The 257,877-nt window shown below is 39.0% G+C and overlaps 3 protein-coding genes across 5 annotated transcripts; 1 reads left to right on the top strand and 2 right to left on the bottom strand.

Moving 5' to 3' along the window:
* Positions 1 to 49,632: 49,632 nt before the first annotated feature.
* Positions 49,633 to 79,688, bottom strand: SPMIP7 (sperm microtubule inner protein 7). The gene is made up of 9 exons (XM_013368644.3): positions 78,301 to 79,688; positions 71,795 to 71,877; positions 69,748 to 69,821; positions 68,962 to 69,100; positions 68,430 to 68,497; positions 67,323 to 67,364; positions 66,712 to 66,819; positions 55,971 to 56,078; positions 49,633 to 53,038 (listed from the first exon to the last, which is right to left on the bottom strand). The coding sequence occupies exons 1-9, from the start codon at positions 78,824 to 78,826 to the stop codon at positions 52,915 to 52,917; spliced, it is 1,272 nt and encodes a 423-aa protein (XP_013224098.2). The 5' UTR covers positions 78,827 to 79,688; the 3' UTR covers positions 49,633 to 52,914.
* A 2,274-nt stretch (positions 79,689 to 81,962) lies between these two features.
* ZPBP (zona pellucida binding protein) lies at positions 81,963 to 113,868 on the top strand. 2 transcript variants are annotated; one of them, XM_065052734.1, is made up of 8 exons: positions 81,963 to 82,395; positions 87,892 to 87,972; positions 90,607 to 90,732; positions 98,481 to 98,624; positions 100,445 to 100,663; positions 102,135 to 102,205; positions 103,835 to 104,012; positions 112,287 to 113,868. In XM_065052734.1, exons 1-8 carry the CDS (start codon positions 82,302 to 82,304, stop codon positions 112,376 to 112,378), a joined length of 1,005 nt encoding a protein of 334 aa, XP_064908806.1. In that variant the 5' UTR covers positions 81,963 to 82,301; the 3' UTR covers positions 112,379 to 113,868. The 2 variants fall into 2 exon arrangements, with proteins under 2 accessions (XP_064908806.1, XP_064908805.1); XM_065052733.1 differs by lacking the exon at positions 112,287 to 113,868 and adding an exon at positions 105,402 to 108,745 and having other exon boundaries at positions 82,045 to 82,395.
* Positions 113,869 to 121,037: 7,169 nt separating this feature from the next.
* VWC2 (von Willebrand factor C domain containing 2) lies at positions 121,038 to 180,061 on the bottom strand. 2 transcript variants are annotated; one of them, XM_065052732.1, is made up of 4 exons: positions 179,392 to 180,061; positions 177,497 to 178,278; positions 170,441 to 170,570; positions 121,038 to 121,529 (listed from the first exon to the last, which is right to left on the bottom strand). In XM_065052732.1, the coding sequence occupies exons 2-4, from the start codon at positions 178,208 to 178,210 to the stop codon at positions 121,378 to 121,380; spliced, it is 996 nt and encodes a 331-aa protein (XP_064908804.1). In that variant the 5' UTR covers positions 178,211 to 178,278; positions 179,392 to 180,061; the 3' UTR covers positions 121,038 to 121,377. The 2 variants fall into 2 exon arrangements, with proteins under 2 accessions (XP_064908804.1, XP_021136349.1); XM_021280674.2 differs by lacking the exon at positions 179,392 to 180,061 and adding an exon at positions 179,056 to 179,203.
* Between the last annotated feature and the right edge of the window lie 77,816 nt (positions 180,062 to 257,877).

Genomic DNA, 257,877 nt, shown 5'->3' with positions numbered 1-257,877 from the left:
AAATAGAGTGGAAAAGTTTTGTACATTAGAGAATCAACAAAAAAGTTTTAAGCACAGAGCATGCATATTCTCTACAACAGCTGGAGTGCAGCAGGCAGGTGCTCCTTTTGCCTTTCCACCAAAAGATTTATGTTGTAGTCCTAATTCTTCAGAGAATGGCCAGGGCACAGTGTCCAGAGGGTTTGCTTGCAGGATTGTGGACTTGTTGGGTGAGTAGTTCCCATTCAGTTTGGAAAGTGGAAGTTTGATCAAGATGAGGATGGAGAAAATTATCACCTGAAGCATGATAAATTTCCAGGGGCACAAAAGGGTAATGGATGTTGTCTTGTAGAGCCCAAAATCTCATCCAAATAATTACTTCTATTATAATACTGTAACCAGCTTTGTTTCACAATCCTTATGTACCTAGTCCCCCTGCCCCAGAAACCCCCCCCCAGTGCCATTTTGCTGCCAGATGGCTCTTCATACTTTGCAGTGTCAGAGGTGCTTAAGAAAATGTCATGGACTTCACAATAAACAGTTGACTGGCAGCTATCTGAATATAACGTAGGAAATACAGATTGCTGTTGCCATTCCACATAATGTCTAACATTTAATAGATCTTCCTTTGTAATTTTTGATCCATTAAATTGTAGTCTCAGATTTTTTAACTCCAGAAAAGTACTCTACTTTTTAACAAAGCTCCAATTCTTTTACCTCAAAAGCATCTCAGAGGTCCATGGTTTCCTCTACTGACACATCATGGGAAATACCACCCATGCTACTGACATACAAATACAGCATATCACCACCAAAATCTTCTTTCTTTCCCATCAATCTGTCCATGTCATTTTCCTCTTTGCACTGCTGTGCTGATTCCTCAGCCACTGTTGCAACATGTTTATTACTCACCTCTCTCCCAACTTATCTTGCATCGGCTTCACACCGTCCTTTACTTGATCTCTCCTATCATTCTCATTTCTCATTTACATATAAGTATTTCAGGCAATTGCCTCTAGGCTTTTTTTCTATCTAACTTTTCTTCACTAACTGACCTCCCTAAACTCACCTACAAGTCTCTTGCTCTCTTCAGTCTGTGTATTTTCTGTTGACTTCTACCATACTACAGTTTTTTAATCACCTGTGTACAATTAGAATGCCACACTTGTTCTTTTCTATACCTCAGCTTCTCAATTCTTTCTTTGTGAGCTTCTTATCTAGAGACGAGAGAAGCTCTTAATGCCTTATGGACACTACCACAAACAAAAGATAAATAATTGTTGCAATAACGCAAGGAAACATGGATGACAGCTGAACAGACACATGAGATTCTAATCTGTATGTAGGTGAAAGGAGAGAAAAAATAACAGTTTGTCATCAGTGTCTTTGTCAGCTTCTTTCTGCTTTAGGAATAGTAAATGCAAAGAGAGAGTTTTTGTTTGTTTGTTTGTTTTTAAGGTAGAAGAATATTTTACAGTAAGGGTATGTAATAGGCTTAATACGACTGCTGATATTTTTTGGCATCACGTACAGGTACATATTGAATGACTCATGACTGACTGACTGAAGTGGAACCACAAAATTGAATGACATTTGCTATTCAGCAAGAAGCATCCCATGTTTACATGCATTTACAGTTTTAGTGGAATTAAACACTCTGGTTATGGGTGTACACATGCACACACATGCACAAAACACTTGGGAAGAGCTGTACCAAAGGCATAATCAGTCCCACAGACTGTATCATATCACTGGTTGAGAAGTATTCCTTCTAGAACTTGCTGCTCATATTCACAGCTGTACCAAAGCTAAATGCATGCAAAGGACAAATCCAGGAGCTCTTACTTGCATCCAACCTGTTATCTCCTTGCTTTGTTGGCTGATCTCTGGCATTTTCCCTCAGATAGCCCTGGTAACCTGAAGAACCTGTTGATGGAACTACTGGCCAGTGGGTCTGCCTACAGGACAAGTACAGTGGAGAAAGGAACCAGCCATACCACCATTCCATTTCATACACTAGACACACTGTAATTATTGCTAGTTATGTTTAGGTAGTGCACAGGGGTGCTAATTAATAGGTGTCACTTTACCACAAGCTGTTCCAAGAAATGTACTGTCTTCTCAGGGAACCTGAATTGCCAAGCCTATCTAGCAATATGTGATCCCAGGCTCATTAATCTTGTCAGGGACTTGGTTACATACAGTAATACTGGACACAATTTTCTTCTACAGTAAGAAAGTTCTGACTGCAGAAGACTAAGGCAACAACAGCAGCCTCAGTCAGCATACAGCTATGAGTTGCAGGAACCATACTTCAAAGACTGCCCAGCAATTACTCTGCAATATAAAAATATGGCATGTAGGATTTAGTCTAACGTGACTGAAACTAAAATTCTGACTCTCTGTTCTGAAATATCCCCTATGGAAAAAAAGTTTTGCTACTTCATCCGTTTTAAATGATGAGTCTAGTTCATGCTTCTTTTCTGCAGGTAGTTTTATATAGAATATACACAAAATTCAACTTCCAGTTACACCTCTAGACAGCTTCTGAAGACCAATATTTACCCCAGATTTTGGACACTGAGGACAGAATTACTTTTTTTGAGGACAGAGTTACGAATTTAAAATTAATTTATATTTCTATCACTTAAAATACCTCAGAACAGGACCATAATTACTTTTATACTAACACATAATAAAATTTCAATAGCTTTTATCAGGCATGAGGGAAAACATGCCAAGTCCAGCACAAGGCAACAAAGATGATGAAGGGACTGGAGCATTTCTCCTATGAGAAAAGGCTGAGAGAGCTGGGAATGTTTGGCCTGGAGAAGAGAAGGCTCAAGGGGGATCTTATGAATATGTCTAAATACCGGAAGGAAGGAAGGAAATGAAGAAGAGGGAGGCAGGTTGTCCTCAGTGGTGCTCACTGATAGGACAAGAGATAACAGGCACAGAAAATTTCACCTGAACACAAGAATGTACTTTTTTTACTGTGAGGGTGTTTAAAAACTGGAACCAGTTAACCGGAGAGGTGGAGTCTTAATCTGTAGAGATATTTAAAACCCAGCTGGATGTGGTCTTTGATAACTAGCTTTGGCTGACCTTGCTTGAGCAGAGGGGTTTGGACAAGATGATCTCAAGACCTTCTTATTAGAAAAAAACCAATCATCTACTTTCCAGAGGTCATCAAATCTTTGTATAAATTTGAAAAGAGAAATGTCCTGTCATGTTAGTTCTTCTGTTACTGATCCCTTTCAATCTTGTACTTCAGTTAAGATTTCTCAAGTCATTTTCCTTTTGGAAAAGAGGGCTAGAAGTTTTCTATGTATTAATATATACAAGGGGTTGAACTAAGAGGGATTATCACTCTTCCTTCATGCTATTCATTGCATCTAAGGTTTAAATATTTTTTTTTTTCCTTCTTTTTTTTTTCACACATATTATATCATGGAGGTGCTATGGCTGTCTGCAGGGTGACAATCACAGTGGATAGGACCTAATCTGCTCAGGCAGAGATGAAGACGTCCCTTAACCTAGTCAGATACTGATCTATTTCAAGATCCACACTGTTAATCAGGCATTTCTCCACTGACAGAGTTGTGTGAGAGCTGACAATGTTTCTTCTGAGAGATGACTCCCAAAACTTATCCTACCTGAGAAGGTAGCTGGGAAAAGGAAAAATATATAGGTCCACTTTTGTATGGCCTTATTCTGGACTTATTTAGATAAGAAAGACTTTAGGAATTCGGAAAGATAGTTGACTGGCAAATGGATAGTTCATCCTCTTCCTCAAATACCCTTATGATTACTCCCTAAAGCTTCATATGGACAGATTAAAAAACTTGAAAGTAGAGATCTGTCTGATTTTCTGGCAAAGGTGAAATTAAACAAGTGTGCTGTCATTTCAATGCTCTCTACAAAGAAGCAGGAAGCAATGAAAAGTTGTGTTAATGAACCAATGTATCGCTCATAGACATTTGCTGCTTCTTTTTCTTTTAAATCTCTCTTAAAGTCTCTTGCCTGTTTTGGGTGTTGTTTTTGTTTGTTTGTTATTGGTTTTGGTTTTTGTTTTGTTTTGTTTTTTTTTTTTGTTTGTTTTTTTTGTTTGTTTTTTGGGGGGTGGTATTGAGTGGGTTATTTTGTTGGTTGGTTGGATTGTTTTGGTTTTGTGTGTGTGTGTGTTTTTTTTTTTCTTTCAAATCACAAAGCTCTTAGATTCAGAAGTATTTTACACTTGATTTTCAGAAAGAGTATACTACTAGTAATACAGCTGATACTTGGAGGATTACTCCAACTTCTCTGCTTGCAAAAGCCTCAGTAAGAAATCCTGACTTTTCCAAGTTAATTTATTACTAATAATTATTAGTAATGCACACTTGCATTGCATGGTGTTCAACATTCAGTTGTTTTATTTGATTATGTGAATCATACAATGTTGTTTCTGAACTGCAGAAAGTAGCAAGAATATCCACATTCTAGTGAATCTAGTATTCATGTTATGAGATATTTACTTTCACTGAACATTTCTATTAATAAAATCCAACTCAACTTTAGAATAAATACACTCATTTTGCCCTAGAAAGCAATACTGGTGTCTATGAGGTCTGCCATCTTCTACAGGCCAGACCTTGCTCAAAGGACTGTCTATTAAGATCCCTGAATATGGTTAGTGATGAATTATAACTTCTCATACTTGCTGCACACATGTGCCAAATATCCTGAGTCTGCATTTTAAGTGAACTATAGCCCTTATCTTTGTGCCTTCCTATTCCAATGTATTTCAATGTAGCTGAGAGTGTGTATCTCCTCTCTGGATTATCTTATTTATAGTTAATGAAGACAGGTATGTGGTCAGAGTGCCGTTGTGGTCAGAGTGCCGTTGTGATCTCTATCACTTGTTGGAAACCTTTTTTGTTGAATAGCAGTTAAAACTTTCTGTAAGGAATCCAAGGGGGAGCTTTCTTCTATAACAGGGCAATAAAGCAAGCTTTGGAGATAAGTGCTGTAATTTACAAGCAAGAGGCTTGGACAGTGTTCACTGTGCAGTTCTGGGTGAACAATTCAGTGTTCCTGTACCACAGCTCTCTGAAAAATGGCAGTATCAACATATCTTTATTTCACAAGGATATTCAGATGATGCTCTAAAAATTTTGAAAATTTCAGGAAGAAAGAAATCCGTTATAAGGGCAGGTCTACAGAATAAAGAAATCCATTATTAGGGCAGGTCTACAGGGCAGATTCAAGCTTCTCTGCCTTCACTTTGAGCTGATCAGAAGACAAGCCAGCTGTGAGCCTGTGGTGGGTCAACCTTGGGTGGCTGCCAGGTGCCCACCAAGCTACTCCCTCACTCCTCTACTTCAGCAGGACAGGGGAAGAAAATATGATGATAAAGCTAACAGGTGAAGATAAGGACACAGACATCATTCACCACCTACCATGATGGGGAAAACAAACTCTACTTGAGGAAATGCATTTACTTTAGTGCCAATTAATAACAGAATAGGATAGTAAGGAAATTACAAACAAGAACAAAAACAAAACAATACAAAACCCACCACCCTTCTACCCAGAAGGGTGGCTGCAGACTCTTCTACCTCCTCCTGCATAAGTAGCACAGAGGAATAAGGAATGGGAGTTGTGGTCACTTCATAACACTTCATCTCTGTTGCTCCTTCCTCATCACACTCTTCTCCTGCTGCAGTGAAGGCTCTCTTGCATGGGATACAGTCCTTCATGAACTTCTCCAACATGGATCCTTCCCACAGGCAACAGAAATGGACTAGTTCAGTGTGGGTTCCCCACGGGGTCACAAGTCTTTCCAGAAAGTCTGCTCCTGCATGAGATCTTCTCCATGGGCTGCAGTTCCTGCCAGCAGCCTGCTCCAGCACAGGCTTTCCATGAGGTGCAGCTTTCTTCAGGGCACACCCACCTGCTGTGGCATAGGGTCCTCCATGGTCCGCAGGGTAGATATTTGCTGCACTGAAGTCTTGCCATGGGATTCAGGGGACAACCTGCTTCACCATGGTCTTCTCCATGGGCATCGGGGGCATCTGTTCTCCAATGCCCAGAGGACCTCCCTTTCCTCCTTCTTCACTGGTCTTGGTGTCTACAGGGCTGTTCCTCTCACGTTTGCTCACAGCTGCTGCACAGCATTTTCTACCCTTTCTTAAATACGTTATCATAGAGATGCCACCAGCATTGCTGGTGGAATCAGCTTTGGTCAGCAGCAGATCTATCTTAGGGCTGGATGGAACTGTCTCTGTCTGACATACGGCAGCTCACAGAAGGCACCCCTGCAACCTCCTCCATATGAAAACCTTGCCATGTAAACCCAGTGAGCTGGAAGACAAATAGCCACATTGATGCTAGCTTGAAGATACCAGCACAGCTGTCTGATGTAGAGTGGCTTTGTCTAGTGGATGCACAGCATAGGTAGGGAACATCCTTTGTCTTTCCTTCATCTGTGCGCAGGCATGCCCATTCGGCAAGTGAGAAGCCTTTTACAACCTAGGGTTCTAAAAGCCCATACTTCAGATTATTTTTATTATTTGCATTACCTGAAAACAAGCAGATGCCTCTCAGGGACCAGGACTCCATCATCTGTGGCAGTGTGCAATTTATGACCTATATTTAATCAGACGATGGATAACAAACAGCTACACACAGCTCAGGGAACACAAAGAAATGGTGATATATTATCAGGTAAATCAATAGGCCAGGGCTTGAAGCACAACATCATTGTAGTTTTTATCAAATTTCATAGGGATAACAGCTATGAACAGGCTCAAAGGTGAAAAAGAAGCAACCAGGATGTTATGTTCAGATACATACTTCCCCTCTCCACAAGTAACCAGAGGAAGTGCTGATTTTAAAAGAGAATGAGCAGGCTGGGGAGAACAGTCAGGTATTCAAGAGCTTCCCAGTGGAAGCGTGTGATGTAAAGAAAATCTTAGACTAAATGGAGGATGGAGAGCCAGGAGTAGATACAAACTTCCAAACCATGTGCTAAGGCAATGATGTTTCCAGCATTTTGAATGGACATGGACAAGACAGGACAGCACAGGCTTATGCCTGTCATGGGTTAGGGACAGGGCAAGAAGTGACTGAGACGCAAGGTGTTTAGAATGTAAACATGAATTTCAGCTATGGGCAGGCTTAGGAAGGGCTCCACCTGGGCAAAGTCACGCAGAAAGGATCCACAGCTTTCAGATATATTCTTTAGAGGAGGAGTCAATGAAGGTGGTTTGAAGGGAGTGCCACATTATTTATTCTGGTCTGAAGCAACAGGTATTATACATTTTTATCATGGAGTTGATAATGTCAAGAACACATATTAAGTGTGTAGCTGTCACAGCATCTCTTTGTCTCATGTCTGCCCCTTCCCTGGGTGTGTCCTCCATAGCGAGCACCTCAGGAGACTCAAAATGGAGATGGGTGATATTAGGGTGAAATTAGCCATAAAGAAAACATTTAAATAAAAATGATTAACCCAGTGTTAGAGCTATTATGGGACAGTAAAGAAATGTCAGAGAAAAAAATGTGTACAATGACTGCCCCATTATGCTATAATTAGTTTATCTTTGTATAATTTATGGTTAGCTCTATGTCAATGAACTCCATCAAGAAGAAACCTCTGGCCTGCAGTGAGGCTGAAAGAGATGAGCCGGTGATTCCTGGATTGCACAGAATTTTTAAAGATATTCTGGGAACTCAGATGAGTTCCATCTTCAGAAACAAAAAGGAAGCAGCTTCTTCTTGTACAAGTGCATTGGCATTGAGCTAACTACAAGCTAGGCACCTAAATATCTTCAGACACATATGCTTAGATTTCCAGTTTTACCTTAGTACAGGTAAATGCTTTTAGGAGGAATTTGGAAGACTTCTCACTACTTATATTATTTAATCAGTCTAGCAGCTCTTGAGAGGCATCAACTGAGTTTAATGAGAAGTATTATTTATCTCAAGGGAGGTGAACAATTATTCTTTTTCTGGTCTTCTAACTCCTTCTTCCCTTTAGAGACTAATATTTGACTAGAAAAATAATCATTAAGAGAGTTTATATTGTTAGATGGAAATCTAGCTCAGCCACCTCATTTAATGACACGAACATGCAGCAATATGTATATATTGATGCCTTGAAGTGAATATCAGGATGGTTTGTCCTGCAAGGTAAATATTGATCAACATGTACAGTGTATTTTCCCTTTGGATCAATATGCCTGTTTCTTCTTAAATCAATAAGTACTTATTCTTACATAAAGGAAAATTTTGGCTCATAATTGGATAAAAGTAGACATATAGTAAATGAGAACATTTTTCTTGCTTACCTTCAAGAATTGTGGGGCTCAGGGTTTCAAAGAAAATTCTGACCAAACATGTAGAATGCTGCATATGAGATTCAGAAAATACTATCACTCACATCTGCTGAGCTAATATAATAAACACCCCCATATATGACCCAGTTTTATAATCAGAGAACAATGGTGCTTGCTGAACTCAGCTGAAGCAGTCAATATTCCACATACAACTCCCTGCTTTTTTGGTTATTTTAAACTTCTTGGAGTATTTCTTTGTGTTTATGTTTAAACAACTGGTAGAAACATCCAGGGAATCCTGGGACCTGTTTTGTGATTATATATCTTCAAGTTCTCATCCTAACTGTTGTTCAGTTGCAACTGATAGCCTGACTTTGAAATAAGAGAGGAAATGAGAATTTGACCATTATTTCAGAACCTCAGCATTTTCAGAGTCTGGCAATTTTCATATTTTTTCTTCTTTATTCCAAATGCATGCAGAAATCCTTTACTACAAAAGATTTCCTGTCACTTTATTGTTCTTGTGATTGCTGCTAGAGGTTATTATTAGTAAAAACAAAACCCAAAACTCACAGTTGCACTCCCAAGCTCCATCGCATAAATAAATTCTACACTTCAGTAAGGCAAAATAGTCAGCTGCAAAAGTGTTAGTCTATTCTATAGTTAGTGAGAATTTTGCCTGGTAGATCTCAGCCTGAAAATGGTAATATTTAATGGAAAAATGCACAAGGAAAAAAGTTAAGAATACTATTGCAATATACAAACCGAAACAATCTAAAATAAAACCCTCTTTATTCTGCCAGCTTCTTTTATCATGAGGAATTAGGAAAAGAAATAAATATCAGAAGCATAGCTATGTTTTGCAAATTTAAGAACAGAAATGCTTTACAGAAATAAAGTAACTTAAGATTATTAACTACATTAATGCAGGGCAAGGAAGAAGATTCATGAACATACACTTGTAATATATCTTAACAATAAATGCATAAATGAGTAAAATAATTTTAAAAACCCCAATTTTTGCCCTCTAAAGGACTGCAATTAGGGTTCTAATTTCTCTCCTATCACAGTAAAGTGTAACCAAATCCAGAAGCTGTCTGCTGAGGGAAAACCTTGATTTTCAATTTCCAATACTACCAGATGAAAACACCTTCCAGTTCATCTGATACATTCATGCTGCTACACTGAAATTTGTACTCCCCATGTGAGTTGAGACCTTAATGGATTTTACATAGTTTTGATTGACTGCTATATGGTGAATTAAAATACTCTCGTTCGGACTAGTTTGCCATTAGGATGCCATTTTTTACCAAGACTGGATTTTCAGGCTCTCTAAACTAAGGCTAGTGAACAGTGTCACAGTCTGCCTAAATCACTTATTCCACTTCAGGAGAAATAGTCCCCCAAAATATGTTTTTTCCAGTGGAAGAGCAAAATATAACACACACCTTCCAGCACTTGTCAATTTCTTTTACACCCCAGATTTCTGAGTGAGACTGTGCAGGACTAAGCAAATTACATGGCCAGTCTCCCACTGGCCAAGGAGGTGGAGGGTGAGTGGAGGGGAAGCTGGCGGCTGCTGAGGCTCCAGAAGCATAGGATGAGAAACCCGTATGGCATCTCCCAGGGTGAGTGGGAAAGCATTCAGGGAATCACACTTTCTTTACGTGTTCTGAGGCCACTGCGGCAATCACTCACCTCTGTGTACCACTGTTTGACCAAAGCACTGCAAGTCGTAAGTGCGTAACTTTCCTTATACCGCATGCATAATTTCATTGTTATTAATAAAAAGGGTAAAAAAATAACAGATTTCTCCAATTGCACTTCACTGTGCGATTCCTGTTCACAATTTGTAAAGGTGTAACAGCTGCAAATTGGCCCAGTACAACCTCTCTGGTCCCAGTAGCACCGCTTTGCCTCCTTCATGTTCTGCGACTTCCCTTCACCACTGCCACAGGTGCAGGAATTTTCCAGTTGTTTTCCTCTAATTCTTCCAGTGTCCCCAGTGACCCCATCTACCCTATCATCCCTTGATCTCCCTCACACCCATTCTCACTCCCTTCATTACATTTCTGTATAACCTATCTCCCCCGTTCCCATGCCAATTCTGCACCAGTCTCTCCCATCCTTGACTTCCCTTGCCTGTCCAGTTACCTCCTACATTTCCCCTTCGTATCTGAACACATTGTGTGTACTGTCTGCAAGTACTGATAAGATTTCCTGTATTCCATTTCCACCCTAGAGTGTCTAATCTAGTTTCTGCACCTTTTACTTCACCGAAATTAAAAACAGCTGAACTTGGTCAGACGAGAGGACCATCTAACCCAATATTTTGTCTTACACAGTGGCTGACACCAGGTGCCTGTGAAATGTTATCAGTATGGGCAAGAATATAGTGATATTCTCCCCACCATCTCCAGCTGTTCTGGTCAAAATCTCTAATGATCACTTTCCAGCAAAGTTTCAGAGCTAGAATTTGCTTATTCTTTTCCTTCTTATCCTGTCTGCATCCTTTTACATAATCTCCTTTTTCTTGATGACTTCAAACCAGTGCTGACTTCTGGTCTTCCTTCTAGCTTCATCACATTTTGGAAGCTTCTCTTCTTCTTTAAGCATTTTTTCTGGGGAGGCTTCTGTGTTCAGTCCCAGACCTCTCTCCCCACCACCACCTCCAAAATAAGAAGATGCAAGGTGCTTTTACAATTACCGTTTCAGGTAAAAATTCCATGTTGATTGTTGATAGACTTATCAACAAGACTTTCCTGTCTGGTTTCTGTCATTTTCTGTCCAAACTGGAATTTCAGCTTTCTCTAACATGTTTTTGTGAATATTTCTCTAAGTCCAAGTTCAACACTACGAAAACAGGTATCGTTCCTCTCTCTCGAGCTCTGACCATGATCTCCTTCTGAATCACAGTACACCAAACCAGCATCCTGCCTCTTTACTCAGACTGTCACCCAAAACCCTCATCCTGAACTTAGAACTCTCTCATGTTTTTCACATTCAGACTATTTCCAATACTTGAAAACTATTTTAGAACATTTCTAAAAATGATCCTACTATACATTCAGCAGCTACAACTGTTAACACCAAGTTTTCCTCCCCTTGTATCTAGATTGCTGTAATGTTCTTGCTTCTAATCATGAGAAAAACCATCCAGCTGCACTGATGTTCATAAAGAATATGGCTACAGAGATCACTATGCTTTCCTGACCCTTTGACCAAATTAGATCTTTTCCTAGCTACCACTGTCAGACATTCAGTCTAACACTTAAAAAAGGAAGGAATCTGGGGTCTTCTTGAGTCCTTTCTGGCCAATAATCTCTCATTGCCTATTGAAATGTAAGATCTAGCATTCAGTGAGCCCTTGAGACTTGCCTCCACAACCCAGCAATTTATTTTTCAAACAGGAACCTTTGTTCTTTCTCTCATGCTGCTCGTCACTGAGAACAGCTCCTGATTCCATCCTTTCCTTCTCTGTTTTGAAGTTCTCACCTATGGCCTTGTGGGAAACCAGAATCACTGTTTCTTAAAGTTAAAATCAACAGCCTGCTTTTAATAGTCATGAAAGCACCAAAAGTTATCATGTAGTGGGAAAGGCTTCATGTGGACTACAAGATGGTTGTTTGCAGAATAAACTGTATGGTATTTCCAATCACAAGAGATCGGTATATGGATACTTCCAACAGGATTGATATAGCTCCGCTTCTCTTGGTAAAACAACTATTATTTCCAACATTTGTAGACACACAGACAGCATTTTAAAGGTCCTCAGCAGAGAACAGTGATAAATGCAACAAAAAGGTATTGATTTTGCATTTTTTTTCCTTGTAATACGTGAATGATTTTCACAACAAAGTGAAATACTGAAGATTTTATACTAGTCTGAAACCAGATTATATGAACTTCATTTTCATTTTTTTCAATTGGTAATGACACCATTTAGTAGCGAGATGAAGGATAAAGCCCAAAGCAATCGAGAAAAACATGAATGATGGCAAACACCCCGCTTGTGACACAAGATGAAGCCTCCAGCTTCTTGCCCCAGCATTACAAGAATCACTTCAGGATGATGAGAGAAGCCAGTACTGTCTTGATTGACTGGGTGTGTAGAGGTTTGTTTTTTGGGGGGAGAAGGTTACTTTTCTTGAAGCACACACACAAAACACAAGACAGAGGAAATCGTATCATTACCCACATGAGCCTGTGGTTTGGAAAGACGAGCAGTTGGCTTCCGGCAGCTGCAAGGAATGATGGGGAGTCAGATATGGCCAGGCTGTCACACACTCCATATGCTTTGTCACAACACTTCCCTCCCCCCCTCCCATTTTATTTTTAATGCAGTAACTCTGCTGTACAAGTCTGCCAGAAAAATGAATTACATAGGTGTCCCCTCACTCAGCTATCAAAACCCTCTCTTCCAGCCTACTAAATAAAAAGAGGGGCTGTTGCATTCATGAAAAAAAAAAAATGAAAGCAAGGTAAAATCGTTTTCATGCAAGCCCATACTAGAGAGTCAGGAAGGTATTCATTTTATTTTGTGTATCTAGACAGTGATTTTAATGTTATGTAAATGCAGCAGGCAATTCCTAATCTATCCTGAAATGTATGTGTCAGAGCTCTTGTGTAGTACAGGTTACTGATGATAAAAACAAGATGTGTTTTTATACAAGGAAGGCACATGATTACCAGCCTTAGAATCTTTTCTTTCATTACAAATTTAAAATAGGACAAGCCAGTGCAATGGAATCTGAGGGGTAGCACCACAGAAAAAGCTAGTGTCTTTTCAGAGTCAAGTTTGACAAGCATTGTTTGCCTCTCTTCTTGAAAGCAGAACAGCTAGACATTGTAGCAGGCTCTTAGACTTTAAAACTGATTAAGTAGAAAAGCTTCTATTAATCCTTAGTGCACCAGTGTTCCTCATTTTTCTTTCTTTTTTTGTTTTTTTTTTTTTTTTCCTTGTGAAAAGGAAACTTATCTTGTCTAAAAAACGTTTCCAAACACTCTGTCAAGTTGAGGTTGTCATGATAAGGCAATCTTCACATCAGGAGGCTTTTTCAGAGAGGAAGAAGCAGCTCAGATACAGGCAGGGTCCAAGCCTCAGATCCAACTGTCAAGGGAGCTGATGCACAAATGGTCTTAAACTGACATTCATGTTGCTGTTATTTGCTTAGGTATCCTGGTAGAACAAACCAGATTCTTGAACCAAGGATCATCTGCCACCTCAATCTATTAGCCCCTCAGCTGTGTCTCCCCAGTGACGTCAGCTCCCTGGTTTGACCCCACAAGCCAGCAGTTAAGACCATGCACACTGATTGTGCATCCACAAAAACATCTCTGCCTGAGCAAACTCAGATTTACTTGTGCACTCTGCAGACTAAATCCCTGCAACTCCCATGTACTCTGTGGAGCCATGGATAGCACTCAGCTGCAGGACCTACCTTTCTGCCTCTTCACCACTTGTATAAAGCTGTTAGGATGTAATAGGTAAGACAGAGACAGCATTACCTGAATTGTCAATAACTCAGCAGTTCAATCAACTGGCAATGTTCTCTTATGGCAAAGACATGTTCCTTCCTACAGGCAGATGGGGAACTTGAACCCAGGTCTCCTAGAACTGTAACAAGGACTGTCAGATAAAAATTTGTGTGGGGAGAGCAGGAAGCACGTTGAGAGGAGGAACTTGTGCTGTGTGTTGTCAGAAAAAAAGCAGACATTGTAGGGTATAACTAAACTACAAAAGGAGATTTCAGGACTGTGGCTATCAAGTACCAGCTTGCATTTCCCACCAGACTAGTTATATGTGTGACTGATTAAGAGAAGGACCATGAGCTAGACAACATGAACAAGGCTGAGGTGCTTCTCTCCTCACGCACTGACCTGGTTGGATGCTGTTCTAAGAAGTTTAGCAACAGTGCCCAAGTGGTCTGCGGCTTTTGCACTCAAGTGACACTACAGCTCTCCCCTAAAACTAAGGTTGCTTAACCTCTGAGTCAACTTTAGAAAGCCTCCAAAGAGCCCTGATGATTAGCAGAACATGATGGTGTTTTCCTTACTCCTGGGAATTAGGCAGCATGACACAGAGACAATAATATTTGCCCTACCTGACGGCAGTTCAGGGAACTTCTGAATTGTCATTTTAACTCAACACAGCAACATCTTTGTGTTGGAGAGGATTTCCAATGAGGCCAAAGAATGCCCAGGACCCATATATGGTTCTCAAATCCCATTTCTAACTACATGAAAAATGTGCATTCAATTCCACCATCCTTCAGCATGATATAAACTGGGAGAAACTACAAAGAAATATCAATATAATAAAGGTTTCACTTGTAAATGATGCCAGTCAAACAATTATCCTTTTATGAGAAGCCCAGGTAATTTTATTTGGTCTGGAGCTTCTACTACCAGGTACAGTATGCAACTATAAGGAGAGAAAACTTGATTGAGGTCATATGAGATGGTGAGACTGACCATACAAGACTGGCTAGAACACAAACCAAGCAGAAGCAAAGAAGAAACAAGCCTCAGGAATATCGATCTGTAGCACAAAATCAAGGAAAACACCTCAATTTTTGCAAATTGCTTCCTTTATCTGGCATGCAGACAAGCCACCAGTTGGGTCTACATACCAGTCCTCAGTCAATTTCACTCGATTCTGAAATTTTTGGGAGTTTCATTTTCCAAAGTCTCTTTGCTACCACGAGAAGTAATCATGGACATGTTGAGGCTTGTTTCTTTTGGTTTGTTTGTTTGTTCATTTGTGGTTGTTTGGTGGGCTTTTTGTTTGTTTGGGCTTTTTTGGTTGGTTGGTTGGTTTTTAATCTGTTCTCATAGTGACTGATGCATAGAATTTGAGGTATACATGTGAGACTGCTCTCTTTAGAGCCCTCCAAAATCCACAAATAATAATAAAAAGTACATGTAGATCTTTCACAGATTTATAATCTTGTTCTCAGTAATGTCATATGGTAAAAAAATACTGTAGAAATTTTCCTGAAAAAAGGACAATTACTTCTTTAATTTCCTTTATTCCTGTGCATGAATGGAAATGTTCAATTCAGAACAGAATGTGCTTCTCATTTACAGTCAGCTTGGACCCTTAGCCCACTTCAATCTTCCTTCAAAATTGGGTTTTAACTTATAAACAAGGATTTATGCATCCAGACTTTACTGAGAAATGCTAAATAGCATGTACTAGAATTATCCCAAAGAAAAGGTTGTAATGGAAAAGCAGGGGAAACATGTTATCCCTTATACAGGGATGCCTCACAGTGGCTAAATTGTCCTCATGAAATTGCATCAACTTTTGAACAGCTAGTATTCCAGACAGCTCTGGGACACAAGGTGGTGACTCCTAAAAATGACAAATGACTGAAATATAAGCCCATGTTTGAAACTGAGTCTCATAAGACAATTTGTGTTGCCTCAAACTTGTACAGAAGAGCTAGGGAAGCCATAGATAAGCATGTAGAAGCTGTATTTAGAAAGCAAAGTTCTTGGTGAGCATAAATCAGCAAAGGCTTACTAAAATCAGATGGCACTGTGCAGGAAATCTGTAGATCCCATGCTATTACCAGAATTCATACTTCATTAACCTAATTCCTATGTCAAAATTACTGACTGGTCAAATAGGACTTTACTTGCACAAAAAAAGCAAGTGTTGGATTTACTCATGTTCCATATTAGTGAACAGACAGCCATCTCTCTTCCTGACCTAAGCAAGAGTTTCAGTCTCAGGACAAGAGAAGAAAATGTGCCAATATCTTGTGCGTAAACAAGCGGGCGCTCTAATGATGCTGATTCTCATTCGAAAAATAGCAGCAAAAAGGTGGTTCAGCTTTTGTGAGACAAAAGACAGACATTTTCATTTCATCAGAATGATCATGACTATTTTATTTTGAGGTCAACACTTAAAATATTTACTCAACATTACATCAACATTCATAGTGTTTTAAACAAGCTTTATACACGCCCAAATAGTATGTAGGCATTTGCAAAACAATTTGTCAACATTGTCTCTGAGGTGTGTTTTAATGAAAATGTGAAATTTCCTAAAACGATGTTTAAATTCAAGCTTTCCAGAGCAGTCAATAAGAAATTTAGCTGAGCAAAAATAGTACATTTGAATTCAAATGAGCTGTAAATATACTGCATCTGGCAGGAGTATGTAAAAGCTATTTAGTAAAATAAGCAATATTCTATTGCAATATGTTAAAAATTAGCTGTTTGGGGAAGCTAAGGTATCTGGAATTTTATTTATACTGTTATTTTATATGAGCTGTATACCAGGGAAGGCTTAGTTGTGCTGATGGTGTCAATGGAGTTATCAGAAATACAAGCATTTATCTAAGTAATTGCATAGGAGAAAACATTAAGAACTTGGCACATGTTAAAAATGATTCCTAATTAAAATGTTATTTAATAAACAGATGCACTTTATTACTCATGGGCTAAAAAAAAATAAAATTAATAAGTGACTGCTAAACAAGTAATTGTAAGGGTAATAAAGCTCTCCATTCTGATTAGGGAAAATATTCATTTCATGACCATCCAGTGATCCATTTTCTACCACAGCTGTCAAAAGAGGCAGTCTGCAACCATTTAGAGATGTACTATTGTTATTGTGTTTATGTAATACTCCTATTACATTTTGTAACAGTAATAATTGTCTCACACTAATTCTTAGGGTAATTATAAATCAGCATCCTTATATTTTAACCGCTCTAGAGTCTTTGTCAGCTTACAGATTAACTCATGCAATTTTGTTACTAGGGTACTGAGGTACACAGGGGATTTACAGCTTTCTGCCCCCTATCAGCATCACTCAAAGCAGTCAGCACTCTGAGTCGGGTTGTAGCGAGAGTGGTTTCCACCTGCTTTCTGCCTCCACTCACTAAAGTTTTGGTTGGAGGACCCAAAGCTACGAGATGGTGATCACCCACCTTTCTCAGTGTTAGCTGATGTAATTCTCCACTCCTGCAGGCACCCTGGTAATATGCTCCAACAGTTTGAGAGAACAAAAGTTGTTGAGCGGGGAGGAAATAATGGAAGATTACAGAATAGGTTTAATGCCTGGTAAGCTAACATATTTTCAACCTAATCAGAGATGAGGGAGCTGGTAGGTTACCTTCCTGTCACTAGCTTAAGATGCTGTTTCCCTTCAATTTTCCTTGTTCAGGACAAAACCCCCATAAGTATCTGTATGGTTTTCCTTTTCATTTGTTTGAGGCACAGGAGATATGGGTACTACTACAGTGGAAAACTGATCAGGCCTCCAAATCCTTTGTTGCCTCTTTTGTCCTGTCTAGATTTGGACTTGTTCAGTCATCGAGAAAACTAATTTCACTTACAGGAGGAAGAACTTCCCCAGCAATTTTTAAAACAGGTTACGAGCTATCCATCTTATCTGTCTGCATTGGTGGAAACCACTTAAGCCATGAAAACTGATTTCATAACTGAGATGGCACATAGAAAAATGCTATCAATTATTCTCTATGTTTCCCTCTCTTTTTTCCAGTAACCTAATCACGTCTTGTGACATAACACACATGAGCCAGAACTCTTTAGCTCCACTGACACCCAACATTGTTGCTGTACTAATAAAGAGGAATAGCCACTGTCCTTCCCCAAGACAGTGCTGTGGGAATCGGAGGTGTTGTACTGGGAGGCTATTTTTCCAATGTCATTAGTAAGGTATATATTTACCTTACCTAGTCTACTTGGAGATTATCTGCATTCAGGAGATGTGGGTTGTTTGAAACTAGGTTGCACTTGAAGGAATCTCAGGGCAGTGTCTGAATCAAGACAGCAGATACTAACACTTTCTCCGTAGTTAACCTTTATGGTACAGGAGCCCCCAAAGGCCTCTACCAGCACCAGTGTCCAGCTGGTGGCACATCAGAAAATTCACAGCACAGAGGAAGATGGTGCTCTGGTTCTTGCTCCCCCTGTGCGACAAACAGCAAAAGGAAGGATTGAGATTTGTGAGGCAGAAGCCCAGTCAACGCTCTCCTTTGGTATTCACATCTTTGCCTGGCATCAACCAGTGGATTAAGATATAAAGGCTGAACAGTTTTTATCTCACTCAGAAAAAAATGGTGCTTTTTTTTAAAACAAAATCACTCACAAGGCTTCATTTCAGCTGAGAACTGTGAGACCTGTGAGTGATCCATACTTTTGGAGAAAGTCAGGTAACATTCAACGTAAGACAGGATTATCAGGAAGTCACTGTAGGACTTCCATTTAAAAACTAAGAGTTTTTAAAGGGCAGCTGTGCAAACATAATTAAAATTCTGGATATATGCTTTTTGTTGCTGATGGTTTAATCCTGCAGTTCTCAGTTCCTACCTATCTGAGCTAGAAGGAATAGGGGAAAAAACAAAAGAAGTCAAAAAAAAAAAAAAAAGGAGGAGGTAAATCCTTAAAATTTGAAGTCATCTACTTTGCCTCAGTTTTTACCAGTAAGACAGGTGGCCCTCAGGACAACTCATCTCTGGAGATGGTTGGCAGAGATAGGAAGCCAAATAGGCCCCTTGTATTCCAGGAGGAAATAGTTGGTGATTTACTGAGCCATCTGGATCCTCACAAGTCTATGGGACCAGATGGGATCCATCCTAGGGTGATGAGGGAGCTAGCAGAAGAACTTGCCAAGCCGCTCTCCATCATCTTCCAACAGTCCTGGCTCACTGGGGAGGTCCCATATGATTGGAAATTGGCCAATGTTACCTCAGTCCACAAAAAGGGCTGCAGAGCTGACCCTGGCAACTACAGGCCTGTCAGCCTGACCTCGGTGCCTGGCAGGGTTATGGAGCAGATCATCCTGAATGGAATCACACAGCACCTTCAGGATGGACAAGGGATCAGACCCAGCCAGCATGGGTTTAGGAGGGGCAGGTCCTGTCTGACCAACCTAATCTCCTTTTATGATCAGGTGACTCACCTGGTGGATGAGGGGAAAGCTGTGGATGTGGTCTATCTGGACTTCAGCAAGGCCTTTGACACTGTCTCCCATAATATACTCTTGCAAAAGCTGGTAGCCCATGGCTTGGACAAGTGTACTCTACGCTGGGTTAAGAACTGGCTGGAGGGCCGGGCCCAGAGAGTGCTGGTGAATGGGGCTGCATCCAGCTGGCGGCCAGTCACTAGTGGTGTTCCCCAGGGGTCAGTGTTGGGTCCAGTCCTGTTTAACATCTTTATTGATGATTTAGATGAGGGGATTGAGACCATCATCAGCAAATTTGCTGATGACACCAAGTTGGGAGGGAGTGTCGACCTGCTGGAAGGCAGGAGGGCTCTGCAGAGGGATCTGGATAGACTGGAAAAATGGGCTGATTCCAATGGGATGAAGTTCAATAAGGCCAAGTGCCGGGTGCTGCACTTTGGTCACAACAACCCCCTGCAGCGCTACAGGCTGGGCGCAGAATGGCTGGAGAGCAGTCAGACAGAAAGGGACCTGGGGGTACTAATTGACAGGAAGCTCAACATGAGCCAACAGTGTGCCCAGGTGGCCAAGAAGGCCAATGGTATCCTGTCCTGTATCAAAAACAGCGTGGTTAGCAGGACAAGGGAAGTGATCCTTCCCCTGTACTCTGCATTGGTGAGGCCACACCTGGAGTATTGTGTTCAGTTCTGGGCCCCTCAGTTCAGGAAAGACATTGAAGTGCTGGAGCGGGTCCAGAGAAGAGCAACACGATTGGTGAAGGGACTTGAACATAAGACCTATGAGGAGAGGCTGAGGGAGCTGGGGTTGTTTAGTCTAGAGAAGAGGAGGCTTAGAGGTGACCTCATCACTCTCTATAACTACCTGAAGGGAAGTTATAGCCAGGTGGGGATTGGTCTCTTCTCCCAGGCAGTTAGCAATAGGACAAGGGGGCATGGGCTTAAACTCTACCAGGGGAAATTTAGGCTGGATATTAGAAAGAAATTCTTTACAGAGAGAGTGATCAGGCATCGGAATGGCCTGCCCAGGGAGGTAGTGGACTCGCCGTCCCTAGAGGTTTTTAAACTGAGATTGGGCATGGCACTTAGTGCCATGATCTAGTAAACGGACTAGAGTTGGACCAAGGGTTGGACTCGATGATCTCTGAGGTCTTTTCCAACCCAGTTGATTCTGTGATTCTGTGATTCTGTGTGTTATTTCATATAGAAATCATAGTGTATATAAGTTTGGTTCAGAACCTGGTTTTCATGTAAGGAAAGTTTGTTTTTCAACTGAACTGCCTTAGAGAACATCACTAGTCCCGCTACCAGACTTAAAAGGGAGATTGCAAGTGTTAAAATCTTTGTTGTGAAGTACAAAAAAAAAGGGAAGAATTTCTTAACTATAAAAGGCAGGAGATGAATTCTCAGAATTAGTAACCTCTTAACCAATGTCCTGATTCCCAGTATTAGATAGTATTTAGGAAATGACTCTAAGACAATATTTATATGAACAACTTTTTTGCGTGTATTTAGGGCCTTACCTGTGTTCCTCCACTGTGTGTGCAGTCAGATCTGCCATTCTCAAAATGTCTCCCAAAGGTCATCAGTATAAGAAGCAAGGGCACTTGAAAGTAAGATGCAAGAAATATGCTAGCTTGCTACATTTTTAAAAGTTACTTGTAATTTTGCACGCATTTTAAAAGCACTGTATCTTAAAAGCACTTCAAGAAGGGACAACTTAAAAAGGAATGACCCAAATGCACTAGATAATATGGAACAAATTTTGGCAATAAAGCACTCTGAATTTCATCCTGTGGGATGGAGTGGAAAAAAAAAACAAACAAAAAACAACAGGCTCCAAGATCTTTCTCTTTCTTTTTTTGCGCCCTCCCCCCCCCCCTTTTTTTTTTTTTCCAAGGAAAAATATTCCATGTGAATACAGTCCCAAGCGCTACTTGGGAGAGGATGAGCGCAGATGTTCCATTTCTCACTCCAATGAGAGAACAGGACACAATTAGTATTCTTCCCTTCACAAGAGGATTGTTTGTTCCTACTTTTTTCTCCATTAAAAACCTGGAAGACTAACTCACCTTCTTTAAGAATTTTTAATTTAACAATTTTTAATTATTGTTTAGAACATACTGTAGTTTGCCAGGTAAGACCATAATGAGAAATTTAGATCTTATTTCCAGGAGCATCTTGGAAACTAAAGCAATTATTTCTCTAAATAGCTTTCAGTTCTCAATAGCAAATCAGCAGCAGCTGCTCACTGTTCAATACAATAGATGTTTTAGTCGAAGATCCAAGCTTACACAGCTCAAAAGGGACAAGAGGGGTTCTTTTATTTAGGTCTCCCGCATTACTATCATTGCACTCGGCTGGTGTACTTTCATGGGGAAAAGCATAGGCAGTCAGAGCCCTCCTCCTCCACCCCCTTATTGCCGTAGTATTTTCCCCACTTTGAAGCACTAGATGTTCCAGATGAGGCAGAAAGCTCCAATGAACAGGAATTTCTTTTTCTTCAGTCTCTATTCTTAAACCTGATCGTTTCAAACTCACACTCGCTGCTCTAGGAACCAATGGAGGATTCACACATGAAAGCTGCCTTGGCTTCAAGGGCTGGACATACTATTAGAGGGCCCTTTCTGTCACACTTACCATCATCACATTAATCTTCCTCAACTAAGGCCTTGGAATACTGCAGATTTTATGTCCAGTAAGATTACAAGAGGAATCATACAAACCCTACAGTCATAAGGTGGAAGAATTATTCCTTTATAACATTATTATCCAAGAACGTGTTTAGTAAAAAACCCACAATATATACACTTAAGGCACTTTAATAGGAGGTTTACTAGTTTAGCTGATGTGATATTGTAAATTGATATAATCTGTGGAATACAACAACTATTTTCCCTCAGATTCTGCCTGGAAAACAGTCAAGATCATAAGTAATTCTCCAGATTCCCACACGAGTGTTTCTCACATCTAATCACTTCATTTAATAAGAAACATAAGTAAGAAGATATGTATTTATATCCACATAAACAAAAGTATGGACTTACCCAAGTAAGGGTGTATTGCAGTTCCTCCCTGAAAGTAGCTTAAAAACCAGATAATTTGGGGGATTTAGTAGAACCCACTGTATATTAAATGACATGTAAATTCTACTTACTAGCAATTCAGGAACTACTGCTGATTAATAGGTGCTCTATATGTTACAGATAAAATAGCACTTTGCTCTGGCTATGGGTACATCACCTTATTGCTCTACACAGTAATATCTGATAGCCATAAATTAATTATTTAAAACATTTTTCCAGGAAGTGTGGTCTCCAGCAGCTCACTCAGGGCTTACTGGAATTAGTTAAATAACCACCATAGCAGTTTTGTAGTGAATACTGCCGGTATTAGTGCCCGAAAAGCAGGAAATCCTGGTAGCTGTGTTTGACCAGTAGTGATCACTGGCAGAATTAAACAGCTGAGAAATACAGGATTTTGGGTTTGTTATTTTCACCTGAAAACCAAAGGAAAAAAAAAAAAAAGCAGACTAAATAATTATGTTATATACCTGAGGATGCTAACATTCACATGGATCTCCACTCAGCATTGCTGGAGATATCAGAATGACTCCTCTTAAAATCAAGGGTCGTGCAGGAAAAAAGCCTTACTCTAGAGAAACTCCAGGTAACAAGTTCTTCTTTACTGAGCAATAAGTTGCAAAACAAATCCTAACAGCTACTAGTTCAGTCCAGAGAAAATAAAGCCTTGATAACAGGACAAGCACAGACTAGCAAAGAACACAAGCACAACAATCCAAATCCAGTGTGTACATTGCAGAACAAATAATCAAAAATGGAAAGAAAAACACCAGGACATAAGGCAGAAGTGGAAGTGACAAAGGAAATCTAACCACTTCATGGCCTGCACTGGAGTTCTTGCAGTATGAACTGTCATTCCTAACAAGAAAATTAATCACTGAACTCAGAAAACTTTTATCAGTCAGAAAATATTGCTGTTGACTATGGACCTGCATTGACCCGAATGCACTGATTTTTGAAAAGAAGTCACTGATTGTTACCAATGATAAGATACTTGCATCTTCCTTGTTATGTCAAAAAAGATGACAAGATGAGACAAGAGGATGACATACTAAACTTGTACTTGGTGACACCCTGAAAAAAAGGATAGGGAAGGAATAGATTCAGGTAATAGTTTCAGCAGTCCTGCCTTTGACCTCAGAAGAAATGATTCATTGAATCACTACCTATGAGAAAGTGTATTAAAGAAGTCCCTGTGGTGCAGATACACATAGCTACAACCCACACATTTGAAACAAAAATGCTATGATGCAGGGGTAAGGTTTGGTTAAGCCAAGACAGCCATGATGACAAACGCTCTGAGCAGGGCAGGCTTTCCCAGTGCAGAAATAGGTGGCTGTGGAAAAGGAGAGTGGGTGAATTATCTTGTGACAACGTGTCTCTGTCTCTCTCTTAGGGGTCAGGAAAGACAATGCACGCAAGCACCAGGTGGGAGAGGCAAGTCAGAGCAGTTCAGAATTGGTGACGTTTCCAAGTTCTGTGTCTGCTGAACAGACGGAGCTGCCTGCTGCTTGCTGACCTGTTCTTGGCAGGTAATGGGGTCTCCAGGGTGAAGAGGAACCCATCTCAGCAGGTTTAAGAGCAGGTGTTGGCTTGACATCGTATTTACATATGGAAATATGCCTGACATGAGCTAGAGAACATCTCTTGGTCTCACATTAAGAACCTGTCCAGACTGCCCCAAAAACACTGTGAAACACCCACAGTGATTGCAGAAGACCTTAAATCTGCTTTTTAAAACCCACCCTGGGAAGTGGTTGGGACAGGATCATTTCCTTGTAAGGAAAGGCACAGGTTGTCCCTTACCCTCAGGGCCACCAAGAGCATCACCTGACTTCCAAAAGGGTAACAGCCAAGGCTGGTAGCTCAGTCCAAGCATGCACAAATGGATCTATAAACTTAAAATTTGTTGCAAACAACACCTACCGTTCTTCAACGTGTAATTCAATGATGGGAAGGGGGACATGGATTCTGCTGGTGAGGGTGTTATTTTGAAAAAGAACTGATGTGAAGTCATGTAAAAAGAATCTGAGAATGTCAAATTGTCCATGATTGCCAACAGGCGTGCAACACATGTTCTGCAAAGTTCTTGGGTAACAGGAAAAGAGAGGACATTACACTATCATCAGGAAATAGAAGATAATGAAATAGATGCCAAATAAAGAATACAAGTTGCAGTCTAATAAAATAGTTCCTCTTTTCCACCCTACTTTTCCTTTTTTTCTTTTCTAATTCCAAAACATAGTGTTTTGGCCCATACACCAACTGTTTTTTCATTCATTGGTTTTGAAAGAAAAGTTCACCCAATGAATATACTAGTCACACGTATACTTCTGAAATACAAATTATATACTATGTAAATTTTACCTGTTTGACATCCTATGATTCCTTGAGATGTAAGTGGGTATCCTATGATTCCTTGAGATGTAAGTGGGTATTACCCAACCTAGCAGAGCCTGGTCCACATACAAACTCACAAATGTTACTCAAATTCTAAGAGAAAATAGCAAAGAAAGGTTTTCCAGCCAAGAAATCCCATGTTCAATTCCTCACTTAGCTTTTCTTCTGTGACCACAAGCGTTTTCCCATTGTAAAATTAGGATGATGCACATTCCTTCCTCACAGAAGGAGTTTTATTTACTTGAGAAAAATTTATTTTCAAAAAGCACATGCCAAGTTTAAAGGGTGGCTACAAAGAAGATGGAGACTTTTTTTTTTTAACCAGGAGTCACATGGAAAAATGAGGGGCAATGGCTACAAGTTACTCCTGGGAAGATTCTGACTGGACAAAAGAGGGAAATTTTTCACAATGAGAACAATCAGCCATTGGAATAATCTCCCCAGGGGAGTGGTGGATTCCCCAACATTGGACACTTTAAAGGTTCAGATGACTAGGATGCTGGACCATCTTGGCTAGACTGTGCTTTGTCCCAGAAAGGTTGGACCAGATGATCCTTGTGGTCCCTTCCAACCTGGTGTTATATGATTCTATGATTGTATGAAGTTATGTAGAAATCGCTTTAATCCTTGTTCAGTGGTCATGGTTAGCCATCACACTTATCAACAACAGGGAGAATAAATTGCATTTGCCATTCAAAGCTGTGTTAGGTTTCCCCTGCAATTTCATTGTTTAATATGTCTTATTTTAAAAAAATATTAACACACCACCCATTTCCTCTCAACGTAGATGCACCATTTGTCTCAGCCTCCAAGTCTGAGAGATGCTCAGAGCAGGGACTCCTTTGCACTCAGCCCTTCAAGATAGGAGATCTCAGTGCAAGTAAGAATCAATCACTGGTGCAGGTAGAATCTTCTAGTTGAAAAACAACCAAACCAAACCAAACCAAACCAAAACCCCACCACCACAACGAAACTTACTTTGTTAAAAACAAACAAACAAAACCAACCAAAACTCAAACAACAAAATCCCAAACAAACAAACAAAAAGTTGTTGGTTTTGTTATTTCTTTTTTTATAGCATTAACTTGAAATTTGTATCTTTCTCCACCATGAGATTTCAACTTGAGGGTAGGAAAGTTCTTTGAGCTGGGGAATATTGTCTGGTCATGTATGTAGGTTATGTCAATAATGCCTATTACAAGTGACAGATTAACCTATACATGGCAAAGCTTTTAGCCGTGGGAACTGCCCTATCACATGTGGCTACTGGAATATATGACTTTCTTTGCATCATTCCTGCGCAACCCATGTGGAGATTTTCCTATCACACACTCGGCCAGCTCACAAAGGGGAGCTGCAAGCATATTCACAATTTCCTCTAACCTGAGTCTTTCAGTCCCACCTTTCCCCCACAGCTTTGTTCATATAGCTCAAGCTTCTCATTTAGAGCAAACACCCCACTGCACCTCCACACAAGTATTAGTATCACATTGTCTTGCACTCCCACTGACAGGTTTGCTGGATGCGATGGCTGAAGCTGACCCATCTCTTTCCAGTTCCTCCCAGTTTCTGGATGCACCAGCTCACTCCCACATGGCTTATTTCCTCCCCCATCTTGGTTTCAGCTCTTCCCACCTTGGCAAGACAGAATAAAGTCTTTACTATACATAGTAAGGCACTCAAACATTTCTCACATAATCTGTGTGGGCAGCAGGCGGGAGAAGAGAACATTGAACATCGCACCCTGCTGGGTAGGGAGCACATTCAAATTTGTCTCAGAAAACATTGGTCTTCCTAACCATCAACAGGTTTACTGTAAACACTTCAGAGTGGACCCTCTTCTACTTAGCGACTCTTAAACTTGAACCATTATGCATCTCTGAATAGTCTTTTAATTATGAACACAATCTTTTATTATCTCCAAAGGGAAAAGGTAGTTATAACAAAAAACTATGCATTGCTCTATATTTGAAGTTACTTTTTAAAGCATATCTAAGACATAATTTACTATACATACCATATAACTAATGTCAGTTCTCACAGTACCACTCAGCTACAGACTTTACTGGGAAAACTGTTTTCGTCTTGAGGAACTAATAAAAAAACCCAAACCAACCAAACAAAAAACCGAACCATAAAACAAAAGCTTTTTAATAACAGATTTCAAAATTTAAAATTTTTCATATATTATGCTTTTCCTTTTTCAGCCATCCTCTCCCACCTGCTCCACTTTCCAAATATTCAGTAGAAGTGGACATTTGGCACATAAATATTTTCTTTGTGCAACAGGAATCCACATTTTTTTCTATTTTTAATCACCTTCCCCAAAATTTGTTGGATTCTTTTGTAAATCCTCTGGCTACACTACAGTCTCTGCTGATAGAGCCCTTAGGCTAGCACTCCTAAACTCCATTCCTCAAACACCATATATATTGCCAGAAGAAGGATGGTGGTGGTTCTTTGCAGCATCTTGGGACATATATATGCAGTGCTGTGGTTAGTTTCTCACCCTTAACTAATGCAACAATGCTGGCAAAATTTGGCAGTGATGGCTCTCTCAACCCAAAAGTGTTCCCATTGAAACAGAGTTCTGCACTAACTTCACCAAATCTTATCCCAGTCTGAATCCTCCTCTTACCACTACATACAGACCTTTAACCCCACTACTTCATACATACAGCCTTATGTGAAGTGACATCAAGGAATCAGGAGCCCTATCCTGGATTTTGGGAGTACTCAGCTGCTGGTCCTACGTAGCTTGAGACAAGAGCCTTGTCTCTGAACGCAACTCTTTTTCTTGAGGTAGAAAGAAAAGCCTATCCAGTGACCTGTAGACCTGAGACAATCAGATACAGACTTTCTCTGAAGTATAGATACAGTACATGTGCACGTTGGCAGTATCACCTCAATGAGCCATGTGACAAAGACAAGGCAATACAGAGATTATGAAGACTCATCCTTTAAAATCTAACACTTCAGTTGTTGACTGCAAGAGCATTCTGGCTTCTCTAGGAACAAATGCAAACCACAAAACAGCACTCTGGTTCAAAAATAAATATTAAAAATAAAAATAATAAAAAAACAACTAGAAATCATGATCAGCTACTCTTTTATAAACTGATCTTATCAGAGTTGAGTCACACCAGCTATAAACTAATCTCCAGGAAACAAAACCCCCCATTACTCCCGCTCTGGAAACTCTTTGTGAGCAACACCTCATTTTTGCCTGTGTAAGTGTCACATAGAGACCATGAGAAACAATAGGGAAAGCAAAATTCAACAGTGAGGCATCGGTCAAAGTGGCTCAAGAGAGTGAGGTGCTTTCTGAACTACCACCACGTTATTCTTCAAACAGATATTTCTCCAAAAAGACAAATTTTCACTGGGTTCTCCATTCAGCTACATCTTATGGTACTGCTTGTGCAGCACAGAGGGAGCCACGAGGACCTGCAGTTTCTCCCCAAAGAATCCTCGTCTCCGCAGAGATCATCTGAGAATACGGCAGAAGCTTCTCCCATTCCTACAGCAGCTTTACTGCCTGCTAAACTGGATCAAATGCTACAAGGCATAGTCTGAAAATACATGCCAGGGAGGTGGGGAGGAAGAATCTTCAGGAGGAAGCAGAGACAGGAGCTTTTTTGAAAGAAGAGAGAATGAAAAGGCCAGGTAGCAGATCACTAGAGGAGAAGACACAGGATATCTTTAGGTCTTTATAAGATAAAAACAATGTGCAGAAGCCTCATGGCTGTAACTAACTGTTTTCAAGGCACAGACAAAAAACAAATCAGGTTTTAGCTGCTGTTTATAGTAGTTTCTGGCAACTAGCAGAATTAAAGGCATTGTAAGAATCACAACAGATTCATGTATTTAAAAAGACAATATTAAAATGCTACAGGATGGCTGAAGAAGAGAAAAAAAAAAGAGAAGCAAATTTGCTATAGGAAGAGAAGACCAATGTCATGATGCAATAAGCTTCATTATAGCCATACCTCTGAGCAATTAACTACGGTTCAGATTTGAAAATCAGAGCTTAATAAGTTTTCTCAAAAAAAGTTTTGGAAAGAAGACATTGATGCACTTTCAAATCAACCTTACCCCAGTCCCCCCAAAAAAATAAATTAAGTCACTGTGCTGCAGATTTAACACTAGATTAATATTCCTGTGACTCTCCTGAGCACATGGAGGAGGGCTACAATTCCCTATTGTGCTGTCTCTTAATAGACCCCATGAAAAACAAATGAAGAGGAGAGTTCATGCACCACTATGTCTGTGTTACGAAGTACCTGAGTGTCAAATGCTTTCAATGGAGACTGTCCTCTGGTTATGTATTTCCTATAGTGGATTAGGTGATTATATGCTGTATTATGTGGTTGTGTAATGCCATACAAGTATACAACTACAATTATATATCATATACATACTCATGGGAAAGTAGGCTTTTTTATTTTGGATTAAAATCCTGCTCCAATGAATTTACTGTCCAAGTTCCTTACAATTTCAATTGAGATTTTCTTTTTCTGTAATATTGTGTGGTAATTCTTATTTTTAGCTAGTATAAGTCTTCAGGAATGTGCAACACAGGCAAATTTTAAGTGTTGAGTTTCAAACTCAGACTTTGGGGGCACATGGAAAGAAAAGTCAATACACAGAGCAGATCTGCCTTTAGTGTTAAGCCTTACTATGTGTGTGAGTTTGGGCAAATATCTGCTTTTTGCCTTAGTTTCCCTAAAACTAATGTTGAGATCCATTGATGAAAAGTATGGTACATAGACCAAGTAGCTGTTATTGCTGTATACTAATTATCCATTCAAGGAACTGTAAGCAAAAAGCATAAAAAGTGACCTAGCTTCTCATCTCTCAGTTGGTTAGACTTGAGGCACTTTGGTAGGCCAACGTAGGAAAGCTTTGGGTTAGATTCACCAGAGCTACTGGGGCATACAAATCCAGCACGTACACACTACTGGTGTCCATTCCACTCAACAGCTGTCTAACCCTGCAGGTACTTTTGTTGTTTTCAGGCAAATCCCTGATCTCCAGTCACACCAGACAGCTGCTAGAGTCCCTATTCCTCTGAGCAGCTAAGCACTTCACTCCTGCCAAGCCATGCTGGGATTTATATTACTTCTAGGTCGCTGGCTCTTAGTACAGTGACTCCTATACAAAAGGAAAAAAAAAAAAGGCAGGATGAGGATTTTTTTACTCACATAACATAAATTGCTCAGCTAGAATACAGAAAATGCAAGTTTGGTCCCTACTCTAACAGATGCAGAGCACTTTGGATCCACTGCCCCAGCCTGCTGAGGAGACAGTTTCCCTGTGTGTGAGGCATGTATGTTTGTCTAGAGGAAGAATGAGAACAGTGTTGTGAATTGGTTGTTGCTCATGGTTTCCATACCTTCCCTGCCTTAGTTTAATTTACAGGAAAGAAAGGTGTTTTTCATATAAATATTGAACTCTTGAAGAGGGACCATGAGACAGTTTCACCACCCGTTCCTATTCTGAGGGATCTGAAAAGGTTGTATCAATACTAGTTTAACCTGGTTTTGCTTTCAGATTCCTGAAGCTTTTCAGCTAAGAAAGTTATCTATAAAAACATTTTTAGAGTTAGTTAGGGCCACATCCTTGTACGCAAAGTGAATCACAGATGCCTCACATGGACACGATATGAGTTTTGAAAAAGTGGCCTAACCAGCTCTACAAACCCAGAAATGTGGAGCCACCATCACTATAGTGCTGCTATTCTGGCATTCATTCTGCTGACTTTTCTAGTAAAAGACAAGGAGGCCACAGGAGGGTTCCAAAATTACTGAACAAGTATTTAACCTGTTCAGAGGTGGGAAATCAGGAAGCAAGGCACAGGTGACAGAGGACTCCTCAGCACTGCCTTCCAAATTGAATGCTCAGCTCAAAACTTTCAGGTACATGCTGTTGCCACAGTGTAAGTCCATGTTACCGTATGACATCTCACATTACTGAAGCTGGAGTCAATTTGGCGGGGTGTGGAAGTAACTGGAGGTTTGCAGTATGGGTGGTCGTATGCTAGAAGTGTAGTATCACTTCTTCTGGATATAATCAGAGTACAATGCTGAATGTTACATCAACTGGGACTGACTGTCCAAATACTAATGACTGCTTAACCGGCATTTCCTTGATTTTTAGTGCATCCACTATTATGATATCTGAACAAAATAAACTCTCAGCATGTTTTATTTTGATGGAAACGTATTAGTCTCCAATAAGGAAACCTAACAAATACATAGTTATAGACATTTACTGAATTCAGTAGATCTCTGCAGGGACATTATCTCTTTGCTGCTGTGGAAAAAAAAAGAAAAAAGTAGTCATTGACCTGACTTGCCAGTTTGCCTTAAAAAGCACGACACAGCAGAAAGAATAATTTTGAACCAGTCTCTGATGGACTTCTCTCCATCTCTAATGGTTCCTCAGGATGACATTCAAAGTTTGATGGATCCTCTTCAAATTCAGATGTTCCTCAATACATTACAAGAGACCAAGCATCTAGAACCAGAGAAGAACAAGCACCTCTCTTATTACCAGTAATCAGACATGTTATTGAAAGTTGTCCGTCATTCCCCACACAGGCCAGTCAGCTTTGGAGAGTGTAGAATCATTTGCTTTCTCAAAAGCCATTTCTGGCCCTATTTTGCTCATGATCAGTACCAAAAGTAATGTCTAATTTTTTCTGCAGAAAAACAGTGACACTTTTTGATTTTTTTGCCACTGACACACAATTAGTAAACGAGTCAGCATCTTCTTGTAAAACAGTAGTAACTTCAGTGTGCTGAATCACAGTTTCAAAGGTACTCTAAGGTTCTCTTATCTGCACATGCAACACATTTTCTGTTTGCTTCAGCAGGGAGACTATTATTCTGAGGCTGAAAAAAATGGTTTTGTGGTCTCACATCTTATTCTGAGATCAGCATTTAACTGTTTCAGTTCATTGCATCTGTACATTCACATGAGACTTTTAATTCATTTTTCTAAGCGACAGTTAAAATGTTCCTGAGGAAAATGGGCAGCTCACCCAAACTCCTAACTCCATGTTGTCACAGGGTTGGTTAATGAGTGTGGGGAGGGAAAGGTCATGTTAAAAAAAACACAACAACCAACTGTGAAAAAAAGAAACAGAGAAGAAACAGAATATTTAGACTAAAAAAAAAAGGAAAGAAATTTTTTGAGTATGAAGCATTGTTTCCTCTGGAATGAAATACCCAATTCTTCACATGCCCTGCTCCTAAAAAGCCTAGCCTCCCACAGGCCACCTTGACCTTCTCCTCCTCCTGCTCTGTCCACATCTCTTGCACACTTAGCGGAGAGGGAGGCGGTATGCTCAGTACATGCCTCTTGAGTGACACATGTCAGCAGCCCTGCGATACTACATGTTGTCTGGTCACCTCCTCTCTGCCATTAGGCTGGGCAGGGGACAGCTTCTCTCTGCTTTCTCTCAGTTCAGGCTCTTTTCTCCATACAGACACAAATTCTTCAGAAAGGCAGGTGGGAACTCAATATACTTGTGACCCCTGCACCCCATCAAGTTTAGCTGAAAGTCACCAACTGATTCGCCTGCTGCCTAAGGTGGTGTACGAGCACAGCCCCATAACCCTTCTATCCTTCAGAAGGCAGCCAAGAAGAACAAAAGATCAACTATAAACTCTCTGCAGATGAGGAACGTGGTAAACTTAGGTACTGGAAAAGTGAGATTGAAGTTCAGAAAATGCACGAATCTCACATTGGCTAAACCTGCACTTTACAGTCTTTCTCCATTTCTTTGCTTTTCCTGACAAGATAGGAGCAGCATAGCTCTAGAGGAACCAAAAGGAAAAGTGCATAGGCTGTTTTTAACTCCCTCCCTACAAACTGTCCTGTTCCAGATGAAAACAAATCCAGTTTTTTTTTCACCACATGGTGGGACTTCATTATATCACAACTTGTCCTTTCTGAGCCAAACTCTCTTTGTTTTGAAACCACTGGCAGAACTGACTTCGCTGGGAACAAGAGGTTCCTACATCCACACTGCCAAGTGAGTTTGGATTTGGGGTTGTGAAGTCATTCTCAATCCCAGGGCTCATTTCCAGACTCATTAAATCAATCCTGTGCCATTTTCCCACCAACTTCGTGTGCATAGAAAGAATAAACATGTATTTCCCTATAGAGGTAGAAGTATGCAATCACCCTATTTATTTTTAAGGTATAATAAAGTTTGCACTTTATCATTCATTATGTAATCCAGTGCTTTTGTATTAAGAATTTTGTTGCTTGTTTTTTACTCAGGGATTACTTTGGTAAAACCTTTCCTTCATATCCTCCAAGGAAACTGGAATAAACGAATGCCAAATGCCACATTTCCCAATGGGAAACAGCATTCTCAACCATCTGAACACTTGGTGTACCACTGACCAAAAAAGCTGTGCTACAGATAGTATTTATAGCACATTTTATGAGACCAAAAGTTGTCAGTTAAACCACTAGAAACTAATAAATGGGCCTAGTGTCATTTGAGTTGTCAACAGGATATAAGCTGATGTAAGGGGAACACCTACATTTTGTAGGCTTCTTTTGCACGAACAAATGTACAGTTGATAGTCATGCTTGACTTCGTAGGAATGTTTTGAGTAAGGAATATAGTAATTTCCTCCGTTGCAACAGTAATGATCATCAGATCACTAAAAGACATTTGTTATATAGGCATGCCCAATTCTTGAATATGATGATGCTCAGTAACCTCTATTTTACAGTAAGCATTCTCACATATAGTAGTTTTGTTGAGTGAGAGAGCTAACAATAGGAAAATCACAGTATTGAGAACTGTCTCTGTGCTGCAAAGCGTGAAAGTTAAAACACACAGAAAAGGGGAACATTATTTCATTTCCTAAACAGAAAACCCCTTTGAATTAAATCACATTTTTTCAATGCATTAAAGCCAACAAGTGCATTGTCTGAAGTGTTGTGAAATTGCACCTGAATATGTATATATAGGTTCAACAACAGCAAAACCTTTTTTAAATAAAAGAAATAAAATTCTCAACTGATAAGATTCCATTCTTTGCTTCCCCCCTCTGCACATCTAATGCTGTGAGTATAACTATTTTAAACATCTTCTTTGAAGAGGTAGGTCAGTGGCAGAGGTTCTTATCACCCTTCTGTCATAAATACAGAGCACCAAGAAACTCTGGATGAAATGTAAGTCTAACCAAGGACAAAGGCTTGAACACAGGATTTGAATCTGCTAGATTCAGATCAAGTACTCTGAGTGCCCAGATATGAATCTATTTCTTTGTTTGGTTCTACTTCTGGTTATAATTAATACTTATCTACATGACAAAAAATACGAAACTTGATTATAGACCCTTAGGACAAAATACAGTTTAATCAGTGTCTGTAAGTGGAAAAATCTCAAATTTTCACTGACAGAACAACCTGATACTCTTTTATGTTAAAGTTTTGGAAGTTTAACACAAATATTAAAGTGTACCTTCCCTTCCTGGACTTAAGCGATGAAGCACAGGTGGTACCCTGAAAATGTAAATGACTATCTGCTCAGAGAACTTGCATCCACTTTTAGACAAAGGCAGAGATTTCCCTGAAAAGGGAGGCCAAAGAACTTGCCTGTGCACACAGTTATCAAGAAGAAATCTGTGCCACATTCTTTTCGGTTTAGAAAGAGAAGTGTATATGAAAAATGTGGTGGAGATTTTTCCAGAAGTATATCAGTCTGTCTGAAAGAAGGAAGTATTGAGAACCTCAGTAGGCTGCAGGATTTCTAAAGATTTCTACTATTAAAATGTAGAGAGGGTTCCAATAAAAGTCCCAGTGAGCCTTTTAGCTATGCTTTTCCTCATTAATCCTCACTTGTTCAGTATATACAGAGAGAATTCACTACCCTGTTCACTACAAGCTCTGAACCTACATTAAGTTGATCTTAAAAAGAGGTAGTTTGAGAAAACGCATATTTAAAAGCTAGGAAGGATAAGTTCATTATCAAGAGCTTATATTCCTAAAATTTAACAAGAACAAACACAAAGAAGAAAGCCAAATCTCAGCAATAAAACAATAATTTTATATTTCTTCAACACTGAAATTGAGATAATAAAACATGTACAGTACACTTCATTCTGATACAGGAATGTGCTTCCAGCACACCTGAGGCTTTGCAGTGCAGGTTCTGGCCTTTGGTCAGATGGTGCCAGAGTACAGCTGGGAGAAACAACTGATATGAAGTCAGATCTGCTGGTGTGAGGGAGCTCGTCAGCCACTTTAACAACTCGCAGGGCATGTTTGGAATTGTGGATGGAGATACAGCCCTCCAGCATGGACCAACCTAACCAAGACAGGTTCAGCCTCACAGTGCCGTAACAGCAGCACGGCCTCCAGTGCAGGTTTGCTCTGGCTGCCCTGGGACTCCAGGCAGATCCGTACAGCCCACGTTGTTTGACATTTTGCTGACCTGGTTACTGTGGCATTGGGTACTTGAGCTCAGCTGAATCGAGGCAGAGCTAGAGCTGTGATCACGCACAGCACGTCCCAAGTGCAGCGCACAGAGGCCATACAGCTCAACTGATTCTGCCAGCAGGAAGAAATCTTCCTTTATACAGCACTTCTCTGGCCATGGCTCCTCTTTTGCCAGACAGACAGCGCAACAGAGCTACTTTGCTGGCTCTGCTGCAACTCAGGATTCCCCTGATGTGAAGGGAACTGCTGAGTTTCAGGTTTTCTTTGGCACTCTGGCGCAGAGGGATGCAAAACAGCTTGATCCCGTATGATCCCTTCTTGCAGCCCACGTGAAGGCAAGGTGCTTATCGAAACAGTTTAATGGGAAGCCTTGCCAGTTTAGGTCAGCTGTGAAACTAGGTGGCCCTGGACATTTGTGCTTTGCATAAATATGTAATATTTCATAGTCAAATGAGAAAAAAAAAGAGTTATTGCTAAATATATATATATTTCTTTTTCTTTTAGATTCCTTTGGTTCTCTTTGCTCTAGTATGAAACACAGATGCCCTTATGCTAGTCATCTTGAAACTAGAAATATTATTTACTAGGTACAAATGACTGATATTTAAAACTGCATGCTACTCCTCGCTGTGAACCTAACTGGAATGACTCACTATCTGGGACATTTATCCAAATCTGTAGTCTAGTTTTTGTTTGAAAGCCTCCAGGAAAGAATCAGGATCTCTCAAAAAAAGTACCAGATACCAGAAAGTACTTCCATCCTTAGATGGAGAATTAGGAATACAAACAAAAGGCTAGAATTGCAGAACAAAGGCACTGACACGTTTTCCTTGCAATTTAGCAGAGCTTACTGCTCTGACTTGTGCACTCAAATTCCACACACAATCCATGCAGAGAAGTAAAGTGCTCAAGCATGGGACCCCACAAGAATCAGCTGCTGTCTAGAGCACACAGAAAACTGCCAAGGAGGGGAGTGCATCTACAGCCCCAGCTACAAGCGCATGAGGCATTTTTCCTACAAGGAGAAACCTCTCCCCCTGCCTCAAGAATATACCACTTAGTCATGATTTAGGGATCTAAGCCAAGGACCTGTGCAGAACATGAATAGCCTTACTTGTAACTAAATGCTTACAGGAATCTTTCAGAATGTTGAAGTTTTCTTCATCTGTGAGGACTTGAACCTGCTTCTCTGGTGAAAGTGTCCTATTGATCAGACCGTAGGTTAATTTGTATCTAAAGCTGTCTTAGTCCCCTGTTCCATTTTCAATAGACTAGGGAAATACTTCTAGGTCAAAATATGTCTCCCCAACTTGGAAACTGTCTCCAAGCTGAGGAAAAATCTCAATGGCTACTAAACATTAAATGATTAAACATTAATTTACTAGATCCTTTCTTATCAAGCTCTAAACTATTGACTTGAGTCCGCACAAGAAACCTATGTGCTTTTAGATATCTACAAACTGAACACTATGATAATTCATTTTAATTTCTTCCTTGTAGGATTTTTTTTCATAAGACATCTAATAACAGATCACTGAGATATCAAATTGCTTATAGAAGAGGAAGAAAGTGAATGTAAGTATGACTGAATTCCCATATAAAAGGGAAGTAGTATGAGAAACAGAACACAAGGAGAATTTTAGTACATTTTTTATCTTTTCCTTGATTTGGCTACAAAGATGGATTTACTTTAAAAATAACTGAGTTTTCCATGGAAGAACTATCCTAAACAGATATTTATCTACTCTTGAGCTACTAATCCTCTAGTTTGATTCTTTTTCACCCACTCAATATCAAACCACATCATGCACTTGCACAGCTTGCTGCAGAGTGGCTGCTCCAAGGATTTCACTGCCTGAATTCTGTGACTTCAGTGAGAAACTACCTGGGCAGTCTTCTTTATCAATTGGTAACATATTATGATATTATACCTTTGGCTCTGATTTTGTTGCAGACATAGTTCAAATACCTGAGCTACCTGCCAGCAAACAGGCCTGTTCCAAGCCCACTGAAGTCAGCAACAACCTTTCTGTTGGTTGGTCACATTGCAATTAAATCAAGTTCTAACACAAATAAATCAGAATATTTGACTGCATGTAAGAATGATAAATAAGGACAAACACCTCTTGAGAAGGCATTTTTAATCAAAATTTTAAAGTCATGTATTTGGAAGAAGAAGAGGCAAGGCTTTAGGCCACAACAAAGTAAGTCTGCCTTACATCCAAATATTAGTCTTCCAGTTTATCTCCACAGTTCTTTTTCCAGCTCCTAACTACAGTGTAATCCTGGAACAAAAGAGTGCTCAGTTGCCAATAGCCTCTGTTTTGATTAATGAAAAAGAATACTTTAAAATAGCACGGTGATAATCAACCCACCACTCATATCAGCTGGCAGATCTCAGAAGAGTAAGCATACAAGTTACTATAGATGTTCATACCAAACAGTTTGGTGGTTACTCAGATAGAAGCAGGATTTCGTCCCATTTTAGTTCCTAGATGTATGATATTCATTTCCTCTATCTCTTGAGGCTAATGCCCAAAGTAGAAAAAAAAAAAAACCCAAACCAGTTCCTGTGTCTAGCTTCATGACATTTCAGACAGCTGACTGAGGTGATTCTGTTTGTTTGTATTTTGGTTTGGGAAGTGGCAGGGTGGCACTCTTAAATTTTTCAGTCGAGTTGTCGCTAGATAATGTGTGGGAGATTTTCAGGTGGTTAGTGTTAACCCAACTCTGCACTTGATGGTTATCAATTAACACAGTAGTAACAAAGTTTTTCCATAGCTTTTCTTATTTTTTCTGCAAACCCATGACCATTTACTTATAAAATCATGTCAATTTTGGCTTTGCCCTTTGTAGAAATATTTTTTTTCCTAATACCTCTGTACACCTTTCCTACCTGTTAAAACACCCAGGCACTTGCTTCTCTGCTTTGACAAAGAGATACTTGTGCTCTGCCCCTTAACTCACATGCACTTCTACACCCCTTCCCTTTACCATTGCCCTGCTGTCACCAACCATTTTATCCTCATCTCCACTTCTTCCTCTGGTCATTGTGTTTTCCAACCACATCTCCCTCTTTCTCAAAGTTGTCAAGATTCACTGCTTTGGTTGCAATCTTTCCCACACCATCATCCTGCTCATTTCCTGCCCTTCCCAATCCTCAATCTTCCCTTACTGCCTCTTCCTTGAGTAGGGAATTTGCAGACAAGTAATTACAGTTTGGGGATGAAGGCTATGTCAGATGTGGGGCACAGCTCAATTTTCCACTCCGGGGCTTTTTCCTGCAGCAACTGTATGGCATGGGAAGTCTTGTCAGCCTGTCCGTGCTGATAATGTCATGGAGGAAAGTATCAACAGGTCCCTGTCTCAAGCTTCCCCAGCACTTGGGAAAGATCCCTTCCCTTCAACCCCATTTGGGCCACCTTTCTCCTTCACCTCTTCCTCTCCAGCAAAGTCAAATGCCAAAATTCCCATGACTTTGTAAATAGATGGTCATGGGTTTGCAGAACAAAAAAATAGGAAAAGCTATGGAGAAACTTTGCTACTACTAAATTCATTTATAACCATTGAAAGCAGAGAAAAGGTGGTTATCTAGCCATTTGCTAGCCATGCTTATGTACACATTTACTGGAACAAGCACATTATTGCAATTAACAGAAACCTCTAACGTGATGAAGGTAAATACATGTATAATTGTGCATACAATGGGGGCCAGCGACTGCTGCCTCTTTGAAAAATGGCTGTGCTGCCCTGCACTTCCCTGGCACGACTGCTGTGGAAGGCTCCAGGAAAAACACCAGGATCACAGCCAGAGAAAAAAAACCCTACCCATCCTTTATTATATTAGACAGCCTCAGATATAATAAAATATAATTATTAAATCAAACCTGCAAACTCATTTACTTAATGACAAGAAAACCAGAATTGAAATGAATTTAACTCAGAGAAAGCCTTAAAGAAAAATCTGTTATAGGATATATAATATTTATTTATTTATTTATTTATTTATTAAAAAGACTAACTTAATGTTAACTTCTAAGCAACCTTTTCAGAGCCTCGTACTTTAAAAAAAAAAAAAAAATAAAAAAAAATAGAGTACAAACTTTTGGACAGCTTGAAGATCTGTGCTGCTTGGGACAAAGCCTACTACCCTCTGCTTTCCAGCACCACCACACTGGAGCAAGGACTGGCAGGGACCCACCTGCTTCCCCCAAAACGGCACCTTGGCTTTGCACAGCTATGCAGGGTGAGGCCACCCAGGGCCTGATGGTGACCATGCCCATCACAGCTGGGCTCAAACCTCGGAGGGGCAGCCCCACTGGGGCAGCAGCACAGGGCAGGCCGGGTGCCTGCAATGGAGACCTGGCATCTGGGCATAGGGGTGGGTGAAAGCCCCAGATGACACTGCTCAGGGAGATTAAGACCCATTTCATGCTCTCGGCATCCTGACATCATTTAACAGGGCCTCCCCGATGGGGATTTGTCACTGCTGCAAAATGGCCACCCCTTGGGCAGCAGGAGAGCCCAGGTGGTCTCACAGTGCCCTGGTTGGGGTACTGCCCTGATTGTGGTGGTGCAATGTCACTGTCATGGCTGTGTGCTTGTCCCAACATCTCCCCAGGACCCATGGCCCTGCAGGGTGAGTTGTATGGCTGTGACATAGCAGACAGGCAGGAAGGAGGCTTGCCACCTCTATCTTATCCCACAACCATTGTATTGTCTTCTTGTAAAGAGGCAAGATGAGAAGCTGTCTGCCCTTCTCCACTGAGTGAGGGGCAACTCTTTTTCTCATAGTTTCCAAATCACAGAATAGCAGAATGTTTGGGGTTAGAAGGGACCTCTGGAGATAATCTAGTCCAACCCACCTGCTAAAGCAGGTTCACCCAGAGCAGATCACACAGGAATGTGTCCAGGTGGGTTATGAATGTCTCCAGAGAAGGAGACTCCACAGCCTCTCTGGGCAGCCTGTTCAGTGCTCTGGCACTCTCAAAGTAAAGAAGTTTCTCCTCATGTTTAGACAGAACCTCCTGTGCTTCAGTTTGTGCCCATTGCCCCTCATCCTATCATTGGGCATCACTGACATCCTCTTGACATCCACCCTTGAGATCTTTATATACATGGATAAAATCCCCTCTCAGCCTTCTCTTCTCCAGGCTGAACAGACCCATCTCTCTCAGTCCGCATAAGAAAGATGCTTGAGGCCTCTAATCATCTTTGTAATCTGCCTTTCAGATCCATACTCTACCCAAAACAGTGCACGCTCCTGATGTGCCGCTGGCTGCCCGCAGTGTGCAGTGACAGTCTCTGCCTCACGTGGCTCCAACCAAAAAGTATCCTGGATCCATGGGTTTTTACCTTGTTGGATTGTTTTGTGTACAATATCCTGATATCTTCTGAACACCAGGAGCCCAAAGACCTCAAGCAGAGAGGTAAGACTTTGTGCTCCAAGTGAAATCCCTCGGAGTTTGGTCCTCACCTTTTACAAGTGAAGGGAATATCATCTTTTCTGACTAAAAAAGGCAACATGGAACTGATTGCTCTTTCAGCTGAAAGAAGGAAAGAAGGAAAGAAAGAAAGAAGGAAAGAAGGGAAGAAAGAAAGAAAGAGAGAAAGAAAGAGAGAGAAAGAAAGAAAGAGAAAGAGAGAAAGAGAGAAAGAGAGAAAGAAAGAAAGAAAGAAAGAAAGAGAGAAAGAAAGAAAGAGAGAGAAAAAGAAATAAAGAAAGAGAGATGGTCTCTGATTATTTTTGGTGGAAATCAGGGTTTTTGTTACCTGCACAGTACACTCCATTACATATTCTCATTAATAAACCAGGCTATTACAAGAGTGGTATCCCCCTACTTGTCTGTGTTAATGTTGTGCAATAATTTCCACTCTACCCCACTCTTCTTGTCACCCACCTAAATGGCTTGCTCACTTTCACCCTTCAGGTTAAAAATTTCCATGCCTGGCCTCCGCACGAACCTACAACTATTTGGAAATATGAGGTAAAACCATCTTCTGAGTATAAGGGGAAAGGAAAGCACTATTGTCTGTGTTAAGAAAAAAAAAAAATCTCACCGCTTTTTCACAGCTCTGGCCACGGTGTAAGATACATATTAAAAAAAAAAAAAAAAAAAAGCTTTGTGAAAGAACAGAATATTTCCTAAACTCAAAGGCTGCTGGGTTGGACCTGACAGCAGCATGCATCTGTGCTTGCCTTAATAAACAGTAAACATATATAGGGTATAAAATATATACTTTTTACAATATGTCTACTTTAATATACATATTTATACATATATAGTAAAAAGTATCCATAACTGTGCACTGTTCTCTGTACAGATACCATATATGTAATTTTGTAAGGTGCCTATAGAGAATCACATGTTTGAGAGCAGGTGATGTGGTGCCTTGCAAAGGAACATCTAGAATGTCATGGCCTAACCAAATTCCCATCCAGCCAGTCCAAGGTATAAAATTATTCAGAAAGTAAAGTTAGGGATATTGATTGAGGGCTCATTGAGCTTCATAGTTTTTCATCTACTTACTTTGAAAGTTTTAGGACTAGGTTTCTTAAAGACCGCGAACACTTGTGGGAGAGAGGCTTTGGTGTGTTTGCACGGATGATAAATGTATCTGTCCCAGCTGCTCATCTTCTCGGTTGCCAAGGCCCCACTTTCTGAAGCACAGACAAGCCAAGCTTGTCTAAACACTGGGCAAAATCTCTTCTCTGAGCAAGGGATTTTTAGGTAAGCTAGTATACTTTGGGCAAGCTTCAGAAAGTGAAACAGTTACTTTTAACCTATTACTTGCTTGTTTGTTTTAATTTCCTAAGAAATTCTGTAGAAGAATTTTGCTAGCAGAAGCTTGATCATGGTTAAAAACTGAGAAAATATTTTCTGTTGTAAGTGGATCTGCTCACTTGGAAGGGAACCTGAGCAGGGTACTGCAGAGGGCACTGTTTGGTATGGCCGCTGACTCCTTTGCTTCCTCCATCCCTGTTAGCCATCCCACCCAGGTAGGCTGTGACCTGGGAGAGATGTTGACTCCAGTGATGTGCAGTACCTCAGGCTGTGTAAGGGCACATTGTCACATCCTCCCTCCTTCCGCTGTTATTGACTAGCCCTTTTCTCCATTTTGGGACATTCTTACAAGTGCAGCTCTTCTAAAAAACAACTACTTCTAAGTGAGTGCTGATGTCATTGCTGACATTATGCTCTTTCCATTTTATGTCATGTATCTATGACTGTACCTAAAAATGGCATGGTTTTACCTTTTACTTTAGAAATAATACTGAGTCATACAATTCCTTCCTCATATTTACAGTTTCTTAGCTTCTCTTTGGTAAATATGAAAAGTGTGACTTTGACAAAGCTGTTTTAAGAAAAGGCAGAAGCCGTTTTCAAGTAGATTATCTGAGACATCAATGGTTGGCCTTATGTTATCCTTACTAAAATAATTCTTTCTTTGTTTTCAATGTATTTTGTTTAAATACTAAAAAAATAAGAGAAATCACTATCTGATCAGAAGTGCCATCTAGAAATGCCCATCAGATTATGGGTGATAAAGAGTCCATGTGCTTTCTCCAGATGAAAGCAAAGACCCCTCCCATTCTGTCTATGCTCCTAATGGGGTGTCAGTCAAGGCTCTGGCCAGCAAAATTTCTATTGTCATGTGATAGGGGCTTCCTATCCTTGGAGGGGATGCTTTCATCCAAAATAAAAATGTGTCCCAATAGAGTATTTTAAATCAACATTAGCTCTACTTGTGCAGCAGTTACAAGGCTGAGGTAGCTGCCAATGCTATTCAAATTCTACTGATAGATCCAGAGACTCGCAGATGCATGTCACATGCTTTTGGCAGCTTTGTATTTTTTGTTCTCTGACTGTACAACCTCATGACAAATGGAAAGAAGGGAAAGTTGTCTTAAACTGTTTAGCAAAACTTTGAATAAACAAAGACGAAAAAAGAGCAGGCTTACAAAATTCTGTTGCTCTAATCCTCTGGTTGAAGTATTATTAATAAGAAAGTTCAGTGATCTTCTGGACTTCATAAAGGAAGGCTTTTCAGGTTTCAAAATTTTTGTTTTTCAAAAGATCAAACCTTTTGGGCCTTCCTGGTTGTGCTCTGCATATTCTACTTGCAAAATATATACGTTGGAAGTTAGGAAGAATGCTTTTTCATGGAGAGTAAAAAGTTTTATAGAGATTAATTAAATTAATCTAATTCTAAATCCCATGGTTTTCTCTTGAAGTTATTGAATGCCTAAAATTAAATATAAGTTAATTACCTTCCTTAATTGGGATCTCAGCAACTCCTTCACGGTTCTATCATTTTTTAAACATTATAAGCAATTTGTATTTGTGAGTAGGACTAAAGAGGCTTTCCTGACCCATGGAATTGAGGTGGAATAGGCTGATAACAAAAGATCTATTAAAACATCATTGGAAAAAGCTCTATAGTTCATGCATTGGCTCAGTTAACCTCTGTAGGTTTTTTTAATGCTGTTGCTGGAAGGCTGGTGTTGGAGAGGGGAAGAGAAAGAATGGAACATTCTTTTCTGTACTTCATGGATCCTTAACCCTTATTTAAAGACGACTTTGGATTTTAGACCAAATAACTGTTCTTGTAATTATATCAAATAGTTAAAAAAAAAGCTAGTTAATGATGTTCAACATAAGTAATCATGTTAAATAGTGAAATTTAATTTCTTAAAAACTTAAATCCTCATATCTTTTGGAATGCATTGTACTGTAGGATGTCTGAGTAAATTAAATTCTCCCCTGCACACTAAAGCATCAATTTCCTTATGGTAATTATCTGCTAGATTGGATCTGTCAGTAGCAGGGAAGCATGCCTGACATTATACCCTCTTTACAAAAAATGATTACAAAAAATTAAGACGAATGAGTAAAATTAAGGCTGCGGCTGGTAAGCCTGTATAAAGCTCTCATAGATCACTTTACATAAGCTACCATTGTACTGGATACTAAGCTTTTAATGACTAGTTGCATAATGAGGTGAAGGCCATTAAAGAACAGCAGAGGTAACCGATCACAGAGATAAGAGCTAAAAAATGATTTTCAGCCAACTAGAAGCAATTTATTATACACAAAAACATAGCTCTAACTGAAATGTCTGGATAGATGAGGAACTTCAGGAAGTTGACAGGAATCCCTTCCTGGGAAAGTTTTACAAATATGATGGGAGCCTGTCTCTGTCACATTAGATTCTTTTTGTCTGCTATTCACTACTCTAGAAATAGGGTGGGTTTTTGGGTTTGATTTTCTGTCTTTTTGTTTTCTTAATATGACTGGACTGTAGTGCTGCATTTCATTAGCCCAGTCGAAAGGTAAATTAGAACAAGGCGTAGCTGATATAATGGAAATTCATAGCACACTGCCAGCGAGCTATGTATGGAAGCAGGTTAGTTGTTGCAAGTCAATTGATACCCTGTCCTGGGCTGAAAAACAGCATCCATGCTACAGAACTGCCTCTCAGGCATGGGTTTTAGGGTTGCAAGGTAACATATCGCTCCCAGGGCAGTGAAAAAATGAATATGTAAGTAAATTCTCTTATAATGAGCAGTCACTTGGGGACGAAGCAGAAAAAGAGCCTATGTGCCTTAAAGGTAGTGCAGGGTCAAATTCAGAGGTGTCCCTATCTCATAGGGGAAACCACATCCGTAATTTAGACAAAGGGAATGTGGGAAAGAGTGCCTAAGGAGATGCAGGACCTGCAGGAGCAGGTGAAAACCTGCAGCTGGGCTGCCTGCAGCACTCGGTGTGTAGCCACTTTAACCCAGCCTGTGGGAGATACACACGTGTATCCGTTATAGACACACATGCAAGCACACGCACACACATACAAGCATGTTTACTGTGTCCGTATAAAACCCTATTGTTTACTGAGGAGTACAGCATTTACAACATCAACCAAAAAAAAGAAAAGTCTACAAGAGGATTTTTTAATCAAAAAAAAAAGAGACTTTTAAGTCAAAAAGAACATGGGGAAGCTACTTTCCCTTCTTTCCTCTTTTTTTCCCACATCTCTGTTATGTGATATGGACGCTCGGTGATCTCATGGTTTAAAGCATTCAACAAGGCCAGATGAACCATAAACTGCCTGAATGTAGGGGAGTTTCTATTAAAAAATAGGAGAGTGTCCAGAGCAGGGCCACAGAGATGGTTGTGGGGCTGAAGCACATAATCTAAGGTCTAGGGAACTGGGTTACCTTAGGCTGAAGAAAAGGAGTTAAATGGGAGGGTGTAATTGCAGTCTTCAACTAACGAAAGAAAGGTTACAGAATAAACAGAGCCAGATATTTCTATGAGGTGTAATGCCAAGTGACATGGTGCAATGGTGACAAACTATAACAAAGACAATATGAGGAAAATATACTCACAGGAGAGTTGGGAAGCACTGGAACATATTGCCCAGAGAGGCTGTGGAGTTTCCATTCTTAAAGATTTTTCATAATCCAGTTGGGTAAGGCCTTGAGCAACATGCTTTGCTTTCACCGTTGGCCTCATTTTGAACAGGGGGTTTATACAGGTGACCTCCAGAGCTCCACTCCAAACTGTACTTTTTTATGACTCTGTGTTTTTTTTCTGAGGCTGATGGCCGTCTTATTCCTATTGCAGTCATGACTCCTACCCATATCTCTTCTTCCCAAGTACATATCCTAATTCCCAGGGAACAGGCTGCTTGGGGACATTGCTTCTTTATTGTTGTTGTTGGTTTCTGGAACTTGTTCTTGCTTATTTATGCACTGTGGCAGGTAATTCTGTGCAAGCTCTGAAGCAAATTTCTGCAGCTCTGTCTGTGTGAGCAAATTAAACACCTCTGGGGGACTCGTTCCTGGCTGTACAAGTGCACCAGCTCCACTATTATATTTTTAACATGGCATCTAGGATATTTTGGTTCATTCTAAACACCATTCTTCTCCACCCACCCAAAACCATCTCAGACATAAATTCAGAAGTTGGTAAGATTTACCAATTCTTCTTTACCTGTGGTTTCTTTGTCTTGGAGTCTTGGTGAGGTAACAGTATAGATATTGGCAATTCCTTGACCCAAATGCCATCAAGTGGCCCTTGATGTGTTTTAATTCACCAGTGCAGACACAGCTTCGGTGTCCAGGGAGTGTTCAGACAAAAGAGTCAGCTTCAGGATCCACTGGCAATTGTGCAGCTTGATGTATATTATGGGGAGCAGATTTAATCTCAGTTTTTGATTTGAGTTATTAAATCCCACCTGACTTCTGCTTTTGGCATATATTGTCTTCCACGCACCTAACCTTTAGTCATTAGAAAGCTGCAGCCCGATTTACATAACACTGAGGGCAGTGGATGCTTTTGAATTTTATTTTATTTTTACTTGGAGCTGGTCCAGTCTATTGATAAGGTAAAGAGTTGGAGTTCTCTTGCATTTAGGCAGCTTTAGCAAGGCTGTATTAAGACTTTTCTTTATAATCACTTACATTTGTTATGTAGCCTGCCTTCTACAAAATCTTCAGTCATTCCAGTAATTTCTCCTTTATTCTCTAATTATTTTAAGTGTAAATCAGTTTGATTTACAGCCTACTGACTGTGTCATTATTTGAGATGTATACATACTAGCATATTTACTGTGTCAAACTGATGGTGGCTAATACAATTATATGCTTTTTTCACTGATGTCTGATCTGCCAATTAACTGGAAAATATTTTGATTGGGTGACTGGTTACTCAAATTATTTAATTGTCCCACGCAAGGCTGCCAGCAAAAAATATGGAAATGAGCCTAGGAATTTCTGTGAGATTTCACACTACCAGCTCTTTAGGTTAGGGCTGGAATTTGACAAATGGAAAAATACCAAGAGTAATGTGGAACTTGCAGGAAGAGAAATTAGCCCCCATTTTCATTTCAATACAGAATAATAGTAAGAGCGCTTGCATTTTGTCTATCCCTTTTCTTGCTTGTTTTTCGTACCTCTTCACAAAGCACTGCACACTTATCCCATACTAAAAGAGTACGCGTGTGGAGGAGAGGAAGGTTAAGAGAACTGAGGGCATGATGTAGGTAACTGGAAAGCCCTAACTCTTTAGGTCTGGGTCGGGTCAGCTGGACTGGACTTTTTTCTGATCCTGGGTGGACTTTTTATCCTAAATTGACTGGCAGTCGCTGGTGAACAGAACATGAGAGAAAGCTGCAAGTACTTTTATCGGCTGAGAGTTTTACTTTTACCCTGTGCAGAATACATTGGACATTCTTTCTTCCAAAAGCATAGAGGTCCTGTAAGAAACTTAGTTCAGTTTTTAAGGAGAAAGTCTAAGCTTTTTTTAAATTATTTTTTTAACTAAAAGTAGTGGACTCACTGAATACTCGAAGGTTCTTGTTGAAGGAAATGTCTGGATTTAATAGAAGGTTCTTGTTGAAGGAAATGTCTGGATTTAATAGACATATCTTTGCTTTACTGAATAACTGAAATATTTTGCATACTGTCAGACTTCCTATCAGCAATGACACAGTTAATTAAAGTGTTGTTGAATGACTGATCTATAAGTTTTTTAGTGGTCATTGATATAAACAAGAAGGTTTACACCACAAGATTCAGCAAGGTGTATGCTGTTGAAGAACTGAGAGCCATCAATGTGCTCAGCTTTGCCTGTATAGAGGTATTTTCTTGAATCAAAGGGTCAAAGCAAAGATGATAAAAGCTGCACAAATGTAATTTCACATGAATAGTTCCATTGAATTCTTTCACACTGCTACTTGTGTGGTTTAGATCTTTATTAGGAAGCCCTGGAAATTTCATTTTGTATTCCAGTTGTGAGAATGCTGAAGAAATTCATGTCAAAGTCCTAAACTAATGAGAGTACATACAATTTACACATACAGATTTCACATCACTCATGCAGAGTGACAATGAGGAGCTATACAATGCCTTTTATCTAAAGATGCAACCTGATTATTATCATTTTAATGGTAGCAGGAGTAGGACAGGGTGAAAGAAACACCTCTCAGGGTGCCCTGATGTTACCCAGCTGCTGAGTTACTGATGCTCCAAAGTCGCACACATAGGAAAATGAAACCATCAGTCTGTGCAACATGGGGGCTTAAAGGCCTTTAGCTTTTAGGGCCTACATGTATATGATATCTGTCATAAACTTACTACGTATGCTCATTACTAGACTAAGTAATGAGCGCACAGCAGCAGTAACGGCTTTGTCGGGTTCCATAAGCAACTGCTGTTTTTCAGAGAAGATATGAGGCACGGTCTTCACTTCTTTCTGTCACCAAATGTCACACAATGGTATTTGCAAGTGAAGGGGTGTCATCATTTCTTACAACAAAGCCAGCAATTACATTTTCTACGTACAAAAGGGCCATGGCTCGGATGGTAAGCAGCTGTCCTGCCTCAGCATGAGACAGGTCAGTATTTTAGGAGCAATTTCTTCTGGGACGGCTCAATACAAACTTTGCAGGGCTGCTTTGTGCTTCCTCACACTGGGGAAGACTCAGAGTCCTGTTCTAAAGTGTAAGCGGAGCCTCTGGAGTCCTGCATTGCTGGGGGGGACAGAAAAGACAGCAGCAGCTGAGAGATACTGAGACCAAAACAAGGAGGTTGTAGCCACCAGCAGAGGGGAATATCCCACTTAAACTTTGCCTTCTCCTCTGCTCTGCCAAACTTCGCCAAGTAAATAATACTTTATCTCTCAAATACCTTCTGAAAGCAACACAAATCCTCTATTTGATAAGGTGTTTTTATATTTTTAATTGTAATTAAAAAAAAAGCTTCCATCTACAGCAAAACAAAACAAAGTTTCCAGTTATTATATGCTTTTGGTTTCTGTCTCCTCTATAAGTACCTTATTTTCTCCAGTCATTTTCAAGATTTCAGGCTAGGATCACCACAGCCTCTCATATCATATTATTTTCCTACCATGAAGTTGTTTATGTGTATTGTTTACCCAACAGACATTTCTCTTTCACTTGGTATATTCATTACTAAATAATTCTGTGAGAAGATACAGGCCACTGATTTTTTGTAATTTGCATCCCCATACTCTAAGCTATGTTGAAAGCAAAGCTTTTTGGTCCTCTTGCTTTGGAAGTACATTAATATTTCTATGACCTTTACTAGATGGCAGATGAGAAGCATTAGGAATAAAATAACAAACAAACCAAAGGAAACCAATTTTTTAAAATGCGTGTTTCTGAAAGGAGCAAGAAGGAAAAGAATCTAGTCTAAAAAATATGAACTTTACCTAGAGTTATGATAATTGTTCCATTGCAGCTTATTTTTCTATGTCAAAATGTTTCTTTATGATCGATCTATCAACATAATGCTAAAATGTATTTCAAGGGATTTAGTAGCTATGCATACAAAAATATATAGATATTGTTTAGAGATATTTAGAAAGAAATATAATAGTTTAAGACATTTATTTACTGTGTACATCGAAGTGATCATATTAAAAGCACAGCCACTGTGCTAACAACTGCTTTACATAAAATGACTTCAAATCATTTAGCTTCCAAAGCCTGCTGGTTCTAAAGAGAAATCCTGTGAAACAAGCTGCAAATGTAGTGACTTTTTGCATGATGTAAATGCTCTGCTTTAGAAGACTACTCTTTCTGAAGCCTTTAGAAGAATGTAGAAGGGAAAACCAACTAAATTCTACCCAGGAAACCATTTCTCTCATGGCAGCATTGTTTTTCAGTGGTTTTACTACACAGCGGAAGCCAGCTCTGTTCCTGTTCATCTTGGTGTCGATGCCATAACTCAAAGGAACAGATCCAAAAATGATTTTTAGTGACTTGAAATTTGACTGAATTATGAATACCATGTATAGATTAACAACATCTATGATTCAGCAAGGCATTTAACAGATGGAAAGCAGAAGTTGTCCCACGAACTAAAGCTTTTGTTCAATGGTTTCTAACTGGAGGAAAAACCGAGATTCTTTAACAGCAACCCTCTTTCATATACTTTACATCATATACTTTCTGTCATATGCCACAGTATGAAGTGAAAGGATATTCTAAGGGAGGGTTTATTTCTCTTTAGGACAGCATAGAAAAGCCACAAAATAACCAGTTCACCATACCATGAATCACATGAAACTGCTATTTATAGGACTGACCTGACAGCAAGAATTCCCTTCTGTCTTTATTATCAAGAGCAATGCTATTTCAGCCAGCAGAAACAGGAATAGGCCTTATATAGAATGTGTCACATACTTATTTTTTAATTACTATGTTTGTAAGTTCTTCTGTTTCAATATATTGAAAATTTTCCCCCTCAAGGTTTCAAGGAATGCTATCTTATAATTTTAAGATCAAAACATAGATTTGTCAAAATCATAAGAACTTCTTAATGGGACAAGCAGTTGAAAACATGCTTTTTGTTGCTCTAATTAGTTTATTTTAAGTGAAATGAGGGACTTCTTTATAGTTTGGATACAAGCATTTCCTTTCCATTTGCTCTTTAAGCCCAAGGGCTTGTTGCTCTTTGTTTAAGTTTTCAGAGAAACTGAAAGTAACTAGAAACTGACTTTAAAAAATACCTTTCCTCCCCACTGTTTATTTTTTTATAAATTTCCTCAGCTTGATCTAGCAGTATGGAGAAGTGTAAATCATCCTTACACATTTTTTACAATTTTGATTTATCTAGAGGATTTCTAACACACACAACTTTCACTCTCTAGATGTAGAGATTCTGTCTCTTAACCAACCTGTAAAATCAGATAAAACTATGCTGAGTTATCCAGATGACAGCCTGCTCTATTTTAAATATAGCTCCCATCTCCTTAGATTATGGTGCTTTAATTACGCCATGTGTAAAATGCTTTTATACATAAAGTAACTAATCTGAACTTACTCAAGCGATGGCACCTGTCTTGGCAATCAATGTTCTCAGTCCACTGCTGGTTTAAAATATGATCAGTTTTCATACACTAATTTGAATGGAATCTAAGTTTCTGTACAAGATACAGCCTGTGATGCTGCATTGCATTGCATAAAGACAAATCCTACATTCTTACCCAAGTCAGATCACTCTCTCTGCACTGCAGAGCTGGAGCTCCAAAAGATTCAATTGGAATCCTTCTCAAGCATATGTATTGCCACAGCCTTTGTAACCAGTAACAAATTTGTAAATAATTGTATATGATACATAACATTTGAACAGGAAATAATAAACCCAATTTGCAAAAGAGGCTCTGTTTTCATTTAAAAATATTCACTGACTTGTGTACATGCACAGCTCCCAAAAGGACAAATACAAAAGGCAAAGGCAGGTTGTACTTGTACATATGCTTTAATTTTGCATATGTACCCCTAAGTTCTAATTGAATGCATCCAGATAAACTGACTAGATGAGACCCTCTCTTTTAAAAAATCGGGTATCAGTGATTTGTGCATGATGGAAATACAGAAAGCTAAAAGTGATATACTTTCTGTGTTAGGTCAGACATTTCAAGAACTGGAATCTTTTTGCTCCACTTTAGGATAAACAATCTGCTAGTCTTCTTAGGAGAAATGGTATACCTTAGTGTCAGTGCTTGTCTTGCTTAGCTGTCGTCTCACATTCCCTAGGGGCTTGTCTATCCTCTGTGATTGAGATTTGCTCAACATTGTCAGGGATTTGGATGCTCAGTTCCAATTATTTTTGCTGAGGATCTAAGCCCTTTGTTGAGGGATGTTAGTTCTTTCTGTGGATTTGCTACCTTCTGGCTCTGTGCTTTATATTCCCTACCTTTTGGTATTTCCAATGAGCTTTTGGTCTGCTCTTGAAAAGGCCTTTTGCCATGGGTGCATTTTATAATCCTTCACAGAAAGCCCTTAACTGGCTCTGGGAAAGTTATTTCTTACAAATATGTTACACACAAATGCACCTCAAAAGCCTACTGGAGAAAAGCAAGCAGGAGCAGGAATATAGATGTTTGGATAATACCAGAGACTTCAGGACAGAAACTTCTGAGCAAACTGTCAGGCTGTCCAAACTGGAATCCACTATTTGGACTGTTTTGGCCTCTGGAGCACAAGACAACTTCCTGAACTACAAATTTGTATTGGGTCTTCTCTTTCTCAGGGTTGCAACTTCCTCATGGTGTCCACACCACCACCAAAAAATAAAACTGTACCAAGACAAAGGCTTAAGTGCTGGCCCACTGTCTTCCCTGTTTAACTGTTTTCAGTTTAAGCACAAGAGAATTTAAGCATGGATGCAAGCCACACAGTCTTAATTAGCCTCTAGACCAGAGAACAAAACCTGTCTCCTTTTATTTACTACACACAGAGCCACACCAGGTAAAGATTAAAATCTCACTCTGTGACACTTAACCATCTTTGCAGGGCACACTCAGGACAGCTGGTGAGAAGGGCTAGTACTTTGTAATGATTTCTTAGTTAATAATGCATTTACATATGTGTGTCTGCATGTATACATGTATATACACAAAATGTTTATGTGAATTAATAGAACAGCTACAACATCATTTTCTACCTTAGTAAACAAGGCGATCCAGTGCAGAGAGAAAGTTTCAAGTCTTTGACTTATGATTCCTCTTGTTTTTAATATGGTTTTAACTGTCAACACTAGTAAGACACCAATATGAGAATAATGTAATAAGGACTACCATAGACATCCACTTCCATGTTATTTTATTTTTGTTCTGTATTTAAAGTATCCACATATCTTCACACGTTTCCTTCCTCCTCTCAGTAATGCAGGTAAAAAGGATTGACACTTTTTAAACTGTAGTAGTTTTTCTTTCTGTCTTGTTGAAAGCATTTTGAGGACTAACTGGAGTCACTATTTGAGAAAAAGGTCCCTGGTGATTATACTGAGATGACCTTCCATGTTTTGCTATGTATCTGCAGTGACAAAAAGACAGAGAAAAAGAAAGACTTTTAAAACGTGTTCTCGTATTGCTAAACATTCCCTCTTCTTCCCTCTCACTGCATTCCTCATAAAGAGTTATGCACATTGGTCTCAGAGAATATTAATAATGTGCAATATTTGATATTATTAAAATCAGCCGCCTTAAGAACAATGGTGGCAAATCTTCGTAAGAGTTTTAAATCTTGCTTTCTGGATATATGTAATGTGCTGAAAGACAGATCCCTGCAACAGCTGTAAGAAAGATGTTCTGCCTTTTGCCTCTTTTCAGCCTTTCTTGAGCATACACTGTTGCTTCACAACTAACCTGCGAACTGTGGAGAACTACCATGAGGACGCTGAATACATTCAAGCACATAAGGCCTTGCAGTGCCTGGAGGTGATGCTGGAGGTTTGGCTTTCAAGCCTAGGAAAAACACTTTGCTGGCAGCATGACATGCCTCCTTTGGATGCCCAGTCCTCGTGGTACAGAATACTGGGATGGGGATTAGAAAATATGCTGGGGACTGTCTGGAAGGAAACCATTTCTGCTAGACTTCTGATATTCTTCTAATCTTTTACAGGAAGAAGCACTATGAATAATTTCATACCTACAACCTAAGCTGGTATAGTCTGTCTGCTGAAAAACACCTGATAAAAAGCAGGGCTGACACAGAACTGAACACTGAGTCTTATGTTCAGCTACTAACCAAACAAAAAAAATTTTCTTTTGAGCTAAAGATCCCTTTTGAAATCTCCAAAGCAACTTACTGAAAGGGTAACCCTTGTCTCTAAAATCAAACTAAATTCAATACTATCTTATATTAACCATAGCAAGGCAAACACACTTCCAAATAACTCATGGTGCAAATGGATTTCTGTTTTCTGGGTAGCAAGGGACAGCTCATTTAAACACAAAACAAACCACAAAAAACACATTAAGCATCTCTTCCTATGCAAAAACTAAACAATGCTTCCAGAATTCAATTGCACTAAAGAACTTTAAAACCTGACATTCTGACTTCACCTTGGGATTACCTGGAAATAAAAATACAATAAAAATACATCAATAATGCTTGACTTACAAAAATACTGTTCATAATTGAAGATGAAGAAATTATTTTTCATCTGTTCTGTATCCTGCACAATCCTGTTTAGTTCAAAACGCTTAAAACAGGTATAAAGGATTTTGCCCCACAGCTCTGGAAGCTCCATGCAGTAGAGATACAGTACAGAATGGGTTGCATGCTGCCCGCTCTATCTGATAGAGGTGATACTTTTGACAGGAACATTTATTAGACCATGTTAGCAGTAGACAAGAGACTCCCTCCAATACCCATAACTGTCTTCAGGAGACTGACCATATATTGTATACATGTCAAATAAAGCAGCTATAAAACATCCACCACATGCAATTACTTGCTGCGTTCTGAGAAATTATTACAGTCATGGCTTGAGAATGATTAAAGAGAGAAAAAAAGGGGTCACCATTTTAAAAACAGTAAGAATGACATCATGTCCCACATGAAAAGCATGTGGAAGTGAATCGAGGCACTCTGACCACAAATTCCAGGAATAACTTTCCACCTCTCCACTACAGTCTAGCTTGACCTGTGACCACTGAAATCAGCAGGACTTTTATAATCTATATACAAAGGCAAGAAATCAAATGGTGAGTATCTTGCTTTTATAGGCATCATTAACTAATGTTGGGGGGATTTTCCCATCATCCCTAGTAGTTTTACAGAGCACTTTCATAGAGGGCTATGATCCTCCATCTTAAGTCTGTGAACACTCTCTTACTCCACAGGTAGGCCCCAATAAAGTAAAATAGGCCTGTTACAATTTTGCAACCAGTGGTACTACCTTCAGGGGAATGTATTACTCAACTCAGAAAAAGGGTGGTAAAACCTGATCTACAATGTCCAGGTATGATTATTCTTGCTGTTACCTACACAACCTTCCTCCAAAGAGTCAGGGGATTCTGTTCTGGTTCTAGAAAGACTCCATCAGCACAGAACCCTGTTCTTGTTGTCCACTAAAAACTAAGAAACTTCATCTGCTATGAACTACGTCCACAGTAACACCTGTAGAAAGTAAAAGGAAGTAACAGATGTGTTCTCCTTCCTTAGATCACAGTGGCACCTTTTGGTCTGGAAATCAGGCACCTGTGTGAGGTCTGTCAATGATCTTTGCTAAGAGGCAGTTGCCTTTGTATTTGTCTGTGATATTTACAAGCAAGTTAGTCTTGCATCAAGCTGCTCCGAGTTCAGCTTATATGGAAGAGCAAGAGACAATAAAGGTTATTAACTCACTTCATGAGGTAGCCACAACAGTGATGTGGGGTTATGACGATTTCATAGTCACATGGTCCTGGGCTGCATCGGTGTGGGGCATGGCATGATTTTGCCTCTCACTGCCTTCTGAGTGAACCTACTCATTTTTAACAACTGTTGTTGTAGAGCAAACACCCATTTCATACATCTGACAGCACCACTTTGGAAACACAACACCACACAGCTTTATTCTGGGAATTTTTAACTTTGACACTTATGGGCTTCTTTCAAAACACACACAGATAAATCAATAAAAAGAAAAACTAGTCACTTAAGCCGTGACTTAGAGACCATAGCCAAAGAAAAAATTTCTCAGTGTAGACATAATCCACATTTAGAAATCATTATTAACCTCAATGTTAAGATACATTCCCAATACATACTTTACAATATTCCAGAAAAATACCAAAACTCTAAAGAGTTGTAGATGAACATGGCAACAATGTGGTGGGATCCAACCCCAAGTGTTCTGTGTTTTTTAAGCCAACGGAATGTCATGCTTAACATTTAATTGTTCTTTAACTAAATAAATGCAATTAGAATTTTCCCTGTAATCTTTCTGAACAAGCTGAGAAATATACTTCATACCTACCCATGCATCCGTGCAATTATTGATGGGGTTGTTGATGGAAGATGAGAATTTGCCGGGTGGGTTGCTGACCAATGAACCTTGCCAGTGTATCCAGGGATATTTGGAGTGCTAAAAAAAGTTCAAGGGAGGGTAGGGGGTGGAGAAAGAGTAAATTAAATGGCTATAGGCTTGAAATATGACTTACAGATTAGTTCTAAAACAGCTGCGATTTACCAAAGATGGATGGGGTAGAAACTCTTCAAAATTTATGAGCAGTCCTTAGAATGTTTGAACTGGAATAGCTTCTATAAGACCAGTGAAACAACGTTATGATGATCTAGCTGATGATCTGACCCAAAATCTTTGGTAAGACATGGCAAAAATGGGTTCATTAGAGACTTCTCCTTTTTTCCCCCCAGTGGTTTAGGTTGAATATCTGTATTATACTCATGATTACAGCCAACATTTCATCTTAAAAAAAATGGAGTAATGGGGTTCACAAAGAGCACAAAAAGTGAGGAAACATTATTTAAAAATGTTATACAGATTTAGCTCATATTTAGGTTGCTAACAAGTGTCATTGTTCATGGCCTAAAAGACAAATGATTTCCAAAATTATTCTAAAGTTCACTAAATCTACCCTATAATTTATTAAGAATGTTTTACATGTATATGTAATATTATTAACACTGCTCAGACACATCAAATGAAATTCTAGCTCGAGTACACCAGCGAATTGAGACAGTATGTGCCACATCTCAGAAAACTAAAGCCTTTTGTTAATTCTCATGTTAAGTTTTAATGTGAAATTCAAAAAGAAAGCTCCTTAAACAGAGGGAGGAAAGAATTCTACTTATCTGAGGTAGCACAACAGAAAATTTTGATAGCAATTGCTGCAAGATGAAGCAGAGGTGTACAAAATTAACGAAAAAAAAAAAGATACCAGTAGGAATTCAGAGAGATAAACCATGAATATTAAAAATTAAATTATATAACCCCCCAATATAAGATCTTTTTTTGTGGCACAAAGTAATTCAGACAGTATCATCAGTATTGTTCTATACTGACAGCACAAAATAGGACACTGCTAAATAATACATATATACAGACTGCCCATACATGGAGGTAAGAGCTCACAATGAGCTGTTTCATCTACTGAATCCACTAAATATTTGGGATTGTAAATCTTGCTGCATTTGTCCTTTGTGGGTCTTTAGACCACACAAATGTTAGCAGTGCCTCCTTTAAAATAATCTCTGGGGTATTTTTTGGTTCCTCTGTACTCTGGGCAAAAATAAACAGTTCCTTTAATTATAAAGCATAGAACTATTAGTTTCAGTGCAGCTGAACAACTACTTCTCCACAACTAATTTCAACACAGGATGCAAAAGTGAACATACATGCAAGGCGTGTTTGAGCAGAAAATTCACTGACTTGGGCAGAAGGAAACTTGGCTCTGAAATTCCTCACCAGAATAGCAGAGGTGATGACAAAATGCTGTATCTACCTAACACCATTATAACAAATGGCTGTGGGTGAATTATACTTGCCATTGGTGAAACATTGGTGGTATATGTTGTTGTCTTTGTACCCATAGTCAGCAGAAAGACCATCTAGTTCTTTGTCTTAATTTGGAGTAGCCTTGCACTAACCCGTACATCCATACACTGCTTTATTCCCTGGCCTATGCTCCAGCACATAACCCTCCAGAGAAGATGGCTCTGTAGAATCAGTACAGCAGTTTTGTAGCACTTGGGAAGCTGTCACCTGTAGGGAATCACCAAGTAGTCAGCTGAGCAACTAAAAAATCTCTTCTCTGTCTTGATAACAGCCTTGCAGGGGTAACAAGTAGGCCTGAAAAGATGATGCAGCAGTGGAACTTATTTTCAGAATTGGAAAAAATAGCTTGCAGACAAATTTCTTTTTTCATTTTGAAGTAGACAATTGTCAGACTACGTGCAGATGAAGTAACTCTCTATAGAAAATTTCATCTGCATATGCAGGGATCCCACTGAGGGACACAAGGGACATTGGGTTGGTGTGAGTATAAGCACATGCATTCAGCCAAAACTGAAAATGTGGTAACACTTCGAATGAATCAGTCAGACTGTGGACAGAGACTTATTACCCTGGTGATGTGCTACATACCAAGATACATCTCTCATGTGGTATAAAGAAATTCCACTGACTTCCTTGAAATTATATGATTGTTACAGGGAAGAGATGGAGATCAAAACAAGAAGCCCCATTTTAACTTGCAACTTTTGTAAGCCTATTAGGCGTTAACTCACATAATAACTATACAAATGTGAAGATATTAAAATACATTATGCACTGTGAGGCTTCTGATTGATAAAATCTTCTGATCTTTAAAGCTTGCAAAACTAGAAGAGAAAAGCATCATAAATGGCCAAATGTTATCCAATAATCAAGCCTGAGAGATGACCCAAGATGAAGACTTGTTCTAGACTGTTTGTTAGAAAGGATTGATAGAAGTTAGTGTATTCATAACATGTGGGAAAGATATGGTTCTGAAAGAGAAGAGAGATGGGCAGAGAGAAGCTAAAAGTACCAGCAAAGTAAGAAAGCTTACACTACACTAAAGCAGCTTCTGACCTAGGAACCTGCAAAGACGCAAAAATGCGCTGCGGTTATGTGTGTGATAAAGCAGAAGAAACTAAGGTTAAAAAAATACCCCTTTGTTTTTTTGTTTTTGGATCAAGCTGTCTAGCTCTTGTGTGTTTTCTCTGATGAACTGCTAAACCAGCTTGTTGCTGCCAAAGAAAACAACTAGGCACCAGGCTACCACTGGGCAACATTCAAAAGTCCTGTGTGGTTATGTTGTCGTCATTGAGCTTTCTTTCCGTAACCATGACATCTCTCTTGTTCATACACTTCCTTGTTATCATGCTAGCAGCTCTTGGTCCCAGCAATAAGAAACATACAGTGTTGTGACAGTTGAATGTGTGCAAGCTCTAAGATTTTTCAAGTGGAATGTAGTGATTCTGGGTGCCTCTGCTTTGGTTTGCCTGTTTCATATGTCCATCTTGGTATGTCTTTGAAGATTTTCATTTCCTGGTAGTGTTCAGGAAAAACAGCATGGGCTTAATTTAGTTGGCCAACCATACTGGCATTTAGAGCCATTTGAGATACATTAAGGTATCTGAGACAACATCCTATAGCACAAGAACTGCAGGAAACCCATACTGTTCTGAAGCAACAGCTGGAAGTGATGCTCAAGGGCACTGGATGTCCAGGTTTGCCATGTAAATTCCATGTCAGCTGTTTTTATGGGACCAAAATCAAGGTTCCCCCAAATAATTATTGAAAACCTTGGATACATGAGTTCAGCTTGAGCGACTGAGGTATCCAAGTTTTTTGTGCAAAAATTCTGTCTAGTAAAAGCAATCTGGTAGATTCTTATCTTGCACTTTTGAGCAAAGAGTTCCTGACATTTTACCCTTTCTTAGAAATACTCTTGTATAAATCTCATAGAGCTAAATCACCAGATTAAGTCATTAACTAGCTCTTCTGGTTACTGCAATTATGAAACAGGCCTCTCAGGTCTCAGTTATAACACATGAAACTTGCAACTGGCTTCTACCTCAAATTCCTTTCTGGGAAGACTGACATGCCACGTATTTGTGGCCCTTATTTTCTCCATGATTCTATCTGCCAAGCAGAATAACCTGTGGTAAAAATGCCTCAGATGCGATCCTATGTCAGGAAATTCAATGCATGCAGTCTCTTCTGTTGAGAAAGAATATACCTGAGAGAACTCATGAAGTCAAAACATGGTGCTTCACGCAGAGTGAAAAAATGGGGCTAACAGGAGTTTTGAGCAGACCATACTGCGATGCATTTCATACCCTTCTCTCTCAGCCATCAAAGCAGGATAGGGAATGGGTATTTACAAATGGTTTCGGGGTTTCTGAAAGGATAAAACCATCAAAATGGCAACTCTCACAAAATATTTTGAATAATGGAATATTTGTTTCTACAATTTGAAGCACTTTTACTCTGCTTTCAACTTTTTCAACCTCCCTTTTTAGTAGTGGGTAACATTTTTCAGGAAAAAAAAAAAAGCATTTCAAGCCAGCAATAAAATCTCATTTGGAAAATATCAAAATAAGATATTTCAGCATCCCCTACCCTCAACCTCCGGAATGACTCAAACTGGAAAATCACTAAAACCTCTACACTGTGGACAGGCTGTCAGTTTCTGAAGAAAAGATACATTGTGGGAAAGCTCTTAGGCAGCCCAGGAAAATGACTATGCAAGGTGCAAGGCAGCAGAGGGTCCTGTCCCCAGCTAATTGTGGCCTGTGAGGTTTCTGTGGTAACTTGAAATGATAAGGGACACATGCACACAGTCAGTTGGAAGCTGACTATGCTGAAGAAATATGACTGAAGTCACTACAGATATAATGATGTGATAGTAGCACTTTGCCCAATATGCTTGAGAAACCAAGAATAAAGGGTAGTTTCAGAGAATAGCTTTGTGCAAGAACTGCAGGACCTGAAAGTCTTAGGACTTTGTCTTCCTAGAAACTGTGTGTAGTAAGTTCCCATTCAATCAACTGCTTCCAGAAATGGATTTTGGTTAGATCTTGTCCTCTCTCTCTGACACAGACAACCTCTGCAGCTTTGGACATGTCACTGCAGCCTCCTCAGTCTTTGTCTTTCAAAAACTAATACCATAATCTACTTTACCAGTGTTATGGCAATGAATTAGTTTATACTTTAAAAGTGCTGTTAAGTAAATAACACTTTTTCAGAATGTATATGTATTGTGTAAGCACTGCCCTCTGCTGAGTGTTACAAGAGCTGATGAATGATGAACAGCAAGTTTTAAAATGTTAATTACTGTCAGATTTTTACTTAATTCTGGAGGCAGAGGCTTTTAATGTGGAACAAGAAAACATAATCTTTGTCCTAACACCTTTTGTCAAATATCAAGAGGGAGGTTCCAATAAGTACTGCAGTGAAAATCAGGAAGCTGCTGTGCTATAACATGAAAGAGACACAAAAGTGACAAGCGCAACACTTGATCAATTTGAACTGTTGCTGTGTTCGCTGGAATGGACCAAGTGTGTACACTATTACTACACTGAAACTCAGGGAGGGTTTAAGGGGGTTCTGACAATGTCAAGGAGGAGAGTTATTTGTGTCTGTCAGACTGAGCATTTACCAGAGCCCTGCCCATGAATGCTACAGAGGAAATCCCCATCACCCGCGTGGGAGGCTTTTTTCCATTGACCCTTAAAACACCTGCAGAACTAAAATACCACATCGAGCATAACCTTGTTTCAGCAGCTGATTGGGGAAGAGGTCAAGAAAGGAGAAAAACTGATGACTAGGGATGGAAGAGAATAATACAAAACTACATACCTATAAAGAGGTTTAAGAAAAAAGAGAACAGCAGATTATTATATTGGGAATCCATGTGATGCAGTAAAACCAGTTTCTGTATGGTTTTTGAAATTATTAGGTTCAAAATGTACTTCTGAATAAAAAAGAGATTTTTTCAAAGTAGTTGTTAATAACAAGAAAGAATGAGTTGGGTCATTACTTATTTTCACTTATTAGTAACATGGAGCCTCTCAAAAGTGCCCAGAGAACTTAGAGTCTGAGCCTTCCTGGAAGTCACTGTAGCTGTGCTGCAAAGTTTCCTCCTCCGTGTAACTTTCCCAGGGGAGGTGAAAATACAGTGTTTCCTCAGAATTTGGACTGTCCTCCTCTTCCTTGACATTTGGGTTGTAGCAGCAGTTACACACAGGGGATTGGATTTTTAAAAGTCCTCAGCATCTAGAAGTTTCATTGTGGTGTTTGTGGCCAAATTTTCACAGGAGCTTAGCAATCAACGTGCACTCAGAATGTGAGCTCTTTCAGAATTCTGGTTTTCATGTGTCATTCTGAACTATTTTTGAAAGCCTGGCTGGCTGCACAGAACATACGCTTTAGCTCTCAGTTGCTTTCCTACCTAGTATATGGTTGACTATGTGACATATAAAACCAAATGCAGTGTTCATCTTCTCCCCACCCCCCAAAAAAAGCAAACAATTAATAATCAAATCATTAACAAATAAAAAATTACCAAAGAAAACAGACATAATCAATTCAGAGTCCAAAACATTCTAAAACAAATCACGGAAGTCTAAGTTCTGAAAAATATATGAACAGATGCTCAATTCTATTCCTGTTCAGGAAATCTTGTTAAGCAGATACCTTTAATTCAGTAATTCCAATGGAATTTACACTTCATGAGTTCGAAAGAAAGCAAGGACAAGAAGAGACCTTAAAGTAGGCAGGCAAGTAGAGAAAGCAGGAAGAAAATAATAATAGTAATAATAATAAAAACAAAACAAAACCAAACAACAACAACAAAAACCAAACCAAACCAAAAAACAACAAAACACAAAATAAAACAACAACAAAAATAAACACAAGAAAAAGAAATTATGCACAAAAAACCATGAAATTTGAAAATACAAAAAAATATAATGATTTAAATCACAGGACAATTGTTGTCCAGTATACCTAACAAAATTAGACTAGCAACGTACAATGAAAATACAAGAAAACTGAAGCATTCAATTTAGTGGCATGAAAAGACAAGATTCAGGCCTACAACTCCTATGCTCTGACAATGTAGTCCACTTGATAGAGCACGGATCTGTAAAACGAGATCATGAAAAGTTTTATAAAAGATTTTTGGAGATTTGTTGGTGAAAAAGGACTGCATTAGAAAGAGATTTTCAGAGTGGTCTTTCAAAATGGCAGCCTAATTTTTGACTGGCTCTTTAAAAAACAAACAAATCTGTATGTTCCCCTTGGCAAAGAAATGCTAGAAGATCCCAGCTCCTTGGCATACATTGCAACATAACCAAGGATGAAAGAGAGGAACAAGTTCAACCTAAAGCAAATTCAGGAATCCCTACACAAAGCAAGGATATTAAGAATGGTTCTACATTCCAGGGCTGGACTAGACCTCAAGAGATGATGAGATTGGCACCTTTTCCCCAAGAGAGGCTTTAATGAAAGCCTGGAAGAGAATGAGAGCAACTTAATCACTATTGAGGATCTTTGGTTAAGTGCAAAGATGAAGACTCTGACCTGAGAAAAGTACTTCCACAGCTCCTTTAGGGAAATGCCCACCAATTATTCCAGTCTGCCATGAGATCAGTAAATAGTTTTGATTAATAATTTCAGATTCATAAATTTAGCACTTCTAGATGAGTCACAACCCTCATGACATGGCTTTTTATATGTGGTCCCACAGCTGTTCCATGTCTGAATCCCAGAGAAAAACTGGATAAAAATTACTTAGATTCCTAAGTCTTCACTTGTGTCTAACCTTCAAGAAGAAGAATGGACACATTTTTGTGCTAACTACTATTTCTGAAACTAAGTTTCAGCAGAACACCATTTCAAAACCTCAAAGCTCAGAATTTGCTGAAAAAAAAGGCACACGCTAGGACTCAAAATACATGAAACTTCATTCCTAATTGTGCTATAGATTCCCAGCGGGATTTGGCAAAATGTTTAATCCTATTGTACCTGGATTCCTATCTGTAAAACTTCCAAATTGCAAGTAAGGACTTGAGAGTATTATCTAGACTGCTGGGTATTAGCACAGCAGCTTTTCACAACAATCTTATACTAGGGGTTTTTAGGCTCAACTGCAGCATGAGGTATGACTTTCATCTTTTTTTTTTTTTTTCTAATTCCTTAAGAAAAAAGAAGAAAAACAGAAGATGGTTTCCTGTTCTGCCAAAAGGAAGAGAGGGTGGGCACAAGGGTAACATATAGGTTCACCACTCTTCCTGTTTGTCTCTGCAAAACTACATGACAGATGACTCTTAGCTAGTTTCAGCTTTGCTAATAATTTGAATGGCAACCACTTTCTTGCATGCTCTGGGGAAGAATAGCATCTCACTCTAGAGTAATGCCTGAGTGCTGATGCTGTTCCCCAAGTGCTAGAGGCAGGAGGTGTAACTGATAGTCCGTAAAAGTGTGAAAGTGACTGTCTACAAAGATATTTTTACATTTTACAGACTTACAAAGCTTATTTAGGCTTCTACATCCAAACCATATACACAACTTCCCTATCAGCCTTAATATCTTTACACAGAACTACCGGCAAACACACAAAGTGAAAAAAAAATTATAGGGATCACTTTTATGTGTTCTAACTTTACTCTTTCTTCTTCTTAAAATCATAGCAATCTCAATGCCTGACAATCAGAGACAGAGAATAAATATACTTTATGAAGAACTTAATATAATTTATCAGGTGGAATTGAGTTTTTCACAGCTTTGAGGTGTCAGAATCTTTCAGGTCTCAGAGATCTTGGCCTGCTGGTTGCCAGAAATCGGTGAAATCCATAGCCTCACTCACTTAAAAAGAGGAAAATGACATGGAGAATACCGGAGAAGGCAACACAAAACCTGTTGCTCAAACTTATAAATCTACCATGATATCATATGCTGCAAAGAGCTCCAGACAAGATGTCTGTCTGTTTGCAGCACAGTGTCTACATCAACTTCTATTCTTCAAAGCCCTATAGCAGCAGCACCATGACATGGCAAAACTAAGGGTTAACAGGTCTGCTGACTTCCCTGCAAAATCAGAAATCTCTGTTCAGCACTATGCTGTATGCTATGTGTTCTTTGAAACACGTTTCTCAATAGTTGTTTTATACTATTTTATGTTCTAATTCAAGTAGAAGTTAAAAGTTAGATGAAGGCTGTGAAAAATCAGATGACTTGGCCAGGAGGTGAGATAAAACAATCAGAATGGTGCCTTTTGCCCATAAAAGCTTTGGTTGAAATAATATGGGTCAAATTTTACCATCTTACAATGCTTAGAACCCTACTTTGCCTGTGAACCTACCGCTGTAATGAGTAAGGCTGTGTGAAGAATGATGTGCCATACCCCACAAGTGTGACAGCAAGTGATGCATTGCAAAAGCATAAGCATTCTCCCTGAAACTGATGTAAGAAACACAAATGAGCCTAAGGTGGAAATCAGAAATTACAGCTACTTCCAGGGCAGCTCCCAACAACTAGGAATGTTTAGCCTATACTCTGCTGTACGTAAGGCCCAGCATTATGCTTTTTCTTTGGAACAGAGAGGGCAACAGTTTTACAGCTTCCATCCTTTTGCCTCCCCAAATGAAGTATTCTGTCTGCAGTTTCTTTAGAAATGTGGGCTGTGCAAGACCATTGAAAGGACAGAAAGAAAAGCCTATGCAAAGAGAAATGCTGATCAAGTAAACAGAACAATCTCCTCTTTTGTTTTGTCATTTTTAGTTCTTGTCATTATGTTGTTATTTTAACCTTTTTATTTTCTCAAAAGTTTGCAAATAGATATCTCAAGATACCAAAGACAACTTTATTAAAAGCTTAAAGTGAAATCCTTTGAATTTCAAATTTTGCAATCTAACTAAAAGTAAGGTGTTCTCAATGGCATTCAGAGTTTTTGCAAACTCAAAGGCCATCTAGTGGTTAAAGTTAAAAATCACACTTTTTAAACTTCATACTCAAGTATTACTACCCATCAAACAATGGAAGTATTTGAAGTATGAACATATGGCATAGTTCGGAATAAACATAGTTAATTTTGGAAGTAAGGATTCTATTCAGAATGGCACCAACAGACATTTCTGGTGTGCTTTAAGCTCAGAAATGTCTCTTTCATGTCCTCCCCACTTTAGTCTTGAATGTACACAAATCTATTTCTTTCTGCTGGTCATTTATAGGAATGCCTGTGTTAGGTAGTCTCAGCATCATTAGGAACCATGAGTAAGGTGTTTTGGGGCATGGTCTAGTTGATGTTCCCAGACTAGCTTGCTTCACGTGCAACCTGTCTTAACTGAGAAAAAAAACAAAGAGTCTGCCGAGTTCTTAAAACTGGGTTGTGCAACTAGTCTAGCACTAATTTAGGTTAACAGCAGGAAGGAGAGTATACTCTGATTTCCACCCTAGCCTGGGTCAAAGCCTGCTGATCGTGAAGAGTTCATTATACCAAGACAGTATACTGCACTGCTGTTACCACGGGCAGCTTTTACTTCTCAAGATGGGCCCACTAAGTATAGCTTTTGGTCCAGCCACCAGTTACTGTCAGTCCATTATGACCATTCTGTGCTAGACAGATGGCAGGGTCACGTGGGCCACAGAACAACTCCTGGATAGAAAAAAACCTAATCAACACTTCCTGTCGAAAAGTATGATGCATGACGTTAGAAGCATAATTTCGCTGAAACTGTAACACTGATATGATACAATAAAGAATCAGGCCTTAAGGTTCTATGACAAACTCATACTTAGTCAAACCAGGTTGCCTTTAAGTTTACCATAACACAAGTAGATGCATAAAATGTTATACCATCATTTCAGTAGACATCTTGCTGCTCTTTTCGTATCAGCTTCCTTGACTAATTTTGTATATCCAGACTGAATGGTCCCTTAGATTAATATAGACCAACACTGATCACTTTAAGAATTTATCACTGTAGGCCTTTTACTACTGATTCAGTTATTAAAAAGGACTCTTTAAGTTCAACCTTGAATCCAAAAGCTCACTCTGCTTTGTATGTTAACATACCTCATTCAAGTTATTAAAAAGAATAAGGAGTGTTCCTCTCATTTTTTTTTGTTCTTTTGGCCCAATAGCAGATCTTTGACTGCGTTTTCCCCTTTCCCAAGTAACAAGAACTCAAGAGATAGTATCAAAATCATGCTAATAAGAGAAACATACTGTGCAGTGTTTGTGTAGCGAGGCTTTGAAGTTCGGACATGGTTAAGCGGGATGAAGTCTACGTCAGCATTGTCAATGTCTTCAACATTTACTGCACCAACACAGCCACTGTTTTGATAGAAAGGAAATAAAAGACGTACATTATTCATAAGACAGCTGGTGGAGGCAGCTGAATCATATACTGCATGCTCCAAAATTCTAGTTATTTATTAAAATGGTCCACAAGAAAAATGTCCCAAGATGAAAACAATCATCTGCTGAACTTGCAGCACAAAACAAATGACAGCTCTAGTACATACGTGCAGAAAGGAGGCTTGGGAAGAACAGAAACAAGATAGAAATATGTAATCTCTTGACCTTTTGGCTTTGCCCATAATCAGATTGAGATATTCTTCCAAAGAGGACATAAAGGATCCTGATTTTTAGTTCACAGAGAAAAGGCTGGAGTCACATGCAAGCAGAGGGGACTCAGCACACATTTTCCCAGAAAGCACCTCAAGATTAGATAACATAGTCCATCTACAACTTTTGCTTCAGAAAATGAGAGATGGATTGCTTGGGCTTAATAAAAAATGCAGAAAGTAGAAACAACCCAGGGACATTGTACTTACGTATACAGAGGAATATGACAGGTTCGAGAGCTTTGGCTTACACTGTTAAAGACAAAATAGATCAATCACCTTTTTTTTCACCAGACAGAATATTCTGATAGAATATTTATGAGGTCCCAAAAGAGAGGTGGTGACAAGTCAAAGTTTTGCTCTTGGAATGATGCAATGCTCATTTGAATTTGGTAAAAGACCATGGTAAATTATTAGGTTGGCATATATGTTAAATGACCCAGTTTAGCAGGCAGAATCTTGTCTTCTAACATTCATTCTCAGATACTGGGACTTCAGTCAATTTCCTAGGATTGTATAAGCAAGTTTTCTTTAAAAACAACCTACTTCTCTACTTGTAACACTTTTCTTACGTAATTCTTGAGAACATGGGAAAAATTAACATCAGGTCTGACTTTGCTCTGCCCTTGCGAGCTGCTCTCACTGGCCATGTCTATATTCCTTTGAAAGAACAGCACCCAAGAAGCCATAATAACAGGATTTTCTATCTCGCTTCCACCCTGTAGAGGTACCTGTCTCTCCCATTGTATGTCTGACTGTGCCCAGTAGCACGCCTGTCCATTGAGTTTTCCCAAGAAACCTGCTAGGTCATGGCCTGGAAAGGAGGCAATTCTAGTTTTCCTATCTTGCTTCAAACAACCTTCCTTTCCCCATGTCTACTTGTCTCTTATCTGAGCCCTTCTGAACCTCCTGTTACCCTTTACTGGGCTTATAGAATAGGTCAAAGATAGAGTGAAGACATCGATATACTGGAGGCTGGTTTGGATTCTACAGACAGCAGATAAAACCTTGAGTTTGTACATGTGTACGATTACCGTGGTGTTTTCATAAATGCCATGTCTTAATGAAAACATCAGATGTATGAAGTAACAACAACCATTCACTTTACAGATTTCTTCTGTTCTGCTTTTTATATTTAATTCTCTCACAGGAGAAGCACATCAGAGTATACTTTTCATATAGTTCTTGATTGAATATTTTAACTTCTCTAGTTATAGAATGCTGCTGAATTTAGTCTTCTGAAATAATTAACTCTATGCAGACTTCATAAAGGAAGTGTTCAGAGGACCCCGATATTCACAAAATAACGAAACTTACAAATTAACAGGTCTCTGTGGAGAGGGAAAAGGTCTTGTTTGAAATCTGTCCCAAATGCGTCCAACAACCTAAAATCATAATTAGATACATGAAAGATGTTGTAAGGCAACATTACCTAATTAATTTGGCTTAGTAAATTTTATGCAGCAATCAGGACCAATTACAGGACTGAATTTTAGTTTAATAAAAATAATAATTATTGCAGTTAATAATCACAAGAAAAGTAATTTAACTTGAGATTTTTTTATGCTACAGCATCATTCCTATCAATCAATTTTTCATCAATATCCTTGTCCTCTCTTTTGCTACTGTGCATGCATATCTTCTGTGTCAATTTAGAGGGGAGGGGGAGGGAAAAAATACTAAATCATTTGAGGGAATTACTGGAGTATGCTGATGACCTTAAATGCTCACTTGGGGCTGTTTTTATTTGAAAACATTGCTGTGGATTTAAGTGTATGACCTACACAAAATTTAGGCTACATGTCATTAGGAAAACCTAAAAACAATTGTCAAGAAATTGTTTACTAACTTGGCTTATTTCAGGTTTAGGATTGTATCTCTTCTGTGTGAAACACTGGGAAACTGGATCAGCCAACACTTCCACTGTTGATTCTGGAGGCTGGATTTTGGAAGGCAACATACTGTCCCAAGGAACTTCTTCATAAGCTCTAGATCAACAATAAAAATAAGAGAAAAATGTTCCTCTGTAATCATTAGTACATGACATGGGTAGCTGGGTAATAAGAAATCGTGTGACAAAGAAGGATGTAGAAAATAACAAAGGTGTTAATTTCTAGTTTAAGGGAAATGAAAAGCCTGGAATTATATGCTGCTTGCCGGGGAACAAGTAGTTATGGTACAGTTTCACAGGCTATTTTAAAACTTTTTCACTCACTAATTGAAAGAGATAGTTTATCTTCCAACAAGCTTACAGTAATGATAGGATTTATTTTGTTTAAATTTGAATAATCAGTTGAGATGAGACATAAATAGAGATTAAACACCAGTCATATCATGACTGTGACAGGCGTTAAAGACAGATGTACAGAATGCCCTTTTGGAAACTCCAGTTTCTCTTCAGTGCCTACAGAGGAAGTGGAGATGAAAGACACAGACTGGATGCAAACTTTTAGATAGCTGAAGTTCATTAGATGAATCCTGTGTGAAATGCTGTTAAAACACCAGAAGTTCCACATGATAGAAAACTTGCTTGTAGTCTTATGTGTTCTGCAACCAAAATGTGCATAGTAGCAAAAAAAAAAACCCAAACCAAAACAAACAAAACCCCCCATTTTCAAAAGAAATGGTGTCTTACTTTTGGATATTTGACTTGTAGACATAGTCCTTTGCTTTTTCTTCTCTCCATCTTGTAGGAGGATCACTTGAGTCCTAGGAGAGATCAGATACATGGCAGAAAGCAATGCAATCAATGTATATGATACTACAATTGCTTGTTTAAAGAGTCAGCTGTATGTATCTGCATTTTCCTAGTTTACTATCTTATTTTACATCAGAATGCAAAACATGCAATTTCACATACTTCACCAGCCAGCACTGGAGATCAAGAAGGGGTCTATTTCTTAGGAGTTTTACTCAGGAAGGAAAATTTAATACAGTGAACACAAGTTTTAAAACGAATAGAATGTCCTTGCCTCTCTAATCCTCAGGAATGTAGCTTTCCATTTGTTATAATATTTATAAAATAAAATAGCAAACACACTTTGCAGTCCCTCACATATGCCTGATGTATTTGTATAATGTTCATTGCTACAAATTGTGTTCTTCAGGGTTCAGTTCTAGGGCCAGTTCTGTTCCATATATTTATCAATTATCTGGGTGGAGTTGAATGCACCAATAGCAAGTTTGTTGATAATACCAAACTGGGAGGTACTGTTGACTCTTTTGAGGGACAAGGGACCTTGCAGAGGGATCTAGGTAGACTGGAGGATTGGGAAATGATTAACTGGATGAAATTTAACAAGCCACAATGTCAGATTCTGCACCTAGGGTGGAGTACTGTTGGGCACAATTATGAACTGGGAGAGGAGTGACTGGAGAGCAGCCCTGCAGAAAGGGATCTGGGGGTGCTGGTTGGCAGCAGCTCAGTATGAATCAGCAGCGTGTGCCCTGGCAGCCAGGAGGGCAAACTGCATCCTGGGGGCATCAAACAGGGCATCACCAGCTGGTCTGCCACACTCAGAGTTGGTGCAGCTTCACCCTGAGTGATGTGAGTTCTGTGCCCCACCATGTAGGAAGGATGTGAAGATCCTTGAATGTGTTCAGAGGGCAACAAAGTTGGTGGAAGGGCCTGAAGGCATGTCCTGTGAGGAGCAGCTGAGGACTTGGTGCTTGTCTGGTTTGGAGAAAAGGAGGCTGAGGGGCAACCTCATAGCCCTCTGCAGCTTCCTGAGGAGGCGAATTGGAGATGGAGGTGCTGAGCTCTCCTCACTGGGATCCTGTGAGAGGACATGTGAGATTGGTTCAGAGCTGCACCAGGGGAGGTTTAGACTAGACATTAGGAAGCACTTCTTTACTGAGAGGATGGTCAAACACTGGAACAGGCTTCCTAGAGAGGTGGTCGATGCCCCAGGCCTGTCAGTGTTTAAGAGGCATTTGGACACTGCCATTAACAACATTATTTAATTTGGTCAGTGCTGAATTAGTCAGGCCATTGAACTATTAATAGACAATTGTTGTAGGTCACTTCCAAGTGAAATGATTCTATTCTGTTCTATTCTATTCTATTCTATTCTATTCTATTCTATTCTATTCTATTCTATTCTATTCTATTCTATTCTATTCTAGCATATGAAACACTAAGGACTAAAAATAGTCTCATCATTGTAGAAGGACGAAGGATGTCATTACATTTTCAGCATGGGAAAGACTTAATTAGACTTGTGCTATGGAATCATCAATGCATTTTGATTTACTTCATTGTTTGTGACTTGCACCAAATAAGGCAGCGTCTAAGTATTAAATATATGAGCATTTATACCAAACATGAGGCTTTGGTATCTTTTGTACATTCAGGTATTTTTGCTCTAACTCTGCCTACAGTTACACATAGCTGACATTGGTAGTATCAGTCCCACATTACAGTCTAAATGCTTTAACGAGAGTAACTATACAAAAAGTGAATATTATTGGAGTGATGACCACCATTAAAATCTGGTCATGCCAACATATAGCTACCTGAAATACAGCACTTATCTCAACATAATCAAATGGAGAAATGAAAAATTCTGATTTCACTACACTACTGTAATAACTGATGAAAATATGTTAAATTGAAAACAGACTAGAAACAAAATGATTTAAATATGTTTTCTGTCATTACAAAAAGAGCACCAGACACTTGCCTTTAGATTGGGATCCATACAAAATGCAAAAATATGGGGTTTGTCAGGTAGAACAGGAGCAACTTTCACTGGAGTCCTCCAACCTGAAAGAAAGGGCTTCATATTGTATTAATCGATTTGCAGCAAACTTTATTGTTTTAAACTGGATAAAAACAGTTCATGGCTTCCCACAAGAATTGATGCACCAGTGTTGAGTTACCTGTTACCACTCTGAGCTACAAGCTTCCACCAAAATACACTAAATTACAAGGAAAATGATAAATAATATCACAACATACATTGCTATGGTTTGGCCTACTTCGCATACTGTAATGTACAGTACTAAGAGTATAAAGGAAAGTATTCAAATTAGCAAACATAATAATAAGAGCTTGTTAATGCAACCTGAACTAGTAATTGCATATTGCATTTCTACAGTTACATAACCTTTGCTGACCCTGATACCAATAAAGAAGCTACTCCAAGAGTAGTAGGACATTGATTTCCTAAAGGTATTTCTCTTTCTCCTTCATCCTCCCAACTTCATATTCCAGTAATTTGAGCTTCTGTCCAGGTCCTGTAAATCAGGCTTACCCACCAAGAGGCCATATATTGTGGTTACTGTAGAGTCATATATGTACTGACTGGTGAGCCAGTACACACATGCTCATAATCAAGTGAGCTGCTGCCAAATAGAAATGCCTGAGTTTCAGCTCCCTCAAGAGGAACACTCATTTACGTCTTTCCTATCTCCAGACTTCAAAGTTTAAAAAACTTGCAAAAACTCACAAAATCGTCCTATAAATAAGGTAAGGAATATGTATGAAAGCATAATTCAAACTGCTATGCCATTAACTATCATAATGCTTTTGGTGTTTTTGAGAAAGGTGTATTTCTAAACAGAGCTTGTTATACTGTACTACAAGAGGTAGGCAGCCCCAGAAATATCACTCCACTCTATGAAGAATAGAAACTATTGTTTAGTATCAGGAACATCCTACTTAGTTAGTTTTCAACCTGCTTTTTACTTTCAGACCCCTAAATATTTCCAGTGCATGTGAAGACCTTTATGTAGCAAATTTAAGCTAATTTATAATAGTTTTACTTTTTCTAGGTGTGGAAATTTTGGGTATACGTTGGAGAAAATAGTTCAAAGATTGAAAGTTGAAAACTACTATGCAGAATGCAAAATTAGTTCTTGCAGAACTAATCACTCAGACAAAGTGTAAAAGAAAATCACAGCTTTCAGCAAGAAGGACTAGGTTTAGTCTCCTAATGGTGTAGGTAGGAACTGAAATAATATGACCCAGGTTTTAGAAGATACTTTGCACAGTGTGCTATAACTTTAAGTTGCTGCTTTTGAAAACTTGAAACAATTTTTGGATCTTTGCACTGTGAAGAGCTTTCAAATTGAATCACTCTCCAATTAAAACAGCTCTTTTGAAAAGTGCTTCTTAAACAGGTAATGTACTTGCAGGAAAGATGTTGGCTGCGTTTGCACTGCCTCAGCTTTGTGTAAAATTTAAATGTTATCTGCAAATATGACTTGCACTCATATGGGAAAGTTTCCATTAAGTTTTGTGTCTGAAATGTTGTAATTACTTAATAGATTTCCATGTACTAGTGCTCTCTAGAGTAAAGAGGTAGAGGGTTCAAATATATCCATCCATCCATATATCCTAGTAGTTCCATAAAAATAGGCTTCTTCTGGTTCATTAATTAAAGAGCTAAAGGTTACAAATTTTATTGTTTGTGTTGTATGTGTAAAACACTCATGTCAGCTACAATGTCCTTACAAGTACATGTATGTAATTTTACATTTGCTTTGATAATTTTACATACACATTTCTAGAGACCTCTGCTCTTGCATACCCTACTGTCATTTGCAGTCTTGACACTGCTGGCCTGCAGCTGGGATGATGCATCTTCTAACATTTACTTCTCCTTTTGTTTTCAGTGGGAAGAACTAGCAGAAAAAACTGTAACGTTGTATTTAAGTCAGCTTTCTGGAGGTTTCAAAGCTCCCAATGATTTCCTCAGTCCACAGGACTGAAAATTGCGTGATGTCTTCTTGTCCAAATTGGGAACTCGGTGTATCGGCCTTGTCACCTTAACTAGTGACAAGCTTAATGATACTGTTAGTTTCAGTTTATTCCTTAAACTAATCTAATCTGACAAAGCAGAATTCAGTGATGGATAATGAATTTGGGGAATTTCTCGTTTGGATTCTAAGTCAGAAACTGAAGATGTAGTCATTCACATTTCTAAGACGTTTCCCAGAAACCATGAAAGCCAGAACATCTTTCTGTTTTGTTCTTAAAAAACACAGAGAGATTCTTATGTCACCGCGTAAAGATATATGCAGAGAGGTTTCACAAAACCAGCAGTCTTAAAAGTTTCACTGCACATCACTGTCGTTCGAAAACTGTGCACTCTCTCCTTTGAAATAAAAGGTTACAAGTCACCCCCTGAAAACTAATTATAAACAAGCATAAACCCCATCAGTTTATAATGTAAAGATGTGCACGACAAAAGAACCTACAGAGATAGAACAAAGTTGTTGAATAAAAAAAGAGCAACACTCTGCTACTGGGCAAGTGAAAAACAAATGCACAGTGAAATACATAACTGTAGGGTAGATAAATACTCAAATCCTTAGTTAGCCACAGTTGCTTTATTTAATGGCATTCAGCCCTCAAGACATTATTCCAAATTGTTATGCATTATTTCAAGATGAACTACCAGTTCAGACAGTATGCTATTACACATTTAATTGTGATATGGGTAATTACTTAATAGCACAGACATTCCTGAGCCTACTGTAGGCCATTCTACATTCTTTGTTGACTTTTTTCATATGCTACAACAGTTATGCGCTATGCATGTTATTAATGAGTGCCTTTTAATTGTCAATTTGCTGTTTTTCAAGTTGCATATTTTTCCTCTTTGCTTTACATTTTGTTACCTCTGACTAACCTGTCTTCTTTCTCTTTCTACAGGCAGGCAAAAGGTTTCATCTCACTAAGCACCTATGTTACAAACTGGGGCTGCACCAGTATTGCTTACAGTCATTTTCAAACATTATTTGAAAGGTAGGAGAGGCTGGAATCCTACTTTGATATGCCTCACACTCAGTGTGCTGCTTGATGATTACTCTGGAGAATATGTTCATTGCTTCAGAAGAGGAAGCACTGGGAAGGGAACTCTTCCTATATAAAGGCCATTAGGAAATCGGTATAATGCAATCACAATTATTTCAACAAGTTCTGAACAAAATTCTTCAGCAGAGCCTCTTAAAATAACAATGGAACAAATACAAGGTCTTCACATAGATAAATAATTGATTTGAAGATCAGAGAAGGAGAGAATGGGTAAATGATCAATTTTCCAGGTGGATGGAGATCACTGGTAGAAAGACCTGGAGACAACCCATCTGGGCTTAGGACTTTTTTGCTTAACGCTTAACATATTAATAAATTACCTGGAAACAGAGCATGGGTTGGAAATCAAGTGATGGGTTTAAACAGCAAATGGATAGATTCATGAAAGTAAAGCTAACTACAAACACATCATCTCCTGGTCATGAATCCCTTGTCCACAAATCATGACATGATAAGAAAATATACAGAAGATGTATGGTGACATTCTTTGTAAATTATCTACAGTCTTGGATGGAATACTGGACTAGTTAGGCTTTTGGACAAATACAAACATGGCCACTCTAGTAGTGACATGAGTTAACTCCTTATTTCTTATTAAAAATGTTTACTATCAACTCTATAGGCAAACTCTATAGAGTTTCCAGTTTCCTAGTTTTTGAAGAAAGCTGTATCTACAGGTGTGTCAGTTTCCAGCAGGAGCAAGAAATCATCTCTGCTCCTTATCAGACATATCAAATACCCTTTTTCCTTCTGCAATCCTCATACCCATCTCTGTGTTAAGTCATACAAAGTAAAATAGTAATTGCAAACTGGATATGAGGGCTTTGTCACCAGGTTTCCAGATACAAATATACCTGCACAGTCAAATTATGAGGTCCTCCTAAAAAGTGCAAAGAAACTTGAGACCACAGGGAAAAGGTTAAAAAATTCTGTTGTCATATGAGTGAGAGAAGGGGATTCTACAGGCAAACACTATTTACTTCCTAAAGACCCTGTCTTCTAGTACTGACACCTTCCCATACATGAAGAAAAGCTCTTCAACTGTCTCCTTTCTCTGGCAGAATCTGATTCTTCGATCTTAGAATGACCTTTTTTGTCAGCTTCTGACCTTCAGTTTATTATCACAGAGCCTCACTGTTCAATAAATTTGCTTTGCTCAGGAGATGCAACAGGCTGCTGGGGAAGTTCAAAGTAACACTGACTGCAAAAGCCATAGCACTACATATCACAACAGAGAATCTTCTGTCTCTTGCAGATGTTTTAGATACCTCAGCTCATCCATCTCAAAGGCTGCTTCTGTCTCTGTTTTTATTGTTGCTGTTGTTGTTGGTTTGGTTTGGTTTGGTTTGGTTTGGTTTGGTTTGGTTTGGTTTGGTTTTGTTGTTGTTGTTGTTGTTTGTTTTGTTTTGTTTTGTTTTGTTTTGTTTTCTGTTCAACCGCACCACAGTGGAGAAAGTGACTGTAGAATTTGCTTGCAAAATGCCCAACTGATCCCTCTCACAGCACAACTTCCCCAAACAACCTAGCTGTCGAATGTCTCGGGACTGGTATCTAAAAGGACTAGCAACTTCATCACATCATGTGCCTGGGGGTTGGTAGCTGGGCTCTCTGAATAATATAGCTGAAATCTGGAATTTGTTTATGCAGTCTCATTAGAGATAGTAGCTTAAAACTCCACTACTTTCTATATCTATGTTTATGCATTGGTTAGTTAATACCTCGTCATCACAGGAAAACTTGTAAGTGAATACTAGGTTTGGAAGAACATTTGCACAGCTTTCCTTAAAAAATTTATGCTGGACTGTATGTTTTAAGGTTTTGTTCCTGAGCTAAGTTTGACTTTTTCCAATACCGTTGGTGGAGTCAGTATTTCACTCTAGTAGTGAAATTTACCCAATAAAAAAATCACCAGAAAGCCACCAGACAGTTTCTACCTGTTTTCTGGAACTACTCTCCATTTCAGACCACTTTCTTGAATGTAACCTGGGTTAATGACTTGATGAAATTCAGTTTCAAACTTTGCCTGTATTCATTTCAGGTTTGGCTCTATCTGACAGAGTATCTCTATCTCTCTGTCTACTTTTCTATGCATTGCAAAAATTAATAGTCAGACAGAATTCCGTATCTCAAATCTTTTTTCACCGTCGCTTTTCCAGAGGCTTGCAGGAAAAAAAAAAACAGCTGATCAGTTCTGATTGGTGTTTGAGGTCTAATTTCGTATGCAAATGGAGAACACTATAACTGAGAAATAAGAGTGAAAATTATATCAGATGAGAAAGAAAAAAAAAACAGAAAAAAAAAGGAAAATTATGAAGTATTTTTTTATCCCCTGTGGTTTCTTGGGTTCTTCTGGCTTCTGTCACATGACTGCAGCAAGCTCAAATTAATTTAAAGTGAAAAGCTTGGAAACAAAAACAAGGAAACAAAACCACTCTCTGGATTTATAGCACCTAGATACTTTATGGTGACAATACCATGAATGAAGTATAGCTAACTGTGGAGTGAGAGTGTTATCTCCATACAGTAAAATGGAACAAGGAGCTTATTAACATTTCTTTACCATGTTCTAAGAAATGTCTCCCCCTGTCTATGAGCCTGAGTTCTCATAAAATTTTGTTCTAGATGTAATGGGCATTTCTCTGTGAAAATCACTAGAATCAGCTTAATCTTTTTTAATCTTTAACCATATAGCTTACTGATAAAAATATCTGCCTTTTGAAGCCCTGGGTAGATATTTCTGCTTTCCAGAATTTTCATCAGAAAATTCTGAATATTAACAACCAACTCAATTTTCCTCCATGTTAAAAAGAGTGAATTTCAATTTTGATGCTGTAATCAATACACGTTGATATAAAATAAGAGGATAATATGAACTTTAACCAACACACGGTGGCAGTCCTAAAGAACTTCTGTTCTCCAATCAACTAGACACTGGAATAGGTCTTTAAATGTGCTGCACTGCAGGAAATACTGAAAGACAAAAAAATATCCAGGGGATTTCCTGGCTCCGGAGTGATTTGTTATTTTGGTTTGCATTAAAAGAGGTGCTATTTAGGACTACTGTATATAATTTCACAATTCACCTAAATAGATTTTTTTTTAAAATGTTATTTAGCTTCAAGGGTTTATATTTTCATTTAGTATTATTGGAATTTGCTGGCTGGCACCTCCTTGCTACAGCAGGGACAATGAATCATACAAATGTTCCACTGCAGTTGTTATTTTCAGTTCAAACATCCATGGCAAATATATTTTATAAGGCTCATCTTTCAGGACCTTGGGGGATGGAGTTCAGAAACTAGTTTCATTTGTTTGTTAGGCATCGCTAATTGGTGATTAAGAAATACATATAGTAGTTCACTTTACCTCCGAGTTGTGCCCTGACAGAAGCAGCTGACACAGCCCTGGAGTTCCACCTCCTGTCCTGGTTGGTTTCCTCCAGGAGGACCATGTGCCTCTTGTGCATAGTCAGGCCATTCCTTGCTGGGAAGGGGACCCGTTGGTGAGGTTTCACATCACTATAGTCCACCAGGGATTCAATAGCTCTTCCAACGTTGGGCTGCAGGTCCGCATCTGCTCCTGCACTCACAAAACCTGAGCAGGGGTCTACTAATGGCACATCATCCCGGTGTGGGAATAAAGGGTAATTTGGCCCTTCTGCAGGGGTTAATGGATTGAATTTAAGGAAAGAATTACTATTTTTCTCTTCAAAGCTGGCAAAGTTATGTCTGTTCTCAGGACCTCTCACAACAGGCATGCACATCTTCTTTAACAGACTTCGATACTGTTGGCGATCCATCTTGTGAACTGGTTCAGCTGACAAGGTAGACTTTTTAAAGGCATTTGCTTGCCTTTCAGCTCCAGGAGAAACCATGGTCATCTGTTCTATCATCTTTATGTGGCAGTACACTTAAAAGACGCCACTCACTCCTGTTTCTCCAAGTTTCTGAAGTCCTGGACAAAAAACCACAGTAAAGCTAGAGGTCATCCTCCAGAAGATCAGTACTTAGAAACTTCAAAGATCAAGGCAGTGGCTTAAGTAGTGAATTCTTTCCTGAAAATACATTTATCAAGTATGGCACAAAAAGATCAGAGCTACTGAACAAGCCGAAAGCTTTTTGTTGCTTGGTAACAATGGAAATCACCTCACAATGAAATGTCTCCTGGTGTGAAACACGGTTCATGCATACCACAGTAATCCAGACCTTCAAGTGGATACACATAGCAACTTGAAATGGCACTACCCATCATTCATCTAGCAGAGGCAAAATCAAGAAGTTTTCAGTCTTAATGAGAATTACGTGATGTTTTCATTGAAGTATTTTAAAGTAAGATGCTCCGTTGGCATCTAGATCACAAATTGAATTAAATTGAAAGATTTAACACAAACAAAACATATCAAATATAATCACAGATAACTGAAAATCCAGAAAACTTACAATTATTACTTGGAATAAGTAAATTACATTGACACCAGAGTATTCTGTGCAGCTTAACTTCCTCCACAGTTTTGGCATTTGTTCTATCAGGTTGGCAAATCCATTAATGTCTTAAGTCATAATATGCAGTGATTATTTCTGAATCCCAAGCTTGATGGTGCAATCTAAAAAAAAGCAGTTTGATTTAGAAAGGTCTTCTCTGCACTAATTCAGTGCCATGTGTGAAGGTCTGGCACTTTGGAAAAATGAAACTACAGTTATTTGGACAGCTCAGTTTCACACAATGAGGGCCTTTATTTTGTGGCCCTGTCAGGACAAAATGGTGAAATATTCCCATGATATGCATGATCCCTGCACCAAACCACCATGACTCAGCCTACGTAGATCTGCAGCTTATTTTTTTGTACTGCCAGCAGATTGTGGAAGTACCATATAAAAACCATTCTTATGGAGAGATCTTCGTATTTTAGGCTTAGTCTAAGTGTCTCAAGTAGCTGGGGTTTTTGCTTGGGCCTAATCCATAAGGTCTTATGGCTTTCCTCCTCGCCTGAAGATGCATATGATAGAAACTATGAAGCAAAAAAATGTCCTGCAGCCTAGCCTTGCCTTGCCTGTCCTTGCCTGTCCTTGCCTTGATTATTTCCTTCTCATCCTGTTCTCTGTCCCATCCTCTCTCATTAACCCCTCGTCTGGCTGCATGTGTCTTCTTTCCTTTTCTCTCACTCTCCTGCTTCCTGCCTCTTTTCTTTCAATTCCTCCATCTCACTCCTGCAGCCCAACACTACTTTTTATTCTTCCTTCCCTTTCTCCTGCTCCCTTCGCTTTCTCCCTCTGCCCCATATCTTTCTTCCAGACTTGTCTGTTGGAGACAGATAAGGGTACAGAGTCTGATCATTCTCTCATTTATGTTAGTCTCACACAGGTGTAACTTCCCTGAATTGCCAACATGCTCTTGACTAACATGAAATCACAAATAGGCCTAACATTTATTACAGTACAGGTTTTTAGTAATAAAATTTGTGTTACATAATGCAGAACCATGGTGGGGTTTTATTTGAAGTAGTTTGCTGATAGATTAGAAAAAAAAAAAAATACAGCTTTCTTCTTTATCAAAACAGCTTTTATATATAGATCACAAGAAATAAAATGGGCAAAAATTGGCAGATGAAAACACTATATATGCAGTACCAGCATTGTAAGGCTAAGCCACAACATGAAAATACAGAACTGTCTACCTGACATGTCTTGTGTCCACATTCTATCATACTTATACATTTAAGTTAGTAAAAAGATACTTCCAAAATTTTCTTACTGCCAGTAGCAAGCCTTTTACGCCATACTGGTGTCCATATTTACTGACACTCTGTAATGTCCATGACAATACATTCAGTTTTACTGTCGAAGCAACATCCAGCATCGCAGAATGATATTTTCCACCCCTGCCTACTTTCTCCTGGAAAGCTTTAGACAGAGATGGCATGAGAAGCAAAGACACGGGACTCAGGTAGGGTACACGAGGTAAGGCATTGCAAAGATGACTCATGGTTTTTGCATTCATTTGCAGAGTGAAATGCAATTAAATCTTTACCTTGGATTTCACTGACAGACATTCTGTCCAGATTATCCTGGGAAGTAAAATTGCCACGTAAGGCTGAATTATTTTTTCTGTCAATTTTTAGAAGTGATCTGTGCTGTAGGGATGCACACAGTGCACACAGATGAGCTGGCCATGTGTCTAAGGTAGTCTTCTTTACTAGATGTCTGTCTTTTTACCTTGCTTCAGGTTTCCCGTGGAGAAGCCTTTTGGGTTCTCTGAAGTAAACAGGTACTTTTCTTCTCTGGCACAATAACAACACACTAGATTTTCCAATACAGTGAAATATTCCTATCAGACCTTATTTGCTTCCTAGATAACCCATTTTCTCCCTCCCTGTCAGTCTTTCAAAAAATCCTTTCTGTAACCTACGGCAAATTTAATACTCTTATGCCATGGAAAACATGCAAATATCCTGGGATTCCAGAAAGTTTCTTAATTGCCTTTTTGTAGCAGATCAATGAAGACTAAGCAGCACAGCTCTAAATGCTCATGATAGTGACTAGACCAGCACAGTTCTTTGTTTTTGCAATGGAAACTTCCTTACTCTCTTTTGTTTGGTGGGTTGGTTGGAGTTTTTTTAGGAACAATTGCATTGAATCACAGAATCATAGAATCGTTCCGGTTGGAAGAGACCCTCAAGATCGTTGAGTCCAAACATGACCTGACTCTAGCACTAAACCATGTCCCTAAGAACTTTGTCTAAACACCTTTTAAACACCTTCAGGGATGGTGATTCAACCACTTGCCTGGGCAGCTTGTTCCAATGCCTGACAACCCTTTCTGTGAAGAATTTTTTCCTAATACCTAATCTGAACCTTCCCTGGCGCAACTCGAGGCCACTTCCTCTTGTTCTATGAAGCAAGTTCTGGGCACTTTTGGCCATGCTCAGGTGCAGTCTCTGCACCAGTGCAGCCTGGCTCTTTCAAAGCAGCTCCTGGAACGGTGGTGCGGGTGTGCTGGTGCGTTATTGGATTGGGATTAATTATGTATGACCCGGCAGCTGGACGACGGAGGATGGAGCTGCCGCGGCGGCAGATGTTTCCCCGGGGTTTGAGGATGTGAAAGCCTGTCCCCCCCCCCCCTCTTTGGCCAGAGGTGCGAGTGCACAGCCTGGCACTGCGGCTGGGAAAGCCCCGCCGCTGACTTCCCGCGGCAGGGCGGGCGGCAGGGCGGCCTCCACCCACACGGCTCGCCCCGACCCCGCGCTGCGCCGGGCGGCCCGACACCGACACCGGGACCGGCCCCGCGCGCCCCGCCAGGCGGCCGTTTGGGGGCGGCTAACGGCTGCCGCGCGCCGCGGCGGTCGGAAGAGGCGCTGGGGCCCTTGGGCGATGTGGGCGGGAGGCTGCCGGTGGGCAACGGCCGCCGCCGGCCGCCTCCTCCTCCTCCTGCTGCTGCTGGCCCTGCTGCAGGCACCCCCCGCAGGTACCGTCCCGGGCGGTGGGGTGCCTCTCGCTTCAGGCCGGCGACACGCGGAACCTCGGGCAGGTGCCGGGGCGACGGGGTCGAGCCTCAGGCTGCCCCTTCCCCGCTGGGCGCAGCGCTGTTTCCCGTCCCTGCCCTGCTTGGGGCATCGGGAGTGAATTTTGAAGGTTTTCCTTAGTTCACTTCCTGCCTGTGCCTTTGTCCTTGCCCTCCTGGTTTTGTTTACACTGTTGACCTCATTAATGTTTATAAATATGTAAAGGGTGAGTGTCACGAGGATGGAGCCAGGCTCTTCTCGGTGACAACCAGTGACAGGACAAGGGGCAATGGGTACAAACTGGAATAGAAGAGGTTCCATTTAAATTTGAGAAGAAACTTCTTCACAGTGAGGGTGCCAAAGCACTGGAACAGGCTGCCCAGGGAGGTTGTGGAGTCTCCTCTGGAGACATTCAAAACCTGCCGGGACACATTCCTGTGTAACCTCATCTAGGTGTTCCTGCTCCGGCAGGGGGATTGGACTAGATGATCTTTCGAGGTCCCTTCCAATCCCTAACATTCTGTGATTCTACAGAAACTGATGTATGTGTCACTACATATGTGACCCTCTTTGCAGCCCAGTAGTTTCAAGTTTGTGTTGCTACCTGGGGTGTGCTGTACCATAACACAGGGAGCTGTGCCCTTCAACATCCAGCTTTTCCCTGTGAGTTTTGTTAAATACCTGCCAGTGTTTTTGCACACCTACACCCACTGTATCCATCAGTGGGATTAAACTTACTTTCCATATGTGGAGTTGTATGCAGCAAAGTTAAAGGGGTTATCTAAGTAGTGAGTGCTGGGGACGGGGGTAGGGGGATTTTTTCTCCTTTCTACCTACCAAAGAAGTTGCATGCCTGAGGTGTAACTACCACAGACCAGTTGTATAGGCAGTGAGTAGCTGGTAACGTTGTTACGCAGCTGAAAGAGCTGCATCACTTTGTTGAAAGCTCTGAGGTACAGAAGTAGTTACATAGTAGAAGGTAGGATGCCAAGACTGTACGTTTCTGGTGTACTAGCACTGATCTTACATCCACTGGCTGCGTAATTGCAGCTGTCAGCTGTCACTGATTGGGAAATTCAGCTGTTTGGCCTCTCAACTCCAGGACTGGGAATGGTCTGAAATAACAGCTTCTGCTTCCTAGTGAGGCTTTGAAATTTGAATGCAGCATATCACTTAGGCTTTCTGGTTGTATTAAATTAGATTATTTAATTTGTACGGCAGTGTGCATATGTGCTAGATCTTCTTATTTCATGATCAGGTTGTGATCGAGTTTCACCAATTCCTTGAGAAAAACAAGGTCTTTTCCAGGATCAAGATCAGAGGTGAAGTTCAAAGTTATACTCTGTGACAAAAAAAAAGGAAAAACCACGTATAATATTTCAGTATATATTCACTTAAACCATGTTGTTATAGTATTTCTTCTGTCTTAGGCTTTAGTAGGCATAATAGACATTGTCAACTTCATAAAGACACTTTTTTCAATTTTATTGCACTGGGGTGTTATATATATATATTCTGAGTTCAGACTGATGTGAAGAATATGAACTTTTAATGATTTTTCACTTTGTGAGTTGTTTACTAATGCTGACAGTTTTAACCTATGCGTTTTTCCTTAAGTGAATAACTAGACCTTTTGAGGACATTGTGGACCATGTTTTTTAAAATGGCTTAATTACATTTGACTTTTCTGAGCCACCTGAAGGAAGTTTCCATCTTACTGAAAAAAATATAACTTTCTAAACTTTAGCTTGCAATATGATTGGCAAAAAACTCTCCTTTTTAACTTGCAGAATGTGTTAGTGGTGTATTTGTCAAAAAGAAAATATGGAGGCCTACTTGAAAAACATAATTTGGTTCATATCCTGCAGGTTTTTTGTAAAAAGGGTTAAACTTCACTGAGGGATTAGAAACTGAAGTTCGGTTTCTGCTGTATGACTTTCATGTAACTGGTAATAAAAATGGTAGTATATCTGCACAGCACTTACCATCAATAGGCAGTTTAAAAATGCCAGCCGTAATTAAAATACTTGGATATAGAAAAACACTTGACTATTAGCATGATTGAGCAAAAATAACTTAAGTAAGTAGTGTTGCTATTTATATACTCTTTTGGTGCAGAAATCTCTTTACAAAAATAATCGCAAAACATAGTTACTTTGAAAAAAATTTAACTATTACCATAACTTAAATAAATCTTTTCCTATCACTTCATAGGATTTTCATTTCTAAATAAATGAATTGGTAACTATACCAATTGGACATTCTGGTAATATGGTATTTTGTTAATTAATAAATTAATTGTTTGTTTAAAGCTCATTTTAAACTTGGTTTCCTGGCACTGCAATTTCCAGACCAAATGTAATTTTCTGATGAATTGTTGTGAGGATTACTAGTTTTGTGACTTTAATGCTCATTTTAAGACTAAAAGATTCATAATAAAATAGTTTATGACAAAGTAGAATACACTTTATATGAAACTTTAAGTTGGTGAATGGCATTCCCTTTAAAATGAATGGCCATAGGAATAGCTGTTCATTTGGTCAGTACTAACCCATGTGGATTCCTCCTTTGGGCAGGAGGTGACCTCTCTGTACCTGGCACTGTTGTAACTCTGTCTGTCCAGAGAGGAGCAGGAGGGTTGTTTGTCTGTGCAGGTAAAATCCACCTATTATACTTCTGGTTTCAAACTGAGCCTTCTCTGCCTCCTATAGGCAGAACACCTTAGAAATACATGAGCTCAATTTCTCTTTTAGTGTTTGGGTAGAATTCATACACCTGCCACATAGATTTTAAATGCATCAAACAGGCTCTTAGAATTTTACACTTAAATGTAACTCACTGGAGGATCTTTGGCCTGTTTCAGTGGCACAAATTAATAGTAAAGCTGTTGAATTTAATTCCATCAGATATTTAAGTTGCCTGATAAATCCTCAAGTAACACAGATAATTTATACAGCAAATGCACCCTTGAATTCCAGTCTTTGGGAATGGCTCTTCAGGCAGCTTGGAAGTTTGAATCACCCTGGACTTGGTGCTGAATTATCCCAGATTTATCCCCAAATGCATCTGATAGTTATGTAAATCTATTTTTCTTCATCTTTGTTCTTCTGCAAAAGGAACTGTTGCTCACACCTTGTATAATGCCTGTAAGAAGTACAAGAGAATGAGGAATCAGTGCATTTGGCTGCTTAAAAAAAATTAATTTGGGGAATTGATTCAGAAACCTGCTCTTCAGAAAACTGATTCACTCAAAAATGAGTAAAAGATCTTTTCTTACTGCTTGTTTAGTGCATGTTCAGGTTGAAGGAATGGAATAATATATATGACTATAAAATGCAGTTTAAGCAGTTCCCTTGTCCTTTATTGTTTTTTTGTTGTTGTTGTTGCTCTTTCTGTGGGGCCTAATGACCTCTTGATTTTTTTTTTTTTTTTTTTCCAATGAAAAGTGCTTTTTAACCTGATCACATGCACTCTTAAAACAGAGAAGGAGAATGGGAAAATCATTTATGCTAGAGACTGCTATAGGAAGTGCCATTTAAATTCCAGGTGATTAGAAGTAGAGCAAAGGAATTCGAGTGGGAAACATGAAAAAACGCTTGAGAAAAATGTAAAAGGCAGTGTAGAAAGTGAGGGAAAAAGTATATGAGAGTTGGGATCCATATGTGGACAGAAAAAATTACTGACTGAAATGGCTGCTATGCAAGTTAAATGTGTATACATATGCAAGAGCATTTAGTATGGCTTTCTCAAAATCTAGCATGCAATGTATTAAAGATACCAAAAAAGTAATTCCAGAAGTTTTGCATAATCTTCCTTCAGTAACTATATTGCTTCCACTTTTTCTGGTTCTTTTAAAATGAACAGCTCAAGAGCTCCATCTTCGGGTTTAAGTTATTATTGTAAAATAAATTGCTTTCTTTTTACATTGATTCAGTAGTGCTTAAGCATTCCATAAAGTTATGTATATCTACTCATACATTGTCAGTTTGCAGTGCTAAACTTTTCTAGATGCATTTGTTAAGTTGCCTTTTGATAAACTTTGTTTAAGATTGTTTAAGTATAAGATTGTTATTTTCAGTTTTTCTCTCTTTAATTTATTTGGGTTTGGTGGATTATGTTTTTCCTCTCCTATTATGATACGTATATCAACCTGAGAGTTCATAAAATATTTATGGACCATGTGGACAGATCATAGTGGCAGAAGGAATTTTAAAACAGGCTGGTTTTCAGATAGGATTTATAATTTGCTGTAAATTAGTAGGCTTTTATTAAAATCAAAGCATATGCTGGTTTTTGTCAATAGAGAATCTGATCATGTTCTTTTGGGAGCTGAATTTCAGTGAAAAATTAGTTTTGTTTCTGCCAGTGCAGCAGCATTCTGAAAGACTTAACATAAATATTCCAGTGAGAAAATTTTAATCCATTTTGTTTCTCAATAGAAATCCTCCAGTCCTTCTAGGTGGTGTTTGGGAAAGTGATTTGAAAGATTTTGCTCATCAGACAAAGTTGTGGAAGTGTTACGCAATGAAGAAATGTTGTGAAGGAAATTAAACTTAATCACAGAAATCCATCACATATGAGACAACTCTTACGATATCTTCTTTTTACTTTTTTTTTTTTTTTTTTTTTTTCCTCAAGCGAGGATTTATTTCTTCCTACTTTTTAAATATTTTTAATGGCACATTCTGCTTACATTCTGAAATGACAAGTACAGGCAGTTCTTTTAATTTACCCCAATTTTCTTGTCCTGCATACTGGAGAAACTGCCTTGCTTTTTTTTTCCATAACAACACTGTAGAGAAGTACAATTACCGTTTGCATAATAGACAGAATTAATTGATGACTTCCCATTATTGCTTAAATCAACATAAATCAAAACAAAGCTGAGACTTGACCCTATCTTTCTCGTTGCCCTCAACAAGTGCCTAAATTTATAACCAGTTTATTTCTTTGCCAGAGTGTTTTTTGTTGCTTTCAGTTTTTGAATATTGAGCCTAAGTTAGCAACAAGCACTGGTCTGGTACCACATAATTAATTAGGCCATCTTCATAAACTAATTGCTACTGATATATTTCGTATTTTATTGCTGTCTTTTGTATTCAAGATTTTTTATTCCTTTGATATTTACTTTCTTTCCCAGTAACTCACATTTTTTCCAAGCAGGAGGTGGAGACAAAGAACACAAAATACTGAGAGGTCTGGTAGCCATTGTTATCTTAAAGCTAAATCTACTTAAGCACTCTTTAGAATAAGGATGCTTTTTCTGGTATCAGGCCTTTGCCATTTTTTTTGTTGCCTCAATGAGAATCATGCATTGTGTAAGATATTAGGCAGATACTAACTTAATATTCATTGAACAACAAGTCTATCAAAGGGTGTAGATTAACCTAATGTATGCTGCTTGCTTTTTCTGATAAATTAAATAGTTGCATTAATGTCATTGTTTTCTCTTTTAACAGTTCAGCCCTCAGAGAGATTTTTAGGATGTGCAGGGCCAAGCAACAATGACTTAGAAATAGTGGGATCTGTTGCATTTCCAGGTATTTTTCTTTAAACATAATGTAAGAAATATTCTTGAAAATATTGATTTTACCAAAAAAGGCCCTTCTTTAATGTTAAATAATGGCTCTGAGTGGTCTGAAGGTTCATTCTGTTGGTGTACTTTTTCTCTCTTCTGATCCTGACTCATGTCCGTAAACATGGCTACTACTTGAATGGCACAGGGCAATTTGAAATTTAGGAGGCAAGATTAAAATGTTTTATTCCATCTCTGTTTCTAAACAATTTAGTATTAATAGGGAAAGTTTCTACCTTCTCTGGGAGAGACCATTATGAGTACACTAGATTTGGTTCCAGTGTTCTTTTGAGATGCTGGCTAACATCTTTATTTTGAGGGCTTTTTCAACAATAGTGGGTTAAATACAATCCTGCACTTCTAAAATCCCACTTTTTAAAAATACCTGACATAATTGTTCTTTTTTTGGATCACTATTTGAGGTAAATATTTTTATAATGAAGTGAATATGAACACATAAGAAAAATAGCAAAGAACTTTAACTAAAAGAGTAAGACTATTTTGAAAGCAAGAAGAGTAAGGTTATACCTGGTAGATATTTTTTCAGCCATTATTTCTATCAGATGCCCTTCTGTATCCTATGATACATGCTTACAAAACTGTCATGGAAATTTACAGTGGTGGGACAAAATTTACCATCTTGGCAGGTTATGATAATAAAGACACCATTATTTTGTTGCTTTTTATTATGGATTCTTTTTCCATATTGCTCTAAGATGGAACAAAGTGTCCTTGAGGAAATAAAAAACATGCACACCTGCTTTTCTGTGGGAAAAGACTAAATAGATCTTTACCTTAGTTTGCTTCCTATCTCATCTCCAAATTAATAGGCAGCTCACCATTTAGAGAGCTACAAAACTAAATCCTTTTTAAGCAAACACATTGTGCACCAGTAAAAGCCAAGTGCTAGTAGAATTGAAACAGCAAGCTTTCAAGTCTGACTATCTCGGACCAACATACTGCAACTTCACTCTCTTCATGCATGTGTTGCACATCAATTGAGACAGAACACTGCCAAAGTCCATGCTTGTGATAAGTTACAAAGTGACATAATCCATTTGGGAGAATGTTACACTGCACTGTGGTTCTTGTTCACACAACCAGATAAACCTAGAACTAGAAAGAATTACCTTAATTTTATCTTCTGGAGAAAAAAACCCTGCTGTTTATTTGATATTAGATTGGTGCAAAAGTAACTGTGATTTTGGACTGTGAATTTGAAATCACTATAACTAGGCTCAGACACATCTTTTTCATCAAAATAGGAACCATTACAATCAACACATTTTTGCCAATGAGAAATAAGTTTGTTTATTCCTGTATCGGAAAAAATCCATGCTTCAGGATTTTATGAACTCTTGGAAAGCATTTTCTGCATCCTGCTAGTTGTGAAGCATTTTCCGTGCAAAAAGTTGTCAAGATACTTGAAGAAGTGGTAGCCAGTTGGCAAGAGGTCAGGTGAATATGGTGAATGAAACAAAACTTCGTAGCCCAATTTGTTCCACTTTTGAAGCATTGGTTGTGCAACATGCCATCAGGTGTTGTGGAAAAGAATTGGGCCCTTTTAGTTGACCAATGCTGGCTGCAGGTGTTGCAGGATTGGTGCATCTCGTTGATTTGCGAGCATACTTGTCAGATGTAATGGTTTCACTGGGATTCAGAAAGCTGTAGAGAATCAGACTAGCAGCAGATCACCAAACAGTGACCATGACCTTTTTTTGGTGCAAGTTTGGCTTTGGGAAGCACTTTGGAGGTTCTTCTTGGTCCAACCAGCAGGTTGCCACCAGCTGTCATATAAAATCCACTTTTCGTCGCACGTCACAATCTGATTGAGAAATGGTTCATAGTTGTTGTGTAGAATAAGAGAAGACAACACTTCAAAATGACGATTTTTTTGTTTTTTGGTCAGCTCATGAGGAACCCACTTAACAAGCTTTTTCACCTTTCCAATTTGCTTCAAATGCTGAACAACTGTAGAATGGTCAATGTTGAGTTCTTCAGCAACTTGTCTTGTGGTTGTCAGAGGATCAGCTTCGAAGATTGCTCTCCATTGGTCATTGTCAACTTCCCATGGTTGGCCACTATGCTCCCCATCTTCAAGGCTCTCGTCTCCTTTACGAAACTTCTTGGATTACCGCTGCACTGTATGTTCATTAGCAGTTCCTGGGTCAAATGCATTGATGATGCTGAGAGTTGTCTCTGCTGCTTTATGACCCATTTTTGACTCAAAGAAGAAAATAATTCAAATTTGCATTTTGTCTAACATAATTTCCATAGTTTAAATAAATACAAAATAAACAGCAAGCAATAAGTCAGTAGCAAAAAAATACTAAAGTGAGAAAAGTGCATTCAAATTATATATAACATAACCACATTTATTTCAGAATGTATCCAATATCAAACAGCAAATTTCAACAATTGAGAAACCGCAATTCCTTTTGCACCAACCTAATTTCATTTTGGTGGTAGGGATAACAGAACCAGTCCCAAATCAGAAGTCCATTCAAGATCATCTTTGAACTACTGTCTTGAAGTTTATATAGCTTACTGTTAAGATACAATTGATAAATACTTGATGCTAATGATAATATTTTTTCAGTCAAAGTTTATGTCAAGCTGAATCACAACAGTCCACCTATTTTATGTCTGACAAATCATCTTCAAAATGTAGAAGTGATTGATCCAATATTCCAGTGGTATGGACCAGCTGGTAGTCTTTCTTCAGGTAAGGATTTATTTTCTTACATGTCCCCCCTGCACTCTCTCCTGTTCTCCCCCACTCCCCGCAAAGAAGCATGAAGGTTATAAATGTGGGAATGTAAGTGGAGAAGTATTGAGGATACATTGTGAGTGTTTGTATTGTATTCATGTAAATTATCTTTTACTTTTCAGAAAAGATGGGGTGGAATAACCAAACTAGAACACATTTGCAAGTCTCTCTAGAGAATGGTGCTATCTTTTAAGACTGCCAGATGGAGCAGGGCGTATTGAATGCAACAGAAGCTGGGGATGACACTCTTTGTGGCACAGAGACAGCTGGGAGCATTCTGCAAGGAAAGAATAATAGGGTGATGGATGATGTGATGTAGCCCAGCTGTCTGCTCAGTGGCAGACTGCATTCAGATATGAAGTTGTTCGGGGCCTTGACCACTTGATTTGGGAGAATCTGTATCCTTGGAGATTTTCTGTCTCTTCTGTGCAACCCGTTCCTCTTTTTTTTTTCTTATTTTCAATAATAATTTCCCTGATTGCAATTTGTCAGGTATTTGCTGTTTGTCCTTTTGTGGTGCACCTCTTAAAAAGTATGGGTTATTTTTTCCCTGTAGGTATTGAAGGACTGCAGTTCCCTCTTTAGACTTTTGTAGGGTAAAAATCCCAGTTTCCTTTGCCACTTGTCCTATGCTCCAACTCCCTAATCATCTCCAAAACCTTCTTCTTGACTTGCTCCAGTTTGTTGGTATCTGTATTGTATTGAGGAGTCAAAACTGGACACGGTGTTTCAGAGTGCCCCAAATTCGTTCAACCTGCTAATGAAACCCAGTATACAGTTAGCCTTCACTGCTGCAGAAGAGTGCTTCTGATTCATATTCAGTTTAAAACCCACCACGACTCCCAGGTACATTTTTGTAGGGCTGTTCCCAAGTCATCTGGTCACCAGCAGCATATGTTTCTGCTCTTATTCTGTCCCAGGTGCAGGACTTTGCACTTGCCACTATTGAACTTCATGAGGTTTCTGAATGACTTCCTCTCTAGTAACGCAAGGTCCCACTGAATGTCAGCAGTGTCCTGTAATGTATCAGTCCTCCCACCAAGGTGATGTCTTTTGCTTAGTGGACAAGGTGGCATTCAGTCCTGTAGTGTACATCACCAGTAAAGATGTTAAGCAGTTCTGGTGCTTTTATCAGTCCCGAGAAAAGCCCTTCATAACTGACTGCTAGGTAGGCCAATCTTAAAAATGATGATGCAGACAGTTTTTCATCCATCTTGTATTCCACTCCACTCTTCTAGTCTGTATGTCCATAGTTGGGCTACAAAGATGTGATGGAGAAACATACTGAAATCCTTGCTAAATCCTTGCTTTCAGTACATATGACATCTACTGCTTTCCTTCTATCCTCAGAGACAGTCATTTAATTCCTGAAGACACATGGGATTGTCAGCCATGATTTGCCAAAGGCAAATTGATGCTGCCTGTTCTCAATCACCATCTTGTCATTCAAGCATCCGGAAATTACTTCCAGCAGCTCTATCATATTTGCAGAGGTCGAGGTGAAGATGGCTGAACTGTGATTCCCTGGGTTGTCTTCTTTGCCTGTTTCTACTATGGATGTATTTTTGGGGTCTTTCTATTCGTTTGGGACCTCATCAGCATTAAAATAGACAACAGTCATTATTAGTTCACTCAGCATCCTCAGAAATTTCTCATTCTGGTCTATGTATTTGTATATGAAATAATTCCTCTAATCTGCTCTTAATAGTATGGCAGGAAAACCCTAAATCATTGTTTCTGTGTGGAGTATGTTGGGCTTCTTGTACATATGTTTTTTTTTTTTTTCTCGCATAATAAGGATTGCTTTGAGATCCTGACTGGTTCATCAGCCGTATCTTTCCAAGTCTGGGCAAGGAACCTAAATTCTGTTTTTTATTTCCTTCCCTGCGTGTCTCATTAACCCTTTGTTTTTAAAAGAACAATAATAATTGTGATGAATTTACAAAGCTGTTTAATCTCTTGTTTTAGTTTACAATTGAGGTTATGAACCATTCATCCTTTTACAATGTCAGTGTTTTCAAATCCTATGGCTTTCCTCTTAGTCTATACTAATGCCTGTCAGAACTTTGTTCTTGGTCTTATATTTTCATGTTATACAATTTGGAATACCATTTACACAATAGTGATTCTTCATCAGTAATCCTCTACATGGTAGCCTTCACAGTAGAACATTTCACATTTATATGATATCTAACACTACACTCTGTTTTTGCTCTGAATCTGATATCAGACTTCGCCCTCAGAATTTTTAGCATTCTTTTCCTCAAAGTGGTAGAGGTGGTTTTGGTTGTACTTAAGCCTGTGGGCTATGTGGTTTTACATGAAACTGTTAATCTCCTTTGAGATGGATATATACTGGTTAGCTGAGTGCCCTGCAGTGTAACTGATATATTTCGATGCCCAGTCTGTAATGCATGACAGACACAGTAGCAGATATATTGTCATGTGTTTAAGTACTGAGCTTAATTTGATCAGACAGAAGAAAACCTCCTAAATCACAGCTAAAATAAAAAATTGCTCATTTCACTCTTGTGGCTTCTGTTTATTCAAATTGCAGTTTCAGCAGTGTAGAACAGAAAGTCATGGAGACCTCAGACTGCTTCCAGTTGACAGATTTAAATCTCTTTGGGCAGATTGCTTCAGTAGTATCCCAAGTTTCTATGCCAACCTCAGTTCACTAGTAAAAATGCTATGGTGGCAGGGGTTCTTGGCTTTGTGGCAAATTCAGGTGTACTAGTATCAGCAGCAGGCAGGCAACAAACATTTCGGTAAGAGAAGAAAACTTTTTTTTTTTTTTTTCCTGACATAACTTTCTATAGGGATGAGAGAGGTTTTTACAAAAAAAAAGTATTTTAAAAATGTGGTCATGACAGGACTTCAGCTTCAGCCACTGGAATTTTGGGTAGGTACCACAAATATACTTTTTAGTCTCCTAGGGCTGTTGTCACATCTGTTTTTTAAGTACAAACATACAAAAAAATTGAAGTTTCTAGTTCATGAAATGTTTGTTGTGTAAAAGAATTTGATCAGTCAGCCTCCTTTTCGAATGGGTGGAATCCTCTCAAAGCATTATTATCTCTATATTAGCTGGGTTTTGGTGTGAGTAGTTAGTCCTCTAATACCTGTCATACTAAATCTCCATAATCGTGGGAAACTAGGATGCATAAACCTTGCTAGATGTATTATTTCATATTTTTTCAGTGTGGGTGTAGGAAATAAAAGAATCCTTTCAGTGGAAATGTAGAATTGTGAATCGAATTTTAGGAAAGACTAACAAAATACTGCTGCTTGGAATGCTTCAAAATAAATGCAATATTTCAGCATAAAATCTTTAGGAAGAGAGCCTATCTTTCATTGTACTGTCAGAAAAATCAGATTCTCTTTTAGCCACACCAGCTCTTGACATACAGCCTAAGAATGTGTTTTGTGCCCCAAAAATCTGTCTAGCTATGTAACGTCAAACATCATGACCACAGTAAAAGCTCACAAAGAGCAGTAAACACTTTTCTTTTTGTTGCCATTAGAAAACAGTTCTGTTTTTATGAACAGGCAGCTTTGTTCACACATAGTTCTGATCCACTTATATGCAGTTGAAAGAGTAATGAAAAATTAAATACTGCACAAAATGTAATTTAGAATCATTACAACTTTAAAATTAGCAAGTAATTTTTCTTCACTTAGCATAGTGACTCTTATGTACTAAGATCTGAAAATTGTACTTTGAAGTTTTTAAACAGCTGTTGGACTGATTGGGAAAAAGAGGTTTTAAAAATATACTTTAAGTGGAGGAAAACAAGTTCAAAATAATTGCTTCTTATATTCTAGATCTTAAAATTTTACTGCATATACCAGCATTTTTGATTGTGTTCTGAACAGCTAAATAAAACAGAAAAGAGAAAGCATTTTGATCTTTATTTCCAAATGCAAACAAGGGAATACTCCTGTTCTAAGTTTGGTGAAAGTGAACCTAGCAATTTGGATTTACAGGAATACTACTACTTTTCATGCACAATGCCACCTAATGTATGCATAGAAAGAATATTTTTGTCAGAAGATTGTGACTATTCTTTCATAGGACTGAAAATAGTGTGTACTATAGTTTCTTAAAACAGAGCAGCTGACAAATACCTGCAGTCAACCTCTCAACTACAAGTTAAACCTCAGATATACTAAAACTTACTGTGGGTATATCAAGCAGTTCTTCTGTGGAGAGGGAAAGAAAGAGAATGAGAAGAAATATGAAGCTGCTTTTAGTGTATGTATATATATGTATACTTGTGTTACCCTTATAATTGATACATGACTTTTATGTGTTTCCTGGGAGACTGTCAGAGTCCTGTCTGGACTACAAAACAGAGTGTGTTTCAATCCTAAGAAGCTTTTCAGGTGAACTCAAGTTTATTATATGCTGTGTTAGCTTTTCTTTCTATATGTGTATAATTAATCACTGAATTTACCTATTTGGACATCTTTAGATACTGCATATTTAAATTTGAACATGCTTAGTAGTTTAATCTGATTATTAGAATTTGATCTGCATTGATAGCTGTTTCTAAATGTCTGAAAAATATGTTTCTGAAAATACCATTGGCCTGATTCTGCTGTCATTTACTTTTGTTCTTACTTTATAGTTTCAAAATACAGAAGTTGCTCTGCTGTAAAACTGGTCTGAATAACAGATGGGGTGGGAGTGTGGGGACTAACTTTATTTTTTGCACTGAAAGAAATGGAAGGAGAATCAATCTGTTGGTTTTAAGCTTAGTAAACAGAGAAACTAAAAAATAGGAACATTCAGTTTTACATATAACTCTACAAGCGTATGTAAAGTTAAGGGGTTTATTCTCCATAACATAATTCTCACAGGAATAGCTCTGTTTTGCGTCCTTTTAATTCCGGAGGATCCTGCAAAATGGTCTAGCTTGCTCTCTTAGCACAAATTTAAAAAGAACTTCTGTTATAAATCATGCCAGTTTTCACTGTCTCCAGGGAACCTCTGAACTTGCTCACATTGCTTTTTGTCCATCATGCATGTGAAATGCCTCCTGTGTAATAGAGGCATATTAAATCATATAATGTAATTCACATCACAAACTGTGATGTGAAATTCTGCTCACCTCTCTTACTGAACCTGCTGCAGAGAAGTAACATGAAAAAAAGTATTAAATTTAAGAAAAGGGTGGGTAGCTTAATCACTTAAAAAATTTTGTCTTACAGCTAACAGTGTGTTTTGTGAACCGAGACATATCTGATGAGTCAGCAGTATCCATCCAGACAATCCCATGGAGCAAGGCATTTCAAGTGTGGTTTCTTTTATAACACTAGGGAAAACAAACAAACAAACCAACGAAACCAAACCAAAAAAAACCCCACAACCAACCCTCCCAAAACCAAAACAGAAAACACCCCCTGAAAAAAAACAAACACACAAAAAAACCCCAAAAAACAAAACAAAGACAAACAAAACCCCCAAAAAACCCTAACAAACAGAACAAAGCATAACAGGCTCATGATTTGATGATCCAAAAGGAGATTCTTTACACACAGACATACCATTAAAATAATTAATGGTTACTATGTAAAAATTCTGATGTTTTCTGGTATATGAAGCATTCATTGCTCAAGGTAGGATAAAATTCTGTAATAAAGTCAGTGACTCAGTCCACAAGAACTCTTCACTTTTCCATTTCTGCTGATGCTTAGCGATACTGTCAGTTTTGGTTTATTACTTAAACTAGTCTCCTAATCTGGCAAAGCAGAATTCAGTGATGGATAATGAATTTCAAAAAATAATTGTGACCAAATCTCTCCACTGGATTTCCAAGCTTTGTCTTTTGCAGGCTTCTTGTCATCTTTGCAGTTCAGTAATGCATTTTAGAAGCAAAGCAAAGCTGTCTACGATATAACTTAAAGATGCTCCAGCTATCCAGTCAACTAATGGTGTTGCTTTTCACCCACAGGGTAATTGCATATGCCAGAGGTCAGAACTATAGTTCTTAAATCTATGCTGCTTTTCTGCAATATTAATCTGATAGCTATTTCAGCATACAATAGCAAATGCCATCCTAGTTTATAGACTTAGCATCCTGAGTAGCTCATCATCAGTTAAAAACTTCTTCATCGTCCAAAAAATGAATGACAGTGTGCCATTAATATGAGAGCTGAGGCTGATATGGAATCCCAGACTATTCTTGTCAAAGACTTTGCACTTTCAGTCTTTATAATAATACTCTTCTTAACCAGCATTTGATATTTTATTTTATTTTTTTTTAAACACAGTGATACATATGACAAAATTAAGTTAATTAAAAGGTTAAATGGTTTATTCAGGAACAAAATTGCCCTATATCCTCCTGCAAAGTATGTAAAAAGATGCATTTCAATCAGGGTATTTTTTCCAATATCTTTCTTAAAATTGCATACCAGGAAAATCAGCATGCATCTACAGCAACATGTTGGTTTCAGTAGGAATGTGGTTTTGAACTGAATCACTTGATTGTTCCTACTTACTACTTTTTTTTTTTTTTGGACCATGGGCTGGTCTGTGAGTATGCAAACTGGGTTCCTTTTGGATGAAACTAATTGGAAACATTTGCTTTGAGAAATGATGTGTGCTCAATCTGTAAAAGCAGATTAGGGCTGGTCTGAAGTAAAAGTCTTAAGATGTGTGTAGTATAGATCTCATGTCCTTAGCATTGACTTTTTCAGTCTAAAAATATGCTGCTTTCATCCCACACTAATTGTCTAAGCTTCCATTATCTACATAAAAGGTCTAAATTGTTTAAGATGTTAAAAATATTTATTTTTTTGGCACATGAAAATGGAAACAAAAATCCATTCTCAAAATTTTTTATCAAAATGACTACTTTACCTTGAATTCTAATGTAATCAACTCTAATCTAGTGGTTCCCAAGATTTTCTTTGACAGCAAGATGGGCTGCATATTACTATTATATTCGGGAAACCCATATCTATATTGTTACTGCCTAGGGTCTTTTCAAGTCAGGAAAGGATTCAGCAGCTGTCATAATGTAACCCATGTGCAGGCTACATAGGACAACTGTATGGCTCATTATCAGCGCCCAAATTTGCCTTTGTGCTTTCCTGTCTCTTTAAAACCCTAGTTGAAGAAGCATGCTCATGACTTGTCCTTTGAAGTAGGATCCTACTTCCTCTCTGCCTTGAACTAAGGAGTTGCGTTAAGACTTTGGGCGCCATAATAATGCATATATCTCCATACAGAAGTTTTTTTTACAATCCTAAACATACATGATTCTCATTTTGACATATACGTATGATGCATGGAAGGTCTGTTCTAGAAATTGCTTAACTTGAACTTCCTGTGTTGCCTACTTTTAAGTTTACTACATGTTAAATGCCACCAGCAGCTAATTCATGAGGCACTCCAGAAGAATGAACAGTTAGTAATCAGTTTGACTATAGAGACGTACAAAAAGATATTATTTTTCCACTTTGTCCCTTTTTCTGTGAGTTTTTTGCTCTTGGAAGTGGTTACACAGCAGCAATAGGGCATATTTGTGCAATGCTGAACTGCCACCTTTTCAGCTTCGGTTTCTGAGTCCTGTGCCTTCAGCTGAATCCCTGTTATTATTTTGTGCACAGCTTAACAGTAAATAAACATTTTAACTCTTACTTTCTCCATTTTCTCATGACAACTAAATTTATTTCATTATTGTGTTTACTAGAAAATAGCAATGTGGAAATAGCACCAACAGGAACTTTAATATTGAAACACTTTAACCTGAGTGGAGCTTACAATTGTTCCATTGTTTATAAACTAACAGCAATGCAACTTCACAGAAAACACATAATACAATATCTTATTTATGGTAAGTTATCAATCCAGGTAAGTGCCTTGAAAAAGTTTTATTTTTTAAAATGTGTGTTGCTGTTTTTAAATAAGTAGGTTTATTCAGAATTTAATTTGCAGAGATATAGACATGCTGTTTCTCTGGGAAATTGTTTTTAATGTTAGTTACTACCAGGCAGTTCATTTAATGTCATTTACAGAACCTCAAATGAAGCTCAGTGGCTGACTGAGAAGATATGAATACAGCTCTTTTAAAAGAAAGAAAAATAAAACACAATGAAATGTAACAAACTGAATACGCACTAATCCTTAATAACATTAAAATAGCATGATTTTAAACTGAATTTTTCTTTATGAGATTAATTTTAGCACAGCTAGATGTTAATGCCTTAATTATTACCTGATTGTGTTTTTTAAGTACATATCATTTAATGATGTAATATTTGTAGCTTATTCTTTCCTGTTCTGATCACGTTTCCCTCTGTCAGCAGGTAAAATGTCTTTCATAAAGGGAAAGATTGCAAAGGCAACATCGCTTATTCATTACTAGCTCTCCTTCATTAAAGGATATTTTATTCTTGTGGAGATGTAGGCAAGAGTTCCTGCTGCCTTCAGCAGGAGCTATGTCTGATCTTGAATTGAAAATTCGCACCAGTGCTCAGTTAGAAACATGGTAGAGCACAATAACCAAAATTAACCTCTGATGTAAATTACTTTTACTTTGGCACAGTAGCCTTCATACAGAATAACCATGACTTTTAGCAGCTAGCTTGCTTGACAGAACTGCAAAGAAAAAAGTTTATTTGAAAGAGTTTTGCAGGAAAAGGTTAAAGTTTTCAGTAATGCAGACTGACATCCTTCAATAAGGATACAACCTGCATGTTAGTATACAAAATTCAAGTTTCATACATATAAACAAAAAAAATCTGGAATATGCAGCAGCAAGGGAATGGAAATGGGGGAGGCAAAAGCCAGGTAGAGGATCTAATGAGCTGTCTTAATTGGGTACCATATTTCAGATGTTCTGCTTCTTTCATCTGGTTCAGTTTCTATTCCTTCCTTCTTTCTTCTCCAATGTTCCCTTCTCATTTCTGCAATTATACCTATGTCATTACCACTGTTCTTCATTCTTTTGCTCCTGTTTTCTATTTAACACTGTGCTCTGTTGATCTTTGGCTTAGAGTAGGTAGAGTGGTTCTCATGAAATAATTAGAAACACCCATTTTATGATACATTGGCTTATTTGTAAAAGGTGCCCAGGTAGGCGTTTAGCTTTGCAGTAAAGGTGAAATAGCTGATCCATCCATAAAAGTAAATTTCAAACCTATATGGAAGCTTTTTCAGTTACTTCTCTTCATAGAGAAGAAATTTCTTTTCATTTTATTAGTTTATCTTCTATTGATCTATGAGAAAGAGGATTCAGATTTTAAGCTCTTTAAAATAGTTGACTAAAAATACTACTATTACTGGCCATAATGTGTGAGATGAAATATTGTGTCGCTTACTAAAGGGTATTTTGTATGCTTAACTTTAGCATTCATATTCCTGATCCTTTTAATGTAACCTCCTGTTGGTTTAAAAATTAGAATGTTACATTAATAAATAGTAAGACTTACCTATGAATACATATAAGAATGTAGATTTGTAAAAATGTCTTAAGGGTTTCTTACTGGCCCAGCATACATTATTTTATCATTAAAAATTCTCTAGGATTGCAAAATAGGTTTTATTTATAAATTAAGGATTTAAATTGGAGATTTTATTTTCAAATGCAGAAATTACTTTTCTTCTTGTTACTTCATATATGTTCCTCATCATCCTCCACATTTTTTCCTGCAGCTTATTCTGATCCTAAAATTTACTATGAGTTCACAGTCCAGTATCACGCAGCCCCCTGCAACAGTTCTCAGAACGCTTCTTTTAAGAAAGCATTGCTTCAGCTACTAAAAAAACTTGTTGCTATAGTTTCTTGTGAAGTTAAATTAATTAAGTCAGAATGTCATCATGTAAAAACGCAGAGAGGAAGTCTACAGAATGAAATCTTCTTTACATTTTCAGGTAAGAATCTGCCTTGCTTTTAAAGAATGGTTAGAATTTTTATAGATAATGGATGTCTTTGCTTGTTGCTTCTTTGCAGAAAGTATTTCAAGGGTTTAATAATAGTTTCTTGACTGTAAAAATGCTTTAAAGTATTGCATGTGAAGTTCATGTCAACAGCAAAAAGATAGTTTATATATTCAAAAGTGCGTATTTTACATTATTTCAGAAGAGCTTTAGAACTTTTGATAGATGTGGATAGATCAATATGTTTTTATTTTTTATCGTAAAACATTATCATGTCCCTTGTTGCACACTAACATAGGAAGCAAAGTGATAACAGCATATTCTGTAACTCCCCAGATTACCTTCATCTAACCACCTCCAACAGGTGTATAAATCACTCCATGGATGTGCCTTGGTCTTTACAAATAGCTTCCGAATGACAGACTGAGGCTGGATGTCTAATTTTCAAGAACTGATGTTAAATGAGATGAACCTCTGTACTTTTCCTTCTCTAAGTGTTCTCAATAAAAGAGGGAGATTTCATAATTTTCCATTTCTTTAAAAGAAAAGGACTCTAAAGGAGACCTGGGTAAAACTGAGTTGCCAAAAAATATTGAATTGGCTTAATTTAAAGCAAATCATTAGGTGGCTTGGGAAGATGTCACCAAATTATGGGATATTTAAGGACTCTTACTGAGTATGATTTATTTAATTTTATTTTTAATATGACAGCTTAATGTAATGTCAGTTCTGAAGAGCAATCCAGCAGCTTAGTTAACTATTTCCCAAGCCTCTGCCATAACATATCTGTACTATTCAGTTGATAAGGAATGTGAACTCATGCAAATCGATTACTAAAATGTAACTGCACTTTTTCTTCAGTCTATACTTGAAGTCTTTCTTTGTTTCTGTGTGTCACAGGCATCCTATGAGAATGTAAGGAGTTCAGTGGGTGATGCTCAGGAGCTGATGTGTTTGTGCATGGAGGGAGCAGGGAAAATGTTTAAAAGCATTAGATATTGCCCTGATTGGTTGTTCTGGAGAGAAAACTTGAGTCCACTGCAGGAACAGTCAGAAGCTTGAACTGTTAGGTTTCCAGGATGACTGTTTTAAAGCCTGAGTCTCCATAAAATTGCAACAGTAGGCAGGTAATTAGAGAGGGAGTAGCTTGTTTCTTTTGAAAGGATTCACATATAGAGTCCAGAATTGTATATTTCCTTGCCATTAGAATTTACAAAGAAATAATAGTTCCCATAAAAAAATAAGTATACTGAAAATATGTGTAATATTTTCAAGATGTGTAATAACTAAAAGAGGACAGGCTCTGTGATTTCTTTAAAGTGTTCCAAGTTAAACATCTGAAATACGGTAAAAAGTCCTAAATACTTGCATCAGAACAGGCTAGACTCTTAAACCAGTAAATACCAAAAGAAAAGTTAATTTCATTGACTTTGTTCTTCTATAAACAGATTGTGTTTTGTTACAGTTGCTCCCTTACACAGAGGAAAACACAAATGTCAGCAAAAGGCTTGTGCTGCATCTCATAGACTAAACAAGGTACAGTAGATAGAATAAAAGGGCAACTAACATAATAAGCTACTCTCACAATAAAGTATAATAACATAAAAACTGAAACACACTTTGTTTAATAAATTTATAAATGGATATAAAATTTTAACATCAGTTAAAATTGCTAATATTCTATGGCCATTATGGATAAGGGAGATGACACTATCAGTCTATATTAAAGACAATATATTAAGACCATGAAAACTGGCAAGACATTGAGAAACTTGAACATATGCTATCTTATAGATCTCAAACATGCTAGTTTGCAATGGGAGTGCCTTTCCATCAATGCAAAGTGATTTTATTATTGATCTGGCAGAATTTTAGCTGCTTGAAGACATTTGCCTTTTACAGTAGAGAAAAAGAACCCTTGAGCCTTGCTTCCTAGGTTAACTGTTAATTCAGAGGTTCTTAAAGGGGAAGGGAGAAAGGGGGAGAGAAGCATGGGAGGAATAACAAGAAATAACAGGTATGCAAATCATGCTTTGGGATCCCTGTGGAGAGGTGAAGGAGTCTAAAATAATATTGTACTTATTAAGCAGCTTCCATCCTGTCCACTGAAAAAAACCACCTAAGTTTGTGGGGAAAGCTCATGATCAAAGTTCATCTTTTATATACAGACAAGAGGATCAATTTAGGAGACTGTGAATAAATTTGTATTCGCCAATTTGTGTGTGTACTGAACCTTGCAAGCCTATTAAAGGGTTTTTTTTCTTTTTATATTTAGCTTTCCATATATATATTCAATCCCTGTATACAAACAAAACACTGTCTGGATTCAAAGCATTCATACTTCTTACTGTTAGACTTTATCTGATTGCTAATGGATCTATTTTTTGTTACATAGCCAGTTTTGTTTCTTAGCCAGTTAGAAGTCACATTTTTAATTTTAACTAGTGTGACTTAAAGTCTTTAACATTCCAGTCACAGACACTTCATTAAATAATGGTCCAAAAATCCAGAGAAAATAAAGGATTTTGAAAAATAAACATCGCCTTTTGCTAGGGTGATGGAGTAGATAAGATGGAATAGAGCTCCCTTGTATCATAACATTTTTGTGATTCTGTGCTGCTGGTTCTGGATTGACTGAAAGGAAAGTTTTTCCTATCTAGGATTGTATCTGTGCAAATCTTTTTGAGTAAGGGAACTAGTCTTTTGTGATTATATTTGATTGATATAATAATAATAATCCCCTTACTTAACTTGGCTTCAGGAGAACTTGGGCATTTTCTTTTTACTGTACAGAAATAGCTAATAAAGATGGAAAGTATGTCTGAAACATAAGTTGACCTAAACAATATGTAGCTGGGAAAGCTGCAAGTCTACTGATGCAAGGCTACAGATGTCTCATGTAGGCAAAATCACTGTGCATTAGCTTTTAAAGTTCTATTTGTATAATCCTGAACACTTTCAAAGACATTGCATTAATTGATCAAGGTTTATCCAAATTAAAACCAACATATCCAAGAATATCAGATTGTCCTTTTATCATTCAGCTATAGTCAAAATATTCAGTGGTACATCCTTCAAATCTTAATCCTAACTCTTTTGTCTTTCCTTGTATTCTGACCTCTTTCCATCCAAGACTCTACAAAAATATTATTTGTTTCAATTTAGGCAAAACACTTTATAAAGAAATTTTTTAAGCGACAAGTGAAAGTTAGCAGGACATGTTCTGCACCATTGCCTGACATATACTACATTGATGGTACTTTGAAATTCATTTCGATCGATCGCTGCCATCCAGGGTATGGAATTAATGCAGTACTGCATCCAGACTGTCCAGAGTGTTGTGGTAAGTGACAAATTCATTTATTGTACAAAGTATTAAATACTGTTACAATGGTTTTTGCTCTGATTGAACTCTAGTACTTTGCTATTTAACTTTATAAAATTATTATGCCTTGCCGGTTTGGGCTGTGATCTTGTCAAGTCTGTCAAGGTAACCAGAACTAAATCAGCTTAGTACCTGGGTAAAACTTTCATAAGACCTTTCTGGTTTAGATTTTAAGTCAGACCCACAAGTTCTATGGACTGATTTAAATTAAAATAAATCAGATTAAGTTCAGACCTCCAGATAGCAGTAGGGTTTTTTGGAATTAGCATAGAAATTCTGTAATCTAGCAAGGTATGTTTCAAGTGCTGTTTTACAGTGAGACAAGACAATTATTTTTGTTCTAAAATTTATAAAAAGGGGCATAATAATGCAGTGCTTTCATCTAATCACAAACTTATATGCTACATTCCAGATCTGAGTAAAGTCAGAATAGCAGATAAAATAATGACTCTGTATAGCTTTGCAAAATAAATTTTAGTTTGACTAAGGAAAGGTGAGATGAATTCTGGTAATTTTACTTTTGTCAGTCCTCATTTTAAAACAAGTGACATTACCTTCCTTAGATGCTAAGGAGGGGATCAATGTTTTAAAGAGGGGCTTTGCCAAATTGCATTTCATCCAATAAAAGGTTCTTCATATGATTAAGGCAAGTGTAGAATCTTGCATCCGGGTAGGAACAACCCCAGGTTCCAGTATAAGTTGGGGAATGACCTGTTAGAGAGCAGTGTAGGGGAAAGGGACCTGGGGGTCCTGGTGGACAGCAGGATGACCATGAGCCAGAACTGTGTCCTTGTGGCCAGGAAGGCCAATGGCATCCTGGGGTGAATTAGAAGGGGTGTGGTTAGTAGGTCAAGAGAGGTTCTCCTTCCCCTCTACTCTGCCCTGGTGAGACCATATTTGGAATATTGTGTCCAGTTCTGGGCCCCTCAGTTCCAGAAGGACAGGGAACTGCTGGAGAGAGTCCAGTGCAGGGCAACGAAGATGATTGAGGGAGTGGAGCATCTCCCTTATGAGGAAAGGCTGAGGAAGCTGGGTCTCTACAGCTTGGAGAAGAGGAGATTGAGGGGTGACCTTATTAATGTTTAGAAATATATAAAGGGTGAGTGTCATGAGGATGGAGCCAGGCTCTTCTCGGTGACAATCAACAGTAGAACAAGGGGTAATGGGTTCAAACTGGAACATAAGAGGTTCCACTTAAATTTGAGAAGAAACTTCTTCTCAGTGAGGGTATCAGAACACTGGAACGGGCTGCCCAGAGGGGTTGTGGAGTCTCCTACTCTGGAGATATTCAAAACCCACCTGGACACTTTCCTGTGTAACCTCATCTAAGTGTTCCTGCTCTGGCAGGGGGATTGGACTAGATGATCTTCTGAGGTCCCTTCCAATCCTCAACATCCTGTGATCCCAAATATTGAGCCTGAAGTCTCAAGGGAACAATGGAAGACAAGGCACATAGAGTCAAGCTTTTGACAGAGATGATTCCCTACAGACCTAGAAATGGTGAAAGAAAACACTGGATTACATATTGAACAAAAGTTTACAGAATGGAATACACTTTGAAAAGAAATAAGAAGAATATGGAAAAAATAGAGACAAATCTAAAATTGTGAAACATGCGAAACATTTACATATGAGATCTTTTTTTCAATTTGTTGTCTTCATCAGAAGGAACCTAAATTTTTTGGTCCATGTCTTCCAGCAAAAAGTGACAAATATCTGGAATGGATATATATAAATAAATAACAACTTTATTACATTTATTGTAATACAGAATATTGTGGCACAGGATTTCAGGGAAAGATACATGAAAATCGAGTTCAGATAAGCCTGCCTTCCTCAGGATGATTTGTACAGACTGCAGTTTTGTTCTGGCCTTTCCCCTAGAATATCTTGTTCTATTCTAAGCTAATTTGTATTCCTGTTTTCTTCAAAACACAACTTTCATCTTTGCTCTGGTGGCTGCTTAACATAAGTAGTAAAAAAAATAACATTGTTCTTTTAACTGCCATTCTACTTTATCTGCTGCGCTAGACAGGAACACTACACAGCCCTACTCCAGTGTCAACACAAGAAGCTGATCCCTGTTCAGCTGGGATCGTAACAGACACCTTTTTGGCAGACACAGGGGTGGTACCAGAGAATCTGAAACAGTCAGCCCTGAAACTGGACTGATTACTCCTTCCCATAACTGAGGATGTCATTCTCTCAGCATGGTCAAACAGACACTCTTCCTTAGTTGACCTGTTGGTAAAATTAGTAATTTCCTTTCCCAGAATCCAAACCACCATATTGAAGGGACTAAAACTGAAAGGGTCCTCTGCTTATCATTCTACCTCAAGGCAATATATGAGCATCAGTTATTCTTGAGAGATGTATCCTGCATAATCTTTAATATCTCAAATTACTAGATAGGCACACAAAGAAATATAACTCAATACTGCACATCCTTATCATTGGAAAGATTTTTTTTTTTTTTCTGAGATATTAATGTAATTTCCCGTGACGTAGTTTATACCTGTTACTTTTTGTTCTGTCTCAGTAAATCTGGAAATGATTCTGTTAAATTTATCTCTGAAATAGCTTCTGTATATCTTAGAAGACTGTGTCTATTTTCTTTTTCTGATATCATCTTTATTGAACTGAACCACCTCAAGTTCAGCCTTTTTGGTCGTGTTTGATAGACCTCTGTTCAGCCTGATTACCGTCCACTATCGGTTCTCTTCATTTGTTTTCAATGCCTCAGACTTCATGCAGTAGTCCTCAGGAGACCATGCTAACATGGGAAAATTAGTTGTGATTTGCTGTAATCCTGATATCTGTTACTTAAACAGAAAATATTTTTCCTGCATCTTTGTTAGTGGTGGAGCTTTTTCTGAAACATGGACTTACTCATAGAAATATTTTGATAAACACATTTCCACGGAAGTACAGCAGACTTCAACTTACTGAGTTATCCAATAGTCTCCCTTGTTTAATAGTTGCAGGAAACAGGTCCTGTAATGCAGTTAAAACAGTTTTAAAGCACATTTTAGAACAATTTTGAGAGTCTTGGTCTCTTTAGCGAGTATTGTTTTGTGGTTAGAAGATCAAGCTTTCAGCCTAAATTAATTCATGGAAAGTTCATACTCATTTGCCCTGATAGTGAGAATGGGATTTAGCTTAAGTAGATTTTTTTTTTTGTCTCCTGTTTTATAATCAGAGCAAGTCAACTACTTTCTATCTGCTTCTGCTGGAGTTTGCATTCAGCAAACCTACATCTCACATACTCTATTTTGAGTTTAATACTCTTGCACAGAGGTGAATAGAATTTAACATGGTATTTCAGATGAGCTCTTAACAGTGCCTTTTACATCATTAGTGTTTTTCTTTTGGTTCTAAGAAGAACCTCTCTCTTATATGATGTAATGGTATCACACTTCCTCTTCTCATTGTGACTGATTGTGTTCACAGTCTACCTTAATAAAAACAAATGTACAGTCCTTTCTCATCCTTTTTTTTCTTCCTGACTATTTAAATCTTGTCCTTATTCACAGTTTCTCCCAGTTTTGTTAGCATTGTTCATTGGGGCGTTCTCTGATAATCTTGTTAGTGGAAATATTTAGTAACGTCTGCCTAAGAGCAAGCTCATGAGCAATTTCTCTCCGACTCTTAATTCCCTTTTAAGCATCATTTAGTACTGTTTTAAAAATTCCATTGTAATCATAATCTTGTGCAGTTAATTACATTTGTATGTGCTGCCATATCAGGTGCTTTTGAATTATTTTTTATTTTCATTGTAAACCAACATCAAATTGTATTACTTTCCGTTCACCTGCATGTGTTTCACCATTCATTCATGAAACCTTTACATAGTATAGAAGTCTGGTCAGCTGTTTTGTGGTTTCATGGATTTTTTTTTCCTTTTCTCAAAAATTTATAATACATTTCTTACCAGTCAAAGGTTAGCACAAGTCATAGGGTATCACCACATTGCAAGCCTTAGATTATCATCTGTTTTACCCTTTCATGGAAGAGTTCTATTTTGGAACATGGAAACAGATGCTACTCAAACTTTCTAATTTAAGTAGATTAAACTTTTAATAGCGTGACAATTTCTAGTCTCTGGGTCTTGATAAGAATACAACAAAATGGAACAGGATTTGGCGTATGCCCAAGAACATGGAGAAATAAAAAATCCTATGCATATCCTCTGCAGAATTCATAAACAAACCTACTCTATTTTAACTTCCAACACAGCAAAATAGCTGGATATTCAGTTATACCTGTTCTCCTTCCCACATTATTTTTAGAATATCTAGTTTCATGTAGTGTTTTAGTAGTTCTGGTTGCTCCATGCTGTTGTGCAGCACTCTGTGAACACCACATTATGTATTTCACACGGCCATCATCCCATTTGTGCACTAAGCATAACCCTTTCACTTACTGTATCATCTACCAGTCTAAATCTCCTCTCTTAGAACTTGCAAGCATTTTCTTTCCCATGCTTCAGTCTCATGGTTTTTTTTTATATCATATTATATCCTCATTTGTTCTTTCTCCTCTGTTTTTATATTAAAATTACATTAAATATTGTGCTATTGTCTCACCCTCTACTCCCATTTTCTAGTCTAAATCTCTTTCTGAATTAGTCCAATTAAACATGTTAACCTGATCAGTTGGTGTGTGATGTATGTATCGATAGAGAAATATTTTCAGCAGAAAACACTGGTGATACAACAAAATTTCGTTCAGCAGGTACCAGATAAGCCTCAGGAAGAACCCCTTACTGTGTGATTTTGTAGAAATAATGACTTAAAGACACCAAGCTACTACTGATTAATAATTCTGTTTAGTCTTCTGCCTCTGTAAAGCAGGCTTGAATATACAGAATTGATGAGTAAAAATATCATATATATTCTTTCATATGTTTTTATCTTAATTTTAATGTTTTTCTGCTTTTAAAGCCCTGTTCTATGTTAAATAAAGCACATTGTTCCAGGATAACTTAATAAAATATTCTGGTAACAGCTACATGAGGTATGTTCCACCATTAAATCTTACTTAACATAGGCAATTGAGTCACATAATTTTCATAATTTTTCTGCTTTATAAATATATATATATATATTTAAATAAGATGCAGCTGTGAGTTTAATACAGTACAAGATGTCATGTTTCTTAGGGCTTCTCTGGAGGGACAATTTCATATCATACCCTGTACTAGCTTTATGAAATATTTTTTGTCCTGTATTATTATTCTGCAGAGCTTGACTTCTGTGGTATTTTTAATAGACTAGATATTAAGTAGTCAGTTCTAATTTGGTTTTCTTCAGTTACTTCTCACAGTATGATGATTATTTATATTACTAAAACATAGTATCTTGAAAGTTCAAAAGGAAATACATTATTCAAGAGAATATTGAAATAGTACTAAAAATCATAAGAGTGCAAAATAGTGGTTAGTTTATACAAGAACAAATTAAGACATTGTGTACATTTCAGTTTGTGAAGTGTGAAGTGGCAACTATATAAAATATGCTATAAAGATAGAATATTTTGCTAAGAAGTTTATACTTTCAAAGTGAAGGTGTAACAGTAGGAGTTTTCCATTAGTGAAAAGACTGAAACAAGTTAAGTTTACTGGTTAAAGAAACTCTCCAGAAGCTGGCTAAATAATCTACACGTCTGTACATCAGATTCCTTTCTTTTTTTTCATCCTTTCTGCTAGACAGTAAACAGATGATGCTCCTGAGAAATAAACTTTTAATCTCATTGTAAGAGAAATCTACCTTACTCCAATTAAAATAAACAACATTCTGAAGGATTTACTAGATGTGTACCTGTAACTTTCAATAAAAATAATAGAATTACTCCTCTGTTTCACGAGATGACTGATTTTCCAGACAGAGGTTGGAAAATACCTTTAGTTACATACAGCATAAAGCTTTCTCTTTCCCATAAAGTCATTTGTACTGTCACAGGGGAGTGATTTTAGGGTTCTGCTTGCTGCAGAATGATGTTTAGATTTCTTAAAGAGAAGTGTGACCTTAAAGAGTTCGGTGGCGGGTTTGCTCTGTTATTTACTGCATGGGGGAAATATGCAAAGCCGAATGCTGCTTACCTTCTCTCCAGGTGCCTGTATCCGTTCATGAAGCAAACTTTCAGGCATCTTCCCTCCCTGATAACTGTTCGCTCCAGGGGCTGTGTCATGGAGCTCCAGAGGCAAACTCTCAGGCGAGGCTTATGTCCATCACAGTGCAAATGTTCAGGATTCTTCCCTCCCTAATAACCGTTTGCTCTGGAGCCTAATTTTAAAGCTCCAGTCACAAACTTTCAGGCAGGGCCCTTAACCTCATGCAGAACAGACTTTCAGGAAACAAAATTATCAGAAAATAAAAAATTTAACGGAGTAGCATAGCAGAAGGGCTGGCTCAAGCTGGGTACCTGTGCAGAGGTCTGCCCGAGCATAGGAAACTACAAACTTTATCTTTACAGACCATTCACACCAAGATCCAGTCTAATAGCAAAATTTTACCACCAGGTCCTTTTGCTCCCCTTTGGACCCTTTTTCCCTGACTCCACGTGGGGCTTTGTTTTGTTCAGTTGTAGGCATTGATTTTGGTCCATATCCTTGAAGGTGCCATTTTGTCTGGATAAATCCTTTCTTCTCAGTGAAGTGCAAAACAGACCCTGCTTTGCAGATGTCTGTGATATCTCTGCGTTAGCCTTGGATTGTTGTTTTCCCAATCAGACCAATTTTTCCCCAGCAAAATGCAAGCTAGACTTTATCTTGTAGGCATTCAGTGTAATCTGCAGTTGCGAGCAGGACCTTACAGCTTAAAATTTTAGCAAATTTAGTCTACCAAGTAACATGAATTAAAGAGTACACTAAAAATCTTACAACCTTTTATCTCTAAATAATCTGTTACATTTGGTGTGCATCTACTTAAGCTAAATGATCAACACTGAACTTGAATTGGGCTCATCCACTGATCTGTGAGTAGTAAAACCACTGCCATACAGCTCACTTATTTAGCAGGGAGAGCTCAAAGTGGGCTCATCCAGGCTGTCGAATTTATGGAATGAAGCGGTTGGCTTGTAGTCAAATTGCATACAGTATGAAAAGTCTGCATGAGACTCCCTGCTCCCACAAGCCACCGGTGATCAGTGTGCATTCTGCTTCCCTGTGGCTCTCGTGGAAGGAGTTCCTGGCCTGGCTGCAGCTCAGGCCTTTACCTCCTCTGGAGCCTGGACCAAACTGCTGCTGATTTGGCTGAGGGTTGGTCGAGTGCACCCGCCACGTGTACTAATGTACAAAAAAGGCAAGGTTTTGACATAATCTGCAGAGGATTCCTTCTCTCTTACATTTCACAAGACCTCTAAAACCCTCTTCAGTCAATAGCAGTGGCAAAAATGCCAGGTCAAGCTAATAACAGGCACTGGGGATCAAGTGAATCCTGCCAGCCTCAACAAATGAAGATAACCCAAACCAAACACTGAAAATCCTGCTTGAGGTTTGTGCAGTAGTGACCAAGAAGTCATTAAGCCAGGCAAACCTCAATAACCAGGTAAGCACCAACTTTGCAAAAGGGAGAAAGGTCTTAATTACCTTTGCATACTGAATACTAATGCTGTTAATTAAAGATCAACCCTAAAGAAAAGCTACCATTGCCAAATTGAAGTATGATTCGGGAAGGGTAGGCATAACCAAATAGCTCAAATTCTGCTTGTTTTTCTGCCAAGAGAACAATACTGAATTAGTCTCTTGTGATGAAATCATTCTGCAGATGACAAATGGCATAACATGATCCAGCAAGAAAAAATGTTTCATTCAGACACTTGTTCTGCATCATACACTGATTTCTGGTTTGATATATTATTTTTGCACTACCTAATAATAATAAGAGCTTAGATTTCAGCTTTATTTTGTCTTGTATTACTTATACAAGCAGCTATAGCAGTTTATTTAAAACATCATTGGATATAGGCCATATTAGAATGTAATTGATGGACATATCCCCTGTAAGTAGATGCAGTGAAAAGTGATTAAGAGAAAAATATGGTGGAATAAATAGATGATTTAGAAAATATGTACATTTTTTTTACATAAGCAACTAGCAGAATACTGGAAAAAAATCTGATCTGTTTTCAAATAGATAAAGATGCATTTTAATCACATTTAATCACATGTAAATATTTTTATCACTTAAATTCGACCTTTTTTCCTTGTTTTTTTTTTTTCCTTGTCTGTAGTTGTATGCAACCCAGGATCATACAATCCCAGTGAAGGAATGCACTGTCTTCCGTGTAACAGCAGTTTGATATATGGAGCAACAAAGTGCTAACGGCTGAGGGATTTGCACTCTTGCAATAGCTCTTATGTATTTCAGCATCGCAATATTAAAATGTGTACAGTTTGGTTACATCAATAGAATACGCTTGTTTTTATGAAGTAATGATTCATCAGCATATTGGTAAAATGGTTTAGTTCATACCACTTAGGACTACTTCATTTCTAATGTCTTTAGAATATCTGCTAGGCTAATAACCAATAGAGACAACTATTTAAAACACATCAATACACAAGCAGAAGTATTTTACATACTTAGTCCTTTGCTGATAGACCTCAGCTTCTCTCAGCATGGACTGGTGTAAGGAGTCTATAGTGTAGTTTTCATTTACCTGCCCAGTCAGTTGTTTGTTAAGAGGAATACAGTGAACAGCACTATATACATCCAGTACTGAGAGGTCATGAATGTTGCAATGTAGCCTCAAATGCAAAAACATCCTAATAACTTTCTTTCAAGATGAATTGTAATATCGCTACTGACCAGTTGGTAACTTCTTCCCAAAGAACGTAAAATTCCACTTGGGACAGTCATCTGTTCCACCTTTAAGATACCAGCTTCAGCATAACACACTTGTTCTTACATGAAGAAAACAAATGGTAACAGAAAATACTGTGGTAGTTTTTATGACACTCATCTTGACTTTTGTAAGACTGTTGAGAATTACTACGCAGTTGACTCAATGCATTCCTTGTCACTGTCATTCATAAACAGCCTTATTTAAGTTGGTATTCAGTAACAGAATCCTATTTATTTAAAATCCTATTTATTTTGTATTTACGCATTATACCCCATACAAACTACAGATTTTTTATAAATATTACAGAGTTTATACTCTTTTTCCCCTTAGCTGTTCTTCCTATCTAGCTGATTTATAAAAATGAACTAGATGTGAAGGCCATTTTTAGCTCTTTGTTTTATCTGGAAAATGAGTTTTGCAAGTGTTTGTTTTTTCAAGCACAAATTTGGACCACAGGTTTGAATATGTATATCTTCAGGCACTGTACTCTGAAAAAAAGGAATAAAAAGCCATACCATGCTACACTAAGAAGCATTTTGTCGATAAGATGCATTATCTTAAGATACTATACTATAGGATTCCACTAATAAACTGTTAATGTGACAGAGCCTGAAGCTCCAAATATATTGTATTTTGATGTGAAGGACACAAAAAATGAAAACAGTACCGTAGAAAGTAATTAGTAAGACTGGATGATTTGTTTTTCCAGTTTGGATGAACTAAATTAATTTCTTCATAAAACATATGCAAGTAAGGCATTCGAAAAAATGGTAAACATGCATTATCAGGATTCTACACAGTGACACTGTTTATTGTTCAAACACAAGTATAAACAGCATAACTATCAGAATGTATAAAATAGCTCTTTTTATCAAATGCCATTTGAAAATAAATAGCTGGGAAAGAGCATGTTAAAAAATGTTTAGCAGTTAAGAAATTAAACTCTATTTAACTGTAATCCATAGAATGTCTGAAGGCTACCTATTCTTTATTTTGATGTTGTAATTAGAAATGAACGGACTTCAGGATCGTTACAGGAGGCTGAAGCATTGCAGGTCCATTTGTTATGTCCATGATTTCCCACTCACAACAGCGCTAAATTAGTTAGCATTAGTTTGAATTATCAATGGCTAAAGAGAGAGCATAGTATGCAGTAGGTTTTTTCTGAAAATACAGATTTTGTTTTTGTTAAATAACCACACAAGAAAATAATATCAGCATGTGGAACTTCCTCCAGGATGGATAGCAAATTGATTTGAGAATTACCCTCTGAAATGAATGCAGCTTTTGAAGGCCATAGTAACATTGATTAGGCAGTGTTTTTACATTTTAATGTATTTACCTTCCTGTTGCACAGCAGAAAGAGAAAGCTCTGGCTGGCAGACCATTTTGTCAATTAAAGACATTTCTAGAATTGCATCTATACTTTGAGGGAGAATAAGAAAGCTGATGTAGTTTTCACTGGGGTATTATACACACTAGAAGATTGGATTTCTCATCCATATGTACCTTTGTGGATTTTAGCAGAGTATAGAAATGATGGGTTTTGGTCCTCCTGGTAGCTGAGATTCACTTTAGTTCACAAAGTTTGCACATCCTTTAAGGCTTACTGGAAAAAGAAAAGTACGTGGTTATAAAAGTTTGTCTCTAATTCTGCCTACTATGAACAAAAGCACTTTACACGAGTATTTGTGAACGTTCTCTGTCATTCAGTGATTGCAGTCAAGTACAGATGCCTTATGATAGGTGCAATCCGTGGAAGAAATCCTGATCTCAGTTAACGGTATTAACCTGGGTTTCAAAATTACTCTTGGTTTATGCTGGCTTAACCAAGAAAAGAATTCCCATTTGTCAATGCATACATGCTGGATATACATCTCTCATCGCTAAAATATTTTAGGTTGTATCTTGTATGGTTGGAGCCAGAAGAAAGAAATTTCTTTGCATATAAGACATGGAAAAAAGTTGTCCTTGCTTATCTGTTCCCCAAAATAATTACATCACAGAATCACAGAATCGACTGGGTTGGAAAAGACCTCAGAGATCATCGAGTCCAACCCTTGGTCCAACTCTAGTCCGTTTACTAGATCATGGCACTAAGTGCCATGTCCAATCTCAGTTTAAAAACCTCTAGGGACGGCGAGTCCACTACCTCCCTGGACAGGCCATTCCGATGCCTGATCACTCTCTCTGTAAAGAATTTCTTTCTAATATCCAGCCTAAATTTCCCCTGGTAGAGTTTAAGCCCATGCCCCCTTGTCCTATTGCTAACTGCCTGTTTCATGTTAAACTTACTTACATTTCCTCACGTTACATCTGCTATGTGTTTATTTTGCCACATTGTGTGTGAACTGATATGAAAAACATTCCTGTTTTTCATAAATTCACATCTTTGCCATAAGGTAAAATCTGCGCGCACAGGACACACTCAGCACACTCCGCTTTTGCAGATGGTCCTGCAGTTTGTTCAAAATCTGCAGCGGTGCTCTGTATCCTGCTGGAACTGGAGTGCTTACTGGTTTATGTGATATTTTTCCCTTTTTGCCAAAGCAACATGAAGCAGGCCAGCTTCTAGAGTTCTACTAAATCGACAAGATTACTAGCAGATGTAAGTAGGAAACTCAACATTTATGACTAATAGACTACACATCTTCAACAAAACTGATTAGTTATTCCGTTACTATAGTCTGCCTGCTCTTTTCAACAATAGTTTTATTCATGCTGTATATTTCTTAAAAGCAATGATCTTTTTAAAAACAGGAAACTGTTAACTGTTATAGAAGTAGCATCACTATTAGCTAATAGCTCCAAATGAACAATGTGACAAATAATTATGTTAAATTGAGAGTGGACTGTTTTTAGACATCAGTGTTTGTGATGCTAATTATATCAGTGTTTTCCTATTTACTGATTAATTAATATTCACATCAGTATTTCCACATAGGCTCAACAAGTAAACAATAAAGACTTCTGTCTTCTTTATAACTGATAATTGACATACAAGTTGGGACTTTTCCTGTATTTGTTTTATAAGTGTATAAAATGAATGAGGCACATATTACATATGAACAATTGGAAAAACATAATAGATTGTGTTTATTTTTTTTCTTTGCTATGGGAGTTGTTTAATGTGACATTTCGAAAGACCGAAAATTTACATTTGCCACACTGTGTGGCAAATATAAATTTACACTTTCACTGTGGTTGAGCATAAGTATATTTTAAGAGGAAAGAGGATTCTGGGAAGGAGCGGCTGTCTTCTCAAAACTAAACAAGTTATAAACTTTCTGAGGTAATACTTTCTTTTATCAAAAAGTGATGAAAATTTGACTTTTTAGATACCCAGAAAAACAGTCTGTGATATTCAGTTCAATGGCATCTCCCCAGTTTGTGCTTTGTTTTTAATGCAGCAGGAACAGAAGGCATCAGGTGTATTTTTGCAGACAGAAAACCCATGGTAACACAGGCTTTGAAGAAAATTCATTGCCTGACAAGAAGAATAACTGAAGCATTTAGTTGGATTGCATTAGATTGTTAAACAATATGTGCCTTTCAAAGCCTCCTATGTATTATGGAGCTATCATACTTCAGACATTAAAATTACCATCAAAAAGTAACATTAAATGCTTTACAGTCCTGTCAGTATAGTTTATATTACACCGTATAATAACAGAAGAGATTGTTTTCCAAAGTGAGGGAACCTTTGATAATTTATTTTTCTTTCTTATTTGTATTAAAACTTTAATTCAATGTCATTTAAACCTGCTTTCCATTTTACATCTCTGGAGATCATCTCGTCCAATACCTTGCTGAATGAAGGTTTGACCACAGCAAACTGCTCAGGGCTGTGTCCAGTTGGGTTTTGACCATCCTCAATAACGGAGACGCTACAACATCTTTGAGCAACATCCTCCAGTATCTAATCACTTCTACAGCATGACTTTTTATTTCATCTCCAACTAGAATTTCCTGTATTTCAGTTGGTGCACAAGTACATTTCTCACTCACTTTTCTTACAATATTCTTTTAAAATCTCCCTATGAAATTCCTGTATGACATTGTAGCTTTGCTTTTTTTTTGAACATTCCTACCATAATGCTCAGCTCCGTTGTCTCGTATTTTTCCTCTTTTTCCCCTTTTCTCTTTTCAGTCTCTCCTAAGTATTTAAGTGAATACCAGCACACTCATTTTTGTGGTTTAAACAAGTAGTATAAAGAATCCTATTGCATACAAACTGTGCAATTTTATAATTACCTGAAACCATCTACAATATAATCTCTTCAGGCACCTACTGACACAGGTTTGAAGCCAAGTTAATGATCGTGCATTCTGACAACAACGGATGAGGCCAAACCAAGAATTAATTTGTGCTCATTTCAACTGGGAAATAAGCAGAAGCAAGGGAAGTAGAAGCAGAAATATCATATTCATGCCAATGCAGCGACGTAAGAACATTTGAGAAGAATATTCATGAGTAACAGACCTTCAAATACAAAAATACAAAATTACTCATGAGCTATCAGTGTGCCCAGAAATACAGCTTCTACAGACATAACCCACCTGCAAAGCTGAAGGACAACTCATGTGCAGGACACATAATACTGTTTGGACTGAAGCAAAAACCAGCTTCAGCAGGGAAGCCAATATTCTCAAATTTGTTTCACTGGAAATGATGAAGGTCAAACAGGAGCAGGTGTATTACATGACCAAATCATAACATTTAGATAAGTACATGTGGCCACTAGACCAGTTCTGTTTTATTTTTTGCTTAGCAATTAAATTCGTTTAAAGGAGAATGTTTTCTGACTGCATTCCATAATGGCTAATTTTTTACTCTCTGTAGTAGGGGGCTTGGTGCTGTGTTTGTGACCAATGCTGATAACACACCAGTATTTTGGCTGTTGCCGAACAGCGTATGCACAGCATCAAGGTCTTTTCTGTTTCTCACTCGCCCCCAGTGAATGAGGGTGCGCAAAAGCTTCGGAGGGTGCACAACCAGGCTGGTGACCCAAAATAATGAGAGAGATATTCCATGCAAAATAATGTCCTGCTCAGTACTAGAATGGAGAGGAGCAAGGTTTAGGCAAGGTTACCTATCTTTTGTTTGGGAACTGGCTGGCTGCCCAACGACCCATGGGAGGTGATAAGTGATTGCCATTGCAGAGCTTGGTTTTATATTTTTGTTTGATTTGTTTTAATTTTTCTTCTACTCTGCTGATTGAATTATTTTCATCTTGACCCAGGAGTTTTCTTGCTTTTACTCTTCCATTCTTTTTCCTTGTCCCACTGAGGGTGGGCGGTGGGGGAGCAAGTGAGCAGCTGTGTGGTGCTTAGCTACCTACTAGGGTTAACCCACAACACGCTATGTACTAACTGTGGTTCCACCATTGAGTGAAGCTGGTGAGATCTGCCCAAGAAGAGTCACTCAGCCTATTTGCCCATCTCAGGGATAACCAAAGAGTTCTTATACTACAGGCCAAAGCTGGATGTGGCCAGTGATCTCAGCATAAAGGTGAAAAGCTCATTATGACTTCTACCTCACTACATTAAAAAAGCAAAAGCAAAACCAAACCAACAAAAAAACCTCCAACAACAACAAACCAAACCCAAACAAAAGGCTCTCAAAAGACTTGAAGTTTATTTCTCAAAAAAGGAAAGATACTGTATCTCAAAATAGAAGCTCTTTAAGAAATCACCCACAAAGCTCAGTGTCAAGATGAATTTGCCCAGGATATTCCATATGAAATGGGAAATGACCAGCCTATCACTACAGTAAAGATGACATTAATATGTTGGTACCAGGACTGAGAGATGAAAAAATATTTTGGAAAAATGTGCAATAGAAAATATTTATAAAAACTACACTAGAAACAAGCTAAATTATCCCTCCCTTAACTTTGCGCTCACTATTTCAATAAAGACGGAACTTCCAAAAAGAACAGAAATTTAAGCCCTGGGAAACAGTATAAGGTTTCACAAGGACCTCCAGTGAAGAAGCAAAGGGTGAGTAGTCCAAGGGGAGACTTCTAGAAACTTGAACATTATGGCCATACAGTGAAAGACACAAATTCTGAGTCTCTCATAATTTCACTGAAAGCGGGTGTGCCTCTTAAAGAGACACTTAGCAGCCCATTGGGAAGGACAGTCCCGCACCGGGCTGCAAGTCCACCTGCTCTGCTGTTACACCACATGGCCGCTTCTGATGGTGGCCACTTCTACTCATCTTGAGGAAATGCACATGGAAGACCACAGGCACTCATGGCACTTCCCCAGAGCTGTGCAGATACTTGATTTCAGTAAGCAGAAGCCCACACAGCCATGAGGCACGGGCCCTACTGATTTAAAAGCTAGCTGTCTATCAGGCAACTACTGAATCTTATGAAATGGATAGATGTACTTAAAATAATACAATTTTTAGCCAAATCATATCTTCTTCCAAACATGCAGTGTCTCACTGTGTTAATAAGTAGTATACAATGAATAAGGTACTCCTTTTATAAAATGGCAAAATGAAGTATTTGTATTTCGAAGTGTACTTATGGTCTAGGTACAAATGAGACATGAAACACTTCTTCCCTTCTTCCAAGAAAAAAAGATAAGCCGTACTCTGTGTCACCTTCCACTGCTACCAGCAGACTCAGTGACAACCCAGGCAAAACATTTCCTGCACCCCTGCTACGAATTCCAGCTACTGGAGAAGAGTGTTTCCAGTACAATATTTACATATGTGTGAATCGATTTCAGGGAAAATTATTATTTACTTAATTTTTGTGTGATTTGAAACTATGCAAATCCAACAATCTGTCTTCCTCTCTCTTATTCTTCTTGTGACTAGACCAATACCACGCATGGCTTTGCCACAGGACTGTTCATGCAAGAGACAGTTCCTTGATTTCTGATTCTGTCACTGCTCTTCCTCTCCTGTACCACCACTGGGGAAAATAATGCCCAGTGACAGACAGACACATGCTTAAAATACAGGTGTGAGGTGATAACTGGGATCCACTGAAGTCACTGGCAAAATTCCATGGTCTTCAGAAGTACCAAAAAGCCATACTTTGTATGCTTGCAAACCTGGTAACCAGGTTACACCACAGGAGTAAGTAGCAAAGGGTAGGTGGGAATTTAAGCAATAGTCTTCTGGTTTTAGATATTGATTTATTGAGTCTTCCCTCTAGCAAAAGCTTAAAGGCAAGTCTATGTTTGTTTGTTTTCTTAAGCCTTGCCTTAACAGGTGTTTAGAGCAGATGTATTGTAGGAGTTGGTGATAAACTAAACTAAAACCAACGTGAATCTAAGCAAAGGCTGTTGATGGCTGAAGCAGGTAGATGTGATTCGCCTCACCTGTAGTCAGGGTCAGCTTCTCTGCTAGAAATCCTTTGATGGATTGACCTTTCTCCTCAACACACTGTGTCACAGACCCCGCACAGACTACCAGAAAGACCAAAACGTTGAACCAGCACCAGTAAAGTGGCAGGAGCAAGACCCGAAGAATGGCACAGCAATTAACCAGCTCTTCTGCCCATGAACTGGCAACAAGGAGCCATACCAGTGGAGGCCTGTTTGGCTGTTCTTGTCCTTCCAGTGCTTCTCCACATTCATTATGCATTACCATTAACGATGCCACATAGTTACTTACCATCATTTCCACCAGCTGGGTGATGTGATGTTGTTCGTGTCACAGAGGAATTTGTCCTGCTGCAATGTGTTATGACTGAACTGAATATTAGAAACTGATTTTGTCCCATTAAATTTTTATAGCAACTGCTGTGAGAGACCAGTTTCATATTAACCACTGCTCCAAGTTATCCTAGCTGTGGACCAACAGAGAGGCATCGCTGGAACTAAGAGAGGCCATCTCACTTCTACACTACAGCTATATTCATAAATGAGTGCATGTTCTCTGAAAATATATCCTACTCCATTTTTTCAAAAGTGAGAACATAAAAGTTTTGTCATACACTGGCTCTGTCCTGGCCCACTAAACTAAAGAAAAAAGCAAAACAAAACAAAACAAAAAAACAACAAAACAAACCCATAAACCAAACCAAAAAACTCCCAAGAAAACCCTCAGATGATGAAACTAGAATAGAAAAGTAATGTTTTAGCCATGGTGCACAACAGGACAGGCAACAATAACAGTACTTTAATCTGTATTGTCTATATAAAACATTTATTTTAAGCTCTATAATGGCATTATAGAAATACATAGAATATTTTATAGAGTGTATTTTAGTGTACTCACTGTGAAAATAACACATTTATTAAGACAGGTATTCTTATGTCCAAACGTTTTAAATATATGCACTTCTTTGCCTTGCAGTAGCATGTTACTTTGAAAAACAAAATATCAATATTTTATTCTTTGCTTCTCACCAGCATCTTCTCATTCAGACTTCCTTGGGTCATCTAGGATGCTCACTGCTGTGAGATATTTTATAAAAACCACGAAAAAGTACTTAGATTTGTGTATTTCCTATATTTGTTTGCATTCATGTCTAGTGCACATAGCTTGCCGTTCAATCCTCCAAGTGCCTTCTTCATAAGTACAGTGACATATAGTGCATTCATCAGTTTTCACCTCCCGGCCCGCTGGAATGACAAGGGTTTCTGCAAAGCAGTTTGGGCCTAAAAAAAATAACAAAAAAAAGGAGTTTACTATGCGATACCACAGCACACTGTAATCCAGCACACTTTGGTTTTAGTCTCCAGCACAGAAAACCTAACACCAAGTGAGTAACGCTGGGCACATTAAACAAAGGTGAACATCGCGCATGAGGCAGAAAAGCAGCAAAGAGAGGAAAGATCCTGCCCTTCATTGTGGCTGAATGTTTTCAGTACGGAGCACACTGCCTTCCCCAGGGGAGGGCGCAATAAACCCCTTCTGCAAAACGTGCAACCGTGACAGAGACCTGGGCACAAACTGACGACGCAGATTAACACAGATTTAAGCTAGAGAAAAAGCCAGCTATTGATAATGCAACACTGAAACTCTAAGCTACTAGAGAGCTGTTTGTAACTGTTGTTAGTTTTTCTCCATTAGAAACATTGTATTTTGTGTACTAATCAAAGTATCAGATTAGTTTATTTTTCATTTCATGCAAAACCAGGCCTTTTCCACTAGAATGGAATAGCTCCAGCCTCTTCCGTATGAAGACACTTTTCATGTATGAAATGAAATATTCTATCTTAGGTAAGTCACCAAGTCTACAAACACCCCTTTTTGTAGAACACCCAAATAACTTCATTTCCAAGAACAAGGCAGGAGAACGACCCATCAGCACAATGTTCACAAGACAAATCTGGTTCTTTCAAAAGGTGACATCCTTGCATCTCTTTGCCACAGAAGGTTGTGAGTGATGGATTACCTACAGTTTTGTCAAAAAGTAAACCTATTTCTGCCTTGAAAACCCACATGCGCTTGCAAAGCAGCACTAAAGTCTGGCCACTCCACAGCACATTGGTACCACTGTCTACCCCTGTAGGATGTGCAGTAGGGGGCAGATATATCGTATTAATCTGATACAGCTGAAACACTTGAAAGAATATGGGTGTGGAAAATGTTTATCAAGTACCAACTTGTTTGCCACACAAGTAAGTCAGTCACAGATGAGGTTCAGTCTTCCATTGCCAGGGTTCTACTGTAAGACCAAAGGCAAACAGCACAGCTTCTTTTTCTAAGGCAATGTATTTGTGTTTTGTAAGTGCTTCCTCTAAAAAGCAAGGGTAGGTGCACACTGCACATTTTAAAAGACAAACCAAACAGTTCACGAATCAATTGTAATAGTTTTCTCTCTGGATCAGGTTGCACGTTTGTGTACTGACACTGCAGCCTGAGAATCAGTTGTCAAATTGACAACAACAAAGGCCCTTCCTCAATAAAGATGAAAGAAGAGACCTGCAAGACTTGCAGAAATTTGCTTCACCAAATCATACCCATTAAACCTCTGAATATTTAAGAATATTTTGTTATAGGACTGATTGTTGCTAAAGATCTCTAGCATGTAGCACCTTCCCTAGTTTTGGATGGCCTCAGGCTCATCCAAGTCCTTGGATGCAGAATGGATAGTAAAATATAGCATCTCATGTAAAGTTACGTACTTTACATATTAACTAACTTAGGTTACTGTGGTACATTTGTGTTCTCACCCTCCTCCATCTGTTCATGCAAAGTACCACTGGATTGGACAATGCAGGAAGGACGACTTTGGGGTGCAAGACATTCTTCCTGGGTCCCACCGCACACTGGCAGGTGTCCTAGTTTTCAACTGAGATAAATCAGTGTTATTAACTATGCTGCTCTCAGGGGAACCTGAAAGATTTCACCTCTAATCTATATAATTCTATTTCTGTTAAACACAGTGTTCTTGCACCTGATAATTTTTTCATCCCAAGATAGGTTCACTCACACATTAGGCTAAAGATACATGAGTGTTTTGCAGGCTGACCTGTAACAGACCCAAGATTTACAAAGCTATGTGATACAAAGAGTTAAAATATTAAAAGCAGAATCTACTTTCCTTGAAGAATTTGTACGAAACCTACAAAACCACTTGAAATTTAAAAACTATGTAAAAGGCACAAAAGCAACAAAAGTGATATCAATCCCCTGTGCAGGATTTATTTCATTCTGGGAAAGTAAATGTTACAGGCTATACTTGGTTATAAAAACCAACTGAGGAATGAAGTAAAAACAGTGTAACACACGTAATACAGTTCACTAGGATTCAGAATGTAAATACCTCCATTCACAATTATCAGCACCTTAATGCCATGTGTGATGAGTCCTTCTTACATAAAAACTGATTAAATGTAAAGATACAAGTAAGCCCTAAATTGTTAAACTATTTAATACAGGGTAAAGTCATTGCTTTGGCAAATCTACAGAATAACCATCTACTCAAGAAAGGGACCCTACAAAATAAATGACAGCAACAAAATATGTTATTGAGCAAGCTAGAATTTTTTTTTACTATTATGCAACTTTTCTGTAGAAAATTGCTTATTTTCTGGTTCTCCATTTGCACTCATCATTACTGTAACTGCAAATTCTATATTGTACTTATGCTGCCAACAGTCAACTGGCATTCCTGCTTCATCCTTTTTCTTTGCAATATCGTGTGTGCACAATATTGTGGTTAATGTTACAGAAAAGGTCACCAACGAAAAGGCTGAACTGACTATATTACTGCAACACCATGCACATAAATGTCAGTACAATATAGTGTCCAAATACAGGAAAGTAATTCCACAGCTGTCCTTCTATCATTTCTCCAAAGCCTCAGAGTTATTCTAGGGGAAAAAAAAAATGAACTGTGCCCCAAACCTCAATCAATTTTGGAGCTGTTAGGAGCTAGTCCTGGTTTGTGGTGTCCTGTGGCTCTCTTCTCACTAAGCAGGTGATGCTCATCCCTTTCCTTCTCCTCTGAGAAGCAGTTGCAGAAACCAGATATACACCTACATCTCCAGCAGCCCTTGCCCAGCCCCTGCCAGCTGGATGGACGCTGCTGATGAACCAGCTAACAAGTCGATTCTCCATCTGCCTAAAAGGACAGTGGAGAAACTGAGGAATTAAAGACTTTGAGCAGACAATGGGGCAAGGAGGCAGAGGTGAAGCACGAAGCTGGAGTTAGGCTCAAGAGTGACATTTTCTCACTCTCCCTTAGCAGAGGGAAGCTGAAGCAAGTTGTTTCCTCCACATTCAGAGTGGATCAGCTGCCCTGAAGGCACGGCATTTGCTGAAACTACTGCTTTACTTCAGGCTGGACAGTTGATTTTGCACGATTTGCAAGCTCTCATCACAAAGGGTGAGACATTTTGTGAGTTTCAAAAAAAGTTTGCAAAATTACCTGACCCAGCACATGAAAAGCATCTCCAAGTAAACAGAGGCCGTTCCAGCTCCAGAGCAGTAGTGGGCTTTATGACCAGGTGTTGCTCTTGCAGGAGCTGTGAATCTCTTCTCTTTGGCCTACAGAGCAGGCTGCCTGCTTTCTGAGCTCCTGCTTGGTAACACTACTGCTCTGCCCGACTTCAGCACCCGGTTCTCGCTCAGTGCAGCAGTGGCTTGTTTGAACTTGTTTGATTTATAGCATAAACCTCCTGGGCCCCATCCCCAACTGCACACACTTATTTAGCTCTAAGGAAGTCAGCGGTGCCACACATCTTCACAGTAGATGAAGATCTTGCCATATGACTCTTAAATCTGGCAGAAAATTCAATGTGACATATTGTACCAATTCCAAGCGCAGCTTGAAATCTACCACGACATCATTTGTTTTCCTAAAGTATATCCTGGCAGTATCAGACTCCGCTTAAGCCACACCACGCTGGTATCAGCAGAGATTTCTTTCCTAGGGCTAAGGCACAGTTGCTGCCATCTCAGCGATGTCTTGAAGCAGCGAGTTCAGTGCAAATCCTCAGTTCTCACGCTGAGCACCAGATTGGCACGCAGCTCTCGGCTCCCCCGCGTCCAAAACAGTGAATCCTAGCTTCCAAAAGCAACATTTATACAGGGATCTGAGGACCTAAAAAGGCATATTTGGTGGTTAATTCATCGAAAATTTACAACAGGATTCTCACCTCTTAAATGAGTAATACTAAAAAAGTTTAAAAATATTATTGGGATAAATGCTGGTTTTGTAATTTTTTTCGAAGTCCTTACAGTGATCCTGTGAAAAACTTCCAATGACTTATATTTTATGCTTCAGCGTTGACAAATGCAACAATCTAATTAAAATGCAAATTTTGTTATCTCGGAAGAAAACAGCCGATACTGATTATCAGCAGAGAACGCCCAAGCCACTCATCGACAAAAGCAATGGCACCTGAGCCTTGACAACCTCACCAGAGGCTCTCTGAAGCTTCTCCTCTCCTTCCACAAAACCACAGCTGTACTCTACAGAGTGATGCCCGTTTCCTCTGCAGCCTGCCCCTGCTTTTGCCTGGGCACGTGTTCCGATCGGTTCAAAAATACAAGATACAGCAATTTGGTAAATCGTGTTTTAATCAACTGTTTTTATCATGTGTTAAATCAAATTATGAACGAAGGAACCTGTTCAAGTGCAAATTCATGTGTTTGCCTGGAGAATAAGTCACGGCATATTTTTGCCAATTAGAACTACAGTGGCAACCTCCGGTATATAACACTTTGATGTAAGACTGCTTTAGGCTCTGGTTTATACTGAACTCCCTAATAGCTGCCCTTTTAATAGCTCCTTGCAGCAGTCAAACAGGTCACCCACAACATACCTCACAGCAGACCTATCTACTCTGACAGCTACACGGCATTCATCACTGTGATATTAGAGCACTTTGTAAATGACATAACCTCAACATTTGGCTTAGTCCCTATTTTTTTTCTTTCAAATGTCATGGACTTCCAGCTGTTACGACATGAAAAGACAGGTCCTATACTTCATCCTGGAAATCTTGAGAACCATGACATTATACAAGAAACAGCGGTGCTGGGTGAGATCAGAGGTTCACTCGCAGCAGCAGCCAAAAGGAGGTGCATGGGGAACGTATGGGAACAGAGCAAGCATGGTTCTTAAAATGTACACCCAGCTTCCAGCACTGTCTGAATGAAAGAATTCATGAATGGCTCCTGTGTGCTGAGTAAACGAAGCTAATGGATGGAGTTAATAGATTCCTTTATGATTAATCTCTCCAAGATCCTGCTGAACTCTCAAACAAGACTAGGTGGCAAGAAGGTCCACAGCTCTTGCACAGGGGCTAGAACAGTTTTATGTTGTTGCCTGACACTTCCCACCTGCTACCTAAGCTTGGTACCCCCAAATCCTGAGACTGGAAGAGGCAATAACAATCACCCCACTTTTGCCATGCCATTCATGAGCTTATAGACCTATATCATGCTTCCCATCCCTCCCAACACCTCACCTGCAGCCTGAGGAGGCCGGTTCTGCACCCCCACCAACCCCGCTGACCTCCCCAGACCTCTCCAAGTTCTTCTGCCTCTTTTCTAGGGCTGTGAGGACCAGACCTGTGCACCACGCTCAAGTTGTAGAAACACCATGGGCTTGTACAGTAGCACGGTCATCTTCCCTGTTTTGTTTCCCATTTGCCTCTTTCTTCCTGACATTTATCTTTTTGTTGTGACCACTGATGAAAAAGTTGAGCTGACATTTTCATGACACTGTGAATTTTAGACCACATAGAAAACTTACAGAAACGAATGTATCATTACACTCAAGTCAAATTCTGCTGCAGTGTTTCTGTATTAGAGAAAAGTTCCACTTTTCAGCAATGCTACTTGACAGTCTTCCATGTACAGCAAGAATGTTCCTGTTGTTCAGTAATTTCGGGAACATGCCATGGAAAGCGAAGCCTTCCCTCCCATCTTTCAGATCTTTCTTCTTTCTGACATTTCATGACTTTCTCCAGGATCTATTGCGGATGCCAGAGAGACTAATGAAACACTGAGCTGAAAGAAGAGATAGAGACAAACTCCCTGCCTGCATTTCAAGCAGTCTGCTGCTGCTGCTGACCTCGGATGCCACAGCACAAACCCAAGGACTCTTCCCCACCTCAGCTGGAAGTTACACCTGACAACTAGGGCAACCAAACCATGGGTAAAGGGTCCTGGAACAAAGTCCCTGACACACCTGCTGAGATATTTGAGATGCGTTTCAAAACATGCCAGCACCGCACAGAGAAACAAAATAAGGCTGCTCTGCCACGTAGCACCGCAGCAGCAAGATATCGAGATGCAGGCATTACCATCCTCATCCCTCTCAAATCTAACCACTTCCTCCAGAGATGGTATTGGTACCTACTCTGTGCCCTGCCAATCTCTAATCTCTCCTAAAGGGTCTGTATCTACCCATCTTGATTTTGGTTCCCCCTCACGCAGATATATATGTAATACACCTATCTCCTGCGAAACGTCAGCTCGGAACATAAAGCACAAAAAGCAGCTGGCAATAGCAGTCTGTGACTGGGAGTACAGCAGACTCTCATTCTGTCACGAAAATAAGCTCATCACCCTGGCTGCTGTCGCTGTGCCTCCTGCTCCCAATGCAGTGCAACCTTTTACTCGCCTCAGTACCTTTGGACGCTACTGAACCAAGTCCAAAAGAGAGTTTTCAGTCACAGAAGGAGGATTCAGGTATGCCTGATTTTAAGAGCAATTTGGGACCCTGAAGAACCATGTACTATTTCTGTGGTTTATCACTGCCTTAAGATATGGCAGCCAGAGAACCATGGCAAACACCCTAACAGACTTCCAGTAAATGTGCATATATATGACAGGGAGGAGAAAAAAAAAGGCTTCCATCCATTTTGCAATTTTACCTCACTGCTGTGGGAAGTAACAAAAGGCAGTGTGTGCAATGGCCTATGTTTATCGAAAGCTGCATTTTGTTCATGTTAGATAGAGTTAAGTATAATAAAACCCCTCCCTCTGTTAAAGTCATGTTTTGCTAGATGCTCAGGGAACTGGCAGATTGAAAGAAAATCTGCCAAGGGCAAAATAATTGAAAACAACATTTTGCCACCTGATTTAGAAGGACAGGTATAGCAGCATCTGCTGTGAGTAGAGAGACAGAAGAAAGCGCAATGAAGTTATCCTGTAACTAAAAGGGGTGACCATGTCTTCAGTGGCATTACTGTGACAAAGCAGGTATTAAAGTTCCAGCACTTGCTGTAGTCTAAGCATGCCTGTGTGTGTGCACGTGTTTTAATCCAGAAGATAAAACAAACTACAATCTTACTTAGAGCTGGGTTTTAATATTCCGTTTATGAGACTCACAAGCCCCGTTCATGATTAAGTTCTGTTGCTTTACTTTTTCATTTATCAGTGTGACAGCACTATTGATTCATGCATCATTGCAGTCCCAGTCCTAGAAATGGGAGGAGTGTCTAAAAATCCCACAGCACACCAAACAAAGCCACTGTGGCCACTAGACTGATCCTTTCCACCACTGCTTCTTCCCAACTCCGACTGTCCATTGCCTTGCACTTTCTGGTGGCATTAACATCCCTGGAATGATAATGCCAATGCTACCAAATCAATGCTCCCAAAACCAGAGCTGCAGAGTTACTTTTGTACAGATAGAAATTGCCTGCAGGAAGGAAACAGTCCGTAATCCTGATGCCACTGCTGTCCTTTTGGACTTTCAGATGTATTTAGAGAAGCAGAATTTCAGATATCTGCTTTTTGTGGACCAAACAAAAGGAAGCAAAGGCACATTGAACACTATACAATCCAATACTGCATCAGCCAAACAGAAAGCCTTGGAGCATAAAAGGGCCCAATTAAATAGGAGGCTCAAGTGCCATAAAAATAAACTACATCAAATAACTTCCTTTATCAGAGAAAATATAGAAAGACTTCAATACACTACTTAAAATGATTTTCAAAAGTCCTACAACTTGTAAAGGGATATTGCGTTCCACCCAGAAACGGCACCAATTAGACATGAGCTGAACACTGTGTATATCTTACAAAAAATTACATAAACACTTAGAATCCAGCAAGCCTGTGTCAATTTTTGTGCTCAGCTTTCTTGTAGCTCAGTCACCACCCAGACGATTAGGAAATTAGAGACAGCGGGCTTGAATGCATTGGGAAAACTCACCTTAGATGCCTCAGACAACAGAAACGCTCAGGGGCTGGTGCTGCTCCCCTGCAGCCCAACTCACTCCCAACCCTGCCTGTGGAACCTGGTTTTCACCCATGTTACACACACAGAAAGCTGCCTGCTTGTGTCCCCCCACATTCCCCCCCAGTTCTCTGCTCCCCCCTGCACTGACCAGGCCAGACGGTGACCCAGCTTGGGCTAAAGCTGGCCTGCAAGAGAGGAGAGTGGTTTTGGCCTTAAATGTGACCCACAGTGCAGCATCTTGCAGAGATGCTCTTGGTGGGGCAGCACCAGCAGCTGTGTGGGATTGGGGTTACACAGCAAAAGCATCGACCAGTCGCTTGGAAGCTATTTCTGAAGCTCAGAGAGGGCGGTGATGTCTAAGAAAACACAAAAACTGCAGAAGCATTGCCAGGCACTGTGGGGGCAGATGGACAGACAATGGTGGTGGGACATTGTGTGGGCTGCAGCGAGGTGAGCTGCTGCCTGCCCCAGACCGCATAGCGTAGGGACTTAAAAGCTCTGCTGCTGAGCTGATCGGGGTTAATCCTTCCTTTCTTAAGCTGTTTATTCATCCCAGTGACCCTGCCCGGCTCAGTGGGGTTACTGGGGACCTGGTGACAGACCTGCTCAGTGCTAAGTCACCTTCTTTGCACTGAGAAGCATCAGCTTAGTCTTCAGACTAAGCAAGCCATGTGAAATGCCTTTGTGGAAAGATCCTCAACAAGTTACGCTAAAAACTATTATGCAAATTTAAATAGACTCCGTACTTCCAAAAGCATGTGCTACAGGCCAGTAATTTAACGCATCAGAGACCTGCTGCAAACACTGGAACTAAAAGTACATTTTAATTAGCCAAAACACAGCAGCGCTGGTGGACTGTAGCGTCTATCAGGCAGGTTAGTTAGGTCGCTGAGAAGTGTACAGCAACCCAGGTAGTAAGGCACAGGATAGTATGTGTACTGAAAGATATCCCAAATGCAAGATGCTAATGAAGGAAAGATTTCAAGAATTTTTATGGAAAAATCCCCGAAGACTTCAACTAAATTGAAAGCTAAAGTAGTACCAAAGTACAGTATAATGCTGCTTTGGCAATGAAGTGGAATCTAAATCAGTGTAATTTTCTAGTCACTATAAAACACTGAGTAGCAAGAATATGGTATGCATAATTCCTACAAGGAATTATTCAGTCAAACCAACAAATAATTATCAGTCAAACATCAGCCATTTTTTCACCTCTTTTTAGGATAAATACACTGAATATCATTAAATTAGGGGTTATCTTTCTTACTGAGAATGACTTATATCAAAATACTGAAAGCAGTGTCACTCAATTCCAGAAAGACTGCCACAGCAGACAGTGACAACTCTCCCAATTAAACAGTCCACTTGCAAAATTAGGTGCGTTACAAGGGCTTGGTTTGGCTTTTTTGTTGTTACTTTGGGTTTTGCCATCATAAGCGATGCTTTGGGTATTTTGCTTTAGTTGGGGGCTTGGCTGCACAGACAAATTCCCTAGAGCTGGCTTGCTCCGGGTGCAGCTGTACAGAACCTGTGGGTTCTCTCCAGGTAACCTGCTGCTGGAGTGATACTTAGTAACCGAGAAGAAGGCATCTCCACCAGAGGAGCAGCAGTTTGGGGTCTCAGACAGTCGTGTAACCCTCTCATACAGACACGCTGTGAGCAGCATTGTCAGCTGCAGGAAAAGGGAGCAGAAGTTGAGATTCTTAGAGGGAATAAAGCCTGTGCAATAATAAAAATAAGTGGAAGATTAGTGCATCAGAACTGATCAGCTCCGTAGGTGGAGACGTATCCTGTGGTCCTGTGGCAATTTTTGGACTGTATCTGCGATATTATGCTCATTTTATCGATTTCCTTTGAGTTACATGACAAAAGGTGAGAACGCAGCTGAGACCAATCCTAGCAAAACCATTATTTGAAACATAACAAAACAGTCTCACAAAGGACTTTCTTTAATATATACTGAAGACTGACCCCCTTCTCTTCCTTCTACCTTTTTTTATTTAGAATGTTTCCAGAAATCTGCCTCCTAAAACCAGATAAATAGTACCCTTTATTACAAGGATAGAAGCAATAGGGAACTATGCAAAAAAAATAATTATAATTGTCAGCACATCATACATCACTTTAAAATATAATGAATTCGAACAACAATCTTTGCCATGGGTTGTTAGTTTCATTTGCTGAAATAACAAGCTGTATTTCTAAAATACCGGTGTAGTGCATGGGAATCAGAATGGACACTGAAAAACCTGTTTATTCACCAGTCCTAATGAATTTCTACTATCTTTAGGTATGAAAATTTACAAAATATACAGCTGTAATTACTGGTTGTTTTAACATGACATTAACATTATGTGAATATACCCGTAAAGAACAGAGATGTTAAGTTTTCCTAAGAAAAAAATCTCTACCAACTTTAAGATGTGCCCAAGTTACTCTGCAATTGAGAAAAATCACAGTACTTTTATGAGCAAAAGCGAAGTTATGCTTTGCTCTCCATGCTGCTGAATCAATAATTCTACCTTTTCTTCCCCTTTAATGATTTTCCCCTGGTGGTTATGAAGCACAGCACTGAGACAGCTTGCTTTGGAAAGACTCTGTTTTGCATCCGCTCAGGAAGCTGGAGAGAAAATACCAGAAAAATGTTTCTGCAAGAGCTCACAGAATCACGGAATATTAGGGACTGGAAGGGACCTCAAAAGATGATCTAGTCCAATCCCCCTGCCAGAGCAGGAACACCTAGATGAGGTTACGCAGGAATGTGTGCAGGCAGGTTTTGAATGTCTCCAGAGAAGGAGACTCCACAACCTCCCTGGGCAGCCTGTTCCAGTGCTCTGTCACCCTCACCATGAAGAAGTTTCTTCTTAAATTTAAGTGAAACCTCCTGTGTTCCAGTTTGAACACATTACCCCTTGTCCTACCATTGGTTGCCACTGAGAAGAGCCTGGCTCCATCCTCGTGACACTCACCCTTTATATATTTATAAACATTGATGAGCTCAGCTCTCCTGCCCCTGGTCCCCTGTGCAGCCCTGCTCCCACAGCCTGCCGGGATGCCACCAGGGTAAGGTCTGGCATCGGTCCCTGCTCCAGCGCTCTCCACCTGGGCAGCTGCAGACCTGGGGATGAGCCACTCGGCACCCAACTTTGTCACCTAAAACCAAGGGATGTGCTCCAAGGCAGCCATCTGCAGCCCCCTGAGGGAAGGGAAGAGACACCTCCTCAGAGAGCTGCTGCCAGAACTGCTCACAAGCCCTCAGCGGGTTGTCCCCTTCACCAGCGCACAGGTGCCCTCCTGGCGTTTCAGCCCAATTTCTGATGTGGGCTTATGCTGCCCTCTTACGTTATCAAGGGCTTGCACAGAATAAAGACCGAGATGCTAAAATAGCAGAGGAAGGAGTGCACCAAAAAATAGTTATTATTCTGTCGATCACAAACTGTCAACAAGTCAGAGCTCTAAATTTAAGACCCCATTCCTGAGGAGATCTCACATACTCAACTTAGGACCATGTCTAAAGACAGCTGTTTATAATGCAGCAGGGAAATAAGCAAATCTAAATATATTAAGCTGGAACATGGAAATCCATCCTTATCAGAAGTTAATTCCCTTTCATTTCCATTTGCATCACCCTTAGACAACTCATGAATCAACAACTGGCTAACAGAGATGCTTTGGGGTAGAAAGAGTGGAAAACCTAACAGCAGAAGGAAGGGTGATTCATAGCAAAGGCAAAATAATAGGAAGACTCTGATGTTGGAAGAAACCAAATTAGTGGGATTGCAAGCAGGAAGGAAAAAGGTAGGAAAGCAGGCAGCTTGACTGCCAAAATGATTTTAAGGGATCATCTTTTTGTGGAGATGGAAAGACAGGTGATTTGAAGTGAGAGACATGAGTCACAAAAGATACTGGAACCGGTTTTCTTAAATGCAAAGATTGTGTCTGTGAGTTATACAAATCCTTTCATCTCAGAGAAGTGTGGCAGCACAGAAATTGCATATCACTCACAAGGGCAGACATAAAAGGATATACACTACCCAAAAGGAATCTTCCACATAATATAGCTCAACTTTTTCATTTCTGGTATCTGAATTCAGCACTTATTTTCCCATGTACTGCAAAGTCAAGACCACCATTTCATATGGTGGTGCTCTTCTCCTGTGATGTTATGAGTGCACACTCTTCCTTTCCATTACACAGGCATGTGAAACTCGAAAGAGCACAACAAAGGAGTCCGTCCACTTAGAGCAGCCAGATTGGTGTGTACATTAATGTATTTCAGCTGGGTCAGGGTCTAGTGAAGGAAACGTAAGGTGATGATGATAAGCTGAATGTTTCCTTCAACATTACTACTCTAGCTTTCTAAGAGATAACAAGGGATCTGGTTTGCATATTTATCCATAAACTATAATATCAGAGGGCAGGCTGTTCTGACCAGGACGACGCAACAGTTTGTCCCAGTTAGACAGCCGGGTACAGACACACCTCAAAAGAAATAGGGGCTCTTTTAGAGCCCACAGTCTTCAGTCAGCACAAGCTCACAATCTCAGCACCTGAAATTCCTGTAATGGAGCTTGCAATGATGTCTGCTCCTCTAAGAAGGGACAAGATATTCCCAGTCAGTGGCCGAACTATTTAAATGTCCCATCCCTAAGCCAAAAGCACGTGAGGATGCAGGCACTGCCAACATCACTGAAGCTACTACACAGAGAAGTAGCCATCAAGCTCCAGCAAAGATGCTCTGGGATAAGTAAAAAATCAGATCACACCTTTTACTAGAGTAGGAGATCAGAAAACTCTGTCGTGGCAAAAACCAAATTGGGTTCTAGGCACTGGCCCCCAAGATGGCCAAGCTGGCGTTGGGAGGCTGGGCTGCTTCCTAGATCTCTCTTTTCTAACACATCAGACCTCTGGAGCATTTACTGAGGCATGAAGTCTGGTCTTTGTATTTACAGTAATAGAATTATTGTAAATCTATTTTTAAGTATTGCCACGTATTATTCATTTCTTCTTGTAAAATTATCTCCAAAGGCAAGTATTATGTAACTAAAAATTCTGGGGGAAAAACAGCTGGTGCTTTTATGTTTATCTGAAAGCTATGTTTGTTTTCTCTGAGGCAAAACCAGAGCCTTAGGAAATGGTAAATGATTCCCAAGACACTTTGAACTGATTTTCATAAAACTTGGATTAGTGCACTAGAAAAAGAGGAGTAAATAAAATGAAAGCAGCAAAACTAAAAATGACATTTTACTTTTCTAATGAAGTTATTACTCCAAAATATCCTACAAATAACAATTAAGCACTTGATTTATGATCAGAATGTTAGCTACTCCATTCGTCTTTGGAGTATTCTTCTACTCTGCAGTAATAAAAGTGATCCCTGCTCACCTGCTGCATACACAGCATAAGCATAAGGAAGACCTGGGAAGCTGGTGTGGAGACAAAACTAAATTAAATGAAGAAGCTGTTAATTAGAGAGCAGATCAAAGTGTTGTAAAACATGTGAGATTCAGAGATCTGGAAAGGGAATATTTATTGGAAAAGAACCAATGTCCTAGCAAAGGGGGAATATCAGACCTAGAGGGAGAAACCACCAGCTCTTCTGACTTGTTCTCTTTTGCAAGGTGTGACCTATTCCTGTCTTGCTCAGGGGCTTAACTTGCAAATACACCAGGGGTGTCCAACTCATTTTCACCAGGGGCCACATCAGCCTCGTGGTTGCCTTCAAAGGGCCAAATGTAATTTTAGGACTATATAAATGTAGTAGTTACATGCAGCCCCTGGTGAAAACAAGTTTGACACACCTGAAATACCTTGCGCTTTGCACTTGATTTCAGAAGCTTTAGTAGCAAAATATGTACTTGTTAAGTCTACATTAGCAGATTTAATAATTTTTTTTTATCGTTCTTTATTCCAAGTATGTGTGTAATTTATGCATGTGTCACTGAAATCAGTGTATTAATGTGCATAAAAAAATGAGTTCTGTAAAGAATCTCTACGAAACGAAGGCTTTGGATGGGTTTTCAGGAGAGAATGGAGAAGTGGTCAGGAAAGGAGTTTTAAGGGGTCTTATTTCCACTAGAGAATGCACGAAGACCGGAGGACAGAAGATTCAGTCCACAAACACAGAACAGTTTGAGTCATATGTTACCTAAACTGATTTCCTTCCATTTTATTTGTACCTTTTCTTGCTTGTTGCACTGTAAACTCTTCGGGGCTGAGGCTGTTTCCTGCTTTTTTTTTTTTTTTTTGGCATAAGACATTGCAAGCCCCCGTCCTAACTTGGAAATTAATTACAATAATTGTGACAAACATTTTTCTTTATATAGGACTATTTAAGACTTTGCCTGACAGTCCAAATATTAAATGTTAGTTTTTTGACATAGCTACTAAATTATGAAGTGAGAAATCTCACTGAACATTGAGAAAAATTAAAGCATAAATGCATTCTCTCACAGATGTGTTAGAGGAAACAAGGAATGACCATACCCAGAAGAGCTTTCAGGGCACTGACACTAAAAACAAACATACCCACACAAGCTAACACTCAAAAATTAACAGCGTGGTTCTGCAATGGTTGCATTGCTTTTATATCTCCATCCACCAAACACTAAAAAGCCACTTGTAGTGCTGTGGGAGCTAGCAAATATTTCAGTTTCTCCACAAACTCTGTAAACCTTCCTTGCATGTCCTTTCCTCCTTCTTTCCAAAAGAAAGAGTGGCAACCTTTGCAGTCTCTTCTTGCCAGCCAGCCCCATCCCCTCCAGCGTGCAGCTGTGCCTCTCTGCACTTCTCTGTATCTGCTACAAGTGGGGAAAAAGGGCACCCGCTAGTTAGTGCTCATTATCTTTCTTGATTAAGCCCAGTATATGGCTGAGCAGAGACCTTCTTGCCCTCTACAACTACCCGAAAGGAGGTTGTAGCATGGAGGGTGTTGGTCTTTTCTCCCAAGTAGCAAGTGATGGGAGGAGAGGAAATGGCCTCAAGTTGCACCAGGGATAGTTTAGATTGGATATTAGGAAAAATTTCTTTACGGAAAGGGTTGTGAAGCATTGGAACAGACTGCCTGGGATGGTTGAGTCACCAGCCCTGGAGGTGTTTAAAAGACGTGCAGATGAGGTTCTCAGGGACATGGTTTAGGGGTGGACTTGGCAGTGCTAGGTTAAGAGTTGGACTCGATGATCTTAAAGGTCTTTTCCCACATAAACAATTCTACAATTCTATTTCTGATTATGGACAATACCTTGTTGGCTCTGCCGCCTGCCACCGCACATGAAGCTGGGGATTTCAGAGATCTCTCAGTGATCACTTCTGAGCTGCAACCATTGCTTCGCAGCCTAGCACAGGGGCACTGATTAGGTTATTTACCCTATGGGCATCGCTGTACACTGAACATTGTCTGTTACCCTTTTGTGCACTCCCCTGGTACTTCTGGAGATCTTTGCCACTGGCACAGCATCCGACTATTCAAAAGAGCTTCATACCATCCAGAACCATGGAAATCAACTGTTGCTGGTTCACTGATGAAGATGTCAACCCCCTCCAGGAATCAACATAAGAGTATGTTGGCCACCATGCACCTTGCATTTTGTTTTATTCAACTTTCTTTCCATGAATGTATCTAACCTGTTTTCAAATCCATGCAAACTCCTGACAGCCAGGGGAAACCATGGCAATAACTTCCAGAGTTGCCCTCTGCCATGTACAAAAAAGCACCTACTTCCCTTTGCTTGCATTGAACTTATAACCTAACTTATAACCTAATAAGTTCACTGAGCTAGACTAGTTCTTTTAATGTGAGAGACAGCAGAGGATGAATAGCTGAAGTTCTTAATAATAAGGATTTTCTCCTCTACGATGCCTTCCAGCCAAGGATTTCAAACCATATCTTGGGACTTACATGCTGTCAGATTAGCCAGAGGTCTATGAATTTATATTTTGAGGATCTGTTCACTTTCTTAAGCACAAGAATAGCAATAGTTTTTAATACCTTTTTCCCTTACATTTTGAAAAAGGGAAAATCACCTAAATCCTTCAGAAGAAAGTGACAGTTATTCTTAAAATTGCAGTACAGAGACACTAAGCAATTTCTAACAACCATTAGATATATTCTTGCTATCTGAAGTGCATGAGGAAATAATGTTTCCAGCATTATTTTACACGCTAACAAGGGATCATTTTATTTCTAAATTGTAATCACACACACACACAAAAAACACAGAATAATTTTTGATGGAAGTCTTGACCATAATACTGTGAATAGAACCACTTAAATGCTTTAAATAGACCAAAGCACTTTGGAATTTAAACTTTTATATAGAATTTGTATCATTCAGAGCAAATTACATCAAGGTAGAAAATACCTTGAGGAGTCCCTTCTCTCAAGCATGACTGTCAGTTCTTTCCTACTGTATAAGGAACACCGCTCCAGGTAAAAACATACCGGCAGCAGAGCAAAATAATCCAGTTGCAAGGATAAGATTCTCTCAAGAAATCACATGCAAACAGAAGCAAATGCCTTCAATAAAGAAAATACAGTTAAATGCATCTTTGGCTAGTACTGCAAACATCAGAACTGTCACAGGGTACTGGGACTAAGTCAAAATACCCTCATCATGGCTAAATAACCAGATTGGCAAACTTAGATTTCAGATTTTAAGCCTTCTTGGCAAGCTGTGTCATCTTCCCTGGGCACAAAGTTTAGCAAATAAAAAACCCCTACACCTGTAATTACAAGACTCATATTTTAGCTAATTATGGCGTATATACTCATACTGAATAAAACTGTTGAGAAGTAATGATTGAAGATGTATACTGACAAGTCAGAAAGGGGCAAACTCTTAAAATAGGACAAATGTCAGATATAATGGAATGTGGCAAGAAAAACTTAAAACTTTGCTTTTTATCCCTTTGGCACTTCCTCTCTTTTACTTTCACCTCCTTTCAAAGTGTAGCTTTTAAAAGCTGCTCTCAGTCACTTATTTTTCCTAAAAATTAATCCATGGCAAGTTCTTCCTGCACATGACATTGCTTTTAAAAAATATTTCTAACACAGGTTTCTGGTTAAAAGCCAGATTCCACTTCCAGGCTCTTAAAAATGAGAGCAAAAACAAAACAAAATAACAAAAAAACACACCAAAACAAAAACCAACCAACTAACCAAACGAAAACCCCACAACAAACAAACAAACATACAAAAGAAAGGGCTATCCTGCCCAGCCATATTGGACCACATTCGGCCCCCATTATGGACAGGCTTCTTAAGGCTTGGTTTCTTATTTGTTTGCTTTCTATTAAAAGGAAGATTTTAAGAAAAGCTTCTACCCCTGCCAAATTTATTTTTTCCCCTTAAGATGCTCCTCTGCCCTGTGTTCAGTTTTCAAATGCGAGCTCCATGAAAAGACTGCAGGAAGATTGTGCAGGGCATTCAGCCATAGAGACTTAAGAGAACAGAGCATCTTGGCTACAAGGCAACAATAGAGGAGGAATGGGGATGGTAAAAGAAACTGTGAAAAAATTAGAGAGTGAGGAAATTAAAGAAACAAGCAAGAAAGGTCTCCACACAGAAATGTGCATGTCTGCATGTTCAGGAAACCAGGCCCAAGGTATTAGAAAGATTTCAAAAGAGCTCATGTAATATACATCACATTTAAGAGCACCCTTTCTCCCAACTACAGGAGCATGAGCACCTCACATCTATATAAGCTTACTCAAGTCTACCTCATTGCCAAGTCTCTGTGTTGTGGTCCCCAGCAGTGCCCTGGGCACATTATTTTTCTGACTACCAAAGTCCCCCACCTTCCACATACACAGAAGAAGTAACATCTTGTGTGCAATTTTCCTACCTGTGTTTCGTAAAATCAAATTAGTGTAAATAAAGAGCTCAAAGTTCTTGCTCCGTTTACCTTCTGGTCTTCACCTCTAGTCTTTCTGTCTCTTCCTATTCGAGTCAGATTTACCTTAATTTCTTTCTTGCCGGATTTCTGAGGCAGCTGCAGGACCCCATCTGTTGTATCATAACTCAACTTCACGCTGCCTGTCCAAGTACAGCCAGCAGACCTGACCAGAAAGGTGGAACACAGCATGTCCTTGCAGACAGGCATCGCCAGCATACCGAGCTGCACATTCGCTATGACAAGGTTAATCTTTCATTTGCAAGAAAACATTTTCATTGTCAGAATAATATTTCCATTTTCTTCTTGCCAAAAACATGTAAAAAGAATGAATAAAGTAACAAGTTATCCCGTATTTCAAATCACCAGAGGCCAATATGAGCACAAAATGGGGTTGGTTATGCATGCAAAACCATGGACCATCCTAACCTCTACAAGCAAATATATGACACAAGGAAGCCAAGGGCTGCTATGAAAACACAACTTTCTCAACCTGTAACAGATTTAACAGCACAAACCATGATAACGCTGTTATCATATGTCAACCTATACACAACATTCTTGTTGCAATGTCACTAGCAGGATTTTGTAACATTTAACATGTAACATTCAGACTATAATTGTGAGTACAAGACCAGAAATGGTATTTTAAAACACCAACTTCAGACGTGATCTGATATGTTGAAATTTTTTTCTATTAGAGATGATTAAAACTATGTTGAAAATATAGTAGAAAATTATTCTGTTTCTACATGGAATATGAGAGAGAAAATACTTGATGTTTCCTTCTCAGCAGCCCTTCTTTCAAAAATATTTTTGAAAAACTTCAAGAGAATTTAAGCTTTTTGGGGTTTGAAAATTAAGGTCTTTCTGCCTCTCCATACCTCTTTTTAGTTTCTTCCTCTTTGCTTTTATTGATGAAGGGACTGTGAAAAGGAGAAAAAGGAGAAAAAGGAAGTAGGAAGTAGTTTTAGTAGCAAAACTTCAAAATCTCAAAAAATAACCCCTTCCACACATTCGCAACAACACAGGTATTATATCAGAAAGATTTGTAAAACAAACAAACAAAAACCAACGTGAACATATGCTTCTTTCCTACTTATAAAACTGATAAATTTAAAGAGTATCTTTCATGGACCTAACAGTCAGTTACTTATATATCAGCCTGTAAGTACAAGCCTATGAAGACTATTTCAGCTGATACTGAGAGGTGCCTCTAGGGTAGAGAAAAGCAGATACACCGACATTAGCAAAACTATAGCAATACTTTACAGAATTTGGCCAACAAAGGGGGACAAACACACCAGGTGTGACCATGCACGCACACCTTCCCAAAGAAAGGGTCCAGGGCCATCCAAATGCTTCCTAAATCCCCCTCTAGTGAGCATGTTCCATGAGAGTGATCCCACTGCAGAACCAGAACCTCTCTGCTTCCCACACACCTCTCAGGTAGGTAAGTCAGCTCTGCAACTTTTGCTGCCACGCAAGACCTTCTGAAGCTCCTACATGGAATGGCTTTATACTCTAAAATGGCAAAGAGCCATGAAAAAGGTTGCTTTGACAGGAGTTACAGTGGTCTAACATATGTTTAGCCACAAGGGGCTGACCGGTTGGAAAACCATCATGTCACGTCAAGTATAGAATTCCCTGGTGCTGTAAACCTCCAGAGATCTCTCAAAGGGCATGGTATTTTCTGTGTAGGGTTTCACTTACCTGCTTTAACCATGTGAAAGATGAAACCTTTTGCTCTGGGTTGCCATTCTGGGTAGCTGCAGCTTACTGCCCTGCTATGTAGCATGCTGTGTCGCAAGGACCCCATTTCCAAATGATCCAGAGCAGCCTTACACCAGGAGTGTACCATGGACCCCACCATCATGCACAGGAGCATCTGTCCCAGCCCATGAACCCCAGACACTGGGTGGCTCCTGAGACCACATGGCACAGGCAGCCTGTCCTCCTGCTGCCCATGGCACAATATGGGCAGTGCTGATGATCCAGAAGACCAAACGAGATGCCAGACTTAGGGTGCATCTACACATTCAGTCAAATAGGGCACAAGACAGATGGAAGAATGTTTTTTTTTACAGAGGGTAGAAAAAAGGGCAGAAGAGGGTATTCTGAATAACCTGTCTTCCCATACTTGCACCACCAAAGCGTCTACACTTAACTAATATGTTATATATGGCTATGATAATTCAAAACCTGATCAACTGCAAATTAGGAACATATACTGATATAATAATTTCTATGTGTATTTCAAACTTGCATTTGCAATGAACATATGAAGTCAATAAAATCCTACCTGTGCTTTGCATTGGTGAGAATATACTGGAGTCACATTCAAATGTGACAGTCTGTTCAATAAACAGATGAGTCTTAGACTACACATGTAACTTAAATCATTGTTTCTCTGTTAAGGTGGCATGCACACAGACACAGATTATTAGGAAATTAAAAATTACCTATCTGTGCAATGTGAAATGAAGCACCTACACACACTATTTACAGACGACCAGCATGGAAAGTAACTGAAAAGCAAGAATGGTTGCTTAACTGGAAGTTATATAGAATAGCAACACTTAATGCTCTGTCAGAGACCCTAATCATGATACAATGCACCACTGTATAATAAAGCTTGTTCTGCCATAATTCACAGTCAAGCAAGAAAGAACAGATGAGAGAAGAGAAAGATATTTCCATTCCAATCAATTTAAACATAAGGAACTCTAAAATCTCTTTTTTTTCAAGGTCACAAGGAAACTCTGTGGCAAGGCAGAGGTCTGGATGAACATCTTTAGTAATGTTCATAGCATGTGAAAAACAAGCCAGCTCCATGGCTGTTACACACCAGAGTATCTCCATTGACTTACAAGTATGAACTTAAGTAACTTGCACTAATAGAGCCCTCCTGAGAATGCATACCAATGCTATTTTGCTGCATAGTGGTTAACTATACGATTATGAATGAGGTCAAGAATTTAAGTATCAATATTTTATTTTTGAAGGCAAGCTTAAACTTTCAGCATATAAGCAGCACCTTTGCAAACAGAAAAGAAGTAAAGCTGTGGCCAGCCTGAGGGAGATAAACCTGCTCGGTGCAATGACGCCTGACCGGTACAGGGGGTGCGCAGCTCTGAACAGTCACAGACATGCAGCCTGGCACAGTGGGTAATGTCTAATGCAGGCACTTGTTCTGTATTGTGATAATTTGGGGAGAACAATTGGATCAGGCTTTGAAATGGATCAGTGTGATCTAACACAGTGGCCACGTTTGTAGTTAAAAAAAACTTCTGGAACATCTGAAATGGATAAAAACGCGAGTCTGCAGCAGACCCAGCTGTCAGCTCTTCAGGGACCCACGAGTGTCAGGGGCATCCTCCAGTCCTTCCCAGTGACCAGTGCCCCTGAAAGGGAAGAGCCAGACTGGGGGTCATGGTGGGCACCTTGCACGGCACGGCTAGAGGCATATGAACCGAAAAATGGAAATGTGCAGGGGCCTCAGAGAGCTCTCACAAGGAAAAGGGGTAGCTGATAACAGAGAGACTAAACAGAGACCAACTTCTGCATCTCCTTCATTTTTCTGCAGAGCCTGGATGAACAGCACAGGATAAACACTGGGTACCAGGAGCCTGTAAAGCTGTGAAGTCTCAGCATGAAGCTTTTAGACACTTTGGACCACCTCCAGAAACATGAGTGGCTCGCAGACTGACTAACCTCAGTTCTGCTCACAGCAGCTGCAGACATCACTTGTAAAGAATTCTCCTACCATCTGCAGCTGACAGTTTTTATCATGTCTGTATCTGGGATGTTTGTCTCACTAGTACCTATACTTTTCAAGATAGTAAATCTCTGAGGCCCTGGTTTTATTATTAGAATGTTTTTCTGCTAAAACATGTATACACTTTTTTTTTTTTCTAATAATCTCCCCAAAATAACCACTTCCCTCTCCCCATCAGTGCATTACACTGCCTGCAGAAATGACATTAATTAGCACTAGCTCCTACAGAGTTTAGGGGAAAAGTAGTAATCACTCAGGACCTCATCTCTGGACATGCTGGACTAGACCTGTATTTGTTTCTCAGTTACTGCTTTTCTCAGCAGATGATGAAAATAGGCACAGATGCCAAATTGTTCTAGCAGCTGACTATAAACAAAGAGAGCCCTTTGAAAATATGTTTGTTTGAATGAGTTAAAGAGAAAAATTCTTTGAAGCGTTAGAAGACAAACAACAGCAAGTCTGAAACAGTGTCACACCCCTTAATCTGCATGAGTCCAGGTATGCGCCAGGGACTCAAAGAAAGGTTCACCCAGGTAGAGGTGTAATTAAACATGGCTAAAGAGCGCACTTAAAAAGTGCCTCAAGGACTGCTCTTGGCCATCTGAGTGTTTTCTACCACTATCTGAAAGGAGGTTGTAGCACGGAAGGTGTTGGTCTCTTCTCACAAGTAGCGAGTTACAGGACAAGAGGAAACAGCCTCAAGTTGTGCCAGGGGAGGTTTAGATTGGATATTAGGAAAAAATTCTTCACAGAAAGGGTTGTCAGGCATTGGAACAGGCTGCCCAGGGAAGTGGTGGAGTCACCGTCCCTGAAGGTGTTTAAAAGGTGTTTAGACATGGTTAGGGACATGGTTTAGTGCTAGAGTTAGGTTAGATTATGGTTGATGATCTTTAAGGTCTCTTCCAACCAGAATGATTCTATGATTCTGTGTCCATCTTGCTCAAACATGGAACTTGTCCAAGCACTTTCAGGAGAGCACAGCCAGCCATCAGTCTGCTCCCCAGGCCCAGCAGGTACCCATGGGTCTCCTACTCACTGTGTCAGCTTGTAATCTCCCCAGTCACCACTCTGTGCTGGATCATGCTCTCACAACAGAAATACACACAGTGAAGTTGCTTGCAGTGGAAAAAAAACTTGGAATGAAAGCCAGCATCACTTGGCCTCACACTCTTCCACTGCTATCTAGGTACTTGTCCTGCTGCCACTGCACAGGCTGATGAGAAAACAAAGAAAGGAAGAATGCCTGTGTTTAGGGCAAAAGACTCCCTTCATTTCAGTTTTTCAGAGAGCAAGAGATTCTTGTAACAAAAACATACAAAAGATACCTGATGCAAGAACGTAGTCCACAAGTTAGACACACCATTCTCTCATTTACTGGAGAACAGATCACTGTGCATGGATGCCCAGCCTTTGCAAAATCAGACAGTACTGGTTCGTGCACTGTGGGGCAATGCCGAATTCAATACTGGGAGCAAATTCCAAAAGAAATTTAAAAAAAGAAAGCAATAAGACAAGTTTCGATTCCAAACCACCAAAAACATTGGGAGTCGTGACCAGTCACAGTCACCACATTATTTACAATATAGTAACAGGAGTACAGAAATCAACTGCAAGCCATTTGTGACAAAATGACAAGCCTATTTTTCACCCCACTGAGTAGCACTAACTCGCTGTGATGGCCACACACTTATTCCAGGTCCTCAACTCTCAGTCATGGAGGAGAGAGGAACTGTTATGATCTGAGCTGGAAAATCTAAATCAGACAAGTTTCAGTTGTACAGCAGAATTCTCTTTCTATACAGGATTGACTTGCCAAAAGGGTACCTTTTCAAGATGGTCACCAAGATGAAAGCTGAATGCCACAGTGTCAATTTTGTTTGTCAATTTTGTGTGTCAGTTTTGTTTGTACTTCAGTTACTATCAGTCCACAGGAAAGCTTTGTGTCATTTGAAAAAAAACACTTGCTTGAAGAGCATCACATATTTGTTCAGCAGCTACATTCTCAACATTTTTTTCCAAATGTGCAGGACAGTCCAATGCACATTACAGAAAATGTAAGTTTCAGCTGGTGTCACTATAGGACATATCTTCATGGATAATCTTCAATAAGCTGCCCAGATGTGCATGCAAAGTGCAATTCCAGCTCCTGGCAAAACCTTGAATTAAAGTGAAATACTAGTGAATAAGGATGCTGGTCCTGTCTTGGGAATTTACACAGATATACAATAGTTTTTTGGATGTCAAATCACTTGACCAAGACTGGTGAGGGACATGTCATAACTGAATAATCCCAAAGGATAGGTGCAAGTTGGGCAGATATTTAATATCCAAAAAGATCACTCAGATATTGAGGCCTTTTTCTTGCAGTACTTAAGCACTTTGGAAGAAATCCAACAAACGCTGCTCAAGCAGGTCCTGTTAGTCTACTGACACATTGGTTAACTGCCAGATGTTGCTGATGACATGCTGACTACACAGAGTAGAAAAGCAAACATTCAATTAAGTATCAACTTGAAAGCCATTTTCCTTCACTTCAACGTTGTGATTAGGTGTCCCAATAGGAAAAAAAAAATAATCAAGAGCTCTGCAGAAAGAACTCTGTAAAGATCTCAAGAAATTAATTGAGACCTATTTACAACACTCAAAACAGAAAGTGCCGGACATAAGAGAGTCTCTAACACTTGTGTGTCAGTCTCTTGCTTACTTTGCTAGTAACAGTGGATGGGATTCTACAAAAAAAAACCCACAAAACAAACAAAAACCAACCAAACAAAAAACAATGAACAAAAAAAACCCAAAGGGCACTTTCATTTGGAAGAATGGTATAGCACAAGCCCTACTGAAAATCTTCCAAGGCCATCTATCTAAATTTTGACAAAATGAACATGATCCTAAGAACTGATTGTGTTAATAAAACATCTATAAAGTTTCTGGAATGTGTCCAACCATCAGCTCTAAATGAAAATGCAAAAAAACACTTGGAACTTACATCATGCTTTATGTTAACAGGAGAGTTCCTAAAATGTTCTATATAAAATGCAGGACGGGGCAAAATCACTCATTTGGAGCAGACAGCTGCAAGTTACAACTACAGTGGGAAAAACCTATAATCTCATCAACATTTACTGAAGGGTCATGAACCTGTGGGTCAATGAACGCCAGCCCAACCTATCTAACAACAGAGAGGAGCTGCAGAACAAGTGTCTCCACCTCTTTGGTGAGTTCTTCTTCCAGCTAATCAAAGATTTCTGCAAGAAAATCCTGCTTCTCAAATCACCTCTACACCACAATCAAATGACTTTGCTTGAGCTTCATTCTACATACAAAGGACCCAAGTCAGTCTTAATATTAGTGTTGCATGCGTATATGCATAGTATTCTGTTTGGGCTCTGCAATGATGTAACGTGCCCAGTATGGCAGAAATTTAGAACACACAACACAAATTAACAGAAGATTAATCACATTGTTAATGTATGGGCTGAAAATCTGCAAAGCACTGACAGATCATAATGCCACTCTGGTGTGATAATCAATTAGTACATCTGCAGGCAAAGAAAACTGAGAAATCTACACATTTGGACCAATGTTTGTTGGGGAATATAATCCTTCTGGTATGTGTATGAACACAGTGTTTTCACTGTTCTTCTGCAGAAATTTCAGGAATTCATATGCCACCTCCACATCTCTAAAAGCACAATGACTGTTATCAATTAACACTCCTACAAACTCTTCCTTGCCAAAACAAAACCTGATTTACTCTCTGATTGTCTGGCATACAGGAGAAGGAAAGTATCAGCTGGAGACAGCTCCTGCAATGCAAGCTTCTCCTGCCAGGACCAACAAGTTATGGATGGATAGCTAATACCAAAAGCAAGACTAGAAATTCAGTGGATCCCAAAGTAACCCAAAGTTTTTGAAAGGAGTTTGCATCCTTTCTTGACAAATCAGTCACAGAATTATTTAGTTCCCCTCTGGTATTTCAAAGTTGTCATCCATGGATACTTATATTAACCTTTTTTCTTTTTTCTTTTTTCTTTAATTTAAATAAAAACGTCTCTATCATATATATCGGTGTGTGCCATCATTAAGAAGGTATTAATCAGTTCTAGGCTACAACCGAGAGGTCGTCATCCAGGCTAAACCAGAACCTACAAACAGGCAAAACCAAAACCAACCCAAAAGTCTGTCACCTCAGGTTGTAACAGCCACTGAATTTTCTGATTACAGCTCAATGGTTGAAACAGACTGGCAGAAGATGCCTACCCGTTCAGAAGCATGGCCTGAGATACATTCTCCATGTATTATGGCAGCCTTTCAGTGGCATTTTCTGCTGAAGAAAGCTGGGAGATGGAATAATTAAAGCAACTACAGAGTTTGTACCAGGGGACATTACTAACAGGACTAAACTGCAATCCTGCCGTTATCTTATTATAAATAGATGATTTTTACACACAACTTATACCCTGTCCTTGTCACTGAGGTACTGAAAGTACACAAAAACTCACTTCAAGAGCGGTGTTTTCAACATTAAGAATATGTGTATGCACGCATATACATGCGTGTGTGCACACACGTAACTGTACGTGGTGTGTTTTATATAGTACATTATTATATAATGTATGGTACTTATAATTATTATATATTACACCATATGTCTACACTGCAGAAAATGTAAAGAAAAAGATAACATTCTACTTAATATTCTAAATCAGAGATAAAATATATGTATATGGGTAAATTATTAAAATATATTAGGAAATAGAAGACTGTCAATGACAATAATTTCTTCTTTTATGAACTTACCAAGATGTAGGATTGGCACACCATGCTTCTTTAGAAGCAACTGACATTTTTTCTAACACGAAAGCAGTGTGCAGGTTGCAGGGATATACACATGCTATAGCTGTCCACTAACCAGCCTGACAAGAGGAACACCAAACTCCACGACAAGGGCATTCAGGCCACCAGCTCTCCATGGTTCACTTTTAGATCATTCCTGCAAGACAGCTCAGCTCTGCCAGTGTCCTCTCACCCATGGCACAAGCTGGATACTTGGTCCTGGTAGCAGACAGCCTTGGCTCATCTGGCACAAAAACTCAGAGCAAAGGAAAGCCAGAATAAAAAAAAATGAAAAAGACTGACACTCTTTGTTGTGTAAAATGAAATTTCAAGTTATAGGCTTCATTGTGACTTGGTGGTGGTTTGTTGGTTGGTTGGTTTTTTTGTTTGTTTGTTTGGTTTCTTGTTGGTTTTGTTTGTTTGGGGCTTTTTTGTTGTGGTGGTGGTGGTTTTGATTTGTTTTTTTTTTTTTTTAAAGATACCACTATCCAGAAAATTCCAAGTAAGAGCTCAGCCTCCCTTACAAAATAAAATAAATGAGTGGACAAGCACAGACGTCTTTTTCCACGTAGCTAGCACAGTCCTCTCTCACTCGGTCTATGCTGGGTACCTCCATTTCAACAGTGTTGTACTGGAGCAAAAACAACTACACGTGAGAGAATTACAGGAGGAATAATGTAGATGAATCCATTCTAAATAACAGGAGGACAATGTAGACTAACCCGTTCTTAGTTCTTTAGCCCCTTCTCTTGCACCTTTGCCCAAAAGAGAAACTGCGGGTGTTTTAAGGAGCAGCAAAACCATCTGGTTCAAGAGAATATCTTACAGTTCTGAGCAGAGTTGAGGACTTTCCTGGGCTGTGGTGCCAGGCAGCTAGAAGCTAGTGAAGTCTGCTCCCTGCAAGGAAGAGAGCTGCTTGCTCCTCAAAACTCAAAAAAAAGGAGACAAACTACTTAGGAGTTCTCTTGGGCATGTGCTTATGGGTGATTATTACAGAGGAGATGATGATATTTGTAATATCATCTGTCCAGAATCACTATAATCCCCAAAAGGCTATCAGAAGAGTCTGTGGTCATTTTACACTAATTATAAAACATACATTTGAATTCTCTCATCCCCTTCTAAGGAACTAATCAGAAACTCTAATAATCAAATTAAAGAAAATAAAGAATCGTGCAACTGTGACAGTATCCTATACAGGAAAACACCAGTTCATGGTTCCTTGCCTCTGAAAGACTAAAAACTATTCACTAACATTTAATCACCTAAAACATAACCTTCACACAGGATTTGAACATAATAATGCTATTAAAAAAAAAAAAAAGCAAGGATAGAAATAATTACTCACAGGCTTCCAACTTTAATTAATGCTTCCTGTGGTAACAAGAATAGAGTATTATTAAAGTATGCCTGGCTAATGGAATTTCATATGGCACACTTATTTCTTACTTTAGCTTTTTCAAGTTGTAAAACTGAAATAATTAATTTAAATGCTTACAATATCGACATGATATGTTTACTACCAAGTCTTAAAAATAATTGGGTCATTATCGTTAAAGCTCCTTAAGTGACTCCAACTTGAAAGTGCTTGTAATGGTGGAGATATGATGTATAAAATGCAGATGTTTTTAATCCCATTTTTAATCCTATGTGATCTAAACAACCAAGACATCAAAGACTGTGCGCTTCCTAACAGAGAATTTTTCAGTTTAATGACATCCAATTTTCCATTGCACTTTCCCCTTTGTCCCATGCAGTCTTCCTGTTTATTTTAAATTATATGAAACCTGCAGCAAAGACCAATGTGAGATCCCAAACCTACAGCTGGGGGCACAGTTCCTGCAGAGGCAGCTCCTCTGTCAGAGCAGCCAACGCCGCCTTGTTCAGGGGTCACTTTATTTCTTTTTCAAATAACCATTAGCTTCAAAGCACGGGCAAATGAGTCAACATACCCTCTAATTATCAGTAATCCAAAAATTACTTTCAGAGAAAACGAATGACAGGTCTAGTGTGCCAACTCTCCGCTGCCGGTTTTGTCCTGGTTTCCACCAGAGCTTAACAGAGCTGTCACTGACCATCTGACAGCACACCTAACACGCCGCCACATACCAATATATCTCATTTAAACTGCAAGGCAGTTTAGAGGTGATTCGCTTTCACCCTGCACCATGTGGTGCCACGTCCTCTCCCTCAGTGGCCGTCTCGGATCCTGCCGGCACCACAGCGGCTTGTGCCTCCAGATCCAGCCATACCTGCAACCACGCTCTGCACTCCTGTCACATTTCTCTCAGGCGCTGGTTTCTCCATCGCCAGTTGTTTCACACTACACAAGCTGCTGGGACTAAGTTTCACCCTGTTTTGCTAATCGGGACACCCGCAAGGCAGAAGAAGAGGCGGCAGCAACCCAGACGTGAAGAGCTGAAGGGAAGGGAGCTCCTGTCCGCCAAACCCATGGGTAGGCCGAGAATGTAGAACAGAGAGGCCAGAACGTCTTGGAGAAGACTAAGCAGCACCACAGGGAACCTGAGGCCTTTGCTCGCAGGAAGGGTGCAGGGACTTCCCAGTTAAACCTTTCCAAGCCATCCATGTCATCTCAGCTTGGGAGGCACAGAAAGATGCTGCTGTCTCCCATGGTGTGAGACACTCCCAAGTCACTTCTTGACATGTGGGACAACAGCTCGGTAGAGAGTAAATCTCACAGGTGGCAGAGGTGAAAAAGAGACCTTCCAAATAGTTCAATATCTTGAAAACTTTCAGCGCTAAGAAGTACTGAGTTACAGAGCGCATTCACACACCAGGATGGTGTGTGTGCAAATGCAGTGCCACCCTCCTCCTTCTCCCCTTCTCCTTATGCTTGTGCAATTGTTTATCTAAGGTGAGAGTTGTTCAGAGAAGATGTTGTCTGCTTTCTCACCTCATGGCTGTCTTTCCATTATCAATAAATACAAAATAAAATAACACAACTCTTTTCTGTGAAGTGACTGTAATATATGCAGTAACGTGGGTCATTTCAGATTCTATGATGAAATGCAACTGATGATGTTTACTATGAGCAGCAACAGAGGACCTTGTCCTAGACTTGGATCCTGATGAAGTGCTCTCGTATTGTCTTGGTGTTTTCTTCTTTGAGTTTTTTTCTTTGTTTGTCTGTTTGTTTGCTTGTTTTTTTCTACAGAGATAAGTTTAGAAAATAGTCTGTCCTAATTTCAGTCTGTTAGGACTACATGACCACAAACCATGCAGTACAGCCAAATCAGTCTCGGTAACTCAAAACTCTGTCGTTGTATCTGCATGTCTATATACAGGACAAGAAACTCCTCCCTTGCAGTTGTGCTAAATAAAATTTGTAAGATTATTACAATGGTAATCTGAATTCTCATGTACTGCACATAGCAGAAGCCCACAGGAAATATTTATAAGTGTACATACAATTCAACACCTGCACTGTCTATTTTGAAAACACTATAAATAGGCAATGACCCAAATCTAACCTGGTACAGTCCAAAAGAGTGAGTCAGAAGGCTGGCAAAATTATACCAAACAAGAAAACAACCTGAGAGACACTTCACCTTCATTTGGATGTAAATCCTTATCTAAGAATACCTATTAGGCTTCTTTTTTTTTCAAATAAACTAGGCAGCAAGGCAACAGTGATGGCACTAATACATGCCTAAGTACACATATTCTTAATAAACAGACTGGACAAAGAAGTGGAAAGTTCCTAATTTACTTAAACATTTACACCTTCTTTGTGACTTAATGAAAACAATTAAAGAAACTGAAGTCAAGGTCAAATAGGCAAGCTTATTATATTGGAATAAGCATGTTAATGAATAATAATTACTTTTAAGGGTGTCCTGAGGGTTCCTTGCTTCATTCACTGGCCAAACTTCTAGACAAATGACTGATGCTATCCTCTTATTTTTTCAGTAATTTCAAACTTCATGTTGGCCCAAGATTACCCATATGCTGCACCAAGTTGTTCCATTCACAAATAACGATAATGATCAGATTTTTTCCCTCCATACTCGACCCACACCCTTCAGCATGAGCCAAATCCTCTATGTTTTGTGGCTATCGAAGGTGGTGTGTCAGGGTGAGAAAACTACTCTGTGTAGAGGGCAGGCAGTCTAGATAGTTTAGGAATTGACAGTGTGGGGACTCTGTCCTTGAGAATCGGATTTATGAAAATCACAATGTAATCCTTCTGACAAATATGTATTTACACTGTAAACTTGTTAAAGCAGGGATTTATTTCTTATTCTTCATTCACATAATACTTACTAGCTAATCTATTTCTAGATCCTGGATTTAGGGTCTTTAGTGCTGTTGCCAACATAAACAACCCAATCACAGACCTAGGGAAAGCTGTGCCGAGACTTCAAATCTCCCTAAACAAGAGAGTATTTGACCATGTGGTTTGAGGAAAGAGGCATTTAGAAGTCATGATACATTGCTTGATCTGGTCAAGAAATCAATGCTACAAATCGGTTTTGAGCTAATTATGCAAGTAAACATAAAACCAAGCAAAGGCATCTGAGAGCCATTTTATCACAGCAATGAATCCATTATCACTGCCAAAACTTCACAAGCTACAGGTGTCACCAGACAGATCAAAAATGCTCATTTCAGAACTTGACATTTGAAACTGACTTCGTCTCCTTAAAATGAAGGAGGATGAAAAAGAGAATCACTCCCCCCAAAAAAACAAACTAAAACAACAACAAAACATTCCCTGTGATTTTTGTGCTTGCAAAAGACAAAATGGTATCTTTACAACCTGCAGCACTGAAACCCTTTGCCAACAAGGAAAAACATCATGTCTGTTTACCCAGGATAAACAACTCAGAAGTGAAATCATTCAATCTTTCCTTAAGTTCCTCTGCTGCTCACAATTAGTTCCAAGGTCATGAAAAATCTATTATGACTAAAGGCAATAACTAATTAAAAGCAAACAAACAAAAAAACAGCAAAAAAGCCCAATGAATTTTCAGCTAATAGTTCTATTTTTTGAATTCCCCAGTGCTTCTACTGACTCCACACTACCAGCAACTTCTCTAATTTTTTTTTTTAATAAACATTTAGCTGTGCTAAGCCTTTTTTCATTTGTTTCATATATTTTAGATAAAATTCTCCTGCCAACACAACAGAACTGTGCTGTGATGAAAGCCACTGTCAGATGCATTTAAAATCTCAATAAGCTCATCAATAAAATGGCTGCTTAGCTCCTGTCCTAGGAGGAAAGTTTTAAAACGCTGATGGATGACTTTGGTGAGGATGATTAAAACAATGAAATAAATCTGGTGCTCGCAGGAGTGCAAGACGGATTCAGGGAAGACAGAGATGCTCAGACTGTGCAGTTTGCTCCCGTCTGTCTCGCGAGGCTACAGCCAGCCGAGCAGATGCAAGGTCTGTGCAAGAATATACGGCTACCATGGCTCTGCTTCCCATGCCTCGTACTCCCTAATTCTTCACTTGCAAACATTTGGACTTGACCCTGTGGCCAGGTATATTCTTCTCCAAACACAGATAACAGGAACATACATCAGGCTGCAATTAAGAGTGCCTCTCGCCTACCTCTCCATGGGTACACAACCTTTTACTTCAGTGTGCTGTAGTCTAATTCTCCCTCTCATATCTTTCTTGACTCCTTCTCCACCCTTTCTTCCTCTTCATTCTTTACTCTAATTTTTTCCTCATTTCCATGCCTTCCATCTCCTTTCCTTAAATCACTTAAGCGCTATTTGAACTAAGATGTTGGCAGAATTAAAGATCCGCTTAGATAATCAAAAAATATGTGCACTTATAATTGCTTACGGGACCAGTGTACCAAATCAAATTTATCAGAAAAGAAAATAATGTTATTTTGTTCTATAGCCAAGGTATCCCAGACTTAGTTTCCCAGCTATCTTCCAAACAAAGGAACAATAAGCTTATTGTTGAAACATTTTGCATTTCAATGATTGTACTAGAAAAAGCACCCACTTTTTCATTGCAGCACCAGAAGAGATGGGTTTCCTCTCTCTACAAGTCTCCACATTTACAAACAGACATAACAAGGGCTAGCACACTGTTTTACTGATTTATGAAATTATTCTAGACAGAGGCAGAGAAAAGAAAACAAAGCAAACTTTTCCTTTGAGTATCCCATTCCTTATGAGTTTTTCAAAACCTCTATCTATCAGCATGTTCCTGAGATACAGTAATATTTTGCTTTCTTTTATTGTTCTAGTTCATATAACCTTTATCACACTTTGGCACAGCTTTGTTCTGTGCCTCTGCTAATAGGTATAGTTCATACTAGTGGGAAAATGGCCAGTGACAGAATTCAAGCTGCAAACCTGATAGCTATAGACCTATCTCAATCCTGACAGCAGTCTCAAAACTCAGAGAGAAACTACATAGACTGTACACCTGTTTCTGGTTAAATAAAGAAAATTGGATTTTTATCAGTTTGACTGTCACCTTTTACATAGCACTGTTTTGTCGAGAGCCACTAATGAAAGAGCTTGGCAGCAGATAAAGGACATACAGCTTCAAATGAATTCATAGATTTATCTAAAACATTTTTCCAGCAAGAATTACATTACATTCTTCTCAGAACTGAAATAGGATTACAAAGCATGGAAATAGATGTCTTAAAATATATATCTATATTATTGCATATGACTGAGCAGCTTCATTAATAATGAAGTCTGAAGATTTCGGTTTTGCACATAGTCTTGGTGAATGCTTAAATATACTGACTGAGTGTAATCCACATTAATTTTGGCTGGCGTTTTGAATGGATGCCCCAGGAAATAATGGAAGGTTTTAGCAGTATGAATGCTAATATATAACCCAACAGTTAGCATGTTCATTTCCTTTTGTCATTCATTTCTAGTGTGTTCATGACCACGGACATGGTACTTGCTCCACCAGTGTTCTTCTCCAACACTATTTCCAAGCATTACAGAGGCACCATGTGGCTGAACTGTGTTGGAGATGGTTAGGCTGACTACACATTGTGCTCGTGCAGGTCTTCATAAAGACTTAAAATGGACAATGCTAGCTGCGTGATGCTGCAGCTTGAAGACCTGGAGGTCTTTCTGACAAGTCCACCTAATGCTCTAGTGGTGCCAGAAGAATGAAAGAAACTTCTGAAAATCAAAAAGAAATTCTGAATCAGTACACCACTTTTAACTGTCCTTTGAGGACACTGAAAGAATGAGCCAAAAAAAACCACAGGATGAAAATGAGAATCTCAGTAGCATAGCAGTAGAAGCAGCTCTCCCCATTAAGCTGGAGGTGCAAACTCAAGTCTTTTCCCAGAGCCACATCTAAGGCTACCCTGGGCAATGCAGCTGCCAGCAGACACCCTTGCTTCTGTTCAGCAGAGCAGTCAGAGCTCAATAAATAAATAACATGCTAACCACATCATTTATTTGTGCAGATGAAGTGCAGGAAACTTGTGTGCCTCAAGCGTGCTCACCAGATGGGATAATTAGGCTCAGACAGATCACTGACCTGCCTAACAAAAATACCCCAGAATATGAGGTTGACTGAATAAATCTGTGTCATATTATCAAACTCCCAAACAATGCATGGAAACCCAACTACACTAGCTCATCCAGCAGCTTGGTATTTCTGTGGGTGTATCTCGCGAGGGCCAAAATCACTGGGTTCTGGGTATTCTTCAGTATTCCTTGAATTTTCTTTACAGCAAACAGGCACTGCTGGGAACTACTCAGCTGTCTCTATGAAAATGATGAAAGTACATACATATGCATTTATGCTAAGCTATTCTCTCTTTAATTATCACTGAGGCTGGTTTGTCACACTAAAACAATTTTGGGGAAGTCAAGGCTCTGAGACAGCACAAAATGAAAATGCCATTTCACCTTTCACAAATGGAAGGCATGACACCCATTTAAATAACACTTTTATCTGGAATTATAAAAGTAAATATAATCAAATAATCTTATGTTTGGAAATAAGTTCATTACTTTAGAGTTACAAAGGCCACATGAGACAACGCGCTCTCCCCGAAATCAGGGAGATTTCTTTCCTTTCCCCATCAAGTGAATATTTCCTTCCTCTATGTATACCACAATGTTCCAACGCATATTGGTGAATAATCTCAATTATATGAGGCTACACTGTTATTTTTCAGGCATTGTCATGTCATATTATTTGTTTTCCTTGCCAAGATGCCCTAAACCAGGAAGGGTTAGACACAGTGCCAGTTATTGCTGAGCACAATCTGCCATGAACAAGGCATACACCACAACCCTGAAGACCAACTGCTTGGGAAGTTCTCATTCAAAAGACAACGCCAGTTCCTCAAGAGCCCCATCTTTTCCTGTACCCCTGTGGTCTGGCATTCTCAGGTGGCCAGAAATCTTGTTTATCCAGAAGCTTGCTATGAGTACAGCCTACAAACATGCTACATACCCCAACACAAAGACGCAGCTCCACTTGGCCATACACTGGATGTTCTTGCATGAACAGATTCATCTTGCTATTTAAGACTTATGTCTACATACATTATTTCCACAAGGAAAAATTTGGTATCAAAAGCTAATCCTTATTTTAAAAAACTCACATATATTCAAAAAAGCAAAATAATTAAATACTGAAATTCAACTTGCAGCAAGCTCTGCCTACAGTTCTTCTTTGGCTGGGATATTCAAAGGTGATTGAAGGGAACTACACCAAAGAATGAGAGCTTTGGTGAAGAAGTTTGTCACCATTTACGTCTCTGACTCCACACAAGATGCACTCACACCTGTGGACACTACCTCCTAAGTAATCAGCTGCTGCTGTCCAGAAAACAGTAAATAACAACAGAATTGATACAGTACCTCTGTAACTTCTGCTCCCAGCCCCTGGCTGAAAATTATTTTAACAGCTATTCAATTGGAACTCTGCTAATGAACTAACCCATAAATTTAAAAAGGAACACAGATTTTTAATTATGAATCAGGCAAGTAAGCTGGGAGGGAAGACAAAATAAAGTAGATCAAATCATCTTGTCATTTATCTGGAGGTAAATCAGCAGTCACTCCATCAAAACAAGCGGGGTTACAAGAATATATTACATGACTCAACCCAACTATCTGAGCTCAGTATTTTACTCATTTCATGCAAGTCCTACCTGAGCCACAACCACCCACGGTCTGAATTTACAGACAATCCTCTACATGCTAAGAAGATATGTGACCTTAATACCACTTTAACACTGACCTCTAGTGACAATAGGTGGGAATTTACTGTCTTACGGAGCTGCTCAGTTGGGAACGCATCTTTGGCTGCTCTAATTACAGAGCTTGCTCTTGCATCTCAAATCCATAGATACACCCACCACAGGGAGCATGGAGGCAAGGAGGGACCTCCAACTCATGTGTATTAGTTACAGTCACAGATGAATTATGGGTGAAATTTCATTATTAAATCCAAACCTCTGCTTTCATTTATTGAAAAGATGAAAAGTCAAAAAAAACCAAACACTAAATTTCAAGCCTTGCAACTGTAATAAGTGTATTACAGTATAAAGTAGGCACAACTAGTGACATGACAAGCAGCCAAACAAAACGTCATCTTTCATCTCATGAACTGTAACACCAAGGCAACCTCTTCTCTAACACTCTGTAGGAAGAGTAGCCTTGCAGCTCTTGGTACAGGACTCCTGCAGCTTTCTCCGAAAAACGAGGGTGTAATGGTCTATGTACCGACAGAAGCAGGTATTTCACACACACATCCATTTTAATATAGTCCAGATGGAAAGATGAGTACATTACAGCAAGTTGGCAACCTCATTGTCTCAAGAAAGCAGTAAGGATGCTACAGCTGGCACACCAGTACCCAGCCCACCTTGCTGCCTTTGCATGTGGAATCACATAACAGAATTGTAGAACCATAGAATATAATCATAGAATGGTTTGGGTTGCAAGGGACCTTAAAGATTACCTAATTCCAACGACCCTGCCATGGGCAGGGGCACCTCCCACTAGAACAGGTTGCTCGAAGGCCCATCCAACCTGGCCTTCAACAATTCCAGTCACGAGGCATTGCAACTCCCCTAGGCAGCCTGTTCTAGTGTCTCATCACCCTCATGGGAAAAATTTCTTCTTTGTATCTAGTCTAAATCTATCATCTTTCAGTTAAAAACAATTACCCCTTGCCCTGTCGCTACAGACCTACTTAAGATTTTGTCTCCAATGTCTGGAAGGTGAAGTAAGTGAGTGACGGCTACGGCCCACTGCAGGGAAGCATTTCGAGACAGGAGTTTCAAAAGTGGGAAGTGCTTTCACTAAGCATGGTATCTGATGATCCCTCTAGCATATGTATTATATATATACAGATGTGTATACACACACGTATAAAGAACACGCTTAGGAGGCTAGAAAGGGTGAGAACCACCTTTAGAGCTCATCCCAGCTTGGGGTAAATACGAGTGAGTTTCCTTTTACGTTGTCCTAATGTTGTAATCCATGTATTTCATTTACACTAACACAACTTGTGTCAGGGGAGATTTTCACTTTCTGTCACCTATCCATCCCGAATATTTGTCTCTGGTAGCAGTCCTCAAAAAACAGAGTCCAGAGAACTTCTGCTCTCCCCAAAACATGCTTCAACGACTGTAAAGGTTTTTAGACTGCTCTTCCACTTAGCTGATACCACGGGAATTTTCACAAAAGCATTTTTCGGTGCACAGCCGTAGCCAGGTGACTGCACAGACAGCAGCAGAGCTGCGAGAGAGTCCTAGGGCCCTGAGGGAGCAGGCACCACAAGAAACCTCAGAGGAAAAGCCAAATCAGTCATACCTAGGCACAAAAACAAACTCATGTATTTCCAGATAAGTGACTTGACTCTTCAGTCATTTTGACTGGAAAGAATCAGCTGTCAGAACAAACTTAACTAAGAAGTCTGAAGATTAAACACTCGACTGATGTGAAATTAAGCAGTTCTCTCATACTGACAAATACATCACCTGCTCATAACGAAAACTGCACAACAGATAAAACTTGTCTGCTGCATGAGCTGCAAGCATGAAAAATCAAGGTAGCGGTTGTTTTTCAACACCACAAGCAGATAAACAGTGCACTTGATCAACGCCTGCTTGCCAGCGAGCCAGGCAGCCTTTGGCAACACACCTGGACCTCACTCCTTTCAGTGCTTGGACCTGATGACTCTTCTATGTTTTAGCAGCTTACCTAATCACAGCAAAACACGACAGCCACGGGAGAAGGAAAACATGCCTTATTTAAGCATACTGAAATCAAAACCCAACCTGCAGATTTAATGTTTAGGCTACAAACTAGGTAACTGGACTTCCTCACATATTCCAGCTGTATGTATGAGTGCTTAGGGATGTACATGTATAATTAGGTTTAAATATTTATGGGAGAAGAGAGCGAGATATATACATTAAACAATAGATGCAAAATTGCCTCTAAATTGTCATAATCCTTATGCGGCTTGGACCTCAGCTTCAGTATGAACTGGTCTTAAAAACAATCACTTGCTCATGTTAGGGGCTGCCAAACCTCCATCTAAACTGTTCATTAGCAATACATCAGGTTAGCAAGCTGCCATGGCAGGAAAATAATGAGCTTTCCATTGTGGGGTGGCACATTCTCTATCACATTGACATAACAAATAACTCCATAAAATGCTATAATTTATTTTTCTTACGAGCCTTTTTTCTTAATTAGCCCTTCAGTAGATTGTATTAAACACACATGAACTGTAACTACAGAGAGTCCTTGGACCAATCTCAGAAATCTTAGACAGTATGCAAAGCTATTACACAGGCAATTTATAGGTGACCTACCTTTAGGTCATTTAAATAAAGTTTGACAGAATAGCTGAAAGCAGACCATGTCAAAAGACATCCTCATTAGGTCTCTTCACCATCATCTGCATGTACTGAGTAACGTGCTATTGTGTTCCAGCACACACCACAATGACTGTGCAATGGTTGTGTGGGGAAAGAATTGCTGCTGTTTTATAGATCTCTTAATCGGGTTTGTCTTCTTGCCTTAACAAGAAGGTCCATGTATTTACAGGATGGGTTTGGTTAGGCTAAAGTCAAGACAGCCTAACCATTTTTCTGCAAAGTGTTTTAAAAAGAGGCAGTTCAAAAAGGAAATTCTAAGATGTGGACATTAGGAAACAATAATGTTGCATTTCTGGTCATGTGAAAATGAACTCCTATAAGCAGGTTTCTACTAGGCTCTATGGCCCAAGCAGTTTCACCATGGCTAGGTTAAGGTGTTTTATTTCTTTTATCAAAGATATTATTTTTACTTTAATCATAGGACATTGGGTATTAGACCTGTCTTATACAGTATGTTCATGGATTAATTACATGCTGCATTAAAGACTTTCTTATGTACAATGTCTTTCAATTTTCTTGCTTCTCCTTGACTTTGTATTGTCAGCACAGGGAATATTTTCATTGGTACTATCCCTCTCTCCCAGTATCACACTTTATCACACAATTTTTAATTCATGTGCTATCACTCCCAGAGACCTCATCTGTTCTCACAGGGGAATATTCAGATCTCTTGCTGCTCTCCTCTGTACTTCTGCAACCTCTTCTTGCTGAGTGCTCAGCAAACACAGATTACACAAATCAGGTGGGAGGACCCAGTCTTTATATAATAGCATACCTCTAATAAACGGAAGCTTTTCTTAATGAAGCCTGACAGATGTTTACATACAGCATTTCACATTGATATTTAACTAAAACTACTTAGCAGAAATCTTAACAAGAGGTCATCAAAATATCCAAGCAATTTCTTTCCCTACCTGACATATGGTTTTGTTGAATTTCATTTACCATTCTGCTGTCTTATTACTTGGTGTTGTAAGATATTATTAACAGTCACTACTCCTGCTTTCTCTTTTGTCTTTAATAGGACTCACCAACTGCCTGTCTCCCTCAAAACTGCCTAGCTTAACCAGTGACCTCTCTTTAGAACTCAAAATGTTCCATGGGCTTTGAAATCATACTATCAGAAAGGAATAGGAACTATTTTGGGAGTATAAGAAATAAAACCTTCACTTTTTCTGGGAAAAGCAATTAACACCACACTCTTGTGGAACTACCTTTGAGAAAGGAGATAACGCTGCTGGCAAGCATTTCATACACAAGAGGCCCAAAAGCAATTGCTTGGATATAGATCTTCTTTATTCAATGCTATTCACCAAACAGTAATTTGAGTCCTGTTACAATACACTGTTTGTTCTTTTCTTCTTGCCACTGCTCCATCTGATCAATTCCATTGTAAAAGAAAAAAAATTAAATCATGTGTTGGGTGAGCACGCAGTGAAGATACACATATCTTTTCCACAGGTGATAAAGAGTGTGCGTTTTGCTGCTTGCAAGTACTTCAAAGAAAGGTGGTCAGTAACCAGCATGCAATAGTCATGTGTTGCAGCTCAAGGAGAAATAATGCAGGAGAAAAATGTTCATAATCTACAATACTGTAAGGTGAGTTGGATTTATGTGTGTAACATTTTAATAGGCCCTCCATTCAAGGGCTACCGGCAGAAACAAGCAAACAGAGCTGAAGACTCAGCCAAAGAATGGGGCATTTAGAAGAAAGCAATGTTTACCAGTGGGAAGCCACTCCTCTAATTAAAATTTAACTAGCACCAGTGAAGGTAGGAAAAAAAAAGCCACAAACGTTAGTGTGTTTTCCTAAATGGAAGGAGTAATCAAAGTTTTTGGTCGTCTATCAGCTTTGGAATGTTAATCATTATGGAAATTGTGCTGGTGAAGGTAAGAAATTACTTAAAGACTGTTATTTTCTTTTCTTTTTTTTTTTTTTTTTTTAGTTACTGCTGGACAGCTGAACATGCTCAAGGAATCAAAACGGCGTGGATAATTACCCCCATGGAAGCAATCCAAAGGTTCACAAAGTAAAAGCTGCTTCTAACTTAAAGATCAAGGTTTTAAATTAGGAAAGCACTTGAGTCATCAGTTGATAAAGACATTTGACCTGCTGGGCAAAGGTAATGGTCAGGGACTTAATTCAGGACTCTCACAGCTCACAGTGTAGGGGAGTTCCCCAGTGTAGTAGTTTGAAACAGTAAGACATTATTTAGAACAAGAAAAACGAGCAGTGTGATTTTACAAATATTAATTAAAAATATCAAAGACTTTTTAGCTATCAGTCCTCTTCTTTCAAGACCCTTTTCCCAACACAGGCAGAGGCATACAATCAGCCACTGGTCAAACTGATGTCAGGAAAGGAAACAGGTTTTCCTGGTCTTCATCAAATCTGTACTTCATTTTCAAATGCAGTTGGAACAGGACTGGAAGAAAACTTCTGAGATTGCTGTCATGCTCATGCAAAAGCTAAGACATCTCCCAAAGAATGAGGAGTTACAAGGAGTTAAGGCAGACCTTGCATTAGAAATCCTGCACTGTGTGGAAAGGCCATAATGTTTGTAAAGCACAAACCATAGAAGAGCAAAGGATCAAGAAATGAAGTTTAATGAAATCAGCCAGTTCCCTGCTTCCATCAATCAGTAAGTCACCTAGATCAATTCGCATCTTCCTCAATGCCTAAACCTTAACTTCCTGTGACAAATAAGCACAGAAAATTACATTGCTCTTACAAGTAAAAGGAGATTTCTAATATATCATTCATCATCAGAGGGATGCACTGCCAATATACTAACATACCACAAAACTTCAATATAAGCCTCTACCTCCCCTCAAACCCACGCAGACTCTTGGATGCCTCATTTAACACAATGAAATAGCCCAAGCAAAACACACAAGGTATATATCTCTCTTCATTGCTCCTTTTAATCACACTGCAAAACACTAATCAGCCATGTAGTCCTACTACTGTATCGCTGTAGCACCTATCTAGTAAACAGTTTCTGTTTACAAACAGGATTATCTGCAAAGAATACAACTGAGAGCTCACGTGGACAGAGACAGTGTCTCAGCTGACATGGGGTAATACATTAACCAATGGTAACTCCATCTGGAGCAAGACAGGGTTTCAGAATCTAAGAGCTCATAATTTTATCAAATACTATAGTGTTCTGCTGATAGGGAGTATTATTCCAAGGATATAGCATACATCCAGATGCACATAAGTATTCTAGACCTTGGAATCGTACATGTCCTCCAAATCTTCGCCACAATTTCAATTAGAGACACACACAAAATTAAAACAAACACGCAATAGCAGAATGGGGGAGCAAAGTTAACACTGGGAATACTTTATCTAATGAACAACATAAAGAACAAGACTGGATGTAGGAAAAACTTTAACTCCCTTAATGTTAGTTTTCTAACTTTCTTTGAACAGCAAAGAACGAATGCTGGGGGCAGTGTGTGCAGGAGGAAGGGGGCACCACATGAGCTCCAGGATTTTTTTTTTAACATCTTACCTATCTCCATGTATGTGTGTAAATAAAACTGCAGTACAAACTCGGACTATTCTTATATGAAGAACTTAAAAAACAAACAAGCAAAAACCCAAAGCGACTGATGACTTCATTTTGAGGAGCATGGGTTAACTGTTTCACTAGGAAACAAGCAAACCCCCAAATGCGTCTCTGTGTAAAAGAGATGCTGTCAAGGAAAACAATTCAATCACTACCACACTGTTTACCCCAGTACCCTGGTGGATATTAGCACAAAGGCACCTTCCTGCCTGCACCAGACCAGCATCCAGGACTAGACAGGATGGCAGATACGTCAAAATGCCACGGTGAGCAGCATATGGTACATCAGACCCCTTTCTCCCTGTCTTTTTTTTTTAACACATGAATGTTGTCAGAAAAGTTATTCTTCTCCTTCTCCCCTCATCCAAGGATTTAAGTGTTTCTTTTTTTCTATCAATACAGAGAGCATTTTCATCTTTTTGCTCCTGGAGCTGAAGTAAAACATCTTTTAAGAACCCAGGAACCACGACACACTGAAGTTCTGACTCCACCACAAGGAGCTGACAGCTTGTTTCCCACATTCACCTGGGACTGTCACTGCTAAATAACAGTTTGGGGCACATCATCATTGGCTTTCGCTTCAACTCACAGTAAAGTGACAGCCCCTGCAAACAGCTGCAATGAAAGTGACTGATACAGCAGAATTTAGCTGTGATATATGAGTTAAGCCTGCAGTATCAGGTAAGAGGAGAAAAACTGACTGCCGAAGAAATGCTTCTCGGGCTCACTATAGCAGGCTGTAATGAGAAAATATTGGCAAGTGGGTTCTGGAAAGCTTATAGGATGCACTGCTTTTATATTTTAATAGGCTCTTCTACATCCTTCTACTTAAGTACAAAGTACCACTTTAAATAGCAAACACTATTATAACTTCTGATTGTCCTCATGTGTCTGAGCAAAACGACGGGATGCTACACACTCAGGGACACTTACTGCTGCCTTTTGACAACAGAACTCCCAATTGAAAGCATTATGGTTTCCTGGTGAAAAAAAAGTAAAAAATATACATGTTTATCTCTAAGTTTGAGAGATATGGATTTGATGGGTGGACTGTTCGGTAGATGAGCAACTGGATGGATAGTTGCATCCAGAGGGTAGCAGTCAGTGGCTCAATATCCAGATGGACACCAGTAACAAGTGGTATCCCTCAGAGGTCTGTACTGGGACCAGTACTATTCAGTATCTTCATCAATGACATAGACAGTGGGATCAAATGCATCCTCAGCAAGTTTACAGATGACACCAAGCTGAGTGGTACAGTTGACATACCTGAAGGACAGGATGCCATCCAGATGAACATGGACAAGCTTGAGAAGTGGGCCCATGCAAACCTCATGAGGTTCAACAAGGCCAAGTGCAAGGTCCTGCACCTGGGTTGGGGCAACCCCTGGTATCAATACAGGCTGGGGGATGAAGGGATCAAGAACAGCCCTGTGGAGAAGGCTGAGATGGGATCTTATTTGTGCTTATAAATATCTCAAGGGTGTGTGTCAAGAGGATGGGACCAGACTCCTTTCAGTGGTGCCCAACGATAGGATGAGGGGCAATGGGCACAGACTGAAGCACAGGAGGTTCCATCTGAATATGAGGAGAAACTTCTTTACTTTGAGGGTGCCAGAGCACTGAACAGGCTGCCCAGAGAGGTTGTGGAGTCTCCTTCTCTGGAGACATTCAAAACCCTCCTGGACACATTCCTGTGCAATCTGCTCTGGGTGAACCTGCTTCAGCAGGTGGGTTGAGATGATCTCCAGAGGTCCCTTCCAACCCCAACCATTCTGTGATTCTGTGAAGTTTGTGCAGAAGTTTTTGTTAAGCAACTCATGCACACAGAAGCATGGAACAAATACTACCATACATACACCGGCATTGAAATGCTTGAACTAAACACATCAGAAGGGAACAAATCATATTGGCGCACACAGTATGGGTGGAAATGGGATTACTCAAAGTGATTTCATGTTCATTAGGTTATTATTTTTTAACGTAAATCCATTTTTCATAAATGAAATACTTTTTCAATCTTAGAAACTAGACTTTACAATCATCTTATGATTCCTGTGTTTTACATCTAGAAGAGACCGCCATGACCACCAGATTGGTTCCCTTCCTTAATGCAGACTGAAGAACCACTCTCAGGCTTTAAAACTTCTGGGTCTTCCTATATATAAGTTAGCTGCCAAAGCTTGACTGAAAAAGTCATTTAAAATAAAAACAGAATGAGGAGGAGAGGACAATCAAAGGCACTGTTTATTTAAATTTCACAGCAGCTTAAATTCCTGATGTTTGCAATAGTCCTTCCTTGACCTCTACCTAGACAGCATTATGATATTTTCTTCATCGCTGAGATCAAGGCAAATACAGTCAAAGGAATATCATATTTTATTTAAACACACTGCAGAAAGACATTCAGTTTTACAGGTCAGATTCTCTATGGTGCTTGAGCCAAGTTGGGGCTGTACGCAAGAGCAAAGTCAGCTCACTGCCAAGGGGCAGCTTCTCTATATCCACCTGGAATAAGCATCCTCAGGCTTGTTATGGCTGCACAGGTCACTCAGCCCAACAAACCCTCTCTACACCTGGATTTTAGAGGCATAACAGTTCACAGGGACTATGGTACTGCCTCGACCAGCAACATATTTTAATAGATTCAAGCCCTGTGTTGACAAAGTCCTGATGTAACAACAGTCACAGAAGGAGACAGCAGCTCTGCCAGTATTTATCAGGTTTTTGACCCCCCTGGACCTCTTTCGGACAGATGGAGGTCCCCACATGCCATTCACAGACACTCTCAAGTCTCTCCATGCCTAAATATTGTAATTGTACATAAAGGTACTAAAGCAAGTTCCAGTGAGTCAACCTCACAGTACTGGTATGCAAAACCATGATCATTCACCGTCTCTGGCCACATCATGCTAGATGACCTGCACCCTACTAGTGGCCACCATTTCAACCACATGATGCATGTATTTCAACTGTAACTGTGAACCTAAATATAAAATGAAGTCCTGACGCATCCTGCCTAAGACACCTGAGATGACTATGTCCAGAGTAAAGTCTCCCTATTGCAAGGCCAGTGAGAACAGACAAGACATGTGGACACACATGACCCCTTGGCATCAATGCTTTTCTTTACGACTGGGCAGCTACAACCCTTCACTGACAGGAGAAGTTCAGCTCTCCCTACTGCAGACACAGAAACAACACTGATGCACAGACAGATAAATGCTAGGAACGCACCAGGATCAGCTTCATCTTATCTGGGACAATCTTTCAGCCATATAATGAAACAAAAATCTCTCGAGGACCTTAGAACAAAATGTTTTTTCATCCAGCAACCACACCTCCCCTTCCAGACTCCGTGTGGGCTGTGGATTTAATCCTCCTGCAAAGACACTGGCTGGAGCAGAGCCACCCCTTAACTCCACCGACTGCTCTGCAGCCACACGCTTCAGGCAAAGTGGCATTCAGCTGTGTACGCCTATCAGGGCTCTAATACTGGAAACAGAAGTGGAACAGACAACCAAGGTAATTTAATCTACCATGATAATTCACTTTCAGTGTTACCCTCTAACCCCTCCCACTGCCCCAAATGAATCAGTGACAAGTGCACAGACTTTTCCTAACAGAAAGGGAATTGTATGCCAATTATCCCTACCCTTCATTCTATACAAACTGCATAACTCTCTGTACCCAATTCTGAGCTTATTGATATTGCTGTGAACAGGTACAGCTTCCACAGAAGTAACAACGTTGCTAATACTGTAAAGTAGGATGGAGATATGAATTGGGCATGTGTTACTTAATGCAACTCTCTGAAGTCAGATTTAACTTTCTGGATTTTTTTTTCTTGTTGCTGCTGCTGTTTATTTACTGAAAGCATGAAGCTCAACATGTCAACCCACACAAGAAGAAAGTCTCTCCTCCATCCCCATCTGTCCATACCCTGCTTCCTTGCAGGGCATGCAAACATGAAACTGCTCCCTTAGCTGGAGTGACCTGAGACATGAAAAGCAAGAGAATTCCCCTCAGCCCAAGATTTTCTCAGTGAGGTGTCACCTTTTATCCCTTCCATAGACTACTGTTCAGAGCACATACTTCTTTGAAGTACTCCCTGTCCCTGTTCACAAAGAAGAAAACATCTTCAGCTATGGAAGTATCTAGGCTTCTTCTTGAAAGTCAGGATGTGATACAGAAGATTATTAAATCATATATATAAGACTGTTCTTCACTCTGAAAGTTTTCCATTCACTACTTCTTACGTTGTGTAAGCCTGATGGACAGTTACTTCTCCATCCCTCATCTGAAAGGTTGCCAGCACTTTTGCGTAATCAGGCTGGCTAAGTGAACTACAGTGACTCCTTCCCACAAGGGATAACACAATGTGTCTCACACCTGCCAAGAGACCAAATTCATTCATTTCTAATAATGGCAGGCTTTCACCAGATCTCCTGCATAATTCTTAATCAGGCATTTGTATGTGGTCTTACCAGTGATGGATGTAGTTGCTTAGCCCTGACACCGTTGGTTCACCACCCGCAATCTGAAGGTCAGGCAAACTGGGAAAGTCTTATCAGTTACAGAGTGCCAGAAAATGGAGGGAAATCTGAGCTGGAGCTTGTGCATTTCTAACACACAAATGTCAGCACACGTAGAGAACCCAAACCTCACCTCCCACCCCTTCTTGCTCTACCAAGGGCAGAATGAAGAGCACGAGGGCAGTTACCCCACTTATACACTTCCCACAGCTCCACCTTTTCCACCACTCAGGTTATGCGGCTGAGCTCCCTGTACATCACCCAAGCTCTCTTGGGTCACTAACACGATGTCTTTGATGTCATTGCTGCAAGTATCAACCCTGAAGCACAACGTGATGATTGTTTCCCTGACTCACATTCACAGCACATTTGTTCCAGTAGGCTTGAAAATGAGGGGACGAGGCAGGCTAGGCTTTCCTGCTCGGTAGGTTTTTGCTCCAACCTAATTAAAAACATTCAGCAATTCACTGAAGTTCCTTGCATACTGCACATGTCCCATACTTTAAAATAAGATTGGAAAGCAAATAGCCTGATATTATTTTTTAAACGCACTCCCCAGATGGAGAAGATTCTTCAGAAATTTCTTTGTGATGCTATACTGAAACTGCTGAACCAGAAAATTCAAGCTGGTTCTGAACTATCCTGTTTTTGTTGTTATTGTTAATGGCTTTTTTCCTTGTCTAAAAGCTAACAAGGAAAGCCACTCTTAGTTCTCTGACATGCAGAGAAGTGACAGTACAGCTCACTGGAAACAGTCAGCTCTGGTCACCTTGGTCTGAAACTGGGTCAGGGATGCCAGCTTACGGATGTACCCTAGGAATATGCATTTATCTGGGGATTCAGATGCTGAGGACAAGGCCACCCTTTTCCAACAGGCAGAACTTGGGTAGTTCAGCTCTAGCACTCAGAGAGGGCAGCCTCCTCATAACCAAGGCATGTTTATGCACAATTTTTTAAACAGCCTCCATTTCTGGGAAACATGTTGAGGGATCTATGTGAACATGCAAGCCAAGCCCGGCACTGCTGCACCTCCTCAATCCAAAGGCAAGCACTGCTGGGAGATGGCCACTGCAGCACATTGTGTCGATGCTTGTGGGAGAATGTGCACCAATGTAAAGTCGATCCAGCTTCAGTGTTAACACTACCGGAGAAATTCAGTGCGAAAGATTCCAAAGACTTCATTATGTTTAACTTCATGCCTACTACTGAAAACAGACCTTTTGCCCACCAAGAGTCACCGTGACCTGGAAACTGATGCAGAGCACGGTGCACACAAAAAGCCTGTGATCACGTCGGAAAGCTCTTGCCATCAAACAAGTGCTAAAGGATCCTCTGGACGGGCTAGCTATCACATTACCAGCTCCCAAATTCAGCCTTTTTCAGGAACTGCCACTAAATGCCTCAAAATTTGCCTGTCCTCATCTCCAAAGGCAGAGTGCCCTTAAGCTGTACAGCTGAGAACAAATTCCTACAGGGTTGTACCAACCAGTTAAGGGATGTGAAGCAATTACCTTTATACCCATACAAATGAAACTCCACTGATGCAATTAACTATCCCTTGTCATCTACTGTTGAATTTTTGGAAAGCATATGCTGTACACTCTCTCCTCCCCTAGCTTTTCCACAATTTCAATCGGTTTGTTTCAGCTAATATAATGGAACCTACCTATTCTAGAGAAATAACATATGGCTGGAAATTATCTGAGTATTTTTAAATGTCTTTTTTCATTTTAAATATAATTTCATTTGAGATTTTGCAGCTTTCATTTCTATTAATAAATTATCATTTCTTCTTTATAAGTGATGAGCTAGTGTGTCATGTAATTTTTTCCTCTAAATAGACCAAGACTTTGATCTAATGCAAGCCCTTGGTGGGAGTAGAAAGACTTTCTGTCTAATTTAGTTACGAAAAATATTCAATTAAACTTGGGAGTTTAATTCATTTAGTTATGAAAATTAAATGAGCTCAATAAGGTACATTTGATTCGCCTCAGGAAAAAAAAAAATAAAAGAAGAATCTCTGAAAGGGGAACAAATAAGAAGGGAGAACAAAAGTAACTTTTAATGCTCACATTGAAAGGTAGATAACATGAAGAGCCTGAGTTCTGTTTTGTGTGCCTACATAAAACACATCCACAATGAGTTCATGCAAAATTTATATTCAGAAGCTACATGAATCTCTGATATTAACACCCTAATTGTCTCCTGGGTAACAAAAATCCCTGTAGGTCATAATCGAGTCTACCGCAGTTAAGGGAAGATCTGGCTCCCCACACTGGGAACACACCACCCATAGACAACTCTATTCCATCTCTGGTGAAAAAGGAAAATATTTGAATTATTTTTCAAATCCAGAGCAGAGCAACTTGGATCTCTCTGACAGAAGCCCCCGTCTAGTTCTGCAGCCGTCGCTTACCGTTTTTGCAGATAGGGCAGCACTGATCGGGCTCATACACCGGATCCACACACTCCGTCTGGGGACAAGCCGAGACAGTGCACAGCACCTCACCATTGGCTTCACAGCGACACTTCTCACATGGAGAAACCTGAAACACAAATCCAGTCATCTTTTAACTCTCTTCACTTAATGCCCTCCTGAAGTGTGCAATGACTACTTTCCCACCTGCATTGCTCTTTCTTTCATCTCTTTTTCTTCCCCCCTTAAAAACAAAACAAAACAGAACAAGCTTATTTTGGTCTGAATAATGCAGAGATTGTTGAAGCTGGGCTCTTGAAGAGCAAAAACCACAACACAAAACAACACAGGTTCTGCTCTGAATGTGCGCACCAAATGGGAAAGTCAAAGGGATCCTGGGAACAAGAACACTTTAGACTTTTAACACAAAGGAAGCAAAAATTTCCCTAACACGCTTCTAATGAACTTCCGGTAAATAAAGTTCATAACTGAGTTGAAATCCTGTTTAATTCTATTAGAGGTTCAAAAGTAATTCAGCAAAAAATATTGTATTTAAGGAAGTAAAATGTTGCTAAATCAAATATGAAACTTCCTTTCATAGAAATACTAATTGCAATTTTTCCAGGTTTGAAAGCTTTTTGGTACCAGGAAGTTTCATTTTATTGAAAATTATCATTTTCAAGGAGAAGTCAGGAAAGAAACATTCTTTGAATACAGGTATTTCCCATAGATTACTTGTATTTGGATCATTCTTGTAATGCTTGTAACTTTCCGAAAAGAAACTGCAATTCAAAGAAATGGGTGAAGCGAAATACAGGTCATCCCTTTTACATACTGAAATGTTACCGGTTTTGAAGAACTCTATGGAATAGGAGTACCATGAGATGATTACTTGAATGACCTACTTCAATGAAATTAATTCCAAACAAAACAACATCAAGGCCCTATTTAGGAAAAAATGGACTTTCAAATGTCTGCATTTGCCACGTGTACAGTTCCAGCTGCACCCTACAGTGTTGCTGACCAGGCACTGCACATTGCATTGCTGACGTCCTTGTACCACACAGGGAGCTGAAGGTAGAGAGAAGCAAGAGTGCTGAAGAGCAATAAATGGTATACTGTAAATCTCATTGCTGTACTCCAAAAAAACCCACACTGGCATCCACGCTAAGATTTGAGGATGAAAATGCAGCTGAATGTTATTATCAACAATCCTCTAAATCTACAATCTGTGCAGATTCTAGGTTTACTTAAGGATGAGGTAACTTTTTATAGACCCTTTTTCTTTCCAGATTCCAGTTAATGCCAAACAACCATCCATTGCATTTCTCCAATAAAAGCAGAGTAACCTCAAACAAAATATGCTTTGTGAAGAACCATCCAGACATCTAACTTGCACATCATCTGCTTTCTTTTCCCTATTTCTTAGGCAGCCCATCACATTTTTCCTCAAATCCATTTGCTGCTTGCTTGCTTCTTTCACATCCTTCTCACTTCCAAGGTTCAAACATGCTGGTGCTTGCACAGCATCATTTCCAACTAAATGCTCATCCATGCTTTGCCACTTTTCTTACCACCTGCCAGGGATGTTATTTGCTTATGCACTCTAGTCTCTTTTCATGCCATTCCCTCTGCTTAGAAAGCCTAAACAGGGTTTCTTATTGTGCTGCTTTCTTTATTGCTATTATTTCTTTCAGGCTTCCTTTGCCAGCTACTCACTTCCAGTTTTCTTTTTACACTCTAAGATAACACCACACCACACATTTGTAAAATGCAGTACAGAGGCTGACAGCCCAGTACTGCAGATTTTTATTGCAGGCTGTGGGACAAAAAATTTCTCCTGTAGTTGTTTATAAAGTGCCATGTTCACTTGCAGAACCAGAGTGTCAGTGGCTGAGGAGGTTTCTGATCCAGTGTTCAGAACTGAGAGGCTCAGGTATTCCAGTTAATCACTTGAACTGCACGTGAAATTTTGAGTGTCAGCAAACCCGAGCTCCTAATTATCTGCAAGTCAATAGTAAGAAGCCTTCTCTCTGGAGTTAAATACAGCAGCAATAACTACTAAGTTATGAAAACATGCTTTTTGGGGAGAATTGATTGATTTTTAAAAATTCATCCTACTAGACCTCCATTCCAAAGATAAGGCTCAACAAGGCAAACCTATAGCTTTCAACTGCTTTCAACATGTTTTGTCATCACTTGAAAAAGATGACAATTTGCCAATGACCACACTTCAACGAGATCAGTAACTACAACAACAGATATTCCCTCTCTCAGGACTCCAATTAGTAGCTATGCCACTCAATATTAGAAACTAGAGTATCTGATGATAATCAGGAAATAAGACAGCACATAGATGTTATTCCTAAAATCTCTCAACTGTAAAATTCAAACACATTCTAATTAACTAGAATTCCAAATTTGACAGAAGTCTAATATTCCTAGAAGGAGAAGCCATTTAATGAAGCATTGAAAATACTACCCTGTTTTCCTGAAAATAAGACAGGGTCTTATAGCATTTTTTGCTCCAAAAGATATTTACTTTTTTAAATGGATAGCTGCCTGGACACTATTTAACTTAACTTTTTTAATGAACTGTAACTAGGGCTTATTTTTGGAGTAGGGCTTATATTTCGAGCATCCTCAAAAATCCTGAAAAATCATGCTAGGGCTTATTTTTGGGCTAGGTCTTATTATCAGGGAAATGGGGTACTGAATGAGAAACAACAGGGATCTAATATTTATCTAACAATGATTATTCAGAATAATGAATTTCCATCCTATATAGCACATACACTTGAAGACTTCATCTTCCATGGATGGAGAACATCGTTAACATGATACTGCAGTCATTAATACCCTTCCCATATAATAGATCATGGGATTTCAGAGGAATAACTGCAGTACACCTTTAAGAACTACTGTAGTCTGTACAACCCACCAATACAAGTAATGGTAGCAGAGTTAAGGAAGGTCTCCACGTGCTTATTTATACAAAGCTCTTTTACGGCATGTAAGTGAACCACAGTGGCTGCTAAAATGGTACTAGCATCAACTTTTATCTGTTAGCCTTTGGACTAAATGGTAGTGTATGGCTTTTTATATATCATCAGGATGTAGCAGAAACTGTAGAAAAATGCCACTTCTTTCTGCATCTTAATGGCAGCTTAATACTTGGAGACATAATCATCACTAGGGACAGGGAGAGAGGAAATAAGACAGCATGTTTATATAACAACAGCTAAAGGAATCAAAATGAAAAGACAGATTTGGTTCTTCATATCTTTTCTTCTATTTCTACAAGGTAAGAGCACTCCCTGCAGCACAGTTCCCAGTGGCAGCCAATGCAGTGAGCATTTGCACATCTGGAAACCACCAGCCCAGTAGCACTCAGGCTCAGCACATCTGACATAACCAGGCTGGACTGGAAATAACACCATCTATCAACCTCCCTCTGAAGACTGATGATGCTACCTCTCCGTGTCCTACAGATGAAGCTATTAACTCTACAGCAGCAGTAGTTCTGCCTATGCAACACCTGGGGGAAGAAAACAAGAGACACAGAAGTCTTGACTATTCACCAGGCAGCTGTAAAACCTGTGGAAAATAGAGTACATATGGCAAAAAAAGGAAAGCAAACAAACAAACAAACAAAACAAAAAATGAAACAAAACATGTATTTAAAATTGTTTAAAGGGAAGTTTATGAGCAGATGTATTAATAGAGTTGCAGATGATGTAAGAAAGCAAACATACCATTGTGTAAACAGGTAGATTTCCCACTAGTGGGCCATGAAGAAAACAGTAGTTTAGTAAGGATAGCAGGTTTATCCAGAAACTTAGTGTAAATTGCCATAATTAAGAAATGACAAATCATTTGCACTCATTGAAGTCCTGGTCCAAAGTAATTTGAGCTTTCTCTTCCCCCTTTCTGCATGTCAAACTCTAATTAAAAAACAAAATAATCCAAAAGCAAACCAACAAAAAGTCTGAATTAAAAAATATACATATATATACTGTGCATTTGGTTCCTTGAGTCTTGAAAACATTTAAGTTTTTTAAAAAAATCAATCATAATCCCAAAATCATTTGCTAGTGTCCTGGAATTTCTAGTAATATTCCCTTGCCTATACATCTCAGGAGAACAAGAATGGGGTTAGGCTGACAAGAATAAACATATCAGCCTTGTTTTTACTTCTCTGTGCCTTCTGTGCCACAGATGTTTCAATATCCATTTGGACTTGTTGACTTTCAGATTTCCAACTTATTCATAAATAAATAGGGAATTTGGTAGCAGAGAAATTCTAAACAAAGCACACAAAACAACAGCTTTCAAAAATACTAGGTCTTTCCCAAACCATATTATACTTCTGAAGAGAATTTATGGTGCTTGTAAGACTTTTTAAGTCAGCCTGCATTTTCAAATCTTACTGTGAGATTACAAAACATCTAGTGGAGCACATGGACAGCAATCTCCAGCCCCAGCATACAATTTTATTCTCATTCCATTTCACCGATAAAGGCTTCTGCTCCCAGTTCCACTCACATGGACACCACGATCCCTCTGATACCCTGCCTTATGATATGCATAGAAGAGTAGAGGGGGTGCTGATGGAAACAGCTTTACAAGACCTCATCCTTCCCCCACACGTTTTGTGTCACCATCCATGTCATTTTTGAAAACAGAAAAACACATGCACATACACACACGCATGAGAAAAGCCTGCAGGAAGGTCTGTGAATCAAGGAAGAAATGCATCAAACCTCCCATTCCCTGGCATACTCACCTGGCTCTGGTCAGGGTAATTTTTTTTGCCATGCCAAGCCATATATGAATTTAATATAAGCAAACTCCCAAACTTGCATGCATATTTATGAAACTATACATAAATGTTTGTGCAGGTACTGTCACTTAGAAGTTGAGGTCATCTTCTCCTTCCTTCAGTACTCTTCGCCACAAACAGTAGGTGCAGATACAGAGAAAAATCAGATTGCTATCCATTTATAACACCTTCCCTGACCTTAATAAAGAAATGGCATATTAGTAACCTCTCCAAGACCATCAACTTTAAACTCTATAAATGACCTTCGAAATTGCGTGCAACTACTTGCATTTGCAATGGCTTCCACGGAGCAGCAGCAACCTGATTACATCTGTGCTTTACCTCTCCACATCGCAGTAGCATGGGCACATAGCTGCATCTACTTTTTTTGTACTCACAATATTGAAACCAACATTGATGCTCAACTTAAAATCAAGACCCCCACATGTCAAAATAAACAGGCTGCAGTTCCACTGCCTAATTGCACTGGTAACTTTCCTTGTACATCCCAAGTGGGCATCCCTTCTCACTCATGTTTCCAAAGCTGGCAGGGAAAACAAAGCAGGAAGGGAAATGATGTTTCATTACAAGACGGTATCAGCACAAGAGCTAAAGGTTGAATGTGGTTAAATAGAAAACTGAAAGCCAAAGTCTTTTCAGAACATTTCTGTAAATGTCACCGTTCGGCATTCCCTTTTTATCAAGGCTGCCAGACGTGTTCCAAGGTAACAAGAAGCCCTATGGTTTTATCCTCTCACTACATGCTCAGTACAACAAGGTACATTAGGCTTGCTTTACACTATATAAAGAAAAGTAACTAATTAGAAGAGCATGCAGGAGAAGCCTTTAAAACTTGGACAGGGAGACTTACGCAGTCCATGTGCAGAAGCATCACTGTTTTGAACCACCCCTCAGAATTAACTTCTCTGGAAAAGGAGGGATCTCACAATCCATCTCCAAAAAGGTCATACCAACTAGTTGCTGTTAGAAGTACCTTCTCCCTCTTAAAGTACTGTCACCCTGAAGCTGAATGCAATCCTTGAGGGTGACATGGAAAAAGGGAAGGATGACATGATGCTTTCTGCCGTGCTTTGAAAAATCACTGACAATTCACACGTTACTGCCTAAAGAGAATATGGGGAAAAACTGTGATTTATTCCGGAGAGAGTGATTCTTCTCCTTAATGTACTTGTTTATTTTTCAAGAAGGCTGAATAATGTGGAAAGACATTATGAACCAAAATTAAGTTTCCAAGAACACAGAGATACCACAGAGAGCAGAGGCAGCAACTTATTTACAGCCTTCACAAACACATTTCTTCTTCTCCATCCTGAGAGAGACTCAAGCTGCTAGAACCTCAAACTGGACTTTGTACTCTCCTCACTATATTCAGCTCAAAAATCTCAGGTGTATTCAGAAATGGGTTTTGAACCATCCCTGTACCTAACAGTCACTCACAAGCAAGTTCTTAAGAGTGTGCTTGCAGATCTCAGCCACAATAAAATCCTAATGGGAAAAAAGGAAAGTGGCCAACCAGGGAGTTGGCCTCAACTCCCAAAACTTTTCAGTGTAGTATAATAAGTTGCATTTTCAATGACAATAACCTTGTACAGTGATGCTAAAAAGGCCCTACTCTAAAAGGATTTCCCTCAACATAAAGCTTTTCAAGTCCTTTGTTTAGGTTATCACTGTAATGCAGACGGCAAACCATGTTCTTATGAAAAAAAAGGTCCATAGTCACTCTTGGAAAACAAACATTATGCAACATCGGCAGCACAGTTTAAACACAAACAAACAAACAAACAAACAAACAAAAACCAACCAAAGGAAAAATTACCATTAGGAAAAAGGTATCATCACAGAACGAATACTAGCAACAGAAGTTAGCCCACAAAACCCTGCTTGATTCCTGCAAGGTGCAAGTTTCACAGGAAACAAACATAATGCTGGAAATTCTTGTAAAATCCATGTCACCATCAAGTACCATCCTTTCAAGTAGCATTTTTTACTGTAAATACCAAAGGAACTCATCAAGATCAGCCACCTCATTAAAAGATGTTACAGTGGAGCAAGAAAGGTTGTGTTTAAGGGGGTTATTTCACAGTGCTGCAGAAGCAGCATTAACGCAGAAATGAAGCAGGGAGGGGGAGGCCCAGAACGTCCTCTGAGAAAGCACGTGAAGAACGCAAGGACAAGAAGGACCCACAAAAACGACTTCTGGCTTCAGCCCTTACCATGAACTCCTCCAGGGTCTGGTAGGTTTTCCCTCGGAACTCGCAGTAGTTCTTCCTCTCCTTGCACTGCGGGCAGCACTGCGTGGTGTCCACATGCAGGCAGCGAGGGTGGAGCCTGGGGCACTCGGGCTGGATGCACAGCGGGCCCTCCTCAGTGCACAGGCAGGGGCAGGCCGAGGGGCCCGGCGCAAACTTCTCTCCGATGGCATAGACGAAGCCGCTCTCGTCCACGCAGCCTTTCCCACGGTAGTCCGGGTAGACATACTCCTCTGGAGGCTCAGGAGTGGCGCTCGCAACAGCTTCTGGGAGAGTTGAATCTTCAGCCACCTGAGGTTCCTCGAGAGCGGCGTCTCTTTGCTCTTGCACTTGGATGCTCCTGGATTTACCACTCGTCCCCTGACTGCTCCAAGCCTGCTTTTGCTTAGTCCAAGACTCCTTGTTTGAGTAGTTCCTGTTTCCTTTGCTCTTCCAGTCCCTGCTGCCCTCCTCCCTTCCGCTCCTGCCGATCTCATTCATTTTCCCCGGGCCTGTCTGGCTGTCCCGTGTTGATGTGTGATCTCTCTTTTCCTGGCTCGCCTTTATCTCCTGTTTGTCTTGAGCCTTGGCCAGTTTTTGTACAGGTATGGTGGAGCTACAGAGGGCAACCATGAGGCAGCAGGTTACGAGAAGAGAGCTAGAGAGAGCTCCAATTGCCATTGCAGTAGAGCTGGGCATCACCTACTGCATCCCACAGGGGACACTGCATTCACATCGGAGGGAAGTGCTTCTCAGATCCACAGTCCCTAGGAAGAGAAAGATTAGGAACACTTCAGCTTCTGCACTTCTCCCCCTCCCCACGCCTCCGCCGATACAACATCTCAAACAATATGCAACCTGTCTCGGTAGTTTATGCAAAAGGCAAACAACAGCCTAGTGCTGCATCCCTCCTCCCTGGCTCTGACAAGTCTTATAAATAGCAGAGCTCTGGACACAGACCGGGTGTCTTCGGCTCTGTGAGAGCACCACGCAGAACTCGGGAAGTTAGGATGTGCAAAGGCAGGTACATGCAAAAAACAGGACATATGGGGGCTATTTTTCCTTTCAAATGACAAGACGTGAAGAGGATGGATGCTAAATTAAATGGAGCTCCCCAAAACACAGTAGAGTGCAGAACAGAAATCAGCCAATTGAGCCCTATTTGCTGACTGCATGAACGGTATTTCCATTAACCTCTTATTCGGTCTGAAGTGTGCTGGGTATTTCTTTTTTTAATACCTGCCGCTGAGCACATTTCTTTTAAAGACAACTAAAAACAAGCATATTAAAGCAAGTAGAGCTAAACTACTTCTCTTCCAAACTACCTAAACAAGCACACACCACCTCTTTCTCCCCGTGATTTAAAGGCAAAGCAGAGCCGTTAAGAGTTTCCGCAGCAGAGGGTTATAATTTAACCCACGTATTCCAGGAGTTCAGCAGCACTCCCGGCTCCTGTCCTTAAAACACTGAACATTAAATCGGAAAAAAAAAAAAAAAAAAAAGAAAAATAAAGAAATTAAAACACCACAAACCACAATACGTACACTATTCCGGCCACGATAAGCAAAGATGCTCCAGGCTCCCGGCACGGCCCCACCTCCGAGGTACCGCTGCTCAAAGCCATTTAAAAGCTTCCCTGCCCGCCCGCCCGCCTCCCCCGGCCCTCACCGCCGGCACCGCGGGGCAGCGCGCTCCGCCCGCCACACGCTGCCCGGCCGCCGCGGGGGAGCCAGGGCGCCGCGCAGCCTGCCCAAACTTTCCGGCGGGCCGGGCAGCGCCGCCCGACCCCCTCCACGGTGGGATGGGAGGGAGCCGGGGCCAGCCCCTTCCCCAGCCCGACAGCTTCCGCAGTGACCCGGCCCGGCGCGGTGCTTCCCTACCTGCGCTGGAGGCGGGCTCAGCCCCGCCGGCGGCTCGGAACGGCGAGCCTCGCCCCCCGCCCGGCTCCCATGGTGGGGCCGCGGGCGGGCGGCCGGCGTCGGCTTGTTGCTGCCCGCCCGCCGCGCCTCCGCGGACCCGCAAAGCCTGCAGCGCAGCGCGGCGGCCAGCCGATCCGGCCCCGCCGCCCCAGGGGCGGGCTCCGCCGTGGCCCCCGTTTCCTTCACATGGCGGCCGTGCGCCCCCGACACCGGGGACGGCGGCAGCGGGGCAGAACGGCGGGTGCGCCCCCTCGCTCGCTGCGCTGCCGGGCCGGCGGGGAGGGGACTCGCCGCTCGGCGGGGGACGGCAGCGTCTGGTGCGGCCGCACAGCGTCCCTACCCGCGCCTCCCCGCCCGCGGCGTGTGTGTGCGGGGGAGGTGCGTGGGGTTGCAAACCCACTCGTCCCGCAGGGCTCCACGGCGGGCACGCTCCGGGCCTCTCAGCCGCGCCGGGGGAGGGGGGAGCCTGGCGCAGCAGGAGGGCGAGCGGCTGTCGGGAGGCAACAGGGGTGCAGCGCGGGCTCGTTTGGGGTCAGTCCCGCACAACGACGGCTGAAACTTTTGCCGGTGTAACGATGCCGCTTCGGGACGTGAGCTCCGTACCCGCACAAAGCCTGCGGCGCGATGCGGCGGGGATGGGCGCGCTCCCCGCTGCGTGAGGCGCGTACCCGCTGCCGAGGCTGCCCCCTCGGGAGAGGAGCGCGGGTGCCCGGCTGGCACGGCCGCACGCACCTGCGGGGCTCAGCTGCAAACCCGCGCTATAGCCGAGCCCTGGGCGCGGGCGGTGGTGGTTAAGCAGCGCTTAATCGGGGCAGCGCAGGCTGTGCCCGTCTCTGTCCACACTGCAGCATCAGATCGCGCTGCTTTAACTCCGTCTTGTCTTCAGCCTTTTCTAGCCATGAAATGGTATATGATTTGCTCTTTGAACTATTTACCCGCTCTTTTGAATAGCTGATGAACGCTTTTGTACTTAAATATAATCATGTTTTCCTCCTTTATACTTTTTGATACAGAAAATGGGCAGAATGATCTGTTATAAAGATGATGGCTGAAACCCAGATAGCGACACTGTTGGGACAGAAATGCAAAAGAAAAGATAGACAGAGATCTTTAAGCTTGATGTTTTTGTTCTGGAGCTGAGCAAAGGCTTGGAACCCAAAAGGTTATTTATTTATGTGTTTATTTATTTTTAAGCTGCATTAACTGACACACCAGTATAATCTTCTATGAGTTTTGCTTTACAGATGTTCCAGAGCAGTCCCAGCCACACTAACCCTTCTGTCGCAGTAGCTCTTTTGCATATCCTGCTGTGCCCTACTCAGAGCTAGGGCTGGTTTTCCCAAAGTAGTTGGCATTATAACTGAAATTTTAAGGCTAGGTAAAATTTTCAGATTTTTTAAATTTTTCATTAAAATGGTAGCACTGCAATATTGGTACTCAGAAGAGCAATGAAAATCTGCTGGATACTAATGTTTCACTGTTAAGTACCTTCATGAGTGCCTGTTATTTGTGAAAACCCAGACGCTCGAACTCCTCCACAGGAGGATGCAGGTGCTGAACTCTTTTGGCTGCTGGGTTCTCGCTATAAACATCTATGAGTCCTGTCTACCAAATTATTTCTATTGACACCATCTCATATCTCTCAGTCAGATATTCACCAGCTAAACAATGGTTTAATCTTCTGAAACTTTAAAATGCAAGACTAAAGTTTTGAAGGATACTAAGAATTCAAATATTTCTGTAGGTTGTGCTAGTAAAATGAAATTCCAGATTGCTATGGGGCTTCTAGACTAAGTCTTATAGAGTTAGGGTAGACATTTCTCATTACCTGATTAATAATAATTAAGAAGTATTTGTCTTTAAATTATCATCTAATTACCTCTGAATAAAGAACGGAATCTTTGCCTCTTCTAAAAGCAGTCATTTTATGACTTATGTAGCTTAAACTCTGACATGGGGTGAGCAACCAGCACACTGCATCACTAATTCTAGAAGAACAACTTGAACTTTTGCATTTACAAGCATGTAAGTTTTGCTGTCAAACAGCAGCTAATTGTAGCTAGAGCAAGACAGAAGGAAGTGGGGGATTTGGGAGGGCAATGCTACTTCTGTAATAAAGAGGAGAGAGAAGCCAATTTGTGGTTCTAGCATTTTCATGTTTCCAGATGAAACTTCAGTACAAGACCTGAGATCTTCAGCATCCAGACCTCTCTTTGTAGGAGGTCTGCCTCACCCAGATCTAATTATATGGCACACAAATCAGACAGGGCTGAAAGTTCAAGATACCACTGTGTGATAAGAAGGGCAAAGCCTCAGAACACTTTCTTAGCAACAAACGGCAGCTCGTCATAGCCTTCGTGGCAAAGTAAGAGGTAAATACCCTCGTTCCTTTATCTAAAATATTTCTCATTGGACTTCAGCTTCTGTTTATTCAGATTCATAGGTATATTAAGTGACAGATGGTACCTGACATTAGGACCCTTGCAGAACTGAGACTCGACCGTTGCCCCAGTATCAAACTGTCATATATTATAGTCAAACAGCAGATATTTAAGAAAGGTTTGGTGTTTCCTTCAGTGTGAATTCTGAACTAGAAGAAGAGAGAAACATGAGAACGTACTACTTGAAGGCTGCTATTAGCAATGTCTTTAATGGGGGTTTTATAGTCCTGGTATAACACAGAAAACCCTGGAGACTGAAGTCCTCCTGTTTATTCACAGAATAGATAACAGCATAAAACCACAGGCCCAGGTCTCCCCACTCTGCTCCCCACTCCCCACTCCAGGCAGCAGTAGGAAGGACAACTGTGTCTCTGGATGAGCATCAAAGTCTGCATCTCATTCAAGATGCTTTCCCTTTTGCTGGGTCTTGTCTGTGTGATGAGAACTTTGCATTAGCTAAATCAGAGCTGTCCTGTGCACAAAACAGTCTGTGCTGGTTTAACTTAATTTTACTAGGAATTGGCTTAATTTTACTAGGAACAGCCGAATGGAAAACAAACAATAACACAGTAGTTGAAATAAAAATGGTGCTGGCAAGGAATGACTTAAGAAAAACTGGTGTGCTGAGCATCTCCATTAGATCAGGTTCAAGACAGTGAGAATAGATACCCTTGCTGAAGATAGCTGGCTATTAGTCAGGAAAAGTTAAACATCTACTCCATGAGATTAGGGAGACTGAAATTTTGAACAATGTTTTTGAGAGTAACCTTGATGTGAAAGATTGGCACCCAAGCACAAGATATATTCTTTATCAAATTAAAATCAGTTGTTTGCCTGGTTAATATCAATATAAACATAAAACCTCACAGCTATGCAGGCACTTCATCTAGACGTCTAAGAGCGCTGAGGATAACCATTTTTATCCTAATAATAGGTAAAGTGAGGATACGCACATACTGACCCCAGCATAGGCATGCAGCCCCCACAGCACAAGGGGATCATCCTAACACACACATCCCTTCACATTAACTCATGCAGGGAGAGTGCCCCATCATCCCTACTTTTTTGAAAGATGTACCCTCTAGTGTCCCCTGTCTTCAGTGAGAAGAGAGGGAAAGAAAAGAGGAGGAAGGTCCATGAAAGCCTGAGGAGCTAGGCAGGGCATGACAGGTGGGGGACAGTAGAGGACCTTCAGTGTAACTGGGTGTGTGGGGGGTATTTAGAAAACCCCACACAACAGCAAGATGGGCTTTGGTGACACGGTTTCTGCTGAGCGCTTGGTGAGATTGGGGCATGCTTGGGGGGAACAGTGCCTTAGGAGGGGTGAACCACCTGTGCCCATCTCAGCTCAGCAGCTCCAGAACTTGAGACAGGAGAAAACATCCCCAAAGCATGACTCCTCTGGGAAGAAGGATGGCCGTGTTTTTATTTTGCTTGGTTTCACTATTCCTTCTGAAGGGAAGAGAGTTGTTATATGAACGGCATTTTTTCTTGTGGCACTAAAGTAGCAGTTGTTCAAGGAGGTTCACATCACAGCTTTCGAAAGGTAGCAATTTGTGCAATAGTATTAGTCCAGCCGTATAAAACAAGGCCTTCAAACAGCAGTCAGTCTGAAGACAGAAAGAGAGAAACAAAGCCAAGGTACATATTACTCTAACAAATCATGTGTATTTAAAAGGCTGGATTATAAATAAGCAGTTTAAACAACTTTTTTTTTTAAAAAAATAAGCTTCCATAACTATTTTTAAACTAAGTTAGCTTTCATCTTTTCATTTTTATTTCTTCTGTTTTCCTGATGCCACTTGTCAAAGGATACTGACAACATACTGCTCCAGCTCTTTCTTTTTTCACTAGTCTGCTGTCTCGTTAGTTGACTGATCATTAGTTATTGAAGAAGTATTACACAAGCTGTAGTTACAATCATGTCTTCATTAATTGTTTTAAAATTATTCACTTTGTCACAGATAATGATATGTTACAACTTCATTTTTTTCTGCCTCATGTGCATGAAAACAAAACTTTAACAACCTCTGTCATTTAAAGTTTAGGCTCTTCAGTGCAAGGACTCTACACTTCTATAAATCACAGTCTGCATGCTTGGAAATAAATAATATTTTTTTTTAATTTTAAATTTTATTTATTTACTTATTACTGGTAATACAACACCAAAATTTCTGTAGACCAGTGGGAGATTTAAACTTTAGAAGTCAAAAACTTATGAAACAACTTTTAAAGGAAATTTTTGCTGCTACTTGTTGGTGTTCCAAGAACTCCCCCTTTAGCTTATGATTCCTCTCATTATTCAGCCCAATGTAAATATAATGGATTTTTTTTAGTTTAAATATCCTTGATTAAAATTATTCATAACAAGGCTTGTTCCAAAATGTGGGGGAGAAGACTGGTTTTGTTTACACCAACTCAGAAAAGCTCTCTTTCTTCGGTGAGATCAATTTCTCTGCCCTCCCAGCTCCGAGGAGACTCTAATGCACGTATTCCTCCACCTAAGTAACAGTTTGCTTCTAAGTCCACAAAAGAGACAGCAAAAAACATGCTGCCTTTTTGAATATGAGATGTCTGCAATTCTATCACTTCAAGTAACTTTTCTATTCTGACATACCTGTTGCATGTCTAATGGAGGTTTCGCCAATGTGTTATTACCGTCTTAATTACAATAGTTAAATAATATAAAAATTTGCATAGTGAAACCTTTGGAGAGCGAGGAGGATTCAGTTCAGGACCTGTGTGTATGGGCTCATTCTGAGGAAAAAATTAATTGCCCATTCAAAGTGCAGTATTTTGTGCTTGTAATTACAGAACACAAGGGTAATTATAAATAGATTTTGGTGCACCTCTTTTCACCACAATTTCAGTAGCCTGGGGAAATTGGATGTTAATCATGGCTCACAATGTTACTGGATATTTGTGCCTTTTTGCTCAAAAAGAGGTAACAAATAATTTTTGCAGGTACATACACAAAATAACAAGAAACATTTAAATATATAATCTTTTTTATAAACATAGTGCTAATACTATACCTTGTTCTTCCCTTTTGCAAAGCCAAAGGAGGCACTACTAACATTTTTAGTTTTTGCATTGTCATTATGTTGGAAAACTGAACAAAGTATTTCCTAAGCTTGTGCTTAGCTCTGTTCAGATGGTATCTGTAAAACAGCTTAGTATTAACTTTTCCTTTTATTATTTATAATTGTATTATTGTTTTATTTATATTTAAGTTTCTCCAGATATATTTGTGTTTACAGTAAAGTTCTTCGATAAAAGCAACATCAACTATCACAAGGTTTATGAAAAAAAAATAAATTTTCTGTATTGCTTCACATTTTAAGTTAATAGATCTCATGCTTTCACTGTTTTTTAATATTATGGAGGAAAAACAACTAAACCCCCAAAACCTAAAACTTCAGTCTTGCTCTCTCCTCAGTTCTCACAGGATTTATTGAATTTTATTGCATTAAACATTGAACTGGACTTGATGAATAAATGGAATTAAACAAAAAAATTCTTTTCTACCCTACAGGAAGACAGGGAAAAAGAAAAGCTATTACTGTAAAAACTGATTCAACACTGTAACTCACAACAGTATCTAGTTCCATTTTCTAAGTGTCTTTAAAGCTTCCACAACAGAAATTGTACTGTTTAGAATTTGTTTTTCTTTAAATTACTTGAAAAAAACAACATAGATTGTTTTCTAAATGTTATATGTGTGTATATATATATTTTTTTTTAAAGACATTCAAATACTCATGTTGACTTTATTAGCATAAAAACATTTATTGTTTGGTTGGTAATTATAATTTCTTGGTAATTATAATTTCTTGTCTCCTGCAAAGACAAGCTCTTGAGAACTAATTTTAAAAAGTCTTTACAGTTTTTCATCATCAAATATTTAAAATCCTTTATATCACAACTGAACCTTTCTTTTTTTTTCCATTTTTTCATTTTTGTTGGAGAAGCTGATGAAGCAGTGGAGTGGAGCATCTCCCATATGAGGAATGGCTGAGGGAACTGGGTCTCTTTAGTTTGGAGAAGAGGAGACTGAGGGGTGACCTCATTCATGTTTATAAATATGTAAAGAGTGAGTGTCACGAGGATGAAGCCAGGCTCTTCTCAGTGACAACCAACGACAGGACAAGGGGCAATGGGTACAAACTGGAACACAGGAGGTTCCACTCAAATATGAGAAGAAACTTCTTCTCAGTGAGGGTGTCAGAGCACTGGAACAGGCTGCCCAGGGAGGTTGTGGAGTCTCCTTCTCTGGAGACATTCAAAACCCGCCTGGACACATTCCTGTGTAACCTCATCTAGGTGTTCCTGCTCTGGCAGGGGGATTGGACTAGATGATCTTTTGAGGTCCCTTCCAATCCCTGACATTCTGTGATTCTGTGATTCTGTGATATGTTGAACTTAAGTTTGCAAAGTCAAGAATTCAAAAGTTAAGCAATTCACAGTATCCGTGCAAAAGGCTGCATTCTTCCCATGGTCTTTAGAATTAGAGTATAACTACCAGCCATCTGATCCTGTAATATAACTGTTTGCAGACTCACAGAACCATCATGCCTCTTATGGGATACTCTCCAAAGCTTACTGAGCATAAACTGCTAGATGTAAAGCCTTCAGTGACATGCTTTCCAGAACACATCTTCAAACTTTTTCTATTTGTCCTCCTTTTCTCTCCTTGTTACAGTCCAATTTTTAAAGACTGAAGCTTTTGCAATGACACTTCATGCATAATGCATCCTTGTCCCCTTACTTTTTGAACCTACTGGCTAAGCTCAACCAAACTTAACAAGGAATTTAATTGTTAAAGCTTCATAAAAAGAGGTGGATTGGTAGAGAAGAGCAATGTTATATTGGTTGTCACCGAAGACGTGCTGTGACCTCACCCCTTGTTATGCACCAGCAACTCCACATGAGCCAGTACCCAGAGAAATGCCCAGACTATGCCAGGCACCTGTGGCTTATACCTTCTGAGATGCTGGGGTAGACTTATTCAAATACACCAATCTACAATAAAGTTCTGCTAATTCTGGCATTCAAATTATTTTGCTTTCCTGTCATTACCTTTCCCTATGTTATCATAGAAGTCCCTGTGTCCCTTAGCAAGTACCTCTGATACCCTACCAGGTAAGGAATGGATTATTTTGTTGCTCTTTTTAAGTTGAAGGCCTGGTGAGGCCTTTGAATTAAGTCATACACATTTGATAATGTCATAGTTTTAAAAACTGGGAAAAATGTTACATTTTGAAAGTCTCATGAATTGCAGATTCCCAAGTGTTCTGTCTCTAGATCTAATTACTGGAGATGATTACATTCAGGAGCTTCTGTGACCACAGAGTTTTCTCTCTAATGAAAAATGTTACATGGCTCAGAAATCATAATTTAGGCTATGAGCTGAACAAACTGCTGAACAAAAAAGAAGTCAGAGTAAACAGTCTTTGGTCTAGAACTTGAGATAGGAAATGGAGAAAAAAACCCCTAAACACCATCATTCTGTGTTTGCACACAGGACCTAGACACCCCAGATGCAACTGGGTTCCTCATATGTAGGCACTGCACAAACTCTTAATGAATTGACTGGCATCCCTATATCTGTACATCCTCCAGTGACCAGGAAAGAAGGGAAAGGAGAGCAGAAACAAGTGGCCTGGAATCAAACAGCAGGTCAGTAACTGAGCTGAGAAGTTAATGTAAAGCTCCTGCTTCCTTCTCATCTTCCCTTTTCAGTGCTCCATTTACTAGTCCACATTGACTTATGCCTTCATAAGGTATTGACTGCGTAGCTGAATAGCTGATATACTATGTCCCTTAAATGCGTACAAAAATTTGCATTCTCAGTTGTGCAAATACTTGGTGCCTTGTTTGGTTGCTACCAGCAGGACTTGATGTACTGATGTCCTTAGTATTACTGCCAGGAACAGGGTGCTCAAGTACCGTGGCACAAAGTCTAACATGAAGGAAAAAAGACGTATTCTGTAATTGTGATAATGAATGCAAGTTGGTCATGCTAGTTGAGTTTACTATGTGTTGGAAGAAGATAACAGGGAACAATGCAATGTCCCTGGCTACCCACAGTACTGCTTGAGAGTTAATAACAGTACGGCCTGGTAAATAATTGACTTTTCAGATTAGGTGCTTGCAAGATCAACAAAGAAAGTGACAGCTTAGATGCTCACAAAAACTCCCCTGTGACACTAGTGACCAGTAAATCAGAGACCAAACACCATACAGAACTACAAGTTCCCTCCCTCCCCTGCCTGAGGACATTTAACCCCATAGTCCTACCTTCCCTAACTACCAGGCTACTGGCGACTAATTTCTCACTTAATGCTGTTCTGCTTTATACCTACGAAACATTTTGTTGGAGAAGAGTCCAGGACTCAGTCATCATCATTGTCATGGCAGAACAACTCCAGCAGGAAAATGTAAGCAAACTTTGTCTAATGCTGGTTTACAGATCTGCTCAGAGCTTAGAAACAGATTGGATTCTAGGCATGTTTTCTTTTAATAGTTCTGTGGAACATAACCCTAACCAGAACATATTCCATAAACATGACCCAAATAAATTTTCATGCGCTCTAAGGTGTCAGTCCCTACTTCTGCAAACCATGTTCAACTTGCTTTTGAACAGAGGCCATAAACCAAGAACTGGCTAAAGAAAAATGAAAAGCTGCATCCTGTTCTAGGACTAAAATGGTTGTTGGAGACATATAAGGTTATTAAACCAAATCAGCCACAAATTAGTTTTCCTGAACCAATCAGCCTTAACTTGGTAATCCTCAGAGTGTTAAACTTTTGCCTTTAAAGGTTTGCAGAATACATCCTTCCTTCCCACATTTTTAAAATTAATGAGGCTTTAACATGATTACTGATTCCTAAAGCAGATTCAGCCTGCTGAACTGGTGTAATAATTTCATACAGAGCTATACCTCAGCTTTTGCCTAAGAACAGCAGCAGCCATAGAGAAGAAGGAAAGGAAATGAAGATCAATACATCTGATACCTTCAAGACTCAGGAAGGCTTTCCACAGTCCTAGTTAGTGAAGTAAGTAACTACAATAACAAAGTGTCAGTTTGTTAAAGGACCTCAGCCTACTGGGCACTGAGCTGCTCTGAAAAGTGTGACAATCAGTATCACAGTGGACATGAATGTCCAAGACTTACAAAAATTTAGCCCCTAGTTTGCCCTAAACCACTGCCCAGTTCTTTCAGCTGGTTCCTAACCATAGTCCAGCCCCATCACTTTTTTCTCAAATATAACTGTCAGCTAAGAAAGCAATATAGGTTTTGACATGGAAATGAGCTTTGTTTCACCAGCTGTTTGATTTCTGAAACTTAGGCAATTACAATTCTTTTTTCCTCACGTCATCTTTTGTCTTCTTTTTATTGCAAGGTGCCACTTAAATTTATTTTTCCTGACAGATTCAAGAACAGGTGTTTATTTGCACATTTACAATTTTCATGGACAATTGGGATGAATTCTAGAACTTTTATTGAAGAAATTAGTTTTCGTTTTACACCAGTAACTTCTACATAAAGATCATTCAAAGATTTGGGAACCTAAGTTATTCCCTAGCACTAAATGTATTGTACCATTCACTCTTTTATGCCTGATATTCTGTTGGAGTTTCATTTTCCTCCTGTATCAGCTGGAAATCAATCACTTCCAATTGTGGCTTTTTTTTTTGTTTGGTTGTTTCGTTGTTGATCATTTTGTTTTGATTTGTTTTTTAATTGAGGAGACTAACAATTTATATGAGTTGTAGCCACAACAGTAGATGCCCTTGCCATTAGTCCATCAAACACTTGCTGGGTGGGGCCTTTGGAAAGATCCTTTCACAGCAGCTTACAACCACCCTGAGCAGTCACATTTCTCTCTACAAATTAAATTTCTTTAAAAAGTCTCATTTTATCCTGAGGCTGAATTTCTGTTCCAGCGAATTCTGATCTACAGAGACATCTACTTCCCATTGAAGTTGATCAGAGCTGCAGATGACCGGTTCCTCTATAGCTCAGACCCCTAGGCTGGTTTTCTCCCACAGTACAAATACGTTATTAATATGAGCTAGCTATCTTTGGCTAAAAACCTAGTGAAAAACACTTTTGTTCTTTTCACAGATATGGCACAGACTCCCAACTCTCCTTCTCGAAGGTTTTTGCCTGGAGTTTGTTTTAAAACACCTTTTTTTTTTTTTTTCCTAGGGAGGACTTAAGTAAGAAGTAAACATGTAAGAGCAGGCTCTCAGAACTTTTCTGCTTTTTCAATTAGAGAGAATTGAACAAGATAAAGGAAAAAAACACCACCATCAAAAACCCCTCCTTCCTCCTCCAGTGCTTTTTTCTCAGCTGGGATTAATTTTTCTTCAGAAAAACAGAGGTTATAACTGCTTTTGGAAAAAGAAAATATCAAGCACACCTGAGTTTTTAAACAAACAGTTCCTGCTGTTAAACAAATCCATGGTGAATTGTAGATGAAAAAAAATCCCTGAAGCAGAGGCAAAAATCCAGTAGTAGTTCACCAGGTCTGTATCTAGGTTCTTGCTTTGGTACTAATGGGATTTGTTTGATAGGTTGACTCAGGCTTTTGATAGGGGCAAGATTTAATGAGAATATGTTCACAGCTTCCTTTGCTGCCTTAGTTCATATGTTTGGTTTCCAAGTTTGGTGTTATAGGTTGCTTTTTAGATTCTACATTGCACAGATCACAACTGTATTTTAATTTCTGTACTCTTTTGTGCTGCAGTGCTGAGATTGCACAAGAAAAAGCTTCTCTATTTTGATGTGTACCTGAGAGAGATAAACTTGCCAGAAAGTTGGGTTCAAATTAAAGAATAACATCTTACCCTTATTCTTAGCAACTCAAGATTCCCAAACACACCACAAGATAAAAGAAGCTGTGTGGATAGGTATGTTACTCTTTCTGCTTGTCAGTTGGCAGCTGGACAATCAAGGGCTCTTGAATTATTAGAAATGTTTTATTATTTGGTTGTTGAGTTATGAGAAACAGGTCCTACAATTCTTCTCCATCTTAAACAGAGGTTTCAGTAGGTGATTCAAGAAGAAACCTACTTTAGATGATCCATCAAGTTCTTGTCTAGAGGAGAGAAATTTAGTGTTGTGCTGGTGTGAGGAGTCCTCAGTCCCTAGGGTTAATTGATACAATTCCTGAAAAGGGCTGTCAAAGCCAAACAGTCTATTATATGAAGACTGTAGGAGGTTGATGACAAGCCTCCGGTCAAATCTCTCAGCACAGATATATGCAACATTTTGTCAGCTGCACTGATGCTGCATCAGGGAAAGAAAGAAGTAGTAACACAGGTAAAGCTGGAGTGCTTTGCCCAAATTTTGGGGGGCATCACAGCTTGGACTTTTCATACTCAAAATAGAACTAGCATAAACAAATAATGAATTATTTTAGCTCTAGTCATCTAAGAATAATTTGGAAAACAGACCTGAAAATGTCGTCCCAGAATTGTATACTCTAAACATTAAACCAAAACAGAATTCCATCCCACCCCACTCACCCCCCTCTGGCAACAAAAGAAAAAAATCCTCCTCCTTCCTCCAAACTTTTCCCTCCCTCACACAAAAAAACCTCACTGGAATGAAAAATAAAAAGGTGTCTCAACACTGCCTGTAGAATTGCTCTGGCAATGTAGCAAGCGGCCTGCCTGGGAGAAAAGCAGGGAACCGAGAAGAAGGCAGAGGGCCAGCAGGAGGGTTTCATGGGGGGGGTTGGCTGACAACTTCAGCATCATCACACTGTGTTTGCAAAACCTTTTTATTTTTGACAGGTATGTAAATTAATAGAAAACTATGGTTAGAAAATTTACTGAACTAGCCCAATCTTCTGGTTTGCTTTCTCTATTTAGGGTTTTGTTTGAGACTGACACACCATGAAAGGCAGAATATGAGAGGATGTGTTCAGGAGGGAGAAAACATCTGAGGGAGACCTCTGCAGTGTTTCTGGATCACTGATGTCTAATAAGCAGAGTGATTTCCCATTCTTTTTGAGAAGTAGAAAGTTGGATTGTAATAAAATTAAATAATTCATATTAAATTGTATTTGTTCGTGAAGGGCTGAATGACATCCCAGAATGACATCCCAGAATATCTGATTTTCATTCCCCAAAGCCACAGTAACACTCTCAGTGCTGCATCTTCATGTTGCCCAGCCCCACACCCATGATTTATAGAACTCAGCATTCTCTCCAAATCAAGAGTTATTTACATAGGTGTGCAGAAGATTACTCACTAGCAAGTTATGAGGGCAGTAAAACATAAACACGAAGATTTCCTGTATTCTATGCAATTACTTCAGCCATCAAATAACAGTTATTCTACTGCCACTCAAATACCTCTTGATGAAAATCCCAGTGAAGCAGCTACACCTGTATGTCTGCCTTCAGTCTAACTCAGTCAATCAGGACTGCTTGACAGAAACTTCTCATTAAAAAGTCTTCTTCCAGCAGAGTGCAGAACTCTGTTGCAAGGCTTTGACTTGTGAGAGAAGAGAATCTCTTCTGTTTCTTGCTTTCACTTCTAGCTCAAGACAGACCTACTAGACTTTTTCTCCTCCACTCCTCTTCTTTGAGTACCTGGGCTTAGTTACAATATTGATTTTATTCAACTGCTTCAGCAGAATTACTCCTGTGCACATGTAAAGTAAGAATAGAATAACTTTTCCCATCTTTCCCCTTTTATACCATACACCCTTTTCCTCCACAGTGTCCAAAATGTAGGTACAACCCAAGTGTGTGTGTCTGTGTCAGCGTATGTATGTTCATAGTGGTGACCATAACAGGATGGCCCAGCATAATCTGCTCCTTCATTCCTCTCACTGGAGAATACAATATTTTAGTTTTGCAAAGGAAATAGAAACATAGACATCTCTCTGAAACAAACTACATGAGGAGCTCTTGGAGGAATCAAGGCCATAACATAGAAGCTAGATTAATTTTTCATGTCTATTCACTGTTGGAGACTTTTTTAAACAGGGGTGCATCCCAGGTAGTATCTCAAACTGAAGGTTTCAGAACAAAGTTGGTATAAGAACAGCAACCCTTTTTCAGGATTCAGCCAAGAGTTTTAGCCTAATAGTGATGTATAATAACGATGTGCAATTTCTAACATCAGCCTTGGTATCAGAAGAATGTAATGTGAACTTCTGTAGGGGTTTCATGGGGTTCCAGAGATAACAGAGAAGCCTGACAATGTGAAAATCTGTAGAAGAAAATCTGACTTATGTACTGGTTAACACAATAGTGAAGAATAAAAATAGTAGACATGTAAACACAATAATGTACTATGGAGAGTCAAGAAGGACATAAATGCCTCACAAATCTGTTGGGATTGTTTGAGGAAACCAAAAAGTGTGTGGATGAATGTGATCTGATAACATTAGTCTGAAGGAAAGAAAGCTTTTAAAAGCCTTTCCCAAAAGACTTTAACTAAGATGGGTGAAAGGGAAGGCATTCTCATGAATTAATAATGGACTAAAACATAGGAAAACACGGGCAGGAACAAAGCATTAGTTTTCATAGTGGAAGGAAATAATCATCTGTGCTTGGTCTGATCAATCTACTGTATTCATAAATGATCTAGAAAAGGGATTGGATAGGAAGGAAGTAGTCTGAGGGGTAAAAACAGAAGCTGACCGAGAGCCATTGCCGAGGATGTCTTAAACTAAAAAAAAATTAATAAATGGCAGACAAAATTCTGCATCATTAAAGTAAAGCATGAGGAAAAAAATTCCAGCTAGTCCATAATGATGAAAGGTAAAGTAGCTGCTGCTACTCAGGAAAGAGATTTTTGAGTTATAATAGATAACTCTAAGAAAATATCAGCTTGCTGCTAACCAAAAAGGGACTAGGATGTTAGGCATTATTTTGAAAAGTATGGAGAACTGCCATACACACACTTTTGATTCGCATCTTCTCCGAATGAATACAGTGGGCTGAGAAAAGGAACTGAAAAATGTGTCAAGCACAAAGAATTCAGCCAAGAAGGAGAGACTGCATATACCAGGACTCTTCAACCTATAAAAGAGATGACTATGAAAACATGTTAGTCAGTAGTGACACCAAGAAGGTAAACAGAGAATGATGATCCACACTTTTTCATAGTATCAGAATTAGAAGAAAGCAAACGAAGACATATTTTGACCATGTCTTCCATACTGAACTGTGAAGTTGCTTGCCAAAGTTCTTATGGATGGAAATGGTTTCAGGAAACAAACTGACTTAGACAGACATACCGCTATATGGTGTGCTAGCTCTACTCTCCCTTTGTCCCCCTTCAGAGGGAAAATACCCAACTTTGGAGTTTTAATCTAGAACAAAACAGCTGTTTTTGTGTCCTTTATTGCAGTAGCAAGGGGTTGTGTATCCTCCATCTCCTCTAAGAGGCCTGTGAAGTGCTATTTCAGGAATAATTCTGCATGTTCTGAAAGTCTTTCCCAACAATGCCTAGCTCCTCTGAAGTTAATCTTAAGTTCAGGGTGGTGGGTGTCTGCCAGTTTCAATGCAACTTCTGGCACAATGCAGTGCTTAACCTCCATGAATGGTATGCCTTTTAGGACTGTTTTATCTAAATATAGGGAAGAGAAAAAGAACAAGGTGGAATGGAGCAAAAGGATACAGATAAAACATGAAAGAATCGGGAGATCTTGACTGTACAGAATCATTACATATTAAAGTTCCATGCCAAAATGTGATCAGTATATAAGAAATGTGTTACATAAGATATAACTGACCACCTAACCACTATGGTGGTAAAAACTGCATAATGCTTAAAAATATTACATATACTGTAAGTACAGAAAATTCAATAATAGAAGAACTCATCCCCAATGGCAAGCATTTGGCTACATTTCACAAGAACTGATGCAGAGACTAAGTTTTTAGACATGGTAATGATTTGCATATTGTGTTAGATTACTTCTTGGAAGTATAAAAATTTACAAAAGGAAAATCTAATCCAAGCAATACAGAACCTGGTAAATGTGTATCTGACAGTGTTCTGCTCTGTCACAGTACTTAAAACACCAAAACATCCACTACCTAACAATTAGCTTCAGTAAAGGGAATTACATCAAAAGGTATGGAAAAGGACTGAAAGAAGCATTAGAAAGGACAAAATGCTTTGAAACATCAGGAAGACACCGTGTTGGTGGCCTGGACTAAACTGAGATTGCCTATCAAGAAAACATTACTAGAACAACAAGATGGTATAGTTTTAACAGCAAAGTAGAAGAGGTTAATGGAATTAGTAGACTACTTCTCAGTTTGAAATTGTGTTCAAATGGTGGAAATATGAAACTGGTGATATAAATACAGAACTTTGATACAATATAAAATAAATTGTATGCAATACAGAATGTATTCTAGGGATATAATAATATTAACACAACATATATGTATTATATACACAGAGATGTTATAAATACAAAACTGACAAGTTAAATGTAAACTCATCATAATAGACAATTCAAGTCTGTTAAGAACCTTCTCTGAAACATTAGAAGTGATAAAACTAATGAAATGCCAAATAGACTATGAGATACAATAGGAGTAGTCAGGGGCATAAGACTGTAGGGAAAAAAGAAAATCAAAGTAATCTTGTTTTATGTCCATGAAACAGACAGCCTTAGATAGATTCCTGTGCCAGAGTCCTTTACAGGATACTAGTTTATGAAACTGTGGCCAAAACTGAAGTATCAGCAGAAGAGCCTTTGCAACAAATAAATCAAATTCTTAATAAAACATCAAAACAGAGTTCTAAGATTTCTAATCGAATTCCAGGAATTCTAATGGAATTTAAATATTAAATTTGTAACAGTTAAGTAATCTGTAGTGTATCATTTATATTTGCCTTGTTGTCAGATAAATAAAAGATATCTTTATAATGCTAGCTACATATCTTTAAAAGGCATCTGAAAGTACCTGTAAGTGAACAACTTTGATTTGTCTAATATACAATTTATGTGAGGCCATGATACATACATGAATGTATAAGCAGATGGCAAATGTGTTATAATGAGGAATGAATCATGCCTCACAAATTACTTAAAACTCTCCAAAAAAACAGTACATGGAAATCTAGTGAAGAATGATCCAACTAGTGAGGTGGACTAAATTGCAGTTTGCTGTAAAACTGTAGACAAAATCTTTCATCGAAAGGTGCTAAAAAAATTAAACTACTCTGTACAGAAAATTGGCTAAAATGCAGGAAACGACATGGACAGACAGGCAGACAGGAGTTGCAGCATTTCCTGAGAAGGAGTGAAAAGAAGAATGAGAAAGTTTAATGTAGTGTGACATTCAACACTGAAACAAAGGGCAAACAGCTGATGGACTCAACATCAGGTATATTATCACTTAGGAAAGACTCCTAAGCCATTGTTGGTAGGTATTTGAAATCTACTGTACAAAACTCTCTGACAGTCAAAAATTAAAAACAAAATCAGGAAGAAGCAGAAAACAAGTAGTAGGCCATAATTATGACACTGCATAAATTCATATCCCAAATGTTATGTATGGTACCAAAATTACCTATGAAGGTAAACTGAAGAACAATATTATATTTAGAACAATTTATTTAATGATTTATATTTCAGAGAAAATAAATACTGAAGACCACAACAGATATGACTTTTGAGCACAGGAAGAAAGGAGAAACAGAAATTTGTTGCAGAACTATGAAACTACTTGAAGAAGGAGCTAAGGGAACAATTTTTTCAGCATTTGTCATGCTATAGAAAGTAGGGGTACACAATGATGAGTAAACAAGTTTAATGCAAACCAAACTCACTGATTTTTCGTATAATACATACTTAAATGGTGGGATTTGTTTTGACAGAATCTTGTTGTTAAAAAGCAGTTAAAAATTATGAAAGTAATGTCAAAGACTATTAAATAGGACACTCCAGACACAACTTCTGGTCAGGATGTCTCTAAACTGCAGACTGCCAAGAACAAGAGTCAACACCACGAAAACTTTTTTATGTTTTTGGCCTGTTTTTACATTTTTTACCTAGCCGTCGGCTATGGACTACCATAAGATACAGAAAAACAACTCTAGAAATGGACCTCTGGCTGTTTTTGTATTTAAGTCTGCCTTGTGTTTTTTTGGGATAACATGTAGTCTCTCATTTGACATATATATTTATTTTTTAACTTTATTTGTTGGCATCTTTTCTGCAATTTTCACAGATTCACTGCAATTGGCTGCCAGTTTATTTTAAAACAAAACAAACTCAAAACCAAAATAAAACAAAACAATGGAAAAAACCACAAACCAACCAACCACAACAAACCCCACCAACCACCAGCCTCTACTTGATATTATTTTCTTCTCACAACTTTGTATGTTTGGATTTTATTCAGACTTTCATTACAAAAAGATAACTCTAGACTATCATTCTCTAAAAGGACACCAGAAACTTATTAAATAGTTTTAATTCCCTCTAACTATTCCCCATTGTCCAACACATTTTCTGGGTTCCTAGAAAATACCATTTCTTTCCTTATTGATTTTTTCTTTACTATAAAACAAAGCATTGATTTTCTTCCTTCTGTCTTGTGTTTCTAATGGTACTTAAATTAACATGGTTCATTTGTATGCCACCTTACTAGGGCTAATACATTCTTCTTGTCAGACCAGCATCACCAATAATAGAATGTAGGACTCTCCACATAATCAGCAACCTGATAAATGGTGCACCAGTTGACAAGAGTTGGATTCAGTCTACCTCTATGCCCTTGGGAAGGTCTCTTAATCGAGCTTACCCTTCAATTCTACATGTACAGAACAGGGAAGCTGTTTATCTATCCCATACATATTTGAGGATAATAAAGACCTATTAGTGAATCTTATATGTGCTGAAATACCTCTTGCAGAGGCACCACACACAGTCCCATTATTTGGATTCAGAAGAATGAAGATATCATGGTTTCACTGGCACAACCTCTCTCATTGCTGCAGTAATCAATATGTTCTTGAACCTGTAATATTCACCCTCTCTTGCTGAAGTCTTCAACTTTACAGGTGCTATTCAGCATCCCTGAATAAAATTCGTTTTTACAGAATAAGCAGGATTCTTAAACTCTCTTGAAAAAAAATTGCTATGACTTATTCTGCTTTCTATGAGTTTCTTTCATCTTTTTCGCTCTGTAATAGCTACTAAATAGACTAATATTACCATTATGCCTTGCAGAATTATTAGATTTACTCATGTTGTGCCTGTTTGCCTAACATTTCTGTGACTCCCCAACACAAAGTAATGCTTAACTAGGATCTATTAATTTTCTCTGTGAAGCATCTTGGGGGTTATGAAGTTTGTTTGTTTTGTTGTTTTGAGGGTTTTTTTTTAGTTTAATTTTAGTTTTGGATTGTATTTTTTTTCTTACTTAATGTAAGATCACGCAGATGCATCCAGATGCAAAACAGGCCAAAAGAACACAAATGTGAAGGAGCTTTGAAACAGTTATAAAGACTACCCACTTCTCAAGGATTTGGCAATAAACTAAGAACCTCTTATATCTCAGGACAGGGTTCCAAAAACTAACAGCTCAGAACTGAGTGCTGGAAGAAGCATTCCTAATAATCAAAGTACCGTTTCTGTCAATATAAGCGCTGCCAAAAGAAAACATCTGCAGAGCTGGATTTACCTCCAACCTGTGCTTAGATCCTAAAAGAATACCTAGTGCTATAGGGTTTGTTTGTTCACTACAGCTCAAAACCACATGGTAAGTGCATGAAGAAATAGAGTCCATTGACCATAGCATTAGAGATTGCTCCTTTAAAAACACTAGTTTCCTCACTGGAGGAAGACAGGTGTAGAACTACATGATCAAGTAACGACAGCACTTGGAAATACATCAGCAAACAGGACCTCTGTCAAGAACCACTGGCCTGAAACATTTCCTGAGCAAAATGCCTGGACCAGATTTTACAGACCAGACTCCAACAAGCAACTCACTTGAAATTGCTTGTTCTTAAAGTTAAATGTTTCTAGACCTGCATTTTACTTATGCTTATGTTGTACAATGCTGCTATGGCTGATGTTTATAAGCTTAGGAGTGAGAAAAGAATGTAATTCCTATGGATGAGTTATGAAAATAATAAAATGCTCTAAGCGATAGAATTAAGCTTGTTGATATTTTTATTTAATTGAATTCTGTGTCATTTCAGGAAGGAAAATATTTAAGTGAGATTGAATATAGTGAAGAAAAGCAAATTTAGAAGAAATCTGTCTTAGAAGTAGACTAATGAACTAATTCACGCACAGTTGCAATACAAAGCATGTTATACATCCAGGTAGTAGCTCATTTGTACTCTTCAAAGACAATTTTGCCAGTAAAGCTAAGCATCAGAAGAAATGAGCACCACACGGTAGGAAAATACAGTTCTCCTGGTTTAACCTCAGCCAGCAACTAACCCCACACAGTTGCTCACTTGGTCCCCCCGCCAGTGGGACGACGAGAGAAACAGAAGAGTAAAAGTGAGAAAACTCATTGGTTGAGATAAAGACAATTTTATAAATAAAGCAAAAGCTGTGCATGCAAGCAAAGCAAAACAAGGAATTATTTCACTACTTCCCATCGACAGGCAGGTGTTGAGCCATCTCCAGGAAAACTGGGCTCCGTCATGCATAATGGTTTCTTGGGAAGACAAATGCCATCACTCCAATCATCCCCCACTTCCTTCTTCTTCCCCCAAAATATATACTGAGCATGGCATCATATAGTATGGGATATTGCTTTGGTCAGTTGGGATCAGCTGTCCCACCTGCAGCCTTCTGAAAAGCCCCTGGCTTGGTATAAATATTGCTTGGCCACAACCAAAACATCATTGTATTCTTCTCATACTATATTCAATACACAGCATTACTAGAAAGAAAATGAACTTTATCCCAGTCAAAACCAGGACAACAGTGTAAATGAATAATTCATACTTGTCAGAATTTACTGGAATTTATGGAATATCTCCTGAGTCTGAAATGTGTTTTTAAAAAGCTTAAAAGAAGTCTTAAATACTGAACTCAAATTTCCAGTCAACACATTATCTTTTTTTCCCTTGAGCTATAAAAAAAAAGTTTACAGCTCACTTGTTACAAGTACTTATTAAAAGGCTAATGAAAAAAGGCAGGCCTAAAACTGAAAGAATCACCAAATACACAGGCTATGGCTTAAAAAAAGAGGAGTTTCCTCTCTCTTCTGTGCACTACAGCATTGATCATCCAAGTCACATAAGACCCTTTAGCAATGGCAATTGCACTAACTTACAGGCAAGTGTTCCAGAGAGACATGCGATCTTCAGGGGTACCTGCCCTGCTCAAGGGAGTGGGCAGCATGTAATGAAATTCTTCTTAGGATGAAATCATTCAATTGGAAAACTACTTATTTATTGAACTTTGTAAGGCTGATACTGAGCTGTGGAACTTCTACAGATGTCTTATTTTTTCGGGAGTAAATTCAAACCTAGGAAAAAAGCCCTATTGATAAACTGTTGTGAAACAAGTTGGTGATTCCCCTCATGGAAATTAAAATACCATAGTGTATACATGACCATTCACATAAATGATCACTGATATTGACTGACGTCCTTAATTGTAGTGTTAGGAGGCAGTAGGGATTCAACTGGGACCAAAAGCTGAACGACATTCTCATTTTGTGTGTCAGCTTCATGCAGCCAGAAGTACAGGGATAAGAAGTGTAGTGGCATGTTGACCTGCTATGCAGGTTGAAAGGATTTTTCTTTAGTAGCCTGAAATATTGCACCAAGACTAAATCCCTATCAATATTTAATTAAAGGCAAGTCATATATGACAGCTTTGTTAACAGGCCATGAAGCACCTCTTACAAAGTGACTCTGGCTGTTGTGCGCAAGCCTTACTTTTTCAAATGTTTGTAGTTGCACAGAAAGCAGCTGTGTTGATGGAGCTGAGAAACAATGAAACAGTTTGAAAATATACCACTTTTTGCCTGCTATGTATGAAGAAATAACATAGGATGCTACAGAATCATAACTGTTTTCAGCAGCAAATAAATTGCATCTCATTATAGTAGCATATAACCTCGATATATGGGTGTAGTAATATTAAAATGATAGGAAAACATGCAAATTATTAAGGAAATTGATGTTCCACATGTCAGCAAGCTTACCTAAGGAAGTCTGAGTCCTGGGAGTGGAGACAGTTTGGGCTAAATGATCTCCTCTGATCTCTCCCAAGCGAAAAAGATTTTTCCCCTTCATAGTATGGGTAAACAACACACAATCAGAACTTCAGCCTGGTTAAAGCGGAAAGCAGTCAATTTGTTTAAAATAAATGAAGTCCACTTGGAATATACTTCACAAGCTAAAGTGAGAGAATGATGTAGCACAGCAAAAGGATCTGATTAAAGTAGTAGTGCTTTGTAATAAAAGTGAGGAAGCCAGCAGCTGGGAAGCCAACCTGTGAAAAGGAAAGGATCAACACATTTTCATGTGGAAGAAAAAAAAGAAGTTACATAACACACTGCAGCAGGTTTGATTTTTTCCTCTTCCTGGCTAGAAAATCCCTATAGGGAAAAAAAAAAAATACAGATCATAGTGAGCCTCATCCTCCTATCCACTAGTAGAAAAAACAACAGCACTCTTAAATTGAGATCGGGTCATAATAGGGCATAAATACTTGTGCATTTCTGTCTACCCTGGAGCCCATATAACTTAGCTCTGAAAATGTTTGAAGTCCAGTCATCTCCCCTGGGGGTTGTCCCATGTAATACAGACTCACCCTAAAACTATGTGTAATTTTTGATACCTGTCTGTCAGGTCCTACACTTCATATTTCCATGTTTAAACTTGCATTAAATACTCAAAAGGCAATTTCATGACTGCTTTCTGCTGTGCATGGTCAGAGGAGTTAGCCTATTGTTATTGCCAGGGACTTTTGAACAACTTCATACATTTTCTTCAATTTGATTTTGTGTAAAGGGGCCAGAGCGAAGCTGCAGATTAGCATGGGAGCTCTAACAGAATGGTGTCTCCTTGAATTTGGTAGAATGCATGTATTTGCATTAATGTTCAGTATAAAAGGCACACGTCTTGTTATGTGAATGTATTTGTGAAATCAAATAACTTCCATCTGACTGACAAACTCTATCCCAAAGAAAGTGCTCTGAATAATCCATTGCATAAAAGGTAGCACAAGTGCAGAGTATAAAAAGCAATGTATTTAAAGCTTGTTCATTTAAGAGATGTTGGAACAAGAGCAGAAATCTAATACCCTAGTTTCACATCCAATCAAAGGCATTTGTGCTTTAATGGCAGTAAACAATTCCAGGGAACTTCTGAAGCGCCGTTGATCTTCGTCCTCTAGTCCTCAGAACTGCAGCTGTATTTTACTGCCTATGTGATACTGGGAACTTGACTTCATTCACATTTTCATTTCAAGTGTCTACCCTTTTAAGTTCACTGGGTAGAAACTGTGAAGATACCGTGCATGAAGCAACAAGCTATAACCATTCATTTAGACAGCAAAGCTCGAAGCAGACTAGAAAAGTAGTTTTCCTCCATCTGTGGAACTATATATTTGCATAATAGTGGGATTAATCAGTTATTGAGATTTAGTTTAATGACAATGGATTTTAAAATACAGAGCTTCTCGCTTTCGACAGGCTTAGAAATTCTTCAGGAACTGCTTATTTTCTTGACATGTGTGATGAGTCCTTAGTCCAGAAATTCAGAAAAAAAAAAAAAAGAATAGAACTGAAATAATTACTGAAAATAACCTAAGTAGAATAAAATTTGCTTTTCTTATTATTGCAGAATTCCACTCTCTTCATACAGCATGTGACAACAGGGCTAGTGATATTTAGTGGATGGCCTGGTCTGTACTTATCGCAGCAAACAGCAGAGCTCCCCTTCACTTCCACAGTGCACAGACACACTAAGTTATCTTCTTTTCTTAGTAAAATTTCAGCTATCCAGCTGAAAATCCCCAGAGTTTCAATTGCTTATCTGTGTTTGCATTCTCTAGTCTGAAAATATTACAGTTTCAGCCACTTATGGACAAGGGTTAGAAAAGAAAGTATTTCCTTATGGTAAAGAAAATGAATTGTGACCTTTTTTGAGCAGTATCACAGAAAAATTGTAGCTTGAAGCCCAACCCTCACAAAGATGAGCATTTATGTTTGTGCTGAAGACCAGTTTTTCGACTAGAGAATTAAGAGATTGTAATAATTTCTTGCTAATGATGCACAACAGATCAGTACAGCCCCTTCTACAGCACATTCTGAAAACATACAGCTTTGACTTCCAGAAAGATCATGACAATATTTAGTAGCCAAATCCTGTCTTCCAAATGAAATATCTGACTCCTTCAGCTTTCTTTGAAGGCATCCTTCCTGTGCTAGACACATATGTGTGAGTGGCTTGCCTGTGTTTTGTGCTGCTCCTCTCCTCATTACAGCTGACACAGCCCAGGATGAAGAGCTGGATTTTCCAAAGCCATATGTTCATTTCCTGAAAACTCAAGGAAATGGGAGAACTTGGGGATCGTATGTGCGAACCAAAACATTGTTCTCTTCCCCATGCCCAAACAAAAGAGACCAGCACTTCAGGCCATACACAGCATATGAGTTGACACAAGTGTTTTGCTTGGCAAGATTCCTATGGATGCTACTTAAAATAAAACTAAAATTAAAACCCACAGCCTCAGAAGATAAAGTCTTGCACACAGAGTGGCTGAACAATCTGCTGAAGAGGAATATATACACTGAAGAAATTCTTATACATCTATTCACTTTCAGCATTTTTCAGTTCATCTTCCTCTCTGAAACAGAAATTAACCCTGCATAGTCTCATTCTCTTCAGAAAAGTTAATCTAGACTTACTTTTATATTAAAAAACCCCAAATTTGCCACACAAAACCTGTGGAAAGAGGGTAAAGGAAGCCTTGTTTTTTGTGGGAAAAATCTTTCTCCAGTTGTCTAGCCAAAGTTTTGTTAAACGGAAGCGTTGACAACTTATTTTCCTTGTCAGCAGGGCTCTGAAGGCACTGAGAGAGAAGCTGGTTTTCCCCTTTTGCTCAGCTGGGCAGAGAGCAGAGAGGAAGGTGTACTTTCCTCATCAGGGCTGCTCCAGGCTATAGGTCACACAGGTTTCGGTACAAAGCACATCTCCCTCCTCCCTCGTCTGCAGGGCAGCCTGGCTGCAATGGGTGGCAGAGGCACAAATCTCTCTTCTGCTACCATTGAGGCCAGGTTATCAAATTTGCTTTTCAGGAATCCCATTTTGTTGTTATATTTTTATTCCATCTGTGATAGGCTACAAAACCAAAGAGGCTGGCCAGTGTCTCTGCACCAGGCCCTGAGGAGCTGAAGGGTGCCAAGAATTTGCCCAAGTGCCTTGGAGACGGGGGTAGAGGAGCAGAGAAAAGCACTACTTAGCTCCTGACTCCCACCACAGCAAAGACCATGAATAATAAAATCGGAAGACATCATTTTCTGCACACAGGAAAATCCCTGTAGTCAGTTTTTGTAAACAAATTTAACTTTTCCTTCTCATAAATGTAAACTTGATCTAATCTGTGTGGTTTTTACTCTAGAGAGAGGCCCTGCCCTCTAGGAAATGCAGCTCATCTGCCCAGAGTAAATTAACAATGTGATAATTCGCATTCTCCAAATGCTGGAATGCTTTAGCCCTCACTTTCTCTTAAATGGAATATTCTCTCCTGTTTGGAAGACCAAATCGTACATTTTGCTCTTGTTTATGCTTTCAAAATTAATATGCTCATGCTACTTGAACTGAAAACACTGCGTCATTCCTGAATTTCCATATTAAAAATCTGCACATGTATTGGAGTTATACACACATACTTATATAAATGTTATGCATACATGCATTAGATACATATAAATCCCATTTTTAAGATTAATTGTTAAAGATCCTTTTATTTCTTCAGCTGTACAGAACATTATTTCTCTAATGAGTGCATTTGTGTAAAGAACCAGTTTTAAATAATACAAATGAATAAATATGTTCCAGTTCCAAACCAACAGAGGACTGTGAACATTATTTTACTGAATACTAACTGTGCTGAAGCACTATTTATGTATGTAGATTGGCATCTGCATAGTCTATTTTAGAAAACATTGACTGTGATCATACCTATCCCTCAACAATTATTACCAGAACAGTGAGGTAGATGACATTTTAGGTGAAGGAAGTAAACACAGTACAGTTATGCTTACCCCTTGTACAGTGTACTGAAGCAAATGTCATTCAGGAGTTCCCAGTCATGATTTCACCAAAATCCAAAAGTTTTTTGGAATTTCCTGGAGGCAACAGTGCTCCTCTGGTTCTTCAACGTATGCTCCCAGACTTTGCTAGAAATGATGAATAAAACATTTCTGTCTTGGCAGCTGTGAGCTCAGAGTACACAGATATTTTCCCACTCTGTCCAGCAGCATTCGACACATGAGACATCATCTCTTACACCTCGAACTCAGGGTTCATCTAGCTGTTCCTCCCTTACATGTCTCCTTCCCTGCCACAGGTTCTCACAGCTGCTCTTGTGGTCCCCAAGCGGTAAAGATCTTACAGCTCTGCATCTAAGATAGGAAGTTTCTCCTCATGGGATTTCCTACCCAGGAAGCACAGCTAGCTGATATTTTTAGCAATGTCTTCGCATCAGATATCCCACGCTGTAGCATGTCTCACTGCAAAGGTGTGTCCCATGGGGCTCAGGGCTTAGGAAGGCCTAAGGTGAGACTTCAAAATCCTGATCATTTAGCCAGTCCTGTCTGGTGACATGAGGGCAGTGACTGCTGGATCACAGGTTGCAAGCATTCAAAAGAGGGAGAGGAAAGGGACATTTATAGATGTTTAGTACACAACTGTCTCTGGGGTGATCTGGGGCAAGGAACACAGAGCTATCAGTAATATTTTTCCTATTTCTTCCTTTTGTGATTGCAATCTTCTGAACAAATGCTTGATTCTGAGTAGCATTCATCTGTAATAGAAAATGATACTGGCACTAATTGAGGCCACCGATCTGCTATTTCACTTGTAGGAAACTGGTGAAAGTTCATTGTATGTTGTATGTCATTATCTACGGCAGTAGTCAGTGGTCGTTAGATAGTCTCTAATGACTAATGACAGAAGGAATACAAAAAAGAGACAATTATAGGATAATTCAAATACAATAAACTATTAATTTTGAAGGGCTGGGGTGTTATCAAGACCTTTTAGTAACGGATAAAAGTTAGGCCTGATTGGTGACTCCAATATACATTACTTTATTTATATCAGACGTTACTTTGGAGTCTGAGGAGCTTTATGTACACACACTCAAACAGAGACACAACACTATGGACCAAAATAAAGAGGTGATGAGTTGCTGCAGGATACACTGGCATAATGCTGACAAGGCTGGGTAACTCTGATGTTTATGCAAAAGCCTAAGCTGTTGGGATATCTAGTCCAGTTGCTCTGAGCTACATGAGCTCTTACTCCATCATCTCATGATTGTACATCCTTCACTGACACCCACCTTGTCCTATCCCCTCTCTCGTCATTCCTCCTGGCCTGGAAATGAGCTGCATTGCACTGCACCAACACCATGCTACAGAATTATCCTTTCACTTGTGTCTAGCCTGCAAGGAATGAGAGAAGGAAAGAGGTTTATTCACCCTATCCTGATGATGCTTCAGACCAGGGAAGCAAGCCAAGGTTTAAAACAACAGCTGTCATGACTGACCTGCCAGCCCAGGGCATCCATCTGTGACTGACCAGCTGCCACTTGCCCTGAGAACATGAACACAGAAACATGCTTCCCTACTTTTTGCTACACTGTCTCTTTCTCTTTTCTGTCTGCTTTGTCAAGTATGAGAAAATCACCCCTATTGTCACAGCAATCAGCTTGAAAGATGAACAACACAACTTTCTTTCCAGCTTTATTTGACAGCCTAGGAGACTCTCTGGTAGCCTCTTTGGGGCAAAGGGGCTTGCATAGGCTTCAGTAGTTTGTCTTGCATAACCCCACGGGTCCAGTTTCAGAATTTATTGCAATTTGTTTTGACTTTGTCTTTCTTGTGTGTTGTAGTTTAAATATTTCCAAAATGGGCTGTGTGTTTTCTAGCACTTTCTGATGGAAAAAGTAAATTGAAAAAATTATACCCAAAGGCTGAGCCGTGTTGATTAATGTTGCAGAAAAACAGGATTTCACAGTTACAATAGACTTTACCTCTCCATATCTTGTTATTTCTTTGAAATTAATTCCTGATTAGTTTCTAGGACATCCAGGAACAATCTGTTATGGAAGATGCAGCCTCAACTTGCAGAAACACAGTAACTAGTTATATGAAAAACAAAACACACCACTTACCAGAAGCAACTTCAACAGCAATTAACTCCTTCTTCCCCCTTTATGATTTATCTTTCAGTAAGTAGGTGTCTCCTTGCCATATAATTTCTCTCTTGCCTTGTCCTGATGAAGTCTGCTGACATGTCTCCATCAATAAGTAATTGCTGCACAGATACTCAAAAAAGAAGAGCTGTTCTACGAAGTTTACTACATTAGTATAAAGGAGTCACAAAAACATAATATGACCTACCCATAGGTAGGAAAGATATAAACTCAAGCACAGAAAGAGAGGTCCACAGGGAGTTGCTGATAAATGGCAGACCAGAGAACTTTGGACTGCTTTCTTACCTTTAAACAACCAAACAGCACATCCCACTGGCCTCTATCAATTCTCCAGTAACACAGTCCTCTGTTCTTCAAATCTAAGGTGTCCTCAAGCAAAACTGTTTCCAGCTCCTTGGGAAAATGTTAGTCAGTTCTCATGATTTCAGCTTTAGTAGCTGAGTAGGGAAGACTGTCCCGGAATGCTGGAACAAAAAGGCAGTGGTATTGCAGGTTATCACAGGAGGTGCCAGCTTCATGTCATTTCTCCCCTATTGATAAAAGACAGAGACTGAAGAGCAGGGGGTGCTGCTGGCAGTACCTGTCCTACCAAAAATGGGAAAATGGGATCTGGTTTTTGTGCATCTTGAATATTCACTTCCCTTATCCAGCTGTCACAGGAGGAATTCTGGGTAGAAATCTCAGGCAAACTAACTTATTTTATTTTATTTATTTATTTTTTTTTTTTTAAGGTCAGCATCTCCCTTTCCAGTAGCAAAGAAAATAGTGATTTTCTTTGGAGAGGAAGTTTATCTGGAGCTTTAGGTGAAGAGTTCAAGTAATTAAAGCAACTCTATGCTTGTTCTTCCCTAGTTTACTAACATCAAATAGCAACAAGCCCCGCTCAGAGGATCTGGCTCAAGCTCAACAGCACATCACTTTATTTCACAACTTTTTTTTTTTCTTAAGCAAAGATATTATAGTACATAAAGTGTGGGAAGGACTGGTATCAGTCTAAGATACAAGGATTAATACATCTACACTACTGAAACAATTAATGAAAATTATTTTCTCTTTTATGTTAACAGGTGAATATCTGGTGTTTATGGGCTCCTTTGGAGAATATTTTCTTCCGGAAAACATACTACACCATTGAAAGACAATGGAAGGGGTTGGGCAGATGCCTTGCTCCTCTCCAAACCATGCCAGCCCCTCTCCTGCTGTAGATCCCCAGGGGGACGTGCCCTCTAGACAGAGCTGTGAAACACAGGGAGGGTGGCATCAGCCCAAAGACAGATGCTGGCAGACATGAGCATCATCCCTCACCCGCTACCCTATACAGTCACATCCTCATTTGTCCTCCTCTGAGCTTCTTCTCAGTCAAATGGCATGAGGTGTTTAAGAAGCTAAAGGACTGCAGTATTATTAACATGAAAAACAAACAAAAAACCAAACAACAAAACATGGCAGATTCAAGATAATTCATCTTGTCTATGGGAATGTTTTATGTCTAGCAGAAACCAGAGACTGGATTCCCTAGAAATGTATCTAGCCTGTAGTACCATCAGCATAGCCTTCAAGCTTTGCAATCATGGTTAAATGGAAATAGAGATCCAGACAATCAAGATCAATTTCTGAAAATTTTATTTGGCTCCAATATCATTGCAGACTTTGCTTTTTCCAATATTTTCATACTGCCTGTAGCAAGCTGATAGAATATCCATAAAATGTCGACATTTAAGTATATGCCTATATAAGCATATAAATAGGAGACCAAACTCACCCTAATCTGGTTTTAAGGTCATGGGCTCTATCAGAGAAGAGCTTGTTTGGCACCCAGTTGGTGCATTTCCCGTCAACAACAACTCTACTGACAGGATGCCACTTGATGTTAGGCTGCCTAGATTTTGGTCCAGGCATATTTGGCTAATCTAGCCTATTACTCACCATAGAAGGACAAATTAATTATTTGATAGTCATTTTTACAACCAGGACAAAAGTTACAGTATATTAATCACATTATTAATGAAATCATTGACACAAGATTTAGATGAATTTGGTATTAATTACTTATGTTACATCTCTTTTCCTGTACATTGCAAGTAAGCTATTTCTAGAGGAGCATGATGACTCAGAAAAAACCCTCCTCTGGTATATCTTGATTTTTATTCTTTCATAATCCTGTGCTTTCTCCTCTGATAAACCTTATAAAAAACATTTTACATGCTGTAGTACAGATGTATTTCCTTCCTAGGAAAGCTATTTTTCAAACTTTAATGTTAGTGTATTTGGAGAGAGAAGGGAGTGAACAAAAAAAAAAAAAAAAAAAAAAAAAAAAAAGAATAATTTTGATAAAGCCATAATAGAAAGCCGAGAGAATATGAAACAAATGAGAACCATTAGAAGTGAGTTATTAGCCTAGCATCTGGAAAGCCAGACAGCTAGGATGTAGAGGACATTTCAAATACCTTCTTATTTGTTTTTCAAAATGATGTTTCATGTTAAAGCAGTAATAGAAATGACATTAAGGTTTGATTAATAAGACATTTTAGAGGGTTAGAATTCATATTCAACTCCCCCTTTTTAAAGTATAAATTGTTTTTTCTTTTTATTCCAGACCTTGAATTAAAACAAATTCTTCAACAATAACATTTCCTATAGACTGAAATTGTTATTCTTAGTTAATTTGGAATATTGAAGTAAGTAGCCTCCAGCTCTGTCTTTTCTAAACTCTGTATGTGACCATTTGCATACTTTATTGTACTTGTTTTTAACATTTATGACATATTTTTGCTCAACATCAATGATAGTTCCACCTATGTAGAGGGGCTATAACCAATTTGTTCACTGTGGTAGTTTTGTCAGAAACTTAATACTTTCAAATGTCTGAAAATGAGGGATAAAATATACTATATATCAAAACATATTGTATTTAAAGTGATTTCATTGTAAATGTTTGTTGAAAATATGAGAATTCAGCATATCATCAAAGCAGAATATGTGAAGAAAAAATACAGCCATGATCATTTAGATAATGTGTTCTGACAATAGGAATGCCCTATGGCTTTATATGTGTTAGAAATACCAGCTGAAAGATGACCCAGCTGAAGTCATTTGCATACCTTCTGAATACAAGCGATCCAAATGTTGTACACTGCTAATAGAAGTCTGCTTCAAAATATACTTAACATTTTTTAGAGGATTTAATTCAAGGTATAAGCATTTAATAGAAAAACTTTCTTCATAAATATACTGTATAATACTCACATAGAAATATTATGATATTTACTGTATGTCCTACATGCATAATCTTCAAGGACTTCAGTTATTCCAAAACATACTGCTTTTCTCTATGTGAATGCACTAATAGAGTTTTCTTCTTCCTGCCTGAAAGTCATGATCATAGCATTGGCAATTTCAGGAAACTGTGAATGCACTCTATGCAGTAAAATTAGATGTGTATTTATGTAAGACTTCAGCATGTACAAAAATGGAATTATACTATTTTGTCTCAGACTTCATTGGAAAGTACTATCTGAGGACACTGTTAAACTGAACATACATGCATTTTATATCAATGCTTTTGATAGAAATGCAGGCCTGCACTCTTCTGCCAACAATTTCTAAAAGCACATGACTTGTAGAACTCATGGAAGTTCACAGCTGTAGAGGCACACTTGAACCTTCATGAAGACTCAGATGTGTATCAAAATGAGATGAACATATTCCATCACATATAATATTTATTAGGCATCTGTATGCCAGACACTTTAAATGATTGGTTCACAAAAACATTTATAGGTTTTGTGAGAGTAAGCTGGGACACTGCTCTTGGGCTCAAGTGCAGACCTTCATTTAAATTTTATTTAATGAAGAGGCGTTTTTCTGTAGCTTCACAAATAGCCCATATTAAACATATTCTTCCCCTCTTAATTATTACATAGTTTTGAGGCTGTCTTCTGTGCCTGAAGTTTTTGCTTTACAGTTCATGGCTCATATATTCCCTCGTGCTAGGATTATGATGTTTCACTGTGCAGCCATGATGAGCAGAACTATTAATAGCTCACTCCTGCTGCACTTATAGAGAAATTTGTGAACAGCCAGAAGAAGCACAGCGAGTAGCACTATGCATCCTTCTGCTATGGCCTTTAGCCATTTCTCTGCTACTCAACACATGTGAGTACAAATCGCACAGTGCAAAGCACATTTGCTATGCACTTGCACATATCCCGTGGGGCCTCATAAGAAGAAGCATGTTGCTCTAAAAAGTACGTGTGGGAATTCAAAGCTCTGGTCCCACTTTTAGTCTCTCTACCTGTACAGATGCACAAAACTTCTTCATTTACAAAAGAATTATTTACTTTTTCTTGCCTGCAACCAGGGCTGTTTCCAGGCACAATCAAAAATTGTCAGCAAGTTCTCAGGGGCAGTTGAATGTCCGGGACCTTGTTCTCCCTGTTGCTCATACACCCTACAAAGTCAGAGCCACTGCTGCTTTGCTCAGATAAGGGACAGAAGCAGAGCTGGCGAGTAAGGTGGCATCCTCCATCCAGTGCTTCCCAGAAGTGACTGCAACTGTCTCCTGGTCTCATGGTGACAGGAATGACAGCAGACTCATCTGCTAAGGAGTTTCTCTAAACCTGACTGTCCACCAGCAGGTTTCAGCCTGCTGCCACAGGAACCCTCCACCTTGGTCATCTAGCCCAGCCCATCCTCCTTCTCAGGTGATGGCTGAATCTGTCCTGTAACCAGAATCCCGTGTTGCCTACCCACCTGGAAACACCTGAGCCTGATCTGCAGCAGACTCAGGTCTCTCTGTGTCTTCCCTTTCTGTTGCACCAGCATTGGCTTTGTAGACCAATGTATACACACAGGGAAACTTACTGAAATCCACTTTTTTTTTTCATCTGGCTTGTTCAAGGAATTAGAATGCAATTAACCTTTTGTTAATAATCTACAGGGAGTACTAGAATCTGGCTAAGTATCCCTAACAGGCATTCCTCTCAAGATGATTTTACTTCAAAGCCGAAATTCAACAGCAGGTCACTTGAAAGGAGAACAGATGATTTTTGAAGATGGGTACTGAGGGGGGCCCCTTTGCTCACTCTCACTTCAAGAGATAACTCCCTGCTGCAATCTTCTTGTTACACATGCAGCTGGATAACAGATTAATGGATTCACCAGCCTGCTTCATACAGAGGTAAAATGATATGGGAAAAGGCTAAAGGATGTATAACCCTGGAGGTGGGAAAGCAGGAGCAGAACGTGCAGATTGCCCTCCCTTGCTGGGATGTAACTGGCCTAAATTGGAGAGTGGAAAAACCTCAGGTTTTCTCATTATTTTGAGCTATTGCAATTGAAAGATTACAAGGAATATCTTTGTGAGACTATTTCCACAAGCATCTGAAGAACAAACCCCCCTTTAAAAATGCAAAAAAAAAAAAAATCCATGATGTCATAGAGGCTGAAGGAGCAAGGATGTAGAGATAGGAATTTCCCTTCAGCCCTCTTAAATCCTTCCCATGCTTATCTGTCCTCTCTGATTCACTCCTTTTTCATATATCCTCTCCATTCATTTACTATTTATTTAGCTAGTTATCTTTCGTGTAAAAGGGTAGGGAGTTTTCTGAAACTCAGGAAATGCTTAGCTGAGAAGTTCCAGTGAACAATATGGTAGACCCTCCCTTTTCTAGAAAAGTCTGCCTTACTCTCAAGAAGACAAAGAGGACAGGTGTGTACAACAGCCTAATTGATTGATTGATTGATTGATTTAAACAGACAAGCAAGGTAGGTTCCACTCTGCATATTTGACTTTGAAGCTGTGACTTTTCATGCCTCATCTGCTGAGGGATGTGGTCAGACCACCTGAGCAGTAGCTTCTGATTAGAAAGGAAGCATGAGCATTTACCGTAGCTGTCATGGTCAGGGTAAGAACTTGGCAGATCAAGTCCTACTTCTGTCTTAATCCAAAGTACCAGCTCCCACACACACCAAAAGCAGAAACACAAGGTTTTGGTCTTTCCTCAAGTGAACCACAGCATGCAGCCTGCCGATGCTTTAGTAGGAATAATAGTGCCAGAAAAGAGAGTTTACAATTCATCCTTCGATGAATTCAAAGTCCTATGCCATCCACCAACACATGGGCAGAAATTGTTAATGCAAGGTTTCTAACATAAACAGTAAATGTTTCTGGCTTTTGACTCACAGATGTGAGGAATGAAGTGTCAGTGACCCTAGCCAAACCAGACACCTTTTATAAGTTATTTTAAATGAATAAGGAAAGGCTGAGGGAGCTGGGTCTCTTTAGCTTGGAGAAGAAGAGATTAAGGGATGACCTCATTAATGTTTATAAATATGTAAAGGGTGAGCGTCATGAGGATGGAGCCAGGCTCCGGAAGGGGGATTGTAATCTTTCGAGGTCTCTTCCAATCCCTAACATTCTGTGGTTCTGTGTAATATCTCTCTTTCCTTTCCCTCCTCCTCATGTTAGGATCTTACTGCGGTTCATTTACGATGTTGACTGTATAATAAATGTAATTAGCTTCAGAAAAAGAGCTGAAACTGCTCACTGAAAGAAGAATATTTGGCACTTTGGGGAGAGAAAAGGAGCTTCTATGCAGGACTGGGCTGGAAGACTTGGAAGGAGGTTTCAAAGACTGCTAATAATTTTTTCCTGTTCTTATTCAAAGCTTTTCTGTTCATAAGGGAAATACTCAATTAGGAAACCCCTATGGAGCAGAGGGGGAACCCAGCAGGCGAGGAGTCAAAATCTCTGCAATCAGCACTGATAAAGGGCTGTTATTTTGACAAATGGGATAAAAATAAAAAGCATAAAAGGCTACAGCAGGGGGCCTGAAATGGACGCTGAGCACTCTCCTTCCTCAGCAAGGATGTGTTTGCCATAGTAAGTCATGCATGATTGTTGGAGGCGATAGTCTCTGATTCGTAGCTGCTTTTAATCTTATTAGCAGTTACTGTAGTTTGAAATGTGCTAAACAGAGTGATACTCTGTATGTGAAATGCTTTCAAGAGTTTGAGTGCAGCATTTTGATTCATTTCACAGACCTTCTGCATTGAAAGAATGGTTCAGATGGTGGTGACAAATGGGTCTGTCATTTGGGATTCAATGCCTGTTCAACCCTGTAGAAGAGCATCCAAACCAGATGCAGAAGTTACAGGCTCAGTTCAGCACATGTTGACCAATGTTTCCTGGGCCTCATTTTTATTTCTCAGATGAATCAGGGGGAACATTAAATTTGGTATTTGACTCTCTACCCTCTACCGTATTTCATTGTGTACGATGGCCTACATGTTGCCTCATGCTATTTTCTATGGCCCATTGGAGCATGGTGATGGGAGAAGCAAACCACTGAAATGTTAGGAGGCCATGCTCAGGAAGATCATTACTTTCTAACACGCAAACATAGCACCATCTGCCACAGAAGAGAAATTTCACATGCCCTAGGAGTTTTTAAAAGCCAGCACAAACTAACACTGTGTAAGTACAAAGAGAAAAGCCAGGAGGGTGGATGTAGTGATTTACATCTGAGACACTTGCAGCTATTAGCATGCTGAAATTAATCGGATTAATTTCTCAGTCAGAAGTTCTCAAAAGCTGAGTCTGGATAATTAAATAAAATGCAGATCCATCTTTATCCAGCTTTTCTAGGAAGGCCTCATACTTCTAATGTTTAGGACATCAGAGTATCCCATAGCTCCATTTCTTGCTTCGCTTGGTCTGTGCTGTCATGTCTGATAAAATGGTTCAGCTCTCATTGCTGAGGTTTTTTTATCTGTAAAGCAGGATTAAAATACTTGCTACCATCCCCTGAAGCACACGATGGATGTATACACCTCAGGATGGAGACAATGATGAATTGTCATTGTGAGCCAATTTAGAACTGGAACAGCTTCATGTGGGCTTACTGTGCCCAGTAACATCAGAGTAATATCTCATACAATCAAAGACTGCTCTAATCTGCAGAATCTAGTTTAGAAAACACTAGATTTTTTCCAGTCAATGCGAATACCTTTTAAAACTACCCACATACATTTTAATCCTAAAGAAGTAAGTAAAATGTTGATACTAGTTTACTTAGCACTCTGTGATACAATATTCATTACACAGTGATCAAAACCAATCATACAGATATAATCTGCTAAGAAGACAAAACCACTGAAAAATAGTAAGAGATTAGCAGCTCTGCTGTATATGAAGTCTGGTGCTGACAAAAGCCAGCTAATTATTGCAGTTGTGCCTCAATAATTTATAAAGCCAGCCATTTTCCCCAAAGATCTATAGATCTCTTTTGACTCCTCAAGGAGAAGAATAAATGTATTAGAAATTAAGTGCCTAGATTCTCCACAAAGGGGTTCAAATGCACAGTTAATGCAGATCTCCAGTCCTTTGAGACAGATTAACTGAAAACTTACTTGACCATTTGAATGAGCATCCTGAATCTTGGGGCATATATCTGAGTTCTGAAATGCTGACTGTGGAAAACAGAGAATCCTACATTTCCCAAAACAGATTTTGCCTATTTACATATAACCCATAGACAGAAATAATAATGATACTCTATCATCCAAATATGGCCTGAAATTTTCAGAACTATTTAGTGTTTAAATGTCTAGACATCAAATTTTAACCTTTCAGAAGATCCTAGCCACTTGTCCCTGAAAACTTCTGTCGTTATCTCATATCTCCGGTTGTTCATATACAATTACTAGCTTCTGGTTTTTTGTTATGGTGGTGTGGGTTTGTTTCGTTTTGTTTTGTTTTGTTTTGTTTTGTTTTGTTTTGTTTATATGTACTCTAGTGGAGCAGGGGCAAGAACAGTTGAAAAAGTAATCAGCAAGGGCAAACAGAAGCTCATTGATGGTGCAGGAAAGACCTAAAGGAAATCACAAGCTAATTTGAAGTGTAATACAAAGATAAGTCTGTTTACAAAATCTCTAGGTTTTAATATAGTTATGCAATTCCATTTCATACTAATCGGTCATCTTTGCTATCTTAGAAAGCAGGCAAGAGAGCTCACTGAGCAGTTACCAGTTCCTCTCTCTGCCACAGCATTTAGGAAAATATTAAATTAAGTCTTGCACCAGTTAAATGTGTTTGTGCAGACATTCAGCCAAACGCAGTTTAGGGCATTAAAGTGCTATACAACCCCAAGAGACAAAGGCATTATATTTCAAGAGCGTTTCTAACAGAGTTGCTTCCAGGCTCTACCTTGTGCCAGATTGGGACTTTTGTCTCTCATGCTGCTTGTGTGCAGTTGGCTGATAACTGTACATGCACACAGTACTCAAAAAAATCATCAAGGATGCCAAGAACGAGCATTCATATAATTTTCTGTGTGCAGTTATGGCCTTCTTGCAGTGGCATGGTTTGTTGTGATGCTCCCCCTCTTCCCATCACTGCTATTGCACTGCAATAAGGAAAGGTTTCTCTGGCCCGTTTACATTTCTCTTTACCCTAGAGGCATCGTTATAGCCTGTTCACCACTGGAAGAGGATTTATTAGCTTTGGATGAAGAGACTTGCTTCAAAGCCAAGGCTGAAGTTGTAACTGAGTTTATTGACAAAATTCTACCACTTTGGGCCCAAATAATCGTGGAGCATCATTTAAAGACCAGTTTAAAATCTCCATTTTCCAGGTAAAAGCTCCCTTAGGTGATGGGCACCTATTCAATCTCTAGTGGAAGCCTCCTCTTCCTTTCCCACAGAGGGAAGTAAGGCATAAATGTCCTCTTCCACTTGCCGCAGCTAAGGAGATAAAAGAAAGGATGCCTTTTTAGCCTCTATCTTAAGAATACTATATTTACATCACAGCAAATAAGAATGTAATTGTAAGTCTTTTTTCATTCGAAGTCTGAAAATATGTACATGATGATGAGTATTTTACTCAAAGAATTCCAGGGACAGAAAATTGTGATGCTCATTATGGGGAAGAGTATAAACTAATAAAATATATGTGATGGGTGCCAGAATTGATGGTAGCAAACAAAATATAGACAGGAAGCCAGAAAATTGAAAATTGTCAGCAAGTGCAGCAATTCATCCTATTAGTAACAGAACTCACTAACAGAAGCACTTCAGGTTATGGCAAGCACCCTCAGGTGAAACAAACATTGGCACATTTCCCTTTTTCAGCTGTGCTCCAGCTTTCCTTTGATAATTTATTCCCACCAGTCTCCAGCACATTGCACCCAGTCATCCATGCAAACATAAAGCAAACAAAAATGTATAATAAATTAATTAAGCCATTTCTTCTGTCTCCAAGGAAGAAGAAAGGGGAGTAGTTGTTATCTCTATTTCAAACACTTGGGTGACAGCCACATAAGTATTTTAAAGTAAATAAGTGAAATGCAGCTTCATTAAAAGGAATGAAACTCTATTGAAATGCGTGGGTGCAGCCCAGGACTTTGTACAAGAAGCAGAGTTTCGTTCAAAGTTTGCTATAAGGAACTTACTCTACAGCTAGCACAGGTGTACTTATATATTGCTTCCCTTTTGTTCTGTCCCATTTTACTGTATCCTTTCTACCAAACAGCATTGATAGCATTGATGTTTCACCAGTGAAAGAAGATAAGCTGCCGGTCCCTAAGGGTGCCATACCACTTCATACTCTGTAAACCAGCCTAGCAAAACAAAGAATGCAATCAGCACAAGCACAGAATAAATTAACATGTTTTTTGCCACTACCACACTACAAAAAACAGTGAGAAGGGCAGTTATAAAAGACCCCAAATAATACTTTGCCCAAACACTCAGCTGAGCAAATTTTTCAGTGCTGCACTACTGAGAGGACAATTACAGTCGGGGTTGTGCCTTCACCTGGTTCTCAGGCATGCAAAAGCTGCCTGTTTTATGACTGCAGCCTGCTTAGCCCCTGCAGAGGGAGCAGGAACACCTCATTATCAGAGATGGGAGATGTGCAAGAGGGAATCTTGGTTGAGATGTGCCTAATTAGACAAGTCTCTTTTCTCCCTCCATCATCAGAAACTGAGAACAACCCCAAGGATTTCTACTGCAGGCAATATCTTCTGAATGAAAAGCATCTAAACTTGTATTTTATTATAGTATTTTATTTAGGAAATTCATATGAAAGCTACTGCTGGCAGCCAGTCCTGAGTGTGCAGCAATTGCATAATCAAGGCCAGAAGCCCTAGGGGCCTGACAGTCAGCGGCTTTCACAAAATCCCACTGTTTCAATGCAATTTAGAGAGGATTTTGTAACTTTTGCTTTGATAACTTTCCTAAGGAAAGTGTCTTATCATTTTTCTTTTGTTCCTGATCTTGCTGTTTATTTTTTTTCCACTGAACATGGTTTATAAAGGAGACATTCGTTTTAAATAATTCAATTACTCCGACTGCTGTGCAGTTTGCCTTAAATTCCCTGTTTCTATGCCCAGAGCTATGCTCAGGGCAAGAGAAAACTTCTAATTAGTTGGACAGTTTTGCTCTTTAATTATAGAGGATCTTAGGCTAGAATGACATTTTCAAGCAATGAGGAGAGGCTTATTAAAGAAAAATAACAAAAAAACTCCTCAAAAGCCAAAAGCCTGAAGTCTTCATGTCTTCCTTGCTCTGATATAATGCAACCCATTCGGATATGGTAGTGTTGAAACAGGTTTAATACCTGGAGGGTGGGAGGGAGAACAGATAATGTGGCATATTGGAAAGTGTCAGAAGCATAGCTACTGTCAATACTGATTTTTCTAATCTCTGAGCTCAGTGTTTATCCTAAAAACTGTTCTGAGTTTGCTTAATGTCCTTGCAGATTTGACCAAATCCTCTAAAAACAGAAGAGACCTCTGGAAACAGGATGGTGACATTATTTTACACGTCTGCCCTGCTCTCATGTTTCTCATGCAAGGGTGCTTGCATTTCCCAGGAAGATTCCCTGCAGACTTGCACACTCCATCTGTCTAACCAGCTTTTGAGCATCCTTCCCTTCTTTCTCCCTCCTCTCTTTAATGTAGCTCCTAGTGGCCTACCATTGTCCATTTTGTTCCACCCCTCTTTGCAGTGGCCTGCCTACAGTGAGTTCCTTCTCATTGCATCTGTTCCAGGTTCTTTGCTCTTCCTCACAGTTTTTTGCAGCACAATGGTGCTGTGCTCTAAAAAATGGTTTGTTCCTTTTTGAACACAGATGTAGCAAGTACTCCCAGCCACAGCTCGCCACTTAGAGCATCACAGTCAGCTTTCTACTTCTTAAATTGAAGATAGCACTGGAGAGAGAATGTCATCCTGTGAAACGATGAATTACCTCATCGTCTTCAGAATGAGTTGGCTCTACTGGAAATGCTTGGTATGGATTGCAACTTGCAGCAGTAACTCCCCACAGGTTAATTTTTGTGCTGCTGATACTGTGGCAGCAGCTCCTGGCTCTTGGGGAGGTTTGTCGGGCAGAAGCAGCACCACATGCAGACGCATAGTTGTGATATGGAAGCTTCCAAGCCATAGCAGCTTTGGTACCAACTCTGGCACCAGGCCACTGTAAGCAATGCTTCTTAGAAAAAGAGCAAGTTGCATGGAGCACATATGTCTGAAAAGATGATACAACTGTAAAAATACCTGACCTGAAAGAATCAGTAAGTTCGGTCACCACACAAGTACGAGCACATTCTGCCACAAAACATGTTAATGTAAAGAAACAAATATTCTACTCACTGAATTAAGTAGAATACAGTTGAATACTGCTAGATTCTCTCTGTTTTGGGGAACTATTAGGACTGAAGCTTCTAATAACCAAGAAGATGAATTTAGTGATTTGGACTAAGTATCACTGGAATGAAAATAAATCGTTAAAATAGAAAATACTTCAGGTTCACTCGCTGCATATATTTTGCACAATGAAGTAGGGTCTTAATTTTAACTCCATAAATTATGTTTCAGAGTGGTATTAAAATATCCTTTAGTGTTCAAATATGCAGTAAGAAATATATTAGAAAATCAAATGCAGAAGGGTGGACAATCAATAAAAGGACAAATTCTGATAGATAATGAGCATACTTTTTTTTTCCTAGTGAATTAAATGAGGGCTTTAAGTGCCCACGCCACACAGAACCTGACTTACCAGAATAACTGAATTTCTGTTTAGGTCAGAGCAAGTCAGATTGCTTAATCACTACCATGCCATGCAAAATGACAGCAAAATTGATGTAAATGGAAAAGTACAACACAGGACAAACACTGCTACAAATGTAAACTGTTTAACATTCTCCAAGTACTTATGCACACAAAACCGAAGGTTGCATTGCAACACATAGTCACAACCCTGAAAACAGTGTCGAAGCAGCGGCATGGACCTGGAGTTACTCCCTCCAGGAGTTCAATAATTTCTTACTATGCTCCATTTCTTACAGGTTCATGAGAACTGGATCTGTATGTGAGTCCAGAGGCCCATTGCATTCAGTCTTGCTCCTATAAAGATCATGCTGCTACACCCACTGCTGACACTGTCCTGGGAAGAGCATTCCTACCCGCAGGCGCTGGCCAGGGTGATGGTCATTGCATCTGCTGCCTAGGAGATGCGCTCACCCCATGCTGTCCCTTGGGGTTTTGCTTACACTTTCATTTTGGCTGATACTTCTTAAATTATAATCTCCACCTCTAAATCAAAGGCTGGCATCAACTCAGAGTCTCTGTAACTTTCCTTTTTCACAGAGGTATCCTTTTCTCATCTAAGAAACTTTGCCTCCCAGACCTTGAACGCTTATCCTGCCCAGCGACCATGCTGATCCCCAAATACATCACTTTGCTGACATGAAGCATGGTTGGAATTTTGGCCAACTACATGTCATGAATCCTTTACCACTGTTTTTTTTTTTGTTTGTTTGTTTTGTTTTGTTTTGTTTTGTTGTTTTTTTTTTTTTTTTTTTTTTTTTTTTTTTTTTTTTTTTTTGCCACAGTGTATGCTACAATTTGATTGTATTAAATGTAAGTAAGCACCAAGTGAGTTGAGTAGACAGCAGTTCTCTGGAGGCTGCCTTCAGATAAGCATTAAATTCCAGGAGTAAATAATAATTGACTCAAAATAATTTATGTAATAAAACTGTGCAACAAATGGTAACATTCCATATCTACACTGGCATCCTGTAAAGGGTTGGTCATTCTTCTCCTAGCACAGTGATGGATACAGAGTCTCTGGTCATAGCAGCTGTTTTATTCTGGTTTAAAGCTTCAATTTCAAGGGAAAAGTTTTTAAATTTTTCTTCTGCATTATTAATAAATGATTATGGAAATATAATAACTAAATTTAGCTGGAACAAAGAAAAGAAGATATAATGCATGAAACTATAAATGCAGCTAAACAGGCTGTTTTCTCACTCCCGATTTAGCTTAGGAATACTGGGTATTCTTATCTTTAATAGTAGGTCACATCTTTCTGTAGGTTTTCCAATTGAGATTTTGTTGTTTTTAAATCTAAGACATTCTTCTTAACACAGACTAAGAAAAAGAATAGGCAATGGAATAAAATAAGGTGAAGAAATTCTCCTGAGCTTCAGGATTAAAGAGTCTTGATAACTTTTGCTCTCTCTCCCCCTCATCATCAGGTGGAGAAAAGATAGTAAGAGACATGTTCAAGAGAAGAAGAGAAGGAAGAAGTTCCTTTGCTCCTAGGGCCAAATCAATACTTGCTGATATAGCTCCCTGGGGATTACAACTGGATCAACTTCTCTGCTGCTTATTTTAGAGTCAGCTTTTGCCAAACTGCAGTGCTGCTTTCCCACGTTGCTGTTCTCCATAAAATCCTCACATTTCCCTTCCTTGGAGAGTTGCTCTTGCAAAATCGTGAATCAACCAAAATGCTTTAGAAAATTAAAAACTAAGGGCCTTGGAATATTTTGACTAAGCAAAATGGGTCTTTATGGAGGACCCTTTAAATAGCAGTCCTGTCACTGGCATATGAGCCCCCTCCCTCCTCTCCCTTCTCCCACCCATTTTAGTGTAATTTGTGGACTTGCAAAATTATGCAGGTTATTAACAAATAAAGACTTTAAGCATTGTTTGCCTCAGTATTTATCCCTGAGGGATACCACTCATAACAGGACATGAGCTGAAATTCCTGACACTGGTGAACACCTTTTGAACCTGACAGTTCAGCCAATTTTCCATCCACCTTATTGTCCACTTATCCAGACAAATATTCATCACTTTGGCTGTAGGGACACTATGGAAGATGATGGCCTTGTTAAAGTCAAGGTATACAATATCTACTGACAGAGTCATTCTTCTGATTGCAGAAGGCAATAAGGTTAACCAGGTATGATATGCCCTCACTGAATCCATGCTAGCCTTTCACAATAATCTTGTCCTTTGTGTAGTTAGAAATGGCCTTGAGAAGGGTTTGTTCCATGGCCTCCCCAGGAACTAGGATGAGGCAGACCTGGATCTTCTTTTTTGTTCTTCTTGGAGATGGTCATAGTAGTCGTTTTCTTTCAGTCATTGGGAAATTCCCCAATTGCCATGACTTCTGAAAGGTGATAGGCAGCTAGGTTACTGAGATGCAGAGCAAGAAGGGGCAGAGATGGTGCACTGGAAGCCACACAGTGGGAAAGCACAAGACAACAGGCAAAAGAGTGAGTCTCCTGCTTAAAACCCGAGACAACATATGTGCTCTGGAGTTCAAGACTACTACTGTAGCACTGAACTTAGACTTTTAGCTCATACACAGTTCTAGTAAAAAGAATGCTCAAGAATTGGAGCTACTTCTATAGCAATAGGTTGTGGGTGTTTGGAGAGAGTTGATATCCAAATGGAAGGTTTAGGTGAAAGGTTTAAAAAAGTCCTGTAAGTAGACTGTGAGAGGTGGACGACAAGATCTACATGCTTATTAAAAAAAATCATGTATAATCTGAAATTGCTCATGTGGAAGAGCTTAGCAGACCACAGAACAATAAAACAACAACACTTTGTTGGCAGCTTAAGATGTACCCAAAATGTAGGAGGAGATTTGGCATCTATTGGACTGCATTGCAGTTTTGAAAGAATTTATAATAAGCAAGTTTTCTGTTAGAAGCTAATGAACTTGGGCCGTGAAGCAAACACAGGAAAGAAAGGCAAAATGAAAGGTGGGAAAGAGCAACTCACATCGTAGAGCTTTTATGTAGTATTGTTCCTTGTTGATATTCAGGCAGGGTGTGAACCACCAACTGACAACAAGGTGAGTCACAAGAATGCCAACTCAGCTTTCCTACTGCCTTTTGCCAGACAGTGTATGGAGGTACAGCTTCCTTACAGAAATGTCACTCATTTTTATAGAATAAGAGAGTGTCTCACAAACTCATGAAGAACCTGTGAGTTTACAGATGCTAAGGAAATTAAATAAGTGTTCCCATTCAGATTCGCTTTTGATTTTCTTTTTGCTGCCTCGGACTGGTTTCTTAATTGCTTTCCTAGTGGTGTCTGGTTCTGTAAATGCCATGGAAGACCACTCTCTCTTTGCAGAATATAAACCTATAAACAAGGTCAAGTGCAAAGAAGTCCAATGTGTTTATTTCATTATTGACCGAAATACAGATGGGGTTGACTTTTGTTTCACTTCAAATATTTCAGCAGTGCTAGTGTAAAACACAAAATAATTCAATATCATATCCAGAGATACTTAGGAAGGATCATGACTCTCAATAAAGAGTTAATCAACTGCAATAATAACTATTGGGTCAGAATTACACGCATCAATTTAAGACTTCACATTTACCATTAACAAGAAGTAGAATTACACATTGAAACATTCATCTGTTTACTTCATTAATTAAGGAATCGGTGGTCCTTACATGTTCTCCTGACTCACTATTAAATTTCACCCTTTAATATGATTGCTTTACCTACGTAGCCAGGTAGCCCTGTAATGCAGTATTCCTGGTACCTGTAGAGAGTTTGCAAGGCCTCAAGACTGAGGCTTGTCTGCTCTGCTTTATTGGAAGGTTTTGTGACCTACCTGCAGCTTTGTTTTACTTGCTTTAGCCCTGGCAGCAATTCTTATTGACCAGGTGTCTATGGCTAATTTGTTTTACTTTTGTTTTTCTTTCTGCGTTACAGCCATAGTTTTATATTGATAGCAGTAACAAGCAGTTACTCTATGCAGAATGAGGTATTTATGATTCTGCAGCGAATTTCCCTTGCTCAGTTTACATCTTTTCCAGGTGATTGTTTCATAATGCATATATCCTTGGGATACTTCGTTAACAGCAACATCTGCTATTGAGGCATTTAAAAAGCCTTGTTTTTCTGAAAATGAAATCTTTATCACAAACATGTTGAGGGGGAAGGGATTTTTTAATTGTTGAAATAAGCAAATTTTAATTATAATCGTATATTTTGGCTAGAAACCTGAAGCAAGGGACCCAATGCAGAATCCTCGATATTTGTATGGAGGCTCTATTAAATTCCTTAACCCTGAGAACACTTACATGAAAGCATGGTTTTCTGTTAAGTTAATGTAGATCATGTTCACAGACTGGAATTACGTGGATAATTCTTTCCCATGTTCGTACCAGTCCCATCCATTCAGAGCAATTTGATAACTATTTGAAAAACAAAAGCAAATGATACAAATAATCAGTATGGGACCAAATCAAGGTTCAGCTATAGGCACTTCAATCAATTTCCCGATCAGTAACATTTCAAATGAAAGCTGTGTGTGGAAGCGCATTCTGTTCCAAGCTCTTTTCTCAATAGCATCATCGATGAATACCAACTACTGTCTTGTAATTGCTATACTTCTAATATGGCCAATACAAGAGTTGTCCTTCTCTCCAGCTTCATTCATGCTCTAAGGCATTTCTTAGGACTACTTTTCAGCAGACCAGTTCTACTGGACCCTAGGTGTCTGTGTGCCAACATAGAAACCAACTGTAGGCATGGATTGTTTATAACAGTGATAGGATCACAAAATTATCAACATAAAAATGTACATCAAAGGTCATACATTGCTTTTGCATTGCACCTCCTTCTTGAGGACTGAAAAATATGCCCTGATTTTAATCTTGCATCACGACAGTATATCTTACTTTGCTGTAGTCTAGGAGAACAGGCTAATATCCAGCCATATGCCATTTGTTATTTTTTAAGCTATTATGTAAGCTTTTGTGTAAATAAACACTGATTAAAACTGATTGATAAAGTAAGATTTGGTTGTTTATTTTGACCCAGGCTCATATCTTTCAAGATCTGATTCCATATGCATCTACTGTGATACCTGTCCTTCTTTTCAGTGTGGTTGGGTTAAAAAGAAGAAAGACTGCAATGCAATAGAGACAATACGGCCTGCTGTCTTTTGACACTAAAAACATAGATTTATCCTTAACCATCAGTTCTACAAGACAAGTGGAAAAGTACTTACTGTAATTGGTTTCATGGTGTAGTTTCACTGACTATGTCACAAGTAATTATGAAAGAGGGAAATATTTATGTACATATATATATATGTAGAGACAATCTGAAACATTTAAACTTTCATAGTGCTTTAAATAAAGAAGGAAAATGGTGAAAATGCACTTAAGATGTTCCTAGTTTGTACAGAGACAGTAATGAAAGGCTGTTCCACGGCTAACAAGAGTAACACAAAGCATGCTGAAACAGATCTGAATTTTTATATTAGAGCCATCACGAGGCACTGTAGTTCCAGTAAGAGTGAGCTGGGAGACACTGGCACAGAGAACCATGGGCATTTCACCCTTCATCACCATACACAAAATTTACCGTAAACATTTAAGTTCATACTGTGAGCACAGTCAGAAATGTGTTCTTCCTGCAAGACTTAGAAGAAACCTCTGGTTGGAATACTGGGAACAGAGACCCACAAATTTACTTCTGTGAGGCAGAACATGTTGTGTTGACATCAACTACTGTCATAAAGTAATGGCTCTTGTTATATATAAGATTAAATACTGACCCCAACATGTAGCATGTGCAATCCATATTGTTGCTTGGATTTTGGAACAAGCCTATTAAATGTTGCTTGTGAGTTTCCACCCATGCATCATACACCATAAATCACTCAAAACAGCACTATAAGTGGAAAAATTTAACTCACCAGGGATTTTAATGTGTAGTGAACAGACATTTTTCTTTGTTCTTATAAGTCACCAAGGTACAAGATAAAGGCAGTGCTTTTTAATGCATGGGACAGTACATCTTTACACTATTTCTGCAACATTTTGAAATTATGTTTTTCTAAACTCTAGAGACAAAAAAAACCCCAAAATTGGAGAGAGGAATAGGATTATGATTTAGAAAATGAACACACATTCAGTCTAAATGTATAAAAACCCCAACCAAACAAAACCCCAAAATATTTGTCAAAGAAAGGTGCCTGTAATTTCTAAAGTATTTAGAGACAAAATTCAGTTATGCTGATTTTGAGAAGAATAAATACAGTGGGCAGAGACAGTATTCTCTCAAACTAGAATTGCAAACACATTAGGACATACAATTTTCACCGTTTCATGAAGATTCACAGTAACGTTTGCTGGGCTTCTGCAGATCTTCCCTTTGTTTGGACTATTAAATGATATGTTTAGTTTACCATGAAACAAAACTGACATGGTCAGAAATCACTTAAATTAATGAAAATTACATAGAGTACAGTCTGCTAGGCCACAAGCAAAACCAGCCTGCGGGTTTGGGGACTATAGTGTGCTACATGAAGAATTCAATTTTATTTTTCCGCAAGATAAATTGCTTCTTGGCTGGATGCTGTTTGTTGTCATGTTTAAGTGGGTCAGTACAAAGAAGCTTAGTCACGTCTCTGAGGCAGAGAGTTACAGATGGGTAACGCAGCACAGGCTGGGGAAACAGAGGGTCAAATGCTGTCTTTTAGTGGTTCAGGTTTAAATCTGACACAGGCTAGTGCCCTGAGAAGCAGTCACAGCCATCATGTTCTGAAGCTCCTTCTCCATGTTCCCACTTGTCAGGACTGGCATTCATGCAGCCACACAGCAAAATTCTTCAGGAAACCACCTCTCACCCCTCTTAGTTTTCACCTTACACCATTTTAATCAGTTAATGCTGAGGCCACATGAACATTAGGTCCAGCATAAAGACAAGAGTAGAAATGACCTTTTCAGCAGCAGCACAAACATATGCCAGAGTAAATTGATGGTGGAATTTAAGTCAGTTCTTCAGACTCTTTCCAATTATTTATAATGGCTTAATAAATATACATTCCTCCATGAAAAAAGACTACAGCTGGGCTTGTCATAGGATAGTAAGTAGAACTCTGACAACTGAAATTCCTATTTATATATGTTTTGAAAATCAAGATTCATATTAATTTCAAAGAGAAAATTACATTGCATTTCAGAAAATAAAACCCTGGTTATAGAGCCTGCTATCAGACAATTTACAAAGCAGCCTTTTTCTGTACCTTTACCGCTGGAAAATTACAGGGCATATGCATATTCTCTTACTGCTCACGTTGCAGGCTTTCTTTTTCTACATTCTACATCCTTCTGACTGCTTATATGGTAAGTATTGCAGGGTATTTGTAAAGTAACAAAACCAAACACTGTCAATATTATATTAGGACAATAAATTAGAAGCTGACAAATCAGGATGAAATTCAGCAATTAGATCCAAGCCAACCTGGCAAACCATACTGAAATGAAAGAGAAAACATAAGGGAGATGCAGTCAATAGAAGGAAAGAATCACACCAAACATGTTATCTAATCCTACTCTTACTTTTGTATAGCCCCAACACAGTTCAGTCATAAATATTGAGCCATAAGACTATGAACACTTCTACAGAGTTTGCTAAGTAGTAACTTAAACCAGATACAGTTTATGTCCTTATTGTGAATTTGTAGAAAGCCTTGCATAGACCTGTTGGTAGTAAAATGCTTCCTCCACAAGCAGGATCATGAGATAACCTGGATTTTACTTTAACCCAAGGCACATTATATGCATAATAAAATAAAGAACAAATATCTAACCCCTCTAAGAAGAACAGCTGTACGCATACAGGTCAGAAGGATATTCCCTGCTGTCTCCAGTACTGGCTTCAGGGTAACAGAAGCAAAGCGAGCACTTGTGGAAAAACTCCTCATCAAACTCACCCCAAACACAGCAGGATACCGAAGCCCTCAAACCACCCCAGGGAAAAACTAATCCTTTTCTAAAACATCCAAGCAGCTACAAGAAGACACAAATACTTACCAGCGGCTGGAGATAAGAATCAAGCAAAAAAACACTACCACCACCAAAATACAAAATGTTTAGTGGATACAGAGAAAAAAGGAATCACAGGCTTCACCACTAAATTGCAAGAATATGAAATGGGTCCCTGGATGCTGCAGCTGGTAGGTTCTTCCAGGTTTAAAGCCCTATTAAATGTAACTAAAAGGAGAGGTGAAAAAGAGTCATTGCTAATCTGTCAAAGGAAAGACAGTCCTTTTTAATAAGCCTTTTAATACCTGCTTGTGGATAGAGTTTGGTATACTACAACTGTGAAAAACTACTAAACCTGTTTGTTTTAACTTGGGTTGTGCTTGTCTGCAGTTTCATACGAGACATAGTTCAAATTGTATCAAATTCATCAGAGCAACTTGAAAAATCTATTTCAGATTTCTTAATTTAAAATAATATTGCATACCTACATATTTTTGATCCAGATTTTATACTACACAACTGCAGCTCAGGTAAATATATCTAGACTATCTTTAAGCTTGGCTGTGTTTTTGCAGAAAACAGAGGTGAATGCGGATTATTCACCTGAGAGTCTACTCGAGTTTTTCAAATGGATTTCATAAATGGTCTGAAGTCCTACAATGCCATTTCTGAACTGCTGACATCACCTGTGCTGTCCGGAGAAAAAGTGATCTATCACTGTCCACTTCAAAGAATTATCTATATTGGCCTTGCTTGTTAGAGTACTCAAGGGAAGCACTCAAACAGGACTTTGCTTTTAGCTGCAGTTACAAAAAAGTATATCTGTAACAAAGTAAATTGAGCTTTTTTTGGTTTTGCTTTTTCCTTCAGGTATTTATAATTATTATTGTCAATAATCTAATTTAATTGAGCTCAGTCAGTGCATTCACACTTTTAAAGGCATTTTCTTTGTAGAATCCAGTCTTACATAAAATAGAAAAACTTAAATTACATTACCAAAATAATATAGGTAGACAGGCTGAGGACTTGGAATTGGTATTCATGGAATATACTTAAAAATTCCTGAAATTTCCAAGGAACTTCAGCCTTCTTTCTTGCAATCACAGAATTACAGAATGTTAGGGATTGGAAGGGACCTTGAAAGATCATCTAGTCCAATCCCCCTGCCGGAACAGAAACACCTAGATGAGGACAGGAATGTGTCCAGGAGGGTTTTGAATGTCTCCAGAGAAGGAGACTCCACAACCCCTCTGGGCAGCCCGTTCCAGTGTTCTGTCATCCTCACTGTGAAGAAGTTTCTTCTCATATTTAAGTGAAACCTACTGTATTCCAGTTTGCACCCATTGCTGCTTGTCCTATCATTGGTTGTCGCCGAGAAGAGCCTTGCTCCATCCTTGTGACAGTCACTCTTTACATATTTATAAACATGAATGAGGTCACCCCTCAGTCTCCTCTTCTCCAAACTAAAGAGACCCAGCTCCCTCAGCCTTTCCTCATAAGGGAGATGCTCCACTCCCTTAATCATCTTTGTTGGCCTGCGCTGGACTCTCTCCAGCAGTTCTCTGTCCTTCTGGAACCGAGGGGCCCAGAACTGGACACAATATGCCAGATGTGGTCTCATCAGGGCAGAGTAGAGGGGGAGGAGAACCTCTCTTGATCTACTAACCACCCCCCTTCTAATACACCCCAGGATGCCATTGGCCTTCCTGGCCACAAGGGCACAGTGCTGGCTCATGGTCATCCTGCTGTCCACCAGGACCCCCAGGTCCTGTGCAATAAGCACGTAGAAATCATACACAAAATATACTCATCATGTGCATGTTTCTTCCTCGAGTTTTATGCTCAAGAACACAGCCTGGCTGCTGTGTCAATTCTTTCTAAAGACACCGGAAACCACTCACTTGCTACAGACAACTGTGATAGCATGTTGACTGCTAAACAAAAGGAAAGCAGTACTAGTTTGTACTCATGAACACATATAAACTCAAATAAACACAAATAAACACAAATCTAGACTGCAAAGCCCAGACCACAGGCCATATTTTCTTCTCATTTACATGTGTACAGCCTCAGTGACACTGGGCCACTGAGTGACTCACTCCGGCAATTGTCAAAGAGCATATCTATCCATTATTTAAATTAAAAATAAGCAAACCACAGTAGGTCACAAGTAGCCTTGTATTTCATACATTGCAAGCTAAAATTCTGGGTCATAATAATTAACCTGAAATGGGAAAATGGTAGGCTGTGAAAATACCTCTGTTTTTAAAAATGTTACCAGGTGTTTGTCTATGATTGAGAAGTTGCATGGGTTGCTTAATAGAATTTAAAGCATTATTTCACAACCTGGCCCTAAAAAACAATAAAAGAGTTCCCCTTCAAGTCTGATTCCCAGCATTATTTGAAAAGACATTGTAAACAGTTGCTGGCTGGGATGTATATGAGCTACAATAGCACGAGTATTAGCATATACACAAGCCATCCATTTTGTGCTTTTGAGGACTATCCATCCCAGTCACTTTCAGATAAAGCAATCTTAAATAAAAATTTTCAAGTTTTTTGTTTTTCTAAACTGCCAACCTCATAAATAGCAAAACATTTACATTTTAAAGAGAAAGCTCTACAAGCTGAAGGTTCTCTTTGAATATTTGCATGCACTTTAATGATTCTGTTCTAAGGTTTATTTCAGTTTTTATATAAAAAAAATGTGTACTGAAATAGTTTGAAGCTTTGGCAAGTTACAAGGCCCATCAGTTTTTAAGATCTCTCTTGGGGGTGAAGATGCTATGTCCTTTACAGTAGTTAGTCAGTGTAACAATTTTTTTTTTTCTTTTTATGTTTTCATGGTTAAAAACAGTGATGCTTTTAATTTAGAGGAGCTGAACATATTATTATCTGTTCCATAGCTTAGGAAAGCATTCTTTATAATATTTGCATGTCACACTGTGTTGTGTTGGTCTCATTATTCCAGTGGAACACAAATGACCAAACAAGTGCCAGCCATCGTAAATGCTACACTCTGTAAAATAGCACAGTGACTGCATCCACATTGAAAAGCCTTTCTGAGCTGAAGAATGGCAGTGAGAATGTGCTCTGTTATGACAGTATTGGATGCATTTTGATCTCACCAGAGAGAAACATATTTTACAATGGACTATCAGAAAGCTTGTAAAAAAGGCAAAGCACCTACCTAGTGAAGCAAATGACAACGCTTCTATTGATTTAATTAAAATTGAAGTGGACTCTCTTTACTCATTGTCAATTGATAGTAAACACTCTTGCTTGCATCAAATAGTATTGCAAACCACAAGTACTTTCAGTGGGATCTCTATAGGACTATTTACACTGTGTAATAATCTACTCCACATGAGTAAAGGCATCACAACCATCTTGATCAATTGATCAAAGGCTGTGTATATGTGAGAACATTTACAGAAGTTCTGGAACAGAGAATTTTTCATATTATTTTGATCCTGGTGACTTAAATTTAGGATGTCTCCTTCTTAGAACTTTTCAAACACTAATTACTGAAATGCCTTTTCATCCTCCTTCAGAGAAGTAGACAAGAACTCTTTGTTTCATAGGATGGAAGTGAAAAGAGAGCAAAAGAGGGCCATAACTTTTTTACTTATATAAGGTGATGAAAAAAATGCTGTTCTTAACAATTTAGACAAAAAGCAAACTGAACTGTTGTGAACTTGCTATTTTCTTTGTAATCTGTGTGACTTGCAGAAAATAAGCACCTACAAGTGCATTAACCTGAAATATGCACACATATATCTGCAGCAGAGCTGACTATGGTAAGGCACCATCCTTGTCTGGCACCAGAGGTTTCATGGACTGATCGATGAAGATCTCACAACAGAAATTCTGAAACCAGTAGTTGTGAAGGATTGGGAATCTTTCCTAAAATGAAAGCTAATGGTTATTCTGAATTCCAGAGAGAAGCCCTGAAAATCTTCATTATAAGCATAAATTCTTGAGATCTTCAGAAAGAACCTATGGTACACTATCAACAATCTTTTTGCATTGCACTGTACAGTTCCTGGGCAAATCTATGTTTTTAGGTCTACATGGCAAGATCATGTTATTTTCTTCTGCACAAGACCACACAGTAGTCAAAATAGAGTTTAAATGGGCCTGATAGCTTTATACTGCAAACTGAAAATTGTATAAATTGCCTTGCAAGCAGGGGAACCACTATTTTAATAAACCATGTGATATCAAAGGAGGTGAATATCTTAGTGACTGTTGTAATGGGCAACACTTTAAAGGGATAATCTTTCCTAATTCACCTCATTATTACATTAGGGATAAGTAGTTGATTCAAGATTTTACCCACAACTTCTGAGAGTGGTGGAGCTAGATCTTTCTTACATCTACCTGTGCCACATCATCCGTAACTCCCACGCACCAACTGATAACTCAGTGTTTTTTGCATGCTCTCCTTAAGTACTGTGGTACAAAGGGTCAGGAAGTTCTTCTCTTATCAGCCTGATATCCAGTAAAAGTCTGCTTCCCATCTACTTCAAGGATTCTACAGCTTTTGTTTTCTCCATGTATGGATAGGAATATTAATGGGTGGGTTTTTTTTTGTTGTTTTTGTTTTGTTTTGTTTTTTGTTTGTTTTTGTTTTTAAATCAGACTCAAACAGCACACTGAAAATCTGAGATGTAAAAATTGGAGGCTACTCTGAAAAAAAATAACATGTAACCAACTCACATGGCACAGTTCTGGACCAGAGGTTAGGTTAGTATACTAGATGTTGTATTGTCTTCGCATGCGGAGTTTGACAAGATAATAAGCAATACTCAGAAAATTTGAAAAGTGGAATGATATGTGTGTGTCCATGTATGTGTGTGTGTTTGTATGTGCCTATGTTGACATTCTTTCTATCTATATATTTCTTACTATGTCACTAAACAGGTTTTAAGTGTTTGGCTTGCTTATTTCCTTCTTTCTTCTTTGTGACTATTATGTCTAAACCCTTGCATCCACTATTACATTTTTTGTCTGAAAGTAATCCATGTTTTTTTTTTTGTTTTTATTTTTATTTTTATTTTTATTTTTATTTTTATTTTTATTTTTATTTTTATTTTTATTTTTATTTTTATTTTTATTTTTAATAAACAGTATTTTCAATACTGATTCTTTCATCAGTGTTGCTTTCCATGCACAGGTTTCTAAAACAGTTGTTCCTGGAAAACAGCCAGAGCTATAATTAACATACAAGAAATGCCCCAGGATACTTTCTTATTTTTCTGCACTGCAGACAAAGTATTTGTTTTCTGAGAAATGTTAACATATCTGGATCAGAATAGAAAGTGAGAATAATAGAACAGACTGTAGAGATTAATTTGGGCAAAATAAATTTAGACACATGAGAAAACTAAAACAAAAAGGGAAAAGGATTTTTATAATTTTTTATTTTTTTGAATATTCTGGAAAAAAATGTACACTTTTGTTTTATTATTTGGTAAACCATTCTGTGTCATTTACTGAGACAATGTCCTGGTAGGTGCTATCAGATATTTCTCACATTATGTAAAATTCCCAATTATATTTTTAAAATTACTATTTACAGACAGAAATCAAGAGAAATGTTAAAATATTGCAACACGGTTTTCTGGAAAAATCCAATGGTGTTTGAACTTAGCCATGAATGACTAAAACAAACCAGAGACAGCATTTTCACAATCCAATGAAAAATCTCTGTTACAGAAGTACAGCTGATAATTTAGGGGAAGATTCTGAAATCCTTCACTAATCAGTTACAGTGAAATCTGTTTTAAGATTAAAATATTTCTACCTTTGTAAGTATTTCTCCAAAATATCTTCAAACTTAAAAGAGTTACAACATTCTAAATCTGATTCTGAAATACACATACTTTTATCAATTTAAATGTCAATTTAAAATGAGAATAACATCAGCAAGCAGACTGCTTAGTATCCTACTGAGCTTCTGACCTCAGCTTTTGAGAATGAGTTAAACAAGCAATCGTATTTTGATGTAGTTAAAACAAACCTCAGATAGTTCATATCTTCTTATAGGTACCAGAACTTGAAAATAAATTCTTAGCAAACCCACAGCCTCTGATAACCTCTTTGCCTGATATCATAGCAGGAAGAAACAAAGATTCGGTAAGTAAGAATTCTTACATATTTTTTTCCTCTTACCTGCACACGCTCCTGCTCACATGGGATTGCAGGATGATGGTAAATACACGTGTACGTATCTATATAACTGTATCTATATCTATATCTATATCTATATCTATATCTATATCTATATCATCTATATCTATATCTATATATACATGTTACGTAGACACCTTCCACCTTTTGTGGCCTCCCCTTTTTTTACAATGACAGTTGTCAAATGCTGGAGCAGGTTACCTGAGGAGATTGTGCAGTTTCCATCTGTGGAGATATGATCTAGCTGATCCTGCTTGAGTAGGGGACTTGACTGATGATTTCCAGAGGTCTCTTTAACCTAAACTGTTCTGTGATTCTCTGTGATACATGTTTAAATGTGTAGGTTGTATGAATCAACTTGCCAAATTACTAAATCTTGATCTCATAATGTCTCTTCATAAAACAGTTTTCTGTATGCTATACACCTAATCATTCTCATTGTTTGTTTCTGGACACTCTCTATTTCTTCATCCATTTCAGGACTGAATCTGAACAGAGTGTTCCATTGATTTCCAATGTGATACTTGTGTGCTTTATCTCCTGTTCATTATCCATCTTACCAAGTTTATTTTCTCTAATTGCTGCTGTGAGGTGCAGAGTTCTCTTCAGCTTGAGCTGTCTGCAATGATAATTACTATTTATCTTTCTGTGAATCTTTACATGTAGCTACCTTAAAGCAATTTCTATGAAAAGATGTCTTAAGCAGCAGCTTTGCCAATTTGTAGGTTTCAAACTAGAACAAAAATGAATTGAAGTCATTTGCCATCATGTTGGTAGTACATCCCCAGAGCATGTCAAGGTCTTTTGTTTTAAACAGAATTTTTGTTTTTTTTTGTTGCCACCTCCAACAAAAATCAGGACTTATCTTAGAAGCATATGGTTAAAGTATGAGTTCTTTCATATAATACTTTATCCTGATATGTTCTTGTCCTCAAACAGACAGAAATCCACGGGTGTCAGTTAATTTCAGAAAGTCTAGAACTGTCTGATTAGATTGTCTAGCATACTTATGAGGCAAGGACAGGAGAGATTCCAGTTAATAAAAACTTTGATAACTGAAAAATGATTCTAGATACATCAAAGTTGACATTCTTGACACCACTGAATGTACTAACAAAAGTTCCACATGCTAATTGAGAGCAGCATGACCCTACAATTGGAAAATGTATTTGCAGTGAAATTATACAGGAGGTTATTAGAGTACAAAGTTCAGGTTTGAGCTTTTTCACTCCTTCTCCATTTCTTTAAGGGTTGCTTTGTGAATGCAACAGAGGCCTCTCCCTTCTTTGCTAAAATCACTACTCAGGGCCTGTATTGAAGACTAATCACCCCTGAAACTGTACCAGGCAGGAGTAATATATGCAAATTGATGCTAGAAAGAGAATAAGCCCTTCTTTGTACACATTTGGTCTAATGGTGAAATCATGGAATCTCATTATTTATTCTGCAGAAGCCTTGTTGCCTAATAGACTGATTCTACTCTGATGCCAAGTGCAAAATAGTCACTAACAGCATCAGAAATAAATACTCCTTCAAGACGAAATTCCACTGTAAACCCTAAGATCTTTTCTGTGCTGGAAAAAAAGCCAAACTTATTTTACTAAACCATTTCTAACATTGGTAAAGTGGTTTGAATATCTTCCACAAAGCAATAAAACTTAGATAGCTTTTGTTGAGATTCACTTAAGGTTTGAACTAAAAAGTACAGGGTTGACCATCTTACTCATCACCTGATCTCCAGCTAGTAAGGATGATGTGGATGCTAAAACTTTACAGAAGTTTAGAGTGATTGAACAATATCATAGAAAATTCCATCAAGGGTTATTAAACAAACAGCTATGGTACCTAGCTGAAGAAGTCCCTAAGCTGAAGCTTCAGAGTATTTTGAAGAAATATCACTGCTTACTTGTCCTGTCCGTATACTTTATCTTGGTTATCTTCCGTTGATCATGGTAATAGCTGTTCAGCTCAATAGACCTTTGGTGTGATTGATTTCTTTATTAGGAAAAAGTTACTGACAGCTTTGAATAAAATTATTTTCTTGTCCTTATTTTCTTCTTCAAAAAAACGATAAGAGCATTTTAACTAGTGGAAATCCCAGGGTACAAATATTCCAAAAAATGACAGAGAGAATAGGACCTGAGTCAATGAAATTAATAGCACAATGACCTCTCTAGGCTAATTAATTTTCTTCTATTGTGAATTAAAGCCATAGCATCAATACTACTCTTTTTAGGAATACCTAAGTTTTGTTATATTTGTTATATTGGTAGAGCTATTTTCAATAGAATAGATTAGCCTCTGATCCAGTTCATAGTAAGAAACTCTTCAAAATATTTAGAGAATTAAGGTCTAATTCTGTAGCTGAAATGTTGCTTACCAAGGGAGAAAAATAAAGTGTCTGGGATATCATGAAGTAGAATAAAACCAGAACATTTTTTGCAAAAGAAAATATTGTTTTTTTTTTAAAAAAAAAAGTTCTTTGAACGTATCTATAAAGGGTTGGATGAAGTAAAACTGATTCACATAATTTAATAAAACTACCCAAGAGCCTTTGACATTTTCAGGAATAAGATTCTACAGAAGAAACAAACTATTTGTTTCAAACCAAACATAATCCCATGTTCTGGAGTGCATCAAGCACAGCCTAGCTGTCTCATTGAGGTACGCGATTGTCTCACTCTACAATACACTGGTCCCACCTTGAGTACTGCATGCAGTTTTGGGTGCCTCAGTATAAGAAGGGCATTAAACTATCAGAGTGTGTCCAGAGAAGGGCAAGCAAGATGGTGAAAGGCCTTGAGGGCAAGACTTATGAGGATCAACTGAAGTCACTTGGCTTGTTCATCTCGGAGAAAAGAAGGTTGAGGGGTGACCTCATCACAGTCCACACCTTCCTCAAGAAGGGCAGTGGAGGAGGAGGTGCTTCTCTTTGTTGACCAGCAGCAGGACTCGAGGAAAATGAATGAAACTACATAAGGGGAAGCTCAGATGGCACATTAAGAAAAAGTTCTTCACTGGGACGGTGGTCAGTCACTGGAACAGACTCCTTGGGGAAATGGTCAAGGCACCAAGCCTGCCAGAGTTCAAGGAGCATCTGGACAACACTCTTAGTCATATGGTTTAGTTTTAGGTAGTCCTGCAAGGATCGGGGATCTGGACAAAATGATCCTTATGGCTAACTTCCAAATTGAGATAGTCTATGATTGTATGAAATAAAATAATCTTGAGAGGAGTAGAAATATTATAATGAAGAAAAAGTCAAAGAGTACAGTTACACAACCAGTTAAAAAAAACACCAAACCAAAACAACCAACTGAACAGAGCAAAGACTTTATTGCACTCAAACTTTTATTGTCTAGTGTTTATCAATGGTTTTAAAAGAAGTGTAGGACAGTAGTAATTCTATTTATTAAACTTTCCAGGTATCACTGAGTTATTTAAATTAGGAAAGATCAGAGAGATTGAAAGAAACTTTGGAGAGGCCTGATTCAAGTAGTTTACTCATCAACATAATAAATTTTTAATTTAACATTGAAAGGGAAAGTTCCCACTTCTCCAGCATCTCAGAGAGCTCTAAATTCATGGAAGCCACTCCAATAGCAGACCTGGAAATTGCTGTAGGTTGTCTGATATGCAGCTGTACTTGGGAGTCTGACAAGAAGTTAGGTTACATGAAGACTAATAGGGTAATTAACATTGGCATATAATGACTTTTTATAATTAATGGTATGACCTCATTTGGACTGTGCATCTATGCCAAAAGGGACATTGCAGAACTTAAGTTAGTTCTTAGGATATTGAAAAGTATGACCAGTGGACTGGAAGTGCTTGCATAGGAAAATAAACGGAGTAATTAGGACTGATCCCTGAAGAAGCAGAAGAAAAATGTGTGATAAAAGTACATTATATAAGAAAAGCATTAGAAATCAGAACATTCTGTTCCTTTGTCTCATAAAGCAAATACAAATAAATGTGATGACACTAAAAAGCTGACAATTAAAAACTGATTCAAGGAGATTTCCATTCATTAACTGTAAACTGTGGAACTTATTGCCATAGAAAATTAAAAACACCAAAAACACAGCAAGAATTTTACAAAAGATCAGCTCATTTACTGGTTGTCAACAAATTAGGCAAATTATCACCATGGTTGCCAGAAACAGCAGGATGCTGGATTCATTGAACTTGGAAGTCTCTTTTGCCTTATTTTCCTAACATGTTCTTATCATCAGGCTGGAGTACAAGCCCCTGATTCTTACAGCACAGATCAACTTCAAATACATAGTAGGTCTAGTATTATATTTAACCAGTACTAACCTGTTGAGCGGGACATGCCCCAGTTTCCTAATCATGCACAAACTGCCAGCTAAAGAGGGTATGTTTACTTTGTGGAAGGAATGAACAAGCTTACCTCAAAGAAAAGAGTCAAGTTCAAAACTGTGTCCCATTCATTCCAAAAGGCACAGAGACTATCTGAGACCTAGATTTTCCACTCTGTAAATAATAATTTTGCACAAACTACTGATTGTCTTACTTTCCTATTAATTTCCAACCTTCTTTTTAGCATATAAATTACATTCTTATTTGTTTTATAAGTCAGAAATGTGAAGTCTTGATCACCAGAAAAAAGAAAATTAAGACAAAGTAAAGAATTGTTACTGTACATGTTGAGACTAAAAGGTTTCCTCAAGGCTTGCAACCAAGCACAACTCTAAACCAATGTTTCTTTGCTGTTATATGCCCTGCACTAGTGTTTTCATAAAGCAAAGTTACTGAGGATGGCAACTCTTCTGCTCTGTTTAGACTAGTAAATAAAGCATCTCTAAAATTGTGCTTTGCTCCTAAGGTTAATTGGCATAGCACAGCTGATATCTCACACCTGGTCTGTTAAACTCATTAGTCTCTGGAGTAACTGGCATAACTGGAGTAACTAACTCTGTTAGTTGTTATTGGCCTTGGCACCTACTTTCTATACATTTTAAGGCTATATATTCCATTCTTGTTTGTTCATTCATGCAACATCAACCTGCCTATAAGGTTTAGGAGGTTGCCCTTTGAGAACCCTGCTCACTGTTGCTGCCAAAACACCTCAGGGAACCTCTGGATTCCTGCTATTCCCAGGCAGCCACTTGGAACATTGAGAGGCTTTTTCTTCTATAGATAACCATGAACACCATGATTCACTAGAAAGTGAGGCTGCAGAGTGGAGACCATGTGCCTGTTAATGGAAGAGTCCACACCCAGATTTACCTCTCCTGCAACATCTTTGAACACTGAACCTTCCCTATCTGAGGATCTGGCCTCTAAATGACAGATGAAACACAGGCCTTCTGCTTTATGTGCTATTATGGACTCTACAAAGCCCTGATAGAGAGTGGTAACCCGGGCAAGTGCCAGAAAAAAAGGGAACTGAGAGCAGGGCAAAGAATGCAGGGAGCAGGCAACAAAAGTTGCGTTTTTGTGGTAGACTCTGCAAAAAAGTTTGGGCTGCAGACTATTGAAAACACATGAATGAAAGAGGTGGGTAGGTTGCTATAGCACTTTCTTTGTATAAATTACATCCTGCAAATCAAGAAAAATCTGGATATACCAGCTGTACTTCTTGCTTCTGGGTTATATGGAAAAGTCAGAAGTGTAGTTTGTTTCTTTATTATTTTTTTTCTGAGGGGCTTTGGAACCATGCTGGAAACAGCATCATGTCCTTTTACTGGGTATGAACAGGTCAGTGGAGATTTTGAGGCACAGACATTTATATATTTCTGCTAGGATCATTCATGTTTGGTAGGCCTGTGTATCTGACTATATTTACCTCAACTGTGGCATAAATGCTCCTAGTTGGGTACTCTGAGATGTGATATAACTGGTTGCTATGCAGAGATACACCTCTGTGTCTATGTTTTTGTCTGAGATATGGTCAATGGCAGACTGTTGCATAAGACGAAGGCAGATTCATGCACTGTCCTCACAAATCCAGTTCCAATAGATATGTTGCCCACTGTCACCCAGTTGTCAGGCGAGAACCTGACACTTCTGCTGCGTGGACAGTCACCAGAGCATTGACAGGTGATCAGGTGATGGTAGTGAACAGAGGTAGCCAAGAGAACAATCCTCCCAGGCTTCCTCACTTCCTCTCATGGTCCTCGGAGAAATGAGGTTCAGTTCTGACATGGGTCAGGGGAGCCACTAAATTGAAACCCCAGGACATGGGTTGCTAGGTGATATCCCTTTGGCCAGACATACAGTAGAGTTAAGTAACTCAAAAGGGTGTCTATAACAACCTGTACAGCATCAGTGGTTCCTGATATGGATCCAGGCAGCAAAATACAAACTGAGAGCTCGCAGCCTAGAAAAGAATTTTGCAGAATAAGACCTGGGGGTCTTGGTGGACAGTAAGCTGGGTGGGAGTCAGCAGTACTCCTTCACATGGAAGAGGACAGCCAGCAGGTTGAGGGAAGAGATTCTTCCCCCTCTGCTTGACATTTGTTCAACTGGTTCGGCAGGCAAGAGAAAAGTTAAGGTAAGCAAGGTAAATAATGTTGTTTAGATTTTAGCAAGAGAAATGGGTAAGATATGAACTTACAATGGACTGCAAGTGGCTTGATTGCTGGCTGGATCATGCAACACCAAGGGCTGGGATTACCAGTGTAAAACTGACAGGTGACTACTAGTGGTGCCATCATGGGACAACACTAGGACAAATACTGGGTAATTCCATCAGTAACAACCCTTAGCAAATTTGTGGGTGACACCAAACTAGGCATAGGTGAATGCTTTGAAGAGCAGGGCCGCTGTTCAAAAGAACGTCCACAAACTGGAGAATCAGGCTAACAGATACCTCATAAAATTTATTTGGCTTGCATGTGCATGCAAACAGGCAAGGCCTGCTAAAATATGACTGGGGAATGAGGCCAGAGCAGCATGCCATATAAGCACCAACTTTTCTATATATCTGGGACTCATTCCTGACCTGTGCTAAACTTTGACCCCATTCCCAGGAATTGCAATAGTGTGAGTTATCAAAGGAGAGAGATGATTAAATGATGGTGCTCAGATGTAGTCTGGTATTGTTTTAATTTTTAATATTGTTGGTATCATACAGGTTATATGACTTTGGGTAAACCTGAAGAAAACCTTAACAAGGACATGTTGCCAAGTATTGGTCTTGTGCAAATGCATGTTTTTTCCTAGAAGTGCAACCTGACCAAACCTTGTTTGATTATTTTGCAACTCTCTCCAGGATTACTCTTGTGCTGGCTTCTAAAGCACATCTTCCAAAGTGTGGAGCTGCTTGTCTTCTTCAAATAAATGGTTGAGGAAATCGGAAATCTTAAATTTTGACAGAACTCTATTGTTTTGTACTTCAAAATGGACAAATTACTTTCAATAAAATAATTAAAACACCTCAAAAACAACATGATGGAGCCATGACAAGTTTTCTTTTCAAATGGTTACTATGCCCATCATAAGCAATTCAGAAAGAGGTTATATGGTGAAAAATGTTTGACGTTACTGGGATTTTTTCAATGGTAATACTAGCTGCCTAATTTATTCTGTGGATAGAATATTATTTCTAACAGTGAACAAACTTCTGTATAAAATTCATCAGACGGAATATGATTTTTGAAAGCTTTGGGCTGCATATTATCTACAGAATGTTATTGGAAACTTAAGTTACTATTTAGCAGAATTTGAATGAATGAGTTTTTAATATCATAAGACAAAATACAAACAAACAAACTTAAAAGGGATTTACACTGCACATGAGGGATTTAACCAAAGAATGAGAAGGAAGAGCTGAAGTATTTGTGCTAATCAGGGAGGAATTGGACTTAATTAACTCTCATGGAGCATTTACAATTTTCAGTGAGTGACTCAAATCTGTAATGCACTTGACTGAATCTTACTGGATTTTGTGCTTCAAATGTTTTACTAACAGTCCACTGAGGTGTGAAAGTACAATAAGTTCTTACTGTAGGAGGAAAGGTGCATTTCTTAGGAGTACAGCTGAACCAAAAATAGATCACTGTTTCTCCCACATGAAATATGCTACTCCACACAACAGAGCTGAATTTATTTCTAGGTACTGAGGTCCTATCAATGTTCCTTCTTACCAGTTGTGGCAAGCCTTTATCACAAATATAATTTATAAAAGAAATCTCAAAACATTTGACCTCCTACTGTCAGGTACACTTTAAGGAACCATTTGTTTGTTTTGACAATAAACAATCTAAATAAGTAAATGATAACAAACTAAAATAAATAATTAATCAACAAAGATACCTTTTGTATATTTGCTTTTTCCGATTGGCAACTCACTTTAAGGACTACTCGTCTTCTGAGGCATGGCTTCATAATAATGATTATAACTTTGTTTTCCCCCTTTTTATATTTCTATGGAATTGTTTTTCAGGCTGTATGCAATTTTAGGCAAATAGCACTGTGGCTAAAGAATATCCATACCAAATAATCTGCCTTTTTTTAAGTCAATGAAAGATTTCATGGCTTGTTGACAAATCCATGATGCTGTAATGCACATCATTTCAGTATTTTCTATTTTAGTAAGAAAAGCAACACAGGGGCTTACATCAAATTATGAAAACTGTCAAAAGCTGAAGCCTTATATTTTCTGTTCCACATTTCAAATGTTGTTGTGAATGGGAAATATTTGGATTTGTTTAAGCAATAGAAATAAGTGAGCTTATATATATTTTTGAAGAACTAGATGCTGGTTACATCAAATCCTTTTCCATCTAGTCTTGCCAGCAGCAGGTAATCTGGTTCAATGAACTGATCTTCAAAAGCAAAGTACATTTTGCTGAGTAAACATAATGTTTCTGTGACTTCAGATAAGCGACACATTGGAAGGTAGCACAATTCTTTGTTGTCTCAAATAGAGCTCAGAGAACTTGGAGAAAGCCCAGATAGAGACCAGAACTGTCTAAGTGGCTTTATCTGTTTACCTTTGGGTGTTTTTTAGAGTAAGTCTGAAGCTGGTAGCAACAGATATGTTAAGAGGTCAAAACTTTCCATTAGTACTCTTCTTCCAGTTGCTTGAAACTTTATCACAGTGTACCTGCTTAATTTTAATTTTTCAAATTTGGTCTTTATCTACTCTTATCAGCCTGAGCAAAGTTTGATCAAAAACTGTTCTGTTTTTTCTGGAGCTAAGTTGTTTAAGGGTGAGAAAATGCAGTTCAGGCAATTTCAAGAATATCAGTATTTTTTTCTGAATAAATCCTCAGTTTTGCAATACAGGTAATATTGGGTGTGCTTCAATTCCTCCCTGACTTGTAGACAGTGTGTGCAGAACATCAAGCCATTTAAATGTTGGGGCTACACTTGTCTTAATTTTCCAGCTACAATATATAGTGGAGCCGTCACGTAGAAAGTCCAAAGTCTGAAACATAGTCAGGGTCTGCAGACAACCCTGCAGCAGCTCACCTATGTTTGTTGAAAACTGAACTAGTTGAATACACAGGAGAATCTGAACAGCACTGGGGTTTTACTGGAAATACCTAAAATCATGCCAGAATTTATACACAAGCTCTAGAAGCTGAAACTACCTGTTTTCCTTGGCCATGTAATACCCAAATCATACACAATTTCAAGCAGCAAGATTCATCTTCGAGCTTTCTGCAGAAACATGCCATTGAGATTGGAAAACAAAGATTTTATGAGTGGGAAACTTCTCTTTTTTATTTTTTGAAGGACCTAAAAAAATATTTTAAAAGCATTTTATGACCTCCATTGCAGAGCAAAGCCTCAGGGTCTTGTCACAGTACACAGGCAAGTATCGTGCACTCGTATGTGTGTGCTCTGGGTAGGTAGATGCACCGCAGAACAGGAGCACCCAGGCAACTGTACTGGGTCTGATTGCTGATACTACCTGCAGATTGAGCTGTTCTTCCATCCTGGCTGCAGTGCACTTTGAAACCCGTAGATGCATCAACAGGAAGTGAATACAAAACATTAATCATAAACAAAGGGTCATCAGGACTTCTTATTCACAACTCTGATATTACCAGTGATATTGTTCTCTGTGAATGAGAAAATTCAAGAAATGCTTTTCAAACTGTGCAGTCTGCTTTTCCAGTCTACCTCCAAAATAACATGATCACATGCCCAGAAAAAAATTTCTAGAGGCTGCCAGTCACAATATTGAAGATAAGCGAGTAGAGATAGCTTAGCAATAGCAAGGACTGGATGAGCAGAGAACCATCTGTTTTCTTTTGCCATGATACAGTTTTTGCTCTGGAAATTCTTTGTTCTGTCAACAGTCTGGTTCCAGTTCTCTCCTTCAAGGTCTCTTGTCCTCAGCTGAAGACACGTATAATTTATTGCCTTTTTCTTCTGGTCTCAGCTGAAAGTAAAAACCCACAGAATATCAAGTATAATGACATTTGAGATAGACTTGCAGAACACCATATTTTTCACTCTGTTCATGTACTAAATATTTTTCCCAAAACCCAACACAGGTCTTGTCTGATCAACACTTACAAATTAAAACAGCCATTTCAGGTTTGTGAAACCTGAATCGCCTGAAACCAGTGATTTCCCAACCCAGCTGGAGCTTGCTGGTAGTACAAAATACAAATAGTGACATAAATAAGAAAATAATAGAATAACCATATTTTAAAATATTTATTTTAAAGAATACAGAAGAATTGAAAACAATAGAGAAATTCCATAGAAAAGTCTTGCATAAAAATAAATCGTATAGCAAACTCCATGTGTCATCATGTCATTACATTCCCCATTGCTCTCCTTTGGTATAGGTCTACTGCAATGGAGATTCATTAATTTACCCCCATCAAGAATCAGACCTGTGCATCCATTCTTCCCACCTGGTTCAATCTCGCAGCCCCAAGTTTCAGACTACATGTCTAATTCTTCCACTGAATTTAAGTTTCTTTTTTCACCAGTTGTGTGTCACTTCCAAATGCATTTCACATGTTATTTTGGTTGACATTAAAGAAAACAGACATCGATTTTTTTGAATATTCACCACATTTTTCCTTAGATGACACTTTGTAAAGTTTGTATGCAAAAAATGCCAGATGTAATGAAAACAAAAAAAATTTGCATAGTATTGGTTTTTGTTTATTTTCGCTTAAATTGAAAAAACACTGACAAATAGTACAATTTCATTTTAGCAATGGCTGTGGCTGCCTGTTGCCTAAGTGGTACTCTGAGGCACGTGGAAATGTACTGGTTTAGAACTAAAACTTCTACAGAGCACAGACATAAAACCCCCCTAAATCTGTCTCAATATTGCAAGATGGCAAACAGCTAAGGAGAGGTAAATAAATAGATCATATTCAAATTTGCAAACCACCACCAAGAACAAAAACTTTTATGCAACCAAGTCAGTTAATAGATTTGCATATAACAAGTGATTACTGGTGATAGCGATTACACTGAGTCACAGACATATCATGTTATGGTGGTCTTTAAAGCGTCTACTTCAGACTTAATTCGAGCTACTATGATGTGTGTTTGTTCCTATTTATGCAAAACTGCTATAGGACAGAGGTGCAGAAGAAATGCTATGCAAGCCACAAACCATCATCTGTGTCAGTATACTCAGTATGCCTATTTTTCTACTACTTTCAGATTTAGACGAATGATAACATATTTATGCCCTTGCAATCAAAACTTAACTCATCAACAGCACTTTTCTTGTTCTAATGTTATTTTTTGTAACTCATTAACTGTTGAAAGGGAGAAATTATTGCCATTTTTAATCATCGGATAGTCTGACAGAAGAGAGCCATTAGGGTCTAAATCTATATTCAGGTATGCTGCTGTCACTGAGCAGAACTTGACCTTTTAAAAGGATATGTGCATGGTTTTCTTTGTCTGGTCTCAGTTTAAGACTGGGCGAGGAGGACAGAAACATACTGAATCCTTGTCAAGAAGCTGGTATCATTTTGGATACGCAGAGAAAGTGTCCAGATTTGAGAATAATAAAATTAGGTCGATGTTTGGATTATCAAATAGACTGACTCTGGATTAGCAAACAGGCTGACTAGACTACATGCAGTAATTCCACACCGATGACTTAATATGAAAATATACTAGCATTAGGACAGTTTCAAGCAATTTTTTCTACAAAGCATAATCATGTAGCCATGCATGTAGCTAGTACATACATTAAAGAAAAAAGTCAAATCTTAGCTTTATCACAGGATGAATTCAAGAGATCTACAGATCATAGTCGGTTTCATGTAAAATAGAGACATGTTAAACAGAACAAACATAATTGATTACCTATCTCACCTACTTATGTACTAGTGGACTGTTAAATAATAAGCTAATAAACAGCCAACGTCCTTGTTTGTTTATTTGTTTGTTTGTTTTGTTAGTTTTCACTTTTAATTACTTTGGATCTTTTGACTACTTCCTCGTAACATGAGAGCACTTCTTAGGTTCATCAGTTTTGGTGAGGACCATATATTAAAATGGAGAAGGACAGTTTTTTTCTCCTAACCTGGAGAAAATCCCATTCAAGTGTCATGTTTCTAAATTGAGTAGAATCCATATAACTCCTTTAGTTTCCCAGTTTGCTTTATTTTTCCTGTTGTTTTCTGTATTGCATTAATCAGTGCACTGTTGTGTTCTTCCTTATTAGCACACATTGTGGTAGAACAGCAGTACTTTAACATTAATCTTCCCTTCTGTTCAAGTTTTTATAAATCAGTTCTACAAACTGATCTTCACTTGTATCATTTAACACTCTAATTCAAATTATGATGATAGATCAGATAATTAATAGTGCAAGTAAAAGAGCTGTCTACTTTATTGTGAAAGCAGCTCAGAGAATCTCTCTGTATACTTTTGGATCTATAGTCCTCTAAGTACACTAAAATATAAAAAAGTATTTTAGAAATCGGCAGCAGAACTTACATTTATTGAAAGATTGGAGGAACCTTAGAGACATGTTTGTGCTTCAGATATATCTGAAAGGAACAAATCTAGTTGTTGAGTGGGCACCAGAAAATGCTTTACTGAAAGACTTAATTAGGCCACAAATATTCATATTTTTTCTGTCTCTCGGACATCATTATTATTTAATTTTGTCATTTTACTTTTGAACTAGACTTCATATGTGCTGATCTGAACCCACTTAACAACTTTACCAAAGCTGATCTAGATTACTGATTGAATAAATGACAGCAGACTCTACAGGCTGGGGTTTTGGTACAGTAAACATACTATCTGTAGAAGTACTTCTGGCCCTTAGATATAAAGTAGCTGTGTTATACCTTATATTTATGGAAGGCATTAATGAAAGTGAGACACATAATCATTGTACAATGTTTTACAGGCCTGCTTTACATGATAAGAAGTTAATCTGGAAGAACACACCAGACAAGCCTTAACTGAAATTCAGAGCATGTGGAGTAAAGTGCAATCAGTTCTAAATTCCCATCACTTTCTTTCTCCATTATTTTGCAGTCACTATAAACACATACCCCTGTTTGCTCTCCATTTCCTCCACCTCTGTGGGGCAAGACTCACAGTGGGACTGTTTATCTGGAGTTGAAAGAGTTTAAAAATACATCAACGTCTTAGGTCTTGAGATATGTTGGATACGGAATTTTTCAGTTTACCTGTGGGTCACACAAAGTCTACAATTTGGTTCCCCTGAGAAATGCATTATAAAAGTTGCATATCTCTTCCAGAAGTGCTTCAAGGCTTAATTAATTAGTGATTATAAACTTCTCAGGGTCTTGAGATGAAAAGTACTGTATAATTCCTTGGATTTACTATTGTGTTTACTGATAATAATTATGTTCCCCTCTCTTTTATGTAAGGGGAAACACAAAATAACAATTCCAAACTTGAATTTATGACTATGGAGATGGAGGATTTCTTTGCTCCTTTTTCATTTCCTCCTATCTAACTTTGAATTTAAAAATCTATTTTTCTTCAATAAGGGCATATGAAAGATTTGATTACTGATAGCTCACACACAGTAGCTTTTCTTTAATCATCTGAGCTGTCTACCTACCGTGGAAGTGAATACCCCAAAGTAGGCTGTCAAGCGCGAAGCTGGTATCATACCTGATAACAGAGCAACCTTTGTGGTTGAAAATGCAGGGAGACATGTCTCCATAACAAGCCTGTAAATTATGACTGCACTCCAGCATTTCGACTGAACTGAGTTCCAGGATGCATCCACATTAGAAGCAAATCAGGTTGAAGCTGTTTTTTATAACCTGGAGGTCACAGTTCACTTACATCTAAGGAAAGTTAAATTTTGATCAGTACAAAAAGAACAAAAGACACAGAATGTTTTTAGACCAATTTGTTTTAAAAAAGAAGCCAAACAACACTTTAAACGAGTTTCACAGTTAAAGCTATCACATAATTAAAATGAATCTGATAACTTTTTAATACTTATTGTCCATCTAAAATTCAAGATTTTATTATTTGGCTTTAAGACAATCCCTTCAACAAAAACAATACCAAACCAACCAACCAACCAAAAAAAAAAAGAGGAATCTTTTATTTGATTCGTAAAAAAGGGGTTACTTACATGAAAGCAAATATCCCTGTTAGTTTGTGCTGAACAATATATTACATTGCTGCTTTGTGATGTATACAAGCTTCTTCCTATGGTCCAAACTGATTTGAAAAAACATAATAAAAGGGATCATATTTTGAAGTGTCTGTTCTGCCTATACATAAACCTCAATCTTCCTTATATGGTGTTTAATTTTACTTGCATGAAGTACAAATTAACATTGAAAGTGCATTTTTCCTAAGTTTTAGTGCATGAACTAGTTACCTAATTTGCTTATGGTAGGCTACTCTTAATAGTAATATTTATATGGTTTCAAAGTGAATGGTCAAATTCATTAAAAATTCTACCAAGAACTATTAAATATAAAGATACCACCTTAGGTTCAAATATGAGCTGCTCATTGTTGGACACTGGCAGAATATCAGAATGTACATTACCTAATCTTATCCTTTTCCTTCGGTGTCTGATCTTGGGTGCTGCCAGTGACAGGCTGCTGGGTGATAGGAATCTTCTACTGGACTGGATATAGTTGATCTTCTGGTCTTATGGTTAATCCAGGCAGGGTCCATATGGATACTCCCCTTGCCGCAGGAGAGAAAAGCTGAAGTCTAATGTTCAGCATTATTTGGAAGATCTGTTCCAACTAATTTTTCAACACAACTGTTGAGCTACCTGAACTGCCCATCCCTAGCTTGACCCAAACACAAACCTCTCACCCCTCAATACTTTTTTTTCTTAAGGAGAATGTGAGGTCAGCTTAATTTGCTGGGCTCCACCTTGCAGAATGCTGTGCAAACATGATTTGTGAAGTACTGCACCATAGCTAGAAGTGGATGTAAAATAACAGTATTTCATTGTTAGTTCCCAGAGAAGATGCATTTGAAGTGTGGAAGAAGGAAATTTAAAATCAATGTGCCATTTAATTGTTATATTTCTTCAAATGATTGACCAATGAAAAAGCCATTTTGTTTTAAATGTTGGTTTTGGTGAATCATATCCTCAAATCAAAAGAAAGAAAGAAAGAAAAATTGCAGGTCTTTAATTTTCTTTTTCTCTGCCTTTGTATTGCTCTGAGACTACTTATTCTTGTAGCATCCAAGTTGTCAAAGTGATTGCATGAAATATAACATTTAAAGTCCTTAAGTAGTTGTAAATCAAAGCTGTCCCATAATTTACAGTACATTTATTTTTAAAAATCATATTTATATAACATCTTTCAACCCAAATGATCTCATAGTATTTTACAAACAGGTTTCATTTCCGTCAGCATTGGGATTCAGCACCTCTGAGGTGTTAAAAAGCTGGAAAAACAGCAACGTCAACTGTCACAGGGACAAACTAACATATTAGTTAAGACGCAGCAAATTCCCTCATGAGAGCAATTGCCACATAATTTTCATTCACTGAGAATGTTGTTTTTTTTCAGTATTTTGACTCCATGAGTCTCTTCTTCTTTCCTTGTGTCATAAGACTATATCATATAATCTATGTTATTTGTCTACAGAAGATGAAGTGATGAAAAAAATGTCCTTCCAAGCAGGTGAATTTGCCCAACCATGCTGTGATTTAGTGGCAAAGGAGAGTCTTGGAGGGATGTTGCTCTATCAGAGTACATTCCTTCCAACACCTTACTCATTGACACTTGTGACATACACAGAAGAGACAAATTTCCCCATCTTTGATTCTCTGAACTCAAGAGAACAGATCCTCCTAGGAGTACATGCCAGTAGGAGTATTCTGCAGTCAAGTGCATTTCCTACAGCTTCTTCTCGCTGCATCTTTCCGATCTGCCCTGTCCACATGCAGAAACTGAAATCCATGTCTCATCCCTGTCACTTCTCTCATCTTCATGTTAAACAGAGTCAAATGGGACAACATACAGACCAGAACTGCCCCTTTTTATAACATCAATTAAATGATATAATTATAGATAGAGAACCAGCAATTACAATGCTTATACTAAAGAACAGGGATAGACATGTCAAATAGTTCATTAATCTTATCCTTTAATGTGAAAAAATGGGGTAGTTTTAAAGAATGAAATGTTATTAAAATGAAATGAAACTTGACTTTACCAGATCTGAATAGATGCAGAAGTGCTTCCACTGGTTTAGATACCCTCAGTCAGCAACAATAATTTATATAAGCTGTACCTCAGAAGATATTATAATTGAAATTAGAGATTTTCAATGTTTTAAAAAAAAATCTTCCAAAAGATGTTGCAATTAACTGGCAGTGAATTTGCCTTGCTAAATCCAGCATGTTTCAAGCATAACAGAAAAATCGATAATATTAAAGTTGGTGCTGAAGAAGTACTTCATTGTCTGATATTTGTCATTCAATATTTGTTGTGCTCCTGTTTAAGACATTTCAACCTCCTTAAGAGAAGGAGAAACAACCTGACAGATTTAGAGGATCACACCATGCATAACAATCAGTGTAAATACAATCTATAAATAACTCATAAACATAACTTGCATGAAATGTGTAACAAATGCAGTAACAGAAATCAGTGTGTTTTCTCACAGTTTTAACAACTCATCAAATGTTAAAGATGCCAAAATTATTCTTATAGAATGGACTGCTAGAAAGGTGGTTGGCCCAAACCACACGGCCACAGATAATTTCAAATGTTATCTATAATCAATACAATTGTAGGAAATTTTCTGAGAAAATGTAAGGTGGTGTAACCCTGTTGCTTGAATGCAGATAATTATACACTCTCTAGGGTTTTGATCTAGATTTCATGCATACACATCTGCACACCAATACAGTTAAATATACTTCTGTGCCCTGATACTGATAGGGCATTCTGTCAATTTAAGAAAGAGTTTATAGTATGCAGAGTTTTTGAAAAGTTGCTTCATAAAGAAACCATTAACATTTTTGGAGATATTCAACAGAGAGATGACTTTCAAAAATTTTCTTCTACTGGAACACCAGCTAGTGGAGACTTTCAAATCAAACCTTATCTTGGCTGGTGTTCAGTAATACAAGCTTGCTCAGCATTCCTCAGTTGAGACAGAAGGACTATGGGTGTGACCCTTTACCTAAAGGTGTTTGGTTGACAGATGTTTGTACGTTCTGCTGGATATCCAGGGCCTTCTCCAGGTGGGCTCTTGTGACTTCTGTATCTCCCATATCATCTTGACAGCTTCAATAATTAGTCTCCTGCATCCAGCCTTTGGGCGTTGATGATGAGCACTGTGTGCAATGACTTCAGAGGCTGTGGCAACTTGCCTTCTCTGAAGTTATTTGTAAGTCCTCTGTCTCAGCACTACAGCTTCTCCAGTTAAAGTAAAATTTTAATGGAGGAACAACTGTGTTGCTTCTCATCCTGCACAGTGAGTGGTACCTTGCTGAGCCTTAGACTTTTAGACCACTCTCTGCAAAAAGCCAAGGCTGCTTACTATTACAAAAAAGTCTGTTTACTATTTTAACCTACACATTTATATGCTTTAAAGAATCTCTCCTGCCTTGTGCTATAGGGTTCTTTCTATCTTTCATAATAACTAGAAAACAAAAGAACTAAATTCAGATACTACCCCATTTCAAATCAGCATGAATAGATGAAATTTTTTAGCTTATATTTTCTGTTGATGCAACAACTCACATTTAACTTTTTCTCGGTAGTAACATTCTCTCAGAGGCTATTTTTTTCCTAGTACTCAGCATGTAGCTGTGCTTCCTCCTTGAGATGGTTCAATTTTCTAATAACACACATTGCTTAAAAAATATTAATCCAAAGATTAACTCTGTGTGGTTAAGATTTCTGTATCATCTGTAGTTGTGTACTTGCTCAGATTACTTAAGCTTTGGGGTTTTCTCTGAGCTCTCACCCATATTTTCAGTCTGTTGTTTATCACTTTGTAATTCTCTGTGTCTTTTGTCTGATTTTTTTAATTGATTTGCTAAATCATAGCACTCTTGAGTTGTAGTCTTGCTTTCTGTCAGATGTTAGTTTGAACAAACTCTGTACACTCTATGAAGAATATTTCTTTCAACCTCACCACATTTTTCATACCTTTGAGGAAATGTTTAAATGTGGATTTTGTGACTGAACATATGAGAACAAAAGATAAAATTTTTCAAACTGAGCATATTGTGAAAATTTTAGGTGAAACACATTAAAGAGCTCACATTATTATAAAGGAATGCATTTATGATATAGAGAAAAAATTGTACAGAAAATATGCACAAAGAAGATTAAATTAATGAAGGCAGGTAATAAATAAGTGCATGTATCACTATATAATTTCTGTTTGTCATAAGGGGGACTTTCAGGCTTTTCTGTTGAAAAAAACCTGAAATATCTTTTTCTTTAAAAACACTTTTCTGCATAAGACTTATCATATTTTATATCAGAGATATGATATTTTGGAGCAGCAGTTCACAACATCTTTCTTTTCTTTTCAGAGTAGCTTAATTTTTATAGCTATTCTTCATAGTCTTTTGCTGAGGAATGGTGCTGAGAATATTGACATTTCCATTGTCCTCCCTCCTCATTTTTACTTTCCCTGACTTCCTTTATTTCTACAATGTTCGATGGACCACTCGCAGTGTTGATGCCCAGCAGGAGGGAGGCTGACTTTGTGACATGGCACAGTGGAGCACTGATGCTGTGAGTACCAGGAAGCCCTGTGGGTGATGGCTGTCATGGGGCTCTCTACTGCCCTGATCAATGGGAACCTTTCCACGATGGAAGGATTTTCTTGAAAAGACCACTTCATTTTATTTTGATTTTTGAATGGAAATTAGGGTTTGCAGAATATGTCAGATAGAAGGGAAAGAGGCAGAAGTCCAGCCTCTGTGATGCTGTTGTGATCCTTTGTCTCTCTGTTAAACATGCTGTCCGGCATGTCAGTTATGACAAAGATATCTGTCTGCAAGGAACTGCTCAGAGAACATAAACAGCACTGAAGTGGCTTTGAAAATATTAAAAAAATCCTATTCCACATGGTCAGGAGAACAGTGCAGATAGAACTACTTACCACCTGGCACATGGTCCTTTAACGAATGTTTCACAAAATACTAAGGTCTATCCTTTGGACCGTTCTTGCATGTGGAACAAATTATTGGACGAAAAAGCATGGCATCAGTGCTGTACTTTTACTGTACCTGACATAAATAATATACTAATTTGTATCATGAAGCATCTGAAAAGTCTACTTTCTTTGTTAATTAACATTTTCATATGTATTTCTTTCTGGCATATGGTGCTTATCTGGCAGTTTTTGGAAGATGAAACCTTGCTCATGTTCACACAATGCATCTGGTATCAGCTCTGGCCTTGTCACGACATGCAACCAATAATCCTCATATTCTCAAATAAGCAGATATTTCAGAGGTAGAGAGCTAGTGGAGAAAAGCGTGACAGAAAATAAACAATGGTCTCTCTTTTTTGTCTCATCTGTTTTACACTGTTTTTAGTTCAGTGATTTATAAAGAGCTAATCTTGATCCATGCCAGTTCAATGTGGAAAGGAACGAGCTCCTTGCTCTTTAACCTCACTTTCAGACTTCGGTCTCACTCCTGAACACAATGTGCTTACTTACCAAGGTGGTGAGTCTTGCTATGAGAAGGTTGGATACAGCACTATGTGCAATACCAGCCTTCAGTATTGATAATCTGAGCAGGTCTGGCAACTCAATACAGCTCTGTGTTTTCTAGTTTAAGCAGAACTTGACAGTCACTCTATCCCTGCAGTTCCCTTATCCTCTAGCATTTTGTGATAAGCCCTAAGTCCTGCATAGTACATGAGCTCATTGACGGGATGAATGAAGAATGAGAAGGATTTTTCATTGTTCTCATTAAATGTGAATCCTTTCAACAATAACTTAGCAGGAAAACAGTGTTACTTCACAGGAAAGTTTACCTTGGGCAGACATGCTTTTAAAAGCTGTGCTTTATTGTTGCACTATGCTGAACAGCCCCGTTTCTTTCTTTTCCCCTCTCCTTCTCACTGCAAGGAACTTGTTTATTCCAGGAAAATTACTTTTGCACCATGATGAGGCTGCACCATGATGACTAAAACTGCCAGGACTGTCAAGACTTTATATCAGGAGAGGCAAATGACAGACTAGGGTAGATTACTTGACAGTGACACAGTTAACATTAACTCTGCAACTGTGGTGTGATGGGCTGCTCCCACGTGTATAGCCCTTGTGAGGAGCTCAGCCATCATGATTCTTCTCTGCAAGGATGACAAGCACCTTGAACCAGACTATAAACAGGTTTCAGCTCAATCTGTTCACATAATGAAGGGTAGATTATTCAGTTTGAAGTCAGATTCTGGAAATACTTTCAAATCCATTTCATGTTAGTCTTCAAAGCCCCCAAAACAAGTCTGGCATGAAGAGTATAACATATCTGAAGGAGAGATGAGTTTTATCAGAAGCTGGAAAATCATGCACATATTAGCTACAAAATGAGTGCAGAGTTTTAAGACAGGTATCCTACAAATCTCTGAATTTCCCTATCATTATAGTTAGGAAAGTGACTACTGTATGCTACACATGGACTTGCTTTGCTTACAATTTTCTGCATAATTCTTGCTGACTATTTTTATATATATATATATATTTATATATATATCTAAGGTTTACGTTTATTAGTCTTTCCTCTTGACGGCAGATAGACTGAGTGATCTCATAAGCTGTTTTCCATTTATGACTTCTGATTCCATGAGTAACATTTTTTGATGGAAAAATAAGGAGAACATCAAAAGATGCCTATACAGAAAACTGGAATATCATTTCATATTATGATAACCATACATGAAATGTAACGTTAGAATATTTTTAGAAGAAATTTCCACTTGTGTATTTCAGAAGGACAGCTTATAAGTTGATTGCAAATTAAAACAGATCCAGATACTGACTGGGATATCGTGCTCTGCTTTCTTTCATCAGCAGGTGAGAGGGAAGGTAACAGTAGAAGGCACCCTGAACTTGGTTTCCTGGCTCAGATACAGACTTGCTTTGTTGTCTGTTTTACATAATCTCTCAGCCTTATTTCCTACATCTTTTAAAAAAGTGGGCTATAGGAGTAAGTACTAAACACAGTTATTTCATCCCTATTCAATGAGATTGGCAGTTTCTGTAAAACCCCATAATTATTAACATTTTGCAGAACCACGCTTTCTGTCAGAGCTAAGACATCCTCCATCATCACTATATATTTCCAAATCCATTTCAAAACCATGTGTGCATCCATGCTTAAAGAAATTCAAGGTGTAGATCTTGCCTAAAGAAGGCTTTGCAAGACATTCCCCACAAGAAGTTACAAATACACAAAAGCTTGGACAGTTTTCCAGATTTGAAAACATAGGGCTGAAATCAACTATAGCTCAGGAGAAGGAGATGGCAGTGCCCAGGAGCCTGAAATAAATCAAAATGGACATCACAGAAATGTAGATAATGTTTGAGTGGCCAAGGCTCTGTTAGTTACTTTTCCTCTTTTTTAAACGTGCACCCTCCTTCTATTCCTGCGACCTACTTTTTGACATCTTCTCTTGCTTTTTTTTTCTTGCTTGATGAGAAAAAATTGATTTGTTCTGGACTGCTCCTAGACTTATTTGTTAGTTTGAAGAATTTTCAGCAGGGTTACCCAGATCAGAGAGATTAAAGATTCTGTTGAGACACTGGCTGTGATGAGATCCTGGTGATTCTCACCACTGCATATAGATTCCAAACCTCTCAAGATCTCCCCATCTGCTTTTGCCAGGTAAAAAGTTTGCAAAGAGCAGGGTGGAACAAGCACAACTGCCTTTTCCAGTTCATGCCATGCACAATTTTCACAGCAGAGGAGTTTCAGAGCTCTCTCATGATGTGGGGCTTGTTAGGGTGGTTACAACTCTCTAGTCTAGAAGACGCACACACAGACACACACACAACAGCAACAAGATGTGAAGCTGTATAAAGCTCACCATATCACAGATTTGAAACTCAGGCTCAAAGTTTTATTTATGAAAAGAACTGGTTCCCTTGTTTCTTTGTGTGAACTTTTTCCTGTAGGATGATTGTCAAACATGCACCAAATGTCACAGTGTTTTGAAAGACCAAAAATGGTCTTTATTCACAAAGGTACTTAAGCACACGCCTGTAATGAGACTGGACAATTGCTTCAGGCTATACATGTGCCTAAATACTGAACTGAATAAAGGCCTGCAATATGAAGAGAAACCCCAATCACTCAGACTCTAATTTTCTTTCTTTGTTTTGAAAGCTAAGCAATTGAGAATTGACAAAGTAACATTTAAAGAGAAAAAGCCCACATATGATTTACAAGGTATTCTAGAAGATACATTAGAAAGCATTATGGGATGCAATCAATCAGTGCCTGGACCACTCCAGATACTATATGTTTTTCTCTTTTCTACTTTTCAGCAAGTAAGCGGACAGATTAGGTGTTCGTATGGCACATTTTTCTAACTGATGGCATCATTTTCTAGCACCTTTTCTTTATTTATGTTCCAGTGTTTACCCAATTTTCTTTATAACACCATCCAAAGCAGCAACATGAGGTACTTGTTATTTAACCTCTATGATACCTTCAGAAATTGGCAGAACAAACTGGACTCATAATATTATTGTTGCTTTAGATGACAATTTGGCAAAACTGAAAAACTGCTACATTAAGTTTATTTACTGTTGTTACCATAAAAATATGGAGTTGTTAGCACATTTTTTGCCTTAGAAGAAATTTGGTTTTTCTTACTAGCAAGCAAGGTAGAGTGAGAAAGACCTTCTCC

The sequence above is a fragment of the Columba livia genome, chromosome 2 (genome assembly GCF_036013475.1).
Source record: "Columba livia isolate bColLiv1 breed racing homer chromosome 2, bColLiv1.pat.W.v2, whole genome shotgun sequence".
NCBI classification, from domain to species: domain Eukaryota; kingdom Metazoa; phylum Chordata; class Aves; order Columbiformes; family Columbidae; genus Columba; species Columba livia.
The sequence above is the reverse complement of the archived record's forward strand: the minus strand, read 5'-3'. Positions and strand labels throughout refer to the sequence as shown.

Excerpts from the sequence above, each read along its gene's own strand:
- SPMIP7 (XM_013368644.3), bottom strand. The coding sequence starts at position 78,826 with ATGATAGAACAGATGACCATGGTTTCTCCTGGAGCTGAAAGGCAAGCA. Across the intron at positions 71,878-78,300 it reads TGTCAGGGCACAACTCGGAG|GTTGGAGGACTCCAGTGAAA; the intron begins GTAAAGTGAACT and ends CCTTTCTTTCAG. Across the intron at positions 69,101-69,747 it reads TACAAGTCAAATATCCAAAA|AGCTTATGAAGAAGTTCCTT; the intron begins GTAAGACACCAT and ends TTGTTGATCTAG.
- ZPBP (XM_065052734.1), top strand. The coding sequence starts at position 82,302 with ATGTGGGCGGGAGGCTGCCGGTGGGCAACGGCCGCCGCCGGCCGCCTC. Across the intron at positions 98,625-100,444 it reads AATACAATATCTTATTTATG|CTTATTCTGATCCTAAAATT; the intron begins GTAAGTTATCAA and ends TTTTTCCTGCAG. Across the intron at positions 104,013-112,286 it reads AGACTGTCCAGAGTGTTGTG|TTGTATGCAACCCAGGATCA; the intron begins GTAAGTGACAAA and ends CCTTGTCTGTAG.
- VWC2 (XM_065052732.1), bottom strand. The coding sequence starts at position 178,210 with ATGCCCAGCTCTACTGCAATGGCAATTGGAGCTCTCTCTAGCTCTCTT. Across the intron at positions 170,571-177,496 it reads AGACCCTGGAGGAGTTCATG|GTTTCTCCATGTGAGAAGTG; the intron begins GTAAGGGCTGAA and ends TTTGTGTTTCAG. Across the intron at positions 121,530-170,440 it reads CTGCCCTATCTGCAAAAACG|GCCCAAACTGCTTTGCAGAA; the intron begins GTAAGCGACGGC and ends TATTTTTTTTAG.